This window comes from Salvelinus fontinalis, chromosome 31 (genome assembly GCF_029448725.1).
Source record: "Salvelinus fontinalis isolate EN_2023a chromosome 31, ASM2944872v1, whole genome shotgun sequence".
NCBI classification, from domain to species: Eukaryota; Metazoa; Chordata; class Actinopteri; order Salmoniformes; family Salmonidae; genus Salvelinus; species Salvelinus fontinalis.
Genome location: NC_074695.1, coordinates 48,623,382 through 48,911,739, shown reverse-complemented (window position 1 = coordinate 48,911,739; position 288,358 = coordinate 48,623,382). Strand labels below are relative to the sequence as shown.

At 43.0% G+C, this 288,358-nt stretch overlaps 4 protein-coding genes, 3 long non-coding RNA genes and 1 pseudogene across 10 annotated transcripts; 3 read left to right on the top strand and 5 right to left on the bottom strand.

Moving 5' to 3' along the window:
* The first annotated feature begins 36,127 nt into the window (after positions 1 to 36,127).
* Positions 36,128 to 40,872, top strand: LOC129830452 (14-3-3 protein beta/alpha-2-like). Its single transcript, XM_055893029.1, has 6 exons — positions 36,128 to 36,237; positions 37,938 to 38,239; positions 38,334 to 38,457; positions 38,639 to 38,802; positions 39,136 to 39,231; positions 39,420 to 40,872. Exons 2-6 carry the CDS (start codon positions 37,946 to 37,948, stop codon positions 39,474 to 39,476), a joined length of 735 nt encoding a protein of 244 aa, XP_055749004.1. The 5' UTR covers positions 36,128 to 36,237; positions 37,938 to 37,945; the 3' UTR covers positions 39,477 to 40,872.
* A 14,243-nt stretch (positions 40,873 to 55,115) lies between these two features.
* On the top strand, positions 55,116 to 59,870 carry LOC129830451 (uncharacterized). Its single transcript, XR_008755524.1, has 5 exons — positions 55,116 to 55,305; positions 55,637 to 55,770; positions 55,859 to 55,966; positions 56,695 to 56,836; positions 57,992 to 59,870. It is a non-coding gene; the product is annotated as an uncharacterized LOC129830451 (long non-coding RNA).
* Positions 59,871 to 60,120: 250 nt separating this feature from the next.
* Positions 60,121 to 62,404, bottom strand: or90j1 (odorant receptor, family 90, subfamily J, member 1). The gene has a single exon (XM_055893028.1). It carries the CDS (start codon positions 61,398 to 61,400, stop codon positions 60,468 to 60,470), a length of 933 nt encoding a protein of 310 aa, XP_055749003.1. The 5' UTR covers positions 61,401 to 62,404; the 3' UTR covers positions 60,121 to 60,467.
* Positions 62,405 to 62,502: 98 nt separating this feature from the next.
* LOC129830449 (RNA-binding protein 39-like) lies at positions 62,503 to 81,702 on the bottom strand. 4 transcript variants are annotated; one of them, XM_055893024.1, is made up of 15 exons: positions 81,338 to 81,702; positions 78,828 to 78,898; positions 77,192 to 77,244; positions 76,379 to 76,573; positions 71,972 to 72,025; positions 68,306 to 68,423; positions 68,002 to 68,154; positions 67,750 to 67,887; positions 67,598 to 67,663; positions 67,313 to 67,517; positions 66,949 to 67,050; positions 65,324 to 65,438; positions 65,065 to 65,170; positions 63,420 to 63,498; positions 62,503 to 63,150 (listed from the first exon to the last, which is right to left on the bottom strand). In XM_055893024.1, exons 2-15 carry the CDS (start codon positions 78,876 to 78,878, stop codon positions 63,050 to 63,052), a joined length of 1,536 nt encoding a protein of 511 aa, XP_055748999.1. In that variant the 5' UTR covers positions 78,879 to 78,898; positions 81,338 to 81,702; the 3' UTR covers positions 62,503 to 63,049. The 4 variants fall into 4 exon arrangements, with proteins under 4 accessions (XP_055748999.1, XP_055748998.1, XP_055749001.1 ...); XM_055893023.1 differs by having other exon boundaries at positions 78,828 to 78,884; XM_055893026.1 differs by lacking the exon at positions 71,972 to 72,025 and having other exon boundaries at positions 78,828 to 78,884.
* A 77-nt stretch (positions 81,703 to 81,779) lies between these two features.
* Positions 81,780 to 84,698, top strand: LOC129830447 (uncharacterized). Its single transcript, XR_008755522.1, has 2 exons — positions 81,780 to 81,856; positions 83,309 to 84,698. It is a non-coding gene; the product is annotated as an uncharacterized LOC129830447 (long non-coding RNA).
* A 364-nt stretch (positions 84,699 to 85,062) lies between these two features.
* On the bottom strand, positions 85,063 to 86,508 carry LOC129829333 (ammonium transporter Rh type B-like; annotated as a pseudogene).
* Positions 86,509 to 110,100: 23,592 nt separating this feature from the next.
* Positions 110,101 to 110,603, bottom strand: LOC129830448 (uncharacterized). The gene is made up of 2 exons (XR_008755523.1): positions 110,375 to 110,603; positions 110,101 to 110,269 (listed from the first exon to the last, which is right to left on the bottom strand). It is a non-coding gene; the product is annotated as an uncharacterized LOC129830448 (long non-coding RNA).
* Positions 110,604 to 129,667: 19,064 nt separating this feature from the next.
* Positions 129,668 to 243,393, bottom strand: LOC129830445 (solute carrier family 12 member 5-like). The gene is made up of 26 exons (XM_055893022.1): positions 242,773 to 243,393; positions 176,655 to 176,758; positions 176,266 to 176,409; positions 172,215 to 172,361; positions 161,410 to 161,464; positions 160,736 to 160,866; positions 159,855 to 160,102; positions 151,303 to 151,514; positions 150,974 to 151,141; positions 150,031 to 150,129; positions 148,259 to 148,316; positions 147,177 to 147,351; positions 146,280 to 146,398; positions 146,063 to 146,161; positions 145,563 to 145,682; positions 144,975 to 145,079; positions 141,797 to 141,965; positions 141,484 to 141,679; positions 141,203 to 141,372; positions 140,851 to 140,982; positions 140,622 to 140,729; positions 139,889 to 140,011; positions 137,690 to 137,871; positions 137,403 to 137,417; positions 137,159 to 137,292; positions 129,668 to 136,954 (listed from the first exon to the last, which is right to left on the bottom strand). Exons 1-26 carry the CDS (start codon positions 242,825 to 242,827, stop codon positions 136,863 to 136,865), a joined length of 3,360 nt encoding a protein of 1,119 aa, XP_055748997.1. The 5' UTR covers positions 242,828 to 243,393; the 3' UTR covers positions 129,668 to 136,862.
* Between the last annotated feature and the right edge of the window lie 44,965 nt (positions 243,394 to 288,358).

The window sequence follows — 288,358 nt, the reverse complement described above, 5'->3', positions numbered from 1 at the left end:
CACTTGCCAGTTGGTCAGCGCATGCTCGGAGTACACGTTCTGGTAATCCGTCTGGCCCTGCGGCCTTGTGAATGTTGACTTGTGTCTTACATCGGCTGCAGAGAACGTGATCACACAGTCGTCTGGAACAGCTGATGCTCTCAAGCATGTTTCAGTGTCACTTGCTTCGAAGCAAGCATAGCAGTAATTTAGCTCATCTCGTAGGCTTGTGTCACTGGGAAGCTCTCGGCTGTCCTTCCCTTTGTAGTCTGTAAAAGTTTGCAAGCCCTGCCACGTCCGACGAGCGTCGGAGCCGGTGTAGTACGATTCGATCTTAGTCCGCTATTGACACTTTACCTGTTTTGATAGTTCGTCTGAGGGCATAGTGGGATTTCTTATAAGCTTCCGGGTTAGAGTCCGCTTGGAGCTCTACCCTTTAGCTCAGTGCGGATGTTGCCTGTAATCCATGGCTTCTGTTTGGGGTATGTATGTACAGTCACTGTGGGGACGAAGTCATTGATGCACTTATTGATGAAGCCAGTGACTGGTGTGGTGTGCTCCTCAATGCTATCGGAACAAATTCCAGTCTTTGCTAGCAAAACAGTTCTGTAGCTTAGCATCTGCTTCATCTGACCACTTTTTTATTGACTGAGTCACTGGTGCTTCCTGCTTTTAATTTGTGCTTGTAAACAGGAATCAGGAGGATAGAATTATGGTCAGATTTGCCAAATGGAGGGTGAGGGAGAGCTTTGTACGCGTCTCTGTGTGTGGAGTAAAGGTGGTCTAGAGTTGTTTTCCCTCTGGTTGCACATTTGACATGCTGGTAGAATTTAGGTAAAACGGATTTAAGTTTCCCTGCATTAAAGTCCCCGGCCACTAGGAGCACTGCCTCTGGATGTGTGTTTTCTTGTTTGCTAATGGCTGTATGCAGCTCTTTGAGAACGGTCTTAGTGCCAGCATCGGTTTGTGGTGGTAAATAGACAGCTACAAAGAATATAGATGAAAACGCTCTTGGTAGATAGTGTGGTCTACAGCTTATCATGCGATACTCTACCTCAGGCGAGCAAAACCTTGAGACTTCCTTAGATATTGTGCACCAGCTGTTTACAAATATTCATAGACCGCCACCCCTTGTCTTACCAGAGGCTGCTGTTCTATCCTGCCGATACAGTGTATAACCCGCCAGCTGTATGTTTTTCATGTCGTCGTTCAGCCACGACTCTGTGAAACATAAGATATTATAGTTTTTAATTTCCCGTTGGTAGGTTATACGTGCTTGTATGTAGGAAGGAGGGAAGAAGAGGAAAGGAGAGCGTTGAGGAGGAGGAAAGGACAAGAGAGGAAGCATCTCATCTCATGTCACGATTTTCAAGCATGGTGGTGGCTGCATCATGTTATGGGTATGCTTGTCATCGGCAAGGTCTAGTGAGTTTTTTTCTCTCTCCTGCAGACACTGGGAGACAAAATCACCTTTCAGCAGGACAATAATCTAAAACAAGGCCAAATATACGCTGGAGTTTACCAAGACGACATTGAATGTTCCTGTGTGGCCTAGTTACAGTTTTGAGTTAAATCGGCTTGAAAATCTAAAGCAGTACTTGAAAATAGCTGTCTAGCAATAATAATAAAACAACTTGACAGAGCTTGAAGAATTTTAAGAAGAATAATGTGCAAATATTGTACAATCCATGTGTGCTTAGAGACTTACCCAGAAAGACTCACAGCTGTAATCGCAGACAAAGGTGATTCTAACATGTATTGGCTCAGGGGTGTGAAGTCTTATGTGAATGAGATATTTCCGTATTTCATTTTCAATCAATTTGCTAACATTTCTAATGTTTTCACTTTGTCATTATAGGGTATTATGTTGAGATTGTAGTGTTCTTAAACTATTTTGAATTCAGCCTGTAACACAACACACCGTGGAATAAGTAAAGGGGTATGAATTCTTTCTGAAGGCACTGTAACCCTGTTTTAATGTTACTCCTGAATCACTATGGTCAATGAAATACTTTCTTGAGTGTACTTTTAACAGAGCTGAGATTTATTTAAAAGTGCGTTTCAATAAGATGACGGAGAGATGTTCAGCTATATAGAATGAATTAATACTGATCCTTTTTGAGAGGTAGTGGACATCTGGTCATAATTTGTGCTCAAGGGGTAATTCTAACTTTTATTGAGAAACTGATTTTAATTAGATTAGTTAGGGGCGTTGTAAATGTTGCCAAATAATGACAAAGACATTCCTAAGAATGGAAGAGTAGTGTGATTCCCCAAGCGGGTCTCGAAATCAGGCCACCATCACCAATTATGAATGCCCTAACCACTGTCCCAACAAGGGATATCCTTGGGGCATGGCGTATAGACGGGTAGGCTGACAACATCACGAAAATGATGCACTGGCACATCGATGTGGCCGGATGGCATGCACTGTTATGATTGTGAACGGTCAGATAGCTAGCAGCAATGACAAGAAGCTGCCATGTGGGGAACCGTAGGTGTTTTGTTTCAGCTTGTTATATCTTGTTATTGTTATCTGTAAATAGCCCATCCAATCTACCTCATCCCCATACTGTATTTATTTATTTATTTATCTTGCTCCTTTGCACCCCAGTATCTCTACTTGCACATTCATCTTCTGCACATTCTACCATTCCAGTGTTTAATTGCTATATTGTAATTACTTTGCCACCATGGCCTATTTATTGCCTTACCTCTCTTATTTTACCTCATTTGCACATGCTGTATATAGATTTTTCTACTGTATTATTGATTGTATGTTTGTTTATTCCACGTGTAACTCTGTTGTATGTGTCGAACTGCTATGCTTTATCTTGGCCAAGTCGCAGTTGCAAATGAGAACTTGTTCTCAACTAGCCTACCTGGTTAAATAAAGGTGAAATAAAAAATAATTAAAAAAATTGATTGTTTTGACTGATGTCTATGCTAATATGGATCAAATTCGCTAGCTAGCAAACCAACAACTGTAACAATGTATTTGAGAGACAACAAGGGCTCATTGTGCAAATATTTTTATGTTTTCAATAAACATTTGGAAACAAAACATTGTTTACATATTGTCAACAGTCTATGCCAACCCCTACTATAATAATATACTGCAGTTGATTGACTGGTTCCCCGAGTGACGTCAAAGTCCATTGTTTCAGAACACCAAACGTCCAGAACGTTCAAACTACTTTGCAAACTGTTGGTTTAAACTTCTTGTAGTTTATTTTTGGGGTTCAAATGTTAATAGTGGTCAAAATAATACTATGGTACCTGGTGAAGTGTTTCTCCATGATCCCTTGTTTCATATACACCCTTTAACATTTTATTACATTTATTTCCATTTTTACAAAGTTCGATCGCGAGAAGAAACGTCAGTTGGCTGGAGCGATGTGGATGGGTAGCCAGGCAAGAATCTGATTCGATTTATCTGTATAACATTATTTGAACAAACTTAAATGTCCTTATTTAAGAGTTTTCAGTGTTGTTTTGAAAGCTCTAGCCTATATGGCATTATCTGACATTTAGAACTATTCGTAAAACATTTTCTAACTTTGAAATGTATATTTACACTATGTATACAAAAGAATGTCGACACCTCTTCAAATGAGTGAATTTGGCTATTTCAGCTACACCTGTTGCTGACAGGTGTATAAAATTGAGCACACAGCCATGCAATCTCAATAGATTAACATTGGCAGTAGAATGGCATTACTGAAGAGCTCAGTGACTTTCAACGTGGCACCGTCATAGGGTGCCCCCTTTCCAACAAGTCAGTTGGTCAAATTTCTGCCCTGCTAGAGCTGCCACGGTCAACTGTAAGTGCTGTTATTGTGAAGTGGAAATGTCTTGGAGCAACAACGGCCCAGCCGCGAAGTAGTAGGCCACACAAGCTCACAGAACGGAACCGCAGAGTGCTGAGGCGCATAGCGTGTACAAATCATCTGTCCTCAGTTGCAACACTCATTACCGAGTTCCAAACTGCCTCTGGGAGCAACGTCAGCACAGAACTGTTCATCGGGATCTTCTTGAAATTAGTTTTCATGGTGAAGCAGCCGCACACATTCCAAAGATCACCATGCGCAATGCCAAGCATCGGCTGGAGTGGTGTAAAGCTCGCCGCCATTGGACTCTGGAGCAGTGGGAACGCATTCTCTGGAGTGATGAAGTGGTTTGGTGAACCATGTTTGCGTGATGACTAGTAACTTTGCCTGGAACCTAAAGACTTCCGTTAACACGCTTCACCATCTGGCAGTATGACGGACGAATCTGAATTTGGCGGATTCCAGGAGAATGCTACCTGCCGCAATGCATAGTGCCAACTGTAAGGTTTGGTGGATGAGGAATAATTGTCTTGGTTCCAGTGAAGGGAAATAAAAAATAAAAAAAATGTATTGAATATTTAAAACATACAATCTACTTCCAGTGAAGCCGCTCAACATCTACATCACATTAGTCATCTAGCAGGGCACGTCAACCCATGTCCCACAAGGTCAAAAACGGGTACCCGAACGAGCGATCCATGGGACCCGAACCAGTGATTCATCAGCCACCGGCCCAAGCTCCCTACCGCGAGGCCTCCAGCCCTCCAAGATCCCTCCCACAGTTCCCCAAGAGCTGGCCTGAACCATCCGAGAACCCCCCCCCCACTTCATCTGAGACCCCCCTCGAGAAAAATTCAATAATTCCATTCCCAACCCCCAAGACCCCAAGCCCCCGTCCCCAATACACCAACAACCAACAAAATTAACAAAAGACAAAAAAGAGAAAGACAAAGGAAAACAGAAAACAACAATGCAAAAAACAAGACATCAAGGACAACAAAAATCATAACAGCAAGGCCATCTGAATATGTTTGAGTGCATGTGTGGCACTATTTACATGTGTGCGTGTCCGTGTATGTGCATGTGTGTGCATTTGAATGAGAGTGTGTGTATATGCATGTGTATAAACACCTGCACAGCATCAGCCTCAGGCAAACCGGCATTAGCTGTAACAACACTGCCCCCTCAGTGTCATACAAACGTACTTTTTGTTCTGTTCTTACTTTTATCTTTGACCGTCATTCGATCCCTCACACAGCAACTCCACTCCCACTTGTCTCCAATTCCACATCCCAACGTAATATTGTACACATCATAATTAGGTTTTAGTTCAAAGAGTCCGGAAGTGGTTTGGTGAACCATGTTTGCGTGATGACTAGTAACTTTGCCTGGAACCTAAAGACTTCCGTTAACTCTATGATCTAAAGCCTAGAGAGGCTCACATAGTCTTGTGACACACAGGAGACATGGGTTCAAATCCAGTTGGACACACTAACAGCAATAACTAATAATGATATATACCTAGTTGTCACGACTTCTGCCGAAGTCGATGCCTCCCCTTGTTCGGGCGGTGTTCGGCGGTCGACGTCGCTGGTCTTCTAGCCATCGCCGATCCATTTTCCATTTGTTTTGTCTCGTTTTCCCACACACCTGGTTCTCATTTCCCTCATTATGTGTTGTGTATTTAAACCTCTGTTCCCCCCATGTCTTTGTGTGGTATTGTTTGTAAGTGCTAGTGCACATTATGTTTGACTGGTGCGCTTCGGGTTAATTGTGCCCATACTTTGTATTTCTTATGCCATTAGTTTTACTATTAAACTGCACCGGCTATTATCAAGTTCTGCTCTCCTGCGTCTGACTTCCCTGCCACCAGATACGCACCCCTAACACTAGTGCCGTTCATAAGCTGTCACTATAAGGATATATATTATGACTGTTAAGATATTTGGAAGTACAGATCACGGACAAACTGAATTGGTCCACCCACACAGACAGCGTTGTGAAGAAGGCGCAGCAGCGTGAGGTATGCATTGGTGTCCGAGCTGTGTGCCAGTAGTTTAGACAGACAACTCGGTGCATTCAACATGTCAATACCGCTCATAAATAAAAGTAGTGATGAAGTCAATCTCTCCTCCACATTTAGCCAGGAGAGATTGACATTCATATTATTAATATTAGCTCTCTGTGTACATCCAAGGGCAAGCCGTGCTGCCCTGTTCTGAGCCAATTGCAATTTTCATAAGTCCTTTTTTGTGGCACCTGACCACACGACTGAACAGTAGTCAAGGTGCGACAAAACTAGGGCCTGTAGGACCTGCCTTGTTGATGGTGTTGTTAAGGCAGAGCATCGCTTTATTATAGACAGACTTCTCCCCATCTTAGCTACTACTGCAGCAATATGTTTTGACCATGACAGTTTACAAGCCATGGTTACTCCAAGCAGTTTAGTCATCTCCACTTGCTCAATTTCCACAATATTTATTACAAGATTTAGTTGAGGTATAGGGTTTAGTGAGTGTTTTGTTCAACATACAATGCTTTTAGTTTTAGAAATATTTAGGGATAACTTATTCCTTGCCACCCACTCTGAAACTAACTGCAGCTCTTTGTTGAGTGTTGTCGTCATTTCAGTTGCTGTAGTAGCTGACGTGGATAGTGTTGAGTCAACCGCATACATAGAAACTCTGGCTTTACTCAAAGTCAGTGCCATGTCGTTAGTAAAAAAAAATTAAAAAGCAAGTGGCCTAAACAGCTACCCTGGGGAATTCCTGATTCTAACTGGATTATATTTGATAGGCTTCCGTTAAAGAACACCCTCTGTATTCTGTTAGACAGGTAACTCTTCATCCACATTATAGCAGGGGGTGTAAAGCAATAACACATATGTTTTTCCAGCAGTAGACTATGATCAATAATGTAAAAAGCTGCACTGAAGTCTAACAAGACAGCCCCCACAATAATTGTATGATCAATTTCTCTCAGCCAATCATCAGTCATTTGTGTAAGTGCTGTGCTTATTGAGTGTCCTTCCCTGTAAGCATGCTGAAATTCTGTTGTCAATTTGTTTACTGTAAAATAGCAACAACTTGTAATTTTCATCAGTTCACCTATTTGGAATAACACTTTTTGGTAATACTTTACTTGACACCCAGCGTCATAACACATTATGACACGGTCATAACCATGTCATAATATGTCTTAACGGCTGAGAACTTGTCACAACATGGTCATAACACTGTCATGATACATATATTTAGACCTGTTGTGACATATTGTGTTATTTTATGGCTGGTTGTGACACCTACATTGTAATTAAAGTGTTACCCAAATTCTTGTTTCTGTCTGTTTTGAGTGATATATAAGGGCTATTTTATTTTCAAGAGTCATATTCTCTCCCTGTTTTTTCTGGTTCTTTTATCTCAGGTTCTGTACAGCGTTGAAAACCAACAGGGTGGGCCTCCCGAGTGGCGCAGTGGTTTAAGGCACTGCAGTGCTAGCTGTGCCACTAGAGATTCTGGGTTCGAGTCCAAGCTGTCGCAGCCGGCCTCAACCGGGAGACCCATGGGGGGCTCACAATTGGCCCATCAGCGATAAGACAAGACTCTAACTACCAATTGGATACCACGAAATTGGGGTAAAAAAGAAAACCAACAGGGTCTCCCACTCCCACTCTTATTTTCAAATAATTTACCTGTTCAGGGAATGATGGATTGGTATCTCCATTATATGATAGGATAGTGACTCACAATAAAGGTCTACCTGTTATGGATAGGGCGTTGGGCTACCACGAGCCGCCAGAACAGTTTCAATGCGCCTTATAGTTATAGACACTTTTAGAATCTATGCTATTGGAGGGATGCGACACCATTCTTCCACAAGAAATTCCATCATTTGGTGTTTAGTTCCATGGTGTTGGAAAACTCTGTCTCAGGTGTGCACTCCACCAATCAAATATTATCTCCACCCCATGGCAAAATGTGTAGAATTACAGGAAGTGTGCTGTTAACTGCAACAGCAAGAAAGTTATGTAAAGTTTTTTTTACCTTAATACATTTTCTGCTAACAGATACGTGTTAATGTGTAGCTGCTAATTGTATAGCTAATAGGGCTAAGTTTGTAGATCGACTGTGGTGTATGAAGCTACAGCAACCAATGTGTCCACTGGGGTAATTTTTGCTTGCAGTAAATGAGCTTCAACTTTCTTTCTTAAACTTTCCCACCAAAATCGCAGTGGACTTGAGGCAAACATTTCTGAATGGTTCAAAAGACTATTTAATGTATGAACAAAACATTGTGTTACGTTCTGACCTTAGTTCTATTGTTATTTCTTTGTTTTAGTATGGTCAGGGCGTGAGTTGGGTGGGTTATCTATGTTTGTTTTTCTATGTTGGGTTTTTCGTTTGGCCTGATATGGTTCTCAGAGGCAGGTGTTAGTCGTTGTCTCTGATTGGGAACCATATTTAGGGAGCCTGTTTTCTATTGTGTTTCGTGGGTGGTTGTTTTCTGTGTCTTCCACACAGAACTGTTTCGGTTTTCGTTCGGTCACTTTATTGTTTTTGTATTTCAGTGTTCAGTTTGATCCATTATATATTCATCATGAACACTTACAACGCTGCGCATTGGTCCTCCTCTCTTTCTCCCAAAGAAGATCGTTACACATTGTTTGTTTATTTCCACACTTCGTTTTACTGAGGTAGGATGAAAAATTTTAACGAGCCAAATATGACAACGTGGTATTTGTCTAATAAAAGTTACATTACTCTGTGGATGCATCGCAGTGTAGTTTGAATAATTTAGAACGTTTCATTCTGATACGTTTACGGACAATGGCTTGTTATACCAATTTAAATTATAGGCTAACAGCTTTAAATGTGTGCAAATTGTAGTTACACTATCTACATTTATCAGCCATTATTACTTAAAATGTTGATGAATGCAATAGCACATGCTATTTCCTTGATTTATTTGCAGTAAAAACTTAAATGTAATATGTTTCAATTTGTACATATATGCTATTGGAAATATAAAACAATAGAGGAAAAACAGTGTATAGAGTATTGTGCATATAGTTATGTCGTTTAAGATAACTCCTCTGGCCTACCTAAGAGGACACCAATTTAACAAATCATGAACTTGACAAGACGTCCTAAGAGACTCATTCAATTGTAACTTACAAAACAAACACATTTCTCATTTCTGGAGAGGAGGAGCGGACGAGAGGATCGGTAACTGACAGACTGAATGAAAGGAGGATGAGAGGATAGGTCACTGAGGTCAAATCAAATAAAATAAAATCAAATCAAATTTTATTAGTCACATACACATGGTTAGCAGATGTTAATGCGAGTGTAGCGAAATGCTTGTGCTTCTAGTTCCGACAATGCAGTAATAACCAACAAGTAATCTAACAATTCCACAACTACTACCTTATACACACACAAGTGTAAAGGGATAAAGAATATGTACATAAAGATATATGAATGAGTGGTGGTACAGAACGGCATAGGCAAGATGCAGTAGATGGTATAGAGTACGGTATATACATATGAGATGAGTAATGTAGGGTATGCAAACATAAAGTGGCATAGTTTAAAGTGGCTAGTGGTACATGTATTACATAAAGATGGCAAGATGCAGTAGATGATATAGAGTACAGTATATACATATGAGATGGGTAATGTAGGGTATGTAAACATTATATTAAGTGGCATTGTTTAAAGTGGCTAGTGGTACATTTTTACATAATTTCCAGCAATTCCCATTTTTAAAGTGGCTGGAGTTGAGTCAGTATGTTGGCAGCGGCCGCTAAATGTTAGTGGTGGCTGTTTAACAGTCTGATGGCCTTGAGATAGAAGCTGTTTTTCAGTCTCTCGGTCCCTGCTTTGATACACCTGTACTGACCTCGCCTTCTGGATGATAGCGGGGTGAACAGGCAGTGGCTTGGGTGGTTGTTGTCCTTGATGATCTTTATGGCCTTCCTGTGACATCGGGTGGTGTAGGTGTCCTGGAGGGCAGGTAGTTTGCCCCCGGTGATGCGTTCTGCAGACCTCACTACCCTCTGGAGAGCCTTACGGTTGTGGGCGGAGCAGTTGCCGTACCAGGCGGTGATACAGCCCGACAGGATGCTCTCGATTGTGCATCTGTAGAAGTTTGTGAGTGCTTTTGGTGACAAGCCGAATTTCTTCAGCCTCCTGAGGTTGAAGAGGCGCTGCTGCGCCTTCTTCACGACGCTGTCTGTGTGGGTGGACCAATTCAGTTTGTCCGTGATGTGTACACCGAGGAACTTAAAACTTTCCACCTTCTCCACTACTGACCCGTCGATGTGGATAGGGGGGTGCTCCCTCTGCTGTTTCCTGAAGTCCACAATCATCTCCTTTGTTTTGTTGACGTTGAGTGTGAGGTTATTTTCCTGACACCACACTCCGAGGGCCCTCACCTCCTCCCTGTAGGCCGTCTCGTCGTTGTTGGTAATCAAGCCTACCACTGTAGTGTCATCCTCAAACTTGATGATTGAGTTGGAGGCGTGCATGGCCACGCAGTCGTGGGTGAACAGGGAGTACAGGAGAGGGCTCAGAACGCACCCTTGTGGGGCCCCAGTGTTGAGGATCAGCGGGGTGGAGATGTTGTTACCTACCCTCACCACCTGGGGGCGGCCCGTCAGGAAGTCCAGGACCCAGTTGCACAGGGCGGGGTCGAGACCCAGGGTCTCGAGCTTGATGACGAGTTTGGAGGGTACTATGGTGTTAAATGCTGAGCTGTAATCGATGAACAGCATTCTCACATGGGTATTCCTCTTGTCCAGATGGGTTAGGGCAGTGTGGTTGCGATTGCGTCGTCTGTGGACCTATTGGGTCGGTAAGCAAATTGGAGTGGGTCTAGGGTGTCCGGTAGGGTGGAGGTGATATGGTCCTTGACTAGTCTCTCAAAGCACTTCATGATGACGGAAGTGAGTGCTACGGGGCGGTAGTCGTTTAGCTCAGTTACCTTAGCTTTCTTGGGAACAGGAACAATGGTGGCCCTCTTGAAGCATGTGGGAACAGCAGACTGGGATAAGGATTGATTGAATATGTCCGTAAACACACCAGCCAGCTGGTCTGCGCATGCTCTGAGGACGCGGCTGGGAATGCCGTCTGGGCCTGCAGCCCTGCGAGGGTTAACACGTTTAAATGTTTTACTCACCTCGGCTGCAGTGAAGGAGAGCCCGCAGGTTTTGGTAGGGGGCTGTGTCAGTGGCACTGTATTGTCCTCAAAGCGGGCAAAATTTGTTTAGCCTGTCTGGGAGCAAGACATCCTTGTCCGCGACGGGGCTGGTTTTCTTTTTGTAATCCGTGATTGACTGTAGACCCTGCCACATACCTCTTGTGTCTGAGCTGTTGAATTGCGACTCGATTTTGTCTCTGTACTGGGACTTAGCCTGTTTGATTGCCTTGCGGAGAGAATAGCTACACTGTTTGTATTCGGTCATGCTTCCGGTCACCTTGCCCTGGTTAAAAGCAGTGGTTCGCGCTTTCAGTTTCACGCGAATGCTGCCGTCAATCCACGGTTTCTGGTTTGGGAATGTTTTAATCGTTGCTGTGGGTACGACATCGTCAATGCACTTCCTAATGAACTCGCTCACCGAATCAGCATATTCGTCAATATTGTTGTTGGACGCAATGCGGAACATATTCCAATCCGCGTGATCGAAGCAGTCTTGAAGCGTGGAATCAGATTGGTCGGACCAGCGTTGAACAGACCTGAGCGCGGGAGCTTGTTGTTTTAGTTTCTGTTTGTAGGCTGGAATCAGCAACATGGAGTCGTGGTCAGCTTTTCCGAAAGGGGGGCGGGGGAGGGCCTTATATGCGTCGCGGAAATTAGTATAACAATGATCTAGGGTTTTTCCAGCCCTGGTAGCACAATCGATATGCTGATAGAATTTAGGGAGTTTTGTTTTTAGATTAGCCTTGTTAAAATCCCCAGCTACGATGAATGCAGCCGCAGGGTGTGTGGTTTCCAGTTTACAAAGAGTCAGATAAAGTTCGTTCAGGGCCATCGATGTGTCTGCTTGGGGGGGAATATATACGGCTGTGATTATGATCGAAGAGAATTCCCTTGGTAGATAATGCGGTCGACATTTGATTGTGAGGAGTTCTAGATCAGGTGAACAGAATGACTTGAGTTCCTGTGTGTTGTTATGATGATCCCACCACGTCTCGTTAATCATAAGGCATACCCCCCCGCCCCTCTTCTTACCAGAAAGATGTTTGTTTCTGTCGGCGCGATGCATGAAGAAACCAGCTGGCTGCACCGACTTCGTTAGCGTCTCTTGAGTTAGCCATGTTTCCGTGAAGCAGAGCACGTTGCAATCCCTGATGTCTCTCTGGAATGTTACCCGTGCTCGGATTTCATCAACCTTATTGTCAAGAGACTGGACATTGGCGAGTAGTATGCTAGGGAGTGGAGCGCGATGTGCCCGTCTCTGAAGCCTGACCAAGAGACCGCTACGTTTGCCCCTTTTACGGCGTCGCATAGGGTCCCCGGCTGGGATCAGATCCATTGTATTGGGTGGAAGGCAAAACACTGGATCCGTTTCGGGAAAGTCATATTCCTGGTTATAACGATGGTGAGTTGACGTTAATCGTATATTCAGTAGTTCCTCCCGACTGTATGTAATGAAACCTAAGATTACCTGGGGTACCGATGTAAGAAATAACACATAAAAAAACAAAATACTGCATATTTTCCAAGGAACGCGAAGCGAGGCGGCCATCTCGGTCGGCGCCACAGCCTATACAAAATCCTACAGAAAGGGGGGGGGGGGGGGGGGGGTAGAGGGTATTGGCTAGATATCAATGAAAGACAGAGGGTAGAGACGGAGTGGGGGAAAGATAGAGGACAGGAGAGCGGTCACAGACAGAGGGAAGAGAGACGGAGTGGGGGAAAGATAGAGGACAGGAGAGCGGTGATAAACAGAGAGGGAAGAGAGACGGAGTGGGGGAAAGAGGGAGGAGATGAGAGCGCTGACAGACAGAGAGGGAAGAGAGACGGAGTGGGGGAAAGAGGGAGGAGAGGAGAGTGGTGACAGACAGTTCTCTCCTCTAACTCTTTAATCTCTCTGAGCCACGGGCAGAAGCAAGGACTAGTCAGCACCTCTGCTGCCAACTTCCCCTTTCCCTCTCCCCCTCCTATCCTCTCCCTCCCTTATCCTCTCCCCCTCCTATCCTCTCCCCCTCCTTTATCCTCTCCCCCTCCTTTATCCTCTCCCCCTCCTTTATCCTCTCCCCCTCCCTTATCCTCTCCCCCTCCCTTATCCTCTCCCCCTCCCTTATCATCTCCCCCTCCCTTATCCTCTCCCCCTCCCTCATCCTCTCCCCCCCTTATCCTCTCCCCCCCCTTATCCTCCCCCCCCCTTATCCTCTCCCCCCCTTATCCTCTCCCCCCCCTTATCCTCTCCCCCCCTTATCCTCTCCCCCCCTTATCCTCTCCCCCCCTTATCCTCTCCCTCCCTTATCCTCTCCCTCTCATATTCTATCACTCTACATCTGACCTTCTCTCATCCTTTTTCCTCACTCAAATGTTTACCCTCTATTTTTACCCTCTATTTTTACCCTCTGACCCACTCTCACTCTTTTATTTCTCTCTCACTATACCCACTCACTTATTTATTTTGTCTCCCTCTCCACCTCCCTCTCCTTGTCTTCCTTGATGGTAGTCTGGAACCAACAGGACACTGAACAGCTTCTACCCCCAAGCCATAAGACTGCTACACAAGACTAAAATGTATCAAATGGCTATCCGGACTACCTGCATTGACAATTTTTTGCACTAACTAGATATATACACACACTGGACTCTACCCTGCGCTATTATCTACTGACCTGTGCATTACATTAGTTAGTCCTTGCCACAAGGGAACCACTCACTGTAGTATTTTGGTCCTCTATATCCCACTGGTTCAGTGGTACGGTCCAATGGGCATGGCCCTAAGGCAGACAAAGCTGTTGGGATGCTTGGCCAGCATTAGAGGGTTGCCGTCCAGTCTCACCTCCTCCATGTTGGCTCTGATGTACTGAGTATTGTTGCCTTGGCAGAAGGTCTCATCTGATAGTGTGGTGATATTACTGTTCTGCAAGGGGAGTGCATTAGAAGACAGATGTTGGCTTGTAATGACTTTTTTGTTCTGTTATATATATTATTCTGCATTTACCTGAACATATACATACATGTATACTCTAAAATGTGTTAGGTGAAAGATACATATTTGTCCAAATGTTATTGCTGTGGGAGGGATAGTTGTTAACAGACATATAGGTGCACAATGTGGAGACTCTGAAAGTTGTGGTATCGTCTCCAGCTCGTTATTGCCAAGGTAGCGGTACGCCATTTTAGTGAGTTTCAGAGAAAATATGTTTGTTGTATGTTTACATGCTGCAGGGTATTGCAGGTAAGATTAATGTTAGCCATGGAAATTGTTGTTCAAATTATATTGACATTCAAGGCAACCATTACTCAGACTGTACATATTTACTGTATGTAAGAAGAATGTATGCTCCAGGATCTTGGAGTGACTTCCTGGCTTACCTTAAAAGCAGTTGATTTTACACCCTTGGTTGTAAGTTGGTTGTTATTGTCATTGAAGGACACGAGTTTGGCAGGTAACATGGGTAGTTTGGCCAGCTTGTTCTCTGAGATATTGAGCTCTTCAAGGAGTGCAAACTTTGAGAAAGCTTTATCTTCTATCTCAGAGATTAGGTTCCCAATCAGATCGATTCTTCTCAAGGTTGCAGTAAAACGTTAAAGACCATCAACTTTAGAGATGTTCACTGAAAAAGGAAGTGAGAAGTGAATAACATCTTACATTTGGTCAAAGAAATGTCCACAGTGTTACAAAGTTACTCTAATAGATAAAGGGACAGTGTTCCACTAACCAATGTCTGCATAGTCTTTGTTGGTGGTTTTGGTCATTTTGTTGTAGCGTGCGTAGAGATATGCAGTTTCCTTGGGCAGGGATGGAACTGCAGTCATCTCAGGGGAGACCTCACAGTACACCGACCCAGTCAGACATACACACAGCAGGCACGTGGGCAGCTCTGAAAAAAATTGCCATGTCCCTTAAATGCATTCTCCTTAAGTTTTCCTATCGATCAGCCAAGTAATCCCTCCTTGTATTCATCTCTCTTCATTCTTATAGAAACCTAACATATGATTGTGCCATGGTAGTTATCAGGACACAACGTTTAACATTCCTGCTGTAATGTGTTTTTTTTTTTTTTTTTTACTGCATTCACAAATTGAATGAAAAAGAAATGGCTCATCAGACCTAGCGTATGGTATTAATAAATAAGTGGTTGTGAATAGCTTGAATTTGAGTAAATAAACTCACCACCCTCTTCTTTAGGAGCTGCTTCTGGGCTTGTATCTGAGTCTCCAGTAGTGTCATAGTCTGGGACTGTCACAACCTCTTTCTGTGGAATTGTTTCGAAAAAAGGTCTCCAAGACATAAGCTGGGTCATTTAATTCACACCAATTATGTTTTACAAACAGCTTCATCATCTGCTGAGCAAGTGTTTTTGTATTCTCAGACTCCCAAGGTATAGTCTTCAAACTAAAAGTATTATGTTGACTCATTTATGTAGGGTTAGGGTTTGGCACCTTGTACATGGGACTTTCATATGCAAACCTTAAGCTTCAAAATTGTAGAACAAATTCTGCTAAGAAAGTTTAGAGGTATGGGATCGTGCCCCCAAAAAACATGTTCATAAACCCTAAACAAAATCAAATAATCAAAATTGGTATTTACAAAAGATATTCACTTCAAAAATTACCTTAGGTTTCCTAGGTTTCCTTGCTTCCATGTATTGCTGCAGAAGAAAGCATCCACGGCACCAGAATGATGGTGAAAAAGAAAGTCCTCAGGTTCATCATTGTGTCTAACAGCTGGGAGGGGGGCAGAGCAGTACTGAGGAGAGCGGGCTAGGGCTGTGAGTATAGAGCTGAGACCTGAGTGAGCAGGAGGATCATTTTCCATCCAGTTTGAAAGAGAAGCTGCCACTGCAGTACTGAGCAAGAATAAGAAACAACCTTAACCAAATACTTGCTGTCAAAGTAGCCTTCTCATCTCTGTCACGGCTGTTGAAGGAAGAGGACCAAGGCGTAGCGTGGTGGGCGTACATTTTCTATTTCTTTGAAAAGACGCCGAACAAAACAATAAATACTACAAACAAATGCATATCACACCCACTTGTTTGCCATTTTTATGCTGTAGCATGCCCAACCTGTTGGCACAGACACCTGCATCCCCATGAAATAAACCATTATGTTGGAAAGGTTCATTTTGAACGAAAAATAAGACCTTTGTCCATATTGGATGGACTGACAAACCCGCTGTGCTATGTATGTCGGAAAAAAGTTAATGGAAAAAGGCTGGCTTTTAAAAAATAATAACTGTTTATCTGGAAAATACTGAATGGTGTGGACAGAGTGGAGAGAAATGGAACCTAAAAGTAAAGAGCAATGGGATATGATTACTGGAATTTTGAACAGAACCCTTTTGCATGAAGTGATTATAAAATCTAATGCCAAAGCAAGCAATGAAAAGGGAATCTATTCTTCTTACTAACACCTCCCTTTCTGACTTAAAAAACACAATCAAAAAGGTTTCCCCTGGTCTCTTGTGGTTTTATTTGCACGTTTTGTGTAGAAGTGTTTGTTACAAGTCACCATCTACTGTCTAGCATCTCCTATAATGTTTTCAGACTCTGCAGGTGTCCACATCCAGAGATGCTCATACTTGGTTCATGTGATAACAGTTTACTTGAGAGCGTGTCCAACTAAGGGAGAAGCCAATATTAAGACAAATGCGTACCTAAAAGTATATGTAAGGCTTGTTTAAACTGTTGTGCTCAAACTAGGCTGTAGACATAAATGATTCAACTATCTCTCATTTGCTTTAACACAAATTAAAACCATTCCTCATCCTGAGTACCTTGACAGTTTTCCTCCATTTTCCTTGAAAATTTATACAGTACAAGGTTCTCCTCTGGCATGGTTTATGTGGCATGGTTTATATCCTTATTTGTTCTTATGTTTTTCCATGCCTCATTATTCCAATTGGCATGGTTTATGTGAGATATCTAAAATAATTTTTATGCAATAACAAGATGGTATAATTTCCATTAAGTCACGCTCGTCGTAATGAGTAGACCAAGGCGCAGCGTGAGTAGAGTTCCACATATTTTTAATAAACCGAAACTCAGCAAAGCAAAACAAGCACAAACCTAAACGTGACGCTACTGTTGTGCACTCAGGCAACAAGATCCCACAAACACACATGAGGAAATGGCAACCTAAATATGATCCCCAATCAGAGACAATGATAAACAGCTGCCTCTGATTGGGAACCATATCAGGCTACCATAGAAATCCAAAAACACCTAGATGACCCACCCAAGCCCAACCAACACAGAGAATAAACAGCTTACTATGGTCAGGGCGTGACACATTATTATTAGTCATTCATTTATAATATTCATCATACTGTCAGCATACTTTTGCAAATCTCACTTGTACATATTCGAAGGTGGTGAGATGAGGTCTTTGGTAAATGTTTTATACAGCAGATGTGCAGTCCTAGAAGTGAATTCCCAGAGACAATATACACTAACCGGACAGTTTATTAGGTACACCCATCGAGTACCGGGTCGGATCCTCCTTCGCCTCCAGAACAGCCTGAATCCTTCGGGGCATTCTACAAGGTGTCGGAAACATTCCACAGGGATGTTGGTCCATGCTGATACGATGGCATCACACAGTGCTTGCAGATTGGATGGCGGTACATTCATGCTGTGAACAGCCCGCTCCATCTCATCTCAAAGATTCTCTATTGGGTTGAGGTCTGAGGACTGACCAGGCCACTCAAGTAAACTGAACTTACTGTCATGTTCCAGGCAATGTTTTTCCACTCCTCAATTGTCCAGTATTGGAGATCGCGTGCCCACTGGAGTGGCTTCTTGTTTTTAGCTGATAGGAGTGGGAACCGGTATGGTCGTCTGCTGCAATAGCCCATCGGTGACAAGGATCGACGAGTTGTGTGTTCCGAGATGCTGTTCTGCACACTACAGTTGCACTGTGGCATTATTTGTCTGTTTGTGGCCTGCCTGTTAACTTGCACGATTCTTGCCATTCTCATTCGACCTCTCTCATCAACGAGCTGTTTTCACCCACAGGTGAAACATCCGCTGACTGGATGTTTTTTGTTTGTCGCACCATTCTCGGTAAAGTTGTGCGTGAAAAGCCCAGGAGGGTGGTCGTTTCTGAGGTATTGGATCCTGTGCACCTGGCACCGACAATCATACCACAATCAAAGTCAATTGGGTCTCTCGTTTTGCCCATTCTAACGTTCAATCAAACAGTAACTGAATGCCTCGATGCCTGCTTTATATAGCAATATAGCAAGCCACAGCCACAGTGACTCACTCTCTGTAGGAGCGATCCATTTTCGTGAACGGTGTGGTGTACCTAATACACTGTTCTGTGAGTGTATATAATGTTAATATCTGACATATAGTAGATACAAACATGCTCACAAAAAATGTATTGTTTTTGTGTAAGGTGTGACTGACATTTTCCATAATGTATTCCCCATTTATTTTCTACTTAGAATCTTGGCCTCCATGTGTTTGAGGATATCATTTGATTACTTCAACAGAGATGTGCTTCCAGTGAAAGCTGCTTTAGATATTTAAATATCTAGGTTTCAGGGGAGTCTTTGTAGGACCTGTTACACAGGACTAGTTGTACCTAGACACTGAAACGCTGCTGCTTTAATGAGTGTGTCTGTCTTACTGCAAAAGGTAAGTATGTGGAAATGGTTCATTGCTGTAACAGATCAAATGAGTGATACACAATCAACCGGGTCGTGTTCAGTAAGCACTAAACAGGAGAATAATAGATGTTTCCAATAAGAACATGCATTTTCATTTTCTGTGTCAATGTTTCCTGTTTTCATGCCTACTGAACACAATCATGATCCTGCCCACCACAAGACCATTGTTGGTAGAGAAACCATCACAAAACAATTGCGTATGAGGAATTTATTACAAATACACAAGAACCTGACCATTTTTAAAATAAATCTGTTTAACTTTTGTTTCGGGACAGTGGATCATTTACAGATCATTTACAGATGAAATTCACAATAAACAATTTGGGGTTAGGCAGTAATACTAAAATCTTAAATGTCAGAATTAATTACAACAAAAGGTTAGGCAGAAGTGATACACAAGTGCCCAGGTAAAGCTCTGAACGTAAAGAAATATTAGCCTGAGACTGGAGGGGCTTGACCTCTCGAATCTAATTTCTTCCTTGCAGCTGATCATGTCTGTTGTGTTGGCATTAGTTGACACCGGTAGAGTGGACTCGTAGAGGACACAAATGGAGCCATCCTCCCCTATCCGAAAGGACACCTCAAATGGATCGACCCACATTGTCAGTTCACTGGGCAGCAGGGAGAAGAGTTGTTCTCGAGTGAGTCCAATGGTGTAAGCTGCTTTGCCAATCAACGGGTCCATTTTGTGGTTGATCCTGAGAAATCAAATCAAATAAAAATATTGGTCACATACACATGGTTAGCAGATATTAACGCGAGTGTAGCGAAATGTTTGTGCTTCTAATTCCGACTATGCAGTTTAATATCTAACAAGTAATCGAACAAATTCACAACAACTACCTTATACACACAAATGTAAAAGGATGAATAGAATATGTACATATAAATATATGGATGAGCGATGGCGTGCGGCATAGGCAAGATGCAGTAGATGGCATAGAATACAGTATATACATATGAGATGAGTAATGTAGGACATGAAAACATTATTAAAGTGGTGTTATTTAAAGTGACTAGTGATACCTTTATTAAGTGTCACGAGAATTTTGTTCTCGATGTTCATAAACCCAATTCAATTAACTACTCGGCCTGAAACCCAGAATTTGTAGGAAACTGGTTGAAATTAATCAGACGGAGGCCCAGCTACGATAGTCAGAAAATGTATTTACGAGAGCGCTCCTGTGCATATACAATGATGTTCCCTTTATAACATTCTCTTAATATACGCACATACATACACACTAACATTAGGAGAGCTTTCTACTTCTCTACAATTCTCACCACAGTTGATCACTACCCAGCTGACAGTTCCAGTCCCCCCCAGATAAGGGAAACCTGGAGGGGCTCTCCCTGTCCTATCTTATCTCCACAGAGTTATAGCCGGGTCGGTTCAAACAAAGGTTAAGGCTCCTCTTTGTTTTCTTTCGGCACACACATGCATTCCTCTCTTCCCAGGTGTTTATTATTTTTAATTACTCATTGTCCATGCTACATAACCTTTAATCCCTAAGGGTTAAGTTTCCGGGTAGAATGATTTAATAATTTACCTAAAACCTTTATAAAATCTTTTGACATTAAGTCAATTTATTTAAGTGGCCAGAGATTTGAGTCTCTATGTTGGCAGCAGCCTCTCTGTGTTAGTGATTGCTGTTTAGCAGTCTGATGTCCTTGAGATAGAAGCTTTTTCAGTCTCTCGGTCCCCGCTTTGATGCACCTGTACTGACCTCGCCTTCTGGATGAACCGGGGTGAACAAGCAGTGGCTCGGGTGGTTGTTGTCCTTGATGGTCTTTTTGGCCTTCCTGTGACATCGGGTGCTGTAGGTGTCCTGAAGGGCATTTAGTTTTCCCCCGGTGATGCGTTGTGCAGACTGCACTACCCTCTGGAGAGTCTTGCGGTTGAGGGCGGTGCAATTGCCATACCAGGCGGTGATACAGCCCGACAGGATGCTCTCGATTGTGCTTTTGGAAAGGTTAGTGTTTTAGATGACAAGCCAAATTTCTTCAGCCTCCTGAGGTTGAAGAGGCGCTGTTGAGCCTTCTTCACCACGCTGTCTGTGTGAGTGGACCATTTCAGTTTGTCTGTGATGTGTACGCTGAGGAACCTAAAACTTTCCACCTGCTCCACTACTGTCCCGTCGATGTGGATGTGGATGGGGGGGGGTGCTCCCTCTGCTGTTTCTTGTAGTCCACGATCATCTCCCTTGTTGATGTTAAGTTATTTTCCTAACACCACACTACAAGGGCCCTCACCTCCTCCCTGTAGGCCATCTCGTCGTTATTGGTAACCAGGCCTACCACTCTAGTGTCGTCTACAAACTTGATGATCGAGTTGGAAGCGTGCATGGCCACGCAGTCATGGGTGATCAGGGAGTACAGGAAAGGGCTGAGAACGCACCCTTGTGGGGCCCCAGTGTTGAGGATCAGCGGGGTGGAGATGTTGTTTCTACCTTCACCACCTGGGGGCGGCCCGTCAGAAATTCCAGGACCCAGTTGCACAGGGCGGGGACGAGACCCGGGGTCTCGAGCTTAATGACGGGTTTGGAGGGTACTATGGTGTTAAATGCTGAGCTGTAGTCAATGAACAGCATTCTTACATAGGTATTTCTCAGTGTGCAGTGTGATGGCAATTGCATCTTCAGTGGGGCGGTAAGCAAATTGGACTGGGTCTAGGGTATCAGGTAGGGTGGAGGTTATATGATCCTTGACTGGTCTCTCAAAGCACTTCATGATGACAGAAGTGAGTGCAATGGGGCGATAGTCATTTAGTTCAGTTACCTTAACTTTCTTGAGAACAGGAACAATGGCCATCTTGAAGCATGTGGGGACAACAGAGTGGGATAGGGATTGGTTGAATATGTCCGTAAACACACCAGCCAGCTGGTCTGCGGATGCTCTGAGGACGCGGCTAGGGATGCCGTTTGGGCCGGCAGCCTTGCAACGGTTAACACATTTACATGTTTTACTCACGTTGGCCACGGAGAAGGAGAGCCCACAGGCTTTGGTAGAGGACCGTGTCAGTGGCACTGTATTATCCTCAAAGCGAGCAAAGAAGTTGTTTAATTTGTCTGGGAGGAAGACGTCGATGTTTGCGACGGGGCTGGTTTTATATTTGTAATCCGTGATTCACTGTAGACCCTGCCACATACGTCTCGTGTTTGAGCCGTTGAATTGTGACTATACTTTGTCTCTATACTGACGCTTTGCTTGTTTGATTGCCTTGTGGGGGGGAATAGCTGCACTGTTTGCATTCGGTCATGTTTCCGGTCGCCTTCCATGATTAAAAGCGGTTGTTAGCGCTTACAGTTTTGCGGGAATGCTGCCATTCATCCACGGTTTCTGGTTAGGGAAGGTTTTAATAGTCACAGTGGGTACAACATCTCCGATGCACATGAGTCGTTAATCATAAGGCATACACACCCGCCCTTCTTCTTACCAGAGAGATGTTTGTTTCTGTCGGCGCGATGTGTGAAGAAACCGGGTGACTGTACCGACTCTGACAACGTATCCCGAGTGAGCCATGTTTCCGTGAAACAGAGAATGTTACAATCTATGATTCCTCTCTGGAAGGCAACTTGTGTCCTAATTTCGTCCACCTTGTGATCTAGAGATTGGACATTGGCGAGTAATATACTAGGAAGCGGTGGATGGTGTGCTTGCCTTCTGAGTCTGACCAGTAGGCCACTCCATCTGCCTGTCCTGCGGCGACCACGTTGTTTTGGGTCGGCCTCTGGGATAAGATCACATGTCCAGGGTGGAGGTCCGATCAAAGGATCCTCTTCGGGAAAGACGTCTTCGTGGTCGTAATGATGGTAAGTTGACATCGCTTTTTATCCAATAGTTCTTCCCGGCTGTATGAAATAACACGAGATTTTCTGGGCTGGCAATGTAAGAAATAGTACATAAAAAACAAATAACTGCATAGTTTTCTAAGGACCTGAAGCGAGGTGACCATCTCTGTCGGCGCCATCTGTATCCCATTGGGCTCCCGAGTGTCGCAGCGGTCTAAGGCACTGCATCTCAGTGCAACAGTCCCTGGCAGTCCCATATGGCGGCGCACAATTGGCCCAGCGTCATCCGGGTTTGTCCGGGGTAGGCCGACATTGTAAATAAGAATTTGTTTTTAACGGACTTGCCTAGTTAAATAAAATAAAAATAAATACGCTCCCAAAGATTAACCAGACTTGTGGAGGTCTACACATTTTTTTCTGAGGTCTTGGCGGATTTCTTTTGATTTTCCCATGATGTCAACCAAAGAGACACTGAGTTTGAAGGTAGGCCTTGAAATACATCCACAGGTACACCTCCAATTGACTCAAATTATGTCAATTAGCCTATCAGAAGCTTCTAAAGTCATGACATCATTTTCTGGAATTTTCCAAGCTGAAGGCACAGTCAACTTAGTGTATGTAAACTTCTGACCCACTGGACATGTGATTTGGTAAATTATAAGCTAAATAATCTGTCTGTAAACAATTGTTGGAAAAATGACTTGTGTCATGCACAAAATACATGTCCTAACCGACTTGACAAAACTATATTTTGTTAACAAGAAATTTATGGAGTGGTTGAAAAACGATTTTTAAAATGACTTCAACCTAAGTGTATGTAAACTTCCGACGTCAACTGTATCTCAGTGTGTCAAGTACAGAGTCTTCAGAAAGTATTCACATCCCTTCCCACATTTTGTTGTGTTATAGCCTGAATTTAAAATGTCTTAAATTGAGATTTTGTGTCACTGATCTACACACATGAATTTAAAATGTATTAAATTGAGATTTTGTGTCACTGATCTACACATAATGTCAACATAAAATTTTGTTTTAGAAAATTGTAGAAATTAATAGAAACTTAAAAGCTGAAATGTGTTGAGTCAATAAGTATTCAAACCCTTTGTTATGGCAAGGCTAAATCACTTTAGGAGTAAAACTGGGCTTAACAAATCACATAATAAGTTGCATGGACTCAGTCCGTGATCAATAATAGTGGTTAACATGATTTTTGAATGACTGCCCATCTCTGTACCCCACACATACAACTATCTGTAAGGTCCCTCAATCAAGTAGAATTTCAAGCACAGATTCAACCACAAAGACCAGGGAGGTTTTTCCAATGCCTCGCAAAGAAAGGCACTGCTTGGTAGATGTGTAAAAATAAAGAAACAGTTCTCTTTGAGCATTGTGCAGTTATTCTTTAGGCTTTGGATGGTGTACCGATACACTCAGTCACTACAAAGAGACATGCGTCCTTTCTAACTCAGTTGCCAGAGAGGAAGGAAGCTGCTCAGGGATTTCACCATGAGGCCATGAGTTTAATGGTGAGTTTAATGGTGAGTTTAATGGTTGTGATATGAGAAAACTGAGGATAGATCAACAACATTGTAGTTACTCCAAAATACTAACCTAAATGATAGAGTGAAAAGAAGGAAGTCTGTACAGAATAAAAATATTCCAAAATATGCTTCCTGTTTACAATAAGGCACAACAGTACAATTTAAAAAAAGTTTGACAAACAAATGAACTTCATGTCCTGAATATAAAAGGTTATGTTTGGGGCAAATCCAACACAACACATCACTGAGTACCATTCTTCATATTTTCAAACGTGGTGGCTGCATCATATTATGGGTATGCTTTTCATCAGCAAGGTTTTTTTTATATAAAAAGGAATGGAATATAGCTAAGCACAGGCAAAATCCTAGGGAAAAACATGGTGCTTTCCAACAGACAGTGGAGATTTTAGCATGTAAATCTTGATGGGGCAAAAAATAATAATAATAATTGGGATGCATGCCAGCAAAGCCACTACACAATGCAACACTAAACAATACATGAATTGCACTATAACAGTCACAAACAGTGCCCACAAACTGTTAGGGCCTACATAAAGCTGTCCCAACAGCAGAGTCCGAACAGCAGTCCCAACACCTTACCACTGCTACACCTAGCTATCAGCGGAGCCTTGTCTGGCAGCCTCATTTACTGCCTTTAAAAAAACATAGCTGACATGGCTGACTTGCTTAAACAAATGTGGTTTCTACTGACAATTGAAATGTACAAACTATGGCATAAGGGGACGACAAGTGGATAAGAGACAATCCGTAATTTCGATTAAGACAATGAGTGAGCGACGACGGACATAGTCAATATAAGTATTTGTTCAGCACTTTTTAAATGTACAGCAACAGAATTCAGAACATTGTTCGTTCTTACAGTATACTCCATGTACACCAAGTCAGAAACGTAGGAAAAATAAAGGGGGCATATAAACAGACAATGAAAGCTCTTACAATATTCAATGATTACATTTCTCTAAAACAGGTTATAGGCTACATGTGCAACACCAAGTTAGAACAGTAGGCGAAATTAAGAGGTGAAAATAGACCAAATTATTAGGGTGAGGCACATGAAACGCCAATTGGGACTTTGCGTGTCAAAAAAGATACATGCCATATAACACTATTTGACGCGTTAAATAAGCTTTTTAATTTAACGTCAAATAACACAATTCTATTATAGAATGTTGTGTGTGCTGAATTTGCAAGTGGAAGCCAAGCGCCACAACTACTATCGGTAGCACTGTCAAAGCTGTACAAAAAAGTTTGCAAACAAGCACTCACCGGCCACAAACAATGTGTTAACAATGCCGCAATCATACCGTAATCATTTAGGCAGGTTACCTTCACTTCCTTGGGCACAGGGACTATGGTGGTCTGCTTGAAACATTTAGGTATTACAGGCTCGGTCAGGGAGAGGTTGAAAATGTCAGTGAAGACACTTGACAGTTGGTCCGCGCATGCTTTGAGTACACGTCCTGGTAATCCGTCTGGGCTTTGTGAATGTTGACCTGTTTAAAGGTTTTGTTCACATCGGCTACCATGAGCGTTATCACACAGTCATCCAGAACAGCTGGTACTCTTGTGCATGCTTCAGTGATGCTTGTCTCGAAGCGAGCATAAAAGGCATTTAGCTCGTCTGGTAGGCTCAAGTCACTAAGCAGCTCGCGTCTGGGTTTCCCTTTGTAGTCCGTAATAGTTTTCAAGCCCTGCCACATCTGATGAACATCAGAGCCGGTGTAGTAGGATTCAATCTTAATCCTGTATTGACGCTTTGCTTGTTTGATGGTTCGTCTGACGGCATAGAGGGAATTCTTATAAGCGTCCGGATTAGTCTCCCGCTACTTGAAAGCGGCAGCTCTAGCCTTTAGCGCGATGCGGATGTTGCCTGTAATCCATGGCTTTTGGTTGGGATATGTACGTACGTACGCTCACTGTGGGGACAAAGTCGTCGATGCACTTATTGATGAAGTTGATGACTGAGGTGGTGTACTCCTCAATGTCATTGGATGAATCCCGGAACATATTTCAGTGTAGTGTAGCATCCATGTCATCTGACCACTTCCGTATTAAGCGAGTCACTGGTACTTCCTGCTTTAGTTTTGGCTTGTAAGCATAAATCAGGAGGATGGAATTGTGGTCAGATTTGCCAAATGGAGGGCAGAGGAGAGCTTTGTATGCATCTCTTTGTGTGAAGTAAATGTGGTCTAGGATTTTCCTCTGGTTGCACATTTGACATGCTGGTAAAAATTTGGTAAAACGGATTTAAGTTTGCCCGCATTAAAGTCCCTGGCCACTAGGAGCGCTGCTTCTGGGTGAGCATTTTCTTGTTTGCTTAGGGCCTTATAGAGTTGGATGAGAGCGGTCTTAGTGCCAGGTTCGTTCTGTGGTGGTAAATAGACAGCTACGATTAATATAGATGAGAACTCTCTTGGTAGATAGTGGGGTCTACAGCTTATCATAAGGTACTCTACCTCAGGCGATCAATACCTCGAGACTTCTTTAATATTAGACATTGCGCACCAGCTGTTTTTGACAAATAGACACACCCCCACCCCTCATCTTACCAGACATAGCTTCTCTGTTCTGCCGGTGCATGGGAAATCCCGCCAGCTCTATATTATCCGTATCGTCGTTCAGCCATGTCTCGGTGAAACATAAGATATTACCGTTTTTAATGTCCCGTTGGTAGGATAATCTTAATCGTAAGTCATCAATTTTATTTTCCAATGATTGCACGTTAGCAAGAAGAACGGATGGCAGTGGGAGTTTATTTGCTCGCCTACGGATTCACAGAAGGCAGCCCGATCTGCGGCTCCTTTTCCTGCGTCTTTTCTTCAAGCAAATGATGGGGATCTGGGCCTGTTCCAGTGAAAGCAGTATATCCTTCTTGTCGGACTCGTTAGAGGAAAAAGTTTCTTCCAGTCCGCGGTGAGTAATCGCTGTTCTGATGTCCAGAAGTTATTTTCGGTCATAAGAGACGCTAGCAGCATCATTATGTACAAAATAAGTAACACAAAACGCAAAACAACTAACAAAATAGCACAATTGGTTGGTAAAATGTCAGCCATGTTCTTCGACACCATCTTTCCAAATTGTTGTGTAATCTTTATGTCCAATGGCCGATGAGCACCGATACGATATTTTTTCTATAATTTCTCTACATTATTTCTGTTCATATGACAAGGATTTGCCAGTAGATTGTCGACTTGATTCATGATGATGACTGCTAGCTAAGACTTTGAAAGTAAGATGTTGACATGATCAGTCCAATCAAAGATACTCTACATATAACGTGATTTGAGTCATTTTATCTGTGGCCAATGACCTTGAGCCTTTTTGAAGGGCACTTGTAATTTAACTATATGGCAAGACCCAAAGGGCTGAAATTTTGGATGTCTACCCTTACTAAGGATTTAAACTTGGCAATGACGTAGTGTCCCCATGAGTGACGGAACAGTGAGCCAATCACGGCGCAATGCTCCTATTTTCTGCTGGCTCGCCCCACCACCATAGAAAGCACTGAACTAGGCTGAAACACCTGCATTTTGGAGCTACTCCAAAATTACTCAAGAAAACTAAAAATAGACCATGTTTGTATGCGGCTTTATTAACTCAGTTATATATTTTTTTGCCCATTGTTTGCAAACTGATATGTGACACGTATTAATGCCAAAATGTACACGCAAAACAGGCAAGCCCCCCCCAAAAAAATGCATATACATATCTTTTATGATTTAGATATTTTGCTAAAAATGTGGGGCTCAAAACAGGTGGGTCTCTCACATGTCATCAGGACAATAAACTAAAACAAGGCCAAATCTACACTTCTTATCAAGAAGACAGTGATCGAGTGGCCTAGTTACAGTTTTGATTTACACAGAACAAAAATATAAACGCAACATGCATCAATTTCACAGATTTTACTGAGTTATAGTTCATATAACGAAATCAGTCAATTGAAATTAATTCATTAGCCCCTAATCTTTGGATTTAACAAGACTGGGAATACAGATATGCGGTCACAGATACCTTAAAAAAAAGGTAGTGACCTGCATCAGAAAACCAGTCAGTATCCAGTCTGACCACCATTTGCCTCATACAGTGCTACACATCTCCTTCGCATAGAGTTGATCAGGCTGTTGATTGTGTCCTGTGGAATGTTGTCCCACTTCTCTTCAATGGCTGTGCGACATTACTGGGTCGTTGGGTCGTCGGCCAGCCTGTCCTCCGGGTTTCATCCTCAATCCAACGGCCAGTCGGAGCATGCCAATCAAGACCTGGAGATGACTCTTCGTTGCCTCATCTCGGCCAACCCCACCACCTGGAGCCAGCAACTCGTATGGGTGGAGTACGCCCGGAACACACTTCCCTGCTCGGCCACTGGGCTCTCGCACTTCAAGTGCTCCGTGGGTTATCAGCCCCCGCTCTTCCCGGAGCAAGAGGAAGAGATTGACATACCCTCGGGCCAGATGTTCGTCCGCCGCTGTCGGCGTACCTGGCAGAGAGCTCCGGACACCGGACACCGGCTCCCCGCTGTCATCTTGGGCAGAGAGTATGGCTGTCCACTCGGGATCAGCCACTCCAGGTAGAGTCCCGCAAACTTTCCCCCCATTTTATCGGCCCTTTCCCCATCTCCAAGATCCTTAGCCCCTCTGCTGTTCATCTTCTGTTGCCGCCCACCGTCTGTATACATCCCATGTTTCTTGTATCAAGGATTAAACCTTTGTCTCACAGCCCTCTGTCTCCTCTTTCTGTTTGTCCGTTGCAGTTCATCTTGTCTCGTCAAGCCTACCAGCGTTTTTTCCCGTACTCCTGTTTCTCGTCAGTTCCTGTTTTCTAGTTCTCCCAGTTTTTGACAATTCTGCCTGCCTGACCCTGAGCCTGGCTGCTGTTCTATATCTCTTGACACTGCCTTGGATTACTACCCTCTGCCTGCCCTTGACCTGTCGTTTGCCTGCCCACTATTTTGTAATTAAACTTATGGTTATTTCGAACTGTCTGCATCTGTGTCTTATCCTGAGGTCTGATATCAATGGGTGACATGTTTTTTGAGTATGCAGCCATGGAAGAACTGGAACATTTTCAGCTTCCAGGAATTGTGTACAGATCCATGCAACATGGGGCCGTACATTATCATGCTGAGGTGATGGCGGCAGATGAATGGCACAACAACGGGCAAACCGCTCACCCACACAACGCCATACACGCTGACTGCCATCTGCCCGGTACAGTTTAAACTGGGCTTTATCCATGAAGAGCACAGTTCTCCAGCGTGCCAGTGGCCATCGAAGTTAAGCATTTGCCCACTGAAGTCGGTTACGATGCCGAATTGCAGTCAGGTCAAGACCCTGATGAGTTTACACCGAGGCCTGTACTCTGGAGCGGGATCGATTTGGAGGTGGAGGGTCCGTCATGGTCTGGGGCGGTGTGTCACAGCATCATCGGACTGAGCTTGTTGTCATTGCAGGCAATCTCAATGCTGTGCGTTACAGGGAAGACATCCTCCTCCCTCATGTGGTACCCTTTCTGCAGGCTAATCCTGACATGACCCTTCAGCATGACAATGCCACCAGCCATATTGCTTGTTCTGTGCGTGATTTCCTGCAAGACAGGAATGTCAGTGTTCTGCCATGGCCAGCGAAGAGCCCGGATCTCAATCCCATTCAGCACGTCCGGGACCTGTTGAATCGGAGGGTGAGGGCTAGGGCCATTACCCCCAGAAATGTCAGGTAACTTGCAGGTGCCTTGGTGGAAGAGTGGGGTAACATCACACAGCAAGAACTGGCAAATCTGGTGCAGTCCATGAGGAGGAGCAGTACTTAATGCAGCTGGTGGCCACACCAGATACTGACTGTTACTTTTGATTTTGACCCCCCCTTTGTTCAGGGACATATTATTCAATTTCTGTTAGTCACATGTCTGTGGAACTTGTTCAGTTTATGTCTCAGTTGTTGAATCTTGTTATGTTCATACAAATATTGACACATGTTAAGTTTGCTGAAAATTAACGCAGTTGACAGTGAGAGGACGTTTCTTTTTTTGCTGAGTTAATGTTGCATTCATATTTTTGTTAAGTATAAATCGGCTTGAAAATATATTGAAAATGGCTGTCTAGCCATGTTGAACAACCAACTTGACAGAGCTTGAAGAATTTTTTCAACTAATAATGTGCAAATATTGTACAATCCAGGTGTGCAAAGCTCTTATAGACTTACCCAAAAAAGACTCACAGATCTAATCACTGGCAAAGGTTATTCTAACATATATTGACTCAAGGGTGTAAATACATATGTAAATTCATATTTCTGTATTTAATTTTCATGTGCTAAAATGTCTAAAACACGTTTTCACGTTGTAATTATGGGGTATTGTGTGTAAATGTGTGAGAAAAACATATTTAATCCATTTTGAATTTCAGGCTGTAACACAACAAAATGTGGAATAAGTCATGAATACTTTCTGAAGGCACTGTAAGTTGAAAACACTGTATGTTAAAAGCTGTGTTTGTGTGAGTATCCCTTGCTAAAAGAGCTGTGAATGGATCAGTGATTCACAATTTAGGGCCTTGATGGGCCTGGCAACTGTAACACATCGTAATATGTAATGAAACCATATTCATGAACATCAGGAAACGTCTTGACAACTGGAACACAGAATTGTTCTTGCAACTTTCCAATGAAACATGTCTATAACAATATGTTACATTCTGAGAAAATGGCAACCGTGTTTGGTGGGATGTTGATGGAATGTTCTCCTAACCCTCAAAAAACTGGATGCGGGAATGTTCTCGCAACGTTCTCATGAAACGTGTCTACAACATTAATATCTAATATTGTGAGAACATGGAAACCATGTCCTGTGGGACGTTGATGAAATATTCTCCTAACCCTCAGAAAACTGGACACATGAATGTTCTTTCAACGTCCCATGAAGCTTGTTTAGAACATTAATATTGTACTGTATATTCAGAGAACATGGCAATCATATTCTGTTTATGTTTGGTGGAACGTTGATGGAATATTCTCCTAACCCTTCAGAAATCTGGAAACATAAATGTTCTTGCAATGAAAACATGTCTAGAACATTAAAGTACTGCTTGACATTAAGGGAATGTTCTAATAACTTTCACACCTCAACATGCTAAAAAGGTTCTGAGAAGGTTTTTGCTAACATTGATAGAATCTTCCCCTAAGTAACTGAACACTGGACTGTCAAACATTAGGGACATTTGGCTTCCAAGTGGCGCAGCGGTCTAAGGAACTGCATCTCAGTGCAAGAGGCGTCACTACAGTACCTGGTTCGAATCCAGGCTGCATCACATCCGGCCGTGATTGGGAGTCCCATAGGGCGGCGCACAATTGGCCCATTGTCGTCCGGGTTTGGCCGGTGTAGGCCGTCAGTGCTGGCCTTCGCAGCAGAGTTGCAAAGAAAAAGCCATATCTCAGACTGGCCAATAAAAAGAAAAGATTAAGATGGGCAAAAGAACACAGACACTGGACAGATGAACTCTGCCTAGAAGGCCAGCATCTCGGAGTCGCCTCTTCACTGTTGACGTTGAGACTGGTGTTTTGTGGGTACTATTTAATTAAGCTGCCAGTTGAGGACTTGTGGGGTGTCTGTTTCTCAAACTAGACACTCTAATGTACTTGTCCTCTTGCTCAGTTGTGCACCGGGGCCTCCCACTCTTCTTTCTATTCTGGTTAGAGCCAGTTTGCACTGTTCTGTGAAGGGAGTAGTACACAGCGTTGTACGAGATCTTCAGTTTCTTGGCAATTTCTCGCATCTTATAGCCTTCATTTCTCAGAACAAGAATAGACTGACGAATTTCAGAAGAAAGTTCTTTGTTTCTAGCCATTTTGAGCTTGTAATCAAACCCACAAATGCTGATGCTCCAGATACTCAACTAGTCTAAAGACCAGTTTTATTGCTTCTTTAATCAGGACAACAGTTATCAGCTGTGCTAACACGATTGCAAAAGGGTTTTCTAATGATCAATTAGCCTTTTAAAATGATAAACTTGGATTAGCTAACACAATGTGCCATTGGAACACAGGAGTGATGGTTGCTGATAATCGGCCTCTACCCCTCTAGATATTCCATTAAAAATCAGCCATTTCCAGCTACAATAGTCATTTACAACATTAACAGTGTCCACAATGTATTTCTGATACATTTTATGTTATTTTTATGGACAAAAAAATGGCTTTTCTTTCAAAAACATGGACATTTCTAAGTGACCCCAAACTTTGGAACGGTAGTGTAAATATTTGGACAAGGAATGTCGGAGTGGCATAGACTAAAATACAGTAGAATAGAATAGAATACAGTATATACAGTGAGGGGGAAAAGTATTTGATCCCCTGCTGATTTTGTACGTTTGCCCACTGACAAAGAAATGATCAGTCTATAATTTTAATGGCAGGTTTATTTGAAAAGTGAGAGACAGAATAACAACAAACGAATCCAGAAAAGCGCATGTCAAAAATGTTATAAATTGATTTGCATTTTAATGAGGGAAATAAGTATTTGACCCCTCTGCAAAACATGACTTAGTACTTGGTGGCAAAACCCTTGTTGGCAATCACAGAGGTCAGACATTTCTTGTAGTTGGCCACCCGGTTTGCACACATCTCAGGAGGGATTTTGTCCCACTCCTCTTTGCAGATCTTCTCCAAGTCATTAAGGTTTCGACATTTGGCAACTCGAACCTTCAGCTCCCTCCACAGATTCGCTATGGGATTAAGGTCTGGAGACTGGCTAAGCCACTCCAGGACCTTAATGTGCTTCTTCTTGAGCCACTCCTTTGTTGCCTTGGCCGTGTGTTTTGGGTCATTGTCATGCTGGAATACCCATTCACGACCCATTTTCAATGCCCTGGCTGAGGGAAGGAGGTTCTCACCCAAGATTTGACGGTACATGGCCCCGTCCATTGTCCCTTTGATGTGGTGAAGTTGTCCTGTCCCTTAGCAGAAAAACATCCCCAAAGCATAATGTTTCCACCTCCATGTTTGACGGTGGGGATGGTGTTCTTGGGGTCAAAGGCAGCATTCCTCCTCCTCCAAACACGGCGAGTTGAGTTGATGCCAAAGAGCTCCATTTTGGTCTCATCTGACCACAACACTTTCACCCAGTTGTCCTCTGAATCATTCAGATGTTCATTGGCAAACTTCAGACGGGCATGTATATGTGCTTTCTTGAGCAGGGGGACCTTGCGGGCGCTGCAGGATTTCAGTCCTTCACGGCGTAGTGTGTTACCAAAGTCTTGATGACTATGGTCCCAGCTGCCTTGAGATCATTGACAAGATTCTCCCGTGTAGTTCTGGGCTGATTCCTCACCGTTCTCATGATCAATGCAACTACATGTTCAACTCTTTTTCATTTACATTTACATTTACATTTAAGTCATTTAGCAGACGCTCTTATCCAGAGCGACTTACATTTTACTTTTTTTTTTTTTTTTTTTTTTTAAACTAGGCAAGTCAGTTAAGAACAAACTCTTATTTTCAATGACGGCCTAGGAACAGTGGGTTAACTGCCTTGTTCAGGGGCAGAACGACAGATTTGTACCTTGTCAGCTCGGGGATTTGAACTTGCAACCTTTCGGTTACTAGCCCAACGCTCTAACCACTAGGCTACCCTTCCTAACGACATCTGTCCACAGGCACCCCAGCCACAATGAACCAGGTGATGGGCAGCGCAACCTAAGCACGATCAGAGGAAGCAAATGGGATTGAAGGTGTGTGGATCTCAATTTTACTCCTTAACCTGTCTACTTTTTTGGGCATCTAAGTAATAAAACTTATCTAATGTCGTTGATACTTCTGATGGATGCCAATGACGGTACTTTTGCTATGTCGCTTCTCTACAGCTATTCATGGAGTCTGCAATTTTGATACCATTGGTCTTTTACATGAAGAGAGACAGGTGGTGAGACCAAAATAAGACAACTTCATCCAATGCTTTTGATCCCTCTGGTGGCAACGCTGCACTTTTGATTGACTACCGGTATACTCCTTACTTCAGAATTATTCACATTATTCCTGTTTCTTTAATCTACCCATTTCATCCACTGATATTTAGCTAAGTATTTCACCCATTGATATTCAGTTTAATATGTATTTTATTTTTATTTTTTATAAATACTGTGATCAATAATTTCAAGCAGTTCTTCCCTCACTGATAATGACTCCTTTTAGGTCAGGCTTCATGATCGACAGCACTATATCAACATGGGGCAGGTGTTAGGAAAACTGGTCCATTATCTCACAAACATTCTGTAGAACTGTTGTGTAAATACTTGAGTCGTTTCACCAATTCGGTGCCTTTGGAGAAGTGTAAGTTTGCAAAAGAATAAAATAAAATCGAATTCCCCTAATTATAACATTGTCATAAAGAGCACATGTTAAAAAAACTTTTACGAAGTTAAATAAATAAAAAAGTGCCTATTAAGTGTCAAATAAAGTAACAGGGTTGACAATTTCATCTTAAATCAGCCATAAATCCCCCTGTGACAGGAAGCTTGTGTGCAACCGGGAGTGGCAATTAAATGCAAGCTTCACAAAAAATGAAATTGTTAAAACAGTTCTAGCCTATCTATGGGTAACAGGGTTGACATGTTATGCTTGACCTGCTCAGTTTTCCTCCACAAAACACCAGAAAATGGCCAAATACAGAACCAGCTCCCCTGCCTTTACACTATGATTTTACTATTAAAAAAAATCTAATTTTATTGGTCACATACACATATTTACCAGATGTTACTGCAGGTGTAGCAAAAAGCATTTCACTATTAGATGTCCAATGTTTCTTAAAAAAAAAATATTTAAAAATTAACCATTTCACCACATTAAAGCAAGCATTCAGTTCATGTAACAGGGTTGACCTTTAAAATAAAGTACAAAACCAATACTGACTGAGGTACTGATGGCTAAATAAAGGGAGAGTAATCAAGGTGATAATGAGGTCCAGGTGTGTGTAATGACGGGGAGCAGGTGTGCGTAATGATGGTGCCAAGACCGGTGGTTAGTACACCGCTGATGTCTAGCATTGGAGAGGGAGTAGGTGTGACACTTGGAGACATTTTGGGGTTAAGAGGTGACACAAAGTTGATGGAGCGACATATCATAATGCTGAATTTTGGCACTTCAAGTCTTTATTCATATTAAAAATGAGATTTGTTGAATTCTCCATGTTGTCTAAATTACAGAGCACTTCATATAATATAACAGGCTTTTAAAATGCAATATTGGTGCACAATGTCTACTTAAAATATCAAAGGGACGGAAAAGGAACCCATTTCGTGGAACGACCCACTTAATGTGTAATAAATCCAATGCATTTTCAATGACTAGATGTGTGTTTTTTGGGGGTAAGGAAGGGGAAGGGTGATTAATTACTTTCTTCATAATGTATATGAATGGAAGTTGGGAATTATGGGCCCCTGAAACATGCAATGACTTGGGGCATGTGAATGCATGCACAAAACAAAAAACTGGATGAACAGCACTGCATTAATGCAATGTACATATGTATGAGTCAACTGTATTGTTTGAAATTAAGTCATTGTAAGATACAGAACACTACTCTCTCTGCTCATCCTCCTACTGGCTCAACATACTCACTGTAAAATGTCCTGATCGTCAACTGCACGTTGCATTGAGTAGAGAAAAAGTATTCCAGTAGCTAGGATTTTGAGAGCAAAGCCCATCTATACTGCAAGTACACACCTGAACTTTGCATATCTTAAAACACTGCCCAAGTGCATTTGTTTTTCACGCTATTTTCAACAATATTTCAACGCTGTGATGAGATTTGTCCCCCAACTATATTAGTAATATTGAAATATAATTGCTTCATATGTTCAGCTGCATTCAAACATGCATTGCAATCAGTGCTAATTTGAAGATACTGTATGTGTATAGCTGTTCCTCTTACTAGCCAAAACACACTGCATTGTCCTGGTTTAAATGAGGAGTTGAATGTCTCGCATTGAGTGTTTTGACAATAAAACATAGTAGGTAGCTGAATATAAATGATTAAACCCAATCGATGTCATGTCTGTTATAGCGTGAAGTATTTTGTTGACATGAAGCTAACTTTAGCTAGCTAAAGGAAACAGAAGTGTCAATGTAGCGGAAGTGGTACTGCCCTGAACGATTCGAGGAGAGAGACGGAGGACGGAGGCTGCATCGTCCAGAGAAAAAGCAGGAATTAGAGCCGTAAAAATTGTGAGTTTGTATACTCGGGGACCCGAGAAGAGTTCATTTATGTCTTATGTTTTTATTTCGTGTGTTCAATATTACACAGTATATCCGTTTCGGTGTAATTATATTCGTTAGCCATCATGCTAGCTCGCTAACTTAAATTATACAACGCTCCTCGGTGAAGTGTGCTGAACAAGGACTTGTTTTCTAGGTGGCTAGTAAGCTAACTGAGCTCATGCCAAACTAGCTAGCTAGGCCATGTACGTGAATTGAAAATGGTTAACTAACTTATCAGCTAACTGATAAAACGGGTAACATTAACTAAATCGTAGTAGAAAATAACCATTGACTTATTCCTACTGAAATGCACATTCGAAAAGTCGATAACCGCAAACATCGTATTTTACAGATAGTTAGCTGCTCCTAGCCAGTTGACCGACCCTCCACTATTCTGAGGTGGTGTGCTACAGCTAGCTGTCGACTAGCATCTATAGCTAGCTTCTAACAGGCAGAACACAGGCCTTTGCGGCTAATGTAATGTCACAAGCTGACCCGCAACGTTAGCCGGATAATTGTTTTGATTCAATAAGAACACATGTCGAAGCCAGCTAGTTAACTACTTTAAATTCTATCGTTTGACAAGGATAGTAACCAACGTTACCGTTTGCGAGTTAAAGTTAGTTACATCAAGCCTCTTTCCGCAACGTTAACTAGCTAGCAAATGCCCCGCCATTCAACCACCGTTGTTTTAATATCGCATTAAATTGGCTAACGTTAGCTAGTAATAACCAACACCTTAACGTTAGATGGCAAAACAATATACATAACATATGCCCCACTAAAGAGCTTAGGTAGCTTATATATATATACCAATCGACATTAACCTTTCTATTTATTTATTGAAATGAGCTACTATATTTATTGATTTCAAACGGGGTAGCTAGCTAGGGGCGGGTGAAGACACATCGAAAGGTTATTAATGTCGATTGATTGTGCTGTCAGAGTTGGATAGCAGTAAAGTTAACTAGCTTCTAGATAACTCAACGATATGTAAAGGTAGCTTGCTAAATTGATTAAATTAAGAACCCATTAATATATATCCCTGGTTAGCAATTTTATGCATGTAGTCTTACAAGTTATGTAGTAGGTGGTGCCGCCCTACGGCCCCACAACGCATTACTGCAACTACTAGTACAAGCTTGCGTGCAAAAATACAGGACATGAACACTAATGGCTAGTTGTATGGAACTCGTACAATGGCGGCCATGCACCAGTAAAACAGTACGGCTAAGTGTAGTTCTACATAGCTACCTGTTTTAGCTAACATTCAATTGCAATCATTCAAATTCATAGAAAATTGCATAATCATGGCGCAAATCGCAGAAGTCAATTATTTAGCTATATTTCAAATGGCCTTAGTCCTGGTAATATGAAAGTAGGCAATATCAGAGTCCCCTAGACATTAATTCATAAGAATGGCGTAATCTAACCAATCTATCTAAAAACCAAAACAAGGAACATGAACATTAATCAGTTAGATTAACCTACAGCCCTGTCACCTCTCAGCAGTGTGAATAAATGCTGTAATTGACTAGTCATATGTAGGGTGCTATAGGTATATCTAATATCAATAGTCCTTTCCTTCATCTGCACAGATATGAGAAAAAGGCCCATCAGACTATTTCGATACACTCCTAACATTCTGCTCTCTTTTCTTCTCACAGACTGAAAAATGGACAAGAACGACCTGGTACAAAAGGCCAAGCTCGCTGAGCAGGCTGAGCGCTATGACGATATGGCTGGGGCCATGAAGTCTGTGACGGAGCAGGGTGGGGAGCTCTCCAATGAGGAGCGCAACCTGCTGTCAGTGGCCTACAAGAACGTTGTGGGGGCACGCCGCTCATCCTGGCGGGTCATCTCCAGCATCGAGCAAAAGACAGAGGGCAATGAGAAGAAGCAAGCCATGGCCAAGGAGTACCGGGAGAAGATTGAAACCGAGCTGCAGGACATCTGCAACGATGTGTTGGTAAGAACTTTTGTGGTCCACCCTCTGAATTATAACTTAAAATTTCTCTCTAGGTAGGTATGCTGATTTCAATCATTTTTGTCTTCTCTTACAGGGACTTCTTGACAAGTACCTGATTGCCAATGCAACTGCAGCTGAGAGCAAGGTGTTCTACCTGAAAATGAAAGGCGATTATTACAGATACCTGTCTGAGGTAGCAGCTGGTGACGCAAAAAAGAGTAAGTAAACAAGACAGAGTTTATTTAGTTATATGAAATACACCAAATCACATCATGACTGCTAATGGATCAGATGTGTGGATAGAGGAATATGTTAAAATATTCCCTAAAGATGTGATGAATTGTACTGCTACACACTAAGTGCTCAAATTCATCCTCTCCCTTCTTGTTGCCTTTAAAGCCACAGTGGATAATTCCCAGCAGGCATACCAGGATGCTTTCGACATCAGCAAGAAGGAGATGCAGCCAACACACCCCATCAGGCTCGGCCTGGCCCTCAACTTCTCTGTCTTTTACTATGAAATCCTCAACAACCCTGAGAAGGCCTGCACCTTGGCCAAGACGGTGAGAGAGCGACTTCAAGTGCCAAATCATGCCGCCTCAGCTTTCACCCCCAAGAGAATCAAAAAGTGCTTCACTCAAAGAATGCAGAGCCATTGTGACATGTCTTATCTTGCCAGTTTCTGCATTTGTAAGAAGGCACTTTGGCTCAGTTTGCAAACATGAAATTGGATCTAAAAATGTGCCCATCCTGCAGTTATTTCAGCATACCACTATTTTAACAAATGACTGGCGTGACAATAACTTAATGCATTTGTATAGCAAAGGGATAGCTGTGTACTGGAATAACTGGTGGCAATTTAGCATTCTATTCTTAGTTTAATTTCCTCTTTACAGGCATTTGATGAAGCCATCGCTGAACTCGACACCTTAAATGAGGATTCCTACAAAGACAGCACCTTGATCATGCAACTACTAAGGGACAACCTGACTGTAAGTCTTTTTTTTTTGTATAATTATTAAATGGCTTGACACCAATTCTTATTGTAATTTCTTCAAGTCGACCCATTGATGCTTCCAGTTACATGCATGTTTTGTTCATTTATATGGCATGGTGTAGAAGATACCAAATTTAGTTTGTGGAGTATAATGTAACAAACATGATTTTATTTTTTTTGCAGCTGTGGACATCGGAAAACCAGGGAGATGAGGGAGAGACCGGAGAAGGGGAAAACTAATGGAATTGCACTGTTAATCTACCTACACTCTTAAACACAAACAGCTTATAAACATCCCCCTCCACTCCAACCCCTCCCCCTCTGTATGACAAGCAGCCGGAATTGTTCCTGACCAACTAGTTTATCCCTCTCAGGTCACTGAGGCGACAGGGTAATGTCCAGTTGTTAGCAGGTTGTCATTTTGTTTGTGAAAATAATGTGGTTGTATTGAGTAGCGAGTCCATGTTGCTGTTATTTTTTTTGGGTGTGTATGTGTGTGCTAAATTGGGTGTGTGAATGACTGACTGTGTTGGGGGCAGGGGTTGTTAATTCTAATCGTCCTTAATTCCTTTGTCCCACCTAGCTGGTTGTGCATTTTTCATCACTTTTGTTACGGTCATTTTTTTTGTGTGATTTGTCATGGTATTGCAGGTTTAACGTGTGGTTATTAAACTGGCAGTTCATTTTCACCAACACTGTGATGCTAAGTGTTATATTTTCTTCCCCATGTCACTATTGCTTGCTTTTGAAATTCAGACACAGTACAATCCTGTATTTAACTAACAGTGCAATTCTGCTGTGGGCTCATACAGAAAGGAGGCAGGCTGTATTGTGACACTGGCATCTGGGCGTTTTGCTCTATAATCACTTTCACAATTTCAAGGTTTGATTAAGAGACCCCTTCGCCATGTTAGATTTCCTCCATTATAAGACATTCCACCAGAATTGTATTAGGCTTTATGAAAGGCAGAACTCTTTTTGAACAAAGTGGATTATTGTCCTAATGGTATAACTCACTGTTCAAGATCAAGCGCTGCGTGAACTCAATACAATGAAAATTGTATGTGCTTAAATGTTGTTCCATGTATTTTGCAAGATTGACTATCTTTCTGTAAAACCTAAAGTAACTGAACCTTTTTTCGAAAATGTCTTATCACACTGTATCAACCCTGCTTGCAAAAATATTCCTCTTAAAGCGGTTGTTTTCTCCAATGTATCTGCCTGGTTTTCTATGAGACACTTCAAAATGGAAGACGGTTTATGTTGCTTGTTTTACTGCCAAGAAGTTGAAATTAAGCTTAGACTGTCTACTGTTCTCTCTTAGAATCTCAACATATTTGTTATGTTTGTTCTATGGTTTGTAAGGTATGATGTCATAATTTGCTCTCATGCCCCTAAACTCCACTGCTTTGAACATAAGCCTCTGAAGCCATTGCTGTACAATTTATTGTAAAGCAGCACATTGGAGACCCAACCCATACCACAACCCAAGTAAGAAGCGGTGTCACAAATTCACAATATCAACACCACCATTACATCCCACATAGAGTAAGAAACCCATCTACATATAGCGGCCAGTCTGCTTTCTTAGAGTCAATTCTCATCTTTATCTGAATAAATAAAATGTGGAACAGGCTATCTTGCTTTGTTTTTACTGACCAGTATTCTTTCTGGACAAAAATGTGCTCCTATAACCAGGTTTCTATCAAACCTTTTCATGCGATTTAAAGTACATGTTGGAGAATTGGTTTTAATGACGGGCCTGATGGAAAGAGCTGATTTGTTGGTAAACTTTCCAAATGTCGACAAAACAAAATATGCTAGACAAGGAGGGCTCTTTTTGTGTTGGTAAAATGTATTATACGAGAAATGCTTTTATACATAAATATCGACATAAGCATTATATCGAAGTAAACTTGCAGTCTCACGATATGCTGTGTGGTACTCCCACTGACTCGGGAAAGATATGGTTGATGCTTGGCTGCCTTTTGACAAATGCAAATTTCATGTAGTATAGGCTATCCTACTTGCACTGTATCTGCGAGCTGTTGTTTAGAGCACACTTGCCAAGAACACAATATAGCTCAAAATGTTTTGTGACAAAATCATCAGTAAAGTTAATCATTCGATGGAAACCCATTTAAATTTGAGTCTTTATTTGGTACATGGAAATTTAACAGCGAAGTCGTTATGTGTACTACGTTATTGTGTACTATGTCATCACGCACGTCAATTTGATGGGAAAATGCACATTGTATTTATGTTTTTTTAAATAATATTATGAAAATCTGTGGCCAATTGGATGGAAACCTAGCTTGAGACAGTCTATTTGCACAGTGTGCACATGGTTGTCAAAAGTTAGATGCTAAAAGTAGCTATTAATGAAATTGGGAAACCAGGTTATAGATTAAATGTTTGTCTTCCAAAAAACATCCCAGTTTCACTTAGGTAATAATTTGTAAACTGTCAAGACCAAGTGAAATAAGGTTGTGTTTAAGATTTTTTTTTAAAGGCAGAAAGTCTTCTTTCAACAGTATTTACAAAAAGTACATTACTGTACAATTGTACAATCATTGGTTTTTGCCAATTATCAACCTGGTCTCTGAGCATTTCGTATTATTCTGTATGTAAATCCGAGATAACATAGTAAATAGACTATATTTCATATGGCATGTATTAATTTTGTGGATGTCCATCTCCCATTTCATATGATATGTTATGAATTCTAGCAAGCTGGCTAACATTAGCTAGGCTAGGGTTAAGTTTAGGAGTTACATTAATAAGGGCAAGGGTTAGAGTTAGAAAATATGATAAGTAGTTGCAAAGTAGCTACTTGCAATAATTTCAAATATTTTACTAAGTTACAGTTCAAATCAGTCAATTTAAATAAATCAATTAGGCTCTAATCTATGGTTTTCACATGACTGGTAATACAGATACTGTATGAATCTGTTGGTCAGATACCTTTAAAAAAATAGGTAGGGGCATGGATCAGAAAACCAGTCAGTATCTGGTGTGACCACCAATTGCCCCATGCAGCACTACAAATCTCCTTCGCATAGAGTTGATGAGGCTGTTAATTGTGGCCTGTGGAATGTTGTCCCACTCCTCTTCAATGGCTCCGCAAAGTTGCTGGATATTACATTTACATTACATTTAAGTCATTTAGCAGACGCTCTTATCCAGAGCGACTTACAAATTGGTGCATTCACCTTAAGATATCCAGTGGAACAGCCACTTTACAATAGTGCGTCTAAATCTTTTAAGGGGGGGGGGGGGGGGGGGGGTCAGAAGGATTACTTTATCCTATCCTAGGTATTCCTTAAAGAGGTGGGGTTTCAGGTGTCTCCGGAAGGTGGTGATTGACTCCGCTGTCCTGGCGTCGTGAGGGAGTTTGTTCCACCATTGGGGTGCCAGAGCAGCGAACAGTTTTGACTGGGCTGAGCGGGAACTGTACTTCCTTAGTGGTAGGGAGGCGAGCAGGCCAGAGGTGGATGAACGCAGTGCCCTTGTTTGGGTGTAGGGCCTGATCAGAGCCTGAAGGTACTGAGGTGCCGTTCCCCTCACAGCTCCGTAGGCAAGCACCATGGTCTTGTAGCGGATGCAAGCTTCAACTGGAAGCCAGTGGAGAGAGCGGAGGAGCGGGGTGACGTGGGAGAACTTGGGAAGGTTGAACACCAGACGGGCTGCGGCGTTCTGGATGAGTTGTAGGGGTTTAATGGCACAGGCAGGGAGCCTGCATAGCATAGCAGTGATAGGAGAGACCATGTGAGGTTATGACAGAGCCAAGTGACTTGGTGTATAGCGAGAATAGTAGAGGGCCTAGAACAGAGCCCTGGGGGACACCAGTGGTGAGAGCACGTGGTGAGGAGACAGATTCTCGCCACGCCACCTGGTAGGAGCGACCTGTCAGGTAGGACGCAATCCAAGCGTGGGCCGCGCCGGAGATGCCCAACTCGGAGAGGGTGGAGAGGAGGATCTGATGGTTCACAGTATCGAAGGCAGCCGATAGGTCTAGAAGGATAAGAGCAGAGGAGAGAGAGTTAGCTTTAGCAGTGCGGAGCGCCTCCGTGATACAGAGAAGAGCAGTCTCAGTTGAATGACTAGTCTTGAAACCTGACTGATTTGGATCAAGAAGGTCATTCTGAGAGAGATAGCAGGAGAGCTGGCCAAGGACGGCACGTTCAAGAGTTTTGGAGAGAAAAGAAAGAAGGGATACTGGTCTGTAGTTGTTGACATCGGAGAGATCGAGTGTAGGTTTTTTCAGAAGGGGTGCAACCCTCGCTCTCTTGAAGACGGAAGGGACGTAGCCAGCGGTCAAGGATGAGTTGATGAGCGAGGTGAGGTAAGGGAGAAGGTCTCCGGAAATGGTCTGGAGAAGAGAGGAGGGGATAGGGTCAAGCGGGCAGGTTGTTGGGCGGCCGGCCGTCACAAGACGCAAGATTTCATCTGGAGAGAGAGGGGAGAAAGAGGTCAGAGCACAGGGTAGGGCAGTGTGAGCAGAACCAGCGGTGTCGTTTGACTTAGCAAACGAGGATCGGATGTCGTCGACCTTCTTTTCAAAATGGTTGACGAAGTCATCTGCAGAGAGGGAGGAGGGGGGGGGGGGAGGATTCAGGAGGGAGGAGAAGGTGGCAAAGAGCTTCCTAGGGTTAGAGGCAGATGCTTGGAATTTAGAGTGGTAGAAAGTGGCTTTAGCAGCAGAGACAGAAGAGGAAAATGTAGAGAGGAGGGAGTGAAAGGATGCCAGGTCCGCAGGGAGGCGAGTTTTCCTCCATTTCCGCTCGGCTGCCCTGTTCTGTGAGCTCGCAATGAGTCGTCGAGCCACGGAGCGGGAGGGGAGGACCGAGCCGGCCTGGAGGATAGGGGACATAGAGAGTCAAAGGATGCAGAAAGGGAGGAGAGGAGGGTTGAGGAGGCAGAATCAGGAGATAGGTTGGAGAAGGTTTGAGCAGAGGGAAGAGATGATAGGATGGAAGAGGAGAGAGTAGCGGGGGAGAGAGAGCGAAGGTTGGGACGGCGCGATACCATCTGAGTAGGGGCAGTGTGGGAAGTGTTGGATGAGAGCGAGAGGGAAAAGGATACAAGGTAGTGGTTGGAGACTTGGAGGGGAGTTGCAATGAGGTTAGTGGAAGAGCAGCATCTAGTAAAGATGAGGTCAAGTGTATTGCCTGCCTTGTGAGTAGGGGGGGAAGGTGAGAGGGTGAGGTCAAAAGAGGAGAGGAGTGGAAAGAAGGAGGCAGAGAGGAATGAGTCAAAGGTAGACGTGGGGAGGTTAAAGTCACCCAGAACTGTGAGAGGTGAGCCGTCCTCAGGAAAGGAGCTTATCAAGGCATCAAGCTCATTGATGAACTCTCCGAGGGAACCTGGAGGGCTATAAATGATAAGGATGTTAAGCTTGAAAGGGCTGGTAACTGTGACAGCATGGAATTCAAAGGAGGCGATAGACAGATGGGTAAGGGGAGAAAGAGAGAATGACCACTTGGGAGAGATGAGGATCCCGGTGCCACCACCCCGCTGACCAGAAGCTCTCGGGGTGTGCGAGAACACGTGGGCAGACAAAGAGAGAGCAGTAGGAGTAGCAGTGTTATCTGTGGTGATCCATGTTTCCGTCAGTGCCAAGAAGTCGAGGGACTGGAGGGAAGCATAGGCTGAGATGAACTCTGCCTTGTTGGCCGCAGATCGGCAGTTCCAGAGGCTGCCGGAGACCTGGAACTCCACGTGGGTCGTGCGCGCTGGGACCACCAGGTTAGGGTGGCCGCGGCCACGCGGTGTGAAGCGTTTGTATGGTCTGTGCAGAGAGGAGAGAACAGGGATAGACAGACACATAGTTGACCGGCTACAGAAGAGGCTACGCTAATGCAAAGGAGATTGGAATGACAAGTGGACTACACGTCTCGAATGTTCAGAAAGTTAAGCTTACGTTGCAAAAATCTTATTGACTAAAATGATTAAAATGATACAGTACTGCTGAGGTAGGCTAGCTAGCAGTGGCTGCGTTGTTGACTTTGTTTGAAAGTGTAGCTGGCTAGGTGACCTCGGTAACTGGCTAGATAATTAGTCTAAACTACGCAATTGTCTTAGATACAAGGACAGCAAAGACAACTATGTAGCTAGCTAACACTAGCTAGCTAACACTACACTAATCAAATCGTACCGTTGTAATGTAATAGTTTCTACAGTGCTGCTATTCGGTAGAAGTTGGCTAGCTAGCAGTGTTAGCAGTGTTAGCAGTGTTGACTAGCAGTGTTGACTAGGTAGGAAAACGGCAGCGCGGCGGACGAAAATAGCTGGCTAGCTAACCGAAATTACTCTAGACTCCACAGTTATCTTAGATACAAAGACAGCAAAGACAACTATGTAGCTAGCTAACACTACACTAATCAAGTCGTTCCGTTGTTCCGTTGAATGTAATAGTTTCTACAGTGCTGCTATTCGGTGGCTAGCTGGCTAGCTAGCAGTGTTGATTACGTTACGTTACGTTAAAAGGACGAAAATAGCTGGCTAGCTAACCTAGATAATTGCTCTAAACTACTCAAATTATCTTAGATACAAAGACGGCTATGTAGCTAGCTAAGATCAAACAAATCAAACCGTTGTACTGTAATGAAATGAAATGAAATGCGATACTACCTGTGGAGCGAAGCGGAATGCGACCGGGTTGTTGAAAGCGAAAGGCTGTCTTGGATATTGGCGGGAACTGGAATACGCTGTAGTACACATCAATCCAGAGCATCCCAAACATGCTCAATGGGTGAAATGTCTGGTGAGTATGCAGGCAATGGAAGAATTGGGACATTTTCAGCTCCCAGGAATTGTGCATAGATCCTTGCGACATGGGGCCGGCCACGCATTATCATGCTGAAACATGAGGTGATGGCGTCAGATGAATGGCATGACAATGGACCTCAGGATCTCGTCACGGTTTCTCTATGCATTGAAATTGACATTGATAAAATGCAATTATGTTCATTGTCTGTAGCTTATGCCTGCCCATACCATAACCCCACCACCACCATGGGACACCAAATTCATAACGTTTACTTCAGAAAAACGCTGGCCCACACAACACAATACACGTGGTCTGCGGTTGTGAGGCCAGTTGGACATACTGCCAAGTTCTCTAAAGCAACGTTGGAGGCGGCTTATGGTATAAAAATGTACACATTTTCTGTCAATAGCTCTGGTGGACATTTCTGCAGTCAGCATTCCAATTGCATGCTCCCTCAAAACTTGAGACATCTGTGGCATTGTGTTGTGTGACAAAACCATATTTTAGTGGCCTTTTATTGTGGTCTTATATTTGTGTTCAGTGTAGTTGAAACGTTGCTAATTAGCTAAAATTATGAGATTCAAACGCTCAACCTTTTAAACACCCACCCTACTTTTGTTTTTTGCCTAAAGTAACCATCTATCTTATGTAACCATACAGTACCAAACATAACATATTCTAATTTAGTATAACGAATTTACATTTACGCTACGTCTAGTATATGAGACGAGGCTGCAGTGATGTATACACCTGTCACTCATTTGTTTTAACAAATGTTGGACTTTTACTAAGTGCATATGATTAACAATGTTCCATTGTACATTTCCTTATCCTTTAACTGCTTGCAAAAACAAGTGTCGGGGACCCAGTTTTCTATTTTTTCGAATCCCATAATGTAGCTTTTCAATTTACGTGGACTACTTTTTCACGCAGAACATTTAGTCGGGCCGCGTCGACATAGTTTATAATATTGTAGCGAACCGCACAGACAGCGGTGTGTTATGTGGTAGGCCATTAGTGTTGTACTTACCAGTTTTCGCTTGGTCCGACATGCCAATCAACCTGCTATCTGCCAATCACGGGGATGCCTGGAATGTTCTGATGCCGGGCATCCTGGTGTTTGGCGGAGTGGTGTGGAGGGGATTTTGGCAGGAGTATAGAGCATTGGAAGTTAATACCAGGTTTAGCCATCGTTCTCTCTTACGTTTGGGGTATATTTTGTTTATTTGGCGTGGGCTACGGCCAAACAGTAGCCTGTGTAAAGTTGAGTTAATAAACCGTCAATTCGGTAACTCAGCCCTCTGTCTGGACAAGGTTGGTGATTCACAAGGGAACGCCGTTGGGGTCTTTGAGTGTCAAAAAAGATACACGTCAAAGAACACTATTTGAGGAGTCAATAAGCTTTTAATTTGATACGTCAAATAACACACTTCTATTATAGAATGTTGTGTGTGCTGAATTTGCACTTGCAAGTGTTAGTAAAACGTTTACTGTTGACAGGAGAACAAGAGGAGACAATAGGACGAGGTGGATATTTTATAATAAGGCCGTTTAATTACATGTAAAGATATCTTAGTAAAATCTTGCAGCAAGGCTCTTTCAGTCTGACTCCTAGTGAATCGTCCGGAAAAGAGGGAGTTTCCAGAATTGTTCAGTACTATATAGACAACAAGCAAAGTAGGTAGATCTGCGAGTCCGGCCTTCCGATTGGTCGATCTGGGTCTTGGGTAGTCCTGATCAGGCCTGGTGTCCACGTTCCATTGGTTCCTGAGAGTTCTTTGTCCTGAGGTCCAACCATGGGTTGGGTGTGTCTGTGTGATTGTCACGGGGGAGGGGAATTGTGGGTGCCGTGTATATGTCCTATGTGTCCAGCATATGTCCAAGAGAAAGAGGGGGTGTGTATGTTGTGTCAACTTATAGGTAATGTTGAGAAGTTGTTAAAACAAGTTACCAATATCTAATACAATTTCTTACACAAGCCAAGTGCTGCCACTACTATTAGTAGCACTGTCAAAGCTGTACAAAAAAAGTCTGCGAACAACACAGGCGAACGATGTGTTTACAATACCGAGTTGGTAAAAATGCATTATTTGTTCCACCAAATGGGAAAACGTATGTGTGAGCATTTGGAATAAGATCAGGATAAAAAAAAAGGAAATATATTTGATACAGATGTTATTAGCAACATCTGGAGTAGCTAGCTAGCTTTAGCTTGGTAACGTTACCTAGCTAGCGTCAATGCAACCAGCCTGAAACTGCAGTCACTTTCAATATTCTTAGCAATGATGTAGGAATCGTTGTAAGTATTAGCTAAGTAGCCACTTGTTGTTCGCCTATTGAAACTGAATTTAAGTTCATGAAAATAACTAACTAGCCATCTACTTAATCCTGTTGCCCATAGCTAAAATGATAAGCGGCCAGCTAGCTTCGTTCGTGGACGGTGGGTGCTTGTTTGAATACTTTTTTAGTACAGCTTTGACAGTGCTACTGATAGTAATGGTGGCGCTTGGCTTGCACGTGTAAATTCAGCACACACAACATTCTACATTAGAATTGTGTTATTTGACGTGTCAAATTAAAAGCTTATTTGAAGCGTCAAATGGTGTTATTTGACATATCTTTTTTGACACGCAAAGACCCAAACGGCGTTCCATACTGTAGTTTAATGACAAAAACATGTTTTTTTTTATAGGCCAGCACTTTGTAAATTAAGTAATCTGACTGAGCTCTGTTTCCACCTTTGGCATTTGAATAAGGTCAGTCATTCTCCAATAATATAGATTTATAAATGCTATTTTCTGGAATTTATTTTGATTTCATTAGTGATGCTGGAATTGATTGGCAATCACGAGTCCGCCAACTTGGCTAGTAACCGTACCTAGCTAGCTGACATTAGCCTAACGTTAGGCTTATACAGTTAGGATCAGCTTGATCTCCCCCTTTAATAAATAAAGGACTAACCGTGGCTGCCTTCCAAGCAATGGGAATCTCCCCAGAGAGAAGACAGGTTAAAAAGGTCAGGGATAGGCTTGGCGATGACAGGGACAGCAACCTTAAAGAAGAACGGGTCTAAACCATCTGACCCAGATGTTTTTTTGGTGTCAAGTTTAAGGAGCTCCTTACCTTGGACTCAGTGACCGCCTGCAGGGAGAAACTTTGTAGCGGGGCAGGGGAAAAAGAGGGAGCGTTACCTTTGGCACCAGTTGTGAAACTGGGCTGCACTGGTCCGGGTTTCCATCAACCCAGCTCGAATTTCAGAATTCCATTTGAGCCAGCTCAAACTTGTCCCTAATTTTAAATGCCAATGGAGACAAGGCTTTGGAGTCACGCTATGGCATGCTGTGTGGTCCTCCCACTACAACTCTTCAGGAAAGCGTGCTGTTTATTAGGCTACAGATTAATAAGGGCTAATAAATTATGAACTTCCCAGGGTGCTGAAAGTGCAAGGTGATTTGCTTGATGCTCCTTTCGTATACAAATCTAAAATCTTTTTCTGGTGACATGATCATCGATGCTTGGTACGCAGTGAGTTAAATTAACTACTGTAGCTAACTAGCAAATCGGTATTGCTTACTAGTTCGTCGTTGAAACAGATTGCGGATTTCTAGCAGGTAGCATTCAAACGGTCCGGTCATTTGTTTGAAATACAATTTGTTTGCTTAGCTACATGGCTTACTAGCTAGCTATTTAGCTACGTACATAGATAGCTAGTTATCTATTTCTATTTTGCCCTGTTTATCAAACGTGTTGGAAAAAGTTGTAAATAATCAACTGACTGGCTTTCTTGATGTCCATAGTTTTCTCTCTGGTATGTAATTTAGTTTCCGCTCAGGTTATGGATGTGTTACCATAGCCCTTGATTTTAAGCAATGTTGTCCTGCTCTTTTTATTGACTTGGCCAAAGCTTTTGATACGGTAGACCATCCCATACTTGTGGGCTGGCTAAGGAGTATTGGTGTCTCTGAAGGGTCTATGGCCTGGATTGCTAACTAACCCTCTGAAAGAGTGCAGTATATAAAGTCAGAACATCTGCTGTCTCAGCCACTGCCTGTCACCAAGGGTGTACCCCAAGGCTCAATCCTAGGCTCTCATCTATTTATATGCAGATGATACAGTGTTATACTCATTTGGCCCCTCTCTGGATTTTGTGTTAAACTCTCTACAACAAAGCTTTCCTAGTGTCCAACAAGCATTCTCTGCCGTTAACCTTGTTCTGAACACCTCCAAAATAAAGGTAATGTGGTTTGGTAAAAAGAATGCCCCTCTCCCCACAGATGTGTTTACTTCTTCTGAGGGTTTAGAGCTTGAGGTAGTCAGTCACCTCATACACGTACTTGGGAGTATAGCTAGACGGTACACTCCTCTCAGCACATTTCAAAGCTGCAGGCTAAAGTTAAATCTAGACTTGGTTTCCTCTATCGTAATTGCTCCTCTTTCACCCCAGATGCCAAACTATCCCTGATTCAGATGACCATCCCACCCATGCTAGATTATGGAGACATAATTTATAGACCGGCAGGTAAGGGTGCTCTCGAGCGGCTAGATGGGCTTTACCATTCGGCCATCAGATGTTCCACCAATGCTGTTGCTGCTTTGCGTGATGTATTGTTGTCTCTACCTTCTTGCCACTTGTGCTGTTGTCTGTGCCCAATAATGTTTTGTACCCTGTTTTGTGCTGCAACAATGTTGTGCTGCTGCCATGTTGTGTTGCTACCATGTTGTTGTCATGTTGCTACCAAACGCTATGTTGTTGTCTTAGGTCTCTCTTTATGTAGTGTTGTCTCTTGTCATGATGTCTGTTTTGTCCTATATTTTATTTAAATGTTTTTATTTTTAATCCCGGCCCCTGTCTCCGCAGGAGGCCTTTTGCCTAGTTAAATAAAAAATAAAAGATGCTGTTACTATGCAACCACTATGTTGATCACTGCTGGATGCTGACACAACATTAGCTAGCACGTCTGGGCTTGTTGCTGTTAGCTAGCACATGGACAAGCAGTACTGCGGTAATCCCAGATTACACAAATTACCACCATAGCTGTTAGTTCATTTTTGCACTACACAAATGTTTTTGTGAGAACAGTCAGCCCTCAAATGCTAGCTACCTAACATTAGCTAGCAGGAATTTTAGCTGTCCAGGTCATATTGAAAGCTAGCTAGGTACATCATATCAAACATGTCGTCTGGTTTGCTTGGTTAGCTTGCTAGCTGATAATCAACTCCATGGCAAGCAAGGTAGGAATAAAGCTAGCTAGCTTGTAATGCTAGTGAAGACGCTAACCGTTTAGCTAGATAGCTAATGTCAGCAAGCTAAATATATGGCTCTGGCTGGCACCCTGCTGTAATGTTAGTTACAGCATGGTGAGGTTGAATAAAATTCTTCAACATGCTAGCTAGCATCATTAGAGAAGCCGACTGCAGTCACATAATGGCTACTTAGCAACATTACATAATTTGTCATTTCTGGAGGCAGTGGAAATGCAATTTGAGCCAGCCCACCAAGGCCTGCCAAACCTGGTTTGACTTTAAAGTGATAATGGAAACGGGCCTCAGGTTTACTCCCAAGTTTACTTCGATATAATGGTTATTATATTTACAGACACAAAATGAGCTTGTCTACCGTATTTAGTTTTGTCAACATTTGGAAAGTTTATCGGAATTTATAGGCCTGTCATCACTTTTTTTTTTTTTATCCAGCATGTAAATGACTTTACTTGCAAAAAAGGTTAACGTAAACTCACCCCATTCCGTACAAATGTGCGCAACCGCAACATTCAAACGAGGCTACAAAGAAAACTAATGGGACTGTAGCGACTGTGTTGACTTCAAAATCGGGGGTGTGAACTAGGTTTCTATTCAAGCGTTGATCGACATGGTAATGGCTCTATAGTATTGGAGAAAAGTAGAAAAAACGGACCCTCCGTTACATCGTGACGTGTCATGTCGTAACGTACAGCACGCATAAAGCAACTATTTCTGTCTTACAATCTCTCTCTACCAGGTGTAGCACTTCTCTCATAGTTTAAAAACAAGAAATGGACAGTGACAGGAGTAAGGGGGATACCTAGTCATTTTTTGCGTCATCATTGCATGCGATTATCATTCTCAAAGCCGCTGTTTACTTCTAAGATCACTTTAGCAACGCCCTAAAAACCCGATTCAAATTCGACACAAACCTTAAATAGGTATGTAATCACACATTATATAAACTCTTTATAGTGTTTTATTTACATTTTAGAGACGATACGGTGATAAGTTGGACAGATCGAGTGAAAAAAAGTAATTTTCCCACACAACATCTCTCCTTCTCACTATCACGCATTAGTTTCGCTTCCCCACCCGCCATTTTTAAAAAGACCCGACGGGGCTCATTGAATTATGCTTGAATTATGCAGAAACGGGCAGCGTTTAGGTCATGTAATTGATTCTGTTGGAAAGGGGAGAAATTGTGCTTTACAATGGTATTGACATTACAGTTGATCTGCAAGTATTACGTTTTTGGGGTGCTAAAATAAGGGCAATTGTACGGACCAAGGGGATGTACGAGTTTACGTTAGATGGAAACCTGGTTACTGTGCCAAAATGGATGAACAAATTTTCAAGTCTGACATGTTAAAATGATCTTGGCTACCGGGGCTCTCAAATTATGGATAAAAATATACAGTACCAGTCAATAGTTTGGACACACCTACTCATTCCAGGGTTTTTCTTTATTTTTACTATTTTCTATATTAAAGAATAATAGTGAAGACATCAACACACTGAAATAACACATGGAATCATGTAGTAACCAAAAAAGTGTTAAACAAATCAAAATATACTTTATATTTGAGATTCTTCAAAGTAGCCACCCTTTGCCTTGATGACAGCTTTTCACACTCTTGGCATTATCTCAACCAGCTTCATGAGGTAATTACCTGGTGTTCTTTGTTAAAAGGTAATATGTGGCATTTCTTTCCTTCTTAATGTGTTAGAGCCAATCAGTTGTATTGTAACAATGTAGAGGTGGTATACAGAAGATAGCCCTATTTGGTAAAAGACCAAGCCCATATTATGGCAAGAACAGCTCAAATAAGCAAAGAGAAACAACATTCCATCATTACTTTAAGACATGAAGGTCAGTCAATCTGGAAAATTTTAATAACTTTGAAAGTTTATTCAAGTGCAGTGTTAAGCCAAGACATAACACTACTGAACAGGTAGTCAAATGGCTACCCGGACTATTTGCATTGTGTCCCCCCCCCCAAACCCTCTTTTACGCTGCTGCTACTCTCTGTTTATCATATATGCATAGTCACTTTAACTATACATTCATGTCCATACTACCTCAATTGGGCTGACCAACCAGTGCTCCCGCACATGGGCTAACCGGGCTACCTGCATTGTGTCTGGCCACCAACCACCCGCCAACCCCTCTTTTACGCTACTGCTACTTTCTGTTCATCATATATGCATAGTCACTTTAACCATATCTACATGTACATACTACCTCAATCAGCCTGACTAACCGGTGTCTGTATGTAGCCTCTCTACTTTTATAGCCTCGCTACTGGATATATCCAGTCTATATCAGCCTGTCTTTTTACTGTTGTTTTATTTCTTTACTTACCTATTGTTCACCTAATACCTTTTTTGCACTATTGGTTAGAGCCTGTAAGTAAGCATTTCACTGTAATATCTACACCTGTTGTATTCAGCGCACGTGACAAATAAACTTTGATTTGATTTGAAAAACCATCAAGCGCTATGATGAAACTGGCTCTCATGAGGAACGCCACAGGAAATGAAATCTGTCCTTTGGTCTGATGAGTCCAAATTTGAGATTTTTGGGTCCATCTGCTGTGTCTTTTTGAGACGCAGAGTAGGTGAACGGATGATCTCCGCATGTGTGGTTCCCACCGTGAAGCATGGAGGAGGAGGTGTGATGGTGTGGGGGTGCTTTGCTGGTGACACTGTGATTTATTTAGAATTCAAGGCCCGCTTAACCAGCATGGCTACCACAGCATTCTGCAGCGGTACGTCACCCTATCTGGTTTGCGCTTAGTGGGACTATCATTTGTTTTTCAACAGGACAATGACCCAACACATCTCCAGGCTGTGTAAGGGCTATTTGACCAAGAAGGAGATTGATGGAGGGCTGCACAGATGACCTGACCTCCACAATCACCCAACCTCAAGCCATTTGAGATTGTTTGGGATGAGTTGGACCGCAGAGTGAAGGAAAAGCAGCCAACAAGTGCTCAGCATATGTGGGAACTCCTTCAAGACTGTTGGAAAAGCATTCCTCATGAAGTTGGTTGAGCGAATACCAAGTGTGCAAAGCTATCAAGGCAAAGGGTGGCTACTTTGAAGAATCTAAAATACATTTAGATTTGTTTAACACTTTTTTGGTTACTACATGATTCCATATGTGTTATGTAATAGTTTTGATGTCTTCACTATTATTCTACAATGTAGAAAATAGTAAAAAATTAAGAAAAAACCTTGAATGAGTAGGTGTGTCCAAACTTTTGACTGGTACTGTATATATGATTTGTATTTTTTTGTATAAGATACAAACAGCTGAGGAAACTGGGGAGGGGGGACTCTTATGACATTGCCAGCAGTAAGATATGAGTTCGACTTCCAAAAAGACAAGGAATGTAGCTTTCAAAAAATGTCACTTTCACCCCAAACTCACTGGAAACAACCACTGAGTTAAATAGGTTAATGAAGTAGTCTTTGGGGATTTGTGAGGTTCAGACATTGTTGCGTAACATGACAAACATTTTTATGGAGGGCAGGTGCTAGCATAGACCTCACACAACCATTTCAGACGGAACAGAGTTGCCACACTGGGCTTGATAGGCCATTCTGATCCTCTGCTCGTCAATTCCGTTATGTGCCACAGGTGACTCCTCCCCTTCCACCCCCACCCAAGAGACAGACCATGTGTCTCAAGTCCCAGGTCAGATAAACTAGCCTAAATCTGTAAGAGACTTGGCAACGTCATAAGATAGCAGTCAATGAAATGGTGCAAAACAATAGTCTCCAACTCAACGTTAGTTTGTAGTCTGTTGTCTGCCATTTTCAGTCTCTATCATCTTCACTCTCTCTGTGTTTGCAGGATGAACAGCAGTGGTTAATCATACCCGTTGTCCTCCCAGTACATAGGGGACCTGCACCCTGATGTCACAGAGGCCATACACTACCAGAAGTTCTCTCCTGCTGGGCCCATCATGTTCATCTTCATCTGTCGTGATGTCATCACTCGCAGGTCCCTAGGATAAGCCTACATCAACTTCCAGCAGCCCACTGATGGTAACATTATTTTTTATGTATTCAGATTTTTACTACGTATCAATCATGGACAAATAGACATAAGCTGATGGTAACTCACACCATATGAGAGCTTTGTCTCTAGAGCCACTCCAAAGGTCAACTACATTGAAGTAGACTTTGCTATTTGCTTTGATCAACTGGATGGCAAGATTAATTCTGCTAATTGATTAATATTCCAATGATTAAACCAATTAAATATATATTAGTTTATTCATGGACATTTGTGTGTTGAGCTGATGTCTGATGCAGTGGATGTCTTTACTCTTAATGTTTTTCTGCGGAATGTGCTCTGGATACGATGAACTATGAGGTCCTCAAGGGTCGACCTACCAGGGCTACGGAAGTCTGGAGCTGGAAACATTTTTATCACGAACATGGACGAGTCCATTGACAACAAGGCCATGTATGACACATTCTCAGCCTTCGGGAATAGTCTCTTGCAAGGTAAGGTAGACAGACATTCTATTCTCGTCTGAGTGTCATGGTATCATTTTTCTGCACTTAATTTCCAACAATAACTTTTAAATTTCAGGTTGTGTGTGATAAGAATGGCTCCAAAGGCTACAGCTTTGTTCACTTTGAGACTCAAGAGGCAGCCAATCGATACCATGAATGGAATGCTGTTGAATGACCGGAAAGTGTGAGTGAACAAATTCCTACCAAGAGCTATTTATTCTATCCATATGGTACTTCTATTTAATTTTTGACATTTATTTCAACTGGTCTTTAAACCACCTGGAATTTGATGAGATGTAAGTGGGGAAAGTGCAAAGAAAATCTGTAATTGTTAGGGAGGAGGGAATATTGATTTGTTCAACGTTGTATCATACTCAGACCGTGATAAACGTTTTTGCAGATACTATTTTCATGTTCTTTGCTCAGGCTAGAGACAGGCAGTGACTAGCAATGCAGACCCAAAGGCCCATTTCCTGTGGAGAAAATGTCAGTTGTCCACGATTAGGTGAAGGAAATGGTAGACAGTTGTTCCTGTCCTTTTTTTTCTTTAAATAAGGTTTGGTCTGATGGCCACAAAGTTGAGACTTGCAGTATTTTCTAAATCAAGCATTGAAAACATGCTAATGCTGAATGATAATCAACTGCCTGTCAAGAACTTGTCAAATCAAATTCTTGACAGGCAGTTGATTATCATTCAGCATAAGCATGTCAGTCACTTGTCTCTTATCTTGCCATGTGTTCATCAAGGTGAGAGAGTCAATGTAAGTCTCCACACTTAAACTGCTCCACATCCCAGCATATGAGTTTATTCTGTTGTATATTTGCATCACCCTCTGTTTTCTATAAAGATCATTTTCATTTTCTTTCTATTTCTATTGCTCAACTGTCCCTGGTGATGGGTGTGGTGTTCAGTTCTGTTGGCCACTTTTAAGTCCTGAAAGGAATGACAGGCTGAGTTTGGTGCCCAAAGCCACGAAGTTCACCAATGTGTACATCAAGAACTTTGGCGAAGAATATAGCGATGACAAACTCAAGGAGGTCTTTTCTGCATTTGGTAAGAACATTGTGTAAGTAGGACTTATGACTAGCTTTGACATTACTTCATATCCCTTTCTTTGGGAACTACTATAAAGTGGTGGTTGATGTTGTATTTGTGATCTGATGTGGGGGGTGAATTGGCATGAAAGCGTATGAAATACAGTGCCTTCAGAAAGTATTCAGACCACTTGACTTTTTCCACATTTTGTTACGTTACAGCCTTAATCTAAAAATAATTACATTGTTTTTTCCCACGTCAATCTACACCCTGTAATGACAAACCAAAAAAAATGTTTTTGAAATTGTTGCTCATTTATATATATTTAAAAAAATAAAAAATAAAAAATCACATTTACATAAGTATTCAGAGCCTTTACTCAGTACTTTGTTGAAGCACCTTTGGCAGCGATTACAGCATCGATTCTTCTTAGGTATGACACTACAAGCTTGCCACACCTGTATTTCGGGAGTTTCTCCCATTCTTCTCTGCAGATCCTCTCAAGCTCTGTCAGGTTGGATGGGGAGCGTTACTGCACAGCTATTTTCAGGTCTCTCCAGAGATGTTCGATCGGGTTCAAGTCCTGGTTCTGGCTGGGCCACTCAAGGAATTTCAGACTTGTCCCGAAGCCACTCCTGTGTTGTCTTGGCTGTGTGCTTAAGGGTCGTTGTCCTGTTGGAAGGTGAACCTTTTTTGGTACCTTTCCCCAGAGCTGTGCCTCGACACAATCCTGTCTCTGAGCTCTACGGACAATTCCTTCAACCTCATGGCTAGATTTTTGCTCTGACATGCACTGTCAACTCTGGGACCTTATATAGACAGGTGTGTGCCTTTCCAAATCATGTCCAATCAATTGAATTTACCACAGGTGGACTCCAATCAAGTTGTAGCAACATCTCAAGGATGATCAATGGAAACAGGATGCACCTGAGCTCAATTTAGAATCACATTGCAATGGGTCTGAATACTTATGTAAATAAGGTATCTGTTTTTATTTTTAATACATTTGCAAAAATGTCAACCTGTTTTCGCTTTGACGTTATTGGATATTGTGTGTAGTTTGCAGATGATTTTGTTTTATTTAATCCATTTTAGAGTAAGGCTGTAACATAACAAAATGTGGAAAAAGTCAAGAAGTCTGAACAGGCTTCTTCTCTGTTCTTGGTATCCCAGGCAGGACCCTCAGTGTGCGGTTGATGATGTACGAAAGGGGCCCGTCTTTGGAAACCACTACTACTCTGAAGTTGCTCCCTTTTGTGTCATCTCATCAACCAGCATGATGTCATTATAATGTGAACATTTGGGAACATGACATTTAAAATTGGTCTTTTCTGAGTTGACTTTGGCTGCTTTTAGGCAGTTGAGGAGATTAATGGGAAAGAATTCATTCCTGGTCGAGTTTTGTACGCGAGCCGCGCTCAGAAGGGGATTCCGCGACAGGGGAGCTGAAACGGAAGTTTGAGCTGACGAAACAGGAACGCATCCACCGTTATCGGGTAATATGGGGAAATGCACACACCTGTGTCATGAAGAAAAATGTCTTTAACGTAAATTCATTGGAAGAAGTGTTTTGTGTTGTTTCAGTGGGTCAATTTGTACGTCAAGAACTTGGATGATAGGTTAGAAGATGAGAAACTCAGGAAGGAGTTTGCCCCTTACGTCACCATCACAAGTGCCAAGGTAGTAATACCCATACTTTTTCATAAGTAGCCATCCAATGATGCATCACAATGACTGAGATGAACGGCCCCATCATGGCCACCAATCCGCTGTAAGTGGCTCTAGCCCAGTGCAAGGAGGGGAGTAATGCCATCCTCACCAACAAGTACATGAAGAGGCTGGGCACCGTCGGGACCATGCCCAGCCCAGTTATCGACTCCTACCAGCAGGCAGGCTACTACATGTCTGCTGTGCCTCAGGTCCGTAGTACAGTTGGAGGGAGGAGGTAATCACTAGATAGCTCACAGGCTTGCTAATTTTGTCGGTTACCTTTAGTCTTTTATCTTAGGACTGGCCTGGAACTCTGGGATGCTGGCCTTCGCGGTAGAGTTGCAAAGAAAAAGCCATATCTCAGACTGGCCAATAAAAAAAAGATTAAGCTGGGCAAAAGAACACAGACACTGGACAGAGGAACTCTGCCTAGAAGGCCAGCATCTCGGATGTCGCCTCTTCACTGTTGACGTTTAGGCTGGTGTTTTGCGGGTACTATTTAATGAAGCTGCTAGTTGAGGACTTGTGAGGTGTCTGTTTCTCAAACTAGACACTCTAATGTACTTGTCCTCTTGCTCAGTTGTGCACAGGGGCCTCCCACTCTATCTATTCTGGTTAGACACAGCGTTGTATGAGTTCTTCAGTTTCTTGGCAGTTTCTCGCATGGAATAGCCTTCATTTCTCAGAACAAGAATAGACTGACGAGTTTCAGAAGAAAGTGCTTTGTTTCTAGCCATTTTGACCCTGTAATCGAACCCACAAATGCTGATGCTCCAGATACTCAACTAGTCTAAAGAAGGCCAGTTTTATTGCTTCTTTAATTAGCACAACAGTTTTCATCTGTGCTAACATAATTGCAAAAGGGTTTTCTAATTATCAATTAGCCTTTTAAAATTAAACTTGGATTAGCTAACACAACGTGCCATTGGAACACAGGAGTGATGGTTGCTGATAATGGGCCTCTGTACGCCTATGTAGATATTCCATTCAAAATCAGCCGTTTCCAGCTACAATAGTCATTTATAACATTAACAATGTCTACACTGTATTTCTGATCAATTTTGTTATTTTAATGGACATTTTTTTGTTGCTTTTCTTTCAATAACAAGGAAGTTTCGAAGTGACCCCATACTTTTGAACGGTAGTGCATATCTGAAAATAAAATCATGCTGTTTGCAGTGGGTTATGTTTATTCTACCAGTGTTAAACCATTTAAAGGAAAAGAAAGTCATATTTTTGTGCTTTAAACATGTCTATCACATCTCATTTGTTGTGGATCTGTGGAATGAAATCCCCTTCAATTTTTCTTTTATAGATCAATGATTAGTTCAAAACAATAGAATATGAAGTGTGAAATTGTGGTAAGGATTGTGATGTAACTGTAATTCCTTGGAGAAGTAGTTAATGTTGATAATAGCCTAATACCCCAATGGGATCTTTCAAAGGTGAAAACGAACTAGAGGCAAGAGGGGATCATATTGAGATGGGAATAGTTTCTGAATGTTCCAATAATAATAACATATTATGATGGAGACATTCAAACTAACCGGTAGGTACAGGTACCAATTGAAACATCTTGGCTCATGCTGAATTTAAAAGTAATACATTGTACATTAATGGTCAGTAACACAATTTAATCAAATGTTCTGTATGTAAGCAATAAGCATTACCTGCTGTGCTTGAGAAAGGGCAATACCAGATTGCAGAGCAGATGGTTTATTACTTAGATGTGCAGTATAGCAACAATTGCTGTTATTGTACACGTTTAAGCTCAGACTACGTCATTTCACCATTGGCTCTTTCAACTGCAGGTATCATGCAACAAGTGTAGCACTGCACCTGACAACATTCATGTAAGTGCAGTAGAAATTTCTAGTAGCAATGTTCTACATGTTGCACTGGTTTACCCCCACTGAAAATTCCCCCAGTGCTTTACGTTTCAGTTAGGTTTCACTACCGGATTGGTTTTCATACAAAGAAGAGAACCCTTCATGTACTTCTTAAACTTCTGATCTCTCAGACCGTAGATGAGAGGGCTGAGCAGCTGGGGTAACATGTTAGTTATGATGATATTGCAGAACAGTATGATGGAGCGGAACTTGGGGAAGAGGATGACGAGGGTAGTGTCCATGACAGGAGTGATGTAGGACAGCATACAGAGCAGCAGCTGCACCCCATGCAGTAGTATAGTAATCTGGGCTTTTCTGGCTGAAACTGGATCTGAGGTTGCAGCTTTGGCCGAAAGCATCACTCTAAAGTAAGTGTAGATCAACGTGATCCACACAAAGCACATGTAAAGGATATTGGTGGCATAGTTGTTGTTGTAATTGTGAACTGAGTCAAAGACATTCTGATGATAGCACATCCTACCGGTAGAGAAAAATGACAAAGGCTTAAAGACAAAGGCGATAATGACATCTATGAACCCAGGGATGGCCCCTACAACCCAAATACAGGCGATGAGCACATAGGTCCTACTCACTGTGCAGATCAGAGGGTGCTGTAAAGGATGACAGATGGCTACAAAGCGTTCAATAGACATGATTGCCAAGTTCAGAGGAGTGTTCTTATGAGTGTTGCCTCCTATTAGAATCAGAATTATACACACAGACACGTTTAGGAAAGGGCAGACATAGGACATGACAAGCAAGAGCACAATGAAAGACATCATGATGCTGTCATTGATGATCAGCTGCATGTACAGGATGTACCTGGAGTCGCTGTGGAAGGTCGCGTTGGTGAAGAAGGTGTACAACAGGGTCCCATTGATATAGTTAATAACAAGGCCTAACAGAACCACTGTGAGGTTCTTGAACAAAGCCTCCTCAAAGAAGTCTCTTCGCCCGCTGGGGGAGGAGAAGTTGCTATTCATCCCTGTGGCCTCTGGTGCAGAATCAAACACCAACGATGAACCTGTTACCTCTCTCACTGCTACCTCTAAGGTGTGTGAAGAGCAGACACTATAGTAGCTTTGTCTCCAAAACACAACAAAGGAAGATGCATTAAGTACAGATGTGCTATGAAATGAATCAAGAAAAAGATGATAAACATATGACTACTGTTAACCATTGCGGTTCCTTGAAAATGGATACATACAGTACTGAATATCTGTTCTGTTCAATGGATGAGAGAGGTCTTACCCCTCTTTGAAGGGGGCTAGAAGGAGTTCTTATAGTCACTGGTGTGGAAAACAAGTTACCCACTGGTGATAGAACATAGGATGGTATACTCAAGGGTCCCAGCCTAATGTCAAGAACCAAGGTACAGTAAAGGAACCAACGTTTGGGTATGAGTTCATGTTTATTGGTGCAGGCTCTCAACAGATCACTGCTGACTTGGGACTTGTAGAGTTCTACAGATAAACATCTTGTCATGGGGGCTTAAGGGACCCAGTGACATTTCACATTCTCATCAGAGTCAAGCCCAAGCGACTCTTAAAAAGGTTATTACCAGAATGCATCACTGTCGAACAATTCTCATGAGATGCTGTTGACACAAGTTAGGAATGATTTGATGCGGGTTTCATAATTGGCATTCATGGGAGTTAGTGCTGTCCTAAGGGATTGAATTGTCAGTTCGAGAAAAGTCAAGACTATCTGAAGCGCAAAACTTCTAAATCTATTGACCAGTTCTGTACTGCTAAATGTATTGATTTATCAAATCAGTACCATACCCATGGTGTAACTGTAGGATTACAATTTCTACAGATGCAGGTTTACTGTATATTTAAACAGTATAATTATAAAGCAGGACATGGGGTTGCGTAAACACCAACTCAGAGAATAAGACCAGCTGTTGTAAGCCAGGTTATGACAAATGCATGACTTTGGATTGTTTCATCTGGAATGGAGGGCAAAGTCATTAAGATGACAAAATGCATCACATTGACCCGAATCAAGTTGATTACAAAATGTTAACGTAAAGTAGTCTCAAAACAATGAATATCTTGGAGTTGTAAAAAAAAAAAAAACTAGTTGTAGGCATCGTTTTTTTATTTAACACATTAACTGACAAAAAAAACATACATGGCAAATGAACATTTCTAAAGCACAACTGAATGACTAAATGTACAATATAAATGCCCTAATGGGCATTTATAGCACAGCACAGGGCAAACTGCAATTCGAGTCACAGGTTAATTTGGGTTGGGCTGTCCAAAAAGGGGTCGTTCTTCTGGGGTCAGTTTCAACAGAAATATACGCAGACTTCCCACTGTAAAACAACTCCGTACCCTACGTTCCCCTCCCCCACCAAAACCCCAAAAGGTAGTATTTTCACAATGCAGGTTGAAACGCAACGTAATTTGCTCAGGTGCAGCTACAGAAATGTGGCTACAGAGGAACTCAAGCTTAGCCTCTAATAGCTGTCAGACTGAACAAGAAAACATTGCGTGATGAAGACAGGGTGGAACTGGTACAGTAATTTGCTACTGCGTTCAATAAGATCCCGACATATTGGCAAAAATGATGTACATTATTGAAGCCAACGGGCATTGTGACATCTACACCATGCATGGTAGAATCATTGCCGCACAGGCATCAATAACTGGGCTGCCGTTAACGAATCAGGGAAAAGGTTATGGTAGGTCGGGAAAGGTACGTACGCTGCAGTGATCATTTTACCTACAGAGAGAGAAAAAAAACATTTAATCAATACTTGTCAAATACATATGCATTAGTCATGTATTAAATGTAGAAACCTGAGTTCTAAAGAACACAATCTAGCTACAGATGACAAATCAGCAGCACAAATTCCCTAAACATGATACTATTTCATTTTGGTTAATTCCCACCATCCCTAGCCACAAACATAACTGGTAAGGTATATATATGCAAGGTAAATAAATATCAAATAATGACCATACATAATCCATTGGTAGAAGGATACACACCTGCAAACCACCGCCCATGTAGCGCATTCACTGCAGCCATTGCTGTTGGGATTGTGGGGCATTTTATGTACACTTTGCCCTATAAAGGAAAGAAAGAAGTAATAAGGTAAGGGTAAACTATCAATCTGCAACAGACCATTTGATGGGTAAAAACATACATTTGTACATTAAACCATAATAGAAAACAAAGAAATGGTAACTGCATTTATAATTTATTTGCAAAGTGCACAATTTGCTGGACCACCTTAGACCTATCCATTTCTATGAAGTTGCCCTGTTGTAGGAGGTTTATGACCCCCATACATACTTCTCTCCACCCTACAGAATGGACTCTTGGAAAGGTCTTTGTTAACAACGTATGGTAACAAAAGGTTGGGGAAAGGTACAATATTTCTGTAATCTAACCAGTTGAAAGTGTCCGTTGGTACGACAAATTGTCGGATCTGGGAAAGTCTACACGTTCTAGTTAACAGATTCACATGGAATTGTGCAATTTAAAATGTTTAAATATGAAACTATTTGTGAAAAGATAAAATATAATTTTAAGATTCTAAATGAGAGAATTGTTTTCCTAAGTAAACTATGCTCAGTGCCCATGCCCAAGTGAGCAGACATTGGTTGAGAACTATGAAACACACCCCCTTCTCTCCCCCAATACAAAAGCCCGTTGACGGAGGTCAACTTGGGTTCGACGGCTTGACTGGTGTTCATACGTTTAAAACGGCTAATTTCAACGTGGAGGTGACGATCACCACGCTGGAAGGATGAATTTCTACTAGAATTCAGCGTGAGCTAATTATGGCAAAAATGAACTTTGAACTCTTATTCACTAAAGAAGTGATGCATCCTAGAAGTCGAGTTATCAGCTGCAGCTGTAAACGTACGTGGCCTAGGAAGGGACAGAATCTCTTAATAAGAACGACAGGGTACAACGTATCCGCTCTACAACCAGAAATATTCTTCAAAGGACAAGGGCGATCTGCTGGGCAAACCAGTCTTCCATCTATCGAAGCGCAGTTCAGTGTAAATATATATCTTGCATTTTCCTTATCTGAATGGGCGGTTAATAGAATTCATAAGATTCTGTATTTATGGCAGCATAGCTTCTCAAGGACCGATAGAGACCCAATCCTTTTGTTCCTCAGTCTTCCCGCTCTTTCATTCAAACCCAACCCCCTTTCTTTGTGTAATCAGCTGTCATATCGGTTTCTTCCGCTAGGGACTTTCTTTTATGACATGATTTGAAATCAATGTATGATCCATCCTGTGTATATGTAATTCTGTGTGATCATTTAGGTATTTAGTAAATAAATAAGCCAATTTTTGTAATGCTGATTCAACTTGTTAGCCAGGGTTCAATAACCAAGGATTTTACGACGTTCAGATGAGACTGAATAAGGTGACGATTAACAATTGACTGCTATTGATATATAAGATCTTCAGATGTTTAAGAGTTTATTCAGGAAGCCAGCAGCTCTATAAATCATTCTTATGTGGTGCAGAAGGTTATTAACAAGTTAATTGTTGCATGGTTTAATTCAAGCACGTAATCAATAAAACGTTATGTCATCGATTTGATAAAGTAGCCTGTCATATAATTTAATCAGTCAGACACACAACAAAGTGCATTTCAAAAGTTGTTTACCTGAGGGGAGTCCTTGTCGAGGTATATGTGGACAATTCCACCGTGTTTGTTGCACTCCTCAATGACGTCATCTTGAATCTCAACATCCCAGCCGGGTTCATTTTCCCTGGAAAAGAGGCAGGTCATTTCTAGCCATTCATCAATCATTCATGACCTAACCCAGCTTAAAGGAAATGATCAGTTACATTCATTTAATTAAAGATCAAAAACAATGCTTCCTTTCATCATGAAATGAAAAGGTTAAAAAGTAGTGTCTCACAACTGTGGGTTGAACATGTTGGACAGCTGTAGGCAGAGAGTAGCCAGTGGCTGCGTTGAGAGGTTCATGGCTTGGTTCCTGCTTGGAGCCAGGTTCAGTGAATGGGTGGCAGGAGCTGTAAAAGGAGATGACAGTATCATTAACAGAGGTCCTTCTCACCAGAGCTGCTGTCAAGTGCAGATTAATTCCTGTCTGTTGAATTGAACATCGGTCCTGAACTGACTGGAATTTCAAATGGCATTAATTGACCCCAACCCTGCTTCCAACTGAGAACATCAGACTGACAATCCTTTCCATTCCCTCCCCCCAATGAATACATCTCAAAGTACAGGACTAGTTTTTCCTGTGTTGTTTCAATGCACATTTGGACACAATGTAGTTAGACACAAGAAAACCAGAGAAGATGAAAACGGACAGCTTGAGAATCTTATCATTTGGCTTAAACCAAAATAAAATGTGGGTATGCATGACAGCAATGATTTCAAACCAATACAAGAAAAAAGGACCATTGGAGAGCTCTTTCCAGTTTGAAACATGAGAAATTTAAAACAAAAGGATTTATTTTAGATGAGCATTAAATAATGTGCAGATTTGAGAAGCTGTACACTTTCACGTTCACCTTCAGGGGGTGGGTTCAGGCTGGCTTGTATGTCTAAAAGATTAGAAGAAGAGAAATTAAAGACGCACTTCAGTTAGAAAAGGTTGTGAGGATGGAACGATGCACAATGGATGAAGACCATTGACTTACTACACTGCAGTGCACATTAAGCCCATGTGCTAGAGGGGGGACAGCCATAGCATTAGCCACACAATATGAGAGAAGCAATGGTCATCTGCATGCTAGTTCAATATCAGCATTCACATCTAACATGGTACTGTGATATTGAAGTGTGTTACAAAAGTTTGAAGAGTCCCTTCACCTAGCAAGACAAACTGCTGGCTTTGGCAAGGCAAAACACAACACACAGGTTGACTTGAATGATGTTAACTCATTTCTGGGTTTCGTACCAGTTGCCCATGATATTCAATGTGCTCTTTTCAAGCAGGGCCATAGTAAGTGAAAAAACAGCTTTCACATAGACATCTCAGAGACCGGCAGGTTGTTGAAGTGATTAACATACCTCATAATGAGTGTTGGTGGCAATGCCAGATTGGCCTTTAGTGTTTACATGTGGATCTATTGGATAAATGTGGAAGAGATCATTAATAGGAGAAATGATAGTGAGAAAAGAGAAGTCTTACGGCGGTTCATTTGAGATGATCATATACTGGTGGTCATGGATGCAGATCATGTTAACACATTTAATCTCCAGATAATGTTCGCCCTCTTTGCACTGTTTTCTGACATCACAGACCAAATTAAGGGAGGAGCAAAAAGGGAACTGGAAATCATCCTGCCAAAGCAGGTGTGACAGCTTTCCTTTGCTACCTACCTTTGGCTATTGATCATGAAACTCATTCTAAAGGAAACGTAGTGGTGAATTTCACATTTGCACGAGGTATCAAAAAGCTCAAACTTCAAATGCCTCTCCTTTGAGGAGTCTGCAGTGTTCTTAGATGAGGCCAGTGAGTAGTTCATTCCACAATATGTAGTATGATACGTTACACATGAATAATGAGCCTACCTGTACCAGCTGCCATGTTGACGAAGTGGATTTGAGTCGAGTGGATGGAACCACTCATCTGTAGAGCCTGCTGTGCAGCCGGGGGGATCTGAAGACCAGTACCTGAGGGAAACAAACTATTCATTAGCATCAAGTCTGTTCAAAGCTATTCAAAACAACTCGAGCACACACTGGAGCGATTCTTGAAGTCAACTGGGGTAACACCTTGGTTGACCAAATCAGTTTTAGATTCCAGCACAAAAGTAGACATATCGAATACTAAGCTCAACTTTCCCTTACTGCTGACAAATAAACCTAAATGGCAATTTTGAGCACCAAAAAGACCAAACTACATTCACTTAAAAAACAGCAGCTAATATCTCACCCTCTGCCAGCCGGGCCATGAGCTGCAGGCGCCCGGTGGTGCCCAGGTCGATGCCCGTCCTCTCCAGCTCGTCGTTGTCCAGGAAGGAGCTGGCGTTGGAGGGGTCGGTGCGTTCTGTCACGTGACCAACCTTCATGGGCCGTCCGGCCAGCTCAAAGCCATTCAGCTGCTCCATGGCCTTCTTAGCGCACTCTGCATCGGCAAACTACAATAACACAGTGTGAATCAGCTAACTAAAAATGGCACACACCCTAATCTATTGTAAGTCTAAAATCGGGAACTTACCGAGATGAAACCATATCCTTTGGATCGTCCAGTTTCACTGTCATTCATCAGTTGTATGCTCTCAATCTGTTAAGGAAAACAGTTAGATACAAGAGAGTTAGTGTAAAAGGAAGTTAAAATGTAATTGATAAGTGATGGCGTTTCCTCCTTACCCTTCCGAAAGGCTCGAAGACACCTCGCAGCATCTCCTCTGTGATGTTGAAGTGCAGAGAGCCCACATACAGCCGCATAGGGCCAGCATTACCCTTCTGAAGGTTGTGGGCCATTGCTGCAGCCCTGTTCTTCTCAGCCTGCACACACACACACAAAATGGTGAGTCTATGCCATCTGCCAAGTAAGCGGTGAAAGGTGACATCACATTTACTGATTCCATCAATGCTAAATAGTATAGTTAAATCAACTACCTGAGGGGCCTGTACAATGATGGGCACGCCTAGAAGTCTCTGACCAGTTAAGCCAATAGCCAGCGGGACTGAATTCACTTCCAGAAACTCAATGTAGGCAATGCCCTTTGACTTCCTGGAGTTTCTGTCAGAGATCATCCTCACGTCTCTCACCTACAGGGGATAAAATAGTAATAGTGTGTCAAGAGTGAGCACCTTCCTAATGACCATAAGCTAAATTCTGTCAAAATAAAGTCTGTTGAATTATTTCATACGGCAAAGATAATGCAATCTACTTTTAAGTTTGTAAACTGCGAATACTGACTTTCCCCACGGCCGAGAAGAAGTCCTCCAGGTCACGTGGTTTGATTCTGGCTGCCAGCTGCATACAAACAACAGTGCGGGTATCCCTCTCCTCTGGGGTCAGGTTGTCAATTGGTTTCCTTGAAAAAAAGTGCAAACAGAGTTTAACACATATCATTTTCATGGATGGTGAGCAAAGAGTCCAGTTCACAAAACCGAAACCACGATAGAGCTTATAAATCACAGCAAAGTTTATTGGTCGCATACAGAGATTTGCAGAAGTTATCGTAGGTGCAGCAAAATGCTTATGTCCAGCTCCAACAATATCTAGCAATACAACACACAAGTAAAAATAACAACGAGCAGTATCTGAACGATCAATGTCCAGAATATAAATATACAGTATATGAATAGAAAAGGTGTGTACAGCAGTAGTTATATAGGATAAGGCATGACTAGAATACTCATATATATATATATATATGTCGTGGCCAAAAGTTGAGAATTACACAAATATTAATTTTCTGCTGCCTGCTGCCTCAGTTTGTATGATGGCAATTTGCATATACTCCAGAATGTTATGAAGAGTGATTAGATGAATTGCAATTACCTGCAAAGTCCCTCTTTGCCATGCAAATGAACTGAATCCCCCAAAAACATTTCCACTGCATTTAAACCCTGCCACAAAAGGACCAGCTGACATGTCAGTGATTCTCTCTCGTTAACACAGGTGACAGTGTTGACGAGGACAAGGCTGGAGATCACTGGATTACCTGGAAGGAAACACGTGCCATTATCATTACTTTGCACAAAAAGGGCTTCACAGGCAAGGATATTGCTGCCAGTAAGATTGCACCTAAATCGGATTATCAAGAACTTCAAGGAGAGCGGTTCAATTGTTGTGAAGGCTTCAGGGCGTCCAAGAAAGTCCAGCAAGTGCCAGGACCGTCTCCTAAAGTTGATTCAGCTGCGGGATCGGGGCACCACCAGTACAGAGCTTGCTCAGGAATGGCAGCAGGCAGGTGTGTGTGCATCTGCACGCACAGTGAGGCGAAGACTTTTGGAGGATGGCCTGGTGTCAAGAAGGGCAGCAAAGAAGCCACTTCTCTCCAGGAAAAACATCAGGGACAGACTGATATTCTGCAAAAGGCACAGGGATTGGACTGCTGAGGACTGGGGTAAAGTCATTTTCTCTGATGAATCCCCTTTCCGATTGTTTGGGGCATCTGGAAAAAAGCTTGTCCGGAGAAGACAAGATGAGCGCTACCATCAGTCCTGTGTCATGCAAACGGTAAAGCATTCTGAGACCATTCATGTGTGGGGTTGCTTCTCAGCCAAGGGAGTGGGCTCACTCACAATTTTGCCTAAGAACACAGCCATCAATAAAGAATGGTACCAATACATCCTCTAAGAGCAACTTCTCCCAACCATCCAGGAACAGTTTGGTGATGAACAATGCCTTTTCCAGCATGATGGAGCACCTTACCATAATGCAAAAGTGATAACTAAGTGGCTCGGGGAACAAAACATCGGTATTTTGGGTCCATGGACAGGAAACTCCCCAGACCTTAATCACATTGAGAACTTGTGGTCAATCCTCAAGAGGCGGGTAGACAAACAAAAACCCCAAGCATTGATTATGCAAGAATGGACTGCCATCAGTCAGGATGTGGCCCAGAAGTTAATTGACAGCATGCCAGAGCATATTGTAGAGGTCTTGAAAAAGGGTCAACACTGTAAATATTGACTGCATCAACTTCATATAATTGTCAATTTGACACTTGTAATTATACTTCAGTATTCCATAGTAACATCTGACAAAAATATCTAGACACTGAGGCAGCAGACTGAAAACTAATATTTGTGCCATTCAAAACTTTTGGCCACGACTGTGTGTGTGTGGCCAGGTGGTGCCAGAACAACCTATCCATCAACGTAACCAAGACTAAGGAGATGATTGTGGACTACAGGAAAAGGAGGACGGAGCACGCCGCCATTCTTATCAACGGGGCTGTAGTGGAGCAGGTTGAGAGCTTCAAGTTCCTTGGTGTCCACATCAACAACAAACTAGAAAGGTCCAAACACACCAAGACAGTTGTGAAGAGGGCACGACAAAGCCTATTCCCCCTCAGGAAATAAAAAGATTTGGTATGGGTCCTGAGATCCCCAAAAGGTTCTACGGCTGCAACATCAAGAGCATCCTGACTGGTTGCATCACTGCCTGGTACGGCAATTGCTCGGCCTCTGACCACAAGGCACTACAAAGGGTAGTGCGTACGGCCCAGTACATCACTGGGGCTAAGCTGCCTGCCATCCAGGACCTCTACACCAGGCGGTGTCAGAGGAAGGCCCTAAAAATTGTCGAAGACCCCCGCCACAGACGGTTCTCTATTACCGCATGGCAAGCGGTACCAGGGGCCCAAGTCTAGGACAAAAAGGCTTTTCAACAGTTTTTACCCCCAAGCCATAAGACTCCTGAACAGGTAATCAAATGGCTACCCAGACTATTTGCATTGTGAGCTCCCCCCCCGAAAACCCCTCTTTTACACTGCTGCAACTCTGTTTATCATATATGCAGTCACTTTAACTACACACACTACCTAAATTGGGCCGACCAACCAGCGCTCCCGCACATTGGCTAACCGGGCTATCTGCAGTGTCCCGCCACCAACCCCTCTTTTACGCTACTGCTACTCTCTGTTCCATCATATACGCATAGTCACTTTAACCATATCTACATACTACCTCAATCAGCCTGACATACCGGTGTCTGCAGCTTAGCCCCAGTGATGTACTGGGCCACTACTGTATATAGCCTGTCTTTTTATTTCTTTACCTACCCACTGTTCACCTAATACCTTTTTTGCACTATTGGTTAGAGCCTGTAAGTAAGCATTTCATTGTAAGGTCTACACCTGTTGTATTCGGCACACGTGACAAATAAACTTTGATTTCACACACACACGTGGTTAGAGCGTTGGGCTAGTTACCGAAAGGTTGCTAGATCAAATCCCTGAGCTGACAAGGTAAAAAAATCTGTCATTCTGCCCCTGAACAAGGCAGTTAACCCACTGTTCCTAGGCCGTCATTGTAAATAAGAATTTGTTCTTAACTGACCTGCCTAGTTAAATGAAGGTGGTTTATATATATATATAAAAAAAAAGTGGGTTAAAACAGTATGTAAACATTATTAAAGTGACCAGTGTTCAATGACTATGTACATAGGGCAGCAGTCTAAGGTTCAGGGCAGGGTACCAGCTGGCCAGTGAAGGCTGTTTATCAGTCTCAGTCCAGCTTTGATGCGCCTGTACTATCTCCACCTTCTTAATGATCTTTCTTGCCTTCCTGTGACACTGGGTGCTGTAGATGTTCTGGAGGACAGGAAGTGTGCCCCCGATAATGCACCGGCTGACCGCGCCACCCTTTGGTTGCGGCCGGTGAAGTTGTTGCGGCCGTACCAGTCGTTGAGACAGCCCGACAGAATGCTCTCGATGGTGTATCTGTTGAAGTTTGTGAGGGTCTTGGGGGCAAACGCCAAATTTCTTCAGCCTCCAGAGTTGAACCTTCTTCACCCCGCTGTCGGTTTGCAGGAACCATTTCAGGTCCTCTGTGATGTGCATGCTAAGGAACTTGAAGCTTTTGACCCGCCCCACTGTGGCTTCTAAGACAATCCGGCTGTGTATCTCACCTTACTGGACTCTTGTCTTTCTTGAAGGGGCTACGACTTCTTGAGCGTTTCCGACTGAAAAAAGGAACAATCACAAGGTTTAGTTCTTACCCAGACTTTACATACATACATACGTTATTGACAAGACATCCAACAGGCAAACACCAACACGTCACATCAAAAAACGTATTTAAAAAAACGTAGTTTGTTGGCATGTGGTGGACCAACCTTCCCTCCCGGAACACCACAACATTCAGCTCCAAACTAGGGTGTAAAACAAGGTTCCGCTCAGTATGTACGCCTACTATGCCAAACTGTATGGTTTTTTAATACATAAGTATTATTCTATTCAACTTAGTTTCCTTCCCTCATTTGGGCCTACTTTGTGTACTCTACTTCTCTTGAAACACATCAGCCCGGTCACAAACAGGGAGGGGATTGACCTGAGGACACAAAACCAGGGCTATGGCTTCAGTTATCCGTCTCATGCGTGAACAACATAGAACATAGGCCAAGCACGCCTCCAACTCAATCATCAAGTTCAGACGACAACAGTAGTAGGCTTGATTACCAACGATGACTAGACAGCCTACAGGCAGGAGGGGAGGGCTCTGGGAGTGTGGTGCCTGGAAAACAACGTCAACAAAAAGGAGATGATCATGGACTTCAGGAAACAGCAGAGGGTGCACCCCCCTATCTACATCGACAGGACCGCAGTAGAGAAGGTGGAAAACTTCCAAGTTCCTTGGCGTACACATCACTGACAAAGTGAAATGGACTATCCACACAGACAACTGCACCGCCCGCAACTGCAAGGATCTCCAGAGGGTGGTGCGGTCTGCCTAACTCACTACAGGGGGGAAACTACCCGCCCTCCAGGACACCTACACCACCCAATGTCACAGCAAGGCCAAAAAGATCATTAAGGACATCAACCACCCGAGCCAATGCCTGTTCACCCCGCAACCATCCAGAAGGCTAGGTCAGTACAGGTGCATCAAAGCTGGGACTGAGAGACTGAAAAACAGCTTCTATCTCAAGGCCATCAGACTGTTAAACAGCCATCACTAGCACATTAGAGGCTGCTGCCTATGGGCATAGACTAGAAATCACTGGCCACTAAGGAATGGAACACTAGTCACTTTAATAATGTTTACATAACTTGCATTACTCAGCTCATATGTATACACTGTATTCTATACCATCTTTACCAGAAACAAGTCTCTCACCGTTGCTGCTTGTTTTAGACCCCCTTCAGCCCCCAGCTGTGCCCTGGACACCGTATGTGAATTGATCGCCCCCCATCTATCTTCAGAGTTCGAACTGTTAGGTGACCTAAACTGTGACATGCTTAACACCCCGGCCGTCCTACAATCTAAGCTAGATGCCCTCAATCTCACAAATTATCAAGGAACCTACCAGGTACAACCCTAAATCTGTAACCATGGGCACCCTCTTAGATATCATCCTGACCAACTTGCCCTCTAAATACACATCTGCTGTCTTAAACGAGGATATCAGCCTCATTACCTGCGTGTGTAGTGGGTCCGCGGTCAAACGACCACCCCTCATCACGGTCAAACGCTCCCCAAAACACTTCAGATAGCAGGCCTTTCTAATCGACCTGGGCCGGGTCCCCTGGAAGGATATTGACCTCATCCCGTCAGTAGAAGATGCCAGGTTGCTCTTCAAAAGTGCTTTCCTCACCATCTTAAATAAGCATGCCCCATTCAAAAAAAACATAGAACTAAGAACAGATATAGCCCTTGGTTCACCCCAGACCTGACTGCCCTTGACAGCACAAAAACATCCTGTGGCATTCTACATTAGCATCGAATAGATCTCGCGATATGCAACTTTTCAGGGAAGTCAGGACCCAATATACTCATTTAGTTAAGCTAAAGCTAGCTTTTTCAAACATAAATTTGCTTCCTGGGACACTAAAGTCCATGGAGAATAAGAGCACCTCCACCCAGCTGCCCACTGCACTTAGTATAGGAAAAACTCACCACCGATAAATCTATGATAATCAATAATTTCATTAAGCATTTTTCTACAGCTGACCATGCTTTCCACCTGGCTACCCCTACCCCGGCCAACATCTCAGCACCCCCTGCAGCAACTTGCCGAAGCCGCCCTCCACCACTTCTCCTTCACCCAAATCCAGACAGCTGATGTTCTGAAAGAGCTGTAAAATCTGGATCCCTACAAATCAGCTGGGCAAAACAATCTGGACCCTCTTTCTAAAATGATCTGCCGAAATTATTGCACCCCTATTCCTATTCACCCCTAGCCTATTCACCTCTTTCGTATCGTCTGAGATCCCCAAAGATTGGAAAGCTGCCGCGGTCATCACTCTAGACCCAAACTGTTATAGACCTATATCCATCCTGCCCTGCCTTTCTAAAATCTTCGAAAGCCAAGTTAACAAACAGATCAACGACCATTTCGAATCCCACCGTACCTTCTCCACTATGCAATCTGGTTTCCGAGCTGGTCATGGGTGCACCTCAGCCACGCTCAAGGTCCTAAACGATATCATAACCGCCATCGATAAAATACAGTACTGTGCAGCCGTCTTTTTCGACCTGGCCATGGCTTTCGACTGTCAATCACCGCATTTTTATCGGCAGACTCAATAGCCTTCACTTCTCAAATGACTGCCTCGCCTGGTTCACCAACTACTTCTCAGATTTCAGTGTCAAATCGGAGGGCCTGTTGTCCGGACCTCTGGCAGTCTCTATGGGGGTGCCACCAGGGTTCAATTCTCGGGCCGACTCTTCTCTATATATATATATATCAATGATGTCGCTCTTGCTGCTGGTGATTCTCTGATCCACTTCTACGCAGACGACACCATTCTGTATACATCTGGCCCTTCTTTGGACACTGTGCTAACAAACCTCCAAAACGAGCTTCAACGCCATACAACTCTCCTTCCGTGGCCTCCAACTGCTCTTAAATGCTAGTAAAGCTAAGTTCATGCTCTTCAACCGATTGCTGCCCGCACCCTCCTGCCCGACTAGCATCACTACGCTGGACGGTTCTGACCTAGAATATGTGGACAACCACAAATACCTAGGTGTCTGGTTAGGATGTGACTAAACTCTCATTCCAAACTCACATTAAGCATTTCCAATCCAAAATGAAATCTAGAAACAGCTTCCTATTTCGCAACAAAGCCTCCTTCACTCATGCTGAAACATCCCATCCTACCGATCCTTAACTTCGGCGATGTCATTTACAAAATTGTTGGGGACTCTCTACTCAGCAAACTGAATGTAGTCTATCACAGTGCCATCCGGTGTCACCAAAGGCCCATACACTACCCACCACTGCGACCTGTATTGCTCTCGCTGGCTGGCCCTCACTACATATTCGTCGCCAAACCCACTGGCTCCAGGTCATCTATAAGTCTTTGCTAGGTAAAGCCCCGCCTTATCTCAGCTCACTGGTCACCATAGCAACACGCTCCAGCAGGTATAATTCATATTTCACTTGTCATCCCCAAAGCCAACACTTCCGTTGGCCACCTTTCCTTCCAGTTCTCTGCTGCCAATGACTGGAACGAATTGCATTTTTTTTTTAACTACCTAACTACCTCATCCCCATATTATTAGTTACCCTCTTGCTCTTTCACATCCCTGTATCTCTACTTGCACATCATCATCTGCACATCTATCACTCCAGTGTTATGGCTAAATCGTAATTATTTCACCTCTATGGCCGATTTATTGCCTACCTCCATACTCTTCTACATTTGCACACAATGTACATAGATGTTTCTACTCTGTTATTGACTGTATGTTTGTTTATGGGTAACTCGTGTTGTTTATGTCGCACTGCTTTGCTTTATCTTGGCCAGGTCGCAGTTGTAAATGAGAACTTGTTCTCAACAGGCCTACCAGGTTAAATAAAATACAAATAAAATTCTACTGTATCTTAGTCCGTTCCGCTCTGACATCGCTTGTCCATATGTATATAGTCTTAAATAATTTTGCTACACCCGCAATAACATCTGCTAATCACATATGTGACCAATACAATTTGAGTACAAAGGCAACAAACTACACCCCTTTTAAAAACAAAACCAGGTTTCATTTCATCATCAACATAAAGTTTCTATAGACAACAGCTCTCACAGTGGAAAACACAAATTATGTCCAAGAAGGAGATATAGCAGATTATTCCAACCCATTTGTCTGTAGACAAAATAAGGAAGCCCAAAAATTGTCAGGAAAAAAAATACATAAGCGTTTCCCAAACTCAGTCCTCAGGAACCAAAGAGGTCCCCGTTTTGGTTTTTACCCTAAACAGCTGACTAAAATGATCAAAGCTTGATGATCAGTTGATTATTTGAATCAGCTGTGTAGTGCTTGGGCAAAGAAATCAACGTGCACAGAGTTTGGAAAACCCTGCAATACGTACAAGGGGCTCCGGCGTCCTCTGTAGCGTCCAGCATGTTCCCTGCTACGGGAAGCACTGCGCCGGCGCTCTTTACTGCGGCTCCGTTTCTTCTCCGGACTCTTGCTCCTTTTCCGATCCTGGCTCTTCTTCCCAACTTTGCTCTTGCACTTGTCAGAGCTCGGGCTCCGACTACTCCTAATGTGGCTCCTCTTTTTCCTGAAACACAGGATGACATTATCACGGTGCAGTCAAAGAATACAATTGTAAACGGATACTTTAGACATCTATCCATCACTGAAGCAGTTTCCAAAAGGTTACACGATTGAAACATGACTAGTAGCAACTGACAAGATAAATCAAATTTTATTTGTCACATGCGGCAAATACAACAGGTGTAGACCTTACAGTGAAACGCTTACTTACAAGCCCCTAACCAACAACGCAGTTAAGAAAAATAAAATAAATAAAAGTAACAAATAATTAAAGAGCATCACTAAAATAACAATAGCGAGGCTATATACATGTGGTACCGGTACGGAGTCAATGTGCGGGGGCAACGGTCAAGGTAATATGTACATGTAGGTAGAATTATTAAAGTGACTACGCATAGATAATAACAGAGTAGCAGCAACGTAAGGGGGGGGGGGGGCAATGCAAATAGTCTGGGTAGTCATTTGATTAGATGTTCAGGAGTCTAATGGCTTGGGGGGGTAGAAGCTGTTTAGAAGCCTCTTTGACCTAGACTTAGCGCCCCCGTACCGCTTGCTGTGCGGTAGCAGAGAGAACAGTCTGTGTGGAGATGGTTTAGCAAAGAGTTTAAAAATCAGTACTTACTTCTTACTACTGCGCTCTTCGTGTCCATTAGCACTAGAGGACTTTATCTCATCCTAAGCAGGGTTGATAGAAGAACATCATGAGGATGTAGAGGAAACATTGCAAGTCGTCAGGGGTGAGGGAGGGAACAAGAAAATACGGAACATAACCATTAGGTTAAAATACTGTTAACATTAATATGTTTGGACAAGTATGTAAGGGGGTCCTTCTACAGCCCTTGTAGAGTTCCACTCCAATTACTCCCCCTGCTGTTATAACTACATAGTATACAGTACTCAATCCAACCAAAAGTCAAAGTCTATTGGAAAAATATATACTATTTTGGCATGATACAGTTTGGTCATCTCAACCCCACCCCTCCTTTGTCGTACCCGTACCACTATCTGTTCCTAAGCCCACTGAGACCATGCTTGGCCCACAGCCGCTAAAAGAGATCCTGTGGTTGATGTCAGTCCAGTGATCTTCACCCATTTTCCTTCTTGGACTGTAAGAGTTCGATGCCACCTCTGTCACACATCTCGCCCTGAAGCAAACAGGGAGTCACACTGCTTAGTAATATGGACTCCCAAGTAAAACTGAAGCAAAAAAAAATTCTACTAGTTTAGCCTCATGTTAAATGTCCTATATATTTTTCGTGCCAGCTGAATGGAGATGTTTGTTTTTAAATGGTTTGAATTTTATGAGGGGAAAATATACTCACTGGTGAAATCATTAACTAAATGTATAATAGAAATGAAATCTTGAAATCGTACAAATAAATTGTGGTAAGAAAATAAACGTAAAGTATTACTGGTGTTAAAAGGCATGCAAAGTCAAGATGCTGATTTACAAAATCAGAAACCATCACAATAGACTTGGGCAGGGAGACAGTATTCATATTTTAAAATTATCAATAGCTTGTTTTGTTGACCATGGCAAAATCACGACTACACATTTAAGCCTTATTTGTTAAAGTATACTATAGAGAAGACTAATCTACTAAAGCCAAATGTAAGGGTAAAATAGGTACTAATACATGTAAGGCCTATTTTAGGTCAGACTTACTTGATTGACAATGACGCATAACAAAAGAATGTGCCAGAACTACTGGTACCACAGTAATTATATTTCTATGGGTCGATCCAACTGTAACATTAGGTGTAAACATTGTGAAAATGCCTTTAGCTACCATGTCAACAGAAAATGTGAATAATGTCTCCTTTGCATGTGGGGTAAAATGTGCCGATTATCATCCATTTGCATTCACCTTGTTGCAACCAAACAGGTGATAGGATGTTCTAAGATGAAGCTCTTTTTGTCCTAGGGGATCACAGTACATCAATACATTGCGCAATTACTACCTTACTCTTCCCCCCCACCCCCCACCCCCCCACAGTTCACACTCGAATCAAAAGGTGAGAGAAGAGGGGAGATATCGTTAGGCAAGTCTACAAAGAGAGAGAGATGGGTGTTTATTCAGAATTTTGGATTATGTCAATGCACCACACCTCATTCAAACATTGAGGCACAACAACCATTTAACTATAAATAATAGCAACATATCTCTGAGCAGCAAGATGATACAAGACCAGCAAATAGTGAATGCGCAAAAAAAGAAAAAAACATAGCTACAAGGCTGGAAATTCTAGCTACCCACCTTTCTGTATGGAGCCTCTAGCATAGCCTCAACATCAAAGTCGTCTGCCATGGTCTCCTGAAAGAGAAAACCTGATACAATCAAGTCAGAACCTCAGTCATGAGATAAAAGCAGACATATGTCTAATCTAGATAGCTAGATACTACAACTGGCACAGAATATTGGGGTTAGCTGACAACATCACGAAGTCTGTGCTGTTGTGATTGTGGATGGCCAGATAGCTAGCAACAATGACAAGAACCTGCCATGTGGGGAATCGTAGGTGGCTAGTTTCAGCTTGTTCTTGATACCATGTCTTGTTTTGACTGGTGTCACGTCTATGTTAATATTGCTAAAATTTATTAGCTAGCTAACCAACTAACGATGTATGAGAGACAAGTGTGAGACAAGTGACATGAGACAAGTGTGAAAATGTATTTATGTTTTCAATAAACATTGGAGACAAATTATTGTTTACATGTTGTCAATCTAAGCCAACCCTGTCTGTTTTGCGCCATAGTTGTGCACGCGTCGGTTTTGTTGCTCAACACCCAACCCATCTATATACTTAGTAAATTAGCACTAGCTACTTTACGTTAGCCAAGCCGATGATCGCTTGCCTAGCTAGTTGGTCTAATTTGAATAATATACTAGCCAGAATAGATTCCGACCCTGCTTGCTTACAGCTGCACCGAGTTGGACGGGCTTCCTGTTGAAATTAAGACACCACGGAGCCGGTGTTGTGACGAAAATCCCCCCCACCCTTCACGTGAACGTGCACACACTTCATTTCACTGATCTTAGTAGCAGAAAGCATTTTTTATTTGTGTCCTTCAAGGCAGCTGTCAATGATCACGTTAGGCTGCCTTTAATTTTTTATGGCGGTTTGATCACGGGGGAGGCACTAGTAATGTCTGCAGTGTTCAGCTTGGCTATTTGTTTAATGTTTATTAGTCTATAAATACATCTTGGCCAAAATTTCCCATGTCTTATTCGACTAGTATAGTGAGTGGCACCCTACTCCTCAGTGTAAACTCCCAGTTCTACATAAATATGTAAACAATATGGCCACCTTACTTTATATGAATGGGCGTAACATGCTGTAATTTTTTATTCCGTAGACGAATTACCACATTATCTGATTTGCATATAGTATAAAAAGTTGTATTCTAATTTCATAAATGGTTACAAACTCAGTTTTGCATAAAACATTTTGATTTGTTAATATGACCACCCTACCTTAAATTGGGCTTAAATTACTGTAATTGTGTATTCCATACTGCCCAATTTGTGTAACAGTATAACTTTCTTCTGTCCCCTCGCCCCGACCCTCTGCACACATCGACAACTGACACCCACGAAGCATCATTACCCATCGCGCCACAAAAGCCGAGGTCCTTGCAGAGCAAGGGGAACAACTACTTCAAGGTCTCAGAGCAAGTGACGTCAACAATTAAAACACTATTAGCGCGCACCACCACTAACTAGTTAGCCATTTCACATCGGTTACATTTGTTTAATATAGCATTTTACTTTATTTGAATAATCTGTGTTCTACATCAGTTCTGAAAATGGCAAAACAATATATGACCACCCTATCTTGAGATATTGGACAAAACGTGTTGATTTTTTTAACCCAGACAAGTGATTTGGTGCCATTGTTGACTAGGGATTAACATTGACCTGTCCGCAACCTTTGACCTTTTCTGATAACTTGATAATAAGATCTCAGCAATGGTAAATCCTATTCTCGTGGAATAAACTGTTCTGTGTTACCATAACATTGAATATAAAGTATAACACCAGAACCAAAGTTTAATTTTGTCCCCCAACACCCTAGGAAGCCTGGTCGACCCCAGTGCAGCTGTAAACAAGCATATGGTCAGAATCTATTCTGGTTAAAATGATACCAAACAGTACAGTATGAAGACAGGCCAAAACTGCTTCTCCAATAGAAATCCCCGATCACACCTGTAGGCGAATCCATGGCGAAGCTAAGCTCATATTTAGTAACACGTCACCGGGTCTAACAGTCGTCATGTGCAAGCCGTTAACTGTCAAGTCTTTCAATAGAAAATAGTTTGACAAATTAAAACGTGTCAGTATGTCACTTTCACGAAGTTGGAGTAATAACACGTTCAACTACTTAAGACATTGGCTCATATCTAGGTTGTGCATTTAAAGATTTCGAGGAGAACTAAGGAAGAATCTCAATGCCTTCTCAAACCCTGGTCTGTGTCGCAAGCGTTCCCGGAAGTCTCGCCTCTAGGTTGAGAAACTATGGCAGTACGGAGCCTCACATTACATTAGCCCTTTACAAACTGCTAGCTAGCGCATTACTGTCCCTTTTGCTAGCTGGCGCATTACTGTCCCAACACTCCTGCAGCTCCCAACTAACTAGAGCAAGAACCATATGGAACTTAACTAGCTTACTACCAATGTTTTCTAGTAACGCTAGCTAGACAACGTTAGCCAACCTGCGAGGAAGATGTGCCTGTGGCGATTTGTAATGGTAACATTCTTTAACTTACCGCAGGGATTTGTCCCAACGTCTGCTTCTTCTGTGACCAGAAACAATTAAGTTAGCTTGCAAACTTATCAAATCAGCCAGTGAACTAACGTTAGCCAACTACGCCTTCAGGATCAAATTGGCCCAATTTGACCTCGGATTCGCCTGCTGCTGTTCTTCCCAACAACACACAACAGCTTAAAAAGAAAAGCTCTCGTTCCACGCTACTGTACAGTCGCATGCAAACGAAATTATTAACAGCAGCCAATAATGAATTCAGCCTTATATTAGCTAGCTATACCGTGTATAACTTTTTTGTTGTTGCGTTTAACAACTTCATTAGCGTCTCTAAAATGGCGTTCTCTCGTTTTATCAGCACGCGATGAGCGTGGTCCTATCCAGTGTTGCCAACTCCTCAGTAAGGAAAGCAGCTATTGGCTGTCCTAGAAGTCGCTAAATGACGTCATCACTCAATTTGCATAAGTGGCCATGTACTTGTAATTGTGATGGACGCTGTAGGAAAGATAACGAGAGACAAAAAGTGAGTAAAAAACACCCTAAATATGCTTAGAACTACAAATGAACTTTCTTCTGTCGATTCTTGTTTTTTTATGTCACAATTCCGACCCTCCTCCTTTATCTGAGCTTGGGACCGGGAAAAGTAACCCAAAAGCGAAACTCTGGCGGGGTCACTTAGTTTTTTATTTAATTTTAATTCTTAATTTGGTTTGGTTTTTAACCGTATGGTCCACTTAGGAGCCTACAACAAGTCACAGTAAAACATGAACATTTTTAACCATAACATTTTGTTCATTTTTTTTGTATGCAATCTACATTAACAATCTAAATGGACCAAAAATAGACAATAGAAACAACTGTCAATAGCAATGTGAGAGAATTATGGTAACTAGTCTGGCCCTAATTCAGGTTAATTAATTGTAAAAAAATAAATAAATGTAAGCCAGGGTGGGATCAGCCAGCGGCGGCTTCCCACATGCGTGATTCATTTGCAGTCTGGATGTGGAGGGGTGAACATCTCCTGCTCTGACTGCAGCTAGGAGGGACTGCTGTGCGCTAACTGCTTTCACGTCAGAGTCTCCAATAACTCCAGAAAAAGTCACGAGATTTGTCGCTAGAGGGGTCTGAATACTCGCTAAATATAGCGACAAAGTTGCTAAATTGGCAACACTGGTCCTATCTAAAAACGGATTAGTGCAATCCGTTTAGTGCGCCTTTTAACTTACCTTAACCCCCTACTACTTATTCTATGGTATATTGGCGATCACACAATGTAATATGCATCCCGCCACCTACTTTGCGGGATGGAAACAGGATTCCCTCAAACTGAACTACCAAAAAATAAAACATATCTGATCCCTACACAGGCTCAAGGGGAACCTGGGAAGGCAGGTCTTCCAGTACCCCTAGCAAGTCTTCCAAGGTTAAGTCTTGAGTCCCGAAAACTTTTCTGCTGCAGCCACAATAATGTCTAGTTTCTTTGAATTCAGCTGTACAGTTTATAACTGGCAATGAACACAAAACCCCCCCATTTTTGAGGCACAGGGTGTCTTTTGTCTGTCAGCGAACATTTACAACAGGCTGTGGGATATCCACTACCATCTCTTCACTAGCATTACTTGTTTTCTCAAACCTTTTAATCGCCTCTGCATAGGAGATTCGATTGACCGCTCTAACTTTTGCCACCTCAATTTCCTTCACCCTTACAGGGCACTCCAGGAACTCAGGATCATGATCCCCACCACAATTGCAACACCATTGTCCTTCTACATACCTTTCTTCAGTATACACTTTTCGTCTGCATACACTTGAAACATCGCCAAATTCTTTACAATTCTTACACTGCAGTGGTTTGGGGACGAAAGCTCTTACGTCGTATCTTACACAACCAAGCTTCACATGCATGGGTATTTGCTCTTTATTTAAAAAAAACAACAGGACTGACAGACTTTTGTCTTTTTCTCCATTCACCCAGCGGGTCAGACGCCGGGCACCAACCACACCAGGACGTCTCCAAGTATTCAACCTGAACATCTGTCGGCACCCCTGAGATGACTCCTTTGACCGGTGCTCTACTCCAAAGTTCAAAACACAAAACTTCTATTCTCCGGATCCTTTTGAGGCCCACAGCAATCTTCCTCTGCTCTTCAGAAATACAATTAATTAAAATAAGACTACTCCTGGTCACTCTGACAGACTCTTCCAAGCGCGTACTTCACAATTTGACACCTGAAACGGGTTTCCCACATATGCATCCCAACAAGAAGCGATTCATTATCAGTTACACACATATTCTTCACTCCAATTTTACACAGACTAGGGATCAACTCCTGGAGTTCCAGAAGCTTAGGGTCTCCTTCCATAGGTGACCTGTGGCTAAAGATCTCATACACCACCTCAGTGGCTGTCACGATGGCACATATGCCCACAGCGCTTTTTTGCTATTCTCATTGCAGGAGGTACATAAATCCTTAGATGAGAGAAAGCCTGCAGGTCCTGATCTTCTTGATCCCTGCTTTTTAAAACTGGCAGCTGATTTCATAGCTGAACCACTTACCTACCTGTTCAATCTAACCCTGGAATTTAATGAAATTCCAAAGATCTGGAAATCAGCATTTGTCCTACCACTTTTAAAGGGGACTATCCAACTATTTGAAATAATTATAGGCCAATCTCAAAGCTGTCCCCCCTGGTGAAAATACTTGAAACCCTTGTTAGTCTATAAAAACAATTTTTATCTGTTCACTAACTCTATTTTATCAACGTACCGATCGGGCTTCAGAAAGAAGCATAGCACAATTATAGCAGCCATGAAGGTTTTAAATGATATCACTGAAGCCCTTGACAAAAAAACAGCACAGTGTCTCAGTTTTTATTGATCTCTAAGGCTTTTGATAAAGTTGATCATGCTATACTGAGGCAGAGATTGTCGAGTGTAGGTCTTCCGGAGCATGCCGTTGCATGGTTTGCTAACTATGTGTCTGATAGAATAACTCAATTTGATGGGCTCATGTCTGTTAAATTGTCTGTCTAACGGTGTGCCCCAGGGCTCTGTACTTGGTCCCCTCTCTTATTCACTATTTATATAAGTAATTTAGTCAAAAATGTGCAACTTCACTTTAATGCTGATAATACTGTTATTTATTGTTGTGCCTCATCTCTCACAAAAGCTTTCCAGAACTTGTAAACTGCTTTTTATACTTTTCAACATACCTTGTGTCAATTGAAGCTTATCCTCAATACTGACACCTAAACTAATGGTGTTTGTTTCCTAAGGCAAGAAATAGACCTTTCACCTATTACTACCTGTCAGGGCAATGAGATTGAGACTGTAACCTCATATAAATATATTAGAATTGAATTGATGATGGCCTCTTTTAAATTGCATATTCAACAACTTACAAAACAATTTGAACCTTTGTTGGGATTTTATTTTAGGAATAGGGCCTGTTTTTCTTTTGAAGCCAGAAGGAGCCTAGTATCAGCTACATTTACATTTACACATGCCTTTACTAGACTATGGGGATATGTTATATATGAATGCTTCAAATAGATTGAGATCTATTTTAAACTGCAAAACCCTTACGTCCAATGCACTTTATATGCAAGGGTTGGTTGACCTTTTCTAGTCAATCGTAGTCACTGGTATACTTTTATTTACAAAGCCATTTTGGGTTTACTACCATTTTATTTGGGAATTTTTATTGTTCAGAAATGTGGTACTCTTCGTTAGCAGGACTTTATCCTGCTAACTGTTCCAAATGTCCGAACTGAGTTTGGTAAAAGGGCTTTTATGTACTCTGCGCTATCGGCTTGGAACACCTTACAAAATACTTTTAAATTGGAAGAACCTGTCCCAATTGGTGTTTTTAAATCATTGATGGAGGATTTTGAGACTGATTCCCTGACATGTCAATGTTTTTAATTTGCTGTTTAATGATTTTGAAATACTCTTGTGAATTCTATTGTTTCTTCCTAGGTTACCTGTAGTTGTTCATGTTGTCTGTCTGTAATTGTGTAATGACTTGGTGCTGCCTATTTTGGCCAGGACCTTCTTGAAAAAGAGATTTCAAATCTCAATGAGCCCTTCCTGGTTAAATAAATAAAATATGAGTCCTGTGAGGCCATGCAGGTTATGGACACCACACTGGTCCTGGATCCGGAAGTGGCGGCCAGAAAGGGGCTGAGATAGTTGTATCCCAAGCGGTGCAGCCCATCACACCCAGCACGTATGCTGCTGCAGGAGTGATCATCATGTCCACCGACAACTCCACCGCCACCCCGCCTGCCAGTGTCACGTTCTGGATGTCGGCCATGGTGATCTTGCCGTTCTTGTTGAGCATGGTGGAGAGGGCAAACGCCATGAGGATGGAGGAGCTGAAGCCTATGAAGGTGTGCAGGATGGCCCTGTGCTGATCATCTCCCTTCAGTGTTAGCGCAAAGTTCAAGGAGGGCCAGAACACCCAGAGGAATAAGGTGTCCATAACTGACAGGATGTCTGACTGGTAACTGGTGTACTCCTTGCCGTGGCCCTCGTTCAGATGTGGCCTTTACAGGACAAATGTTACATCCAGGCCGAAATATCAGGCTAACCGGTGGATGAGGATGGATCCCCCTGCGTCGTTGATCTTCAGGTACTTGAGCACAGTCCATTCATTGACTGAAAACACTAGGATCTCCAGCAGGGCTTTGACTAGGAGCTGCACTAGGCTGGTCTTCCCCAGGACGGCCCCCGAAGGAGATTAGCACCACGGCACAGGTAAACTCTGCATTGATCAGGTTGATGACCCCCAGGTGGATATTCTCATCATGGCTGAACTGGAAGTAGCCCTGCACCAGGATGTCCCACTGGATGGTGAAGGTGGCTGTCAGAAAGTTGAAGACCGTCCCACTGAAGCCGTAGAGGCAAAAGAAGGCCAGAAGGCACCCGAAACCGGTTAATATCACCTGAATGTCAGCAAAGAATGGGTAATATCTGTAAAGTGCATTGTCCATGGGTTTGGTCTCATTGTTCTGCAGTTTAGCATCATCGTCATAGCTGACAAAGGCAGCATAGAGGGATAGGAAGAGCACCTGCAGGACCAGGACAGGCATTCTCACCCTCAGATTGGTGGAATGCTTCTTCACGCTGACCGCTCTTTCACAAATATGACCAGCATTGCTTTTTCTTGCCATTATATTATCTCTCCCTAGATAAGAAAAGCATAGAAACACTGCTACTTGTACTTTGGCTTTTACAATAAGCCATCTCAGGGTCAGTGTTGGAGAAGCTACTCTATAAAATCTATCTACCAATTACTTCACATTGGAAGAAGTTGAGCTACAGTAAAGCTACCCTGAAAATAGATATAAACGCAACATGCAACAATTTCAAAGATTTACAGTTTATATAAGAAAATAAGTCAAATTAAATAAATTCATTAGGCCCTAATCTATGGATTCCACAGGACTGGGACAACAGATATGCATCTGTTGGTCAGATACCTTAAAAAAAGTTAGGGGTGTGTGTCAGAACCAGTCGGTATCTGGTGTGACCACCATTTGCCTCATGCAGATCTCCTTCGCATAGACTTGATCAGGCTGTTGGTTGTGGCCTGTGGAATGTTGTCCCACCCCTCTTCAATGCCTCTGAAAAGTTGCTGGATATTGCGGGAACTGAAACATGCTGTCACACACGTTGATCCAGAGCATCCCAGATGTGCTCAAGGGGTGACATGTCTGGTATGCAGGCCATGAAAGAACTGGGACATTTTCAGCTTTCAGGAATTGTGTACAGATCCTGGTGACATGGGGCAATGCATTATCAGACTGAAACATGAGGTGATGGCGATGTATGACTGGCACGACAATGGTCCTCAGGATCTCGTCACGGTATCTCTGTGCATTTAAATTGCCATTGATAAAATGCAATTGTGCTCGTTGTCTGTAGCTTATGCCTACCCATACCATAACCTCCCCTGCCAAAATGGGGCACTCTGTCACAACGTTGACATCAGCAAACCGCTCGCCCACACCACACCATACACGTGGTCTGCGGTTGTGAGGCCGGTTGGACACATTGCTAATTACGGTGTAGTTCGGTTCAGCGTAGTTTTAGGTTTTCGCTCCAACCATAAAAATTAGCTGGTTGATAAGATAAATCAGGTTAGTTACAACAGGGGCTGTAGTGAAAACCTACAGGAGGGTAGCGCTCCAGGAACAGGGTTGGAGAGCCCTGGACTAGACCTTGTCTGGTGAGTGGCACCTTTATTTTTAATGTTTTTTTGTTGTTGAAGCTAACCAGTGCTCCCGCATGTTGACTCTGTACCGGTACCCTCCTGTATATAGTCTCGCTATTGTTATTCTCAGGGGTGGAAAGAGTACTGTAAAATCCTACTCAAGTAGAAGTACTGTTACTTTTAATGAAATTGTAATCACGTACTGGTGTAAAAAACTACTCAAGTAAAAAGTAGCACATTTCAAAAGAGTACTGTTACTTCTAAAATTTGCTATTTAAAATTTGATGGTTATTTTTACTCTCCTTTTACAATAATGGAAGTTTAAATGCAAGCTTCACAAACAAATGAATATCAAAAACATTTACTTTTCTATATACTACTGTATATTGTGGCGTACAGCAGGTCAGCCACCAGGGGGAGACTCGTCGAGGCCTGGTGACAGACGGAGTATACATCACGAGGCGATGGCTCCATCTGCTGGACGTGCCAGGTTTCGACGGGCTCTCCGGCCAGGACTAATTGGGGCTTGGTGAGTAATCAAGGGCTGATTACTCACCAGCTGTACAAGTCCCATAAAGCTGCCAGAAGGGCAGCACACAGTGGAGAGACTGGGGGAGGAAAGGACTCCTGTATAGTTGGGGACAGTACCAGAGGTAACAGGAGGGAGTTCAGTTTTTGTTTCCCACAGGATACAGCAAGACCCGGAGCCCAGAAGACGGTATCCCAGAGAGGGTCTCTTGGGGGAGACCTATTTTCTTTTGGACTTTTATTTTAATAAACACCTTTGAAACTGAGCTAATCCTACTCTGTCCGTGTCTGATCTGTGTAAACGTTTTGACCCAATCCCCTGGTCTGCCACAATATGTAATATTGTTTACATGTAATGCTTGACAGGCAAAATTTTCCATGAAACACCAGAAAATAACCAACAAGATAAAATCCAGCACAGCTGATTTTAATATTAAATCTTCAACTTCACATATACAAAAGGCATATTTTCTTTGTGGAACTACCTATCGAGCACTTAACTCACTTCACTTCTCTCTGAATTTGCCATTCAGTTTCAGTAGGAGCTGATTTTCTAACTTAATTGAGTCTGCCCTGGCTCGCTTCGCAGTGAAGAGTAGTCCAGCACAGATAAAAAGAAGCTCGCAGGCGACAGATGCAGGCAGGTCTGTGTTGAGTGTGAGGGACAACTTCTTTATGTACGGAAACAAATGAAGTAAATCTATTTCGTCCGATGGACTAGCAAGATACCCATTCAGCTCCCCTGTACCTTCTGACCGTTTGGTTGTCAGTGATGAGAAGAAATCCTCTTCATCAGATGAATGCTGCCTTAGATGCTCAGTCTCGTCCTATGTAACTGTGTCAAAATTATTCTTTAGGTACGCCAAACTTGTACATTGGAAACAGCACAAAATTCACATTCAGTGTTTCAGCAAACTGTTGTATGTGGCTGGCAACACAATCATATTATTGGCATTGCAGTAGCTCTAACACAGACTTACACACTTGTTATTCTCAGATACTGTGATTGATTTGAGTTGTTCAAATGCATTCAGACCTAACAAATTCTCTAATGTTGAGTTGAGGCCATGTCTGGCTGTACCCAAACATAGTTATACGCAAAGGTTATTGTCCAGCACCTGTAATGAAACTTAAACGAAAACATAACAAAAAAACAATTAAAGAAAAGACTCCAAGATATCATATGGACAATGAGGTTAAAACCTTTTGGAGTAAAGAAATCATACCGGCTGTGATGACATCAGCTTTGTCAGTCCAAGACGTCTTGAACTTTGGCAGAAGGATTGCAGCAGCAAAAAGCTGTGGCTCCATCATTTCTCCAAAGACCCTTTGGAGACCGTTCTGAATGGCTCTGATAAATGGTTGGCACCTTTGGCAAGATGCTTCCGGCCTTTGAAGTTTTGTTTTTTGAAAGAAATCACTGGCAGCAGCCACCCCATGTGCGTGTTGGTCTCAGACTGTAGAATGTTCAAAGCTGCATGTTCAAGGCTTCATCACTTTGCAGTACTCATTCAAGAATGACGTTTCTGCCGGGCTCATCCTGAACGGTACGGTAAATGTAATACCTCTTAGAATTCTATCTCATGGACAATAAATATTACTGTAATAGGAAAACATTACAATGATTCAAAGAATTGCTACTCACATTTTCACTTTTAATTCTTCACACACATTTCTTATGGCATCCTCCCCCTTCTCTTGTATGATACGCGTGATCCTCTCCACGGCCAGGTAAGTTGAGTTCCAACATGTCTGATTTGGACGGATCAACTGAAGTTTGCACTCGTTCTCTACGACTTCAGCAGCTAAGGTTGACCGGCCCGTTTCATTCCGCTTGGCATTTGGCAAAAGACGACCCTTTGTAGCCATCACTATTTGTTTCTGCCAACGCAGAACCTGTTGTTGCAATGAGGTTCAGCAGGTGACATGCACACCGTCGATGCCGAGGGAGTTGATAGTCTAGGCCACTGTCATTTTCTAGGATGGAATAGGTGTCTTGGTATTCAACCTGCTCTGCTGGCTCTTCATAAAGTAAAACTGCAAAAAAATGTGGCAAAAAATACAAAGATGAATACAGGGCTTTATGTTTGGGGCAAATCCAAAACAACACATCACTCTTCATGTTTTAGCGATGATCAACAACCAACTTGACAGAGCTTGAAGAATTTATTGTACTATATATTCATTCAGTAAACACATGCTCTCAATATAATGAACACAAGTCATCACAACCTAAACTCAAAGAGCACACCTTTCTCCAGGTGCAAACACTAAGCCTCAACATTGTTAACACACCAATCAGAATTGCAGGATCAATAAATAGGGCATGTCCATGTGCTTTGGAACCAATGGATCCTTACAATGCTGAAGTTGCAAGACCATAGAGAGGATGAAGACGAGGACAACGACAACAACAACAAAGACAAGTAATCTCAGATGAAAACCGTGCCACCCTAGTTCATCATGTGCTCATACATGGGAGGACTATGAGAGAAGCTGGACAGCTAGTGCAACCCAACCTAAGCCGTTACAATGGATACAACATGGTTGCATCCATTGTCCATACTTTCAGAAAGGAAAACAGGTCATTTGCCTTGTTGTTACTGTGATCCATGTAATATTCTAGTGCATATAGACTGAATCTCCACTTTGTTCTCAGTGTAGTTTTTACCACAGTAAAGGATGACCACAGGTCAGTAATGGTCAAATTTCATTTTTGCAGAACTAAGAGGCGGCCATCAATTGGAGGTGGGCAGAGACTTCTCACAGCTGAGCAGGAGACTGCCGATAGTGAATATGGTGATTGCCAATACTGCCATCCGTTTGTGGGAAATTCAAACCCAAATAGTTGAAGACCAGGTAATCTTCCAAGGAATTGACAGCATCAGCATTTCCACCATTGACCGGACCGTTCAGAAGAACCACATAAGGACAAAGCAGCTGTACCGTGTGCCTTTTGAAAGGAATTCAAACAGAGTTAAGGAGCAACGACTCCAATATGTGCAGGTAATTGCTATAATGCACAGCATTTTTACAGTATGTAGAGTATGGCCCATCTCTCCAGCATATCAATACAGTACTACAGTTACTGTAACACATTACTATAAATCTTTCATTCCAGTACAGTAGTACACTACAGTACTGTATTTGTGGTACAGTAAAATGTGTGTTTTCTTTACTTCTGTAGACACTTTGAACTGGATGCCATGGTTGACCCACCGTAGTACGTCTTCATCGACAAGGCAGGGTTCAACCTAACAAAAAGGCGCGAAAGGGGGCGCAACATCATTGGTCACAGTGCCATCATACAAGTTCCTGGCCAGAGGGGAGGCAACGTCACCCTATGTGCAGCCATCAGCAATCGTGGCGTCCTCCACCGCCATGTCAAAGTGAGTCCATACAACACAGCACAACTCTTTCAATTTCTAGATCTGCTACACAATAACATTCTTCAACAAGAAGGGGAGCCAGGGCAACCAGAGCAAGCCCAATATGTTGTCATTTGGGATAACGTGAGTTTCCGTCGGGCTGCTCTGGTTCGCGACTGGTTCAAAGACCACCCCAGGTTCACCGTTCTTTTTTTGCCAGCATATTCCCCATTTCTGAATCTGATTGAGGAAAGTTCTCTCAGCATGGCGGTGGAAAGTGTATGACTGCAACCCCTACGCACAGCAAAACCTCCCGGAGGCAATGGTGGATGCCTGTGGTGATGTGCCAGTGGAGTCTATCCAGAGTTTTCTAAGGCATTTTTCCCACGCTGTCTGGTAAGAGCAAACATAATGTGTGACGTTGATGGCCTGACCTGAGACAAGATGATGAGAATGCTGATGCTGAGTAACCTGTACAGTTGCTGCATTTGGAAATAAAGCTTTTGGAAATTGGGTATTTTACTGTGCATGGACTCTTCCTTGCATGTTTTGTCAGTGTGACATTTCAATGGTCAGGTTTTTGACCAAAACAGCATATACAGTAGTATTCCCTCATCCACTCATGTAAGAGGTATTTATTACAGTGCTGTTTTGAATTTCCCTCACCAGGGTGTTCCTGAAAGGGTTATCTGGATAGTCAGTGCTGTGATTTTACAAAGTTCCAAATTATTTATCTGGAAACCTATTCTAAACATTTTGATAGCAGTGTTTTGAATGAATCCCTTTACTGTGTAGCAAACAGTCATGTAGGATGTGTTTTTGACAGCTTGTGTGTGTTGTCTGAGGGCAAAGTTAGATGTTTGTGCCGGGTGTGAGTTTTTAAAATTTGTGTGTGAAGATTTGAGAAAATGGTGAGTTGTTCCAGGAATTGTTTCTAAGCAATTGAGAAACTGTAATCCATTTTGAATTCAGGCTGTAACAACAATGTGCAATAAGTCAAGGGGTATAAATACTTTCTGAAGGCACTGTAGTTTAATTACTCGCTGAATTACATGTAGTGGAACTACTCCTCACAATCAGCATCTTTGTTGCAAATTTACAACACAAGGTCCAATAAAATGATATCCTATCATGAGAACAGTGTATACACCTGACTTCAGGATGATCGTTGAACTCCAGAGAAGATGGGTCTCGTTGTTGGATCTCAGTGTATGTGTGAGAGAGAATATAGTAGACGGCATGTGTCAAAGTGATTGATGATCTATTTTTAGTGTCATGTGTTTATGCCCTTTTATGGTCATATCCTGTCCCGTGAGCGCTTATGTAACACGATAGTGCAGCTGTTCCTTTGAAGTAAAGCAAATGTTTGCAATAAAAATGTCCTGGTGATTGATGTGTAGTGACCTTGTTGAATGTGTTTGAACATCTGAAACGGTAGGGAATTTTTGTAGTGAAGGTCTGCCTGAATATAAGTAAGTGTAAGACTTGTCCTATGACAAAACTACAGAAAACATGTCTCCTAGACCAATTCAAGGTGCATTGTGATTTACCTTCAATGAATGAAATCTCTGTCTCTACCCCTTTGGGGTGTGTGTGACGCCTGGTTGCATGGGTGTTGTCAGGTTACAATCTGTGGGGTTACAAGCAGAGTTTGTGTCGGGGGGCTAGGGTCAGTCTGTTATATCTGGAGTATTTCTCCTGTCTCATCCGGTGTCCTGTGTGAATTTAAGTATGCTCCCTCTAATTCTCTCTTTTCTTTCTCTCTCTTCTCTCGGAGGACCTGAGCCCTAGGACCATGCCTCAGGACTACCTGGCCTGATGACTCCTTGCTGTCCCCAGTCCACCTGGTCATGCTGCTGCTCCAGTTTCAGCTGTTTTGCCTGTGGCTATGGAACCCTGACCTGTTCACTGGACATGCTACCTTGTCTCGGACCTGCTGTTTTGGACTCTCTCTCTAACGCGCCTGGTGTCTCTAACTCTGAATGATCGGCTATGAAAAGCCAACTGACATTTACTCCTGAGGTGCTGTCCTGTTGCACCCTCTACAACCACTGTGATTATTATCTGACCCTGCTGGTCATTTATGAACGTTTGAACATCTTGGCCATGTTCTGTTATAATCTACACCCGGCACAGCCAGAAGAGGACTGGCCACCGCTCATAGCCTGGTTCCTCTCTAGGTTTCTTCCTAGGTTCTGGCCTTTCTAGGGAGTTTTTAGCCACCGTGCTTCTACATCTGCATTGCTTGCTGTTTGGGGTTTTAGGCTGGGTTTCTGTACAGCTCTTTGTGAGATCGGCTGATGTAAAAAGGACTTTATAAATACATTTGATTGATTGATTCATTGCCAGTAGTCATGTTAAGTTTTTCAATGTTTTATTGGTGGAGTTTATGGATTTGCATGTGGCTGTGCATTATATGATGCCTGAAAAAGAAAGAGGATCTGATTATGCCTATTAGTATTCTTGATCCAAAAAGGCACATCTGTTTGCATTGCTGGTAGTGTATCAGCATGGTATGAGACAACATAAATAATACAATTTAAGTGAGAAAAAAAAGAAACAGTATTATCCTAAATTGAGACATTAATAAAAATTGTTATCACATCAACAACAAAATATTTCAGAATGTACCTTCTCAGTATAGAATGGCATGTACACAGTTTATATTACAACTTTTTGTGTTTTGTCTTAATGGTTGTTCTTTAGGAAATAGGAAACTCAACAGTGCAGTTAGCCCGAGAAACATTAACTAGATAGTTGTTTTATGTTTGTGAAACCTTGAAGTGTACACAGTGAGAAGTGATTTTGTAACATCAGTTTTGAATGGGTAATTGTATCAAATATATACGATTGTATGTTTGAATTAGTTCTCATATAAAATCATTTCATCACTGCCTTGTAAACCCATTTTTGTAAGTTGGAGCTACTCTACATGATTGTCTGGGGATGCTGTTGAGATTTGAGCACTTGACAAGACGTTGACATTTCTGGGTATGTCTCACCTGTAACATAATAATACAGACTATTGTCATGATGTTGCCTGCTTGGGTACTTCAAACCCCATCCCCCTCTCTCTGCCTCTCCCTTTCCTACCACAACCCATGCGGTGATCACAGAGAGATGTCGTAAATTCCTGAGAATCCCCTCATGGCAAACAGAATTAAGAGAGAGGGTAAACTTTCAGGACAAAGGAATTCTCTTCCACCTCACAGAACTTGGGGTACGAACATATTTCATATTCCTGCAAAAGTATGAAATATCGGTGGACAGTCCAGCTATGAACCGGTCCATTTGTCACCACGTGGGAAAGTCATGTGAGACTGTGGGACCACATTACCATACCGCTGTTTATATAATTACCTCAGATATGAGGTTTACATCTCTGTGTTGTATAAAATGAATGAGTGAGTATGATACTGTTTGTATAACTGTGTAATATGATTTTGAACTGTTTAAGGAAGGAAAATACAACTCCCTGTTGTATTTGAACTAAATCCAAGGACCGCCCCTGAGCCAGTTGGGTCAGAGACCATGGTACCACCCCTCTCTGCTATCTGAATAAAAGCCAACTTTAAGAAATTACCATTTAGACCATGCTTTCCTCCATTAGGAGGAGAACGAAGGTTAAAGTACCATTGGTGAATCTTTAACTATACCACGTGGTTAAACTCTTAAGACGAATGAGAACAAGTCTTTGATATTGACTACTAGTCTGCAGCTAGGAATTCGGTATCATTGAACGCGAAGAAAGACAACCGCTGAAACATCCATTCTATAACGAATGTCACTCTGAACTATCCACAATAGCCAAGACAGAGACCGACGAATCTTCAACAGAAACTAACTTCACTCCAACAGAAACTAACTTCTCTCCAACGATCAAGACGACACACAATGAGCGTAACTATATATATATTGATTGCAATTGTTCCCGAATGAGTGAGCGTTCATGTGTAAGGATTAGCATGTCAATTGTTATAATTATGGACTCTGTAGTGGATTCTTTGTCGAACGCCATCCATCCCTTTTGTCTAACAAGCCGCCATGCCGGTTCAGCCCACTAGGGCATATTTTCTCCTATCATTTCATGTAACTATTTTAAGTTTGTTTGTTTATGCATTTCTGTGAATTAATTAATTAGTAATAAATAAATGATTTAAGACAATTGATGTATGGATGACTCATAGTGAAGACTGGGTTCGTGCAGATAATCAACGATTTACGACGTTTGGAATGAGACTGACGTGAGTTAGAGTAAATAAATCATTAATTAGAAGACTATTATTCAGATATGAAAATATCTGAAAGGTTATATTGGGAAATTATAACTTTGTAATCTAATAACTTTCCCTGGTGCCCTCGAATTCATAGTTAATTAGTTATATTATTACTCAAGTGATCGTGTAATCCCGAATTACAGGAATATTTTATAAAAACTATAAGTCTTCAATTTAACGATAGCAAAGACACGACACTATGATAATAATACTATTGTTATATTATTTTTATAATAATACAAATCTGTCAATCAACCAAATGTATTTCTTAAAACCCCTTTTAACATCAGCAGTTGTCACAAAGTGTTTTATAGATACCCAGTCTAAAAATCTAAGACCCATCAATGCATAAAGCAAAGCATCTAGGAAACACGTCCTAGAAGTTATAAACCTAGGATTAAAATTAGAGAGGAACCATGTTCCGAGGGCTCTGCTGAGAGGACATTTAAGAGTACATGAGCCCCTTATTGTTATTCAAGATGTTTCAACATCCGTAGATGACCATCAGGGTCCGATAACAACCAGGGTGGCTATAGAGTGGGAAAACACTCAGCGGTCAATGTCATGTCTTTTGTCTTTTTCATAGCCAGAGAGTGAGAGAGGGGATATATTACATACAGATATGTCATTGTCTTTCATACCTGTTGTAAAACATTGAAACGTTAAATATTTGTTACTTTGGCATACACTACCATTCAAAAGTTTGTGGTCACTTAGAAATGTCCTTGTTTTTGAAAGAAAACCATTTTTTTGGTCCATTAAAATAACATCAAATTGATCAGAAATACAGTGTAGACATTGATAAATGTATTGTTTGTTTTTCATATTACAGTTTTTTTGGATTGCTTACACACTAAAATTAAAAGTAGTACACTATTAGCAAAACCTTACACTCAAGAAGCAAAACATCAGCCCATATTTGCACAACTATTAGCACATTGTCAACCTCACACTTGTTGCAAAACTCTACACACAGTGATTTGCAAAACACTAAACACACTTAACATACATTACACACAAAAATCTATCATGAAGTCACGTCCTTGCAATACCAAAGCACTGACTGTCAAAATACCACACCGTCCAACCAATTGGTTCAACACAGTCACCAGGTGTGCAAACACTCGTTTGCTTAATTGTAGACACACCAATCAGGTGTATAAGCACTATAAAAAGCAGCAGGTGAGTTCATCGGTCTTCAAGCACAATGGAAAGAGTCAGAGAAAGAGTAAGACGAGGAGGAGGACGAGGAGGAGGACGAGGAGGAGGAGAACGAGGAGAACGAGGAGGAAGGGGAAGAAGAGGAAGAGGAAGACAAGAAGGTGCTAAAAGAGGACCGACTCTGACAAATGAGATCCGTGCAACACTGGTTGACCACGTTGTCAACCACGGCCTGACGCTGAGGGAGGCTGGACTGCGAGTACAGCCAAATTTAAGCCGGTATACAGTGGCAAGTGTGATGAGAACATTACGACTGGAAAACAGGTATTGTAAAAATATCATCATATCAAAAACATCTGCATGGTTTCAGTAACTGCTTACAGTACTGTATTCTATGCACTATCAGCACTTCTGTTACCTTTTCCTGTGAAATTACTGTACTATTGTATACTGTTTTATTTTCTACATAGGATTGAGGGTCAGGGACGACAAGGGGGAAGGCCTCCTATGTTCACAGAACAGCAAGAGAGGGAGATAGTAAACATGGTTTTGGCCAACAATGCTATAACACTCAAGCAGCTCCAAGCTAACATTGTCAATAACCACGCCATTTTCAACGATATCCATCAGGTCTCAACATCAACACTGGCACGCATCCTAAAAAAAAACATATTCAAATGAAGCAAATTTATCGAGTGCCTTTCGAGCGCAATTCCGAAAGGGTGAAATGACTGCGGCATGATTATGCAGAGGTATGTATTCACTTTAGCAGTGTGATCTTGCATACTGTCTCATAATCTTTTACTGTACTGTAATATGTATACTAGATCTACACTAAACTACACAATTTTGCCTGACACTGTTTTTCAGAGTTTTACGAATGGATGGAGAGGAGATCCAGCATGAGTTCATTTACGTAGATGAGGCTGGGTTCAACCTGACGAGAACACGAAGGAGGGGAAGAAACATCATTGGCCACAGGGCTATAGTCAATGTCCCAGGGCAACGTGGGGGTAATATAACACTCTGTGCAGCCATTACATAGAATGGGGTCCTCCACCGCCATGCCCATATGGGCCCTTACAACACAGCACTCATACTTACATTCTTGGACCAATTGCACAACATAACCGCAGCAAATCAAATCGATCATATGCAATACATTGTTGTCTGGGACAATGTGTCTTTCCACCGCTCTGCTCTGGTTCAGAACAGGTTTCTGCAACATCCACATTTCACTGTCCTATATCTTCCACCACCACTCTCCATTCCTCAACCCTATAGAAGAGTTTTTCTTGGCATGGCGGTGGAAGGTATATGATCTCCGTCTCCAGGCTGAGGTACCCCTCATCCAAGCCATGGAGGAGGCCTGTGACCAGATGGAGGTAGCAGCAATGCAAGGATGGATTCGTCATTCAAGACGTTTCTTTCCAAGGTGTCTTGCTAATGACAACATGCGATGTTGATGAAATTCTTTGGCCAGATCCAGCTAGGCGAAGAGACAATGTCTAGTTATTTTATTTTTTTGAACTTACAATACGTAAAGTGACGTTTGGTTACAGTATTATGAATCTCCATGTCAACATTTTGGGCGTGTGAAATAAATGAGTTTCTTCAGTCTGCAACATTGGTCTTGGTGAATTGACATTATATTTGTACTTTGTTGATAGTAGCTTACGCTAATCATAGGGAAGTAGAAGTGCTAAAAGTGTTTTAGGTTTATCACAGCAGAGTGTAACTAGTGGAAACAGAGTATAGTAATGTGAAACGTGTGTGTTTCATATGGTAACAAAGTGTGGTTTTTAAAAAGAAGTGTATAGTTTTTACAAGAGTGTTTAATTTTGCAAAGGATCTGTAGTGTTTTGCTAATTGGGTGTGTGGTTGTGCTAATTGTGTGTAGTGTTTTGAAAACACTACACACTGTTTTGAAAATCGTGCTTAAGCAATCAAAAAAAACTGTAAAAAAACAGAAAGGCTTAAGTATTCAGACCCTTTGCTATGACACTCAAAATTGAGCTCAGGTGCATCCTGTTTCCGTTGATCATCCTTGAGATGGTTCTATAACTTGATTGGAGTCCACCTGTGGTAAATTAAATTGATTGGACACGATTTGGAAAGGCACACACCTGTCTATATAAGGTCTCATAGTTGACAGTGCATGTCAGAGCAAAAACCAAGCCATGAGATCGAAGGAATTGTCTGTAGAGGTCTGAGACAAGATTGTGTCGAAGCACAGGTCTGGGGAAGGGTACAAAAAATGTCCCCAATAACACAGTGGCCTCCATCATTCTTAAATGGAAGACGTTTGGAACCACCAAGACTCTTCCTAGAGCTGGTCACCTGGCAAACTGAGCAATCAGGGGAGAAGGGCCTTGGTCAGGGAGGTGACCAAGAACTAGATGGTCAGTCTGACAGAGCTCCAGAGTTCCTCTGTGGAGATGGGAGTACCTTCTCTACAGCGCTCCATCAATCAGTCCTTTACGGTAGAGTGGGTAGACGGAAGCCACAACCTGGCACCATCCCTACGGTGAAGCATGTTGGTGGCAGTATCATGTTGTGGGGATGTTTTTCAGCGGCAGACAGGATCGAGGGAAAGATGAACGGAGCCAAGTACAGAGAGATCCGTGATGAAAACCTGTTCCAGAGCACTAAGGAGCTCAGACTGGGGCGAAGGTTCACGTTCCAACAGAACAACGACCCTAAGAACACAGCCAAGACAACGAATTAGTGGCTTCGGGACAAGTCTCTGAATGTCCTTGATTGGCTCAGCCAGAACACAGACTTGAATCCAATTGAACATCTCTGGAGAAACCTGAAAATAGCTGTGCAGTGACGCTCCCCATACAACCTGACAGAGCTTGAGAAGATCTGCAGAGAAGAATGGGAGAAACTCCCCAAATACAGTTGTGCCAAGCCTTTAGCATCATACCCAAGAAGACTCGAGGCTGTAATTGCTGCCAAAGGTGCTTCAACAAAGTACTGAGTAAATGGTCTGAATACTTATGTAAATATGATATTTCCGGCGTTTTCTAAAAACCTGTTTTCATGGGGCATTGTGTGTAGATTGGTGAGGGGAAAAACTATTTCATCCATTTTAGAATAATGCTGTAACGTAACAAGATGTGGGAAAAAGTCAAGGGGTCTGAATTCTTTCCGAATGCACGATAGATAGATAGCGGAAAAAAATATAAACGCAACATGTAAATTGTTGGTCCCATGTTTCATGAGCTGAAATAAAAGATCCCAGAAATGTTCCATCCGCACAAAAAGCTTATTTCTATCATGATTTGTGCACACATTTTTTTACATCCCTGTAGGTGAGCATTTCTCATTTTCCAAGATAATCAATCCACCTGACGGATGTGGCGTATCAAGAAGCTGATTAAACAACATGATCATTACACAGGTGCACCTTGTGCTTGGGACAATAAAAGGCCTCTCTAAAATGTGCAGTTTTGTCACACAACACAATGCCACAGATGTCTCAAGTTTTAAGGAGCGTGCAATTGGCATGCTGACTGCAGGAATGTCCACCGGAGCTGTTGCCAGATAATGGAATGCTCATTGCTCTACCATAAGCTTCCTCCAACCGCAGACCACATGTAACCACGCCAGCCCCGTAACCTCGACATCCTGCTTCTTCACCTGCGGGATCGTCTGAAACCAGCCATCCGAACAGCTGATGAAACTGAGGAGGATTTCTATCTGTAATAAAGCTCTTTTGTGGTGAAAAACAAATTCTGATTGGCTGGTCCTGGCTCCCCAGTGGCTGGGCCTATAACCTCCCAGGTCCATCCATGACTGCACCCCTACCCAGTCATGTAAAATCCATAGAGTAGGGCCTAATGAATTTATTTAAATTGACTGATTTCCTTAAATGAACTGTAACTCAGTAAAATCATTGAAATCGTTGAAATTGTTTCATGTTCGTTTATATTTTTGTTCAGTATATATGGCCTAACATAGAGGCAGAGTAGAATCCTAGCAGATTGAATAGAGATTAACCCAAATGATGGCAAAGGCTTTGTGCTGAATTCAAGTAGCCACCAAACTGGAAAATCGTTAAAGTCTCCAACCACTCAAGCCTTAAACTGTTCTCTCTTCTTCCTCACGGCAAGCGGTACCAGAGCTCCAAGTCTGACACCAACTGGCTCCTGAACAGCTTCTATCCCCATGCCATAAGACTGCTAAATAGCTAACAAAATGCCTACACTGACTATCTAAGTTGACCTGTAATGTATTATACACTTATTATACACTATACACGTATGCACTGTCTCTACACACACTAACACTCCAACACACACAGACACACACAAACACTCACTCTATCATTTGCTCACACACACACACACACATACATTTATACTCACTCCACACACACACACACACACACACACACACACACACACACACACACACACACACACACACACACACACACACACACACACACACACACACACACACACACACACACACACACACACACACACACACACACACACACACACACACACACACACATTCAATCTCCATATAAGCTGCTGCTATTCTGTTTATCATATGTCCTGATGCCTAGTCACCTTCCCATTATACATACAGTATCTACCTCTATCGATCCAGTTTCCTGCAAATTGTAAATATGGCACTGGAACTGACCCTGTATATAGTATGCTTACTTACTTTATCGTGTTCTTCTTATTTCTATTTGATTTTGTTCTACATAGTTTTTGTGTAATACCTTGTTATTGATTACTGCATTGTTGGGTTTAGAGCTTGCAAGAAAGGCATTTCACTGTACTGTGCATGTGACATTAACTTGAAACTTGAAACTAACATGTTAAGATTTTCCTATCAATCTTCCAAATGTTTCACGATGGTACTGATCTGTGGACTGAAGAGGCCAACGGACCTTGCGTTCCTAGAGGACACGGTGGTTGACCTAGCTGAGATCTTGGCAAATAGCCTGGACTACGGAGGGAGGAACATCCAAATAACGGTTCAATGCTTTGTGTGTAATGCTCCAGCAAGATCCATGGTCAAGAACACCAAATGTTACTCTGGGTACTATAGGTGTGAAAGATGTACCCAAAGAGAGGACTGGTTCAACTGAGTGACATACCAGGAGACAACTAACCTAATCTTGCGGACAGATGCGTCATTCCGCGCTCACACGTAGCCAGAGAACCAACCTGGCAACACGCCACTGTCTGACCTTCCGGGTGACAAGGTGCTGTGTTTCCCTATCGATTACATGCACCAGGCCTGCCTGGGGTCACCAAGAAACTCCTGATGGCCTGGTGTAGCGGGGAGAAAGGCATGAGAATTTCTGCCGTCCCGGTGCAGGAGGTGAGCAGCAGATTCCTACATTTGAGGTCGTCAATCCCCTCCATCTTTCCTCGCACCCCCAGAGGCCTTGATGAGCTTGAGAGATGAAAGGCAAGAGAGTTCTGTTAGTTTCTCCTGTACATGGTAGAAACTGGTGCTGAAGGGAGCATTTTCATGTTTGAAAACCACCTGCAGACAATCAAGAAGATGGTGCGATTTGTGAAGAGTCCCCTAGCTCAAATAGTCAACAGACTGGAGGAGAGTCTGACCAGGCCAATTGAACAGCCAAAAAGCCAAACCACAAAAAAGAGCAAGGAACAGACCAAACCTGTTGCAAGATGGAGAGAGCTGTGAGCTTGTGGAGGTGGTTGGGAAAGAGGGAAAAGGGCTTTGCAAACTGTACCACCAACCAGAACCTCTGTTCTTGGAGCCTAGCAGCTCATCCCTGATTGGTATGTACAAATACCACAGGAGAAACACTGTTGTAAAATGAATACCGACCACGGAGATCTGGCAGAGGGCCATACGAGTGGAGAGAGGACAGAATACCATTTTTATTGCAGTACTACATCTGAAGATGCCTGCTGTGGAGACTAACACACTGACACAAACACAAACAAACATGGTGGCTGACCTAGCTGAGATCTTGACACATGGAAGGTGTTCCACTGCCACTAGTGGCACAAACATTTGGTGAGAACACAAAAACCGTATGTCACAGTGCCATGGTAGTGGTCATTGATCTAAGATATCTTTCAAATCAAATCAAATCACATTTTATTTGTCACATACATATGGTTCGCAGATGTTAATGCAAGTGTGGCGAAATTCTTGTGCTTCTAGTTCCGACCGTGCAGTAATATCTAACAAGTAATCTAACGATTCCCAACAACTACCTAATACACACAAATCTAAAGGGGTGAATGAGAATATGTACATATAAGTGTATGGATGAACGATGGCCGAGCGGCATCGGCAAGGTGCAGTAGGTGGTATAAAATATAGCATACAGTTGAAGTCGGAAGTTTACATACACTTAGGTTGGAGTCATTAAAACTCGTTTTTCAATCACTCTACAAATTTCTTGTTAACAAACTATTGTTTTGGCAAGTCGGTTAGGACATTTACTTTGTGCATGACACAAGTCATTTTTACAACAATTGTTTACAGACAGATTATTTCACTTATAATTTACCAAATCACATGTCCAGTGGGTCAGAAGTTTACATACACTAAGTTGACTGTGCCTTTAAAAAGCTTGGAAAATTCCAGAAAAATATGTCATGGCTTTAGAAGCTTCTGATAGGCTAATTTACATAATTTGAGTCTATTGGAGGTGTACCTGTTGATGTATTTCAAGGCCTACCTTCAAACTCAGTGCCTCTTTGCTTGACATCATGGGGAAATCAATAGAAATCAGCCAAGACCTCAGAAAAAAATGGTAGGCCTCCACAAGTCTGGTTCATCCTTGGGAGCAATTTCCAAATGTCTGAAGGTACTACGTTCATCTGTACAAAGAATAGTACGCAAATATTAACACAATGGGACCATGCAGTCGTCATACCGCTCAGGAAGGAGATGCGTTCTGTCTCCTAGAGATGAACGTACTTTGGTGCGAAAAGCGCAAATCAATCCCAGAACAACAGCAAAGGACCGTGTGAATATGTTGGAGAAAACAGGTACAAATGTATCTATATCCACAGTAAAACTAGTCCTTTATTGATATAATCTGAAAGGCCGCTCAGCAAGGAAGAAGCCACTGCTCCAAAACCACCATAAAAAAATCCAGACTAAGGTTTGCAGCTGCACATGGGGAAAAACATCGTACTTTTTGGAGAAATGTCCTCTGGAAATGTCCATCGTGACCATAGGTTATGTTTGGAGGAAAAAGGGGAAGGCTTGCAAGCCGAAAAACACCATCCCAACAGTGAAGCATGGGGTTGGCAGCATCATGTTGTGGGGGTGCTTTGCTGCAGGAGGGCCTGGTGCACTTCACAAAATAGATGACATCATGAGGGAGGAAAATTATGTGGATATATTGAAGCCACAGCTCAAGACATCAGTCAGGAAGGTAAAGCTTGGACGCAAATGGGTCTTCCAAATGGACAATGACCCCAAGCATACTTCCAAAGTTGTGTCAAAATGGCTTAAGGATAACAAAGTCAAGGTATTGGAGTGGCCATCACAGAGCCCTGACCTCAGTCACATAGACCATTTGTGGGTAGAACTGAAAAAGCGTGTGCGAGCAAGGAGGCCTACAAACCTGACTCAGTTACACCAGCTCTGTCAGGATGAATGGGCCAAAATTCACCCAACTTATTGTGGGAAGCTTGTGGAAGGCTACCCGAAACATTTGACCCAAGTGAAACAATTTAAAGGCAATGCTACCAAATACTAATTGAGTGTATGTAAACTTCTGACCCACTGGGAATGTGATGAAAGAAATAAAAGCTGAAATAAATCATTCTCTCTACTATCATTCTGACATTTCACATTCTTAAAATAAAGTGGTGATCCTAACTGACCTAAGACAGGGAATTTTTACTCTGATTAAATGTCAGGAATTGTGAAAAACTGAGTTTAAATGTATTTGGCTAAGGTCTATCTATGTAAACTGCCGACTTCAAGTGTGCATGTGATATGAGTAATGTAAGATATGTAAACATTATTAAAGGTGCATTATTTAAAGTGACATTGTTTAAGTGATCCATTTATTAAAGTGTCCAGTGATTGGGTCGCAATGTGGGCAACAGCCACTCTGAGTTAGTGATTGCTGTTTAGCAGTCTGATGGCCTTGAGATTTGATCTGTTTCTCCATCTCTCGGTCCCAGCTTTCATGCCCCTGTACTGACCTCACCTTCGGTGAACAGGCAGTGGTTCGGGTGGTTGTTGTCCTTGATGATCTTTTTGGCCTTCCTGTGTCATCGGGTGCTGTAGGTGTTGTGTCATGGAGGGCAGGTAGTTTGCCCCCGGTGGTGCATTGTGCAGACCGCACCACCCTCTGGAGAGCCTTGCGGTTTAGGTTGGTGCAGTTGCCGTACCAGGCTGTGATACAGCCCGACAGGATGCTCTCGATTGTTCATCTGTAAAAGTTTGTCAGGGTTTTGGGTGTCAAGCCAAATTTCTTCAGCCTCCTGAGGTTGAAGAGGCATTGTTGCGCCTTCTTCACCACACTGTCTATGTGGGTGGACCATTTCAGTTTGTCTGTGAATTGTACGCCCAGGAACTTGAAACTTTCCACCTTCTCCAATGCTGACCCTTCAATGTGGATAGGGGTTGCTCCCTTTGCTGTTTCCTGAAGTCCACGATCATCTCCTTTGTTTTGTTGACGTTGAGTGAGAGGTTGTTTTCCTGACACCACACTCTGAGTGCCCTCACCTCCTCCCTGTAGGCTGTCTCGTCGTTGTTGGTGATCAAGCCCACTACTATTGTGTCATCTACAAACTTGATGATTGAGTTGGAGGCGTGCATGGCCACGCAGTCGTGGGTGAACACGGAAAACAGGAGAGGGCTGAGCACACACCCTTGTGGGGCCCCAGTGTTGAGGGTCAGTGAAGTGGAGATGTTGTTTCCTACCTTCACCACCTGGGGGCGGTCCGTCAGAAAGTCCAGGACCAAGTTGCACAGGAAGGGGACGAGACCTATGGCTTCCAGCTTGATGATGAGCTTGGAGGGTACTATGGTGTTGAATGCTTAGATGTAGTCAATGAACAGCAATCTTACATAGGTATTCTTTTAATCCGGATGGGATAGGGCAGTGTGCAGTGCGATGGCGATTGCGTCATATGTGGACCTATTGGGGCGGTGTGCAAACTGAAGAGGCTCTAGGGTGGCCCTTAAGGTGGCGGTGATATGATCGTTGACTAGCCTCTCAAAGCACTTCATTATGACAGAAGTGAGTGCTATGGGGCGGAAGTCATTTAGTTCAGTTATCTTTGCCTTCTTGGGTACAGGAACAATGGTAGCCATCTTGAAGCATATGGAGACAACAGACTGGGATAGAGAGCGATTAAATATGTCTGTAAACACACCATGCTCTGAGGACGTGGCTAGGGATGCCATCAGGGCCAGCAGCCTTGCGAGGGTTAACATGTTTAAATGTTTTACTCACATCAGCCACTGAGAAGAAGGGGGGGGGGGCACAGTCTCTGTTAGCGAGCCGCGACGGTGGCACTGTATTATCCTCAAAGCGGGAAAATAAGGTGTTTAGTTTGCCTGGAAGCGCGACGTCTGTGTTTTTGTTTTTGTAGTCCGTGATTTCCTGTAGACCCTGCCACATACTTCTCGTGTCTGAGCCGTTGAATTGCGACTCCACCTTGTCCCTGTTCCGGCATTTCACTTGTTTGATTGCCTTGCGGAGGGAATAACTACTCTTTAATATTCAGCCATATCACCAGACCTCTTTCCATGGTTAAATGCGGTGGTTTGCGCTTTCAGTTGTTCGCGAATGCCGGCATCCATCCACAGTTTCTGGGTAGGGTAGGTTTTAACAGTCACAGTGGGTACGACACCTCCAATGTACTTATTTATAAATGAACTCACCGAGCCAGCGTATAGATCAATGTTGTTCTCTGAGGTTGACTGGAACCTGTTTGAGTTTCTGCCTATAAGCCGGGACTGGCAAGATGGCGTTGTGGTCGGATTTTCCGAAAGGAGGGCAGGGGAGGGCTTTGTATGCATCGCGGAAGTTGGAGTAGGAGTGGTCGAGAGTATTAGCCCTACGTGTCGTGCAATCAATACCCTGATAAAAATTTAGGTAACATTGATCTCAAATTTGCTTTGTTAAAATCCCCAGCTACAATAAATGCAGCCTCCGGGTATATAGTTTACAGTTTACAAAGAGTCGAGTGAAGTTCCTTGAGTGCCGTCTTGGTGTTCGCTTGATGGGGGGGGACGAGAATTCTCTTGGTAGATAGAATGGCCGACATTTGATTGTAAGGAATTCTAGGTCGGGTGGGCAGTAGGACTTGAGTTCCTGTGTGTTGTTATGATCACACCATGAGTTGTTAATTATGAAGCATACACCCCCGCCCTTCCTCTTCCCAGAGAGGTATTTATCTCTGTTGGCGTGATGCATGGAGAAGCCCAGTGGCTGGACCGATTCCGACAACATATCCCGAGAGAGCCATGTTTCTGTGAAACAGAGAATGTTACAATCTCTGATGTCTCTCTGGAAGGCAACCCTTGCTCGAATTTCGCCTACATTGTTGTCAAGAGACTGGACATTGGCGAGTAGTATACTCGGGAGCGAAGCCTGACCAGAAGCCTGACCCGTTTACGAAGCCTGACCAGAAGACCGCTTGTCTACCCCTTCTGCGTCACCGTTGTTTTCGGTCAGCTGCTGGGATTAGATCCATTTTCCTGGGTGGTGGTCCGAAGAGAGGATCTGCTTCGGGAAAGTCGTATTCCTGGTCGTAATGTTGGTAAATTGACATTGCTCTTATATCCAATGTCTTGTGTTTCACCTGTGTTCGATTTAGGGTAATTAAGGGTGTATTTTAATCTCGCCATACCCTCTGGGTTTTGTGCGGGATTGTTACGTTGGCTGTCATTTTGTTTGGGTTGCGTTTTCTGGTGTTCCGTTGAACAGGTGTTTTTTTCTGGACGGTGTCCGGTTGTTTTGAGGCTACTGTTCTAGTCCTGTTCCTGTTCTTTGGACTTGTATAATAAAACGCCTTTTTTCGAAGTTTGCTCTCTCCTGCGCCTGACTCCACACACACTTCTCCTTGGGAGATACTTGACACGTGTGGATTTTCTGGGTGAGGAAAGTGTTGGATTAGTGGCAGAATATTGGCTATATCAGGAAAAGTAGGTATTGTATTCTCTCATCATATTTCGTAGTGCAATTAAAATGTGTTTGTTTACATGGCCTTACATTAGATGTACTGTGTTAACTTATATTTACGTACTTCACATGTCACAAATACTGTTGAAATGACAACTGTGATATCTTTGAGTACATTTCGTCAAAAGTTTTGTTACTGGCCACGGTAAAACCCGACTAGCAAAGCAAAGAAAATGGAGGTGCCTGATGAGGAAGCTGGAGTGTGAGGAGAATCAAGAGCTTTGCCTGGACAGTTACTGGACCCATTTGTTGTCATTTTGGCCTCCATTTAATGAATTAACAGTGCCCCTGAAACAATCCCAGTCATGTAGAAAGCTTATGAATTTGCAAATTTCTTCTACTATTCAGATAGGTACTAGTTATTTAATGTTCTTCTATCTTTTTAGATGAATTTACAAAAAATGTTAAGTGGTCTAAGGTTGTGGAAGTGAAGTCAGCAGTTGAAAGTGTGGACGAAACATTGTGATAAGACATAGGAAATTACAGAGACAGCAGCTGTGATGAGGGTATGACACAGACTCATCTGGAAACAGATCAACAAACCCACTAAATCTGATCTGGTCTCTGTAACCCTTAGCCCTGACTGCCTTTTTGACCACAGTATATTGTATGCTATTTAGATGAGGGCTCTGAACTAAGCACAAAAGCAAAGGCCACAATGGAACCCTACTGCAAAAAGACAAAAAAAAACTAGAGGTATGATTGTAAACATTTATCTTCAACATTTCTAAACGCATCGTTGGTGTTAATCACAGCTCAAGCTTCAGTGGAGACTGTCACAGTTTAAGAAAATAACATACACAAACATGAAATATTGCATTTTAAATATCAGATTAAATTAAAGAGGACCCATTGCCTTTAATTCGATGTACACATACTTATGACCTAACAGCAAAATGGGTAGAGCTGGGCTTAAAAATAATCCATGCTTCCCTAGTGGAATCAGAACATGATTTTGTGCATATGTGTGTCACGGTTTGGGGTTTAGCTTGCTCAAAGCCTGATGAATTTCTAATGAGCTTATATGAACATATTCTTCATAAACATTGAAACACCTCACCAGTGATCACATATAACCTAAGGATCTTCACTATGAACTCACCAAAAGGGATTCACCTTGACATTAGATACAATTCTGAAAGTAATCAAATGATCATGAAATAATGGAAATGCACACTTATTTATTTTGATTGTCCATGATCAGGCGCAGTGGGTCCTCGAGGCAGAGGAAGGCGGGCACCATCAGCCAGAGACTGACAACACACTCGTCTTGTTCCAGGACAGAGAAGAGAGTGACTAAATGCCACCAATCGAGGAGTTTTTGTATGGAGGTCAATGAGAGAGTATTGAATTTGGTCAGCAAAAAAATGTAATTGCTTATTTACTACATGAGGTGAGGCTTATTTGAGGTTTAAGTTTTACGAATGTACTGATACAAGTAGACAAGGTTGGAATTCTGCCATTATCTACTGTAAGTGTCCTGTGTGTAGCTGGTGTAGAGAGTCAGGCGCAGGACAGCAGATATGAGTAATCAATGTACTTTACTCAAAAAGACAAATTTACAAAGTAACATCACGAGCCCACAAAGACGGACCGAATGACAAACAATCACTCACAAACACAACGTGGGGAACAGAGGGTTAAGTAATAAACAAGTAATTGGTTGAGTGAAGCCAGGTGTGTAAGACAAAGACAAAACAAATGGAAAATGAAAAGTGGATCGGCGGTGGCTAGAAAGCCGGTGAAGTCGGCCGCCGAACGCCGCCCAAACAAGGAGAGGGACCGACGTCGGCGGAAGTCGTGACATCTACCTGTCACAGTGGATAATGACTTGATCTCAAACTTTAAAGTGTGCAACTTCACAGCTTGCATTTTGTCTACTGTATGTGCTCACAGACAATGACAAACCCTCAACACCATTCTCAGATGGAGTGTACACAGCCGCCCAGCAAACAGCTCCCTCCCTGGCACCAGAGATTAAACTAATTCTGTCACGTTCTTTTAAGATCGAACCCAGAAGCAGACCAGGACAAGGAGCGTAGGAAGAAGGTGAGTATTTATTTACAATTAAATGTGAAAGGGTAGATATATCCAGATGGCGTAGCGGGCAGCGGTGGTGAATTGATGAGAGGAAATAGGTGAATCCAATGGAGTAGTTGAATCCTCTGTCAACCAGGCGGGAATGGAGTGAATGATCCAGGTGAGTAACTGAAGGCAAAACAAACGGAGGTAAGTTCAAGGCAAGCAATACGTAAACGAAAACAACAAAACAAATACTATCCAACTGGAGTCTGGTACTAAGGCACAACATACTGTTCATGGCTAACGATCCGGCAGGGAATGGAAGTCAGGTCAGAGCTTTTGAAGGGGAGAGATGATGATCAGGACAGGTGTGCAGATTACTGATGGGAAACAGGTGCGGGTGAACATCAATCTCCCAACGAGCTAATTCGCCCGGCAACCAGACAGGGTGCGTTCCAGGACACCTGAAACACACTCCAGGACAGACACACAGGCAAACCCAGACTCAGGAAGCGGGATTCGTGACAAATTCATGGTATTTTAACCTTTTATTTTAGGTTTATTTTAACCCGAAACATTTATTTTTTACTTCTCATCAATTACTGTATTTTTATTAATGTGACTCGCAACATTGAAAATGTGACTCTACATTCGCCTCCTTTCACGTGCCTTCCATATTTTCTTAAAGTTTGAGGACATGTATTTCCGTTGTTAAGGATAAGTTCGTTGTTAGATCCTTCGTAGGATGGCATCTTTAAATCTCCAAGCTGTTTCCAAGCTATTTCCGAAAACCATCGTTACTAATGTTGCACTTGAAAATGCTCTTTATTTACCGACTGCCTCTGTGTGTAGTGACCTTGTTGAACTGTTGAATGTGTTTTAACATTTGAAACAGTTGGGAACTTATGTCCAATTTGTAAGTCGCTCTGGATAAGAGCGTCTGCTAAATGACTTAAATGTAAATGTAAAATGTAGTGAATGGGGAGGCCTGAGTTTGAACATTTGAAACAGTTGGGAATTTTTGTAGTGAACTTAAGGAGCTGCTGTTTAGGGAGCTTGTGAAATGGAAAAGTATATTCCGGGTAGGTCTGCCTGAGTATAAGTAGGTGTTAGGCATTCTAGGCAGAGTTGCAAAGAAAAAGCCATATCTCAGACTGGCCAATAAAAAGAAAAGATTAAGATGGGCAAAAGAACACAGATACTGGACAGATGAACTCTGCCTAGAAGGCCAGCATCCCGGAGTCGCCTCTTCACTGTTGACTTTGAGACTGGTGTTTTGCGGGTACTATTTAATGAAGCTGCCAGTTGAAGACTTGTGAGGCGTCTGTTTCTCAAACTAGACACTCTAATGTACTTGTCCTCTTGCGCAGTTGTGCACCGGAGCCTCCCACTCCTCTTTCTATTCTGGTTAGAGACCATTGTTCTGTGAAGAGAGTAGTACACAGCGTTGTATGAGATCTTCTGTTTCTTGGCAATTTCTCGCATGTAATACCCTTCATTTCTCAGAATAAGAATAGACTGACGAGTTTCAGATGAAAGGTCTTTGTTTGGCACTATGGTGTAGAATGCTGAGCTGTAGTCAATGAATAGCGTTCTCACATAGGTGTTCCTTTTGTCCAGGTGGGAAAGGGCAGTGTGGAGTGCAATAGAGACTGCATCATCTGTGGATCTGTTGGGGCGGTATGCAAATTGGAGTGGGTCTGGGGTTTCTGGGATCACGGTGTTGATGTGAGCAATGACCAGGCTTTCAAAGCATTTCTGAGAATGGTGTGAACATGCATATTCCACACATTGGGCCCTATAACACCCAACTTCTCCTGGCTTTCCTAAATACACTTTTCCTTGCTCGAGACCTAATACCAGAACATGAAAGAGGTTTAGTTAGACCAGATTTGCCAAATTATGTAATTGTGTGCGATAATGTCAGCTTCCAATGATCCAACATTGTTAGAGAATGGTTTGCTGCGCATGAACGGATAACAATGGAGTTCCTTCCACTATACTCCCCATTCCTGAATCCAATAGAAGAGTTTTGTTCAGCATGGAGGTGGAAAGTATATGACTATCAGGCACAAGATCAGATGTCTCTGTTAGATGTCATGACTGCTGCTTGTGAGGACATCACAGAAGATCATTGCAGGGGATGGTTGCGCCACGTAAGGAGATTTTTCCCCCGGTGCATCGCAAGGGGAAACATCAGATGTGATTCTGACGAAAATCTCTGGCCAGACCAACAAGAGCGACAGGATGTCCACCAAGAAGATGGGAACTTGTAGTGTTACGTACTGTGAGGAGGTACAATTGATTGTTTTTTACAGAACTACCGCAGGTTTTTTCAATGTTGCGGGTTTCTTTTTTGTTGTTGCATAGATGTGATTTTGTAGCAAATTTTCTGTTCAAGATATATGACTTTACATGTAATAAATATGTAAAAATGGACATGCAAATGTGAATCTTCTGTTTACATGTAACACATTGCTATAAAAATAAATGTACTGTATACATACAAATGTGCATATCCTTTTTGTACTACAGTATTGTAAAGTATTGACTTTTCCCAGTAAACTTTGACCTACTAGTGAGATCGGTATCTAAACAGCTCAGTGTGATACACCATAGCATTCAGCGAGACACAACTGACATTCTGGTATAGTACAGTAAGCAGTCAGTGTCAACAAAAAAAGTAGAACAAAACTGAAATGTGTATATAACAAACATTTCCAGGGTTGACTGCCATGGTGAAAAAACATCTAACATTTTGACCAGTACGGCTCACACGATGACAAAAAAAGTTTTATTTTGGTGGCGTTTACTGACCATTTACTGACCTAACTAGGTTTTGAAGCACAAATTAAATATTTTGGGTGAGTTACTACATTTTGCAGACATGCAATAGAGTTGTGATGTCCCATAAAACAGTTGTGACAATTGCACTTATAGTTTAGAGAATGTTAATAAGACTGTTTCAAAAAATGAGCCTAAGCAATTGAGGAAAAACTGTAATTATTTATATATATATATTAACTTGTTTATACACTAGGGGGCACTATATGTTAGGGTCGATGGTCGCTGGGCAACTACAGTTGCCTGGCCCATTGTGACAGTATGCTGTTACAATACAAATGTTTAAGGCTATACAGTTATAGCAGAGCTAACATGTATAAAGTAGTTCTTCATCTATGTTATTTTTGGGTTTCATATTTATCATCATTGCTTGGTATGCTATTTCTCTGTCTCTGCAGAAAACCATACATCTAAGACAAGGATCACAGACAAATTCCAACAGAACTGTCAACTCAATCATGTTATCTAACACTAATGTACTGTGAGTCATTTAGAACAACACAAATGTCCCAACACAAAAAAACACATTTCCCTGACAGACGGACAAAATAATGGATGACTAGTTGATAGCATTGAGCCCTGGGCTGAAGTTTTGTAAGGGCTACTGTTTTAGAGAGTAGCACTCTATTAGACGACCATAAGAGTGTTTTAACCTTTCCAACTAGTGCTCCCAGTCTCTGGCAAGGTCTTTCAGAACATGCAGGGTTCTTCCCATTAATTTATGACAAGGTGGTGCTGATGTAAAGCATGGGGAGGGGGGAAGCTGGAGTAAATGCCATTTCTTGAAATGTAGAGCCTCAAATGATGTGTGCGTTTGTAAATTCACTCTGGCTATCTATTCCGATTTCAGAGCACTCTCGTCTGTGAGCGCAGAATAATTTGAGAATTTATGAACATGCAAAACCATATATGATCTGTCAGCTAAAAAATGTATTAAATTGTTGCCAGCTGCACAGTTACAGTCACCAACGCTCTAGATAACATGAAAACAGCCTAACCAGCTCTGCTAGGGTCAGTAAAATGTGATGTGATGTGATGTGTTCTCTAATTTGTGTCTGGAAGTAACTAGTAAGCTAGCCAACTTTAGCCGTTAGCTTGGGTGCTTCACTGCCGTTGTGAGGTCAGAGCGCTCAAATCTATCCTACTCCTCTGCCAGAGGGTCCAGTGCGCGTTCTGAACGCCCCGAGAGCAAAACGCTCAGAATTTACAAAGGGACAATCTGACAACGCTCGAAATTTACGAACGCCCAGAGCACACAAGAATTTATGGACATCCCCAATATAAAACAATGTAGCTAATATAAACTCAGCAATAAAAGAAACTTCCCTTTTTCAGGACCCTGTCTTTCAAAGATAATTCTTAGAAATCCAAATAACTTCACAGATCTTCATTGTAAAGTGTTTAAACACTGTTTCCCATGCTTGTTCAATGAACCATAAACAATTAATGAACATGCACCTGTGGAACGGTCGTTAAGACACTAACAGCTTACAGACGGTAGGCAATTAAGGTCACAGTTATGAAAACTTAGGACACTAAAGAGGCCTTTTTACAGACTCTGAAAAACACCAAAAGAAAGATGCCCAGGGTCCCTGCTCATCTGCATAAATGTGCCTTAGGCATGCTGCAAGGAGGCATGAGGACTGCAGATGTGGCCAGGGAAATAAATTGCAATGTCCATACTGTGAGATGCCTAAGACAGCGCTACAGGGAGACAGGACGGACAGCTGACCGTCCTCGCAGTGGCAGACCACGTGTAACAACACCTGCACAGGATCGGTACATCCGAACATCAGACCTGCGGGACAGGAACAGGATGGCAACAGCAACTGACCAAGTTACACCAGGAACGCACAATCCATTCCATCAGTGCTCAGACTGTCCGCAATAGGCTGAGAGAGACTGGGCTGAGGGCTTGTAGGCCTGTTGTAAGGCAGGTCCTCACCAGACATCACCGGCAACAACGTCGCCTATGGGCACAAACCCACCGTCGCTGGACCAGACAGGACTGGCAAAAAGTGCTCTTCACTGACGAGTCGCGGTTTTGTTTCACCAGGGGTGATGGTTGGATTCGCGTTTATCGTTGAAGGAATGAGCGTTACACCGAGGTCTGTACTCTGGAGTGGGATCGATTTGGAGGTGGAGGGTCCGTCATGGTCTGGGGCGAGGTGTCACAGCATCATCGGACTGAGCTTGTTGTCATTGCAGGCAATCTCAACGCTGTGCGTTACAGGGAAGACATCCTCCTCTCTCATGTGGTACCCTTCCTGCAGGTTCATCCTGACATGACCCTCCAGCATGACAATGCCACCAGCCATACTACTCGTTCTGTGCGTGATTTCCTGCAAGATAGGAATCCCATTGTGCACGTCTGGGACCTGTTGGATCAGAGGATGAGGGCTAGGGCCATTCCCCCCAGAAATATCCGGGAACTTGCAGGTGCCTTGGTGGAAGAGTGGGGTAACATCTCACAGCAAGGACTGGCAAATCTGGTGCAGTCCATGAGGAGGAGATGCACTGTAGTACTTAATGTAGCTGGTGTCATGAACCGGCTCAAAGCCCGTAACAAAAGGGAGACAACGTGGAGATAAGGAGTAACACAATATATATTTATTAAATAAAGTAACTAGGTATAATATACAATGATGTGTGTAATCAGTAATCAGTAGTGTAAGTGAGTGTTTTGCATGCTTGAATGTGATAGTGCAGGGTGTTGAAAGATGCTAAAGCAACCAACCAAAAAAACACCAAGAAACACAACCAACTCTATAAAGGTGTCTGCATGGAGAGAGTCTCCTCCATGAATGGGGAAGTGGTGTATTTATCCTGGGACACACTGGGCTCAGGTGTTTCCCATGTAGCTGACAACCCTCCCAACTCCGCCCACCGGCATCCTAATAAGGAAACAAGAACAAAGAGAGAATACGGCAGACAGAGTGGGAGGGTCGTCACACTGGTGGCCACACCAGATACTGACTGTTACTTTTGATTTTGACCCCCCTTTTGTTCAGGGACACATTATTCCATTTCTGTTAGTCACATGTCTGTGGAACTTGTTCAGTTTATGTCTCAGTTGTTGAATCTTGTTATGTTCATACAAATATTTACACATATTAAGTTTGCTGAAAATAAACGCAGTTGACAGTTTCTTTTTTTTGCTGAGTCACTAGTTGCCTAATTGACAGTGTTTTATCCTGAAATAACTAGGCTAATTATTGACTCCAAACTGGATGTTGAGATAAAGGAGCGATAGTTTTAAAATTTCACATGGTGGCGAAGCAAAGAGAAAATGGTGGCCAGTGCTGCTATAGGATTCTTTGGGGAGAACACCAGTGGAGGCTCCTCAGAGAAGGAAGGGGAGACCAATCCTCCTCAGTGAATTTCATAAAAATAAAAATAGTGAAACATTCAAAAAGTTATCCTTTTTAGATAAAACTATACTAAATATATTCACTGATTATTGATTAAAACATAGCACTCTGTAGGGAGGCACCATGTCGTAGCCGGAGGACAACTAGCTTCCTCTGGATACATTGACTTCAATATTAAACCTTGGAGGATCATGGTTCTCACACCCTTCTATAGACTTACACACTAATTACGACAACTTCTGGAGGACATCCTCCAACCTATCAGAGCTCTTGCAGCATGAACTGACATGCCTAGTTAAATAAAGGTTAAATAAATAAAAACTGACATGTTGTCCACCCATCAAGTTGTCCACCCATCAAGGATCAGAGAATAAATATAGTACTGGAAGCATAAGCTACAGCTAGTTAGCACTGCAGTCCATAAGATGTGGTAAGTAGTTGACTCAAAGAGAGAGAAAGACAATAGTTGAACAGTTTTGAATAAATAAATGTATTCAAAAATGAAGGATTAGCAAAAGAGAGTGAAAGAAAGAGCAAGCTAAGAAGAGCCCTCACTGCTGCTCGATCAGCCTACTTTTCCAACCTGATTGATGAGAATAAAAACAGTCCCACATTTATTTTGGATACTGTCAGAAAGCTAACTAAAATGCAGGATTCTGTAATGAGTCCTGTGTGTAGCTGGTGTAGAGAGTCAGGCGCAGGACAGCAGATACAAGTAAATAAACCTGCTTTACTCAAAAAAGACAAATATACAAAGTAACATCTAGAGCATACACAGACGGACCGAAATTACAATAAACAATCACTTACAAACCCCATGGGGGGAACAGAGGGTTAAATAATAAACAAGTGACTGTGAGATTGAAAACATGTGTGAAATACACAGACAAAACAAATGGAAAAATGAAAAGTGGAACGCCGCCCGAACAAGGAGAAGGACCGACTTGACACATTCCCCAATAGAGGATGGCCTTCACTTCAGCAGTGATGAATTCATTAATTTCTTCGAAAATATCATGATCATTAGAAAGCAAATTATGGACTCCTCCTTGAATCTGTATATTTCTCCAAAACTCAGTTGTCCTGAATCTGCACAGAACTGCCAGGACCTAAGATCAATGGAGACACTCAAGTTTTTTAATCCTGTATCTCTCAAAACAGACACGAAAATTGTCAGGGCTTATCTGTCGAAAAGATATCAGTTCGTCTCTGTGGATGGTTTGTCCTCTGACAAATCAATTGTATGCTTCGGTGATCGCCAAGGTTCCGTTTTAGGAATATCACTATATACAATGCATTTGAAAAGTATTCAGAACACTTGATTTTTCCCAATTTTATTACGTTACAGCTACACACAATGCCACATAATGGCAAAGCAATTTTATTTTTTTTACAGATTCTTGCTGATTTATTGAAAATAAAAAACAGAAACACCTTATTTACATAAGTATTCAGACCCTTTGTAATGAGACTCAAAATTGATCTCAGGTGCATCCTGTTTCCATTGATCATCCTTGAGATGTTTCTACAACTTAATTGGAGTCCACCTGTGGTAAAATCAATTGATTGGACATGATTTGGAAAGGCACACACCTGTCTATATAAGGTCCCAGAGTTGACAGTGCATGTCAGAGCAAAAACCAAGCCATGAGGTCGAAGGATTTCTCCGTAGAGCCCAGAGACAGGATTTTATTTTTGTATTTGTATTTATTATTGATCCCCATTACCTGCTGCCAAAGCAGCAGCTACTCTTCCTGGGGTCCAGCAAAATTAACCTGTTTGGGATAGGGGGAAGCATTTTCACATTCGGATGAAAAGCGTGCCCAGAGTAAACCTCCTGCTACTCAGGCCCAGAAGCTAATATATGCGTATTATTAGTAGTACTGGATAGAAAACACTCTGAAGATTCTAAAACTGTTTGAATGATGTCTGTGAGTATAACAAAACTCATATGGCAGGCAAAAATCTGAGAAAAATCCAACCAGGAAGTGGGAAATCTGAGGTTTGTAGTTTTTCAACTCATTGCCTATTGAATATACAGTGTCTACGGGGTCACATTGCACTTCCTAAGGCTTCCACTAGATGTCAACAGTCTTTAGAACGTTGTTTAAGGCTTCTACTGTGAAGTGGGGGTGAATGAGAGCTGATTAAACCAGAGGTCTGCCAGAGTGGCATGAGCTGATCACGTGCGCACACGTGAGAGCGACCTGCGTTCCATTGCAATTCTAAAGACAAAGGAATTCTCCGGTTGGAACATTATTGAAGATTTATGTTAAAAACATCCTAAAACTTCCTCTATACATCGTTTGACATGTTTCTACGAACTGTAATATAACCTTTTGAACTTTTCGTCTGAACTTTCGCCTGGACTTGCCCGTGCCTCATGAGTTTGGATTTGTTTACAAAACGCGCTAACAAAAGAAAGTATTTGGATATAAATTATGGACTTTTTCGAACAAAACAAAAATGTATTGTGCAACTGGAATTCCTGGGAGTGCATTCTGATGAAGATCATCAAAGGTAAGTGAATATTTATAACGTTATTTCTGACTTTTACTGACTCCACAACATGGCGGGTATCTGCATGGCTTGTTTTTGTGTCTGAGCGCCGTACTCAGATTATTGCATGGTTTGCTTTTTCTGTTAAGCTTTTTTGAAATCTGACACAGCGGTTGCATTAAGGAGAAGTTTATCTATAATTCTGTGCATAATACTTGTATCTTGTATCAAAGTTTATTATGAGTATTTCTGTAAATTGATGTGGCTCTCTGAAAATTCGCCGGATGTTTTCGAGGCACAACATTACTGACTATAAAGCGCCAATGTAAACTGAGATTTTTGGATATAAATATTTACTTTATCGAACAAAACATACACGTATTCTGTAACATGAAGTCCTATGAGTGCCATCTGATGAAGATCATCAAAGGTTAGTGATCAATTTTATCTCTATTTCTGCTTTATCTCTATTTCTGTCACGTTCCTGACCTATTTCTGTTAGTTTGTTATATGTGTTAGTTGGTCAGGACGTGAGTTTGGGTGGGCATTCTATGTTTTCTGTTTCTGTGTTGGTTTTGGGTTGCCTGGTATGGCTCTTAATTAGAGGCAGGTGTTTTGCGTTCCTCTAATTAAGAGTCATATTTAGGTAGGCGTTGTCACAGTGTTCTTGGTGGGTGATTGTCTTCCGTGTCTGTGTCTATACACCACGCGGGACTGTTTACGGTTTGTTCGGTTTGTGTAGTCTATGTTACCTATTCGTGCGTTCTTCTTGTTTTTATGTAAGTTCGTCGTTTAGGTCTGTCCACACCGTTTGTTGTTTTTGTTAGTTTATAAAGTTCGTGTTTTCGTTAAATAAATATGTCTTTTCACTACGCTGCGCCTTGGTTCCCTCAATACTCCTCCTCTTCCGAAGATGAAGAGGAGGAGGAATGCCGTTACAGAATCACCCACCAAGAATCCAGAACCAAGCAGCGTAATTTGGAGCAACGGGGAAGTATACAGGACTTGTGGAGTTGGGAGCAAATATTTAACGGAGAAGGACCATGGGCTAAAGTGAATCACTGTCCATGGGAACAGCTGGAGGCAGCTCGGAGAGTGGAGGAAAAGAGAGAGAGGAACCGGAGTTATGAGGGAACGCGTCTTGCACGGAAGCCAAAAAAGCCTGTGAGTAACACCCAAAAATTTCTTGGGGGGGGGCCAAGAGGTAGTGGGCCAAGGGCAGGTAGGAGACCTGCGCCCACTTCCCAGGCTTACCGTGGAGAGCGGGAGTACGGGCAGGCGCCGTGTTACGCAGTAGAGCGCACGGTGTCTCCTGTACGAGTGCATAGCCCAGTGCGGGTTATTCCACCTCCCCGCACTGGTAGGGCTAGATTGGGTATTGAGCCAGGTGTCATGAGGCCGGCTCAACGCGTCTGGTCTCCAGTGCGTCTCCTCGGGCCGACATACATGGCACCTGCCTTACGCATGGTTTCCCCGGTTCGCCTACATAGGCCGGTGCGGGTTATTCCACCTCCCCGCACTGGTCGGACGACCGGGAGCATTCAACCAGGTAAGGTTGGGCAGGCTCAATGCTCAAGAGAGCCAGTACGCCTCCACGGTCCGGCCACCTCCCCGCCCCAGCCTAGTACCTACAGTGCCTACATTACGCACTAGGCTACCAGTGCGTCTCCTGAGCCCTGTTCCTCCTCCACGCACTCTCCCTGTAGTGCGTGTATCCAGTTCGGTGCCTCCAGTTCCGGCACCACGCACTAAGCCTCCTGTGCCTCTCCAGAGCCCTGTACACACTGTTTCTTCTCCCCCTACTAATCCTGATGTGCTTGTCCTCAGCCCGGTGTCACCAGTGCCGGTACCATGCACCAGGTATAGAGTGGGCTTTGAGAGTCCAGTGTGCCCTGTCCCTGCTCCTCGCACTAGTATGAAGGTGCGTGTCCTTAGCCCGGTGCCTCCAGTTCCGGCACCACGCACCAGGTCTACAGTGCGCCTTATCCGGCCAGAGCCATCCGTCTCCCCAGCGCCATCTGAGCCATCCGTCTCCCCAGCACCATCTGAGCCATCCGTCTCCCCAGCGCCATCTGAGCCATCCGTCTGCAATGAGCCTGCAAAGCCGCCCGTCTGCCATGAGCCTGCAAAGCCGCCCGTCTGCCATGAGCCTACAGAGCCGTCCGCCAGACAGGAGCCGCTAGAGCCGCCCGCCAGACAGGAGCCGCTAGAGCCGTCCGTCAGACAGGATCTGCCAGAGCCGCCAACCAGACAGGATCTGCCAGAGCCGCCAACCAGACAGGATCTGCCAGAGCCGCCAACCAGACAGGATCTGCCAGAGCCGCCAGCCAGACAGGATCTGCCAGAGCCGCCAGCGAGCCATGAGCGGCCAGAGCCGTCAGAGAGCCATGAGCGTCCAGAGCCGTCAGCCTGCCATGAGCGTCGAGAGCCGTCAGCCTGCCATGAGCGTCGAGAGCCGTCAGCCAGCCATGAGCGTCGAGAGCCGTCAGCCAGGCATGAGCGTCGAGAGCCGTCAGCCAGGCATGAGCGTCGAGAGCCGTCAGCCAGCCATGAGCGTCGAGAGCCGTCAGCCTGCCATGAGCGTCGAGAGCCGTCAGCCTGCCATGAGCGTCGAGAGCCGTCAGCCAGCCATGAGCATCGAGAGCCGTCAGCCAGCCATGAGCGTCGAGAGCCGTCAGCCTGCCATGAGCGTCCAGATTCGTCAGTCAGCCATGAGCTGCCCTTCAGCCAGAAACGGCTATATACCCAGAACTGTCCATCAGTCCAGAGCTGTCTCTCTGTCCGGAGCTGCCTTTCAGTCTGGAGTTGCCCCTCTATCATGATCTCCCTCTCTATCTTGATCTACCTCTATATTCTGATCTATCCCTCTGGCTTGATCTATCTCTCTGTCCCGGTGCTGTCCCTATCATTGATGTTACTAAGAAGATTTTGTGGGGGTAAAAGGAGGGTGGACATTCTTAGGGGGAGATGGAGGCTAGGATGGATTATGGTGGGGTGGGGACCTCGCCCGGAGCCTGAGCCACCACCGTGGTCAGATGCCCACCCAAACCCTCCCCTAGATTTTGTGCTGGTGCGCCCAGAGTTCGCACCTTATGGGGGGGGGTTATGTCACGTTCCTGACCTATTTCTGTTAGTTTGTTATATGTGTTAGTTGATCAGGACGTGAGTTTGGGTGGGCATTCTATGTTTTCTGTTTCTGTGTTGGTTTTGGGTTGCCTGGTATGGCTCTTAATTAGAGGCAGGTGTTTTGCGTTCCTCTAATTAAGAGTCATATTTAGGTAGGCGTTGTCACAGTGTTCGTTGTGGGTGATTGTCTTCCGTGTCTGTGTATATGTTTGCACCATACGGGACTGTTTACGGTTTGTTCGGTTTATGTAGTCTGTTCCCTATTCGTGCGTTCTTCTTGTTTTATGTAAGTTCGTCGTCTAGGTCTGTCTACACCGTTTGTTGTTTTGTTAGTTTAGTTAAGTTCGTGTTTTGTTAAATAAATATGTGTTCAAACTCCACTGCGCCTTGGTTCGATCAATACTCCTCCTTTTCGGGCGAAGAGGAGGAGGACCGCCGTTACAGTTTCAAACGGCTCATGGTTCTCACCCCCTTCCATAGACTTACAAAGTAATTATGACAACTTCCGGAGGACGTTCTCCAACCTAGCAGGGATCTTGCAGCATGAACTGACATGCTGTCCACCCAATCAAAGGATCAGTGAATTCATCTAGTACTGAAAGCATTATCTACAACTAGCTAGCGCCGCAGTGCATAAAATGTAGTGAGTAGTTGGCTCAAAGAGAGAGAAATAAAATAGTTCAACAGTTTTGAACAAATTAATTTCTTCCTAAATGATGGAGAAGCAAGAGAGAAATAGAGTTTTTTTCACTTTAAAAAAAAAAGTCACTTTCAGTTTAATTTACTTAGCTAGCAAATGCAGCTAGCTAGTTAAGCCTACTGAATCACCCTGCTCAAACAGAGGGATGCTATGTTAGCTAGCTAGCTATTACTATCCAATACAACACTGGATTTCTTCCAAGTCAAGGTAAGCTTTTGGTTTGACTAATTTATTGCCACCCGGGGCCCACCTGTGAAACTGCTTACTGACTACACTGTAACGTTACTGCATGATTGTAGCTCGTTTACTAAGTTCTATTAGCTATGCTGACTCTGACATTACTTTAGCTAATATGGTGACAATGGTTTGGCATGGAATACAGCTGATGTGTTGTGCATTGAAGTCCAGAATCGAAGGGAAGAGGTGAAGGGAGGAGAGTGCATAACGTAGATGCCAGAAGTAATACAACGTGTCTGCTATGAAACCATGAACTGTGTTTATGCGTGATCAGTGGTGTATTCGTTCCCCCGATTCTGTTGAAAAACATTTCTAAAACAGAAGCAAATGGAACATAACGGGGATAAAGATACCTCAATTTGTTTAATAGAAACTCTCTTTTGCAACTGTCGGACTAATGATTACACCCATAATCATCTAGATGCAGGCAAAAGTGTGCAAGGCGGTATTGATTGTCACTGTCTGAGTCTCTCGACCTGTGTGCACCTACGTTGAAAACGTTCATTCATAGGCTAGGTTGTAGCAACCTCACGATGGGTATAGGGAACATTTGAAAATCATATAGTAGCCTAAAGCTAGCGCTGTTACATTTATCTGGGTGAATGGAATATGAATGACAGTCATCCAATATGCTGTAATAGAAATAAGGCCATGCTCATGAAAAAAAAAATTGTCCTCCCTCATCTTAAACGGCACTGACCGCCACTGATATATAAACAGTGCCTTCGGAAAGTATTCAGACCACTTTATTTTTTCTACATTTTGTTACGTTACAGCCTTATTTTAAAATTAATTCAATTTTTTGTTTTTTCCCCTCATCAATCACTGATGACAAAGAAAAAACGTTTTTTTTTTAGAAATCTTTGCTAATTTATAAAAAAAAAATTATATCACATTTACATAAGTATTCAGACCCTTTACTCAGTACTTTGTTGAAGCACCTTTGGCAGCAATTACACCATCGAGTCTTCTTGAGTATGACGCTACAAGCTTGGCACACCTGTATTTGGGGAGTATCTCCCATTCTTCTCTGCAGATCCTCTCAAGCTCTCTCAGGTTGGATGGGGAGCATTGATGCACAGCTATTTTCAGGTCTCTCCAGAGACGTTAGATCGGGTTGAAGTCAGGGCTCTGGCTGGGCCACTCAATGAATTTCAGAGACTTGTCCCGAAGCCACTCCTGCGTTGTCTTGGCTGTGTGCTTAGGACTGTTGTCCTGTTGGAAGGTGAACCTTTGCCCCAGTCTGAGGTCCTAAGCGCTCTGGAGCAGGTTTTCATCAAGGATCTCTCTTTACTTTGCTCCGTTCATCTTTCCCTTGATCCTGACTAGTCTCCCAGTCCCTGCTGCTGAAAAACATCCCCACACCATGATGCTGCCACCACCATGATTCTCCCATCTCCACAGAGGACCTCTTGAGCTCTGTCAGAGTGACCATTGGGTTCTTGGTCACTTCCCTGACCAAGACCCTTCACCCCTGATTGCTCAGTTAGGCCAAGCGGCCAGCTCTTGGAAGAGTCTTCGTGGATACAAACTTCTTCCATTTAAGAATGATGGACACGTGTGCCTTTCCAAATCATGTCCAATCAATTTAATTTACCACAGTTAGAAACATCTCAAGGATGATCAATGGAAACAGGATGCACCTGAGCTCAATTTTGAGTCTCATAGCAAATAGACTGAATACTTATTTAAATAAGGTATTTCTGTTTTATACCTTATTTAAATAAGGTATTTCTATCTATCTATCTATCTATCTATCTATCTATCTATCTATCTATCTATCTATCTATCTATCTATCTATCTATAGTTAGTCGATTTAGATTAGTTGATCCGCTAATAGTATACACGTCTCAGGGAAAAAAATATAATATTTGAAAGTATTTTAAATACTTCTCAGAAAAAGCAATAGAAATAAGAGATCACATACTATTTCACTGTCCATTCACTTTTAATAGGAAAATAATCTAAGTTTTATAATTAGAGTTGCAAAGGGAGGGTATGATGAACATGTCATCTTCAGATTGCAAAGATATACATATGCTTATACATAGTACAGACCTGAGATGGCACATGCTTCTTCTCTGTCCGAAGAATAACATTGTGCGCATGCAGTAGAAAAACTCAGAACATCCCCCTCTACTGGTAGCATATTTGTCTTTTGAATATAGTGTTTAATATAGCTAGTGTTGTTGTATATTGTGTAGTTTTTAAGCTGTGGTTAACATTTAGTTTTAACAAATTGTGCAGTTAACACATTTCTATTGTTTTACAAATAGGTCGTTTTAACAAATTGTGTATTTGTTACAGTAATTTAATTGTGCAAGTTAAAGTTAGATACCAAATTGTGTTGGCTAGGGTTGTGAAGTTGAAGTGAAGTTTACATTAGCTAGCTAACAAATAGTGCAACTAAATGTTACTGTTAGTCTAGAGTAGTTAGCTAGCTAACGTTAGCTGGTTAGCACCACCAGCTAGGCCGAATCACTAGCATAATTTCTGTATAAAGAACCACAGGTATGCTAACCCCAACTGTACGCAAACGTTAGCTCAACTAGTTAGCTACTAGATAGCTCCTAGGTAGCTAACGTATGCTGCTAGTTTACACTCACTAAATGTTAAGTTCTCAACAGAAAATATAAGGTCTCAGAGCTAGCTAACGTTAGCTACATATTTTGTATTTAGCGCGGGAAAGAGTCAGTGGACTTCTGACCCAGCTACCCCTTTTCACACCGCTGGTAAAGTGTTTGTCGCTGGTGTTGTTGGCAGAATTCCATAACGAGTCATTGCTCGTTGTCCATTCATGTCACGTTCAAAACACCTCGGAAATCTCCATCTTCCGTGCGTTCAAGTCAACTAGGAAATTGTGAAAAAAAATAGACTGGGAAAATTGTGTTGAATTTAGTATTAATAAAATGTTGAACCTTTATTTAACCAGGTAAAGCCCATTGAGACACAGAGTCTCTTTTTCAAGGGAGACCTGGCCAAGAAGGCAGCAACAAAAATACAACACTTTCACGATTTAATTTCAAATGTCAAATGTGTAGCCTACAGTTAAAAAAGAAAATGTTTCCCCTCTATAAAAATGGGCCATATTTTATTTATTTATTTGAGATTTTGCAGGATGAAATCTCTTGAGATGCACCATCTCGTTATCAAGAGGTTCCAAATTGTCACGCCCTGGCCTTAGTTATCTTTGTTTTCTGTATTATTTTAGTTAGGTCGGGGTGTGACAGGGGGCATGTTTGTGTGTATTTGTCTCGTCTAGGGTGGTTGTATTGCATTAGGGGGTTTTGGTAGAGTTTATGGGGTTGTGTTCAGTGTACGTGTCTAGGTATGTCTATGGTTGCCTGAGTGGTTCTCAATCAGAGACAGGTGTCTTTCATTGTCTCTGATTGGGAGCCATATTTAAGGCAGCCATAGGCATTAGGCTGTTGTGGGTAATTGTCTATGTCTATGTTGCATTTGTGCAAGTAGTTTGTATTAGTTTGTCAGTGTTCTTCAGTTGTCGTCTTCGTTATATTAAAAGAAGATGTATTCATATCACGCTGCGCCTTGGTCCACTCATTCACCTAACGACGATCGTGACACAAATGAAAAATCGAAAAATAAACAAACAAGGCTACCTATACAAATATGGCAACTACTGTCTAATTATAATAACAAATAAATAACAATAATTAACAACAAAAACTTACATTAACAGCAAAAATATACAACTCTGGTACTCGACCAATGGTTGCCATCGTCACAGTACATGTTTCAGTTTCCTCATTCCTTGTAGGTCCTGTTGGTTAAGGGCTTGTAAGTTAGCATTTCACGGTAAGGTCTACACGTGTTATATTCGGCACATATGACAAATAAAGAATGACTTGATCTGATTTGTATTCCTTCATTTTCAGAATTTTCATCTAATCCTTCACTTTATCCATTTCAGAAGTTTCTGAAATGTATCATTCTCTGCACATTTGTAATAATGTACACACTGTGTTACGTTTCCTCTTTCGTCTTTTTAATTTTTACAATATTTCTCTGCTGAGATCGCCTATTTTCAATGGGTTCAATGAAAGTTCTTACTTTATCTACCAGCGGGCAGTGTCGCTATTCTGGACTCCAATAGGCTTGCTACTTGGCAGCTCCTGGAACACTGTGCCTGCTAGCGCTTAGAATAAGCAGTCGTCTACTGGCGGAAAAAAAATAACTGACGATTTACATAATGATATTGAGTTTCATTACTCTCGCAACATTCTTCCCTTCAAGCAATGTTCATTTAAGAAGCTTAATCAACTCGTCGTCACAAGTGTAATATGTGTGTTGTGGAGAAAACTACCAGGCAGGAGACGAGTACAGTTAGTGCAGTTTAGTAAGAAACACTCGTGTCCCACAACCCCTGGCCCTTAAAAATGCCTTACAAGTATTGTATACCAAACAAATTTAAGGAAGTGCACTTTAAAATTTGACAGATATATCCATGTAATTATATGTTGTCCAAATTTGTGGCTATTGATGCGTTTTCTGCGTTTTCTGTGAAAAGAATGTGAAAATCTGACTCATTTGTTCTATGAATATAGATCTGTGATGGAATTTTGGGATAACCTTGCAGAATAATTATTTTCCATTTTGAACACTACCCATGTTTTTGACATGAAGGATATAATATGTTATTATTGCAATGATAACAAGACCATTGAAAGGATTGTGAATTGTTTTATTCTTGTTGCCAAATACTTTATACACAAACAAAGATTTCAGAATTCTATACCAAAATTACAAATATTTTTGATGGAATTTAATCATCTTAAGACATTATCCCAAGTGAATAACAAAAAGAATAACAGAATCATTATAATGAGATTTTTCAGAGTGAATACAATTGCACTACAATTGTGGTTATTTTTTCTTAATTTTTTTATATATTTAATTTTTCGTATGTATTTAAAAACCTGTTTGGGCTGCAAGCTGAATATTGAAAAAACTGGAAAATGTGTGCACATTTTCAAACGGCCTCCTAAGAAACTTTTTATTTTCCAATATGCATATATTTACTACTGTTGGATAGATAACAGTCTATAGTTTCTAAAAAGGTTTGAATTGTTTCTCTAAGTCGAACAGAAATATTTTTACAGCCATTTTCCCAGCCGAATTGAGATTTCCAAAATGCGATGTGTCTCTTTAAGACCTTCTCTATAAAAGGCCATTTGACTTGGGACCATAGAAACACGTCACATGCCTTCGTCAGGCTGTAATGCGGAAGTGAGAATTGAAAGGAGTCGAATATCTCGTCCATGGACTGAATAACACACCTTCTTGTGAGACCTGCGCAGTTAAAAAAAAATTCCGGGCGCGAAGCAGAATTTGGTCTCGGCTTCTGGAAGAAGGTAGATAACGTTGAATATGATCTCTGACTACGATATTATTTGATACATGTCACAAAATCATCCTAAAGTATGTTTTTTCAATATACTTTAATTATATTATTGCAATTTATTCTGGACTTTAGATGTGATACGACGGAAGAATTTTTTGAAGAAACGCTGAGTAGCGCCGCAATGCTATTGTGCTTGCTAACCAAAGAGGGAAATAATTCGTTCTGGAACCCAACTAAAGACTCGACTGGACATTGGACCCCGTTACAACATTCTGATGGAATATCAACAAAGATAAGACCCAATTTGGGATGCTTTTTCATATATCTGTTGAGCTGTGCTGTGCTAACTGGGCTAACTGTGCTAGGCTAGCGCTTGACCAATGCTAGTGCTGACTTATGCTAGCTTATGTTGTTAGCTAATATAACGATATATTGTGTTTTCGCTGTAAAACACTTCAAAAATCGGAAATGTTGGCTTTATTCACACGATATCTGTCTTTCATTAGCTATCCACCATATGTTTTTCTGAAATGTTTTATGAGGTGTAATTAGTAGCCGACGTTGGTGTATGTATTTTCTCTGGCTACTCCCGTCTGGATTCAGACTCTAGCTATGTGTTAGCATTTTTGGTAGCATCAATGTAAAACTGATTTATAGCTAAAATATGCACTTTTTATGAACAAAACATAGATTTATTGTGTAACATGTTATATGACTGTCATCTGAGGTAGTTTTTTCTGGGCTCTTTAGGTTGGTTTTAGTTTATTTCGGTTGGCTTGTGCATGCTACTTGAATCATAATTCATACTTCATAATCATATCCATACATGTCTGTCCACTTTTGTATTTGGTGGTGAGCTAACATAAATATATGTGGTGTTTTCTCTGTAAAACATTTAAAAAATCGGACATGTTGGCTGGATTGACAAGATGTTTATCTTTCAAATGCTGTATTGGACTTGTTAATGTGTAAAAGTTAAATATTTTTAAAAAATAGATTTTGAATTTCGCACCCTGCAGCTGTTGTCATTGTCGTTCCGATTTCGGGCTTGCAGCCCAAACAGGTTAATATTTTCTTGTTCATACCTGTGTTTTGTTTTGTTAGACATGTTTGATGTAAAGTTGTTGATAATTTTGTATTATTATTTTTATTTAATTTAAATTAAACAAAAAATAAATGAATCAAAAAGGGAAATACGGCCCCCAGCCCAATAGTGCGCATGTACACTTCCTATTTGGTGTTGTAACATAACACTTTTGTAATACATTACTGCTTAGTAACAGCATAGTAACTAATATAGATAGATATAGATCACCGATACTGCACATAGCACAAGTCAAAGTATTTCTCTGTCTACGAAATGTCACTGGACTAAAGATGAGCATTTTTTGTGTTTAGTGAGATTATAGTTTGATAATAAACAAAGAATATACCTGCAAGCAAGTTGTAATAAAATTACTTTAGTTTATTGCATTTTGTACAGACAAATCTATAAAATGGTTTGAGGAAACCATTAACCATTGTTGATGTATAAGCCTTTGACATGGTAAAACAACATGGTAAAACAACTGTTTATATATCCTTATTGAACACAATAGATAATACATATGTCTATATCTGTAAAATATTCAACTTGCATTGACACACAAATGAAACATCTAAGTTCTACTTTGATAGTTATTGATGTATTTACAGATGTTATGTCTTTATCCTTTCCTTACAGGTACATACACCATCATCTCTAACACGCACGCACGCACGCACACAAACACACACACACACACACACACACACACACACACACACACACACACACACACACACACACACACACACACACACACACACACACACACACACACACACACACACACACACACACACACACACACACTACATTTTTACTCTACATCATCACTTTTGTTGCTAGGAGTGTGAACATAAAATTGTGAACACAAAACACCTACTAATCAATATATCTATCGTTAGAACTACATCAATTTCTACATTTAAAAATGCATTACAATGCTCCTATGGACCAAGTATAAATACAGTAGCATAAGTGAAGATTTAGAAACACTAGTTCTTGTTTTTTCTTTTCTTGCTCGCATTAAGTGCTCACACTTCTCGAGATGATGAAGGAATCATGAGGGTCGCACAAAAAAAATCTACCTTCTAAAAAAAGGAGGCTTATTCAACATTAATACAACGTGTTGAGGTTTACTTTACTGTCATGAAAACGACACACCGACATGCATATACTAGGTTCTAAAGTCGGAGGGAACTAGAATACTGAACACACAGTAGTGCATTCTCAGTAAAAGCTACCAAATCCCCCTCACACTATGTATCATCCTCAGTGAAAAAACAACCAAAAAGTTCCTTGCTTAAATCAAGAATCGGTCTGTATGGAAAACAATTGCTATTTTAGAAGAATATGGGGTGGTTGTGCAGTACAGCGGTTGGAATTAGTACATAAAATGGGAGCATGGGGTATATTTCAAAAGTCAAAATATGCACATAATTGCAAATAAAGTGTGTCATTTGAGACACAGATATGGAGGAACGTTCTCCAAAAATAATTATGTGTCTAGATTTCCTTGGACTGAATAGCCCTTCAAATGTTATTGTTGATTTAAGTTTTATTTCCCTTGTGACTTTAATGATTACACTACACTGGAAGTAGCTGACGTATGCAACCTAACATAATTGTTTTGGTGGGGCAAATCATCTGTGTTGTAGTTAAATAATTGCATAATAATACATGTTCAATCTAAATCAACATGTATAAACAGGTAGGCCTACTGAGGAAATATTCTCAGGAGGACCATTCTATTTATATGACCCCTGTGATTAGTTTCACACTGTTAATGAAATACTTGTGGCCAAATTCTTTATCTAAATTGTAAAATAAATAAATGAATATTACATTGCAGAAACAAACTGTAGAATGCACTGAGTGGACAAAACATTAAGAACACCTGCTCTTTCCATGACATAGAGTGACCAGGTGAATCCAGGTGAACGCTACGATCCCTTATTGATTTCACTTCAATCAGTGTAGATGAAGGGGAGGACACGGGCTAAAGTATGATTTTTAAGCCTTAGGACAATTGATACATGGATGGTGTATGTGTGCCATTTCAGTGGGTGAATGGACAAGACAAAATATTTATGTGCCTTTGAACAGGGTATGGTAGAAGGTACCAGGCACACCGTTTTGTGTCAAGAACTGCAACACTGCTGGGTTTATCACGCTAAACAGTTTCCTGTGTGTTTCAAAAATGGTCCACCACCCAAAGGACATCCAGCCATCTTGACATAACTGTGGGAAGCATTGGTATCAACGTGGGCCAGCATCCTTGTGGAACACTTTCGACACCTTGTAGAGTCTATGCCCTGCCGCATATTCTTTATGTTTTGTACACTCAGCGTACATTACTTGCATGCATTGAACAAATCACAGTTATTCACATTTGTGCACATATGCGCTAGAACTATCACAGTGCAATGCCTGTATCTGCTTTGGACTGACACAAATAGACTCGCAGCAATATAACATGTTGGATTCTACATTAATTAAGCGGTGGTCTAATTAAATTGGTCAAGTTATTTTACAGGGTTGTAAACAGAAGTGCATTCCTGATGAACACTTTCATATCTCATGGTTTCAATGTAGTCAGCAAGGCAAGGTCCAATGTAACATGGATTCGAGAGCCCTTTTCACACCATGTTAAAAAATGGATGTAAATTATCTGGCATCTTTGTTGCTGTAGGGAAGGATTCTAATGTATATTGGGACATGATACTTTGGAGACACCTGAAGGATGGCAGCTTTACTGCAACAATTCTGTCACTGAAATCCCTTTCACTTCTAGAGATAGAGTCATCAAACATGGGAATGTGATACCGTTCTGTAAAGGTCTCTCTGACCGCTGCCAATGGTGGAAGCCATGGTTTTGTTGTCTTTGATAATATTGATAACTACCACAGTCACACTGCTTGCTGGTGGATCAGTGGATTGGCAGGTTATAGGGGAAATCTTCTGTGTCTTTAGAAACCACATATCTAAGAGCCATGCTCTAGCCAAACATACACAGTATCTGCACAACATACACCCGTGTGCCAACACACAGTCATTTTCCAACCATAGGTATTTAAGCTCTATAGTTCTGCAGCACTTGCCATCTCATGTACCCAATAACCCCAAGCACAAAAATGGATGGATCTACTTGATTCAGAAGAGTGAGGCAATTTAAACATCGTCCCCACGCAATAACAGTAGGCTCATTAGTGTACTCCCAAGGCCGGACAACATTTTTCGTCCATGTCAAACTGTTGATATGGGGATGGACACAGCTGAACTCATATTCTGACAAAATATAAATTTTCAATAAATATATACACTACCGTTAAAACATTTGGGGTCACTTTGAAATGTCCTTGTTTTTGAAAGAAAAGCAAAAAAAATTATCCATTAAAATAACATAAAATTGATCAGAAATACAATGTAGACATTGTTAATGTTGTAAATGACTATTGTAGCTGGAAACAGCTGATTTTTTATTGAATATCTACATAGGCGTACAGAGGCCCATTATCAGCAACCATCACTCCTGTGTTCCAATGGCACATTGTGTTAGCTAATCCAAGTTTATCATTTTAAAAGGCTAATCGATCATTAGAAATCCCTTTTGCAATTATGTTAGCACAGCGCAAAACTATTGTCCTGATTAAAGAAGCAATAAAACGGTCCTTCTTTAGACTAGTTTAGAATCTGGAGCATCAGCATTTGTGGGTTCGATTACAGAATCAAAGTGGCCAGAAACAAGTAACTTTATTCTGAAACTAGTCAGTCTATTCTTCTTCTGAGAAATGAATGCTATTCCATGCGAGAAATTGCCAAGAAACAGAAGTTCTCGTACAACGCTGTGTACTACTCCCTTCACAGAACAGCGCAAACTGTCTCTAACCAGAATAGAAAGAGGAGTGGGAGGCCCCGGTGCACAACTGAGCAAGAGGACAAGTACATTAGACTGTCTGGAATGATGGTTTCTGATAATGGGCCTCTGTACGCCTATGTAGACATTCCATAAAAAATCCGCCATATCCAGCTTCAATAGTTATTTACAACATTAACAATGTCTACACTATATTTAGATAAATTTTATGTTATTTTAATGGACAAAGAAATGTGCATTTCTTTCAAAAACAGACATTTCTTAGTGACCCCAAACTTTTTAACGGCAGTGTATGTCCAAGAAATGTCTTGTGTTTTAGGTTTACAGTAGGTTTGTATTGCATATATACCAGAGTTTTAACACTCAAATCGTATTCCACAGTTCCAAATCTCCATATCTTGTCATGTTTTCTGTAGTTAAATGATGACTGAGGCCAAACATATTGACTCAATTACTAGTCTCCCTAGACAGACAATGTTCCAGCTCTTGCCCTAGGTCTGGGATATCTGAGACATATCAACTACCTATTTTGAATTCAAAAGATAAACTTTGGCCAATTTTCTTCATGCATTAATTTTTCCGAAAAAAAAACAGTTGAGTGAGAAGAAAAGTTACACAACTGTGTGCTACGTGTCTTGTTCTCCATGACAACTAACCAACTCCTGTCTAAAAGGATACCATATGAAACTACTGTTACAAACACCATGCCAACAGGAATATAAATAAATACATTGTTTTCAACCATCAACTTTTAAACAAGTCATATCATATTCATATGTCCAGTTACTGTATATACGTTATAGTATTTATATTTTACTTCAATACTATTATAGATTGTATAGTTAAATATTTCCAAGATTATATTATTTTGTTTTTTATGTAGTATTTGTGTGCCACTTAAAAAGTGTGCTGACTGAGGATAACTATCTACCACTATCTAACCCCAGACCTCATCACCTCTCCCTCAGCTTAGAGCTGTCAACAAATCCGGAGTGTCTTACTGGTATCTATGGGACCTGTCAAACGCCTAAATAGGTCTGTCCCCTCACTGATTTCAGCATACGTTGAAGTATATTTGGGTAACAACTGAATATTTAGTAATATCTCAAATAAACTCCATGAAGGATTGTGTATATTTTCATCTGCCCTTAGACCTGCCCTTCAATTTCAAGTTCAAAATATCGTTTTGTGGCTTGAATCTACATTTTCTCCAACTAAACAAGGCTCAGTGGAGATGTTGATTGACTAACGTCAGCTATGAATTCTTTCATATTTTCTCACAAAGAAAACAGTGTCATGTCCAGGTCAATAACTTCATGAACTATGTGATTTGCTGGAGCAAACTGTAGCTGACTGTTGAACCTCAAGGACAGTGTTGAAAACCACTGACTAGTGTCAAACATCCCTGCCTTGCTACCCAAGTAACTCGAACCCTGTATACCCTTCCTAGTCCCCAATCTGATTTCTAGATTTCTTTACATTTTTGTTTTTGGTTCAATATATACACATCAATCAGAATAGCAGCTTTAATTTTTTTTGAACATCTATAATATGTCATAATATGTTAGATAAAGAATATCCTTCACAGAATACAGTGTACATCACACACAAAATATATTGTTTTTACGTAAACTATTCAGTAAATTTAATTCAATAATTTTCTTCTGAAAACAATATCATACAAATGTATATCATATATCCTATGTTTCTATCACGTGTTCAACAGTGCCATCCAGTGCACAGAAACTAACATGTTAAATCTTTGCAAATATGAGGTCTAACTGTATGTACATATATCCGTATAATATTTGTTTACAAAAATAATTAATATGATTCATGTATTATTCCAGGGTTGATTCTTTAGACATACCTTTGTAAATATGCAGAACATAGGGATTCACAGTCATATTCTATTTTCGCAAATAAATAGGTGTGCCACACTGAAAATAAATGGTTTCTTCCCATTCTAGTCCAAGGTTGTGAAGATTTCGGATGGGTTCAAAACTATCAATTCAAACCAGTTGTAATTTCACTGCTAATTTCCATCTAAAGCATAGTTTGTCCATTCTCTACACCGTTTTGCCTTTGTACTAAAAAGAGGTTTGTATCAAAAAGTTATTTATTGTCCTATGGCACAATTTGTATATTTGTATTTGGCAAGAATTGTAGAATTCACATTTCTAGACTGGAATTAGTGTAAACCAAATGATGATAAAGAAAAACAGAGGTATTTACTCAAATATTTCAGTGTATCACAAACATTATATATTTATGAGTGTCTCTAAATGAGAAATTTACATTTTCTAATGTAGACTATATGGTAATATATTCAAATTGTTGCCATTTGGTATTATAGTTTCAAACACATGGACTTTTGATTTAGATTGTAACACAGTAGTTTCTTGACATCTACTTTATATCAATACATTTTCAGGGTTTCTCCTTACAGTTGTATAACTGTAATAACAATAGTTTATGCCACCCGAAAAGTCTTGTCAGCACTAGTCACTGATCAGGAGGAGCATCAGGTGCAGCTGGTAACAGTATGTATTAAATGATAGGACAAAGCACACTATTTACGGTAAACAACACCAACCATCAGTATTCAGTGAGTTCAGTGAGAAATGTAATTCATTCGATTAATCGATTACATTTCAACTCCTGTCTGTGAACGGACTGGTATGAAGTTGACCTCAACCCTGACAACAGCGTCCTAGTAGCAGTTTGCCTGTCTCCTCCACACGTCACTGTGTGCTGCGCCTATGCATGCAGTTATCCTTCCTTCAAATTGATATAGACTGTGCTGTTGCTCACGATTCGTCAACTGACCTTGTCCCCGAGGTGAAAATCCATAGGAAGACATGTTGATGGTGATTGATGAATTCTCAACCCATCCCCTTCCCTCAACACATCATGTCGTACATTACATTTAAAATAAACTAATGCGCAACAACAAAGAGAGATAAAGATATGACGTGTATCCTCTAAATACATGAACAGATGAATAAATCAAAGTGAAAAATCAAATAGACCAGCAATGAGAAGATATCAATCCCTCTCTTGCAAGTAACCCACATCCCTACAAAAAAGAAGAAGAAAAGCAACAATATTGACAGACAGGTCAAATAAAACACAAGGACAAACAGAACAAAAACATTGGGTCTACCAAACAGAAATTACTTGAAGTTTGCGGAATAATTTGTCTTTGGGATATGTTCACTCCTCAGCATAAGAAGAAACTCATGTGCCATTTGGAATCTAGTGATCTGATAGCCATAAAATAACCTAAACAGGTTGATGCCACAGCTTTCTAGATGTTGGGAGGAGCAGCCATAATGCTGTTGGGGGTGACTGATAGTAAATGAGAATTCAGCCAGTGCCTTTAGGGGGCTAACTACATGGTGCAAAGTGAGCTGATATGTTATGAGTGTGTGTGTGTGTGTGTGTGTGTGTGTGTGTGTGTGTGTGTGTGTGTGTGTGTGTGTGTGTGTGTGTGTGTGTGTGTGTGTGTGTGTGTGTGTGTGTGTGTGTGTGTGTGTCTGGTGAGGGGTGTTAGTGGGATGTGAGGAATGTGACGGGAGTAAAAGTGTAGAGGGAATAGAAGCAGGGGCCATAAACCATTAAGATGCTAGGTGAGTGGGTGGTGGGGGGTTGATGTTTTGATTTGAGGTTGTTTTCTCAGGAGTAGATGGTGATGACCTCACGTCCACCCCCACGTACTAGGAGGACCCGGTTGAGACCCTCGGTGAGGACCTCGAGGAACTCCATATCTGACAGACGATTAGAGTTAAGGAATATGCACGTTTTCACAACTGGCGTTCATAGCCTATTCATGAAATCTATTTGCTATCTTGTATAGCTCTTTGGTTTCACTTACTTAAATGACAGTATAAGCGACATAATGTTATAATATAATATCATATAATACGGTAGGCTATAATATGATACATCATGCCAAAGAAGTGATAGGATACAGTTTTCCTCTCCCATGCGGTTCTTGGGTGGTCCGGGCATGTTCAGCAGAACCAGTTTGGCATCCTTGGACTTCTTCACGATGACCTCGTTGAGCCTCAGAGCTGTGTGCATGCGCCTCACGTTGGACTGGTTCCTAATGGGACAGACAGGTGAGGAAGAAATACAGTACAGGGTGGATGTTGAGTCATTACTGCTATTTTTTGCATGAAAGAAATGTAAACCTCATGACAATGTAATACTTACAGGCTCTCCCACTCCCTGCAGCATGGTAAGAAGAGAATGACAATGCAAAGATGACTCTTTACAATACTGAAGATACATTGAGAAGTTGTGCTGTGCGAATGACACTAAACGCCTTTCAAACTTTTGGGCCATTACTCCTGAAACTAGCTTTTAAACCACTGCCACTCCCCAACAGTAACAACCTATAAATACTTTATCCTTATCTTCTGTTTACTTTGGAAGTAGCTGATGTCCACATAAGCCTTTGGACACGATGTGATTGAAAGTGAAAGTGAAAGCCGACTCACGGCTTCATGTTGAAGATGTCTTTGATCCCGCCCTGCTCTGGGTGGGCTGCCGCGGCCTGGTGCTCAGCCTTGTCTGTCCAGGTCATCTGCACCTCCGACCCGGGGGTGGCAACTCCCCCTGCAGGCGTGATGGGAGACGTGGGGCTGGTGGGGGTAGCGTTCTTATTGTGGATCAGCTGCACCTGTTTAGGGCGGGAGACAGCCACAGACTAAGAGGAGGGCACCGCACGACAACGTGAGAGGGTGAAGGAAAGAAAGAGACATCTGTCGGTTGGGATGACACATCAAAAACACCAGACCGCCACAAGGCAGTGAGTTGAAAGCACAATTGGGTCATTTATAGCAAAGCAAGTATGTAAGATGCTGCTCTGTCATATCCCTTCTTTATGCTGCGGAGGAAAAGGTCCCCTTAAAATGCTACACGCCGGAGGACAATGTCAAAGTGAGAGAATTGGCATTTTGACAGAGGACAGAGGATTAGGTAATGCAGTAGGGCCTAGAGATGAGAAAGAGGATAGACTGTAGAACAAAGAAAAATGCAGTGGATGTGAAAGATGGTGTGAAATAAGAAGAAAGTTTAAACAGCAGAATGAAGGACTGATAGAGTCATCTTCTGCACCTCAGTTGGCTGAGCATGGCACTTACAACACCAGGATAGCAGGTTTGATTCCCAGGACCACCCATATGTAAAATGTATCCACGCATGGATGTAAGTCGATTTGGATAAAAGTGCCTGCTGAATGGCATATATTATTAAATTATATTATTATACTACGAAGGGTTATCAAAGAGCAGTGGAAGCTCCTCAGAGGAGAAAGGGGAGGGCCATCCTCCTCAGTGAATTTAATACAAATAAAAATTGGAAAACTTTATTTTTTAAATTACTTTTTAGATAAAACTATACTAAATTTATTCACATCACTAAATAATTGATTAAAACACACTGTTTTGCAATGAAGGTCTACCTTAGCATCAACAGCACTCTGTAGGGTTGCACCATGGTGTAGAGACGAAGGTCAGCTAGTTTCCGCCCTCCTCTGGGTACATTGGTTCTCAACCCCTACCATAGACTTATACAGTAATTATGTCAACTTCCGTAGGACGTCCTCCAACCTATCAGAGCTCTTGCAGCATGAACTGACCCAATCCAACCAAACAAAGGATCAGAGAATGAATCTAGAACTGAAAGCATAAGCTACAGCTAGCTAGCAGTACAGTGCAGAAAACGTGGTGAGTAGTTGACTCAAAGATAGAGAAAGAAAATAGTTGAACAGTTAGGAACTAATTAATTTATTCCAAAATGATAGCTAAACTAGCTAGCAAAATGCAACTAGCTAGTTTAGCCTACTCAAACACTCTACTCAAAGAGAGGGATGTTATGTTAGCTAGCTGGCTATGACTATCCAACACAACACTGGAACTCTTCCAAGTCAAGGTAAGCTTTTGGTTTTACTAATTTCTTGCCACCGGGGCCCGCCAGTGTAAGTACTAAACTTCTTACTGAATGTAAACTGTAACATTGCTTCATGATTGTAGCGGGTTTACTAATGCATTCATTCTATTAGCTATGTTGACTATAACGTTACTTTAGCTAATATGGTGACAACGATCTAGGCTGTGTGTAGCGGATATGGTTTGGCTTGGAAAGGTTGTTCACCTGGTCACATACAGCTGATGTGTTGTGCATTGAAGTCAACAAGCAAAGGGAAAAGGTGAGAGGAGGAGAGTGCATAGATGCGAGAAGGAACGCGACGTGGCTAATGTGAAAGTGAAACGTGTTTACGCGTGTATTCATTCCACCGATTCTGTTAAAAAACATTTCTTAAATGGAAGCAAACGGAACGAAACGGGGATGAACATGCCTGAATTAGTCCAATAGAAACTCTTGTTTGCAACTGTTGGACTAATTATTACACCCTAGATCAGCTAGAAGCAGGCAAATGTTTCTCTTGACCTGTGTGCACCTAAGTTGCAAACTTTCATTCGTAGGTTTGGTTGATAGGGAAAATTTGAGCATCGTGTAGTAGCCTTAACCTATCGCTGTTACATTGAACTGGGAGAATGGAATATGAATGACAGTCATCCAATATGCTGCAATAGAAACAAGGGCATGCTCATGAAAAAAAGTATAATCTTCTCTAATCATAAACGGCACCGACCGCCACTGTCAGTGAGTTAGGTAAGATGACACTGCTGTACCTCCTCCTCCGGTTTCTCCACCACGCTGACTCCAGCCGGCTCCTCACTGCTCTGCTGAGACCGCAGGTTAGACGGGTTCTTACGACGGATAGAACCACGGGATGAATCAGTGATGCTCTGGATCTGCGGTAGTCAAAGCAACAAGGGATTTGAACTTTTAACAGATACAATGAGTTCAAACATGAGCGTTTGAGTCGAGATATGAGGGTGCTGTTGCAACACTTCAGGAAATCACATAAAAGAAATGTGTCAACACGTGACATATTATCATTTGCTCAACACAAAGCAGATTTGATGCATATTTTAAGTCGATTTTCTAGAAATGCATGACATTATAGAATGAAGACTTCTTTTGTAAGGTCACACAGGTTGTTCTGTAAATCCTCGCGGGTTATCTTAGATTCCCTGATATGTTATTGTTGCTTAGTCTGCTTTCTTGATTAACGAGACAGATCAAACTGGGCAAGTGCAGACGCACAGATTACATTTTAAAACCAGCTCAGTAATTATAATCATTCACACGCTGCATTGCCCTGTTGCTGGCATTTAAAATTGGGTGAGTGATGATGGCTGGTAATGAAGGGTGTTAGAGAAACTACTTAGGAGCTTTTTTTGGACACTATGGGCTTTGTTTGGTGATCGCTAACAACTACACTGATCATATAAAATCATATTCAGTTACCTATGTATGAGTTAGACTGTACATATTACATGGGATGTGTCAGGGCTTTACCTCTCTCTCCATCTCGTTTTTGGTGAGATGCATCTGTTTGAGGATCTGTGAGCGCTGCTCCATCACTAAAGTCTTCTCGTATGTATAAGCCGAGATGTCACTGTCATGCTAAAAAGGGACATGGGTGTTAAAAAACATATCCATGCACAGTATTCGTCTGAAATGCTATTTCTCTCACTAATAAATCAATTTATAGAGCATATAATAGTTTTTCGTTTTTGCCTCTCACCATTTCCACCACCTCGACCTCGGCATCGATACGCAGGTGGTACAGGAAGGTGATCAGGTCTTTCTTCATCTGGATGCTGTTGTCGTCCATCTGGGCCACGGTGAAGATACGCATCTTACACTTCCTCCACACCTGTCAACACATGGAAGTCTACGACTGATATCTCAATAACCAACACTGAAAAACATCCCAATGGGCACACACTGGTTGAATCAACATTGTTTCCACGTTATTGCAATGAAATTCAGTTAAAACAACGTGGAATAGACGTTGAATCGACGTCTGTGCCAGGTGGCATGTGCCATCTCTCCAAATCCCCAAATGGGGTCCAAATAGGGCCGTTGGTTCCCACCTTGTGCTGGCGCAGAAGGAAGGGCAGCAGCATCAGCATGCCTCCGTCATGGACGATCCACCACACGTCAATATGGCCTTCAGTGAAGCGCTCTCCATTGGACGGGTAGGCCGCAATGTTCTTAGGGACCAGCAGGGCCATGCTGGCTGCAGTCGTCTCCCTAACCACCTCTTCAAATAGATTGAACAGGAGTTGGCATATAATGATGATAACACACAAAACCATCCAAAGCATAGTTAGCCTATGGAAAAACTTCTCCTCTGACCACTTCTTTAACTCACCAATGAAGTTCCTGAAGCGCAGGTTGTCCTCAGCCTGTTTCCAGGTGCGTGGCCAGCTGACCAGCACAGTGTTGTGCTTCAAGCCTCCCAGCCCCCCGACCTGGATCAGGTGGGAGGTTCCGTCCCTCAGGTTGGAGGAGATCACCACCTGGGAGAAACCCTTCACCTTCTCGGTCTCCATCAGCTTCCTCAGAACCTGGAGCACACAGTGGGAGAGGGGGCAGGGCCAGAGACCAGGGTGTTATAAATTATTAATCAATGATTCATCAGTGTATGTGTCTGTGTCTGTGTGTTTGTCTCAGACAATACTGACCTGGTCTGCCTGCTGGGCCTCTGCATGGTTGTTGAGGTATGTGCCCACCACCGAGGTGCCCACAATGGTCAGGCCTTTTCCTGCTTTCAGCTGATTGGTCAGGGACAGCAGACGGGGCTGCTCGACATTATGTTCTGCATCCACACTCACCAGGACCATGATCTGAGGCCTAACCAGGAGGAATATCAAATCACATTCAGACTTACAGGGAAAGTAACTAAAGCTGGAAACCGACAGAAAACATGGGATAGACATGGCCTGTTGATGTAATGTCTGTTTTTGAACACACTTGAAAATGCATGTGTTACCTACAAAACAAATACAGTACCAATCGAAAGTTTAGACACCTACTCATTCAAGGGTTTTTGTTTATTTTTAATATTTTCTACCATGTAGAATAATAGTGAAGACATCAAAACTATGATATAACACATATGGAATCATGTAGTAAGCAAAAAAGTGTTGAACAAATCAAAATATATTTTATATTTGAGATTCTTCAAAGTAGCCACCCTTTGCCTTGATGACAGCTTTTCACATTCTTGACATTCTCTCAACCAGCTTCATTAGGTAATTACCTGGTATTCTTTGTTACAAGTTAATATGTGGCATTTCTTTCCTTCTTAATAGACGCGTTCTGTCTCCTAGAGATGAATGTAATTTGGTGCAAAAAGTGCAAATCAATCCCAGAACAACAGCAAAGGACCTTGTGAAGATGCTGGAGGAAACGGGTACAAAAGTACCTATATCCACAGTAAAACGAGTCCTATATCGACATAACCTGAAAGGCCGCTCAGCAAGGAAGAAGCCACTGCTCCAAAACCGCCATAAAAAAGCCAGACTACAGATTGCAACTGCACGTGTGGACAAAGATCATACTTTTTGGCAAAATGTCCTCTGGTCTGATGAAACAAAAATAGAACTGTTTGGCCATAATGACCATTGTTATGTTTGGAGGAAAAAAGGGGAGGCTAGCAAGCCGAAGAACACCATCCCAACCGTGAAGCACGGGGGTGGTAGCATCATGTTGTGGGGTTGCTTTGCTGCAAGAGGGACTGGTGCACTTCACAAAATAGATGGCATCATGAGGGAGGAAAACTATGTGGATATATTGAAGCAACATCTCAAGACATTGCAAATGGGTCTTCCAAATGGACACTGACCCCAAGCTTACTCCCAAAGTTGTGGCAAAATGGCTTAAGGACAACAAAGTCAAGGTATTGGAGTGGCCATCACAAAGTCCTGACCTCAATCCTATAGAACATTTGTGGGCAGAACTGAAAAAGCATGTGCGAGCAAGGAGGCCTACAAACCTGACTCAGTTACACCATCTCTGTCAGGAGGAATGGGCCAAAATTCACCCAACTTATTGTGGGAAGCTTGTGGAAGGCTACCCGAAATGTTTGACCCAAGTTAAACAATTTAAAGGCAATGCTACCAAATACTAATTGAGTGTATGTAAACTTCTGACCCACTGGGAATGTGATGAAAGAAATAAAAGCAGAAATTAATAATTCTGTCTACTATTATTCTGACATTTCACATTCTTAAAATAAAGTGTTGATCCTAACTGACCTAAGACAGGGAATATTTACTAGGATTAAATGTCTTGAATTGTAAAAAACTGAGTTTAAATGTATTTGGCTAAGGTGTATGTAAACTTCCGACTTCAAACTGCATATCGTTATTACATGTTCGTTGCGTAGAACTGTCAATGTGATAATGTCATTGTCAGTCCTGTCATTGTCAGTTACAATCGGGTAATTACCACACCTGAAGATGTTACGCAATTGGGTAGCTTTGACAATCAAATGGGTGGGTATAAAATGGCATGCAATTACAATGTGTAATGATGCACAATGGCTGCTTTGGCACTGTTGGAAGATTTGGCGAATGGAAGAATTTGGAGAGAGCGAATTTTCAGAGACCAATGATGATAAGTGGCGTATGAGCCGTGCTTCTACACCTGCATTGCTTGCTGTTTGGGGTTTTATAATGGGTTTCTGTACAGCACTTTGATATATCAGCTGATGTAAGAAAGGCTATATAAATACATTTGATTTGATTCTGATTACCAAGAGCTGTTCTCTTGGATCTCTGTGCTGTAGTGGGCCCAGCTTCACAGAGAAGCACCCACAGAAACCAAGCCTTGCCTGTCCCACTTCAACTCCTTGGAAACCTCGTTAAGAGCGTTGACGGTGCCTCTTTTTGGCCTCCACTTTTATGTCAGGACCACGTCTTTTTTTATTTCTGAGATGGTCCGACCTTCTGAGCCAGCAGCATTCACAGCGCCTGCCACATGCTGCCGCTCTAACGCCTTTTTGGCTTTTGTAATGCCCACACTGTGTCCACCAAGCAACATCTTTTTTCTTGCTTCAACCTCCCCTACAATAACTTCTATTTCACACTGGGTGAAATTTCTTTTTTTTTAGCTGTCATTTTTGTCATGCAGTCATTATGGAGGAATATTAATTGGGGGTGTTTCACTGACTATTCATAGGCAACTATGGGCGTTAAAAGGGTGGGGCAAGACGCTCGCTCACGTGCACCAAATTTCGAGTTGATTGTGGTTTATAAAGGGAAACCGGCATGGGATGTGTTATAAATCAGAATATTTTTGTGCGTAAGCACTTTCTGTGTTTCTTTTAACGTGAATGATGTGAATCCTCCGTACAGTTTTATAACTGTTCCTCCACAATCACCCAACCTCAACCCAACTTTGGGATGAGTTGGATGGCAGAGTGAAGGAAAAGCAGCCAACAAGTGCTCAGCATATGTGAGAACTCCGGCAAGACTGTTGGAAAAGCATTCCAGGTGAAGCTGGTTGAGAGAATGCCAAGAGTGTGCAAAGCTGGCATCAAGGCAAAGGGTGGCTACTTAGAAGAATCTCAAATATAAAATATATTTTGATTTGTTCAACGCTTTTTTGGTTGCTACATGATTCCATATGTGTTACTTCATAGTTTTGATGTATTCACTCTTATTCTACAATGTAGAAAATAGTAAAAAAAAGAAATAAAAACCCTTGAATGAGTAGGTGTGTCCAAACGTTTGACTGTAACTGTACATTTCCCTTGAGTTCAGTATGGTACAGATGATGAATAAAGCTTGTGCAATAATAGAAGTCTATTTTATAGATGTGAGTAGATGGCATTTAGCCTCTCTGTGAGTCACTGACCTCCAGTTCTTGGTGTGAGGCGGTCCCTCCTCCAGCCTCATGAGGGCAAAGCGAGCAGCGCTGAGCGAGATGCCACGTATACCATCTCCCCATTCCTTCTCCGCCCTGTCACACACCACCACGCAGAGAGTTCGATTCGAACGACCATGAATGAACTGAAATGTTCACTGATACTAAGTGTGTGGGTTTAATAACCTGTGAGTGTGAGTTACTAATGAATATAAGGACATCCCAACAGTGTTTAACCATTGTATTTGAAAATCTCCAGTTTGATTTATATTTCATTCAAATTTATTTTTGGATGGCCCATGTGTGAGAATAACATAAGTGCTGGTACATCAATATAGACTCCCTGTTTTTCTCAAGCAGCCACATTAATCAGTGTGACTAAGTTAATACAACTTGATAACCCTCTGAACAGAATCAGGATAATTTGCTAAGAAAACGGAGAAAGACAACTTTTCTCTCTAGACTCAGCCAAGTCTGTTATGGGTCTTGGCTCTGGGAAAAACCCATTTGAAGGGATTTATTATTTCTTAGTTGCAATTTTTCTCTGCTTTGTAGTCCAAGGACTGGAAGCTCACTCACCCAGCGAACTCAATGTATTTGTAGATGCAGGTAGCAATCACCATGGCAACAATGGCGTAGTACCAGGAACAGATGAACATGAGTGACAGACACAAGCTCATGCCCAGGAAGGAGAGAGCCCTGTGGGGGGCAGAAGAACAGGAAGTCACATCCTCAGTCTGTTGTTTGTTGCTGCTAGAGTCACACCACTTACTAATCATAATAATGGCCAGAGATTGGAGACAGGAAATCTTGTCTCTCTGTCTGCTGTTGTTGTGGTCTTGCCAATAGAGGATTAATATAGGCTAAGACAGGCTCCGGATTCCCACAGTGTCTCTGGCAGACTATTCAGGTAAATAACAGCTTCCTAACAGAAACCTACTTGGCCTGGCCAGATATCCGGTGCCAGACATAAATGCTATAGTAGACTGTTTCACACCTGGGAATATTAGCACTCTTTGGTGATGATCCCACAGCTAAGATCTAGAGCTATGTCTGCTATGTTGAGTTGTTCAATTCACCAGTGGTAGAACTTGAAGCGAGGCCTCCAGTTGGGGGTTCTCAGTAGAGTCTGCAGGGCACAGGCCAGGTTGACAAACATGTAGCACATCAAGAAGAACCTACACAGACAGAAATGAGAACTCAGTCAGAACAGCTGTACTTGCTACCAAGACATAACCATCTCCACAGTGTGTTTAAGGTGAAGCAAAATTAATATTAGATGTGGGATTGTCTTACATGGAGAGGATGGGGGCAACAGCGTCCAGAGAGGCGATGATTATGCCAATCTCACAGATACTAGCTGTGAGAAGCAGGGCCCAGGTAGGCTCTCCGTTGGCCTTGCCATGCCCAAACACCTACAGACAACACACAACAGTGAGATACAATGAACTATTAACTATCCCGAGTGGTGCAGCGGGCTAAGGCACTGCATCTCAGTGCTAGAGGTGTCACTACAGAGCCTGGTTTGATTCCAGGCTGTTTCACAACCGGCTGTGATTGGGAGTCCCATAGGGCGGTGCACAATTGGGTTTGGCCGGGGTAGGCTGTCATTGTAAATAAGAATTTGTTCTTAATTGTCTTGCCTAGTAAAATAAAGGTTAAATAAAATTGAAAAATAACACACATGCATGCACACACACACACACACCTGAACCTAAATCACAGCACATTGCAGTATAAAATTGAGTGGACAGTAGGAGTTTCAGTGTCTCCTTTTCTCTCATTCAGGTCACACTGGTCCCTGCTGCAGGGTGATTAATCACTATCTACCCACAAGCTGCAGACGGTGGGTTTGGCAGACAGCTTCCATCACAGCAAGTCAACCTGAGCCTGGACTATAGTAGGGCCATGCATAAGTAATCACTGCTAGCTCCTACACACTTGAGAGGTATTTTAATAGAGTGGACTTACATTGCTCGGGACAAACAGATACAATCTCTATGTGGTATTAAAACAGTAGTAGCTGTGGTTCTGGTAATAGTATACAGTAAATTTACTATACAGATCATTACCAATGTTGTGTGTGCGTGTTCGCTGATTGACCACTCCAAGAAATAGCTGTGCTAGCGTGGTTGTGAAAGAGTGTTTTATTTGCCTTTATATGAATGTGTGTTTGTGTGTGTGTGTACTCACTTTAAGGAAAGGGATGACGCTATCGCGAGAAATGGCCTGCAGGAGGCGTGGCGCTCCAGTCAAACTCTGAAGCCCAGCCCCACAGGTGGAGAAGAAGGATCCAATCACGATGACCCATGGAGATGGCCAAGCCAACGTACCAATCACAAGGTTACCGTTCACCCCCTCACCGAACCTGAGGTCAGAGTGATGGATTTCTAAGTTGCCTTTTTCAATTCATGTTTTTGCTATAACAACTGGCCTCTTCCATTGCATAATACATTCAGTGTACACAACTCTTTTTTGGATTCTCAGTGTTTTGAAAGTTATTTGTTGTTCTATGTTTTGTATCTGATTACATAGAAAATTAGTGTGAGTATGTTATTTACAGTCGCTAGTGAAAGTCTACACACCCCTTGCGCAGTCTTCACATTTTGCTGCCTGAAAATTACATTTAAAAAGGGATTGATGTATTGATTGCGTGTGTCTTCATGCCCCAGAGTTAATATGGAGCAAAGCCCAGGTAATAACTTACCTAACCCTGGGACAGAGTTTCATTTTTCAGCAAGACAACTGTACACATTTTAATGCCAATGTCACTCCAGAATGGCTTTCCAAGAGGTGGTGAGGATTCCTGAATGGTCCAGTCTCAGTCATCACTTTAATCAGAGACAAGGTTTGAATATTGCTGTCCATCAATGATTCACAACCAAGTTTACTGAGCTTGATCAATTTAAATAAAAGCAATGGATACATTGCACTTAGAGTTGTGCAAGGTTGATAAAATCTTATTCAAAATGATTCACATCTGTAATGGCTGCCAAAGCTGCTTCTATCAAGTATTTACTCTATGGTGTGAAAACGTATGCAATCAAGACATTTATTATTATCTTTATTATTAATAATTTGGAGAGAAAAAATGTTTACTTTGAAAATGTGGAGTAGGTTGTGTAGATCTGTAAAAAAAGTCTAATGTATTCCCTTTTTAGTTTTAATTTAAGGCAGAAAAATGGGAAGACTGTGCAAGAGGTTGTAGACTTTCACTAGGCACTGTATAGTAATAATGAAGGCAATGGATGTATAGGAGAATACTAATGACTCACTTGTCCCTCAGGACCACCCCTTCAATACAGGCCCCGAACAGGACCACTGCAGACATGTCTGAGAGAAGCAGTGAAGGAATACACCTGCAGACTGTCTCCCAAACAAAGTTAGCTGAGCATTTACAAAAGCTCAAGGAAATATAAACCTAAATAAAGGATCAAATGCTTCATATTGTTTATTCAAACAAAGTATAGTTACTATTCCAGCGTATTATCGTCAGCAGTCCCTGAGAAAGTACAAATCAGATTTCAGCGCAATGGACAGCATCGCTTCAGTAATACTGGCAGTGGACCATGTTTCAGAACCATGGACAGCTCCGCTTCCAGTAGAACTGCCAGGGGAACCACCAAGACTCTTCCAATAGCTGTCCGCCCGGCCAAACTGAGCAATCGGGGGAGAAGGGCTTTGGTCAAGGAGGTGACCAAGAACCTGATGGTCACTCTGACAGACCTCCAGTGTCCCTCTGTAGAGATGGGACAACCTTCCAGAAAGACAACCCGCAGCACTCCACCAATCAGGTTTTTATGGTAGAGTGGCCAGACGGAAGCCACTCAGTAAAAGGAACATTACAGGCTGCTTGGAGTTTGCCAAAAGGACTCTCAGACTATGAGAAACAAGATTCTCTGGTCGGATGAAACCAAAATGAACTCTTTGGCCTGAATGACAAGCGTCACATCTGGAGGAAACCTGGCACCATCCCTACGGTGAAGCATGGTGCTGGCAGTATCATGCTGTTGGGATATTTTTCAGCGGCAGGGACTGGGAGACTAGGCAGGATCGTGGGAAAGATGAATGGAGCAAAGTAAAGAGAGATCCTTGATGAAAATCTGCTCCAGAGCGCTCAGGACCTCAGGCTGGGGCGATGGTTCACCTTCCAATAGGATAATGATCCTAAACACACAGTCAAGACAACGCAGGAGTGGCTTCAGGAACGGTCTCTGAATGTCCTTGAGTGGCCCAGCCAGAGCCCAGACTTGAAGCCGATCGAACATCTCTGGAGAGACCTAAAAATTAAGGTGCAGCAACGCTCCCCAACCAACCTGACAGGTTTTGAGAGGATCTTCAGAGAAGAATGGGAGAAACTCCCCAAATACAGGTGTGCCAAGCTTGTAGGGTCATACCCAAGAAGTGTCGAGGCTGTAATCGCTGCCAAAGGTTCTTTAACAAAGTACTGAGTAAAGGGTCTGAATACTTAAATTTTTTTTTTTTATTTGTAATAAACTTGCAAAATTGTCTAAAAACCTGTTTTTGCTTTGTCATTATTGGGTATTGTGTGGAGATTGATGAGGGGAAAAACTATTGAATCAATTTTCGAATAAGGATGTCGTGTAACAAAATGTGGAAAAAGTCAAGGTGTCTGAATACTTTCCGAATGCACTGTATATACTGTATTATAAACCGGGTGGTTCGAACCCTGCATGCTGATTGGCTGACAGCCGTGGTATATCAGACCGTATACCACAGGTATGACAAAACCCTTATTTTTACTGCTCTAATTATGTTGGTAAACAGTTTATAATAGCAATAAGGCACCTCGGGGGTTTGTGGTATATGGCCAATATACCACGGCTAAGGGATGTATCCAGGCACTCTGCGCTGCGTCGTGCTTTAGAAGAGCCCTTAGCCGTGGTATGTAGGCCATAGACTACACCCCCTCGGGCTTTATTACTTAATTATAAAACCGGGTGGTTCGAGCACCGAATGCTGATTGGCTGAAAGGCGTGGCCATCTACAACACCCCCTCACGCAGTATGGCTTAAGTAAAGGATACACACTATAGAAGTAGTGGTGATGGCTGCTATGGTGCCTATGGGGATGGACTTCTGGGCATCACGCAGGTCTCCAGAGCGGTTGGAGCCAGCCATGATGCCTGGGAGGCAGAGGAACAGATATAAACAGGATTAAACAGGACCAATTCTCATCCTTCACACTTGATGTGAAATGGTTTGTCCTCTGTTTCACACGTTTTACTTTTTTCATTATACTGTTCTAGGGAGTGCTTTTTGGAAAGTGAAAAAGTGGAGGGACAACAAAAAAACAAATAGAATTTTCGATAAAAGACCTTAACAAAACGTATTCTTTACTTGTAGCAACTGTGTTTATAAAAATGATCCAGCAAACTGGTGCTGTGTTCAACAAACCAGGAGCAGCTCTCACAGAACATGAGTACTGATAATACTATACTGTATGTCACAGAGCAAATGTTCATACACAATGGGCATTTTATTCAGCTGTTATGCCATTGGGATGATAGTGGGAATGTGACTCATGTATTCCCCAGAATTTCTGCTGATGTGGTTTTAGGCAGAAATTCTACTTCCTCTCATTTCGCCCTATTCAGCTCCTTTTGTGTCATCAGTTGTGGAATGTATTTCTCTCTCTCTCGCTCTGCATTTGGGCCCGTGGAGAGACTCTCACGGCACTATTTGTCACCATGAAGTGGATATTACAACAGGAATAATGTTTCTCGCTGGTTTCCTTGGGTCTAGGAGTGGTGCTTTTGATCTGGTATTTACCTTGAATTCATAAGGTAACATTTTTAATGTAATTATAATAACTTAATATAAGTTATTAGATAAATCAGGTTACTGCTTGGCTGAAACAAAAGCCTGTACCTATACTGTCTTTTTGGGATAAGCTTGACCTAGTCGGTCCCCAGCAGTGACTCCTGACCCTTGACCCAGTGACTGACCTGTTTCCCAGTAGTGACTAACCTGTGACGGAGGGGAAGTAGATCCCCACCAGCAGGGTGAAGAAGCTGGTGATATCAGCCAGGACGTAACGGTTGGAGTTGGTGACGATAGCTTCAGGATCCTGTATGGCAGAGATCCCCCGCTTCTCCAAGAAATCTCCCTTCTCCAGGTAGTAACCAAACAGATTCTCTGTGTGAGAGAGAGAGAGTAGAGAGAGAGAATAGAGAAAGAGAAAGAGAGAGAGACAGAGAGAGTGGAGAGATAATTACATACCTCTTGTGGAGTACCAGTACATCGCTCTACTACAGACTACATTCGATTACAATACGTTCTGAATGGGCACCTCTTACCAGCCAGTATACCACTGCTGACCCCTGGGATACCCTGGATCTCAGAAACGTTGTTGTTTACAAAGTATTCGTCACAGGTAGCATTGAGGAACTCGGAGTCACAGAAAATCTTCCACAGTTTGGTGGTGACTGTGCCGTTGTCCCGCTCAATGACCTTGGCACAAACGTCAAACCCCTTGGAGATGAGAGTGCGGTTCCCCAGGATACACACGCTGTAGCGGGTAGGACAGACATGACATAATCATTAGCTCCTTATTTATTTAGAGGTTGGGGAAAGCACAACATAAATCAACATGACTATGCAAGGCACATGGCTTGATTGAGTGAATGGAGTGAACATTAAACAAACAAATCAAAATCCGCTGGTTGCTTTGTGCTTACGGCTAGAGACAAGGTCATCGTGGTTTTGTTTGTTTGGTTTGTAAAGCTCCGAAAGCTTTAAAAGCTGTAATCCTTAACAACGAATATTGCTTTTCCTCCCTCAGACATCATTGCACGAGGACAGCAGGATATGCACTGCAATTTATTTTACCACGCTGCCGAATGCTCCTCTCGTCCGTTTTCATGAACAAAACAAAAATAATAACAAATACACTGGGGTGAACAGTGGCACTGTTTCCCCTAATGCGGATTCGATCTGTAAGGGACAGTTCGAAAATTACTGGGGTGAGGGGGGAGTCAGAGACCACTCAGAGGTCAGAGAAGTAAGTGAACGTAATGGTCATCTCGTTTTTGGCATGCTGGATGCCCTACGCCACAGTGGCCTGGTACATCTTTACCAATCAAGGAACCAACTTCAGCCCTGTCATGATGACCATCCCCAACCTTCTTTGCCAAGAGTGCTGTCCTCTACAACCCAGTCATCTATACTGAGTGTACAAAACGTTATGAATCTGCTCTTTCCATCACATAGACTGACCAGGTGAATCCAGGTGAAAACTATTATCCCTTATTGATGTCACTTGTTAAATTCACTTCAATCAACACAGATGAAGGGGAGAAGACAGGTTAAATAAGGATTTTTAAGCCTTGAGATAATTGAGAGATTGATTGTGTCTGTGTGCCATTCCGTGGGTGATTGAGCAAGACAAAAGATTTAAGGGCCTTTGAATGGGGTATGGTACGTAGTAGGTGCAAAACACACCGGTTTGTATCAAGAACTGCAACGCTGCTGGGTTTTTCTCTTTCCCATGAGTATCAAGAATGGTTCACCACCAAAAGGACATCCAGCCAACTTGACACAACTGTGGGAAGCATTGGAGTCAACATGGGCCAAAAAAGGGTGCAACTCAATATTAGGAATGTGTTTCCTAATGTTTTGTACACTCAGGTGTTCTTACTGTGTTTTACACTCAGTTACTAGGGTGGAGGGTGGTCCAAAATAGGTGGGTTTTCTTTTAGCTTTTGGGAGGGTTGAGTGTGTTTTTTATTAGGCACGGGAGGGTAGTGCATTTTCCTCCTGGTTTACATTCACTATTTTGCAGGCGTTACTATATAATAGATTCCATCTTTGGCAAATTTCCTCGTCTGCTTCCCTTATGCACTATGCTAACCATACCACATGTCAATATAGTCTACCTTGTCCTCTATCCACCATTCATAGTGGCAGAAGTGGTAGGTGGATTGTTTGTCCAGAACTGCAATAGGTTAACTAGCAAAGTTACCACACATAAAATCATTTAATCTGCACCAATTTTATATATACTGTAAATCCACAAGAACTAGAAGGAATTGCTGATAAGCAGGGGAGAGGCCAGGTGTGTCATAATGCATGAAAGAACAACGAGACATGCAGCTCAAAAAGCTCCCCTATTGATTTTGTTTAGGGACAATAAAATGATATAGACAACACCGCAATGCAATGAATAATTCCATTATTGTTTTCAAGTGAGTACAAAATCTCGACACTGGGCTGTAAACTGCAATGAAAATGTCATTTGAGTAATGGCGCAAAAGCGCTGTCATTTGAACGTTTCATTCCATTCCTTCCATTTGGATCAGTCGTGGGTCTACTCCCGACAGTTGATACAGTATAGAAACGCACAGTGGAAGGCCAGTCTGGCTGTATTTTAAATGATGATACCGAGATGAGCTTGTCTGTTGCGGTTCACTATTCTTCCAAGTCATCCTATAATAATGTGGCCACATATGATCCCGGCAGGCCCAGTTATACAGCAAAGTTTAACACGCACCCTGCCTCTTCTCCAATTCTGAGTGGCTATTCCTCGTGCACCTAGAACCTAACGCTTCAACACAGCCTACATATTTGTCTATTAACTTTATGTTAAGTCACAATGTTTTAATCTGATTAGGCTACTTCAAATGAGTCCTGTAGGCTACCTGCGCACGTTTGTCCAAAATATAATTCCAGCATCCAAACTGTGCACCGGCCACTCCATTTGATGAAAGTATATCTGCTACGAAACACCAAAAGGTGTAATGACATTCAAAGACTGTCAAGCCTTAACTTAGATACCGGGTACAAGGTAGGGATGGATTTATTTTCTGTTTGTCGATATTGACATAGTCTATTTGATTATGATGTTGAAAATGAAAACCATGACATGGAAGCACCCGACGTTGGTAACACACAGGTTAAAATATCAAAATCAACTCAATTAATTTGGGGGCATGTTCGAACACACATGAAACATTCATTGACATTTTGCTAGCTTGCAATTGCTAGCTAACTGTTCCTGGGAGATGAACATTGGGTTATTTCACCAGAAATGCATATGATCTTTTTTTTCTGGATCTTTTAAGAACTCGCTGTCACGACTTCCGCCGAAGTCGGCTCCTCTCCTTGTCCAAGCGGCGTTTGACGGTCGATATCACCGGTCTTCTAGCCATCGCCGTTCCAATTTTTTTGTTCCATTTGTTTTGTCTTGTTCCCCGTACACCTGGTTTACATTCCCTAATCACACTGCATCACACTGCATTCCTCTGTTCCCCCCCATGTTTTGTGTGGAATTGTTTTTGTATTGTGTTTATTGTACCACGCCAGTCTGTTTCTTTCACCCTGGGCATTGCCTGTACCCTATTGGGGAAATTTTGGTGAAACTTATGGTTGTATTCTTGACGGTATTATGCGCTTGTCACTTTTGCCGGTTGGCTTGAGATGTAGCTGTTTGCGCCCGTCTGTTATTGCTCTTGGCAAATAAAGTCGCCTGATCACCTATCTCTGCTCTCCTGCACTTGACTCGAATGACCAGCAGCGAAAACCCAGACACTCGTATGTTTCTCTATTCTGACTATTAACTCTAGAAAAGCTGGGCATCGAGCAATGCGTTCTGAGCCAAAGTCAAAACAGTCAAATGAATACGTCATACATACATTATGAAGGTTAGAATATTAGAATACATTAGAATACGAAAAAAAACTTTCTTTAGTTTAAGTTACTGTAAAAAAACAAAAAACACCACAATTCAAGTGTTATACAACATCACAAAGAAATGCATTTTAATTTTGTTAAGGGAGGACTTTAGAAGCATAAAAAATGAATACATTTTATTTCAAAAGAACATAATATTATAGTTTTATTATGTTACTAGTCTGTGCTTAGTGGCCTATGGCTATACTGCTGCAAGTTCTCACTTGTAGAATGCATGGAGCAACGGACGTAATATTCAACAAAAAATGATATTTGAAATAGAGCGCATCCCTTAATTTTAAGAGTTGTTTGGCAAATGAACAGTACCAGTTAAAAGTTTGGACACACCTACTCATTCAAGGGTTTTTCTTAATTTGTTACTATTTTCTACATTGTAGAATAATAGTGAAGACATAAACACTATGAAATAACACATATGGAATCATGTAGTAACCAAAAAAAGTGCTGAACAAATAAAGATATTTTATATTAGTAGCCACCCTTTGCCTTGATGACAGCTTTTCACAGTCTTGGCATTCTCTCAACCAGCTTAATGAGGTAGTCTCCTGGAATGCATTTCAATTAACAGGTGTGCCTTGTTATAAGTTCATTTGTGGAATTTTTTTCCTTCTTAATGCATTTGAGCCAATCAGTTGTGTTGTGACAAGGTAGGGGTGGTATACAGAATATAGCCCTATTTGGTAAAATACCAAGTCCATATTATGGCAAGAACAGCTCAAACACGCAAAGAGAAATGACAGTCCATCATTACTTTAAGACATGAAGGTCAGTCAATATGGAAAATTTCAAGAAATTTGAACGTTTCTTCAAGTGCAGTCGCAAAAAACATTAAGCGCTATGATGAAACTGTCTCTCATGAGGACCGCCACGGGAAAGGACGACCCATCCTCTGCTGCAGAGGATAAGTTCATTAGAATTACCAGCCTCAGAAATTGCAGCACACTTAACCAGCATGGGTACCACAGCACACTGCAGCGATACGTCATTCCATCTGGTTTGCGTTTAGTGGGATTATCAATTGTTTTTCAACAGGACAATGACTCATCACACCTCCCGGCTTTGTAAGGGATATTTGAACAAGAAGGGGAGTGATGGAGTGCTTTATCAGATGACCTTGCCTCCACAATCACCCGACCTCAACCCAGCTGATATGGTTTGGTGTGAGTTGGACCGCAGAGTGAAGGAAATGCTAGCCAACAATTGCTGAGCATATTTTGGAACTCCTTTAAGACTGTTGGAAATCAATTCCAGGTGAAGCTGGTTGAGATAATGCCAAGAGTGTGCAAAGCTGTCATCAAGGCAAAGGGTGGCAAATATCTCAAATATAAAATATATTTTGAGTTGTTTAACACTATTTATACTATTTTCTACATTGTAGAATAATAGTGAAGACATCATAACTATGAAATACGACAAATGGAATCATGTAGTAACCAAAAAAAGGAAAAATCGTTGAATGAGTAAGTGTGTCTGTCACACCCTGATCTGTTTAACCTGTCTTTGTGCTTGTCTCCACCCCCCTCCAGGTGTCACCCATCTTCCTCATTATCCCCAGTGTATTTATACCTGTGTTCTCGGTTTGTCTGTTGCCAGTTCGTCTTGTCTTGTCAGATCTTACCAGTGTGTTTTCCCTGCTCCCTGCTTTCTCAAGTTCTGTTCCCTAGTTCTGACCATTCTGCCTGACCTGACCCCGAGCCTGCTTGTTGAGCTCTACCTGCCTGACTGACCCGTTTATGAACTTCTGCCTGTCCTGACCCCGAACCTGCCTGTACCTTTTTGACTCTGCCCTGGATTACGGACCTCTGCCTGCCTTTGACCTATCTTTTGCCTGCCCCCTGTTTGGGTCAATAAATCTGTGACTCTAGCTGTCTGCATCTGGGTCTTATTCTGAGTTCTGATAGTGTCCAAACTTTTGACTTGTACAGTATGTGTTTTAGAAACCTTGTAAGAACCTGCTCTTTCCGTTATGAAATCAAAACATCTTACCTCCATGAAGGATCATTTGAAAAAGTTGCTTCTTGGTAAACTCTGTTCCCTTCTTTGTCAATTACCCATGCTGTTCTGCTATCTCTGTCACGCCCTGACCGTAGAGAGCTTTTTATGTCTCTATTTTGGTTTGGTCAGGGTATTATTTGGGTGGGCATTCTATGTTCATTTTCTATGTTTTCTATTTCTTTGTGCTTGGCCGGGTGTGGTTCTCAATCAGAGGCAGCTGTCTATCGTTGTCTCTGATTGAGAACCATACTTAGGTAGCCTTTTCCCACCTGTGTTTTGTGGGTAGTTACTTTCTGTTTAGTGTTTTGCACCTGACAGGACTGTTTCGGTTTCGGTTATTCTCTTTGTTATTTTGTTATTAGTGTTCAGTTTCAATAAAAAGCAGGAACACTTACCACACTGCGCTTTGGTCCGATTCCTGTTCTTCAGACGAAGAAAACCGTTACAGAACTACCCACCACAAGCGGACCAAGCAGCGTGGTATGGAGGAGCAGAGGGTTCAGGACTCCTGGACATGGGAGGAGATATTAGACGGACAGGGACCCTGGAGACAAGCTGGAGAATATCGCCGCCTGAAAGAAGAACTGGAGGCAGCTAAAGCTGAGGCAACGATATGAGGCAAGGCAGCGCAGCAGGCACGAGAGGCAGCCTCCCAATTTTTTGGGGGGGGAGGCACACGGGGAGATTGGCGGAGTCAGGCGATAGACCTGAGCCAACTCCCCGTGCTTACCGGAAGCAGCGTGGTACTGGTCAGGCACCGCGTTATGCGGTAAAACGCACGGTGTCTCCAGTGCGCGCGCATAGCCCGGAGCGCAATATGCCAGCCCCCCACAAGTGCCATGCGAGAGTGGGCATCCAGCCAGGGCGGATTGTGCCAGCTCAGCGTGTCTGGTCTCCGGTACGCCGTTTCAGCCCAGGGAATCCTGCGCCGGTTCTGCGTACTGTGTCTCCGGGGCGCTGGGACGGTTCAGTTCGTCCTATGCCTGTGCTCCGCCCGTGCCGGGCTAAAGTGGGCATTGAGCCAAGTAGAGAGGTGCAAGTGGTAAGCACCAGATCTCCAGTGCTCCCCCACAGCCCTGTTCGACCTGTGCCTGCAGTCTGGAAGGGCCGGGCTAAAGTGGGCATTCAGCCTGGAGGAGTGGTGCCAAGGCTGCACACCAGAGCTCCAGTGCTCCCCCACAGCCAGGTTCATCCTGTGCCTCCTCCACGCACCGGGCCTCCTGTAGGTCTCCCCAGCCTGGTGGGCCCTGTGGCAGCCCCACGCACCAGGCCGTCTCTGCGTCTCCTCCCTCCAGCGACGCCCTCCAGTCCGGAGCCTCCAGCGACGCCCTCCAGTCCGGAGCCTCCAGCGACGCCGTCCAGTCCGGAGCCTCCAACGAGGATGCCCAGTCCGAGTCCCGCTACTAGGGTCCCCAGTCCGGGGCCCGCTACGAGGGTGTCCAGTCCGGGCCCGCTACGACGGTCCCCAGTCCAGGGTCGGCGGCGAGGTGGAGCGGGGGCTACGTCCCGCACCAGAGCCGCCACCGCGGAGAAATGCCCACCCAGACCCACCCCTATAGGTTCAGGTTTTGCGGCCATGGCCACCTTTGGGTGGAAGGGGGGGGGGGGGGGGGGTACTGTCACGCCCTGACCATAGAGAGCTTTTTATGTCTCTATTTTGGTTTGGTCAGGGTGTGATTTGGGTGGTTATTCTATGTTCATTTTTCTATGTTTTCTATTTCTTTGTGTTTGGCCGGGTGTGGTTCTCAGAGGCAGCTGTCTATCATTGTCTCTGATTGAGAACCATACTTAGGTATCCTTTTCCCACCTGTGTTTTGTGGGTAGTTATTTTCTGTTTAGTGTTTTGCACCTGACAGGACTGTTTCGGTTTTGGTTATTCTCTTTGTTATTTTGTTATTAGTGTTCCGTTTCAATAAAAAGCAGGAACACTTACCACGCTGTGCTTTGGTCCGATTCCTGTTCTTCAGACAAAGAAAACCGTTACAGTCTCTTCATTCACATTTTAGCGCCCAGCTCTGCAGACGCGCGCAAGGAGTGTGGATGAAATGATTCAGTAACATGTACAAGTCAATTTATTTTGGAACGCTGGCACAAGCAACGTGTTATTTGTCTCATGCTTCGTAAACAACAGGTGTAGACTAACAGTGAAATGCTTACTTACGGGCCCTTCCCAACAACGCAGAGAGAATATTTAAAAATAATAGCAAAATAATAACATGAGGGATAAATACACAATGAGGAACGATAACTTGGCAATATACACGCGTTCGAGTAACGAGTCGATGTGCATGGGTACGAGGTGTTTGAGGTAGATATGTACACAGGTAGGGATAAGGCGACTAGGCAACAGGGTAGATGATAAACATTAGCAGCAGCAGCATATGTGATGAGTTATAAGAGTTAGTGCAAAAAGGGTCAATGCAGATAGTCTGGGTAGCTATAATTGGTGAACTATTTGACAGTCTTATGGCTTGGGGGTGGAAGCTGTTGAGGGTCCTGTTGATTCCGGACTTGGTGCTTCGGTACCGCTTGCCGTGCAGTAGCAGAAAGAACAGACTATGACTTGGGTAGCTGGAGACAATTTTTAGGACCTTTCTCTGATGGTGCAGCTGTATAACTTGCTGAATTTTTTCAGTCCTCCTGAGTGGGAAGAGCCTTTGTCGTGCCTTCTTCACGACTGTGTTGGGGTGTGTGGACCTTAGTGATATGGACTCTGAGGGACTTGAAGCTCTCAACATGCTCCACTACAGCCCATCAATGTGGATGGGGGTGTGCTCGGCCCTCCGTTTCCTTTAGTCCACGATCAGCTCCTTTGTCTTGCTGATGTTAATGGTGAGGTTGTTGTCCTGGCACCACACTGCCAGGTCACTAACCTTCTCTGTATAGGCCGTCTCATCGCCGTTGATCAGCTCAACCACCGTTGTGTCGTCAGCAAACTTAATGATGGTGTTGGAGTCGTGTGCGGCCATGCAGTCGTGAGTGAACAGGGAGTACAGGAGGGGACTTTGCACGCACCCCTGAGGGGCCCCCATGTTGAGGGTCATTGTCTGGTTTGGGTGTAAGTGATCAACATCAGGAAAAGGTTTTGGAAGCACCACTGTGTATGGGAGAGCATGTAAAGGACACCAGCATGCACCAGCACAAGGCTCAGTCAGGTCAAACTTACGGGAAAACAGGGGGTTCAAAGGCCGTCTTGATGACCCCAGCATAGACAGCCAGGATGGACAGAATGACGCAGGCCAGGAAGACCAGAGCCAGCTTGTTGACATATTTGACCCCCACAAACACCACCGTGGCCATGAAACTGAGCACAATGGTGCCGTATACACGCATGTTGTTCAGCATCGCTGCCTCCATATCAGCCCCCTCCAGACCCTCCATCTTAAAAATGGCTGCCTGGGGGAGGATGTAGATCTGGAGAAGGGAAAGATGGAGGGAGAGAGAGAAAGGGTGGTGGAGGGAAAAGGAGAGAGGAAGAGAAAAGAGAGTAAGAATAGGATGGAGGGAGAGAAAGGGTGTGTTAAAAATGACAGATGGTGGGACGAGGATGGAGGGAAAGTGGGAGCGAGCGACAGAAAAGGATGAGGAGAAAAAAGGAAACAGGGAGTGAGTGAGAGGGTGTGGGAATAGAAATCAGATGTTATCTCAAGCATTGTTGAAATCATATAAATGTAGTGGATAATGGATTTCTTTTATATCATTATAATGGCACAGACAAGGCACTAACAAATGAACAGTTTTCTGTGAGTGTGACAGCTTGCTGAATTAATCAATTATAATTGAGATATTGTCAGGAATTGCAACAACTTTTCATATTTGTCTAAAATGAAAAGATATCAACATAATTGATTGTATTTAATGGATAATTTTTTAGGCATAATCTATTGCACCACAATCTGTAGGCAGAAGAACAAACATCTTCCTCCTGCATTCATCATTGTTGCATGTGGTCTCGCCCCCAAAATAAAACGCCGGACACAAGGCACAGGGGGAAAGAAAACAGATAGCAAACAAAACAATAAAACAATAGCAATCATCTTTCCTTACCAGCAGAAGTTCGATGGCACCAAGGATGTACATTGCACCTGCAAAAGTAGTTCCCAGATAGAAGCAAATTCCGACAGCTCCGCCAAACTCGGGGCCAAGGGAACGGGAGATCATGTAGTAGGAGCCTCCGGCTGAAAGACACAAACACAAACACAACCATTGGCATTCCTCTTTGGCTCGATCTCAGCAATATTGCATTTCAATGATAAACCCCAGGTCTGCACATAAGTCTGAAGACTTCGGGCTTGAATATGCAGAAGTAGTAGTTTGTCAACAGAAACATAATGCTGCATAGACATTGCTTAGGCATGTTAGATAGAGCTGATCAGGAAAAAAGCCCTAGCCTTTCTATACAGTATCATGACTCTATGGATAGGCACAGAATAGTTTGAGTTTACGAATAGAAATAGAAAGGCTTCTGACGTTTCACACTTTCACACTTCAACACTTTCATACTTTGTACAGACGATAGAAAGCGTGCTAGTACAGTGTGGTTCTGATTTAGCCATGCTAGCATTAACTGTCACAGTTAACTATTAACATTAACTATCACAGACCAGAGCCATATCAGATGTGAAAACCTAAAGTGGTTGGAAAAAAGAACAAGATTGCCATGCGTCACCAAGACCTTCCATTCATGCACGCACCAAGGTGTGCCTGTGATACACACTCACCTGGCACCACTCCGTTTGTTGCGATAGCACTCATGGAGATAGCTGTCAGCATGGTCTGAGAGGAGACAGAGGGGAGATAACACTATTATAAAATGGAGCAGTTACATCTATTTTAGCCCTCAGCTGCAGAGTGATGATTCTTAGTTAAACAGTTTAAGGCAAGGCCCCACACCCTCATTGGGTAATTACACCCCTTTAATCATATCACATTCAACTTTTACCAGTTGAATGTGGACACAAATGTAATACTTTTTTGTATTACAAATTCTTCTGAAATATTGGATTAAAATGGGAAATGACATCTCATGAAATATGCATCTACAGTATTTGCACAGCACTCAAATACATTTTTCTGCACCCTGGATGATGTCAGCCTTTTGGTTTCATTTTGTTAAGACACTCCAGGACTTACACATAGCAGATTGTGGATAATTACGTTTTTCATCTTTCTATTTGTAAAATACAAAAGAAAGGTATGTAAATTGCACTTTGGGTGCTTTTAAAAAAAAGAAAATGTAATCTAGAATAAAACTTTGACATCATATCAACAAATCAAATACATTTTTATTTGTCACACACATGGTAAGCAGATGTTAATGCGAGTGTAGCGAAATGCTTGTTTTTCTAGTTCTGACAATGCAGTAATAACCAACCGAACAATTTCACAACAACTACCTTATACGCACAAGTGTAAAAGGATTAAGAATATGTACATGAAAATATATGAATGAGTGATGGTACAGAACGGCATAGGCACGATGCAGTAGATGGTATAGAGTACAGTATATACATATGAGATGAGTAATGTAGGGTATGTAAACATATATAAGTGGCATTGTTTAAAGTGGCTAGTGCTGAATTCTTTTCATCAATTTTTCCATTATTAAAGTGGCTGGAGTTGAGTCAGTATGTTGGCAGCAGCCACTCAATGTTAGTGGTGGCTGTTTAACAGTCTGATGGCCTTGAGATAGAAGCTGTTTTTCAGTCTCTCGGTCCCTGCTTTGATGCACCTGTACTGACCTCGCCTTCTGGATGATAGCGGGGTGAACAGGCTGTGGCTCGGGTGGCTGTTGCCCTTGATGATCTTTATGGCCTTCCTGTGACATCGGGTGGTGTAGGTGTCCTGGAGGGCAGGTAGTTTGCCCCCGGTGATGCGTTGTGCAGACTTCACTACCCTCTGGAGAGCCTTACGGTTGTGGGCGGAGCAGTTGCCATACCAGGCGGTGGGTGATACAGCCCGACAGGATGCTCTCTATTGTGCATCTGTAAAAGTTTGTGAGTGTTTTTGATGACAAGCCACATTTCTTCAGCCTCCTGAGGTTGAAGAGGCGTTGTTGAGCCTTCTTCACAACGCTGTCTGTGTGGTTGGATTTCAGTTTGTCCGTGATGTGTACGTCGAGGAACTTAAATCTTTCTACTCTCTCCACTACTGTCCCGTCGATGTGGATAGGGGGGTGCTCCCTCTGCTGTTTCCTGAAGTCCACGATCATCGCCTTTGTTTTGTTGACGTTGAGTGTGAGGTTATTTTCCTGACACCACACTCCGAGGGCCCTCACCTCCTCCCTGTAGGCCGTCTCGTCGTTGTTGGTAATCAAGCCTACCACTACCGTCTGCAAACTTGATGATTGAGTTGGAGGCGTGCATGGCCACGCAGTCGTGGGTGAACAGGGAGTACAGGAGAGGGCTCAGAACGCACCCTTGTGGGGCCCCAGTGTTGAGGATCAGCGGGGTGGAGATGTTGTTACCTACCCTCACCACCTGGTGGCGTCCCCTCAGGAAGTCCAGGACCCAGTTGCACAGGGCGGGGTCGAGACCCAGGGTCTTGAGCTTGATGACGAGTTTGGAGGGTACTATGGTGTTAAATGCTGAGCTGTAGTCGATGAACAGCATTCTAACATAGGTATTCCTCTTGTCCAGATGGGTTAGGGTAGTGTGCAGTGTGGTTGAGATTGTGTCGTCTGTGGACCTATTGCGGCGGTAAGTAAATTGGAGTGGGTCTAGGGTGTCAGGTAGGGTGGAGGTGATATGGTTCTTGACTAGTCTCTCAAAGCACTTCATGATGACGGAAGTGAGTGTTACGGGGCTGTAGTCGTTTAGCTCAGTTACCTTAGTTTTCTGGGGAACAGGAACAATGGTGGCCCTCTTGAAGCATGTGGGAACAGCAAACTGGGATAAGGGTTGATTGAATATGTCCGTAAACACACCAGCCAGCTGGTCTGCGCATGCTCTGCGGATGAGGTTGGGGATGCCGTCTGGTCCTGCAGCCTTGCGAGGGTTAACACGTTTAAATGTTTTACTCACGTCGGCTGCAGTGAAGGAGAGTCTGCAGGTTTTGGTAGCGGGCCATGTCAGTGGCACTGTATTGTCCTCAAAGCGAGCAAAGAAGTTGTTTAGTCTGTCTGGGAGCAAGACATCCTGGTCCGCGACAGGGCTGGTTTTCTTTTTGTAATCCGTGATTGACTGTAGACCCTGCCACATACCTTTTGTATCTGAGCCGTTGAATTGCGACTCTGCTTTGTCTCTATACTGACGCTTAGCTTGTTTGATTGCCTTGCGGAGGGAATAGCTACACTGTTTGTATTCGGTCATGTTTCCGGTCACCTTGCCCTGGTTAAAAGCAGTGGTTCGCGCTTTCAGGTTCGCGCAAATACTGCCATCTATCCACGGTTTCTGATTTGTGAATGTTTTAATAGTTGCTGTGGGTACGACATCGCCGATGCACTTGCTAATAAACTCGCTCACCGAATCAGCGTATTCGTCAATGTTGTTGTTTGACGCAGTGCGGAAACATATCCCAGTCCACGTGATCGGAGCATTCTTGAAGCGTGGAATCAGATTGGTCGGACCAGCGTTGAACAGACCTGAGCGCGGGAGCTTCCTGTTTTAGTCTCTGTCTATAGGCTGGGAGCAACAAAATGGAGTCGTGGTCAGCTTTTCCAAAAGGAGGGCAGGGGAGGGCCTTATATGCGTCGCGGAAGTTAGAATAACAATGATCTAGGGTTTTACCAGCCCTGGTAGTACAATTGATATGCTGATAGAATTTAGGGAGTCTTGTTTTCAGATTAGCCCTGTTAAAATTCCCAGCTACAATGAATGCAGCCTCAGGATACGTGGTTTCCAGTTTACATAGAGTCAAATAAAGTTTGTTCAGGGCCATCGATGTGTCTGCTTGGGGGGGAAAATATACGGCTGTGATTATAATCGAAGAGAATTCCCTTGGTAGATAATGCGGTCGACATTTGATTGCGAGGAATTCTAAGTCAGGTGAACAGAAGGACTTGAGTTCCTGTATGTTGTTATGATCACACCACGTCTCGTTAATCATAAGGCATACCCCCCCGCCCCTCTTCTTACCAGAAAGATGCTTGTTTCTGTCGGCGCGATGCATGAAGAAACCAGCTGGCTGTACCGACTCCGATAGCGTGTCTCGAGTGAGCCATGTTTCCGTGAAGCAAAGAACGTTACAGTCTCTTATGTCTCTCTGGAATGCTACCCTTGCTCGGATTTCATCAACCTTGTTGTCAAGAGACTGGACATTGGCGAGTAGTATACTCGGGAGCAGTGTGCGATGTGCCCGTCTACGGAGCCTGACCAGAAGACCGCTTCGTCTGCCCCTTTTACGGCGACGTTGTTTTGGTTCACCGGCTGGGATCCGATCCATTGTCCTGGGTGGTGGGCAAAACAGAGGATCCGCTTCGGGAAAGTCATATTCCTGGTCATAATGATGGTGAGTTGACATTGCTCTTATATCCAGTAGTTCCTCCCGACTGTATGTAATAAAACCTAAGATTACCTGGGGTACCAATGTAAGAAATAACACGTAAAAAAACAAAATACTGCATAGTTTTCTAGGAACGCGAAGCGAGGCGGCCATCTCTGTCGGCGCCGGAACAATTCCCTAAGTGTAAGTCTGGAGAACATGTCTAATGAGAAATACACAACATTTGATGAATGCAGATGGTTCTGCGGCTTAGAAAAATTTGTTGGCATGTGGGAAGAGTCTGCCTTTTGGAAAATGGCAGTTAAAGATAAGTACACTGAATTTAGACTACCAAATGCCAAACACCTATTTAGACCCAATCACCATCTCTCCAAACTAAGTTACTACATAATGAGTTCGTAACATTCTCTATGAAATGATGTGTGATTCAATGTAGTGAGCTTGGAAATTATGCATGTATGTCCATTTACAGGTGGTGACACTTCAATACATTTTTTTGAGAGTAGTATAATTAAGCAACAAAAGTATACACTTTCATCAACTTTTTGACATTTTTACTTCTACTTTTTGAAAATACTAATATTAATGGACCCAAATACCCCAAAATCTCAAAATTGTAATTTTAGCCTGTGGTGCCTGACCTTAATAATATATTGTTTTTGATGCTCCATCCTTATGCCAAACTTCCGTATGAGTATGAACTTTGGGAGGATGGTTCCAAACAGTTTCTTAGCTATTTGGCTGATGATCGATCATGACACCATACACAATGCAACCTTGAACTAAACTGACGCCTCATCAATCTAATCAACATCCTTGACGAAGATCACAGCAATCAATAGTTTCAATATTTATATCTAAGGTGTGAATAATCTGCAGGCTTGACAAAGAAGTTTCCCTTAACCACAGATCTAGGATCAGATGACACTACCTCCAAATAACCATACCCGTTCGATGGGTGAAAAAATAGCTGACCCTGGATCAGTGGTTTATGTATACCCAATCTGTGTTGCTTATTTCATCTGCCCTTTCAGCTGGGTGCCAAAGCCCCAGAGGAGAAAAGGGCATCAGCTAAATAAAGGATTAATCATTTATATGTTTGAGCAGGCAGACCAACCATCTCTGCTAAAGCTCAGTGCAGGTAGGGCATTTCACAAAACTACAAGGCAGAATGACAATGAGGAGAGAGAGAGGGGGGAGAGGCAGGAAGACAGAGAGGGAAGGAAGGGGGGGTGAGAATGGAGAGTGGAGAGAGAATGAAAGGGACAGATATGGAGAGAGGTGGGAAAAGAAGGAGGGGGAATTACGCTCATAAGAATGGAATCATGAGAGATAGAGAATGAGAGGAGTAGAAGGGTGCCTGTGAGAGGGGAAAGGTGACAGTAAATAAACAAGACAGAAGAGAGAGAAAGTTGTGGGGTGTCGGGAAGAAGGCGAGAAGGACAAAGTAAAAAAAAGGAGGTAGAGCATGAGGGATGGTATTAGAGAGAGGCAATCATTAAAAGAGAGAGGGGTAGTTAGCCAAAGAAAGATAGAGCTAGTCATGGGGAGAGAGAGAGATGGCTAGATAGAGACAAATACTGAACAGATCAGGGAAGAGTCGAATGGAGAGAGAACAAGATATCTGGAGAAAGGGAAATCGATGGATACAAAGAGACACTGAAGAAAATAGATCTCAGGACAGAGGGAGAGAGAAGAAGTCAGGGAGAGACAAAAAAAAGTGTGACATAACAAACGTGACAGAGAGAGATGATTGAGCTCAAACAATAAATGAAATCAAATGTTATTTGTCACATGCGCCGAAAACTGTGAAATGCTTACTTACAAGCCCTTAACCAACAATGAAGTTGAAGAAATAGAGTTAAGATAATATCTACAAAATAAACTAAGGTATAAAATAAAAGCAACACAATAAAATAACAATAAAGAACTTCGGGAGGAGGCAACAGTGCATTTGGAAAGTATTCAGACCCCTGGAATTTTCCCACATTTTGTTAGGCTACAGCCTTATTATAAAATCGATTAAATAAAAATAAACATTTTAGAACATTTTAGAATAAGGCTGTAATGTAACAAAACGTTGAAAAAGTCAAGGGGTCTGAAAACTTTCCGAATACACTGTATATACAGGGCATACCAGTACTGAGTCAATGTGCAGGGGTACAGGTTAGTCGAGATAATTTGTACATGTAGGTAGGGGTAAAGTGACTCTTTCGTTTGTGTTTCCAGTGTATATGCCTGGAGCTGTGTGTGTGCGTGTGCGTGTGCGTAATCTGGTGAGTAGTAAGTGCAGAGGGGACCCTCTCAGGGCCCAACAGTAGTGAAGGGAAATTCGTCTCTCTGACAACTAATCGTCATGTCGTTAACCATAGGGTGCTTACTGGATTTGTCATTTGTGTATGAGACTTGTAAAAGTGTGCTTTAAACAATGTACATTTGTTGATTGCTCGGCATACAAATACGATTATATATTGATCTATTTGAAACAAGATCTAGTTGTGGCCGCAACCAGACTAGGTTGCGAATGACTTTTGGCGGAATGCATTTCTTGCCGTGAGGGTGATAGGCACAATATCATTTGTAGCCCCCCAAACTATTTGTTCTCAAGTTCAAGTTTGTTAAGCAGAGGCTATATATGTTTTTGTTCTACAAAGCTATGTCCATAACATTCAATAATCAATTAATTGCATGCATTCTTGCACCACGGGATCAATTATTAGTTCTAAACACGTATTTTTGTTCTCTATGCTCAGTTGTTGGTCAGAGCACGTCTCTGGAGCCGCTAAGCCGGAGGAGCGTGTGCGGCCAGCAGGTTAAACGAACGACTAAAATGAACAAATCACTCAGAAAAACAAAACATGACTCTCGAGTCAGTGAAAAGAGTAGTTCAAAAAGAATGAATCGTTTGATAACTGCACATCACTATCCAAAAGGCGTGGTGGCGTGGCACTGCTCAGTGACTCCTAATCAGTTGGTAATGCTACCCGAGGACCACAGATAAGGCCCTAATTAATGGGACTTGTGACAGCAAACGTCCCACTTTAAATCTACATCATACTTCTTCTTATTATTTGGAACGCTACTCCTCTTACACCGTTTAAGCTAGAAACTCTGTGCAGACTTTAGTACTTGTAGACCGGTCTTGATTAAGTTTCTTGTATACAACTTTTTGACATATTTTCAACTTTTTAAACTATTAAGCTTTTTTGTCAATCTTTCATGGGATTTCCTCAACATTGTACAGGGCTCAGTGTGACATTGTGACTCCCAGCATTCTATTCTATTCACTCTAAACAACGTAACTTTTGACACAAATCAGCTATTTTGACCACTTTCCCAACGACCTAGATAAAAGTTCGAGTATATGAAATATTCCTCTACTTCTCTGCTATTCATATCTGAAATGAGAACAAAAATATATTCTGCTAATCTGTTGATACAGCTGTTTTAGTAACCACATTAACTACCCCCCCTAACTTCTTACGACTTTCCCAGCACTTTAGACAACAATATTCAATTTTTTTGTTTTTTTGGGGGGGGTTGCGGTGGATCAGCTTTAATATTGGAGATAGATTGTAGCTTCCATCAATGTAATTATCTCCATCATTTCCAATCCCCCATATATTTTTGGGGTAAATATATCTATCTATCTACATAGAGTTGAAGTCGGATGTTTACATACACTTAGGTTGGAGTAATTAAAACTCGTTTTACAACCACTCCACAAATTTCTTGTTAACGAACTATGGTTTTGGGAAGTCAGTTAGGACATCTACTTCGTGCATAACACAAGTAATTTTTCCAACAATTGTTTACAGACAGATTATTTCACTTATAACTCACTGTATCACAATTCCAGTGGGTCAGAAGTTTAAATTCCAGAAAACGATGTCATGGCTTTAGAAGCTTCTGATAGGCTAATTGACATCATTTGAGTAAATTGGAGGTGTACCTGTGGATGTATTTCAAGGCTTACCTTCAAACTCAGTGCCTCTTTGATTGACATCAAGGGAAAATCAAGAGAAATCAGCCAAGACCTCAGAAAAAAATGGTAGGCCTCCACAAGTCTGGTTCATCCTTGGGAGCAATTTCCAAATGCCTGAAGGTACTATGTTTATCTGTACAAAGAATAGTACGCAAGTATTAACACAATGGGACCACGCAGCCGTCATACCGCTCAGGAAGGAGACGCGTTCTGTCTCCTAGGGATGAATGTAATTTGGTGCGAAAAGTGCAAATCAATCCCAGAACAATAGCAAAGGACCTTGTGAAGATGCTGGAGGAAACAGGTACAAAAGTATCTATATCCACAGTAAAACGAGTCCTATATCGACATAACCTGAAAGGCCGCTCAGCAAGGAAGAAGCCACTGCTCCAAAACTGCCATAAAAAAAGCCAGACTACAGATTGCAACTGCACATGGGGACAAAGATCATACTTTTTGGAGAAATGTCCTCTGGTCTGATGAAACAAAGATAGAACTGTTTGGCCATAATGACCATCGTTATGTTTGGAGGAAAAAGGGTGAGGCTTGCAAGCCAAAGAACACCATCCCAACCGTGAAGCACGGGAGTGTCAGCATCATGTTGTGGGGGTACTTCGCTGCAGGAGGAACTGGTGCACTTCACAAAATAGATTGCATCATGAGGCAGGAAAATGATGTGGATATATTGAAGCAATATCTCATGACATCAGTCAGGAAGTTAAAGCTTGGTCGCAAATGGGTCAACAATTTAAAGGCAATGCTGCCAAATACTAATTGAGTGTATGTAAACTTCTGACCCACTGGGAATGTGATTACAAAATAAAAGCTGATATAAATCATTCTCTCTACTATTATTCTGACATTTCACATTCTTAAAATAAAGTGGTGATCCTAACTGAACTAAAACAGGGAATATTTACTAGGATTAAATGTCAGGAATTGTGAAAAACTGAGTTGAAATGTATTTGGCTAAGGTGTATGTAAACTTCCGACTTTAACTGTATATACACACACATACATATATACACATGCACACTGTTTTTAGAATATACCTTTATTATTCCCCACAAACCCTACCACCCCTCCCCCAATTGGAGTAAACTAAATAACACTTAGGCTTCTACCTTCAGTTTATACATACTATACACATTTTACAGAAACAATCTATTTAAAAAAATATATACTGTTAGTCCTGTTCTTCCTCTATTTCTGATGTCCATCCAGTTGATTTATATTTGTAACTGTGCTATTTCAAAAAAGTTCTGAACCTACACACATTTTACAGACCCAGTGTGTTTTACATTTGTTTTCTTGTTGTTATTAGTCTCACCCTTCAGCTCCATTCAACCACTCCCATCTATTGCTTAACACCATCCATTTTGGATATTTTTCAACTGTGCTGTGATGCTTCACAAAAGTACTGAACCTTTCTCATCTCATAGTTTCGACAGATTGTAAATGAAAGAAAAAATATATATGTATTATACAAAATTCTTGTTTAAGTTTTGAATCCAATTTCGTTTTGTGTGTCAATTCATAAACCATGTGCCATGGAATCGGTACATCTCTTCCCAAATATTTAGCAATTTAGATGGCACCTCTGTCAATGTTTTGGTCCTTAAATGAAACTGGTATATATTTTTATTTATCACAAATTTCTTTATCCATTTTTGGTCTTTAATGCAGGGACGACAGACAAGTTCCTTACTTTTTCCCCCTTCCACTTGCCTCTTCCATTTTTGTGGTAACGCTGCAATTAGTTGGTTGTAATTTTGGGTAACAACAATTTAGAGTGTATGACATTTTGGTCTATGCTGTTATTTAAGTCATGCTCTTTGGCACAGAACTGAGATCAGGTTACCCCTTATCAAGTGAGGATAAATGATATGTGTAAATTGATGGTGATGTGAACTGATCATCATGTTCAAAGCATAACAAGACATGAAATACATGAAGTGGCAAATCAGTGTTGGGTTGGGAAGCACACACACATCTCTTATAATAAGATAGCTCAGGCACTTCTCCCCTCCTGCTGTCTTTTCTATCCAACACATCTGATGGATCTCCACATGCATTTCCACAGACTGCAGAACAAAGAGCAGGTTTTGCTGCTCAGGGTCTTCTAGTCTGTTAGTAATGTGACACACAGCCCTCTACTATCCCTGGGGTGGGACTGGAACAGAGGTCCAACTGGTCACCACCTTGATGTATTGCCCCAAGGAACAGTTCTTTATAGTCCTGAGCTCACTGTTGAATCAAAGCTGTTGGGGTTTGATGGTGTCTTTGATCAGTTCGGGACGGGTTATATCTGCCTTCAGGGTCAGTGCTGCTGCTGACATGCTAATCGGCAGTCATTGAGCTGATCGCAGCTCAGAGCGCTAGCCAGCCTTCATTTGTCACTGGATCAGTGACAAACGTGGGCAAGGGCAGTCATCTAGTGTTTGGGGATTGGCTCATGGGGGAGATAGTTCTCAAGGCTAGTACTAAGTACCAAGGCTTTCAGTCTCTTTGGGGTGCAAACCAAAAGGAACACTGTTTGGATAAACACATTCTAAATGCATTATGAAATTTAAGTTACCGTTCTTGTGGGTTCAATAATTATTTTCTGTAGAAAATAATGAAATTACTGTGAACCGGAATGTGATGGAATCTGAAAATATACAACACTTTAAAAAAAGAAGCTATTTATGTAAGTAAGTTAAGGGATGAATAGTACATGTATTCTGTAAAGCTTTCAGGGCTACCTCAGGTCAAAATAGGATTAAGCTAGGATTTACTCAACTGGGAGAGCTTTGGGACATCAAACATAATTCAAATTGAAGTGGCGTTGAGTATATCCCTATCAGTGCTGCAAACGTGCCTCTCTTTCTGCTCTGGCTGGCACAGTGCCCATACTAACAATGATGGAGAGAGGATAGAGGGGAGGGGAGAGACAAAGTGGAAGGAAGGGCCAAAGAGAAAAAGAGCTTTCACATGGAAAGGGAAACATGGAGGGTGATATAAAGAGAGAGAGAGAGTTTGAGGGGAAGACAAAAAAAAGAAGGAGGAGAACAGGAGAGAGAGAGAGTGAAAATAATATGGTCCAGAGCTGTGACTCACCGTGGAGCAGCACATGAAGACGATGATGAAGGAGCCAAAGACCCCTCCGATGCCCACCATCCAGGTCATCCGCAGGAACAAGATCACACCAAAGATATTCTGGATGCAGGGCAGGTACACCCCCATCAGAGTGCCCAGCGATGGTGCCTGGAGAACAAACACAAATCAATACTGATTAAATATGAACATGTTTAACTGTGGCATGGCAGTACAAGCTTTATACAAGTACAGTAATGTACCCCACACCATGAGTGGAACAAATCAAATTCCTCTAGTGACTTGCTCCGGCATCTGAGTTGAGTGGATACAGTACCGATTCATACTGCACTCATCATACTCATATACAGTACAGACTCATTAGAAACTCACAAGCCCTCCTCTATCCCATCACAAAAAGACAGTAATCATATGAGGAGAGAATGACAAGCTCTTTGTTCAGTCAAAATGGGGACATTTCCTCCCTCATTAACCGATTTCAATGGCAGCCGAAAGATAACACTTTCTCCTCCTTTTCCTCATTACTTTGGGCTGGCGATACGTTTGTGGCACTCCATGATTGAATGCTTTTTTGCTTCTGAGGCATAAAGCTGAAATTCAGGCAACAGAGATTCCTCGGTGTCTCACTACATGGAGTTAAAATAATCCAGATGTGTGATATCATGTTAGTGGACACTTTACTTTCACTCTTCTATTCACGCAGGTGGAGGTGGCTCTAGGATACTGGCTGAGGTTGCACAAATCCTCTATCTTTGTCAGCTCAATTAGCTAATGACCAGCAATTGTCCTGTTACCAGGGAGAAGGACCATCTAATTACTTTATTAATGTGGGCCTGTCTGTCTAGATACTGTATGTATAGAGGAGAAAATGTACTTCTCAAACTCTTCAATTGATTAGACATGGCTTTCAGCTATTGAGTTATATGGGATTGGATCTCCCATAGGACTTCACTTAGTCGACATTTTACAGACCTTGTAACATTAAATGAAGTGTCCAGTCATCCAGTATAATACATGTATGGCTCATGAATAAAACATTATGGTAGTGCAGGATTCACAATATCTTTGACTAAATTCATTACTTTTAAACGCAAATTATTCCAGGATAAGATGTCCGTTTTATTTCCAGTTGCCTAAAAAATACTTTTTTGTCCATCTCCAACAGAAACATCAACGACAATGTCTAATAATACAGTACAGGTAGAGGTACAAGCAACCCTTTGTAGTCTTAGTCCTTGCTTGTCTCCCTGACTCTCCAATTAAGTGTCTAAAGGAGATGAGACATGGGAAAGAAAATTAAATCGGTATCTTACTCAAATACCTCGTACCCCTGCACATTGATATTACTTCCTGTGTATTTTATTCCTCTTTTGTTACAATTTTTGATATACACTGCATTTGGAAAGTATTCAGACTGCTTCAGTTTTTCCACATTTTGTTGCATTACAGCCTTATTCTAAAATTGATTGAAATGTTTTTTTTCCCCCATCATCAATCTACACACATTACCCCATAATGACAAAGCAAAAACAGTTTGTTTTAATTGTAGCAATTTTATTAAAAAAATAAAAAATGGAAATATCACATTTACATAAGCATTCAGACCCTTTACTCAGTACTTTGTTGAAGCACCTTTGGCAGTGATTACAGTCTCAAGTGTTTTTGGGTAGGATGCTACACCTGTATTTGGGGAGTTTCTCTCAATCTTCTCTGCAGATCTATCCACATCGACAGGACAGTAGTGTAGAAGGTGGAACGTTTTAAGTTCCTCGGTGTACACATCACGGACAAACTGAATTGGTCCACCCACCCATCCACCCACACAGACAGCGTTGTGAAGAAGGCGCAGCAGCACCTCTTCAACCTCAGGAGGCTGAAGAAATTCGGCTTGTCACCAAAAGCACTCACAAACTTCTACAGATGCACAATCGAGAGCATCCTGTCGGGCTGTATCACCGCCTGGTACGGCAACTGCTCCGCCCACAACCGTAAGGCTCTCCAGAGGGTAGTGAGGTCTGCACAACGCATCACTGGGGGCAAACTACCTGCCCTCCAGGACACCTACACCACCCGATGTCACAGGAAGGCCATAAAGATCATCAAGGACAACAACCACCCGAGCCACTGCCTGTTCACCCCGCTATCATCCAGAAGGCGAGGTCAGTACAGGTTAGTACAGGTGCATCAAAGCAGGGACCGAGAGACTGAAAAATAGCTTCCATCTCAAGGCCATCAGACTGTTAAACAGCCACCACTAACATTTAGTGGCCGCTGCCAACATACTGACTCAACTCCAGCCACTTTAATAACTTTAATAATGGGAATTGATGGAAATGATGTAAAAATGGATCACTAGCCACTTTAAACAATGCCACTTAATATAATGTTTACATACCCTACATTACTCATCTCATATGTATATGTATATACTGTACTCTATATCATCTACTGCATCTTGCCATCTTTATGTAATACATGTATCACTAGCCACTTTAAACTATGCCACTTTATGTTTATATACCCTACATTACTCATCTCATATGTATAGACTGTACACTATACCATCTACTGCATCTTGCCTATGCCATTCTGTACCATCACTCATTCATATACCTTTATGTACATATTCTTTATCCCTTTACACTTGTGTGTATAAGGTAGTAGTTGTGGAATTGTTAGGTTAGATTACTTGTTGTTTATTACTGCATTGTCGGAACTAGAAGCACAAGCATTTCGCTACACTCACATTAACATCTGCTAACCATGTGTATGTGACAAATACATTTGATTTGATTTGATTTGAGATCCTCTCAAGCTCTGTCAGGTTGGATGGGGAGCAACGCTGCACAGCTATTTTCAGGTCTCTCCAGAGATGGCCGGGCCACTCGAGGACATTCAGAGACTTGTCCCGAAGCCACTTTTGCATTGTCTTGGCTGTGTGCTTAGGGTCGTTGTCCTGTTGGAAGGTGAACCTTCGCCTCAGTCTGAGGTCCTGAGCGCTCTGGAGCAGGTTTTCATCAAGGATCTCTCTGTACTTTGCTCCGTTCATCTTTCCCTTGATCCTGACTAGTCTCCCAGTCCATGCCGCTGAAAAATATCCCCACCATATGATACTGCCACCACAATGTTTCCCCGTAGGGATGGTGCCAGGTTTCCTCCAGACGTGACGCTTGGCATTCAGGCCAAAGAGTTCAATCTTGTTTTCATCAGACCAGAGAATCTTGTTTCTTATGGTCTGAGAGTCCTTTAGGTGCCATTTGGAAAACTCCAAGCGGGCTGTCATGTGCATTTTACTAAGGAGTGGCAGTCCTCATGAAAGCCAGTTTCATCATAGTGCTTGATGGTTTTAGCGACTGCAATTGAATAAACTTTCAAAGTTCTTGAATTGTTCCGTATTGACTTACCTTCCTGTCTTAAAGTAATGATGGACTGTTGTTTCTCTTTGCTTATTTGAGCTGTTCTTGCCATAATATAGACTTGGTCTTTTACCAAATATGGCTTTCTTCTGTATACCCCCCTACCAGGTCACAACACAACTGATTGGCTCATACACATTAAGAAGGAAATACATTCCCCAAATTAACTTTTAACAAGGCACACCTGTTAATTGAAATGCATTCCAGGAGACTACCTCATGAAGCTGGTTGAGAGAATGTCAAGAGTGTACAAAGCTGTCATCCGTGCCAGGGGTGTCTACTTTGAAGAATCTCAAATATAAAATAAAACATAACTTTTTTGGTTACTACATGATTCCATATGTGTTATTTCATAATACCACATCCTAATATTCTCTCATGATACCAGCCTCCTGTGGCCTCTTGGCTGGAAGGAGCTGTCAAATTAGGATGTGGATAACAAGAAAAGGAGTGGAAGTGAATGATACAGTAATCTGACTCAGACCAGTGTAACAAGACAGGCCTAGAGAGTAGCTTCTTGTATCCGGATTATGCTCCGCTGCACACCTTGTCAGGTGGACAACGGTGGCCTGGAAGGGACATACTCCAGCTAATGTTTATGTTTAGGACCAGACTTTAGTTGAGATTAGATGAGGTACCTTGACAGCAGGTTTTTTTTTGGACGGAGCCGCCCCCTCCTCGTTCTCGGCCTCCTCGTGCTCTTTGCTGCCCTGAGGAAGGTTGGAGTAGTTGGCCAGACTGCTGAGTATGGACGACACCATGGGACTGTTGTCCATCTCCTCCTACAGTACACAGGGACAGGTGGACAGACATCATATCAGCCCTCATTTTACAGCCCTCTAAGCTGTATTGACAACCGAGAAACCAGTACTTATTTCAAAGAATTCAAACCACCTGGTGCCTGAGCAAGCAAGGCGTCGTATATACGGCAGGTGGTTGTTTCAAACGAATGGAACAAAGTAATTACAGTATTTAATGATTGTGTAATTATAGGTAAGCAGTGTTAAGGGAGCCCTGTGTTACAGACCTCAAACAGGGCCATATTCTTGCCATTGTACTGCTGGCTCTTCTCCACGTCGCTGGCACTGCTGCTGTTGATGAAGGGACTGCTCTCCTTGGGGTTCCCATCACCTGCAACAAACAGACAAGCACAACAACAGTTAGCAGAGAAACACACGTTACACAAAATATAATCATTAAAGGAGAGATGTTGATTAAAATGGGGGCGAGGGGGTTTTACATTTTTTTCTTTCTATGAATATAAATGTTTGCAAAACACAGACATTAGCCACACTGAAAATGTACTTTCTCATTTACTTTTAAAATGAGAGACCCAGTTTGTTTTAACAGGAGGAGAGAAATGATTGGATTTCGATGAGTATGAATGTGTTGTTTGTAAAAAAAAAAAATGATGTCAGCTTGAAGAAATTATTCATTGTTCAGGATTTGATTACGTTAGCACTCGTAGTTGCTAGAGCCAGGAACGCTGGCTCTAGCAACTACGCTCTGTTTAGTCCAGCAGCATACCACCCTACATACCACTGCTGGCTTGTTTCTGAAGCTAAGCAGGGTTGGTCCTGGTCAGTCCCTGGATGGGAGACCAGATGCTGCTGGAAGTGGTGTTGGAGGGCCAGTAGGAGGCACTCTTTCCTCTGGTCTAAAAAAATATCCCAATGCCCCAGGGCAGTGATTGGGGACACTGCTCTGTGTAGGGTGCCGTCTTTCGGATGGGACGTTAAACGGGTGTCCTGACTCTCTGAGGTCATTAAAGATCCCATGGCACTTATCGTAAGAGTAGGGGTGTTAACCCCGGTGTCCTGGCTAAATTCCCAATCTGGCCCTCAAACCATCATGGTCACCTAATAATCCCCAGTTTACAATTGGCTCATTCATCCCCCTCCTCTCCCCTGTAACTATTCCCCAGGTCGTTGCTGCAAATGAGAACGTGTTCTCAGTCAACTTACCTGGTAAAATAACGGTAAAATAACGGTAAAATAAATAAATAAATAAAAAGATGGACCTATACAGGCTTTGTGTGGGGAGGGTCTGTGCTGGCAATGACAAATGGAACCAGACATTCCAAATTGTGTGTATTCATTATCTTGGTAAACTAGTATCATATCACACAGAGTACCTCATAGAAATTAAAACAAATCACTGTTTCTAACACACAGAGAGGCCCAGTCGTCCAATCAATACTTTTTGGATTGCCTGCCCTGTTCCCCCTCCAGCCTGGCCAGGCGGTCTGATTGTGTCCCCTGCATGGCTCTGTCTGCTGCCTGCCACAGACTCTGTGCGCAGGGCTTATTAATAGTGTGTATGGAGGGCGGTAGGGAGCGGTGGCCGAGATGGGTACTGGCTGCATCTCTTCCCCGCCGCTCCACGCCAGTCCCAGAGGAGACCCTTCTCAGACGGCAGGAGAGGAATACTAAAGAGCCACTGCAGTGCATTAGCGCCAGGCAGCCAGGTAGCACAGAACAACCAACCACACCAACAAAAACTAAAGCATGCAGCACGTCACTGCACAGCAAAAACTGAGAGTCTACACTCTCTTAGAAAAAAGCGTTCGACAAGGATTCTTCGGCTGTCCCCTTTTTCATTCCAGGTAGAACTCTTTCGGGTTTTATGTAGAACCCTCTGTGGAAACGGTTTCACATGGATCCTAAAAAGGTTATACCTGGAACCAGATCAAACTCTTGGAAGGCAATCTCTAACAAAGCATTTGCAGCACACTATGATCTTGCATGGTAGAACCCCTATACCGTATGGGTCTGGATACCACCATGCTACTGGAGCTGTAACAGCTTAATATGCCCGTATACAAACCTGAATATCATCCTGATCTCATTCCTGAGAGATGCCCATTAGGGAGCAGATGGAGTGGCTCATGTCATTAACAATAGCCCGGCTCTTTTAATCAACAGGCCTGGCCTCGCAATGTGCACAGCAGTTTATTCTGCTTTATACGTTTCTATGGCCCTATCCATGTGCATGTGCTTCAACATTGAATTAGTCCTTATCTGCATGCTTTTTAGAAATGGGCCATGAAATGGGCTAACTTTTCTCACGAGGTCTCAAAGCGCTTTTAAGATGTGTTTCATCTACCTGCATGCTCTGTTTGCAATTCAAATTGCTCACTGAACATATTCTCACTGTAGTAATTGATTACTCATTATCATTATTGTAAACTAAATAGATTGTTATTGAGTTGAGAAATGGAGAACAAGAGAGGGTGTTGTAAGGGAGCGTCGGCATGCCTGTGCCATCTGTGAGTGTGTTTTGTGTGTGTGTGTGTGTGTGTGTGCGGTAGATCGATTTGACCTCCGTTAGATTTACATACAGCTCTCTTCGCCCTTTACCTGCCATATTGATCGTGACAGGCAAGGACGTCCACACACTTTAGTTGTGAACTGATTCTCCCGCCCAGCTATCCTGCACCATCTTAACTGCTTTGCTCCCGCATACCTCACTCTCTACCTCCACAGTGATACCAGTTGGAGGGAGATAGGGTAGAACATTGAGAGGGACAAAGTGAAAACACAGATCTAAGCCTAGATTCAATCATGTCACGCGTTAACCCGTGGTAGCTGGACCCGCACAGCTGGTGTTTTGCGTTAAGAGCTGTCAAATCAGAGTGGCTGCTCGTGTGGTCATTGTCACCAAGCCACCACGCATCCCATTTGCATTAGAAGAAGTTCAGAATGAGAAAGCGTAGACTATAGAGAAGTAATGGCACTGACATCTAAAATCTTTCAACAAAATAATAGTGATTAATATCAGCCTAATCGAGGTGTAGATTCCAACACACATTCCAGTGTTCCAACTCGTCACATCCAATGGCAATGTCCGCAATAGGTATGATGCCAGGAGCCGCTTGCTGATTTGACAGCTCCAACGCAGTTACACCTGCGACATGCCTAAATAAAAACAATGAAACCTCTAGGCAGTTGTCGGTTATTGCGGGTTAAGGCAGAACTGAATGAATTTCTGGACATGTGGAGAAGGGGGCCATTTAGTGAGGGTAGGTGGTGGTGTGTGTGGTGTGTCAGCGTGTGTGTGTGTATGTGTGTGTCTGTGTGTGGGTGTTTGTGTGACTATGCACTATATACATTCTCTTTAATTAAGACCACAGTGTGTGCGCTCATGATAAAGGTCGCCTCATACAGCGTGTCCACTGAGTCCTTGGTGCCACAGAAAATGTTGCTTGATGCCTCAGGATAAGGCTCTATTTAGACCACTCCCCTTTCATCTGTCTCTACAGGTACCTGTACAGGTACACTGTAAAAATATAAAAAGTTGATTCAACGTACAATGTAACTCTTTATGACAATACTTTACATACATCCTAAGGCCTTTCTTTGAGGGCCTAGTTACACTCTAACGCAATGATCTGAAATTCCTGGTTTTCAGGCTACGGCAAGCCTGCAAGTCACATTATGCTGGCTTGCAAAGGGCAGTGTAATTCCTATTGGAATCAAGCCAGAGTGAGGATATCCAACAACTGGGACTTTTAATCACCCGCAACCTACATTGAGAATAACTGCCATAGTAATGAAGACTGATTATTGAGAGTACTTAAATCCTATAAACTCGAACAGCCATTTCAGTCATGGGTGCAAAAGTCCAACTACTAACAGATTGGATTAGTTCAGAAAGATTTATGTTAATTATGTTTGTGTAGCCTAAAATTAATCAACCAATCAATGTACTGTAATTGCAAAAACACAGTTATTGAAACAAACAATTCTGAAAATTCTGAAAAAAGAGCTAGCTGGGAAATATGATATTGATGGGTGTGGTTTTGAGTGGTTTTGAGCAAACATCTTTGTGTTTTTACTCAAGAAGCATGTTCAAATTCAGCTCATTCCGATCAGAGTTTGTTGATTCAACGTACAATCGTAAGGCAACAAGCTACAATAGGATTGTGAGTTAGCTCAACATTTGTGCAAATAGCTAAACCAGCATACAGTGTTGCCTTCCAAAGGCAAAAATGCATTTGTAATTCGACACAACACATTTTTATACATTCAGCTCACTGTGTGCAAAGTTTGTTTAGCTCAATTTGTTGTCTTTCTGAAGTCCACCCAACTCACAGAATAACTATGATTAAGTAATTGGTTAAGTTGGCATTTTTACAGTGCTACAATGTACTGCCTAGAAGGCCAGCATCCCGGAGTCGCCTCTTCACTGTTGACGTTGAGCCTGATGTTTTGCGGGTACTATTTAATGAAGCTGCCAGTTGAGGACTTGTGAGGCATCTGTTTCTCAAACTAGACACTCTAATGCACTTGTCCTCTTGCTCAGTTGTGCACCGGGGCCTCCCACTCCTCTTTCTATTCTAGTTAGAGACAGTTTGCGCTGTTCTGTGAAGGGAGTAGTACACAGCGTTGTACGAGAACTTCTGTTTCTTGGCAATTTCTCGCATGGAATAGCATTCATTTCTCAGAACAAGAATAGACTGATAAGTTTCAGAAGAAAGGTCTTTGTTTCTAGTCATTTTGAGACTGTAATCGAACGCACAAATGCACGATGCTCCAGATACTCAACTAGTCGAAAGAAGGACAGTTTTATTGCTTCTTTAATCAGAACAACAGTTTTCATCTGTGCTAACATAACTGCAAAATGTTTTTCTAATGATCAATTAGACTTTTAAAATTATAAACTTGGATTAGCTAACACAACGTGCCATTGGAACACAGGAGTGATGTTTGCTGATAATGGGCCTCTGTACGCCTATGTAGATATTCCGTTTCCAGCTACAATAGTCATTTACAACATTAACAATGTCTACGTTGTATTTCTGATCAAATTTATGTTATTTTAATGGACAGAAAATATGCATTTCTTTCAAAAACAAGGAAATTTCTTAGAGACCCCAAAACTTTTGAACGGTAGTGTGTGTGTGGCTGTGGGTCCTAAACTACCTCGCTGACACGATCCAATCCTCTCTCCCAAGCAGATCAATGACGTTCAAGGCATTAACTATGCACACACAAACTGACTGAAATAGAATAAACAGGAAATCCATGACTTTCATCATCGGCTTGAGCCATAGGTCTGACATGAATACAATACAAACATCAACACTGATTGTGACACCGCATCACGGCGATTGTCCTTTTATTGTAATCTGTGCAATGTCTCCGGTGCAGATAATCAAACCAGTATACAGACAAGTAGAAAGCGACACAAACACAAGGCCTTAATCCCTGTGGCGTTTTAAAACACTGATACACTACAGCACCTGAGTGGATGAGCCAAAACACTTGGGGAGAGTGCCAGGCGATGGAAGAGACAAAGCCCTTTAATTGATTGGATGGAGAGAGAGGAGAGGTGGCTAGGGGATAGGGCTGTGATAGGGCTGGGAAACCTGCTGTAAATCATCTGTCTCTCTCATAAGTTCCCCTGGTGGTGTCTGTGGAGAGACATGTTAACTCCTCAGCTAACTAAAAGACCAGCCATTCACATTACAACACTCTTAGTTAAATTAGCTACATAAGGAATTTACTTGAACTGTATAGCTAGAACAGAACCATATAGACCTAGAACGGGGGCATTACAAATCCTGCTCAGTACCAGTGGGCTTCCTTCTTTCTTTACATGCAACGCCTGCCTCACTGTTTAACAGTCAAACCTGTGCTCAACACTGACGTGATCAGGCAGCTGCAAAATCACTATTCATGTGCAGCAGAAGTGGAGCATCTTTTCTTCAGCTTTTTCTCAGATATTATGATGCGCTGAATGAGTGACCCGTAGAGGTTAAGTGTTTCTCATCCATATTCATGAGCTACAGTTGGGCTGGGGTAAGGCAGGGTGCTGCATGCATTCGGAAACAGTTTGGACTGAGAGACACTACAATTTTAAGCGCGTCATTGGAACAGCAACATGCTGTACCCTTTCCCGTGAGCCAAGTTAGCGCCCGCAGCAGGGACATGCAGAGACAACGTGCACTTCCTCTTCAGAGTCTGACACTTCCTGTAATTGTCTCATAGTATGAGCCAAGACAAGCATTTCTGACGATGAACATGTAGAGGTAGCTACAGGCTGGTCATAATAGCTCATAGTCAGTCAGTTGTGTTTTTTGTATCGAGGGCTCCAATGGTGTTATACTCTAATCTTAAAAGCAAGGACAAAAAGGCAAATAGCAGCCAAATTGCTCTCACACAGCACAGTAATCCTTTGAAACTTGGAACATTACCCTAAAGACTCATTACCTGTCAAATTTGATTGGCAAACATTTAATGGGATGTAGTTTGAGCTTGTACAGAGGATTACAGCATTTAGCCGCATTGGTGAGTTTATCCATACCTGATCTCAATGCTCCCTCATCTCAGTGCTATACCTGAATGTAAAGCAGTGCTCTCTTTTACATCGATGTAATGAGACCAAAAACATGTCCCAAAATCACAGCTTTTATGCAGATGTCAATATTCGAATGGACCTATCACTTCACATCATGTGGAATTGTATTCTGAGCTTTTTATTCCCTTCGTAAAATAACACCAATGGCCAACCACCTGAATATACAATAATCCACAGCAGTTTTCAAATCTGCACATAAACCCATGTTTTTTGCTTTTGGTTCAGAATGTAATCTGCTTTGATTTTTTTGTACTTTTTCCAGGTTTTCTAAAACGTGTTTATTTGTGTGCATGTATGTGTATGTTTGTTTATATTTTTCATCTTCTCTGGTGCATTACTTTCCCTCTACACTTTGAGCAGTGCACTTTGAGTCCCAGTCACCCAACATCAGAGCCATGTATCTGAAATGTCTAATCTTTGGTAGGATGGTAGAGGCATGAAGATAATCCAACACTGAGGTCAAGCAGGCCAACATCCCACTGCTGGCTGCTGATTTAACCTCCGCCGATACTTTTTCAAACACTAGACACACAGTTAAAAACTGCTGTATCTCTCTCTCTCTCTTGCACTCTCTCTTTGTCTCTCTGTGTCTCTTTGTCTCTTTCTGTCTCTCTGTGTCTCTCTCAGGCCTATATTGCTTCTTGCCACACCCTGATCTGCTTTACCTGTCTTTGTGATTGTCTCCACCCCCTCCAGGTGTCGCCCATCTTCCCCATTATCCCCTGTGTATTTATACCTGTGTTCTCTGTTTGTCTGTTGCCAGTTCGTTTTGTTCGTGAAACCTACCCGCGTTTGTTCCCCTGCTCCTGCCTGTTTCTTGCTCCTATTTTCTAACCCTTCCAGGTTTTGACTTTCTGCCTGCCCTGAGCTTTTATGCCGTTTTGTACCTTACCCCACTTTACTGGATTATTGACCCCTGCCTGCCCTGACCCTAAGACTGCCTGCCATTCTGGTCCCTTTGCATCCTCTCTGACCGCTGCCTGTCTTTGACCTGTCGTTTGCCTGCCCCTGTTTTAGAAATAAACTTTTGTTTCTTGACACTGTCTGTATCTGGTTCATACCTTAAACTTCTTTGGGATAGGGGGCAGCATTTTCACATTTAGATGAAAGCGTGCCCAGCGTAAACTGCCTGCTACTCAGGCCCAGTTGCTAATATTTTTTATATACATTTTTTATTTAACCTGAATTTAGCTTCTTTGGTATAGGGGGCAGCATTTTCACTTTTGGATGAATTTCGTGCCCATAGTGAACTGCCTCCTACTCTGTCCACATGCTAATATATGCATATTATTATTACTATTGGATAGAAAACACTCTGAAGTTTCTAAAACTGTTTGAATGATGTCTGTGAGTATAACAGAACTCATATGTTTACCGTGCTTCTACAGTTAAGGTGAATGCACCAATTTGTAAGTCGCTCTGGATAAGAGCGTCTGCTAAATGACTTAAATGTAAATGTAAATGTAAATGTAAATGTTTACCGTGCTTCTACACCTGCATTGCTTGCTGTTTGGGGTTTTAGGCTGGGTTTCTGTACAGCACTTCGAGATATTAGCTGATGTAAGAAGGGCTATATAAAATAAACTTGATTGATTGATTGATATGGCAGACAAAAACCTGAGAAAAAATCCAAACAGGGAGTGAGAATTCTGAGAGTGGTCGTTGTTAACTTTTTGAGGGCAGGGGGGAGAATTTTCACTTTCGGAAAAATAACATGCCAAAATTCAACTGCTTGCTACTCATCCCCAACATATAAGATATGCATATTATTAGTAGATTTGGATAGAAAACACTCTGGAGTTTCTAAAACGGTTTAAATCATGTCTGTGAGAATAACAGAACTTATGTAGCAGGCAAAACCCTGAGGACAAACCATTCAGAATTTGTATTTTTTTGATGTCACTGTCTTTTCAATGAAGTTTCTTAGAGACACCAGATTTCTAATGGACTTGCTTGCAGTTCCTACCGCTTCCACTGGATGTCACCAGTCCTTGGAAATCGGTTGAGGTTATTCCTTTGTGTAGTGAAGAAGTAGGGCTATCGTAAATGAGGGTCACATGAAGTACATTTTTTGAGAGAGTCACGTTACGAAAAAAGTTGCGTCAGTTTGTTTTCTTTTTGTATTGAAAACAGATCATTCCGTCTTCAAATTGATCAATTATTAACGTTTAAAAATACCTAACGTTGTATTACAAAAGCAGTTTGAAATGTTTTGGTAAAGTTTACGTGTAACTTTTGATATATTTTGTAGTGACTTGGCGAAGGTTGGAAGCTGTGTTTTTCTGGATGAAACGGTCCAAATAAATTGACATTTTGGATATATATCGACGGAATTAATCGAACAAAAGGACCATTTGTGATGTTTATGGGACATATTGGAGTGCCAACAAAAGAATTTCGTCAAAGGTAAGGCATGATTTATATTTTATTTCTGCGTTTGTGTCGTGCTTGCAGTGTTGAATTATGCTACTCTCTTTGTTTACTGTTGTGCTATCATCAGATAATAGCATCTTATGCTTTCGCCTAAAAGCCTTTTTGAAATCTGACATGTTGTCTGGATTCACAACGAATGCAGCTTTAATTTGGTATCTTACATGTGTGAGTTAATGAAAGTTTGATTTTTATATCATGTTATTTGAATACGGACGTTTGCGTCCCACCTGCCCCAGAGAAGTTAAAGTCATCGCCTATTCAATTCCCTGTAATACATAATCTGTTTGCACTTCATACGCCTTCCACTAGATGTCAACAGTCAGTAGAACGTGGAATGAAGCTTATGCTGTGTTGTGGGACCGGATGGGAGGGGAATGAGTCAGTGGTCTGGCAGATTGCCAGTTCTTGGTCACACGCTTTCCTCATTATATCGTCATGCGTTCCATTACTTATAGAGACAGAAAATAATTCTCCGGTTGGAACGTTATTGGATATAAATGATAACAACATCCTGAAGATTGATTCTCTACTCAGTTTGACCAGTTTATTCGACCTGGAATATAACTTTTTGAAGTTTTCGTCCGACGTTGGCCTGCATCTGCGTGAGCGTTTGGACACGTGTACTACACATGCTAGCAAAATTAGCTAATTGGACATAAGTAATGGACATTATCGAACAAAACAACGATTTATTGTGGAACTAGGATTCCTGGCAGTGCATTCTGATGAACATAATCAAAGGTAAGGGAATATTTATGATGTAATTTCGTCATTCTGTTGACTCCAACATGGCGGAGAAATGTTGTTACATCTGAGCGCCGTCTCAGATTATTGCATGGTGTGCTTTTTACGTAAAGTTTTTAAAAAATCTGACACAGCGGTTGCATTAGGAACAAGTGTATCTTTAATTATATGTAAAACATGTATCTTTCATCAAAGTTTATGATGAGTATTTCTGTTATTTGACGTGGCTCTCTGTAATTCCTCCGGATATTTTGGAGGCATTTCTGAACATGGCGTCAATGTAAACCGAGATTTGTGGATATAAATATGCACATTATCGAACAAAACATAAATGTATTGTGTAACATGATGTCATATGAGTGTCATCTGATGAAGATGTTCAAAGGTTAGTGATTAATTTTATCTCTATTTCTGCTTTTTGTTACTACTATCTTTTGCTGGGAAAATGTCTGTGTTTTTCTGTGGCTATGTACTGAGCTAACATAATTGTTTGGTGTGCTTTCCCCGTAAATCCTTTTTGAAATGAGACATGTTGGCTGGATTCACAACATGTGTAGCTTTAATTTGGTGTCTTTCATGTGTGATTTCAAGATTGATTTTTATAGTAATATATTTGTATTTGGCGTGCTACATTTTTTCTGGATTTTGGCCGTGGGACGCTACCGTCCTACCTATCCTAGAGAAGTTAACCAGGAAGGGCTCATTGAGATTTAAAGTCTCTTTTTCAAGAGCGTCCTGGGCAAGATAGGCACCACCAAGTCATTACAAAAATTACAGACAGACAACATGAAAAACTACAAGTAATCTAGTAAAAACCATTGAATTCACAAGAGTATAACAAAATCAAAAACAGCAAATTAAAAACATTGACGGGTCAGGGAATCAGCCTCAAAATCCTTCATCAGTAATTAAAAAACACCAATCGGGACAAGTTCTTCCAGTTTAAAAGTATTTTGTAAGGTGTTTCAAGACGATGGCGCAGAGTACATAAAAGCCCTTTTACCAAATTCAGTTCGGACATTTGGAACAGTTAGCAGGATGAAGTCCAGCGAACGAAGAGAGTACCCACCACATTTCTGAACAATAAAAATGCCCAAATAAAAAGGTAGTAATTCCAAAATGGCTTTGTAAATAAAAGTATACCAGTGACTGAGCCTACGAGTGACTAGAGAAGGCCAGCCAACCCTGGTATACAAAGTGCAGTGGTGCGTAAGGGTTTTGCAGTTAAAAATAAATCTCAAAGTGTCATGGTAAAGAGTGTCAATTGATCTCAAACACGGAGCGGAAGCATTCATATATAAAATATCCCCATAGTCTAGTAAATGCATAAATGTAGCTAATACTAGCCTACTTCTGGCTTCAAAAGAAAAACAGGCCTTATTCCTAAAATAAATCCCAATTTCAGTTTCAATATATGCATATTATAAGTAGATTTGGATAGAAACCACTCTGAAGTTTCTAAAACTGTTTGAATGATGTCTGTGAGTATAATAGAACTCATATGGCAGGCGGAAACCTGAGAAAAATCCAACCAGGAAGTGGGAAATCTGAGGGTTGTAGTTTTTCAACTCACCGCCTAGATGTCAACAGTCTTTAGAACCTTGTTTGATGCTTCTACTGTAAAGGAGGGGGGAATGGGAGCTGAATCCGTCAGAGGTCTGCCAGAGTGGCATGAGCTGACCATGCGCGTTCACGTGAGAGCGACCTGCGTTCCATTGCAATTCTAAAGACAAAGGAATTCTCCGGTTGGAACATTATTGAAGATTTATGTTAAAAACATCCTAAAGATTGATTCTATACATCGTTTGACATGTTTCTACGGACTGTAACGGAACTTTTTGACTTTTCGTCTGGACCTAGTGATCGCGCGTCATGAATTTGGATTTGTGAACTCAAGGCGCGAACAACAAGGAGGTATTTGGACATAAATTATGTACTTTATCGAACTAAACAAACATTTATTGTGGAACTGGGATTCCTGGGTGTGCATTCTGATGAAGATCATCAAAGGTAAGTGAATATTTAAAATTCTATTTCTGACTACTGTTGATTCCGCAACATGGCGGGTATATGTTTGGCTTGTTTTGGTCTCTGAGCGCCGTACTCAGATTATTGCATGGTTTGCTTTTTCCGTACAGCTTTTTTGAAATCTGACAAAGCGGTTGCATTAAGGAGAAGTATATCCATAATTCTGTGCATAATACTTGTATCTTTTATCAAAGTTTATTATGAGTATTTCTGTAAATTGATGTGGCTCTGTGCAAATTCACGGGATGTTTTGGAGGCAAAGCCAAATGTAAACTGAGGTTTTTGGATATAAATATGAACTTGATCGAACAAAACATACATGTATTGTGTAACATGTTGTCCTGGGAGTGTCATCTGATGATGAATATCAAAGGTTAGTGATTTATTTTATCTCTATTTCTGCTTTTTGTGACTCCTCTCTTTGGTTGGGAAATGGCTGTATGCTTTCTGTGACTAGTTGCTGACCTAACATAATGATATGTTGTGCTTTCACCGAAAAGCCTTTTTGAAATCGGACACTGTGGTTTGATTAATGAGAAGTTTATCTTTAAAATGGTGTCTAATACTTGTATGCTTGAGAAATTTTAATTATGAGATTTCTGTTGATTGAATTTGGCGCCCTGCAATTTCATTGGCTCTGGGCGAGGGGTTCCCCGTTCCCAGACAGGTTAAACGTGATAGTAAGAACTGGCCATGACTGACCTAACAGACTCGGACCAGCTCCGCAATGCCATCTCCTCCCAAGGAGCCACCATTGGAAGGCTCGAGGAGTTGTTTCGCGGTCTTATGGTAGGGTTCCAAACGCATTGCTGGAGCAATTTTGCGGCTTGTCTGTCAGGCAGCCCACCACAACGGTAACCTCCCAGCCCCTGAGTAACTCAACTATTAGCAGTGTCACCTCCCCGGACACCCCAGTGTACCGAGAACCCCGCTTACCTCCTATGATGGAGATTCCGGGACATGCCAGGCTTTTCTCTCCCAGTGCTCCCTCATTTTTGAGCCGCAGCCTTCTTCGTTCCCCTCTGACCGCTCGAGGATAGCATAAGCCATTACGTTGATGTCCGGGAGGGCACTCACCTGGGCCACAGCAGTGTGGGAGCAACAATCCGTCGTCTGACTCCTTCTGGAGGAGTTCATGGAGGAAGTTCGTAACGTGTTTGATTCTCCGTTGTCTGGTAGAGAGGCTGCTCGCAAGCTGCTCCAGCTACACCAATTCTCCCGTAGAGTGGCAGGCTATGTGGTGGATTTCCGCATGTTGGCAGCTGAGAGTGCTTGGATCCCGGAAGCGCTGTTTGATACGTTCCTACACGGAGTATCGGAGGAACTTAATGGACACTACCCTGGCTTCCGAGATGGATATCCCCACTCAGCCCCTCTCCATTCCCATAAACGTTAGAGCACTGAACGGGCGCTCTATTGGCCAAATCACCCACAATACCACCCCCATCAATCTACGTGTGTCAGGGAACCACATTGAGACGATCCAGTTCGTGCTCATTAATTCTCCTCAGGTTCCCGTGGTATTGGGATTCTCCTGGCCAGTTCTGCCCCGCCCATTGCCTGAAATCAGTGCAGCCTTCCCTTGGGACGTCTTCCTGGGAGCTCGGAAGCTGCCCTGGACCTCTCCACCATTCCCGCGGAGTACCAGAACCTCCGGGAGGTGTTCAGTAAGGCCCGGGCCACTTCGCTGCTGCTGCACCGACCATATGACTGCGGGATTGATCTTCTCCCAGGCATCACTCCGCCACGGGTCGACTGTACTCTCTGTCGGGTCCGGAGACCAAGACTATGGAGATCTACATTGAGGACTCCCTAGCTGCTGTTTTCATCCATCCTTCTGCCTCTCCCGCCGGCACAGGGCTCTTCTTTGTGGAGAAGGACAAAACCCTGCGGCCGTGCATCAACTACCGAGGTCTCAACGACATCACGGTGAGGAACCGCTACCCGCTACATCGCATCTCCTTGGCCTTCGAGCTGCTCCAGAGGGCCACTGTGTTCTCCAAGCTGGACCTACGGAATGCCTACCACCTGGTGCGGATACGGAAGGGCACGAGTGGAAAACTGCCTTCAACACGGCCAGCGGTCACTATGAGTATCTGGTCATGCCTTTTGGCCTCACCAAAGCCCCTGCTGTGTTTCAGGTTCTGGTTAATGATGTTCTCCGCGACATGTTGAACCGGTTCATCTTCGTCTACCTCAATGACATCCTCGTCTTCTCCCGCTCCACCCAAGAACACGTGCTCCATGTCCGACAGGTTCTCCAACGTCTCCTGGAGAACCAGCTTTTTGTAAAAGCAGAAAAGTGCGAATTCCATTGCTCCATCATCCCCTTTCTGGGTTACATCATCGCTTCAGGGAGCATACAGATGGATCCCGGGAAGCTGAGAGCGGTGGTGGATTGGCCCCAGCCTACGTCCATAGTACAACTGCAGCGTTTCCTGGGATTCGTCAACTTTTATCGCCACTTTACCTGGCGCTACAGCACCCTGGCTTCCCCCCTGTCTGCACTCACCTCTCCCAAGGTTCCGTTCACGTGGTCCCCAGCTGTTGACCAGGCATTCTGGGATCTCAAACACTGCTTCACCACAGCTCCCATCTTGGTTCATTCTGGCCTGTAGCGCAAGTTCTGGGGGGAGGCCGATGCTTCGGATGTTGGAGTGGAGGCTGTCCTGTCCCAGCGGTCGTTACATCCCTGCGCCTTCTTCTCCCACCGCCTCAACACCACGGAGAGGAATTACGATGTTGTGAATCATGAGCTTCTCGTGGTGAAGATGGTGTTGGAGGAGTGGAGTAACTGGCTGGAGGGGGCGTAACAGCCTTTCATTGTGTGGACCGACCACAAGAACCTGGAATATCTCAGCACCGCCAAGCGCCTCAATTCCAGGCAATCTAGGTGGGTCCTGCTGTTCACCTGGTTCAACTTCTCCCTCTCATAGCGGCCGGGATCTAAGAATGTCAAGCCGGATGCGCTGTCGCGCTGCTATAGCCTCACGGCTACTACCCTGGAACCCGAGACCATCCTACCCACCTCATGCCCGGCATTGGCAATTATCTGGGGAATAGGGAAGCATGTTCGTGAGGCGTTCCCAGCTGAACCCCTGGGGGGAGGGGGTTGATAACCGGATGTTCGTTCCTGACGCAGTCCGCTCCGCGGCTCCCGACGGACCCTGGCTTTTGTGCGACAACGCTTTTGGTGGCCTACCATGGTCCCAGATGTCTTCGCATTTGTCGCTGCTTGCATGGTTTGTGCGTAAAACAAGACTCCTCTGTCCCTCACCGTCCCTGGTCTCAGATTTCCCTGGACTTTGTAACGGGTCTTCCCCAGTTTGATGGCAACACCACCATCTTGAATGTGGTGGATCGGTTTTCCAGAGCAGCCCACTTCATTCCTCTCCCCAAACTACCACCTGCCAAAGAGATGGTCCAGCTCATGGTGCAGCACATCTTCCGGATCCATGGACTACCAGTAGACATGGGCTCCGACCGGGGTCCTCAGTTCTCGTCCCGGTTCTGGAAGGTGTTCTGCAGCCTCATTGCGTCGTCGGCCAGCCTGTCCTCCGGGTTCCATCCCCCAGTCGAACGGCCAGTCGGAGCGAGCCAACCAGGACCTAGAGACTACTCTGCGCTGCCATGTGGGTCGAATACGCCCGAAACACATTTCCCTGCTCTGCTACAGGCCTATCAAATGTTGAGTGTTCCCTGGGGTATCAGCCCCCGCTCTTCCCTGAGCAGGAAGAAGAGGTTGGCATACCTTCTCCCCATATGTTGTCTGCCACTTTTGTCGTACCTAGAGGAGAGCCCGGTCGGCCCTCCTCAAGACCACCTCCAGGTATCGACGACAAGTAGATCGCCACCGGACCCCGGCTCCCCGATATCGTCTCGAGCAAAAGGTATGGCTGTCCACTCGGGATCTGCTCCTCTGGAGATGAACAGCAGAGGTGCTAATGATTTTGGAGATGGGAAACGGGCCCCCCGGTTTATCGGCCCGTTTCCCATCTCCAAAATCATTAGCCCCTCTGCTGTTCATCTTCTGTTGCCCCGTACCCTTCGTATATATCCTACCTTTCATGTGTCCAGAGTTAAACCCATGTCTCACAGCCCTTTGTCTCCTGTTTGACCTTCTGCCAGCCCTGACCCTGAGCCTGCCTGCCGTTTTGTACCTTACCCCACCTTACTGGAATATTGACCCCTGCCTACCCTGACCCTGAGACTGACTGCCTGCTGTTCTGGTACGTTTGCACCCTCTCTGGATTATGGACCCCTGCCTGCCTTTGACCTCTCATGTGCCTGCTCCTGTTTTATAAATACATTTTTGTTTCTTCGACACTGTCTGCATCTGGGTCATACCTTAAACCTGATACTTCTCACGTAATGACGTGGCCTGTCAGCGTCAATAAATTAACAGTGATGTATAAACCACAGCAATGTATGTATTGCTGTGGCCCTGAGATATTGTATTACCCTGGGACCGCTGTAAATATCTTCCATTACAGAACATGAAGTTAACACAGAAAAAATGGGCCATATTTCCTGGGCAGGGATGTCTGGAGGCCACATTTGCTATATTTCTGCATCTGTGCAAAGTTTGCACCTGTTATTTCTCTAACAATTGGTGTGATGTTAAAAAAGACTACCTAGCAATATCACTGGTTGTAACGGTAGTCCTCCTCCTCTTCAACCGAAAAGGAGGAGTAGTGATTGAACCAAGGCGCAGCGGGTTGTGAATACATAATTTAATAAAGACACGACAAAACAACGAAGACAGAAAACGACCTATACTTGAATAAACTACAAAATAACAAAACCGAAATGTATAGACAGACCTGAACAAATACGAACTTACAAATAACGCGAAGAACGCACGAACAGGGAAAATAGACTACACAAAAGAACGATGAACAAACAAACCGAACAGTCCCGTATGGTGCGACAAACACTGACACAGGAGACAACCACCCACAACGAACACTGTGAAACAACCTACCTAAATATGACTCTTAATTAGAGGAAAACGCCAAACACCTGCCTCTACTTAAGAGCCATACCAGGCAACCCTTAAACCAACATAGAAACAGAAAACATAGAATGCCCACCCAAACTCACGTCCTGACCAACTAACACATACAACAAACTAACAGAAATAGGTCAGGAACGTGACACTGGTGTCGTGTCTGTACTATCATTAAATGTGAAGACTTAATTTATCAAATCAATTCTCTGTGTAATTATTATTATGTGATTAAAATAATCATGTAAACTTTAATTTACTAGGAAGTAGGTGCACCATGGAAAATGTTGATTAGAAAGTTATAATTTTCAGAACATAGTGTAATATCTGATCAATTAGTCTTCTATTAATGAATTATTCATCAGTACCTCATTAGTCTCATTCCAAACATCGTAAAATTATTGGACAAAACCTAGTTTCCATAATGAATCAGCAATATGCAAATTGGCTTATTTATTTACTAACTAAATAATCACAGAAATACATAACAAACAAACAGTAGATATTGGTTACTAACAATGATAGAAAAGTCCCTAGTGGGCTAAGCCAATATGACGGCTTGGGAGACATAAGGAAAAGGGTTTGGACTGAGAAAGAGCGGGAAAGACAAAATGGATTCACTACACACAGTCTATAATTATATTCATTGAAATGCTAATCCTTTGCACATGAATGGCCACTCATTCGAGAATAATTGCAATTTATATATTTACGCCCGTTGTTGTCTTCTCTGTTGAAATCCTCGATTGTCCTGTAGAGTTCATCAGAGTCTCTGGCTCACTTTCCCAGAAGTCACGATGTCTTTCCTGGTTGTAGGTGGTTAGAATGGATACTTCAGAGTACCATTCGGAAAAGTTCCCATAGGATAGATTCTTCGGCAGTTGTCGGTATTCTTGTTCTAGACTTAAGTAATTTCTAGCTGCAGACTAGTAATCATAGTCTAAGATTTACTATTATTCTGTAGTGATCGATAGTCTCAGAGTTTAACCATTTGAAACCTTAGTGTCACGCCCTGACCTTAGAGAGACGTTTTATTTCTCTATTTGGTTAGGTCAGGGTGTGGTTAAGGTGGGAATTCTATGTTTCCTATTTCTTTGTTTTTGGCAGAGTGTGGTGCCCAAACAGAGGCAGCTGTCTATCGTTGTCTCTGATTGGGAATAATACTTAGGTAGCCTTTTCCCCACCTGTGTTTTGTGGGTAGTTATTTTCTGTTTAGTCTTTGTTACCTGACAGAACTGTTCGCTTTCATTTTGCTACTTTGTTCGAGTGTTTTTTGATAATAAATAAAATCATGAACACTTTTCACGCTGCGCTTTGGTCCACTCCTTCCGACGACAGGCGTTACAGAACTACCCACCACCAAAGGACCAAGCAGCGTGGTAAAAAGGACGAATGGACATGGGAGGAGATCCTGGACGGAAAAGGACCCTGGGCGCATGCTGGAGAGTATCGCCGTCCAAAGGAGGGGATAGAAGCAGCAAGAGCGGAACCGCGAAGATACGAGGATTTAGAGGAACTGCGACGAGACCAGGAGTCACGACAACAACGGGAGCCCGAGGACGGGGAGATTGGTGGTGTCAGGGTTTAGACCTGAGCCAACTCCCCGTGCTTACCGTGAGGAGCGTGTGACTGGTCAGGCACCGTGTTATGAGGTGATGCGCAAGGTGTCTCCAGTGAGTATTCACAGGCGCTCTGTGCCAGAGCCCCTCATTTGCCGGGTGGAAGTGGGCATCCAGCCAGGACGGGTTGTGCCAGCTCTACGCTCAAGAACTCCAGTGCGCCTCCACGGCCCAGTGTATCCGGTGCCTGTGCCACGCACCAGGCTTCCAGTGCATCTCTCCAGTCCGGTGAGACCTGTTCCGGTTCCACATACCAGGCCTCCAGTATGTCTCCCCAGCCTGGTGAGCCCTGTGGCAGCTCCACGCACCAGGCTTCCAGTACATCTCCTCAGTCCGGTGAGACCTGTTCCGGTTCCACGTACCAGGACTCCAGTATGTCTCCCCAGCCTGTTAAGCCCGGTGGCAGCTCCACGCACCAGGCCTCCAGTACGTCTCCTCAGTCCTGTGAGACCTGTTCCGGCTCCACGTACGAAGCCTCTAGTGATGATCCATGACACGAAGCCTCCAGTGATGATCCATGGCCCGGAGCCTGTAGGGATGATCCATGGCACGAAGCCTCCAGTGATAATCCATGGCCTGGAGCCTTCAGTGATAATCCATGGCATAAGGCCTCCAGTGATGATTCATGGCCCGGAGCCTGTAGCGATGATCCATGGCACGAAGCCTCCAGTGATGATGCATGGCCCGGAGCCTGTAGTGATGATTCATGGTACGGAGCCTCCAGTGATGATCCATGGCCCGGAGCCTGTAGTGATGATCCATGGCACAAAGCCTCCAGTGATAATCTATGGCACTAAGCCTCCAGTGATGATCCATGGCCCGGAGCCTGCAGTGAAAATCCAGGGCAAGGAGCCTCCAGCGACGGTCCCCAGTCCGGAGCCTCCAGCGACGGTCCCCAGTCCGGAGCCTCCAGTGACGGTCCCCAATCCGGAGTCTTCAGCGACGGTCCGCAGTCCGGAGTCTTCAGCGACGGTCCGCAGTCCGGAGTCTTCAGCGGCGGTCCGCAGTCCGTAGCCTCCAGCGACGGTCCGCAGTCCGTAGTCTCCAGCGACGATCCGCAGTCCAGAGTCTTCAGCGACGGTCTGCAGTCCAGAGCCTCCAGAGGGGGTTCCCAGTCCAGAGGCTCCGGCCACGATCTGCGGTCCGGAGCCTCCAGCGGTGTTTCCCAGTTCAGAGCCCCCGGCGATGATCCACGGTCCGGTTCCTCCGGCAACGATTCACGGTCCAGAGTTTCTGGCGACAATTCACAGTCCAGAGTCTCTGGCGACAATCCACTGTCCGGTTTCACAGAAGCGGAGGGATCAGCACAGGGAGCGGGGGCTACGTCCCGAACCGGAGCTGCCACCGAGGGTAGATGTCCACCCGGACCCTCCCCTATAGGTTCAGGTTTGAGGCCGGGAGTCCGCACTTTTAGGGGCAATATTTAGATGTAAACCTGACAGCTGGGAAATGTACACTTTAACTTCTTATGGCTGCAAGGGGCAGTATTGAGTAGCCTGATAAAATGTGTCCATTTCAAACGGCCTCGTACTCAATTCTTGCTCGTACAATATGCATATTATTATTACTGTTGGATAGAAAACACTCTCTAGTTTCTAAAACCGTTTGAATTATTTCTCTGAGTGAAACAGAACTCATTCTGCAGCACTTTTCCTGACCAGGAAGTGGAACGTCTGAAATCGATGCTCTGTTCTTCTTCATGCCTATACATGGGCACAAGACCTATTAGTATACATACACGTCATACACCTTCCTCTGGGTGTCAAGAAGGCTGTGAGAGAAGAAATTAGGTGATTATCTCGATCTGGGATGGAATAAATCCTCTTGGAATGACGTGTACCCAATTTCCGGAATTCTGAAGAACGCAATTTGGACAGTGGGGTTGCCTTTTGTTTTGCTGACGTTATATGCGACTATTATTTCCGGCTTTGATTTTATTTGATACATGTCACCATATCATCGTAAAGTATGTTTTTTCAATATAGTTTCATCAGATTATTGAAATTTTTTCGGGAGTTTTGCCGTGTTCCGTTCTCTTCCGTTTGTTTACATGGAGAGATCCGTGCAACCCGGCTAGTGCGCTTGCTAAATGGAGAGAGAAAGTTGCCATTCTGAATCCAAACAATGACTCATCTGGACAAAAGACACCTTGTTCAACATTCTGATGAAAGATCAGCAAAAGTAAGACCCAATTTATGATGTTATTTCATATATCTGTCGTAGTCGCCGGCGCCCAAGTGTTTCTGGCTATTGTGCTAAGCTAATATAATGCTACATTTTGTTTTCGCTGTAAAACACTTAATAAATCGGAAACATTGTCTGGCATCACAAGATGCCTGTCTTTCATTTGCTGTACACTATGTATTTTTCAGAAATGTTTTATGATGAGTAATTAGGTATTTGACGTTGGTGTCTGTAAATATTATGCCTGCTTTCGGTGCAATTTCTGAATGTAGCTGCAATGTAAACTATGATTTATACCTGAAATATGCACATTTTTCAAAAAAAACATATGCTATACAATAAATATGTTATCAGACTGTCATCCGATGAGGTTGTTTCTTGGTTAGTGGCTATTTATATCTTTATTTGGCCGAATTTGTGATAGCTACTGATGGAGTCAAAAACAGATGGAGTAATAAAATTGGAGTCTTTTGCTAACGTGGTTAGCTAATAGATTTACATATTTTGTCTTCCCAGTAAAACATTTTAAAAATCTCACATGTTGGCTGGATTCACGATATGTGTACCTTTCATATGCTGTATTGGACTTGTTAATGTGTGAAAGTTGAATATTTAAAAAAATATATATTTTGAATTTCGCGCCCTGCACTTGAAGTGGCTGTTGTCATAAATGTACCGACGTCGGGCTTGCACGCCAAACAGGTTAGGAGATACAGTTATGTGTTTCCTGTCCTTCCCGAGATCAACAAATTCTCAAAAGTGGAAATATTGTTTAATTCTCCCATTTTGGGGATTAGGAGTTTCTAAAGAGAAACTCTTTGTTCTCCATAGGCTCTCTCCCTCTCTTTCTGCATGACCAGGAATTTATGACCTGAGATAATAAAACCTGAGTTAGGAGAGAGAGTGAGAGGGGGGGGCACGACCTACACCCAGAGAGGGCCATGTCATGACACTGGTTTCATGCATAGTATAACATCAGATAATCATCAATAACCCCACTGGCAGATGGGTCCATCCATAGCCTCTTCTCCTTCAAAAAGATTAAAGATGAAGCCTAAGAGCCTAAGAAATCATGAATCATAACCGATTATAAAGTATTTCCTGACCATAATCCACAGGGTTTTAGCTGCATGTACATCCCTCCATACTGTACCTCTCCTTCATTCCAATCTACCAAATTAGTTTTACCAATGAACCCTCACCTTTGACCTTGTTCTGACATCACTCTGAATTCCGTTCCTCAACTCTTTTCTATTGATATGCGAACTTTTACAATTTGTAAAATCTTTTCGACACCTATCATGGATTCTGAAGTGTGCAGCTTATACTAGTGTAAAATCCGACCATAGCCGTCAAAGCATGTTGAGTACAAGGCATCCAAACAGTTTCCCTTGCTCCATGCCAAGCTGCTATAATAGGCCCAGTCTCATATATACCTACAGTATATGGGTTATTGCTATTGGGGCCATTACCTCTTGTATTCCCTTCCTTCCCCACAACCTTTAAATCAAACAGCTACAATATAGCCTCACATTTAGACTGCCCTGGCCATGACGTGAAAGGCTGCAATAGCATCAAGCCTCCCTGAACAACAATAAAGGAACAGAGAGAGAACAAGCAATGTAACAGTCTGCTCAGTGCCTCAAGGTCAGCTTCGGAGTCTGCTCCAATCAAACTTGTCTATCTCCCAGTGAGTTCCTCCCAATTAGACTTTTTTCTCTCCGTGGGCTTACCTGCCCAGAGGGCTGAGGTTAAGGCTACCTGCTGCTCTGCTGCTCGTTTGAGGAGGGGATCAGATGTGAAAAACTTTGGGGTTGCACTCTCCTCTTCAGTCCCTCACCTGCAACTGACATCTCTAAATTGACCCTTCTTCGTCTTCTCTGCCATACTCACTCTCTCTCCCTACCCTGTGACACTTGTTGAATTCCTTTCCTCCCTCAGGGCCAAATTATGGTCTGTTCAAACAGACCCTGTATTGATCTCACCATTGACATGCTGTGTAAATCAGAACCATCTGATATTCCTGTGTTAACCTGGTGCCGTTAGTTATAGAGTAAACAATGCCAATACAAATGGTGACTGATTAATTACTTATGGCTGTGTGGTTAACACTGTGAATTATTCATTTACACACTAATTATATGCATCCAAGCCTCAAGATTGAACTTATGCCAAGACAGTGCAAGTAAATAAATAGTGCAAGTAATGTTGAATAATTAATGATAAGAAATGTTTGGTCAACTTTATCACTCCTCTGTTTTCCTGTTTTCCTGTTTTCTTTCAAAACATTTCTCCTCTCATTATCCAGTATCTGCTATGCTGTGAAAGGTTGAGCAGTGCAGTGGCTTGGGGGGGGGGGGGGGGTCTGAATGAATGGGCCAGTTTTCACATGGGCATACTGTAACGATTTTCGTCGTCGGATGAAGAGTAGTCGGACGAACGCGCAGCGTCGTAAGTGTTCATGTTATATTTATTAAAACAGAACAATAAACAAAATAACAAAGAGAAAGAACGAAAATGAAACAGTCCTGTAAGGTGCAGCAACATAAAACAGAAAACAACTACCCACAAAACCAACATGGAAAATGGCAACCTAAATAGGCTCCCCAATCAGAGACAACGAGAAACAGATGTCTCTGATTGGGAACCAACTCAGGTCACCATAAACCTACATACACCTAGACCATACAAAATTCCCATAGATAAACAAAACCCTAGACAAGACAAAAACCCCTAGGAAATACAAAAACTAAACAAACTACCCTTGTCACACCCTGACCTAACCAAACAATAAAGAAAACAACATATAACTAAAGTCAAGGCGTGATACATACAGTACCAGTCAACAATTTGGTCACCCCTACTGATTCAAGAAATACAAACTATAAAATAACACGTTATGTTGTAACCAAATTAAACAAATCCAAATATATTTTATATTTGAGATTCTTCAAAGTAGCCACCCATTGCCATGATGACAGTTTTGCACACTCTTGGCATTCTCTCATCCACCTTCACCTGGAATGCTTTTCCAACAGTCTTGAAGGAGTTCCCACATATGCTGAGCAGTTGTTGGCTGCTTTTCCAACTCATCCCAAACCATCCCAATTGGTTTGAGGTTGGGTGATTGTAGAGGCTAGGTCATCTGATGCAGCACTCAATCCACTCTCCTTCTTGGTCAAATAGCCCATACACAGCCCAGAGGTTTGTTGGGTCATTGTCCTGTTGAAAACAAATCATGGTCCCACTAAGCGCAAATGAGATGGGATGGCGTATTGCTGCAGAAAGCTATGGTAGCCATGCTGTCACGCCCTGACCGTAAAGATCTTTTTATGTCTCTATTTTGGTTTGGTCAGGGTGTGATTTGGGTGGGCATTCTATGTTAATTTTCTATGTTTTGTATTTCTTTGGTTTTGGCCGGGTGTGGTTCTCAATCAGAGGCAGCTATCGTTGTCTCTGATTGAGAACCATACTTAGGTAGCCTTTTCCCACCTGTGTTTTGTGGGTAGTTGTTTTCTGTTTTGTGTTTCTGTACCTGAGAGAACTGTTTCGGTTTCGTTCGTTCTCTTTGTTGTTTTGTCATTTAGTGTTCAGTTTTATTAATAAATCATGAACACTTACCACGCTGCGCTTTGGTCCACTCCTTCTTCTTCAGACGGCCGTTACACATGCTGGTTAAGTGTGCCTTGAATTCTAAATAAATCACTGACAGTGTCAACAGCAAAGCACCATCACACCTCCTCCACCATGCTTTACGGTGGGAACCACACATGCGGAGGTCATCTGTTCACCTACTCTGCATCTCAAAAAGACACGGCAGTTGGAACCAAAAATCTCAAATTTGGACTCATCAGATCAAACGACAGATTTCCACCATTCTAATGTCCATTGCTCATATTTCTTGGCCCAAGCAAGTCTCTTCTTCTTATTGGTGTCCTTTAGCAGTGGTTTCTTTGCAGCAATTGGACCATGAAGGCCTGATTCATGCGGTCTCCTCTGAACAGTTGATGTGTCTGTTACTTGAACTCCGTGAAGCATTTATTTGGGCTGCAATTTCTAAGGCTGGTAACTCTAATGAACTTATCCTCTGCAGCAGAGGTAGCTTTGGGTCTTCCTTGCCTGTGGAGAGCCAGTTTCATCATAGCACTTGATGGTTTTTGCGACTACAATTGAAGAAAGTTTCTAAGTTCTAATTTTCCGTATTGACTGACCTTCATGTCTTATGGACTGTTGTTTCTCTTTGCTTATTTGAGCAGTTCTTGCCATAATATGGACGTGGTCTTTTACCAAATAGGACTATCTTCTGTATACCAACCCCACTTTGTCACAACACAACTGATTGGCTCAAACTCATTAAGAAGGAAAGAAATTCCACAAATATACTTTTAACAAGCTGGTTGAGAGAATGCCAAGAGTGTGCAAAGCTGTCATCAATGCACAAAGGGTGGCTACTTTGAAGAATCTCAAATATACGATATATATATTTTTTAACACTTTAGTAGGAGTAGGTGCGTCCAAGCCTTTAACTGGTACTTTATGTCAAGCAATGGCAGACTCACTGGGCACTAGTCCTGTTACTGGTTGAGGAAAAAATCATGAAAGGAATTGTAAAAGGACCACAGAAAATTGACTTTGTTATAGTAGTGTAAAAACAATGCTTTGGCTGTTACATTCACAGAAAGAGGATCTTAACTGGTGTGTTTTGCGAAAGCTCAAACATTTAAAGCTCAAACACTTAAAAACGGACCAAATTATTTTAAGATGCAATGTATGCTCTCTAGCACTCGCCACTCGTCAAAATATGTATATCTGGGTAAGAGTTACATATAATTAAGTAGCAAACAAACTGCCAATCATAAAAAGTAACAACACAAATAGGCATGGCAGAAAAAAGTTTCCACTTTAATCGTCAAGGATTCAGAAAATACCCAAATATTTCCTTCTCTAGATTGTAATATCATCACTAGAATATGTAATCGCTGTATATTCTTACAATCTATTCAATAATAACATAGCACTAAACCAACCTAATATATTCACTAATGGTCCTCATCCAAGGTGGAGGTCTACAGTGCAGAGCCAATGCAGGAGGACCAGTCTCACCTGGCGATTAGCTTTCCCTGGCTGACTGAGCCTGCCATGTTTGTGGGGGTAATATGGACATGTGTAGGAGCGCAGAGCTACCGTAAACCCTGCTATCCCTCATTTTGTAGGTCAGACATCACGAGGAAGAAGAGTCGCTTCATCTGACCCATTTTGGCCAGCCCATGGTGAAACGCTGGTCGTCTAAGATGGATGTACTACACACACATACAAACACTATCGCTTACGACACAGACTTAAGTGAAGAAACACACAAGGTAATGCACAAAGACCTACATGCCCGCACTTGCATGCATGCACAGAGCGCCAAACAGTGAGCCTCCACATACCTCTGTCCGCACTAGCATATCATCCACAGTCGAAAGGAGGGAGAACAAAAACCACACTCCAGTGGCTCAATGACTCGGATTATGAGTTTCGTTATGCAGGGCTGGAGGTTAAGGGCTTAAAAATGCGGACAAAGGTTGTTCAACTCCGAATCTAAAATTGGACATGGCCTGTCAGAGCACACTGTTGACCCCCAGGAGTGTAGTGTGCGCACGACTCCCAGAGTTCATTAGCTGACGGGATAAGTCCCTGTGCCTCTGTGGCCCAGTCCGGCCTCGACATTTAGGAGAGAGGGGTGCTGCATAGCAGATAAGCTGCCATTCTCTACCAGGCCTAATTGCCACAGCAGCCCCATTTTACAAATGTACAAAATGTACTTGTCATGCTGGTGGCACATTTGGAGGCAACAGCATTATCATGTCTCAGTGACGCAGCCTCGTCAAGATAATTATCTGTCAAAAAAATAACATTTGCAAAATGAATCGTGCCTCCTTTTTAATAGAGAACAAACTCTCTCTCTCTCTCCCTCCCTCACACATGCGCTCTTTTGAACAGCTTAGATATGGGTTAACAGTGACGTACAGTAAAGACGCTTTTTCATCTCAATGATGTGCTTCGTGTTCCATGCTGTTTAGTAATCTCCTGATGACCATGCGTATTTATCCAACCATTCAGCCAAAACACAACAGGCATTATCCCCATAGAATTATGAGAATTAAAAAGGCCTGATATAGTGATGGTTTTGTCATCATCAGACATGAACAAACACTCATAAAGAGTCCGAGACGTCTGTCTGTAAGCTCATGTCATACAACTCTGCCACAGAAACAGCAGGAGCCTCTGGCTGGCTGCGACCGACCGCTGCTGCAGCGGAGTTGAAAAGCTGAGGGTGGTGCATATTGTATCTTTGATGTGACATGGATATTACAAAATGGACAGTTTATACCGGCTTTTAAAAGCTTAATAGAAGGCTGGCTCAAGGGGATTATCCAACAGCTGCTGGAGGCCACAGTGGAGGGAAGGAATTAACCCCTGCATGTGAGAGAGAGATCTCTCTCTGTCACTCTCTGTCCATCTGACACAGGCACACATACACACACATCACACACACGCACAAGAACACACACACATGCACAAATCTATCCGAGAAGGTAAAGGTCATTGCTCTCGGTCTGCTGCTTTTATGACGCCTATCTCTGTTTTGTTTTAGGATAGTGTTTTGTCTCTGAGTGACAGCATTGCCTGCTTGCCTGCTTGCTTGCCTGCCTACCTGTCGGTCCATCTGCAGTGCTGCTCACATCCCCATCCCCAGCCAGATGACTATGAAATGTAGCTCAATCTGCCAACAACACATCCATTTTAAATGTCAAATGTGCATTTCATTGCCACTTGTCATCAAAACAGATGTATTGCTGTGTAAAAAGTGACTACCCCTGGCGGCAGTGTGGAGGGAATACCAAATGGAGGAATTACACTGCATTTTATGGGATGGTGGGAACTCAATGTCACACAGTTGAGATTTGCCCTTGGCAGGCAGGGTACATATGGGGTGAATTACAGTATGATCAAGTTGAATTAACTAAACAGGGTATAATTTTGCTTACTTGCTTATGGCAGGCAGCCCATTGTGCCAACTGATGGCATGCCATAGCTCTGTGTCCTTGATAGAAGCTGGGGCACCTGGCACTCTGTAACAGTGATGCTTAACTATTGCACGCTCCTGAATACTCTGTTGCATAATCCTGACGCCCTTTATTAAGGTAACTCTCTGTATTGTTCATGTAACAAGGGAGACAGGTGAATATTGCAAAATATCAGTCAATTAAAATAGCATGCATCATTGGGTGTCTGATTAAAGATGCCCCGTGCAGTGTTATTCTAATAAAATGCTGTGCATCGTTTCTACCGACAGGTATAGTGCCTTGTAAACCTGTCAGTCAAAACTGGCAACTGAGCTGCTCTACATTGTGGAGAACATCATTAAACACACTCCTCCTTCCATTTAACCGCACTTAAGACCCATAGGCAAGTCAGATCCTTAGTAATCCCCACTTGTCTTTTCTTTCCTCCCCTCCCCTTTCCTCTGTCACCCTCGGCGAGGCAGTGGCGGCTGCTGTGAGCTAGAGAGATAAGATGGCGTGGGGATGATAAGATAAGAAAGAGAGGGTTGCAGAGCGTTGAGTTGGCCCGATCTGTCCAAATTAAATGATGTCCCTGTTGTCATCTACAGCTATTTACAGGGGTTCCAGGTATTAATGAAATTGAAGGCTGTTTGGTATGCAGGCTGGCTGCGGCTGACAGGGCTGAGATGGGTGCTGAAAGGGGTCATCCATTGTCCGGGCCCTGCTTTTGATTTAGATTAATGCTCCGCCTGGCACGGGATCTGTCTCTCTCTCTCTCTCTCTGTGTCTCTCTCTCTGTGTCTCTGTCTCTCTCTCTGTGTCTCTGTCTCTCTCTCTGTGTCTCTGTCTCTCTCTCTGTGTCTCTGTCTCTCTCTCTGTGTCTCTCTCTCTGTGTCTCTGTCTCTCTCTCTGTGTCTCTGTCTCTCTCTCTGTGTCTCTGTCTCTCTCTCTGTGTCTCTGTCTCTCTCTCTGTGTCTCTCTCTCTGTCTCTGTCTCTCTCTGTGTCTCTCTCTCTGTCTCTGTCTCTCTCTCTGTCTCTGTCTCTCTCTCTGTCTCTCTCTCTGTCTCTGTCTCTCTCTCTGTGTGTCTCTCTCTCTCTCTCTCTGTGTGTCTCTCTCTCCCTCTCTCTGTGTGTCTCTCTCTCTCTCTCTCTGTGTGTCTCTCTCTCTCTCTCTCTCTCTCTCTTCTCTCTCTCCTCTCTCTCCTCTGCCTCTCTCCTCTCTCTCTCGCTCTCTCTCTCTCCTCCTTTCTCTCTCTCTCTCTCTCTCTCTCCTCTCTCTCTCCCTCTCTCTCTCTCTCTCTCTCTCTCTCTCTCTTCTCCTCTCTCTCTCTCTCTCTCTCTCTCTCTCTCTCTCTCTCTCTCTCTCTTCTCTCTCTCTCTCTCTCTCTCTCTCTCTCTCTCTCCTCTCTCTCTCTCTCTCTCTCTCTCTCTCTCTCTCTCTCTCTCTCTCTCTCTCTCTGTGCACCTTGGCCAGTGGGTACATATCAGTGCCATCATGCAGAGGTACTTTACTTGCTTTGGCAAAGTTAACATATGTTTTCCATGCCAATAAAGCCCTTGAATTGAGAGAGAGAGCAGTGATTCTTGTGGTTGCTGGTTATATAACGGTGACTTTCTCTGTGTTCTCACTCAGCCCAGGTATCTGCCTGTGGATGGGGTTATAAATACATCTGCAGAGTGTCTTCCAAACGAGATTGCGAGAAGAGAACATAGAGCACGGAGAGGGATCCTCGGTAGAAGCTGCCATGTTTGTGTGTGCGGAGGGGGACGTGACATGACCTAGATAGAGACTGTTCAAAATCACTGCCTACTGTCTACAGGTGAATCCACATCGCCAGCATGCCAATGATTACACCTAGGGCACAGCTACCAGTCCGAGATTCTCATTAACCAGCTCTTCACCTAACCAAGCTTGTGACGGAAAAGAACAACTGAGATCTCAGAAGCACATATAACACCTTATATAAGAGCACAGTACATATTATCTCTAGTAACAGTACACAGTATATGTCCAGAGCTGTATAGTATGAGAAAACCAACTAATAAGGAATACAAAATCCCAGCTTTTTTCTCACTACTAAAACAATGTTCTCACCACCGAGGCATCCTTTCAGCATCATCTCTTACATCCATGAAATCACCTTACAAAAAAAGCCCAACACCTTCATAAGCATGTGGTGCTGCAGCTTGCAACATGACTGTCCCCTGAGGGTGGCAGTGAGCCGCTGAGCTCCTGGTGACATTACTCTGGGGAGATGGATTTTCTGTGGAGCACAGGCGGTAACGAGCGCACTCTGCTCCGCTGTTTGCTGACACGTTAGCAGCCGATGGAGAGGGTGAGGGAATGCCCGTCCATGACAGTCATGGACCTGTGGAGGCAGTCCCTCTCTCGTTCTCTGCCTCTCATTGTCACCCTCACTCGCGCTCTGTCTCTCTCTCTCTGTCTCTCTCGTTCTTTCTCTCTCTTCATCTCTCTCCCTCTGCCTGCCTGCAGTTTGACCTATATACAGTAGTCGAGTGTAGACGGAGACAGAGAGAGTCCGATGGTTCAGGCAGCTGCACAGTCAGCCCTGCTACAGATTGTGTCTCTGTGCAACGGAATGAGCTCACACTGCAGGGGAATACAGTGTACAGTGTACAGGTCGATACAGTTGACAGTTGTACACATACACCCACAAAAGCCCCCCCCATACGCACTCACACACACCGAGTTGGGGAGTAAAGTAGTGCCCGGGGCTGAGGCTAAGAGGAGTCCTCTAGACACTTGGCTTATAGTGGGCTTCAGACCTTGACACGTGCCATCCCCAGCTGTGTGAGACAGAAAGGCCTGATCTGAGGCTGGCATATGTCTGAGACTGCTGTCCAGTTCTTCTGCTATTGCTCAGTCAACCGCAATGCAGCCACATGGGCCTGCTCTTTACACAAGCGACCATGCGACGGTGATGTCATTCCGAACCCTACTGCCATTCCGGAACTCACCCTATGGGACGTGTTCACGGCAGCCAAATCACACAGGGCTCCTCCTCCAATTCCCGCTAGGACAATTGGCCCTGTGACTGTGGGTGGAGATGTTCAAAAGAACATCCTTTTGTTGTGCAACAAAATGTCAAAGGGCCTATTCCCTCTGAAAAGAGAGGCTAGCTACCTTTTTTTTGGTGTTGCTGTGCTGATAGTAATCCTCTGTTTGCTAGTCCTAATCCTGGCCCTCTAGTCCCCGGAGCACTACGTTAAAAAAAGATTAGTGTCCTTCCTGTTTGGGCTTAGTCAGGCCTAACAACAAGAGCACAGCAGGACAGCAGGAAGGCAGGACGGCGAGACAGCATGACAGTGGTTCAGAGCCATGTTACTGGGCAGTTGGCAGGTACTGCTCACACTGGAGACAAGGAGAACCATTCTGACAGAGATATTGTACTTGGCATGGCACTTCGCTTTATAGTATTGTGTAACATCTCTGCATCCCAGCTTCATTTCCATAAGCAGGGTTGGGGGTGAGTTCCATTTCAGGATATGAATGTCCACCTGTTTTTCCTGGAAATGTAATTCAACTGAAATTGAACAGAAATGTATTCTCAGCTCTTACGTCATGAAGCAGGGATGAGAAATGTCACAGTCTGTGAATGAACAAAAACACTTTGGAGGCAGTCTGTTTATTCTGTAAAACAAGACTGTTCTGCAGAGAGAGGCAGTTCTCATTTTCCACTAGGGAGGAATGAGACAGAACCACTAGGGGGAATTGGCCACCAACCATCAGCAGGACTGAAATGACTGATTGGATTCCATGAGGGTCTAAGGCCAGTTCCTGCCTGCATAAGAGAGATGATCGTTAGCAGGAAAAGTAGGGGATGAGGGGAGACAAAGCTTTGGCTTCTGCACAAAGTAAAGGTAAAGTTCAACAGAGTGATTTTCATCCATGCAGTCATTTGCCAAACCACACCTCTTAAAAATCCCAGTTTATTCTAATAATGGATTCAAAACATGCCGGTTCTGGCTTCCAGTTAACAATAAAGACAGTTTTTTAACGCTTTCAAATGCTTTTTCCAAAATCAAATAACTGGAAGCCTAGCCTAGTGCTAGAGACTTAGAGTATCTTGCCTGTTTGCAAGCAGAGGCAGCGTTCAGCACAAACCAAATTGACTATATGGTTTACCCCTAATTGAGGACAATAATTATCATTTTTGGGCTGAAGCTCAAGATTAAAGTGGTTATTCAGTATTTGTTTACAGGCCTGAGGGCTGCTTCCAAATTTGGATGCCACTATACGCCTTCAAAACTGAATCTCAACACCGAACCTTAAACCATGTATTGACTGTTCCAGAGTGTTCCAGAGCAGTTCACTCTTAGAAAAAAAAGATGCCATATAGAACATAAAAATTTTCTTTGGCGGTCCCCATAGGAGAAGTATCCTTTTGGTTCCAGGTAAAACCTTTTTGCGTTCCATGCAGAACCCTTTCCACCAGAGGGTTCTACTGGGACAGCCGAAGAACCCTTTCGGAACCCTTTTTTCTAAGAGTGTAAAGTATCAGAGAGTAGGGGGAGACGAGGTAGCTAGCGAGACACTGTAGAGGAAACATGTCTGCAATCGCAAGCCGACCTCAGATATGCTTAATTCAACCTGCTGACCATAACTGTGCCTTCATTTGTTTTTGCACAAAGAGTGAAAAAGCGACCTCTAACCAGCACCAGCCGAGACTGTGTGATGATGAGTCAGATGGGTCTTTCTGGAAGAAAACAAGTTGCAGACGCGCCATCATGCAAACAGCCCTCCGAAGCCCATCCACCTTTTCTCAGGTGCATCCATTGCTTGAGATCTTCAAAGTTGAGTGACATAGCCTCGAAGGTGGGTATTCGGATGCAGGTAGCCTAGCATTGGGCCAGTAACTGAATGGTTGTTGGTTCGAATCCCTGAGCTGGCAAGGTGGTCAAATCGGTTGTCCTGCCCTTGAGCAAGGCAGTCAACTCACAACAACTGCTCTCTGGGTGCAGATTATGTCGATTAAGGACGCCCCCCCCCCCCCCCCCCCCCCCCCCCCCACACCTCTGTGATTCAGAGTGGTTGTGTTAAAACCATTGATTTGTTGAATGCATTCTGTCGGTGCAACTTCCCTTAAGAGAACGTTGGCTTCTACCGAACACTTCTGAGCTATTTTCCGCCGGTGTTTGCTTCAATGCTGTGGTGAGAGGGAGAGAGATGCAGAGAGAGAGGGAGAATGAGAGCGAAAGAAAGAAAGAAACCAACAGAGAGAGATACAACAAGTGAGATGAGAATGAGTAGGCCTCTAGTCTCAATCAGAACACCAGCCTCAGTGCAGTCACGTAATAACTCAACCAGGGTTGGCCCTGACCGATCCCCCAGGGAAGTACACTCACATCCATCCAATTAAGGACAACATCCACTACTATTTTCATGACTCAAAAAGACTGTTGTCGTCTAATCTTCTATTAGCTGTTTTGAAATGGATCCGATTTCTAAGCACGACTCCTTCGCACATTTGTGTTGCTTGAGTAGAGGATTTGTCCTACTAGAAATCATAATGTTATTGTATGTATGGAGGAGACAGATGCCCTGCTGTGTATGCTCCCAGTACCAGGGCTTCACATGGGCTGCTACACATGGGCCCACTGTCTCCCCTGGACACAGCTGCCTGGTGTCGCCCTCCCTTCCCTCCATGTTGATGATCAAACCTAAGCCAGCTCTTGAACTTCATTACCCACTGGAAACATTTAACCAGCCGCTGTGATCACACCTTGCCTGCGTATCATCAACCTGCGCTGCTGACAGGCACAGCTAATCAGCGAGGAGGCTCCGATACGGTATGGTACGCCACAGTAGGACTGAAGCATTGTTCCACTTATTTCATGTTCCACCTCTCACCGGGACCCCTTTATTAAGGGCTAGCTGTGAGACTGACGTGTTCACTCACATATAGACACATGCCAATAGTAACAGCTATCAGGTAAATATTTAGCCAGCTACCTTAAGTATGGTATATTCAGATTGGTGTATCTACACTGGTGTGTTTAGCCTGGTACCAGATCTCTATGTACTTTAGCCAACTACTCAATCAATGGCATGACAACGACAGTCAAAGTTACAATTTATTCCAGTTGTATACAACATAATGGTCGGCTATGGGGAGGGCTGCCTGCCAATGAACATGAACTAGTGAATAATGTTCAGATAATTCCTCTGTGTTCTATGGAGCCTGTGTATTCAATGGCTAGCTGCTAGCTTTTCTCATAGGTCAACCTGGCACAATTAGCCATGATGCTGAGGACGACCAAAGGTTTGCGAGTTTGGCCCCTTAGTCTTGAGGGTTTACTCCTCTGTTTTATTTTGTTTTCGACAGCACTTTGCGCAGCGCAGAGAAATGGAGAAAGGAGGGAGAGAACGAAAGCGGGGAGGGGGAGAGAGAGGGAGAGAGACACAACACTAATCCTCGAGCTAAGATAATACAACTGTCTTTTTAGATGGGAGATTATGAAATATAGTTCTCATCTAATCCCCTTCTCCTCCTGTTTGCCTTCCTCGTCATTTCTTCTCTCGCAACCAGCTCACACTGTTCCAGTGTCACACCACATTAGCTGCTTGCCAACTCCATCACACACATTTGAATCTGCTTATTGACAATGCTCTCTCTCCACAGGAATTCGCTGCACAATTTATCTAGTTGTAGTTATTCAGCATATTCTGTATATCTGAGCATTTCATTAGATCCTTGCGATGGGAAAGAGGATACTGAGTTGAAATTCTTTAGGCATGCACAGTAACTAGGGAGAAGGAGAGAGAGAGAGGAATAAACAGGCTCCATGGAATAGACACAGGTATAAACCTTGGTTCCAAGCAAAAGTTTCCGAGTATGGCACCCATAGGTCTTTCTCCCCCGAAAAGACAAGTGGCGGAGCATTACTACCCATTATTTAGGCAGGCAGGCCCTAGATCTGTTCGAGGTTTCTTTTACCACAGGAAACAGAAGCCGATTTAAAGCTGCAGCTCTGCTCTTCTGGCATCCTGATGATCCCTGTGATCAAAGTTAAAGAACAGGGACTTAATACAGCTCCAATCAGCAGCAGGAGAGGCAACAAGCCTCCTGATTGATAAGTGCGACTTTCCAACAAGATCCAGTTTACCAGTTTGACTATAGATTCGGACATTTATCCACGTTTCTCCGAATGTCTAATTTCTAAATGTTTTTAAGTTAAGGGTTAAGGTTTGGGATAGGGTTAAACCCCCCAAAAATTAAAAACAAGTGTCTACCACTGGGATTGAACGTGTGACCTTCCAATCTAGAGTCATGGGATTATGCATATCCGCCAGACCCATCCACAATGCCCTTGCAAATCTAAAGCCTACTTGATGGAAATAGTGCTTACTGTTGCCCCTAGTGGTCGGTTTTGAAGGCATTTCCCAATGTCCTCAGGACATGGACAGATGTCCGATTTCAAAGTCAATCTTGAACGATCTCCCTGGATTTTTCGATCAATATGTGTGATCGTTTGAAATGCTGGTGCTATTTGATGATACTTATGTGTAATACAATGCTGCAATATACTAATGAATAGTACTAAATGCAGTATAACACTAGAAATAGAGGAGATGGCAAGGCCATGTTTGTTTTGGAGTGGATCTACATCAATCACCATGTTTTTTATCTAATCACTGCATCTACATTAATGCGTACAAGATGTTCAAGCATTTTTTTAAAAATCTGAACAAGATACTATGACCTTTTCACTCGCCATAGATTAACGACAGCTTCTGACACCCAAGTATGAGAGTGGGCACAGGCACTGCTAAACTAAGCAAGCATAGCACACGATTTTAAACAACCCTCAACCTCCCTATTGATATTCCAGTTCTTCCAAGATCAGATCAGTTGGCCGTCCTTCACCTGCTGGAATGTAGGAGCAGGTCTGAGATATTTAACCATCACCACCATCGCTATGACACGGATAGTTGGCTAGTATCCTATCATCCAAACCAGCCAGAAACAGCAGGCAATTTCCAAAAGCCGTAAATCAACTGAGACGCCAGTGGAATTACCAGGAAGCAGCAGCGGTATTAAAACCCTGTATATGGTAATACGAGGAGGAATGCCTTACATAATGCATCACTCTACTGCAATGACATAATACCCAACACACTCCACAATTATATAATGACTGCTCAGCTCTCTCACTAAAACCTGCCGACAAATACACAACTGAATGAATGAACACACTATTGAATAGATAGTTAAATGAATAGACATTGTAAAGAAGGAAGAGAGGACATTCACAAACATTACTGCACTGCATGCACTGTGTTCCTTTTTCTGCTTCTTGCAGCAATTTTGGTCCACCGAATAAATACAATGGTCTCCCATATCTACTGTGAACCTGTTTTTGCAAGCAAACCACATCACACCACACCACTCTTCATGACTTGTTTTCCAACACAATATTTCCATACAATATTCACCTTGGATACAATAGGCAAGGAATAGACTGTGAGAACCTGAAAAATCTGATGGGTAATGGAACCCACTGTACATTACGATATTGGGTGAAGCAGCACCATGAAGCACAGACCGGAAATCGGTTTAATTTCTGCCTCCCTGCTGGTTGAGGTGAGGATTGGGATGGGGTAAACGGACTGTAGACTGTGGGAGAGCACCTGACCACAGTTGGCCTCTGCCAGGTTGGCCAATGAGATGCTGCCTGCATTGCAGTGGAATGACAGAGTATGCTGCACTTTTGCTGCTTCCCAAAGACCAGACAGGTCGAAAGACAGAGAGAGAGAGAGAGAGAGAGAGAGAGAGAGAGAGAGAGAGAGAGAGAGAGAGAGAGAGAGAGAGAGAGAGAGAGAGAGAGAAACACACAAACAAAGACACAGACAGGGACAAAGGTAAAGAGTCAGGGACAGAGTCTGAGAGACAGAGAAGGACAGGCAGATGCCTCTGGTCAGGCCCACTAACCTTGGGATGGAAATGTTTCATTTATTTTCATTATCCAACCTAATACTCTAATACCTAATGATGCCACTGTTCATCATTTACCTTGGAGTGTGCAGAGATGACGTATTGGGGAGCAATTTCAAGTATGGGTAGCTGCAGCCCAATACGGCAACTGGAGTATGGGCAAGTGGGTGTGTCGAAAGTGAGTGGGCGTATGGAAAGCGAATCAGATAATTCAGATCGTTTTGCATGGCTAATTGGTCTGCACGACGAGACGATAAGTGCACCGGTGTATCGACCTATCTGCCGACTTGCTTCTTACTGGGTGTCACGGTCGTGTCACCAGCGGTAGCGCGAATGTGGATTTTTTTGTTGTTGATCTCACGTCATTTTTATTCAAGTAGGATAGCAGCCTACACAAGAAAATACTAACATTGATAACCATCTAGATGTCACCTTGATATATACACTACATAACGTACATTAAAAACCTAGATGGGTATGGACAGAAATTGCTTCTACCTTTCCAGTCACTCATTGTCTGTCAATAGAAGTTCCTAATTTGTCCACTAGACGTCAACTAAAAGTATGTGGACACCTGCTCGGCGAACATCTCATTCCAAAATCATGTGCATTAGTATGGAGGTTTAATATGGTGGTGGTCCCCCCTTTGCTGCTATAACAGTCTCCACTCTTCTGGGAAGGCTTTCCACTAGATGTTAGAACATTGCTGTGGAGGCTTTCTTCCACTCAGTCACAAGAGCATTAATGAGGTCGGGCACTGATGTTGGGCGATTAAGCATGGCTCGCAGTCCAATTCATCCCAAAGGTGTTCGATGGAGTTGAGGTCAGGTCCTTTGCAGGTCAGTCAAGTTCTTCCACACCGATCTCAACAAACCATTTCTTTATGAACCTCGCTTTGCGCACGGGGCCATTGTCATGCTGAAACAGGAAAGGGCCTTCCCCAAACTGTTGTCACAAAGTTGGAAGCACAGAATCATCTAGAATGTTAATTGTATGCTGTAGCATTAAGATTTCCCTTCACTGGAACTAAGGGGCCTAGCCTGAACCATAAAAACCAGCCACAGACCATTATTCATCCTCCACCAAACTTAACAGTTGGCACTATGTAATGCGTCAGGCAGCATTTTCCTGGTATCGGCTAAACCCAGATTCGTCCGTCGGACTACCAGATGGTGAAGCGTGATTCATCACTCCAGAGAACGCGTTTCCACTGCTCCAGAGTCTAATGGCAGCAAACTTTACACCCCTCTAGCCAATGCTTGGCATTGCACATGGTGATCTTAGACTTGCGTGCGGCTGCTCTGCCACGGAAATCCATTTCATGAAGCTCCCGACGAACAGTTATTGTGCTGATGTTGCTTCCAGAGGCAGTTTGGAACTCGGTACTGAGTGTTCAACCGAGGACAGGCGATTTTTACGCTCTACACACTTCAGCACTCGCTTGAGGCAACAGTACACAAACAATAATCAGTTTAATAATTGAAAATTATTTGTGTAAAACTAACTGTGAAAAACAACTCAGACTCATTCTGTGGCTTAAAAACAGAAGTCCAAACTCTCGTTTTACGGTATCTCAATGTACAGTAGTTTCCTGGTAAGAAACGGAAGAAGAAAAAAACACTACTCAATCAAAACCTATAGCAGAGCACTTGACACACCCACTCCTTTCCACACACCCACTACTTTCCGTTTGACACACCCACTCACCCATACTCCGGTCACCATATTGTGATGCAGCTACCCTCTTTTCAGCAATTTCATTAAAGCAATGCTCTTGAACATCCTGGCCTCAGAGCCATACAAAATATAATTTGCGTGTTTTTGAGCACCTCCAAGACAAATGATAACTACTAATGGTCTACTTACTTGAGACAGAAGCAAAAGTAGTTAGGTTGTTCGGGGAGGATGGGTGGGTGTAATTCATGACAGTCTAGCAATCCAAAGGTCGCATCGGGGACAACTGTAGCATTTTAGCTAACCATTACTCTAAACCTAATCCAATTCACCTAACCTGCTACGTAAATTCAACAGTTTTAGTTCTCATAACCTTTGTGGTTAATTCTCCTAACCATCAACATAAATTCTCCTTTGTTGTTACGGCAAAACAAGAAACTTGGTCTCAGATAATGACGCACAATACTATCCCACTGGTCACACTACATCACTTCAACGTGGATAATTGGGTAATATTTGGTTGAGATGTTAATAATCATTGAGATTACAATTTATATGTGTAACGTCTGCTTCCAACTCATACTCTCATACATGTAGATCCCCTGAACGCAGCTCACTTTCCAGCCAACTTTCCAGCTCACACTCTCACACACATCTGGACCCTCTCTTTCTAAAATGATCAGCCAAAAATGTTGAAACCCCTATTACTAGCCTATTCAAACTCTCTTTCGTATTGTCTGAGATCCCCAAAGTTTGGAAAGCTGCCGCGGTCATCCCCCTCTTCAAAAAGGAGACACTCTAGACCCAAACTGTTATAGACCTATATCCATCCTGCCCTGCCTTTCTAAAATATCAGAAAGCCAAGTTAATAAACAGATCACTGACCATTTTGAATCCCACCGTACCGTCTCCGCTATGCAATCTGGTTTCCGAGCTGGCCAAGGATGCACCTCACTCAAGGTCTTAAACGATATCATAACCACCATCGATAAAAGACAGTACTGTGCAGCCATCTTCATCGACCTGGCCAAGGCCTTTGACTCCATCAATCATCACATTCTTATCGGGAGACTCAATAGCCTTGGTTTCTCAAATGACTGCCTCACCTGGTTCACCAACTACCACTCAGCTAGAGTTTAGTGTGTCAAATCGGAGGGCCTGTTGTACGGACTTCTGGCAGTCTCTATGGGGGTGCCACAGGGTTCAATTCTCGTGCCGACTCTTTTCTCTGTATATATCAATGAGGTCGTTCTTGCTGCTGGTGATTCTCTGATCCACCTCTACGCAGACGACACCATTCTGAATACATCTGGCCCTTCTTTGGACACTGTGCTAACAAACCTCCCAATGAGCTTCAACGCCATACAACACTCCTTCCGTTGCCTCCAACTGCTTTTAAATGCTAGTAAAACTAAGTGCATGCTCTTCAACCGATTGCTGCCCGCACCCTCCCGCCCGACTAGCATCACTACGCTGGACGGTTCTGACCTAGAATATGTGGACAATTACAAATACCTGGGTGTCTGGTTAGACTGTAAACTCTCCTTCCAGACAGTGCCATCCGTTTTATCATCAAAGCCCCATATACTACCCACCACTGCGACCTGTATGCTCTTTTTGGCTGGCCCTCACTACATATCCGTTGCCAAACTCACTGGCTCCAGGTCATCTATAAGTCTTTGCTAGGTAAAATCCCGCCTTATCTCAGCTCACTGGTCACCATAGCAAAACCCACTCGTAGCATGCGCTCCAGCAGGTATATTGCACTGGTCATCTTCAAAGCCTACACTTCCTTTGGCCGCCTTTCCTTCCTGTTCTCTGCTGCCAATGACTGGACTGAACTGCAAAAATCTCTGAAGCTGGAGTCTTATATCTCCCTCCCTAACTTTAAGCATCAGCTGTCTGAGCAGCTTACCGATCACTGTACCTGTACACAGCCAATCTGTAAATAGCACACCCGACTACCTCATCCCCATATTATTACTTACCCTCTTGCTCTTTTGCACCCCTGTATCTCTACTTGCACATTCATCATCTGCACATCTATCACTCCAGTGTTAATGCTAAATTGTAATTATTTTCACATCTAGGGCCTATGTATTGCCTCACTGATAAAGGAATTTATATGTTTAAAGTAATGATTAAAGTATTCCACCCTGAAATCATATAATTAAATGAAATGTGTTAGAGTCATAATTTAATAATGTGTGTGACTAGACCATTCTGTTACTATTTCGCAATATGAGCTGGGTAGAGTTGAGATATTCAAGGCCAACTGAACTGTCGACTTGTGATAACTCTGAAAACTGACAACAGGAAAGAGGGCCCTTCCAAGGCCCCTCTAATCTAGGGAGGAGAGGAACAGCTAGAAACTGCTGGTAGAAAAGTGATAGACTCTGTGTGTGTGTGTGTGTGTGTGTGTGTGTGTGTGTGTGTGTGTGTGTGTGTGTGTGTGTGTGTGTGTGTGTGTGTGTGTGTGTGTGTGTGTGTGTGTGTGTGTGTGTGTGTGTGTGTGTGTGTGTGTGTGTGTGTGTAGGTGGGGGTGGGAGTTATAAAATGACTGTGTTCGCATTTTTGACTTCAGAGTACTCTCTGAATGAAGGATTGATCTATTGCAGACTGGGGGCTTTGTCTAATTCTTCATTAACCAGAGTCTTACAAACTTCTGGGAATTGGTCAAAGCTAAAGTGATAGTTGAGTTCAACCAATGGGATAGAAATTCCGTGACACTCACCTCCCTACTTTTCTACATTTGCACACACTGTGTATAGATTTTTCTATTTTTCTTTTCTTTTGTGTTATTGACTGTACGTTTGTTTATGTGTAACTCTGTGTTGTTGTTTTTGTTGCACTGCTTTGCTTTATCTTGGCCAGGTCACAGTTGTAAATGAGAACTTGTTCTCAATTGGCCAACCTGGTTAAATAAAGGTGAAATAAGTAAATAAATAATCACAGATCCCCTGAACGCAGCTCACTCTCCAAATTCTGATCACCTGCTCACACACCTGTATGTCATTATCACTCTATTTAGTTAAGTTCTTTGCACCCCATCACTGTAAGATATTGTTTGTTTTTTGACACTTCTCTTCGGAGCTCTTCAGAGCACTTCTCTTCGGAGATTTTCCCGTAATGTACTCCTCCCGTGTATGATAGTTTTTGCCTGCCTCACTAATGATGCCTTTTGCCTATTCCCTGCCTGTACCTTAGCCTGTCGGATATCCTGTTACTCACCTATTGCCTGATCTCCCGGACAACGTTACTAGCCTTTTCCATGCCAGTACTGTTGCCTTTTGGACGCCGTGTGTATGACCTGCTGCCTGCCCCTGGAACCAGCTACCTGCCTCCTCCTGTGGTACTTTACATTAAACACCTGCTGCGCCCTGCGCTTGAAACCAGCTCTGTCTCCATCGCGTTCATCACAATATGGACCACTCAAAAAGACAGCCAAAAATGTGTTGAATTTCCAATGTGCTATCACTATGATCTAAAAGAAAATTAGATGGGGAAAAAAAAATCCAATGTTAGAAAAAAAAACATTTTAAAAGTACAGCAATGTTCAAATGTCAGATGTTGTTTATTTATACAACAGGTTACTGTGTTATCACTGTGCTTCATCTAATAGCAGAACCAAATGACCTGGATTGCAGTTGAGATTACATTCAAAGTAAATGGTGAAAGTGTTCAATGCCGTTCTACGATTCTGCAGAGATTCTTACAGCAATTAAAAATGTGAAGATCTCCACAGACCTGCGACAACCTGCGCATGCTATCTTGAACATGCATGCGTTATACAGTATGATTACATAATAAGAAATGTATAGTTACAGTAACCTCAAAATGTGGCCTTGGATGTGCTAATCATTTTAAGGTGGAATGTTTCCTGCACTCCCCATTTTAAATAAGTTTGATTTAGTCCTATTCTCTAACTTAGATTTTTGATTGAGTTGGAGACGTGAATCCAACATTATTTACTCATTTGTAAACAAACTGGAATTTAACCCAGACTAAGTTAGTGGTACAGATACAACTATCCACGCAGAAGATGCCGCTCCTTCAAAAGTTGTTATTTGGTTGTGTTGACCACCAGCTGTAGATATATCAACTCTCCAGTAGGAGGTGCTGCCCAGCCTATAGTTTTTTTTCTGATAGTGGATTTAACGTTGAAGATCTGACGTTGTTTTAAATTGAACATACTTTATACAAGGTTTGTCTATGTCTATGTCTGTTAATCCTACAGGTATTGTAAGCAGTAATCATGAGCCTATAAACCAGTTACACTGTTAGCACTGAGGCATGATCCAAGACGGCGTATCAGCAAGACGTTTTTGTCCCTTGTTTTGCCTCTTGTAAATATTCAGCTTTTTTTTGACCACCAAACACAGTTAAATATCACAAAATATGATTTGAAATCAACCAGAGCTTGAAACCCTATGCCTGTTGTATATTTATTTGTTGATCTCTGGGTTAAATTGAAACAATGGCTGTTTATGACTATGCAAATGCTATATAGGCCTAAATAGCGGAATTGATTATAGATGAATGATTTTTTTTTACTCTGTTAAACCATTTGGAATGACTTTAATTGCAACAGTGAATCTATTCAGTTTTTAGGTGTGGTTCTCTCAACAATCATTCTCATGATAGCACAGTGACAATTATCATAGCTACTTTATGCAGGGCTGGGCTTGATTAAACCCTGGATGGTAGACCAAATGGATAGCTGTAGATATATCAACTCTCCAGTAGGAGGTGCTGCCCAGCCTATATATATTTTTTCTGATAGTGGATTTAACGTTGAAGATCTGACGTTGTTTTAAATTGAACATACTTCATACAAGGTTTGTCTATGTTGGCATTTGGTTACCGTGGTGACACAATCCTGTGGTTGAAATTTCACCCTCAGAACAACAGTTGATTCTACGTCACAATGCGTTAACAAATTACGTTTAAACAACGTTGATTCAACCAGTTTGTTCCCAGTGGGATACGTCCTCAAATATACAGTACTATAAATGACAATCCAATTCGCATGCTATTGCACAACCGGGTTAGATGTATGATACTATACTCAAATTCGCATGATATTGTACGCCCGCTACTCCATAATGTAACATAACGTAACATATCATACTAAACGGAGTGTCACAGATTGACAACACTGATGCCATGGTCGCACTGCCACATTGCTTACGAGGGAGACTCAACATTAGGGGGGTGAATGAATGCTAGCCCATAGCGTGTTCTTATCTACATTCCATGTTACATGGTTCCATGGTTCCAGCCCCTGTTTAATCTGTCAGTTCCAACAGACCCAACAACAGGTGAGTACCATCTGCCTGGTGATCATTCTGACCCACTCCACCTAGACAAGGACAGGCAGACAGGAGACTAGCGACACCTGGAACACAACTGTGATACCATCTGTCTGTCACCAGCTCACAAAATACAATTTTGAGGGTATCCAGAACTGCAAATATATGAACATTTGGCGTTTAAAATATGTATAAACATGTAGACCTACAAATACATGTTGTAAAGACCATAAGTGCACCATAAGGTAGCGAGGCTTCATGTCATCTATTATACATGTTGATAAACTTAGATGAACCTACAGTTGAAGTCGGAAGTTTACATACACCTTAGCCAAATACATTTAAACTCAGTTTTTCACAATTCCTGACATTTAATCCTGTTAAAAATTCCCTGTCTTAGGTCAGTTAGGAAGACCGTTTTATTTGAAGAATGTGAAATATCAGAACAATAGTGGATAGAATTATTTATTTCAGCTATTATTTCTTTCATCACATTCCCAGTGGGTCAGAAGTTTACATACACTCAATTAGTATTTGGTAGCATTGCCTTTAAATTTTTTAACTTGGGTCAAACATTTCGGCTAGCCTTCCACGAGCTTCCCACAATAAGTTGGGTGAATTTTGACCCATTTCTCCTGATAGAGCTGGTGTAACTGAGTCAGGTTTGTAGGCCTCCTTTCACACGCTTTTTCAGTTCTACCCATACATTTACTATAGGATTGAGGTCAGGGCTTTGTGATGGCCACTCCAATACCTTGACTTTGTTGTCCTTAAGCCATTTTGCCACAACTTTGGAAATATGCTTGGGGTCATTGTCCATTTGGAAGACCCATTTGCGACCAAGCTTTACCTTCCTGACTGATGTCTTGAGATATTGCTTCAATATATCCACATCATTTTCCTGCCTCATGATAACATCTATTTTGTGAAGTGCACCAGTCCCTCCTGGAGCATAGCACCCCCACAACATGAGCTGCCACCCCCGTGCTTCACGGTTGGGATGGTGTCCTTCGGGCTTGCAAGCCTCCCCCTTTTTCCTCCAAACAAAATGATGGTCATTATGGCCAAACAGTTCTATTTCTGTTTCATCAGACCAAAGGACATTTCTCAAAAGTACGAACTTTGTCCCCATGTGTAGTTGCAAACCGTAGTCTGGATTTTTTATGGTAGTTTTGGAGCAGTGGCTTCTTCCTTGCGGAGCATATAGGAGCATCGATATAGGACTCATTTTACTGTGGATATAGATACTTTTGTACCTGTTTCCTCCAGCATCTTCCCAAGGTCCTTTGCTGTTGTTCTGGGATTGATTTGCACTTTTCGCACCAAAGTACGTTCATCTCTAGGAGACAGAACGCGTCCCTTTCCTGAGCGGTATGACGGCTGCATGCTCCCATGTGTAAGGGCTGTCGTCCTCCTCTTCCTCGGACGAGGAGAGGAGAGAAGGATCAGTGGACCAATACGCAGCAGTAGGGAAATAAGCCATCTCTTTATTTGAACACGACGGCAACACGAAAACAAAACACTTACAAAATTTACAAAATAAGAAAACGACGTAGACGAAACCTGAACATGAACTTACATAACTAAACGTAGAACTCACGGACAGGAACAGACTACATCAAAACGAACGAACAGCCAAACAGTCCCGTATGGTACAGACATGGACGAAACAGGAGACAATCACCCACAAACAAACAGTGAGAACACCCTACCTAAATATGACTCTCAATTAGAGGAAAACGCAAAACACCTGCCTCTAATTAAGAGCCATACCAGGCAACCCAAAACCAACATAGAAACAGAAAACATAGACTGCCCACCCAAAACTCACGCCCTGACCATTATACACATACAAAAACAACAGAAAACAGGTCAGGAACGTTACACCATGGTGTTTATACATGCGTACTATTGTTTGTACAGATGAATGTGGTCCCTTCAGGCATTTGGAAATTGCCTCCAAGGATGAATCAGACTTTTCATGTTGGAAAAATGACTGTGGCATGCCGACTTGCCAAAACTATAGTTTGTTAACCTGTTTGGGCTGCACGCTGAATATTGAAAAAACTGGAAAATGTGTGCACATTTTCAAACGGCCTCCTAAGAAACTTTTTATTTTCCAATATGCATATATTTACTACTGTTGGATAGATAACAGTCTGTAGTTTCTAAAAAGGTTTGAATTGTTTCTCTAAGTCGAACAGAAATATTTTTACAGCCATTTTCCCAGCCGAATTGAGTTTCCCAAAATGCGATGTGTCTCTTTAAGACCTTCTCTATAAAAGGCCATTTGACTTGGGACCATTTTAACACGTCAGAGGCGTTCGTCAGACTGTAATGCGGAAGTGAGAATTGAAAGGAGTCGAATATCTCGTCGCTGGACTGAATAACAGAACTTCTTGTGAGACCTGCGCAGTTAAAATAAAAATCCGGGCGCGAAGGATAATTTGATCTCGGCTTCTGGAACAAGGTAGATAACGTTGAATATGATGCCTGACTACGATATTATTTGCTACATGTCACAAAATCATCCTAAAGTAGGTTTTTTCAATATACTTTAATTATATTATTGCAATTTATTCTGGACTTTAGATGTGAAACGACGGAAGAATTTTTTGAAGAAACGCTTTCTGGCGCAGCAATGCTACCGTGCTAGCTAACCAAAGAGGGAAATCATTCGTTCTGGAACCCAACTAAAGACTCTACTGGACATTGGACCCCGTTACAACATTCTGATGGAGTACCAAGAAAGATAAGACCCAATTTGGGATGCTTTTTCATATATATGTCGAACTGTTGAATGCTAACTCTGCTAACTATGCTAGGCTAGCGCTTGACTAGAATCAATGCTGCCTTATGCTAGCTTATGATGTTAGCTAATATAACGATATATTGTGTTTTCGCTGTAAAACACTTCAAAAATCGGAAATGTTGTCTGTATTCACAAGATATCTGTCTTTCATTAGTTATCCACCATATGTTTTTCTGAAATGTTTTATGAGGTGTAATTAGTAGCCGACGTTGGTGTATGTATTTTCTCTGGCTACTCCCGGCTGGATTCAGACTGTAGCTATGTATTAGCATTTTTGGGTAGCATCAATGTAAAACAGATTTATAGCTAAAATATGCACTTTTTATGAACAAAACATAGATTTATTGTGTAACATGTTATATGACTGTCATCTGAGGTCGTTTTTTCTGGGCTCTTTAGGTTGGTTTTAGTTTATTTCGGTTGGTTGTGCATGCTACTTCAATCATAATTCATACTTCATAATCATAATTCATACGTGTCTGTCCACTTTTGTATTTGGTGGTGAGCTAACATAAATATATGTGGTGTTTTCTCTGTAAAACATTTAAAAAATCGGACATGTTGGCTGGATTGACAAGATGTTTATCTTTCAAATGCTGTATTGGACTTGTTAATGTGTAAAAGTTAAATATTTTTAAAAAATAGATTTTGAATTTCGCGCTCTGCAGGGGTGTCATTTTCGGTCCGAGGTCGGGCTTGCACCCCAAACTTAACAAGAAATTAGTGGAGTATTTGAAAAACAAGTTTAATGACTCCAACCTAAGTGTATGTAAACTTCCGGCTTCAACTGTATGTTTTGTAACTGCTTACTGTTTCTGCAGAGAAGAATGACGCGGCCTTGAACTCAGAACTTGAAAATCATATCTACATTTCCAAGACAACTTGTCTTTCCTGTGTAATCTTTGGATAATAATATTCCGTCTTTACCAACAACAAAAATTCATTCCACAGCCTTTGAAGTAATGTAGTATTCTGCATGCTTAAAGCAATTTAAGGGCATGTTTAGTTGATTTGGCAGTGCTGTGCTTGTGTTTTATTTTTAGCAGGCTTCTGTCTATCCATCATAATAATATCCTAACCTCTGACCTATGTCGTGCTCAGACATGCCAACATGCTGTCTCCACATGCTGTTGTTACGTAAGCAGAGCCCAAATGTTTCTGTGCCATGCCATGTGACCCAGCTTTCAAGCGTAAAGCCTTTTAGATGTTCTTCAGGATTGATTAGAACAGGGAGGGAGAACTTTGATGGTTGTGGGGGCCACAAAAAAACTGAAGTCATCATGAGGGACCACATATTTTCGCAGGTCTGGGTACCAACATCAGCATTTATCTCCTATATCAGATATACTTTAGGTATTGGTCCAGTGCATCCATAACTAATTAAAACCAGATAGAAATGATAATGGACCTGTCATGACTTTACTTTCATTAATCTGATGACTGTTATTTATTTAATCCACTAACAATTAAATTAATCATGTAACAATTAACTCATTAGGATTTGGGGCACCATGGAATAAGTTGTTTAGAGAGTTATCATCTCCCGAATTAAACTCTGTAAGGTCTTTACCTATAACATCAATAATCATTATCAAATACTCATTCTAAACGATCAGAACCTTCTTGTATCTGCAAAAACCCCAGCCTTGCGCATTATTCCGAACTACACAAATTGGTTTAATCATTTACTTACTAGCTAACTAAATAATAACACAGAATAAACACACACACACTTACATGAGACTAAGGTCCCTAGTGGACTGACAAGATATGACGGCTTGTTACAACATAGATGGAGAGGGGGAAAAGAGAGGGAAAAAGACACACTTAGCGTCGAGACATTTCAGAGTTGTTCTCACAGTTACGTTAATCATATAGTTTTCACACGAACCGCTGCCCGTTTGGAATAAGAAATCATAAATGTATTTACGTGTGAGTTTTATCTCTGTCGGAACAGCCCTCCTTTGGAAGGTTGTTGGCCTTCCAGCTCAATGGCTCTGATTGTCCGAAAGGGGTCTCCCCTTTCCCCTCTTCAGCTGTTGTTCACTCTGGAAGATAACCAGCCATGTCGACGGTTCCCATTGGTGATGAGAGTAGTAAGAATAGTCTCACTAAGATTCGATTTTCTCGATATCTGACTTAAGACAGCTAAACAGCTGTACCAGTGATTGTCTGATATGAGCTTCTCGCCTCTTCCTCCTCGTGTTGGTATTCAAGATTCGGACCACGACATGAGCTGCAGCTCTTTGTTTCTCTGGTCTAAAGGAAGGTGAGTTTATTTCTACACCTCGTGTTGAGGTTCAGAGTTTAAACAATTTAAAACATCACATTTCCTGGTCTAATGTTAATTTCGTCGGCAATGTTTTTTATGCACTCTTGGTCAAAAGGGGCATTCCGTCATGCTGACAAGCTCTCTGACATCACTCGGGGCGTGGTTACTTAATGTACAAAGGATATGGGAGATAGATTCTCTTATCCCTCCTAAAATCACATTATTATTTTAACAAACATACTTTCATCATTTTCATATTGTATTCACAACATATTGGATGAACATTTGACAGATAAAGGGGGTATCCTTTCCAAGTTACAGCATTTGGTTCATACGGTTTTTAATAACATTACAAAATGAAAAACAATATGACATTCATTTTCTACATCTCCCCACTGACCATTTCCCAGATCGTTAAGTTAGAAATATTGTCCCATTATTAACTTTTTGGGCGGGCCAAAGTCTCTCTAGACAAAGGCATTCCTTTGGTTGATACTATTGTGACAATGAGCCATCATAATGCTGCATCAAATGTACATTATCTTAGTGGCATTGGCAAACACAATGTAAGTAATTCAATTTATGTACCCCTAATTGCACTGAATACATCTGTTAATAATCCTACAGGTATTTGTAAGCAGTAATCATGAGCCTATAAACCAGTTACACTGTTATCACTGAGGCATGATCCAAGATGGCGTAGCAGCAAGACGTTTTTGTCCCTTGTTTTGCCTCTTGTAAATATTCAGCATTTCTTTCATTTTTCTGTATACATTTCAATCTCTTTTTCCATTTTCAAATTATGTATACCTTCCTGCAACCTGCCTCACCCAACGTGGTACGGATCTACCATGTTTTTAGACATAACTGGAACCTCCATCAGAAGCTAGCCTTCAGAAGCTAGCCAGCTAATTAGATACTAGCTATTTAGTCTTTGTTAGCCACTGCTATCAGTCTTTACCTTTAGCACAGACATGTTCTTTCAACCGGCCCCTGCGCCGTTGATGTCGGTGAGGACCCAGCTACTAGCCCCGGCCCGCTAACTCGCTGAGCACCGTGTCTCCCGCTTGCCTAGCGTAGTGATGACTGCCGAGCGTCTCCCTGTTTCATCCATTGCAGCTTATTGGACATTATGATCAATCGGCTACACAGCTGATGCCTACTGGACTGCTCATTAACACGGTACTTAATTTTGTTTATGTGTCGGCCCCAGCCTCGAACTCAGGCCCTGTTTGTAGCTAACTGACCCTCTCTGCCCATTCATCATCATTTACCCGTTGTTGTTGTCTTAGCTTTTTACCCGTTGTTGTCTTAGCCCTCCCAATCAACACCCGTGATTGCTTTAAGCCTCCCTCTAATGTTAATATGCCTTGTGTACTGTTGTTTAGAGTAGCTCTCATTGTTTTGTTTTACTGCGGAGCCCCTAGTCCCGCTCTACATGCCTCAGTTAGTTCCCTTGCCCTACCCCCCACACATGCGGAGTCCGCACCTAGCTTAACTGGCGCTTTCAGAGATGCAGCCTCTCTCATCGTCACTCAATGCCTAGGTTTACCTCCACTGTACTCACTCCCTACCATGCCCTTGTCTGTGCATTATGCCCTGAATCTATCCTACCACGCCCAGAAGTCTACTCCTTTTCTCTCCGAACGCACTAGACGACCAGTTCTTATAGCCTTTAGCCGTACCCTCATCCGACTCCTCCTCTGTTCCTCTGGTGATGTAGAGGTTAACCCAGGCCCTGTGTTTCCCCAGGCGCTCTCATTTGTTGACTTGTGTAATCAGAAAAGCCTTGGGTTCATGCATGTTAACATCAGAAGCCTCCTCCCTAAGTTTGCTTTATTTACTGCTTTAGCACACTCCGCCAACCCTGATGGCCTAGCTGTGTCTGAATCCTGGTTTAGGAAGGCCACCATAAACCCTGAAATCTCCATCCTCAATTACAACATTTTCCGTCAAGATAGAACTGCGAAAGGGGGTGGAGTTGCAATCGACTGTAGATACAGTGGGGAGAACAAGTATTTGAGACACTACATGCTTTGTAAGTAGGAAAACCTGCAAAATCGGCAGAGGTTTGTAATTTGTATCATAGGTACACTTCAACTGTGAGAGACGGAATCTAAAACAAAAATCCAGAAAATCACATTGTATGATTTTTAAGTAATTAATTAGCATTTTATTATGTGAAATATGTGAAATGCTTGATAACATATGTGACATTAACAAAGAAGTATATTTTCTGGGTGATTTAAAAACTTCTTATGGGTACCTAGGACGGTAGCGTCCCACCTGGCCAACATCCGGTGAAATTGCAGAGCGCAAAATTCAAGTTAAATTACTATAAGTATTTAACTTTCCTGAAATCACAAGTGTAATACATCAAAATAAAGCTTAACTTGTTGTTAATCCAGCCGACATGTCAGATTTCAAAAAGGCTTTACGGCGAAAGAAAACCATGCGATTATCTAAGGACAGCGCTCAGCACACAAAACATTACATACAGTTACCAGCCAAGTAGATTAGTCACGAAAGTCAGAAATAGCAATAACATTAATCACTTACCTTTGAAGATCTTTGTATGGTTGCACGCACAAGACTCCCAGTTACACAATAAATGTTTGTTTTGTTCGATAAAGTCCTTCTTTATATCCAAAAACCTAAATTTTGTTGCCGCGTTTTGTTCAGTAATCCAATGGTTCAAATGCGGTCACAACAGGCAGATGGAAATTCCAAATAGTACCGGTAAAGTTTGTAGAAACATGTAAAACGATGTTTATAATCAATCCTCAGGTTGTTTTTAGCCTAATAATCGATAATATTTCACCTGGACAATAGAGTCGTCAATATAAAAGAAAAACAAGAAAGGCACGCTCTCGGTCGTGCGCAGGAAACAGCTCTGGGGACATCCCACTATCCACTGACTCAAAGTTGTCATTCTCCCTCGATTTTCAGAATAAAAGCCTCAAACAATGTCTAAAGACTGTTCCTAACTAGTGGAAGCCATAGGGAACTGAATCTGGGTCCTATCCCTTTAAATTGTGGATAGGCATTCATTGGAAAAACAACCATTTCAAAATAATAACTTTGGAGTGTTTTCTATCCAAATCTACTAATTACATGCATATCCTAGCTTTTGGGCCTGAGTAGCAGGCAGTTTACTTTGGGCACCCTTTTCATCCGGAGGTGAAAATAGTGCCCCCTACTCTAGTGAGGTTAAATATTGACGGGCTATAAACAAGCTGCCCACTTCAAACCTTCATTCATTGAATCAGATGGCTCATTCATCACAAAGCCCACTGATATTGCAAACTACTTTAATATATTTTTCATTGCCAAGCATGTGCCCTCAGGCCTGGAGGGAAGCTAAAGGCATTCCGCTACCCATGGTTAGTAAAGCCCCCTTTACTGGCTCAAATAGCCAACCAATCAGCCTTTTACCAACCCTTAGTAAACTTCTGGAAAAAATTGTGTTTAACCAGATACAATGCTATTTCACAGTAAATAAATTAACAACAGAATTTCAGCATGCTTATAGGGAAGGACACTCAACAAGCTCAGCACTTACACAAATGACTGATGATTGGCTGATAGAAATTGATTGCAAACAGATTGTGGGGGCAGTCTTGTTAGACTTCAGTGCAGCTTTTTACATTATCGATCATAGTCTGCTGCTGGAAAAATGTATGTGTTATGGCTTTACACCCCCTGCCATAATGTGGATAAAGAGTTACTTGTCTAACAGAACACAGAGTGTGTTCTTTAATGGAAGCCTCTCAAATACAATCCAGTTAGTGTCAGGAATTCCCCAGGGTAACTGTTTAGGACCCTTGCTTTTTCAATTTTTACTAACAACATACCACTGACTGAGTAAAGCCAGTGTCTATGTATGCGGATGACTCAACACAATACACGTCAGCTACTACAGCGACTGAAATGACTGCAACACTCAACAAAGAGCTGCAGTTAGTTTCAGAGTGGGTGGCAAGGAATAAGTTAGCCCTAAATATGTCTAAAACTAAAGCATTGTATGTTGAACGAAACACTCACTAAACGCTAAACCTCAACCAAATCTTGTAATAAATAATGTGGAAATTGAGCAAGTTGAGATGACTAAACTGCTTGGAGTAACCATGGATTGTAAACTGTCATGGTCAAAACATATTGACGCAGTAGTAGCTAAGATGGGGAGAAGTCTGTCTATAATAAAGTGATGCTCTGCCTTCTTAACAACACTATCAACAAGGCAAGTCCTACAGGCCCTAGTTTTGTCGCATCTTGACTACTGTTCAGTTGTGTGGTCAGGTGCCACAAAAAAGGACTTAGGAAAATTGCAATTGGCTCAGAACAGGGCAGCACGGCTGGCCCTTGAATGTACACAGAGAGCTAATATTAATAATATGTATGTCAATCTCTCTTGGCTGAAAATGGAGGAAAGATTGACTTCATCACTCCTTTTATTTATGAGAGGTATTGACATGTTGAACGCACCGAGCTGTTTGTTAAACTACTGGCACACAGCTCAGACACGCATGCATACCCCACAAGACATGCCACAAGAGGTCTCTTCACAGTCCCCAAGTCCAGAACAGACTATGGGAGGCACACAGTAGTACATAGAGCCATGACGACATGGAACTCTATTCCACATCAAGCAGTAACATTTTATTTAAAAAACAGATGAAAAAACACCTTATGGAACAGCGGGGACTGTGAAGCAACACAAACATTGGCACAGACATATACACACACACACACACACACACACACACACACACACACACACACACACACACACACACACACACACACACACACACACACACACACACACACACACACACACACACACACACACACACACACACACACAATAACACACACAATAACACACACAATAACACACACACACAATAACACACGCAGTATACATACACGTGGATTTAGTTCTGTAGGTATTTGGTAGTGGTGGAGTAGGGGACTGAGGGCACACAGTGTGTTGTAAAATCTGTAAATGAATTGTAATGTTCTTAAAATTGTATAATTTGCCTTAATTTTGCTGGACCCCATGAAAGTAGCTGCTGCTTTGGCAAATACAAATGCAAATACTAAAGGGTAGAGAGAGAGTTCTCTCCTGCCTAAATTTACGACCGGGTTTGGAGGTTTCAAAACCCCCAGAGTTCCCTCCTCCCTCCCTTTGTGTGTTGGAGACGGTCTGGTTATTGTCAGCCATTGCCAAGCTGGTCTGATACGTTTTGATCCTCACATGACAGTCATGACAGACCTATAACCTATATTTTAAAATAACTGCTCTTTTAACCAAATAATTTTGTCAATTAGCTTCAGCCAGCCGGTGTGCGACCGTGGCAAAGTTGGCAAAGTCAATAAAAATAAAAGATTAAGATGGGCAAAAGAACACAGACACTGGACAGAGGAACTGTACATTATCTCTGGGGATAGTTAGGAACCGTCAATAAATTACACAATGTAAATCGGACAACATTTTTCATGCTGCACATTTTTTTGTTGTCTCATTAAATGCTTTAAATATTTGTACCTGGATTTCTACAATTTATAGTTGGTTTGAGTTTTTTAAGTCATTGACATTTGGAGATATTGATATTTTAAAATATGGCCCCATGTACATTGTACAATTTACTGATGGTCTCCATCTAGCCCCATAGGGATATCGAATGTCAAACTAAATTGACCATGGGCATGACGATTGTGTCACATGCAGCTGAGCTCCGAATTGATGATTTGCCTGGGTGCTGCCAACCCACATACCCTTTTTTCCTACCATCTCTGAATTTATGGCGAAATTGTCGTCAATTGAATAAATGTCTCTGACTCGTATTGACGCCACATAGGCCATTTTAGAAATTAAAAGTTGCTTTTTAGGGGCAGTCTGTCTTTAAATAGACATGTGGGCCTCAGACTGGGCTCTGCCTGAGGCCTCCAAGTCCGTGTGTGTGTGTGTGTGTGTGTGTGTGTGTGTGTGTGTGTGTGTGTGTGTGTGTGTGTGTGTGTGTGTGTGTGTGTGTGTGTGTGTGTGTGTGTGTGTGTGTGTGTGTGTGTGTGTGTGTGTGTGTGTGTGTGTGTGTGTGTGTGTGTGTGTGTGTGTGCGTGTGTGTTTGCGGGTGGGGTTAACCAGGTAGAACACAGTGTCCTGGGGCATATGCAGTGGTGTGTAATATTTAGATCACTGCAGATAGAAAGGTGATGTATACTGTGAAGAACATATAGTTCACATTCCGTATCCTGAATCAGAGTAAAAGGGAGAAAAATGTTGAAAAAGAGGGAGAGTGAGAGTAAGCGAGGAGAGGATAATAAACTTTCCATCTGACTGTAATTGGTGAAAATCAATGTGTATCAAGACCGAAAGATGTTTGAGGGAATTAAATCTCAGAGGTTACGAGAAGCGAGATTGATAAACCCCCAAAAATACACTTGGCCTTCAGATGGATGCACATAGCTTGGATTTATGAGTTTACATAATTTATTCTGTATAGATAGGCAATTAGGGTCCTTAAAAACCTGATTGGATGTTTTGCTATGTGGTTCACTGCGCCAGTATAAGATCATCTATTGAGTTCTTTAGTAATGCATGCTCTAATAAATTCAAAGCTGCAAACATGTAACACAATGCTTAATTAGCCAATGACGAGTGTTGCTAGGTACATCAGACCTCTGTTGCGTGGGATGGGAGAGGGAAGATCTTGTACTAGAGCAGTCGATACAGAAATGGAGTGAATTAAAGTGTGTCTGATGTGCAAGCACATTCCAGAAGAGAGCCTCACGTCCTCTCTCCTCACCTTAGCGCCAGTCCCATTGATAGACTATTTATTAGCCCCCAACGCGTCAATTTGTACTGCTGCTTGGCGGGCAGTGAGCTGAGGCTCTGGGGACTCTGTAGCCTCAGTTTCCCTTGGAATGGACTCCGTTTCCCTTGGACTTTTGTTTTATGTAGTTTGTCTTTGAAGACGATCAGAGTATGTTCCAAGGCCTATTTCATTATTATGTTCCCGTTCTGTCTGTCTCTATGGGGCCGATGATCACTCTCCTGTGTGTGTGTGTGTGCGCGTGTGTGCGCGTGTGCGTGTCTGCATGTGTGTTTTATATGTTAAGACTGCAGACTGCCTCATTATCCCACTGTTTGGCATAATGATGTATCTCAAATGTTGGATTGAAAACAAAAGGTCACGCTCCACCTGTGAGCCGTGTCTGACACCCAAACAATTAGAGTTTGGTGCATTTCCCAGTCTCGTATCTACACAGGAACAATGGACAATTCTGCTGTGGGTGGGCAGTGAAAATCACGTGGATTCAAGGACTATCTCCTGTACTGACTTTGTTTCACTGTATATTCTGGGTGCAGCATGCGATGCACATATATCTTCTGCACTGTACATTCAAATGCATATGCTGCACTCTAAATGTTGAGACACAAACTTGAAGACCTATCCTCAAGTGTGGGGGGGGGGGACCTTTGAGGGGTATTTCAACTTTCAATTTCACAGTTGCCCTTCTAGATTGTGTATCAGCCAGCTAGCTGTGTCTTTCCCAGGCCTGTTTGTGCTGATGTCTGGCTCAATGTACAGAATCATAATAGAGAAGTAATTCTCTGGGATCACACGCAGGGGACAAATGGAGCCACATGCAGTCAGACTGTGACATAACCAAAGCATAGATCAGAGTACAGGAGGAGAAGGTAGGTGAAGAAAGGAGTGACTCAGGTTCCTCTCTCTCTCTCCCTCCGTCCCATCCCATTTCTGTTTCTGTGTTCAGTTCATCTGCCTGTCTGTCTTACTCTTATTCTATACCCGTTTCTCTCTTCATCTCTATGAGAAGATGTATAAAATACTAACTGAACAATCTGAGGTATGTCTGTAGGTTCTTCAATGGCCTCAAGTACATTACCATTACCATTAAACAGTGGCACAATTCGCTCCTGATATGAGATTCATGTGTATTTCTCCACAGGACCTTGAATGCTGGTGAGACGCAGCTGAACAATCCTTTACCCCCAGAGATAACAATATGTCTGCTGGTCTGACAGCAGGCCAAGGATTATTTATCAAGTGTAGCAATTTCCAATTGTCTTGCCATTACACTCCTCTGTGGCTGTTCACTTACTCCCTAGTCATTTTAACAAACGTGTAAAATCAAACCCGTGTCATCAGATTTTGCCTCTCTCTCTCTCTATCTCTCTCTGTGTCTCTCTGAAACATATTTCAGAGCTGATTGGGAGAAATTAAACTCAGAAACAAGGATCTGGACCTCTCTAGTCACAGTCCCTCACCTTCCATTAGTATTAAGCTCACAAAAAAAAAATTAATCACTGCTAAATAAAAAAAATACATTTCACTCTTTCACCAGGGAGGGATTCGCATCAGCTGTTTTCGTCAAATAGAATAAGTACAGGTTGGAACCGAAGTAATGACTAGTTATATATTTAAACAGTCACCAAGCAATTACAAGGAAGTAGATGGCAGAGCCTGCTGTATAATTAAGATGTTGTTCTATATATATATATATTTTCCCTCCATATTCTACCTTTATTGGCAATATACTGTGGGGCAGACTGAATTAAGCATTTGCGTCAGAGCAAAGCTTGCACCTGCTCTTTTCACAGTTTATATTATTGTGATGCCTGTTATTGTTCTTTTCTGAAAATAGCAGGTGCCAACATTGAATTGTGAATTAGCCTTTCCAACAACATTGCATGCAAACGGGTGATAATATTGCATGACACCTATGGCAGTAAAGCTAATGGGCCAAATTTGCCCTCAAGCTCTATTTGAAGTTTAGATGTTTGAATGATGTTTGCTCTACTGAGGTGGGTGTTTAGTGTATACGCTGGCTATTAACAGTTTGATTTGTCGTCTTTGTGTCACAGCGGTGCAAATTAGCACCTTCTCTTGGAACATTCATCTTATGCTGGGTCAGTCCCGTAACTCAGACTATTAACCATAACCCCTTAACTCATCAGAGGGACCAGTGAGTGTGTGAGTGCACGTGGTGGGAATGTGTCAGTGTTCTCAGCAACTCCAGGAGACCGCAGCAGGGTCAATGCTCACTGAGTTTCAAGTCAATAAACAGACAGCACATCTTCGCCGTTAATCCAATTTCAATCTTAGGGCTCTATTCCATCCGTATCGTGGAAGTTCAGCGTTACAGCCAGTGGCAACTTCTCAGAGGAGGAGGAAGCAGAGGACCATGCTTAGAACCATAAATAATAAATCATAATTTTTTTAATCCTTTTTAGATAAAACTATACTAAATATATTCACATCGCTAAATACCTGATTAAACCAAACTGTTATGCAATAAAGGTCCACAGTAGCCTCAGCATCACCTTCTAGGGTTGCACCATGGTGTAGAAGAAGGTCAGCTAGTTTCCGTCCTCCTCTGGGTAGATTGACTTCAACACAAAACCTCCTCACCCCTTTCCATAGACCTATTGTACATGGTAATTATGATGACTTCTGGAGGAAGTCCTCCTACAAATCAAAGATTTTGCACTATGAACTAACATGTTGTCCATCCAATCAAAGGATCAGCAAATGAGCCTAGTACTACACATTTATGATTTAGAAGCTTGGAAATTTGGTAACATTGTTGGATAGATTAAGATTGAAAATGAGGTCGTGAATAATGACAGTTGAGAATTCTTAGGATATTATTCCATTCAAATTTGTTTCTTCAATCTACACGAGATGGATTATATATTGCTTGCTTGTTTTTATTTTTGTGTCGTGTTAGTGTAATTTATTTCAATATGCTTTGCTAACGTCAGTAGCAAGTAGATAGATAGCTACCAGAGTGCCATTTTCTCTGCCAGAATGGCTAACTCTAACAACAATGTAGTGGATTTGATGTTGAAGAAGCCCTTTCATTGACCACCTCAGATTCCAGCTTCTGGGAAAAAGCTGTATAGTTCATATAATGGACGGTCTGTGTATTCAAACTGCGCAACACAACGAGAAATTAAGAAGGCACAGGGATGCTCTCAAGCAGCTTATCGACACTACTGCATTTTTGGGCATGCAAGAGTTGGCTTTTACTTAGGGTGTCACGCCCTGGCCTTAGTATTCTTTGTTTTCTTTATTATTTTAGTTAGGTCAGGGTGTGACATGGGGAATGTTTATGTTTTGTTGGTTTTGGGTGTTTCTATGGTAAAGGGGTTATGGGGTGTAGTATATGGGTTTGTGTTGAGTTCAGATGTCTAGCGTTGTCTATGTATGTTTAGTTATCTAGGAGAGTCTATGGTTACCTGAATGAGTTCCCAATTAGAGACAGCTGATTTCGGTTGTCTCTGATTGGGAGCCTTATTTAGGGTAGCCATAGGCTCTCATTGGTTGTGAGTAATTGTCTATGTCAGAACGTTTGTAGCCTGTTGTGTGTGCACATCGTTTATTAGCTTCACGATCGTTTGTTGTTTTGTTAGTTTGTATTAAGTGTTTCGTGTTAATTTTTCGTCATCTTTAAAAAATAAAAGAAGATGGCTTATTTTCCAAATGCTGCGTTTTGGTACGTCAATCCGCCACACGATCGTGACAGAATTACTCACCATTATAGGACCAAGCGGCATGGAAGGCGGCAACAGGACCTACCTACACAGGATTCATGGACATGGGAGGAGATACTGGATGGTAAGGGGCCGTGGGCTCAACCGGGAGAATATCGCCTTCCTCGTGAAGAGCTGGAGGCAGCTAAAGCCGAGAGGAGGCGATATGAGGAGGCAGCACGGAGACAAGGCTGGAAACCCGTGAGTACAACCCAAAAATTTCTTGGGGGGGGCCTTAAAGGGAGTGTGGCGAAGTCAGGTAGGAAACCTGCGCCTACACCCTGTACTTACCGTGGAGAGCGAGAGTACGGGCAGACACCGTGTTACGCAGTAGAGCGCACGGTGTCTCCTGTACGCGTGCATAGCCCGGTTCGGTACATTTCAGCTCCACGTATCGGCCGGGCTAGACTGAGCGTTGAGCCGTATGTCATGAAGCCGGCCCAACGCATCTGGTCACCAGTGCGTCTCCTCGGGCCGGCGTACATGGCACCAGCCTTACGCATGGTGTCCCCGGTTCGCCTACATAGGCCGGTGCGGGTTATTCCACCTCCCCGCACTGGTCAGGCGACGGGGAGCATACAACCAGGTAAGGTTGGGCAGGCTCGGCGTTCAAGGGAGCCAGTACGCCTGCACGGTCCGGTATTTCCGGCGCCACCTCCCCGCCCCAACCCAGTACCACCAGTGCCTCCTCCACGCACTAGCTATATGGTGCGTGTCTCCAGCCCTTTACCACCAGTGTCTAAACCACGCACCAAGCCTCCTGTGTGTCCCCAGAGTCCTGTGCGTCCTGTTGCTGCTCCCCGCACTAGCCCTGAGATGCGTGTCCCCAGCCCGGTGCCACCAGTCCCGGCACCACGCACCAGGCCTACAGTGCGCCTCAGCCGGCAGGAGTCTGCCGTCTGCACAGCGATGACTGAACTGCCCGTCTGCCAAGCGCCATCTGAGCCATCCGTCTCCCCAGCGCCATCTGAGCCATCCGTCTCCCCAGCGCCATCTGAGCCATCCGTCTGCAATGAGCCTGCAAAGCCGCCCGTCTGCCATGAGCCTGCAAAGCCGCCCGTCTGCCATGAGCCCACTGAGCCGTTCGCCAGACAGGAGCCGCTAGAGCCGCCAGCCAGACAGGAGCCGCTAGAGCCGTCCGTCAGACAGGATCTGCCAGAGCCGCCAACCAGACAGGATCTGCCAGAGCCGCCAACCAGACAGGATCTGCCAGAGCCGCCAACCAGACAGGATCTGCCAGAGCCGCCAGCCAGCCATGAGCAGCCAGATCCGTCAGCCAGCCATGAGCAGCCAGATCCGTCAGCCAGCCATGAGCAGCCAGATCCGTCAGCCAGCCATGAGCAGCCAGATCCGTCAGCCAGCCATGAGCAGCCAGATCCGTCAGCCAGCCATGAGCAGCCAGATCCGTCAGCTAGCCATGAGCAGCCAGATCCGTCAGCTAGCCATGAGCAGCCAGATCCGTCAGCTAGCCATGAGCAGCCAGATCCGTCAGCTAGCCATGAGCAGCCAGATCCGTCAGCTAGCCATGAGCAGCCAGATCCGTCAGCCAGCCATGAGCAGCCAGATCCGTCAGCCAGCCATGAGCAGCCAGATCCGTCAGCCAGCCATGAGCAGCCAGATCCGTTAGCCAGCCATGAGCAGCCAGATCTGTCAGCCAGCCATGGTCCGTCCCTCAGTCCGGAGCTGCAGTCCCTCAGTCCGGAGCTGCAGTCCCTCAGTCCGGAGCTGCCATTCCTCAGTCCGGAGCTGCCATTCCTCAGTCCGGAGCTGCCCCTTACCCTGGTGCTGCCCCTTACCCTGGTGCTGCCCCTTACCCTGGTGCTGCCCCTTACCCTGGTGCTGCCCCTTACCCTGGTGCTGCCCCTGACCCTGGTGCTGCCCCTGACCCTGGTGCTGCCCCTGACCCTGGTACTGCCCCTGACCCTGGTACTGCCCCTTACCCTGGTACTGGCCCTTACCCTGGTACTGGCCCTTAGTCCGGAGCTGCCATTCCTCAGTCCGGAGCTGCCCCTTAATGCAATGGGGTTAATGTGGAGGGGGGTCATTTGGAGGAAGCCTAGGAGGTGGTTAGGGACTGTGGTGACGTGGGGACCACAACCTGAGCCGGAGCCGCCACCGTGGATGGAAGCCCACCCAGACCCTCCCCTAGACTGTGTATGGTGCGCCCGGAGTTCGCACCTTAAGGGGGGGGGTTATGTCACGCCCTGGCCTTAGTATTCTTTGTTTTCTTTATTATTTTAGTTAGGTCAGGGTGTGACATGGGGAATGTTTATGTTTTGTTGGTTTTGGGTGTTTCTATGGTAAAGGGGTTATGGGGTGTAGTATATGGGTTTGTGTTGAGTTCAGTTGTCTAGCGTTGTCTATGTATGTTTAGTTATCTAGGAGAGTCTATGGTTACCTGAATGAGTTCCCAATTAGAGACAGCTGATTTCGGTTGTCTCTGATTGGGAGCCTTATTTAGGGTAGCCATAGGCTCTCATTGGTTGTGAGTAATTGTCTATGTCAGAACGTTTGTAGCCTGTTGTGTGTGCACATCGTTTATTAGCTTCACGATCGTTTGTTGTTTTGTTAGTTTGTATTAAGTGTTTCGTGTTTATTTTTCGTCATCTTTAAAAAATAAAAGAAGATGGCTTATTTTCCAAATGCTGCGTTTTGGTCCGTCAATCCGCCACACGATCGTGACATAGGGGCACGGTGAGAGGGAAAGTTTTGGCCACAAGGGCAACTGCAAAGAGCTTGCAGAGGTAATTGCATGTTACAACGCTTTACTTGCGGAGCATATGGCCGTTTCTACTGTCGTCTCTGGGATGTAGAAATCAATTCTGAATGATTTGATCGCGTTCATCGCATCATCCATTAAAAGTGAGATTAAAAGAAAGGTCGATGCGGCATGTTTTTTGGCACAACACGTGCTCAAGTGCACTTTCCACTTTCCTCCAGTATTTATTTAGCAAACCTGATAACATGACCGACACAAGCAAACATTTTAGGCGGGCGGCAGGTAGCCTAGTGGTTAGAGCATTGAGCCAGGAACCGCAAGGTTGCTTGATTGAATCCCCGAGCTGACAAGGTAAAAATCTGTCGTTCTGCCCCTGAACAAGACAGTTAACAAACTATTCCCCGATAGGCCGTCATTTTAAATAAGTATTTGTTCTGAACTGACTTGCCTAGTTAAAATAAGGTTCAAATGTAAATTTGAAATATATAAATGTTGCAGCAGTCGAGGCTAAACTAAACATTAGTGATCTGACATGCTGTATGGGATGAAAAAAACATTTGAATCAACTGTATGATGTGATGACATCATCAACACAATAGTGATGACATAGACTGTGAGCAAATTCTTTATTAGGCCTACAGTTGCATAGGCCTACATGATGCAAACACGCATAAAGCAAGCTCAGCCCTGTAATTTCTATTGTCGATCAATTGTTGTCTGTGTGGAGGAAACCACCCTTTTAGTCTAGTCTAAATATAATTACAAGGTAGGTGCAGTTTGACAGGGTTTCATCCTGCCCAGGGCCAGGAGTTTTTTTTAAAACCATGTGACCTGATTAGGAAAAGCTGGTCCCATCATAGCCGTTATAAAACCTTTTTACAACTGATTAATCACTGTCCTACCCTATAGGGTCCAGGGTTTTACCTGGTTAGTTTACCAGATAGGCAGAAACTGCAGGCCCCAGGGGAAAACAATTGCCCCACCACTCTGGGACCTGTGGTGCCACCTGTCTGTTCGCAGTTGTCAGTTATCGTCAGGTACGTGGATGATTTTTATTCAGGACCATTTCTTGGGCTACTTTGACGTGTCGAGTGGGCGAGATGCGCAGCCTGTTTGACTTTGTGAATTCTGAGATGTCTGAGTTCAACTTCATGGAGAAACTGGTCCAAACCTGTGATGACGCCACTGTACTGGAATGCTTCTGCTATTTGTAGTCCGCTCCTGTTCCTGATTAAGAGGTGATGACAACTCCACTCTACTACCAGCGTCAACTTTCTCCTGACATGAACTTAAGCCATGTCTCATGTACCCTCTCATCCACTGGCACATCGAGATCATCCTGACGGGTTGCATCACTGCCTTGTATGGCAACTGCTCGGCCTCCGACCGCAAGGCACTACAAAGGGTAGTGCGTGCGGCTCAGTACATCACCGGGGCCAAGCTTCCTGCCATCTAGCACCTCTAAACCAGGTGGTGTCAGAGGAAGGCCCTAAAAATAGTCAAAGACTCCAGCCACCCTATTCATAGACTGTTCTCTCTGCTACCGCACGGCAATTGGTACCAGAGCACCAAGTCTAGGTCCGAGAGACTTCTAAACAGCTTCTACCCCCAAGCCATAAGACTCCTGGACATCTAGTCAAATATCTACCCAGACTATTTGCAAACTGCAGGCCTTGAGACAAATTCCAAGTCAGGCAGTCAATCCAAAATATTACAGACCAGATCAACCCTTCATTGACAAAGACACGAGTTGGACAGGGATTACGGCAACACTTTTTATAACCCACCTGTGTAATGCATTATGAATTCATTTATAGTTCCCTCTATCACACATGGTGCATTATAAGACTTGCTATAAGCATTCATAAAAAGGTCACAACGTATTTTAACAGCCTTTAGGCTCTGCATTCACAATGCATCACATAGCATTATGCATTATAAAACAAAAAAATCCTTTAGAAATACATCAACGTTTATAATGCAGAAGGCTCATATGCTGATATATGCATGTTGCTGCAGTCGTTTTAATTGCCTAATGTTTTATTCCCTGTGCAACACACATTCGGGCTCTCTGCCCATTCTATGCAACACTGGGTCATAATTTAACTTCAGACAATGACCAATGACAAGCCAAAAAACAGCCAGGACCACTGTACCACAAGAGTCCAATGAGAAACCTAGGAGAATTCAGAATGAGTTAAAAATGTGCACACACTCCTACACACACACAAGGAAAACCCATGGACTCAAGAAAGTGCACACAAATGCAAACACTCTAGGAAAGATAGTTTAGCAGGAATTGTACTATTCTTTGGTAACATGAGATCCTAAAATCTCACACAGCAGGGGATTGAACACGAAGCAGAGTTTGAGCATTTGCTGCAGACTGGAGGCAGGAGTAGATAGAGAGAGAGAGATTTCCACACAGCCTCATTTCAGCACCATGGACAGAGTCTAATCCCAGCAATGTGTGCAGTCCACTGTATTAACAAATGCTGTAGACTGGAACAGCATTGCATAGTTCCAGAGAACAACAGTATTCAGAACCACGGACAGCGACTGTGTGAATACCAAGATTAATGCTTGCACCATGGAGGTAAGACTGCAGTGGCTTTGAAAGTGTTGCTTCACATGTTCAAATGTAAGTAGTTCAAAAGCATAATTGAAGTGTTCAGAAATAACATCAGCTTAATACATTTTGGGAAATCCCTGTGATTCATAATTAATTTGTCTTATCAGCACATAATTAATCCTGCCTTTACAGCAGTGGTGAGCTGTAGAGCACACACAAATACGTATGCATGCACATGCAAAAACACACGCACGCGTGTGTTGGAGGTGGAGCACAAACAAGCCTGTCATGGAAAGTCTGTTTTTGCCCACATATGCATACTGTCAACTTCCATCAAAAGGCTTTTCAATATGATCCAAGATGACTGAAGCGTGAGCTCAATGTGAACACACACACACACACACACACACACACACACACACACACACACACACACACACACACACACACACACACACACACACACACACACACACACACACACACACACACACACACAAACAGGGGCTATCAGGCTATCGAAATCCACACCATTGTGAATGGCTCATCATGCCCCCTTGAGACAATATCCTTGATGGGGTGAACCATCAGCATGAATGAGTTCTGTAGATCCCTGGAGTTGAATCTAAAGACAGGATTCCCCAGACGCTCTGTAGGGGCTGACTTTCTGCTCTGCTCACTCTATGCCTTATCATAGAGCAGAGAAAATGGCTGTGACAAGAATACAAGAATCTACAAGCAGAGGCTGAAAGCCCTGCAAGCCACATCTGAAGGAAAGAAGTTTCTCTGCAGGTACACAAAAACGTTACTGCTCCGCTCTGGTGCAAAGACGCAGGGGTCGAGGGACATCCGTCCTGCCCCTGTATTTACTCAACTTCAGAAAAAACTGGGGGATTATAGTCAAGAAAAAAAGGAAATGGTCTGAACGCTTGGCAAACGGACTGTGGTTGACATATGCATCCCCAGGCAGTCCCTTTACCCAAACATGACTCTGCCTGGGAGCCAAGTGACAGTGACAGTGCCAGTGCCATGAAGCAGACTGGTCCTCTGGCTACAGGAATACAATAGATCTGCTGCTCCTCTCCTTTCCTCTTCTTCCCACTGAAACACCATTATTATTCCTGTCACAGCAGCCTTGCAGCAACAGCCACAGCTGAGCACTGTAAATGCCGGTGGAGGAAGAGGAGTGCAGAGATACAGATTCATTCCTCTGCCCCCCCCCCCCTCTCTCTCTCTGTCTCTCTGTCTCTCTGTCTCTCTGTCTCTCTGTCTCTCTGTCTCTCTGTCTCTCTGTCTCTCTGTCTCTCTGTCTCTCTCTCTCTCTCTCTCTCACTGCCTCTCTCTCACACTCTCTGTCTGTCTCTCTCTCTCTCTCTCTCTCTCACTGCCTCTCTCTCTCACACTCTCTGTCTGTCTCTCTCTCTCTCTCTCTCTCTGTCTGTCTGTCTGTCTGTCTGTCTGTCTGTCTGTCTGTCTGTCTGTCTGTCTGTCTGTCTGTCTGTCTGTCTGTCTGTCTGTCTCTGTCGTGGAGTCACATACACATGAGTGTTTGCACACCCCCACATATCCCTGAAAACAGACACACACTCACTCCCACAAACTGTATACTGTAACTTGCAAAGACAAGCACTGTACTCACATGCACACATTCATGAGCACATGAACACACATACACCTCCCCCCAAAATAATGTTGCCATAAACACCTTATACTCCCCCCTCACAAACACACGTATTAACCTCCCTCCCCTTCCACCTTCCAACACAAACACAGTCACCCCCACACACCCACGCACACCCCCTCACATCCATGTGATAGATTTCATCACTCACCCTGGCAGTTGGGTCCCCCCTCTCCCTCCTCGGTGTCTGTCAAGTTGTTTAGCATCCTCTCTTCCTCAGGCTGCTTTCTGTGGAGCGAGAGAGACACTGCCACCGCTCTAGCGCTCTGCTCTTTGCTGGCTGACAACCAGAGCTCTGTGGGTTGGAGCCACGGCAGGGAAAGCAGCACGAATGACAAGAAGCACTTTTTTTATTGCTGCGGCTCACTGCCTTCCTGTCTCTCCCTCTTCCCTTCCCTCTCACGCTCAGAAAAAAGAGCAGTGTAGAGAGGAGAGAGTCTTTGCCTCTGCAGATTTGTTTCTCTCCTACACTTCTTGTCGTCTTTTCCCTGGCGTGTTGCGTGATCTCTCTCTTTTCAGGAGGAGGATAAGGAGAGTGAGAGAGGCTGCAGGGTATAGCTGATGATGGAGTGCCTGTGAGCGCGGTCTCTCGCTCACACGCACGATCCGTGCACTGCACAGCTACGATCGGCCCTCGGTCGGCCTAAGCTGTTGACTAAATTCCTCATGCATTCAAAACACATTATCTCTCTCTCTCTTTCTCTCATTCTCTCTCACACACACACTCATCACCATCCACCATCTCATCACGAGAGAGGAAGGGAGGGATAGAGGGAGGGAGAGAGAGAGAGAGAGAGAGAGAGAGAAAGAGGGAGAGCGAGCACGAGAGCGAGAATGCACATCAAATGGAGTTCTGTCTTCTGTGATTAAGCATCTCTTTTTATGTTATTTTCAAATGCAAGACAAGATTCCATTTCATTATTGATTATTCATCCCTCTTTTTGTATATTCTTTCTACTTCTCCCTTTAATTTTACTCCTGTATAGTCACTGTCAGTTATCTGCAGCAGGGCTGCAGGGTTTGTATAGCATTCTCTGAACCTAATCATTTGAAACTGAAAGCTTTCACCGTCAACAAGCGGTGGATGCACTGGTCTAACTGCTAATAGCCTGACAAGGTTAAGTTGAAAGACTACATTGGTTCACCAACAGCTTCAGTCAAAGGGTCATGACTTTTCCAAAGAAGCACTCACAGCATTTTATTTTTTATCTGTTCACAGTGAGAAATGTACAGTTGAGATTCTAAATGACCTATGGAGGGAAACTCTTAGCCCTTACAGGAAAAACACATGATTTCACATGAGGAAAATCAAATGATGAAAACATATGGTTTTTGGAACACTTCACACGTGACATGTCACATATGTGGTTCACATATGTCTTGAGGTCGACATCAATTCTTACTGACCTCCCGGCATTGACCTGGAAATGATCTGATGACGTCAGACTCATTCTGAACAGGTTGCAGCCTACCAGGATACTTGGTGTTCTATCCCTTGGCAAATTAATATTTATGCTAGGATCACTTAAGGTTTTGAGCAAAATACCAGCCTTAGTCAAATTACTCTAAGGCCTTCTGACTCTATAGCTACAGTACTCACCAGTTTCTCCACAGAGGTCCATAAGTCATCCCTGTAGACTGCCCAAAGCTGGTGCCTTACAGCTGTAAACTTATCATGTAGTTATCAATTTAGGATAGTGCCTGAAGCAACATACCGCGAATTAGGGACACTAGATATGACATTAGCCAAAGCCATGACAGGGTCATTTTGCCAAGACCTTGGATATATATATATATATATATATATATATATATATATATATATATATATATATATATATATATATATAAATATATATATATATATATATATATATAGAATACAGTAAAATTAGATGATTAAGGTGTGATAACTATATTATGTATATATTTTGTTTATGCTTCTATACCTTTTCGTTTCATTTTATTTGATACTTAGAAAGTGTTAGAGCCATAATCAAGTTCCCAATACAACCATCAGTTAGTGCCACAATTCCGCTCATTTGGGAAGAAATGTAATTATATATTTTGTGAGTGAGTGTGCTTTTTTAACATCTGCCCAGATCTACAGCCCAGATCTACCAGCCTGGATGACCAGACGACGAGTCCGGAACGCCGATCCCCAACCCGGACAGCCGCTGCCCATTCTTGTGGTAGACTGCTCTGTTGGCAGAAAGCCTACCAGGGTAAACCACCAGAGGGGGGCTGCAATGGTGATCATGAACCAGGCCATCCCCTGGCCATTCTTGTGGTGTGTTTCAGCTTTCAGAAAGCCTACCAGACTAAACCACCAGAGGGGGCCGCAATGTGATCCACAACCAGTACATCCTGTGGTCATATGTATGTTGGGTTGCAACGTGCAGGATAATCACAACATTGAAACCACCACAGGGGGACTGTCATGACTTTCCCTCCTGGGTGAGGATCAAAGAGAGCCCACTCCCCCCCTCTCCCTCCAGGTCTACACCTTTTTTATTTATTTATTTTATTTCACCTTTATTTAACCAGGTAGGCTAGTTGAGAACAAGTTCTCATTTGCAACTGCGACCTGGCCAAGATAAAGCATAGCAGTGTGAACAGACAACACAGAGTTACACATGGAGTAAACAATAAACAAGTCAATAACATGGTAGGAAAAAGAGAATCTATATACAATGTGTGCAAAAGGCATGAGGTAGGCAATAAATCGAATAATTACAATTTAGCAGATTAACACTGGAGTGATAAATCATCAGATGATCATGTGCAAGAAGAAGAGATACTGGTGTGCAAAAGAGCAGAAAAGTAAATAAATAAAAGCAGTATGGGGGTGAGGTAGGTAAATTGGGTGGGTAGTTTACAGATGGACTATGTACAGCTGCAGCGATCGGTTAGCTGCTCGGATAGCAGATTTTTAAAGTTGTTGAGGGAGATAAAAGTCTCCAACTTCAGAGATTTTTGCAATTCGTTCCAGTCGCAGGCAGCAGAGAACTGGAAGGAAAGGCGTCCAAATGAGGTTTTGGCTTTAGGGATGATCAGTGAGATACACCTGCTGGAGCGCGTGCTACGGGTGGGTGTAGCCATCGTGACCAGTAAACTGAGATAAGGCGGCACTTTACCTAGCATAGCCTTGTAGATGACCTGGAGCCAGTGGGTCTGACGATGAACATGTAGCGAGGGCCAGCCGACTAGGGCATACAGGTCGCAGTGGTGGGTCGTATAAGGTGCTTTAGTAACAAAACGGATGGCACTGTGATAAACTGCATCCAGTTTGCTGAGTAGAGTATTGGAAGCTATTTTGTAGATGACATCGCCGAAGTCGAGGATCGGTAGGATAGTCAGTTTTACTAGGGTAAGTTTGGCGGCGTGAGTGAAGGAGGCTTTGTTCCGGAATAGAAAGCCGACTCTAGATTTGATTTTGGATTGGAGATGTTTGATATGAGTCTGGAAGGAGAGTTTGCAGTCTAGCCAGACACCTAGGTACTTATAGATGTCCACATATTCTAGGTCGGAACCGTCCAGGGTGGTGATGCTAGTCGGGCATGCGGGTGCAGGCAGCGAACGGTTGAAAAGCATGCATTTGGTTTTACTAGCATTTAAGAGCAGTTGGAGGCCACGGAAGGAGTGTTGTATGGTATTGAAGCTCATTTGGAGGTTAGATAGCATAGTGTCCAGGGAAGGGCCGGAAGTATACAGAATGGTGTCGTCTGCGTAGAGGTGGATCAGGGAATCGCCCGCAGCAAGAGCAACATCATTGATGTATACAGAGAAAAGAGTCGGCCCGAGAATTGAACCCTGTGGTACCCCCATAGAGACTGCAAGAGGACCGGACAACATGCCCTCCGATTTGACACACTGAACTCTGTCTGCAAAGTAGTTGGTGAACCAGGCAAGGCAGTCATTAGAAAAACCGAGGCTATTGAGTCTGCCGATAAGAATATGGTGATTGACAGAGTCGAAAGCCTTGGCCAGGTCGATGAAGACGGCTGCACAGTAATGTCTTTTATCGATGGCGGTTATGATATCGTTTAGTACCTTGAGCGTGGCTGAGGTGCACCCGTGACCGGCTCGGAAACCGGATTGCACAGCGGAGAAGGTACGGTGGGATTCGAGATGGTCAGTGATCTGTTTGTTGACTTGGCTTTCGAAGACCTTAGCTAGGCAGGGCAGGATGGATATAGGTCTGTAACAGTTTGGGTCCAGGGTGTCTCCCCCTTTGAAGAGGGGAATGACAGCGGCAGCTTTCCAATCCTTGGGGATCTCAGATGATACGAAGGAGAGGTTGAACAGGCTGGTAATAGGGGGTGCGACAATGGCGGCGGACAGTTTCAGAAATAGGGGGTCCAGATTGTCAAGCCCAGCTGATTTGTATGGGTCCAGGTTTTCCAGCTCTTTCAGAACATCTGCTATCTGGATATGGTTAAAGGAGAAGCTGGGGAGGCTTGGGCGAGTAGCAGCGGGCCGGGAGGGGCTGCTGGCCAAGGTTGGAGTCGCCAGGTGGAAGGCATGGCCAGCCATTGAGAAATGTTTGTTGAAGTTTTCGATTATCACGGACTTATCAGTGGTGACCGTGTTATCTAGCCTCAGTGCAGTGGGCAGCTGGGAGGAGGTGCTCTTGTTTTCCATGGACTTTACAGTATCCCAGAACTTTTTGGAGTTAGAGCTACAGGATGCAAATTTCTGCTTGAAAAAGCTGGCCTTTGCTTTCCTGACTGACTGCGTGTATTGGTTCCTGACTTCCCTGAACAGTTGCATATCACGGGGGCTCTTCGATGCTATCGCAGTTCGCCACAGGATGTTTTTGTGCTGGTCGAGGGCAGTCAGGTCTGGAGTGAACCAAGGGCTATATCTGTTCTTGGTTCTGCATTTTTTGAACGGAGCATGCTTGTCTAATATGGTGAGGAAGTAACTTTTAAAGAATGACCAGGCATCCTCAACTGACGGGATGAGGTCAATATCCTTCCAGGGTACCCGGGCCAGGTCGATTAGAAAGGCCTGCTCGCAGAATTGTTTCAGGGAGCGTTTGACAGTGATGAGGGGTGGTCGTTTGACCGTGGACCCGTGGCGGATACAGGCAATGAGGCAGTGATCGCTGAGATCTTGATTGAAGACAGCAGAGGTGTATTTGGAGGGCAAGTTGGTCAGGATAATGTCTATTAGGGTGCCCATGTTTACGGATTTAGGGTTGTACCTGGTGGGTTCCTTGATGATTTGTGTGAGATTGAGGGCATCAAGCTTAGATTGTAGGACTGCCGGGGTGTTAAGCATATCCCAGTTTAGGTCACCTAACAGAACAAACTCTGAAGCTAGATGGGGAGCGATCAATTCACAGATGGTGTCCAGGGCACAGCTGGGAGCTGAGGGGGGTCGGTAGCAGGCAGCAACAGTGAGAGACTTATTTCTGGAGAGATTAATTTTTAAAATTAGAAGTTCGAACTGTTTGGGCATAGACTTGGAAAGTATGACAGAACTTTGCAGGCTATCTCTGCAGTAGATTGCAACTCCTCCCCCTTTGGCAGTTCTATCTTGACGGAAAGTGTTATAGTTGGGTATGGAAATCTCAGAGTTTTTGGTGGCCTTCCTAAGCCAGGATTCAGACACGGCAAGGACATCAGGGTTGGCAGAGTGTGCTAAAGCGGTGAGTAAGGCAAACTTGGGGAGGAGGCTTCTGATGTTGACATGCATGAGGCCAAGGCTTTTTCGATCACAGAAGTCAACAAATGAGGGTGACTGGGGACATGCAGGGCCTGGGTTTACCTCCACATCACCCGAGGAACAGAGGAGCAGTAGGATGAGGGTGCGGCTAAAGGCTATCAAAACTGGTCGCCTAGAGCGTTGGGGACAAGGAATAAAAGGAGCAGATTTATGGGCGTGGTAGAATAGATTCTGGGCATAATGTGCAGACCAGGGTATGGTGGGGCACGGGTACAGCGGAGGCAAGCCCAGGCACTGGGTGATGATAAGAGAGGTTGTATCTCTGGACATGCTGGTCTCAATGGGTGAGGTCACCGCATGTGTGGGGGGTGGGACAAAGGAGGTATCAGAGGTACGGAGAGTGGAACTACGGGGTCCATTGCAAACCAAAACAATGATAACTAGCCTGAACAACAGTTTGCAAGGCATATTGATATTTGAGAGAGACATACAATAAGGCATAAAGTGATTGCAGGTCATGATTGGGAGAGCTAGCTAAAACAGCAGGTCAGATAACAGCAGCTAGTCAGCTAACACAGCAACAGAAGGTAAAAATGGCGACGACTGGGCAGAGAGGGTCGGATTAACTACACACAGATCCTGAGTTAAGGCACAGAGCCGACAGATAAAACACAAATAAACAGAATGGAGTACCGTGAATTAATGGACAGTCAAGCAGGCATAAGCTATGTAGCCAAGTGATCATAGTGTCCAGGGGGCAGCCGTAGATGGAGTAGTGAGGCCTCCACTAAGCTAGCCCGCGGCGTTAAAGTTAGTAGCCCGGGGGGGTGGTCTGCTCAGACGGAGGGGGTCTGCTCAGACGGAGGCCGGTTGAGGGCACAGCGGATGGGGTATTTGTCTGCAGACCAGACGTGGTCGTGTCGACAGAGAATCCAAGCCGGATGGCGGTGGCGAAAGAGAGGTTGTGAGTTGTAGAATTGTGTTTGCTAACTGGTGCTAGCTTCGTGATTCAGACAGCTAGTCATGGGTAGCAAGCTAGCAGAAGATGGAGGTCTGTTTTTAGCCACGCCGTGCAATTCCGTCGGTAGATTAGTGGGGTTCCGTGTGGTAGAGGGGACCAATCCAATTGTCAAAATAGTTATAGTGGCCTAAGAAGATTGTTCGATAGACCTGTTCAGATACCAGCCGATATGCTCAAGACAGCTAACGATTAGCGGGCCGCAGTTAGTATATGGACGTTCAGGTTACGTCGCGATGGAGGGGCCGGTTGAAATACTCCCTCGGGCAGATAACGTCGGTATCCCAGTCGTGAAGGCCCGGTGGGGCTCCGCATCGGCAGTAAAACGGGTCCGGATAGGTGATTGTAGCCCAGGAGTGGCTGATGGCACTCTTCAGCTGGCTAGCTCCGGGATAATTGGTGTTTGCTCCGGAATTGTTGTTAGCCGATAGTCACTCGGATAGCAGCTAGTTAGCTGCAAGATCCAGGTGTAAATGTCCAGAGCTTGAGGTAAAAATCCGGGGATATGGAGAGAAAATAGGTCTGGTATGCTCTGGTCCGAGTCGCGTTGTACAAAACTGGCAATAGTTTTCCGAGCTAAAGGATAGCTGATGAGCGCTAGCTGTGGTTAGCTGAATTACTAACGTTAGCTTGTGAGCTGGCTAACTTCTGGTTAGTTTGTTAGCTTCTGTTGTAGATTTCGGATACGAGGTGAATAATACTTCTGAGGAAGAAAAAAACAGATCCGCACCACATTTGGTGAGGTGGGTTGCAGGAGAGTGTTTTGAAGTTGAGTTTTTAAGAAGAAAAGAATATATATATAAGAAGATATGCGAAGAAAAATATATAAATATATATACACGGGACAAGACGAGGACAATGGACATCTGACTGCTACGCCATCTTGGATGGCATCCACCTGTGCATCCACCTGTTGTATTCGACGCATGTGACAAATACAATTTGATTTGATCTATAAGCTACAATATGAGGTCCTACACCTAGCATGAAAGTGCATCCTTGTAGCTGTGTGGGCTAATATAGTCCAAATGTTTGCCTTGGGGTAAGATGAGTTAACTCCTCTAGGATATGTGGGACACTAACGTCCCACTTGGCCAAAATCCAGAAAAAATGTAGCGCGCCAAATTCAAATAAATTACTATAAGAATCAATCTTTCATGAAATCACACATGAAAGACACCAAATTAAAGCTACACATGTTGTGAATCCAGACAACATGTCTGATTTAAAAAAGGATTTACGGGGAAAGCACACCAAACAAATATGTTAGCTCAGTACATAGCCACAGAAAAACACAGACATTTTCCCAGCAAAAGATAGTAGTAACAAAAAGCAGAAATATAGATAAAATGAATCACTAACCTTTGAACATCTTCATCAGATGACACTCATATGACACAATGTTACACAATACATTTATGTTTTGTTCGATAATGTGCATATTTATATCCACAAATCTCGGTTTACATAACACCATGTTCAGAAATGCCTCCAAAATATCCGGAGTAATTACAGAGAGCCACGTCAAATAACAGAAATACTCATCATAAACTTTGATGAAAGATACATGTTTTACATATAATTAAAGATACACTTGTTCTTAACCTTTTGCCAATAGGTGGCGCTATTAGCATTTTATATTTCTGAGTGTCACCAAATTAAACTGCCTCGTGCTCAATTCCTGATCGTACAATATGCATATTATTAATTCTATTGGATAGAAAACACTTTCTAGTTTCTATAGAAGTTGGAATTTTGTCTGTGGGTGACCCAGAACTCTTTCTACAGCGAAATCCATGACAGGTACTGCGATGGTCTGAGAGCGAAGCTCTGATTTCAGATCAGATTTGAAAGTCTCTGTATATCCTATGGAACGACATGAACTGCACCCGCCTTCCCCTGGATGTCAGTAACCAATGAGAAGTGGAATGGGCTCTTTGCGTGGCTCTCAGAGGTTATAAAAGGGCAAGGAGTGAGGGTAGCCCCCCTTTCGACTTTTGCCATTACGCAGAAGAGGACCTCGGGACGCCATTTTCAGAGGCTCGGTTATCAACGTGAAATGTATCTGTCTGTAATTTAATTCGATATAGGAGTTAGAAACATCATAACGTAGTTAATCTGAACCGTATTATAGCAATTTAGATCTGTTTAGTGCGATTTTGAGGCATTGCTTTGTTATGCACTTTCAAGCACCGGGCACGTCTCGGTCGAACGTTAGTGGTCATTTCGACGGACAGAGGACATCTTTCGACCAAAAGAAGATTAGACCCAAGAAAGGATGCATTGCCCAAGAATCTGATGGAAAATCACCTCATAGTAAGAAATATTTAATATGATAAATCGTTGTTCTGTCGAAATATTTTAAACGCATAATCCGCCATTTTGTTTGCTATAGCTTCGCTTGGCGAACCCTGTATTGCACAGTAAGGATAATTTTAGAAATGTAAATCAGCGATTGCATTAAGAACTAATTTGTCTTTCGATTCCTGTCAACCCTGTATTTTTTAGTCAAGTATATGATTAGCTTTTAATTAAACTAGATCACTATGAAAGATGGCGTCCGACATGTTCAGGCTTGATTTGCTACTATTTTCATTGTATAACCACGTTTTTTTATGGCTAAATATGCACATTTTCGAACAAACAATATATGTATGTTGTAATATGATGTTACAGGAGTGTCATCGGAAGAATTCTGAAAAGGTTAGTGAAAAAATTTATATCTTTTGGCGATGATAACGATATCGCTCCCTTTGGCTTCATTCATGCTGGGGTAACGTTTGCACATGTGGTATGCTAACTTATCGATTTATTGTGTTTTCGCTGTAAAACGCTTAGAAAATCTGAAATGTTGTCTGAAATCAGAAGATCTGTGTCTTTCCATTGCTATGCTTTGTCTATTTTTATGAAATGTTTTATGATGAGTAAATTGGTCATACACGTTGCTCTCTATAGTAATTCTAGTCGCTTAGGTGAGATTTGTGTTGGTGGCTGCAATGGCAAACTATGATTTATACCTGAAATATGCAAATTTTTCTAACAAAACCTATCCTATACCATAAATATGTTATCAGACTGTCATCTGATGAGCTTTTTTCTTGGTTAGTGGCTATCAATATCTTAGTTTAGCCGAATTGGTGATAGCACCTGATGGAGTAAGAAACTGATGGAGTTAGAAAAGTGGTGTCTTTTGCTAACGTGGTTAGCTAATAGATTTACATATTTTGTCTTCCCTGTAAAACATTTAAAAAATTTAAAATGCAACCGCTGTGACAGATTTAAAAAATGTTTTACATAAAAAGCACACCATGCAATAATAATCTGAGACGGCGCTGAGATTTAAAAACATTTCTCCGCCATGTTGGAGTCAACAGAAATACGAAATTACATCATAAATATTCCCTTTGATTATCTTCATCAGAATGCAGTGCCAGGAATCCTAGTTCCACAATAAATCGTTGTTCTGTTCAATAATGTCCATTACTTATGTCCAATTAGCTAATTTTGCTAGCATGTGTAGGGCACTTGTCCAAACGCTCGCGCAGATGCAGGCAAACGTTGAACGAAAACTTCAAAAAGTTATATTACAAGTCGAATAAACTGGTCAAACTTAGTAGAGAATCAATCTTCAGGATGTTGTTATCATATATATCCAATAATGTTCCAAACGGAGCATTCTTTTCAGTCTCTATAAGTAATGGAACGCATGACGATATCATGAGGAAAGTGTGTGACCAAGAACTGGCACTCTGCCAGACCACTGACTCAAACACCTCCCATCCGGTCCCACAACACAGCATAAGCTTCATTCCACGTTCTACTGACTGTTGACATCTAGTGGAAGGCGTAGGAAGTGCAAACAGATCCATATAAGCCCCCTAAAGGGAGAGCATAATAAACAAGGAAATTCTCAAAGCGCTAATGAGAACATTGATGACCTTGTACCTAGCCGGTGGGGATTCCGGTGGGGTGCCCCCACCCAGGCAGTGGCAGTGCTGGCAACACTAGCTGCAGTAACCCATGGGGAGGGGGTCACACTCGGACATTCAGAGAGGGGGTATATTATTGTGGCCCTGGTGGCACGAAACCAATCGGACTGCATGGAGATGCTTGGGAACATGGTCAAAATGGATGACCGTATTGTGGGTGTTTCAGGAAGAAGGTGTACATTTGACCTCCATCATCTAGGATGTGACAATGGTAAATAAATCTCTACATTTATGCTCATTTTTTGCGCGGTCTTGCAGGCCTTCTCATGCAGCTCCAACTGCAAGTACATTTGTAAATCATGACCCATCTTGAGTTGGGCTCTGGGATGGTGCAATTGTTGAGAGGGTGAGCTTATGGTTGTGTGGGGGTAAGGGCTGAATGTGTGTGGGTGCATGTGTGTATCCCACAACTGTTGCGAAGGAAGAAGTAAAAGATGTTAGGGACTAGAGGATGATTCACAGCAATATGTAATAAAAATCGAGGTGAGGGCGATGGAAATGCATTTGGCAATGGATCTGCTTCGGTTCGGTGGATGGTGCTGTGTGCACTTTTCGAAGGATGGATCCCAGTCGGTCCGGGGCTGTGCGATGCGGGGGGTCGGGGGTGGTCTGCCGGGCATTGGGATGACAACCCAACTCGAGATGGGGGCTTTTGGCGGGTGGAATAGTGGGGACCAATTGGAGGTTTGCTTAGTGGAGATGCAAATGTCATGGTACAACTATATAGACACTCAATCATTATGTTACTTTTTAATAGGACGTTTACAAACATATATTTTGATAAAATTAATTGAAAGGTGTGTCTCATTATGGTAAGTGGTGAAATAAGTATAGCCAGTTACAATTGTAATGGCTTAGCAGATAATAAGAAAAGACGATCAGTATTTACCTGGCTAAAAGAGAAGGATTATAATATCTACTGTTTACAGGAAACCCATTCAACAGTTTTAGATGAAGTTTTGTGGAAAAAGAACTGGGGGGGCGAAATATATTTCTCCCATGGGCAAAGAAATTCAAAAGGGGTGATGGTTTTAATTAACAATAACTTTGATCCAAATGTGCAACTTGTCCAAACAGATCCTCAAGGTAGATGGATTATTTTAAATATGTTATTGGACAATAAACATATATGGCTTATTAACCTATATTGTCCGAATAATGATGATCCAAGCTTCTTTGACAATATATATATAAGAATGTATCAACTCTACAAGCAACACTAGACTCTATTATTATAGTGGGAGATTTTAATACGGTCTTAAATACCTCTATGGACCGGAAAGGAAATCACACTACAAACTATCACCCTCAGGCACTGAAAAATCAGGAATGTCATGGATATATTGGAATTAGTGGATATATGGAGACATAAATACCCTGACCTAGTGAGATATACATGGCGGAGGCTTAATCAAGCTAGTCGCCTTGACTACTTTCTTATATCATTCTCTCTGGCACCAAAAGTTAAAAAGTGTTTGGTAGGGGACAGAATGCGGTCGGACCCTCACATAATTGGCATATATATATTACTCTTACAGAATTTCCACGTGGGCGAGGATATTGGAAATTTAATCAAAGCCTACTAGATGATAAATTGTTTAGAACTAGGACAGAAGAATTTATAACTGACTTTTTTAGACATAACATAGGTACAGCAGATCCCCATATTGTATGGGACACTTTTAAGTGTGCCTTTAGAGGCCATGCAATTCAGTACTCATCTATAAAACAAAAGCAATTTCGATCAAAAGAGTCCATATTAAAAAAGGAAATTGAAGGACTAACAGTACAGTTAGATAACAATAAAAACGGTACCATAGAGGCACAGAATAAGTTAGAGGAAAAACAAAAAGAAATGGAGGAACTTATTCAAGAAAGATCCAGTGTAATATATCACAAAAATAAAGCGAACTGGATGGAATATGGGGAAAAATGCACCAAATTCTTTTTCAATCTTCAATATAGAAATGCTACCAAAAAAAACGTATTAAAACTTGTTACAAATGATGGAGTCACGCATGATTCACCAAATGATATTTTGAAAGAGGAAGTAAAGTACTTTAAGAATATATTTTCGTTTCAGGCTCCTCCATCTCCACTAACTGAAACTAATTGTGTGGATTTTTTCCCTAATAATAATGTAAAATTAACATCTGTACAGAAAGACTCATGTGAAGGCTTAATTACAGAGGAGGAACTACTTGATGCAATTGGGGCCTTTAAGGACGGGAAAACTCCAGGACTGGATGGCATACCAGTGGAAGTATACAAACATTTTTTTGATATACTCAAAGGACCATTATTAGCTTGTTTTAACCACTCCTATATAAATGATAAATTATCAGACACGCAACAAGAAGGTGTGATATCATTATTACTGAAACAGGACCCAAGTGGTATATATAAAGATCCAGTCCATTTAAAAAATTGGAGACCTCTTACACTTCAGTGTTGTGATGCAAAAATCCTAGCAAAATGCTTGGCGCATAGAATAAAAAAAGTTTTGTCAGATATTATTCATCCTAATCAGACAGGTTTTTTACATGGACGATACATTGGAGATAATATAAGGCAAGTACTGGAAACAATAGAACACAATGAAATATCGGGGACACCAGGCCTGGTTTTCATAGCTGATTTTGAAAAGGCTTTTGATAAAGTACGACTGGAGTTTATATATAAATACCTAGAATATTTCAATTTTGGGGAATCTCTTATAAAATGGGTAAAAATTATGTATAGTAACCCTAGGTGTAAAATAGTAAATAATGGCTACATCTCAGAAAGTTTTAAACTATCTAGAGGAGTAAAACAAGGTTGTCCACTATCGGCATATCTATTTATTATTGCCATCGAAATGTTAGCTGTTAAAATTAGATCAAACATTAATATTAAGGGATTAGAAATCCAGGGCCTAAAAACTAAGGTGCCATTGTACGCTGATGATTCATGTTTTCTTTTAAAACCACAACTAGAATCTCTCCACGGCCTCTTAGAGGATCTAGATACATTTGCTATCCTCTCTGGATTAAAACCAAGCTATGATAAATGTATCATATTATGTATTGGATCACTAAAAAATACACATTTTACATTGCCATGTAGTTTACCAATTACATGGTCTGACGGTGATGTGGACATACTCAGTATACAAATCCCAAAAGAAAGAAATGATCTCACTCCAATAAATTTTTATAGAAAGTTAGCAAAAATAGATAAGATCTTGCTACCTTCAAGAACACACTAAGCATGTCAGACAAGTGCTCAAACGCCTCCTAGACAGCCATTTGTACGTTAAGCCGGAAAAGTGTGAATTCCATTCCTCTCGAGCACAATTCCTGGGATTTATAGTGGAACCCGGTCGAGTCCAGATGGACCCCAAGAAGGTAGGGGGAGTAGCGGATTGGCCCACCCCCAAGTCCGTTAAGGAAGTTCAGCGTTTCCTGGGCTTCACAAACTTTTACCGCAAGTTCATCAAGAACTTCAGCTCGGTGGCAGCCCCTCTCTCAGCTGTAACCAAGGGTGGCAACACAAGGTTTCTGTGGGGAAGAGAAGCTGAGACGGCCTTCCAAGGACTCAAGCAGCGCATCCTCTCTGCTCCCATCCTGACACTACCAACGGCGGATGAACCTTTTGTGGTGTAGGTAGACGCATCAGAGGTTGGGGTTGGAGCTGTCCTGTCTCAGAGGGGTGAAGACAAGAAGCTTCATCCTTGCGCCTTCTTCTCTCACCGGCTTACCCCGGCCGAGAGGATTTACGATGTGGGGGATCGTGAACTCCTAGCGGTTAAGATGGCATTGAAGGAATGGAGACACTGGCTCGAGGGGGCTTCTCAACCGTTTCAAGTGCTTACGGACCACAAAAATCTGGAGTATATCCAGCAGGCGAAGCGGTTGAACTCCAGACAAGCTCGATGGTCTCTTTTCTTCAGCCGATTTCAGTTTATCCTCACCTATAGACCCGGGTCGAAGAATCTCAAACCGGACGCCTTGTCACGAATCTACTCTCCTGCCATTCGAGAAGATACTGTCATGACTGTCCTTCCGGCCGCTAAGATCGTGGCTCCGATCTCGTGGCAAGTGGAGGATTCCGTGAAACAAGCTCAAGCCATCGAACCGGGCCCTGGAGGAGGTCCTGCTAATCGGTTGTTTGTTCCCAAGGCAGCAAGGTCCCAAGTCCTTCTGTGGGGGCACTCCTCTCGCCTCACCTGTCACCCGGGCGTAGGTCGCACCTTGGAGTTCATCCAGCGTAAGTTCTGGTGGCCCACCATAAAAGAAGACGTTGCCGCTTTCGTCAAGGCCTGTTCCGTGTGCTGCCAGGGCAAATCTTTTCACCTCCGCCCTCAAGGACTCCTTCACCCTCTATCTATTCCCCACCGACCCTGGTCCCATATCTCGTTGGACTTTATTACTGGCCTTCCTCCGTCCCATGGTAATACTACGATCCTAGTCATCATCGACAGGTTTTCTAAGGCGGCCAGGTTTGTTCCCTTGACCAAATTACCTTCTGCCAAGGAAACAGCTGAGTTGGTGATTAACCATGTGTTCCGAGTCTTTGGGATTCCGCAAGATATGGTTTCCGACAGAGGTCCCCAGTTCGCCTCAAGGTTTTGGAAGGCCTTCTGCCAACTCATAGGGGCCACGGCCAGTTTATCTTCAGGGTACCATCCGGAGTCCAATGGCCGAACTGAGAGGATGAATCAGGAGCTGGAAACCACCCTCAGATGCATGGTTTCCAACAACCCATCCACATGGTCATCCTTTATTGTTTGGGCCGAGTACGCGCACAACACCTTGTCCTCCTCCTCCACTAGTATATCCCCGCATGAGTGTCAGTTTGGCTATGCGCCTCTATTGTTCCCGGACCAGGAGGCAGAAGTCAGAGTGCCTTCAGCCTCGAGGTTCATCAGACGCTGTCGGCTTACGTGGAAGAAGGCACGTCTTAATCTTCTGAGTTCCTCTCAGCAGTACCAACGACAAGCCAACAGACGTCGCCGTCCCGGTCCTACCCTGTACCCCGGCCAGAGAGTAAGGCTCTCAACTAAGAACTTACCACTACGGGTGGAGTCTCGCAAGCTGTCCCAGAGGTTCATCGGTCCCTTTAACCTGTCTAGGATCAGCGTGGCGATAGCGGCACACCCCCCCCCCCCACTGAAAAACCAGTGCCGCGAAATTCAAAAAAAATTTTTTTTTTAAATATTTAACTTTCACACATTAAAGTCCAATACAGCTAATGAAAGACACAGATCTTGTGAATCCAGTTAACATGTCCGATTTTTAAAATGTTTTACAGGGAAGACACAATATGTAAAGATGTACATCTATTACCTAAAAACACATTAGCATAATCCACCATCTTTTATTTGTCCACCAACACCAGTAGCCATCACCAATTCGGCTAAACTAAGATATTTATAGCCCCTAACCAACAAAAAAACTCATTAGATGACAGTCTGATAACATATTTATGGTATGGGATAGGTTTTGTTAGAAAAAAGTGCATATTTCAGGTAGATGGCATAGTTTACAATTGCACCCACCGTCACAAATGGAATAGAAAAACTACTTAGAGCAACGTGTTTACCTACTTACTAATCATCAAACATTTCGTAAAAATACACAGCATACACGAATCGAAAGACACAGATCCTGTGAATACAGACAATATTTCAGATTTTCTAAGTGTCTTACAGCGAAAACACAATAAATCGTTATATTAGCATAGCACATAGCACATAGCAGCCCAGCATTGATTCTAGCCAAAGTGAGCGATAAAAGTCAACATCGCCAAAAGATATTAATTTTTTCACTAACCTTCTCAGAATTCTTCCGATGACACTCCTGTAACATCATATTACACAATCCATATAGAGTTTGATCGCAAATGTTTATATTTAGCCACCAAAATCATGGTTAGACAATGTGAAATGTAGACAAGCTGGTCAGAAAATGTCCTTGCGCCACTTAGACAGTGATCTACTCTTATACATAAATATTAATAAACGTGACTAAAAAATATAGGGTGGACAGGGATTGATAGACAATTTAATTCTTAATACAATTGCGGAATTACATTTTTTAATTTATCCTTACTTTTCAATACAGTTTGCGCCAAGCGAAGCTACGTCAAAAAACATGGCGTCCTAAGCCACTAAAATGTTTCGACAGAAACACGATTTATCATAATAAAAATGTCCTACCTTGAGCTGTTCTTCCATCAGTATCTTGGGCAAAGGATCCTTTCTTGGGAGTAATCGTCTTTTGGTGGAAAGCTGTCCTCTTGCCATGTGGAAATGCCAACTGCGTTCGGGATGAACTGAAAAGCGTGCCCAGCTATTCACATCGTTTCAAAAATAAATGTCCCAAAATCGCACTAAACGGATATAAATTGCTATAAAACGCTTTAAATTAACTACCTTATGATGTTTTTAACTCCTATAACGAGTGAAAAGATGACCGGAGAAATATAACAGGCTAAACTAACGCTTGGAACAGGAGCGGGTCGGTGTCCAGCACGCGCGTTACGCAGCAAGGAAAGACTTGCTAGCTACAGGGTTTTTTAATTTATAGGGCCTGTGAATGCGCAATCGACCCCATTGGAATCGTCATCACGTAAAGGCATCCAGGGGAAGACGTAAGAAGTGTCCGTATAGTCATAGCAATAACAGTGCCCTTTTAACTGACTTCAGAACAGTGGCCAACATTTCTCAAATCTGACTCCATGTCAGGGAAATTGCTGTAGAATGGGCTCTGTTCCACTTAGAGACAAAATTTCAACTCCTATAGAAACTATAGACTGTTTTCTATCCAATAATAATAATAATATGCATATTGTACGATCAAGGATTTTGTGGGAAGCCGTTTCAAAAATTACCCAATTAGCATAAATAGTCTAAACAGCGCCCCCATCCCCAACAGGTTAAGATTGCCAGGAGAGTCAATCCCGTTACTTTTCGCCTGCACTTACCCAGATCCCTTAAGATCAATCCAACATTTCACAGTTCTTTATTAAAATCTGTTGTTTTTTCTCCCCTTATCCCGGCAGGCAGACCTCCCCCTCCGCCCCATGTCATCGGTGGCCAGTCGGCTTATACCGTCCACCGGATACTGGATTCCCGCCGGGTGCAGCGGTCCTGGCAGTATCTGGTGGACTGGGAAGGCTACGGTCCCGAGGAGCGCTCCTGGGTTCCTGCCAAGGACATACTGGACCCTTACCTCATTCGTCAGTTCAGGACCCTCGACCCTGAGAAGGCTGGTAGGAACGTCAGGAGCCGCTCCTAGGAGGGGGATTCTGTCAGGTTTTGGCCAAGACTGTTCGGGTTTTGGTCACTAGATGTCCCCATTGCACCTTTTTTGTACCTTTTGTTTTTCTTGCTCTAATTATTGTTTGCACCTGTAGGTCATTCCCTTGTTAGTATTTAAACCCTGTGTGTTCCTTGCTCAGTGTTTGTAAGTTAGCACCCAGCCCCAGCCCAAGCCTTGTTTTATACGGATTTTTCTCTTGTTGGATTTTCCAGAGGTTCTCTGGTTTAGTTCTTGTGTATTATTTGAGTAGTCTTTTGAGGTTTGTTTTTCCCTGCTGTTTTTTACCACTTTGTGGAGTTTCTTTTGTATTTTGGAGGATGTCCATTTTGTGCCTCTTGGCTTCATTTTTGGACATTGTGGATTTAGTTTCTTTGCCTGAAGATTTTGTTCTTTTATTAAACCACCATCTCTAATACTGCTGTGTCTGCCTCATCTTCTGGGTTCTGACGATTATTAGTGACTGTTTCTCGCACCGGGTCCTGACAACTCTCAGACAATATTTTGACAGTTTTGGAAACGTTGGAGTGTTTTCTATCCTAATCTGTAAATTATATGCATATTCTATGATCTGGGACTGAGAAATAGTCCGTTTATCTTAGGAACGTTATTTAAAAAAAATAAAAAAAATAATCTGACCCCTAGCGTCAAGAAGTTAAACATATTGCAAATGGACAAAAGTCAGCCAGCAAGTCACCATCCATCAGTCATTTAGATATCATTCTTACACCAAACTGATACAAACTGACACCACACCCACTTTTTCAAACTCATTTAGAAGCCAACTATCACACATTTCAGAGCAGGCCCAAAATTCATAGCGCCTTCTGTTTAAACCATAATAAAAACATATAACACGTAGTTACTATCTAGCTGTGGGTCCAGTTCTGACATTATGTGTAGGCCTAGCTGAGGCAAACTCAAATCCCAAGTTTCGGCTCGATAGGTCATTTGGAGCCCGAGCAGCGACCTTAATTGGTGCTGAAAATCCACTTTTTCCGGGCATTGCTATGGGGTCCTTGAATGAGCTATCGGACAGAAACTTTGGGGTCCGTGTCTATGGGCCGAGGCAGTTTCAATGCACCTAGTCTTGCGACTCTGGTACTTTTCTAAATGTCGTAATTTTCGTAATGGACAAAATGAACTGAAGTTATTGCAAATGTATGAGGCTGTTTCTCGGCCCGAGAACCTTCTAGAGCCACATATCTCACCATGCACTATAGACTTGAGCTCTATAACAGGTTTCTAAAGTTTCAGAGCACTAGGTCTGACGGTTCTTTGATAGTTGGAACAAAGGTAACTATTGCAGACTCTGTGTGTCTCTAAGCCCCACACTGTGTCACTCCATCCTTGCTGTGTGTGAGTGTGAGTTTTTATTGGAAATCTGATGGGATTTGATTTACAGTTCATGAGGGTTGCCTAATCACACATATGAAGTTTTGTAAAGATCTGACTTTTTAACCCTTCGAAACAGCCCCTTTGACCCCAATTATGGCACTTCCGGTTGGCACAGGAAGCTATAAGTAAACACATATCCTGATTGGGGTATGCTTTTACAGAATCCTGAGTTTTAAGTCTTTACGTTAAGAACTGACTGATTTACACAGGGTTGAATGCACTATTTATCACAAACTGCTGGTTGGGTATGGAAAAACACTTTTAGGGTGATTTTAACCACTTCCGGTTGCTCCAGGAAGCTTAGAATCAACACAGGTAGACCTCATAGTGGCTTGATGGATTTTCATCGAAGACAGGTTCATAAGACATTCATAACCCACATAAGCTTCAGGTTGAATTTAGGGGAGCAGGCAATGTATTCCTATGGGGAGAGAAGTCATTGAAAACTGTTTGATGTAAACAACTTATTTTCACTGTTAAGGGTTAATGCCACATGGTTAAGGTTAGGCTTGCACAGATCGGGAGGACTTCGGGAATGTTCCTGAGGTCGAATTGTGCTTCTAACCCTAACTGTTCTCCCGCAGTCACCCAAAAGCACCTGCAATTTAGGGCCAGGCTTCATTATGGGCCTACTTTTTTCATGGTCGCTGAGCTCAGACCGAACAAGCTACGGTCAAGTGGGGCATCTCGTTGAACTCGGCACAGCCGAGAGATTATGGTAATGCCATTGCAGGCTCTGTGTATCTTTAAGCCCCGCACTGTGTCACTCCATCCTTGCTCTGTGTATGTGTATGTGTGTGTGTAAGAGCTTTTATTTTACATCTGTTGGAAGAAATTACTGATTTACAGTTCATAAGGGTTGCTTAATCACACATATGAAGTTTAGAAAAGATCTAGCCACTATGACACCATTTTAAGGTACTTCCGGTTGACACAGGAAGCTGAAAGTGAACACATATCCTCCTTGGCGTAGGCTCTTATAGAATTATGAGTTTTAAGTCTTTATGTTAAGAACTGACTTATTTACAGAGGGTTGAATGAGTGTGTGTTATTTCGGAAAATCACAGAAATCTCACAGAGCTCCAAAACCCACTTAAAAAAGATTTGTCTGAACACGCTGCAACTGGATCTGTAACTTTTTATTTTTATTTTATTTTTTTAACATCACCAATTGTACATTGTACGATTTCTCTTAAATTACGATAGATAAATGGCTTGTTCTTTTTTTCCTGACACCGTAGGTTCATGTACTTTGACGTGAAGCAGTCAAATTAGCTCTCTATTTTCGTTTTTGACCTTTAATCCCAGAAAAATGACCATAACTCAAAAAGCATTGAGGCCTCGATGCCATGGCCTCCATCAGTGCCAAAAGCCACATCTGGAGGAAACCACGCACCACTCATCACCTGGCCAATACCATCCCTACGGTGAAGCATGGTGGTGGCAGCATTATGCTGTGGGGATGTTTTTCAGCAGCAGGGACTGGGAGACTAGTCAGGATCGAGGGAAAGATGATCAGAGCAAGGTACAGAGTGATCCTTACATTTACATTTAAGTCATTTAGCAGACACTCTTATCCAGAGCGACTTACAAGTACATACATTCATATATTTTTTTTTTTGTACTGGCTCCCCGTGGGAATCGAACCCACAACCCTGGCGTTGCAAGCGCCATGCTCTACCAACTGAGCCACACGGGGCGATCCTTGATGTAAACCTGCCCCAGTAGCTTCGGGACAAGTCTCTGAATGTCCTTGAGTGTCCCAGCCAAACATCTCTGGAGAGACCTGAAAATTGCTGTGCAGCAACACTCCCCATCCAACCTGACAGAGCTTGAGAGGATATGCAGAGAAGAATGTGAGAAGCTCCCCAAACACAGGTGTGCCAATCTTGTAGCTCCATACCCCAAGAAGACATGAAGCTGTAATCACGGCCAGTTGTGATACAGTCTAGAATCAAACCAGGGTATGTAGTGATGCTTCTAGCATTGAGATGCAGTGCTTTAGACCGCTGCGCCACTCGGGAGACCGTGTTCAAACATGTCCGAAAAGGACATGGATTTTCACATGTAATCTTTAAAAAAAAAAAAAATTGTAAGGGTGGGCTGGTAATTCCCGGTGGCGTTATATCTAGCACCCAAATGATCCTCCCTAACTCGCTATCCGTTAGCTTACTTTAGCCATCTCACCAATATACCCTATCTTATCCCAACTCCACACCTTCTCATCTATCGCCCTATCTTCTCCCCGGTCACGGCCCACTATGCCCCCTCCACTAACCAGCAAAGCAATCAGCAAAGCAACCACCACCCTCCTCTCTCCTGACTCTGAGGTCCTACGGGGTTGGCTATCTCACACAGAGAGTAGTAATTGCATTCTCCTCGCTGCTGGGTCATTGTTACAATATTTCACCTAACAGTCTTTCTCTGACTGGGGTCTGTGTGGAACTAAAAAGCCAATATAATATCCTTTGTATTCAGTTTACTGTAATTTAACTGTTATTTGTACAGTTTGTACTTTTGTACATGTTTTTCTTTTTCTTTTTTTACAGAGGGACAGTGTAGAAAATAATCCATGTTGGTGTATTTTTCTACGGGCTCCAGAAAAGACATACCTGCCGGTTCATTGTGTTGTCATGTCACACTGACATTGTCTTTACTTAACTCAGGGGCACAGTAATAAAATGTGATGTTTAATTACACTCCACTGAGCCACTGAGCCACTGATCTTAGTCTGAAGTGGTTGGGTCTAACATCCCTTGACAGTTAGGGACTAAGGATTCTAGAGATGGGAAAAGCACCAATAAAATGGACAACAGTTGGAGTTCAGCCTATGTGAGCGTTCCCCAACCGAAAACCTTGCTCTTCCCAATTGCATATGCTCAGGAGAATCCAAGTCACCCATCATTGATAATTCACGAGGGAGCTCGGGTGTCTTCGGACCCTCTCTGGAAAACTGATTCCTTCGAAGGTGAGTGAGCCATAACGGGTGAACGAGTGTGCCTGAGGCCAGACCTCCTCTCACTCCTGCGTTCCCTTAAGCGTCCATCAATTGTAATGTTTAGGGCGATGAGGGAGTCGAGATCCACCGGCCATTCCCATCATTGATAATTCACGAGGGAGCTCGGGTGTCTTCGGACCCTCTCTGAATATAGCTTATCCTTCACCACCTTGGATAATCGATGAAGAAAAGTATCGAAGAGAGACTCCGGATTCCAGGCACTCTCGGCGGCCAACGTACGAAAATCAACCACGTAGTCTGCCACATTATGGGAGTTTTGACGTAAATCAAGAAGTTTACTGGCCGCCTCTCTCCCGGATACCGGAGACTCGAATACCTTCCTCACCTCTGCCATGAATTCCTCCAGATGACAGCAAAGGGTGGATTGTTGCTTCCAAACAGCCGTGGCCCAGGAGAGCACCCTTCTCAACATTTGCATAATAATATACGCTATCTTCGATCAGTCCGAAGGGAATGAAGATGGCTGTAGCCCAAAAATAAGCAAGCACTGAGAAAGAATACCCCAACAGGTACCAGGATCTCCAGAATATTGCTCCAGAGGAGGTAAGCGGGGTTCTTGGGGTAGGCTGTACCAACTCACCACTAAAAGGATAACATGTACTGGGAGGTTGGGGTCTCTCAGGGATGGCAGACAGCCTATGGGTTAACTTCTTAATTAGCTCCACAGTAGCCTTAAACCTTGTTCGTGGCGGTCGATCAGAGAACGAAGCCTTTCCAGAAGGTCCTGTAACAGCTCCTAATGTCTCCCAATGGTGGCTCCCTGCAGGGAGACAGAGTGGCGAAGCTGGTCCAAGACTGCTGGGTCTGTCATTGCCAGTTCGTACTATCATGACACAAGGCGAGACCCAAATGCAGACGCAGGAGGCAGATGGTTGGAGTTTAAGATGGTAAATAATCCAATCCAAAAAGGAGTAGGCAAGAGAATGGTCATGGACAGGCAAAAGGTCAAAACCAGTTCAGGAGTCCAGGAGGTATCGAAGGGCAGGCAGGCTCGAGGTCAGGGCAGGCAGAATGGTCAGGAAAGTGGGCATGGAGTCCAGAAAACAGGCAAGGGTCAGAACCGGGAGGACTAGTAAAAGGAGAATAGTAAAGGCAGGAGAATTGGAAAAAACGCTGGTTGACTTGGACAAACATAAAAGATGAACTGGCACAGAGAGACAGGAAACACAGGAATAAATACACTGGGGAAATAAGCGACACCTGGAGGGGGTGGAGACAATAACGAGGATAGGTGAAACAGATCAGGGTGTGACAGAAACATTTGTTTGAATGGTAACAGCTCTTCCATTCCTGTTTCAGTGAGTAGGTCAAAGTAAGCTGAACGAAGCCTATGATAGTAAGCTTGTAGGTGTTAATTCCGAGCTTGTTTGATGGAGTTAGCCATTGAGCTGTTGTGTTTGTGAGTCACAGAACCACTGAATTATAATTTCAAAGCTGTGGCAAGTTTAGCGTAGTCGTTTAGCACGTTGCTGTTGTAGACGAATGAACCTGATCATCTGTCTATTCGGCGTTCGCTTCAACAGATAAAGCCTGTCAGAACCCGTAGTGTTTGGGTAGCCATCCAAAGCGTCCTCTATGTCAGCTAGCCTGTTGAGGCTAGGGGGTGCTGTTGTCACTATTTATGGAAATCGTGTAATTTTTAAACGGCTTCCTACTAAATTCTTGATCGTACAATATGCATATTATTATTATTATTGGATAGAAAACAGTCTCTAGTTTCTATAGCCGTTGAAATTTTGTCTCTGAGTGGAACAGAACTCATTCTACAGCAATTTCCCTGACATGGAGTCAGATTTCACACATTTTGGCCCCTGATCTGGAGTCAGTTTAAAGGCCACTGTGAACGCTATGAGCATACAGACACTGCTTACGTCTTCCCCTGGATGCCTTTACGTGATGACGCTTTGAATGGTGTCGATTGCGCAATCACAGCCCCTATAAAACAAAAACACGTGTAGGTAGGAACTCTTTTCCAGATGCGTCGGGCGTGCGGTGGACACCGACCTGCTCTTTTTCCAAGCATTAGTGTAGCCAGTTATATTTCTCCGGTCATGTTTCTACTCATTATAGGAGTTAAAAACATCATAAGGTAGTTAATTTAAACCGTTTTATAGCAATTTATATCCGTTTAGTGCGATTTTGGGACATTTATTTCTGAGACACTGTGAATCTCTGGGCACGGTTCCAGTTCATGCCGAACGCAATGGGCATTTCTACATGGCAAGACGACAGCTTTCGACCAAAAGACGATTAGACCCAAGAAAGGATTCTTTGCCCAAGATTCTGATGGAAGAACAGCTCAAAGTAGGAACAATTTATTATGATAAATCGTGTTTCTGTCGAGAAATGTTAATCGCTTATGACGCCATTTTGTTTGACGTAGCTTCGCTTGGCGCAAACTGTATTGAAAAGTAAAGATAATTTAAAAAATGTAAATCAGCGATTGTATTAAGAATTAAATTGTCTATCAATCGCTGTCCACCCTATATTTTTTAGTCACGTTTATGAGTATTTATGTATACGACTAGATCACTGTCTAATATGGCGCACGACATTGTCTGACCAGCTGGGCAACTTTTGTCATTGTCTAACCATGATTTTGGTGGCTAAATATGCACATTTTCGAACAAACTGTATATGGATTGTGTAATATGATGTTACAGGAGTGTCATCGGAAGAATTCTGAGAAGGTTAGTGAAAAAATTAATATATTTTGGCGATGTTTACGTTATCGCTCTCTTTGGCTAGAATCAATGCTCTGGTAACGTTTGCATATGTGGTATGCTAATATAACGATTTATTGTGTTTTCGCTGTAAGACACTTAGAAAATCTGAAATTTTGTCTGTATTCACAGGATCTGTGTCTTTCGATTAGTGTATGCTGTGTATTTTTACGAAATGTTTGATGATTAGTAATTAGGTAAACACGTTGCTCTATGTATTTATTCTAGTCCATTTGTGACGGTGGGTGCAATTGTAAACTATGACATCTACCTGAAATATGCACATTTTTCTAACAAAACCTATCCTATACCATAAATATGTTATCAGACTGTCATCTGATGAGTTTTTTTCTTGGTTAGTGGCTATCAATATCTTAGTTTAGCCGAATTGGTGATAGCTACTGGTGTTGGTGGACAAATAAAAGATGGTGTCTTATGCTAATGTGTTTAGCTAATAGATTTACATCTTTACATATTGTGTCTTCCCTGTAAAACATTTTAAAAATCGGACATGTTGGCTGGATTCACACGATCTGTGTCTTTCATTAGCTGTATTGGACTTTAATGTGTGAAAGTTAAATATAAAAAAAAAATAATAATAATTGAATTTCGCGCTCTGCCTTTTCAGTCGAATGTGGGGGGGGTGTGCCGCTAGCGGCACCCCAGTCCTAGACAGGCTAGGAACGTCTCAGTGTCGTTTGGCTGACCTGGAACGGGGTCAAAGGTGCGGAAGGTTTTAATAAGTTTGTCAAGGGGTTCCGTGTCAAGCGGGCGGAGAGGGTTGGCTTCATCCCGTGGGGAAATTGGGGCCAAAAGGCCAAGAGGAAAAGCCAAGGTTTGGCTTTGTTGGCGAGGAGGCGCCATATTACTCTGTGCCAAACGGCTGAGGTACACATGAGGGAGCCAAAGTCTGAAACCTTCTTTCATCTTCACTCCTTTCAGTACCGAGCTCCGGTTGCTTGGTTGGGTAGTCACGCTGTAGCTCGTGAGTGTTCTGGACTTCCTCCAGATGGTACCTAAGGGTGGTATTCCACTGCATAGCAGAGTCCACTTGAGCGCTTAGAGTACTGATTTTAGACATGTGAGTGTCGCACTTGCTCCGTTCGGTCTCATACTTATCTGTCGTGGTTTGCAGATAGAGGTCTTGAGTACGGAACGAAACATTCAGTGATGAGATTTCCTCCGCTTGCTTAGAAATCAATATTTCCATCTTCATCACCTGAGTTCTCTCATCATTCATTTGGTCAGCGACTTCAATGAGTTCTGCTGATTTGTCATCCAACTTAGTCATTGTGTTGGTCTGCAGCATTACGCCTAGAACATTATTGCTTTGAGTAACGTTCATCAAAACTGCATGCATGTTATCAAGCTGTGCGCTCCTGTTTGTAGATAACTCGACAGATTTATCTAGTTTGAAGTGGACTACATCGTATTCAGTTTTGGCTAAATCGAGTTGTTCCTGTAGAAATGATTTTGTGCTCGTTCATCGTCATAAGTTTTTGCAATTCCATTTAATTGTTCAGTTTTCAAACGCAGTTTTTCGGCCAACGGAATGTTTTCACTTCCTGCTTTTGTCATTAGTTGCTCGGTTCTCTCCCACTGTGCCTTCATATTAGCCATCTCTGATGGCGATACATTAGGGATAAACTGGAGAGAACCTTTACAATGCATGCGTCCGATGGTTGGTTTTGAAGAGCGTTTTTCGCAATATCTGCTGTTTTTCCGCTAATGGTAGAGTTAATAGAGACCCCGACTAATATTCAAGACAATTTTAAAACTATCTAATTCAGTGTAGATACAATCATCATGAAACATAATACAATCAATGAATTTGAATTTGTGAAAATCTGTTTCTTGGACCTAACTTGCTTACCACTTTTGCCATGTGGTTTCTTCCTTCAAAGACTCCATGAAATGATGACCTCTTCCTAAATATTTGCTCCAATGATTCATTTTGTGTATGGTTTCCAAGAAACAAGGGGTGGCTCAACTAAACTTTTGGCTTGTCTTTACCTCCCTCTCCCCTCCAATTTACGTGTTTCTTGTTTGATACTTTATCCTCAAACCTTTAAACTCCCTGGCATCTCAGCAGCAAAGGACTTATCCAGTACACTATATATGGCACACTAGGATCTCTGAGGGAGTATTGAAATCTGGGTCACACAGACAGTGTTTTGTATGGCTGTGCTGTGCTGTGTGCTAGAGAAGACTCACCGGCAGTCTAATTAAAAGCATCACTAATGAGGAACATCTTTAATCAAGCAGAGAGAAACTTCCTGACCATTAAGCTTCAAACATAAATCATAAAATCCTCCAGATGCTTCCGTCTCCTTTGACCCGTTGTGGAAGCGGGACCCCCTGCTTTGGCCCCTCTGCAAAATCAAACGTTTGTTTTACATTATGTTGCAGGTATGTTGTCAGGGAGATGGATCCAATATCAAAACCACTTCAATAATGAGACTTTCATCTTCGAGCCGATGGGGGGGGGGGGGGGGGGTGATATAGCATTTGATTTGTCCTCAGAGAATGCTGGTGGAAGATGAATGGCGAACGGTCACGGTGGGTTTCTTCCTGGCAATCATAGTGGAAAATGATGTTTAAAGCATTTGAGAGTTGACTATTTTTAGGAGCTGCGATTGAGAGCAAACCTTCCTATGTATTCTCCCATAGGGGAAAGGAAGGAGAGATTGAGTCAGGGAAGGGAAGGCACTCTCCCTTCTCTTACTACGAGCTCAGGCTTCTACTTGCATACTTGAGACATGCTAAATCATATCCAGCATGACAGAACCTGATATGGCTAAATTGCTCTTGTAAAACTGAGCAAATGAAGATGGATTCAAACTCCAGGGAATGTTGTTCAGTACAATTGATCATGGATTTTTTTCCTATTGCTTATTCATCCTTTCTACACTCCTATAGAGCCCAGTATCACCAATTCAGTGATACACTGTCTCATCCAAAGAAGACAACAATCTACTCTTTACCAGAATGCCTCAATTCAATATACACTACATGACCAAAAGTATGTGGACACCTGCTTGTCGAACATCTCATTCCAAAATCACGGGCATTAATATGGAGTTGGTCCCCATTTTGCTCCTATAACAGACTCCACTCTTCTGGGAAGGCTGTCCACTCAATGTTGAAACATTGCTGCTGGGACTTGCTTCCGTTCAGCCACAAGAGCATTAGTGATGTCGGGCACTGATGTTGGGCGATTAGGCCTGGCTCGCAGTCGGCGTTCCAATTTAGCCCAAAGGTGTTTGATGGGGTTAGGGTCAGGGATCTGTCAAGTTCTTCCACACCGATCTCGACAAACCATTTCTGTATGGACCTCGCTTTGTGCACAGGGATATTGTCATGCTGAAACAGTAAAGGGCCTTCCCCAAACTGTTGCCACAAAGTTGGAAGCACAGAATCATCTAGAATGTCATTGTATGCTAAGGCATCAAGATTTCCCCTCCAGACCATTATTCCTCCTTCACCAAATTTTATAGCTGGCACTATGCATTCGGGCAGGTTCTCCCGGCATCCGCCAAACCCAGATTTGTCCGTCGGACTGCCAGATGGTGAAGTGTGATTCATCACTCCAGCGAAAACGTTTCCACTGCTCCAGAGTCCAATGGCGACGAGCTTTACACCACTTCAGCCGACGCTTGGCATTGCGCATGATGATCTTCGGCTTGTGTGCGGCTGCTTGGCCATAGAAATCCATTTCATGAAGCTCCCAACAAACAGTTATTGTGCTGACATTGCTTCCAGAGGAAGTTAAGAACTTGTTAGTGAGTGTTACAACAGAGGATAGACAATTTTTACGAGCTACGAACATCAGCACCCGGCGGTCCCATTCTGTGAGCCTGTGTGGTCTACCACTTCACGGCTGAGCCGTTGTTGCTCCTAGACGTTTCCACTTCACAAAAACTGTACTTCAAGTTGACAGGGGCAGCTCGAGCAGGGCAGAAATTTGACGACCTGGCTTATTGGAAATGTGGCATTCTATGACGGTACCACATCGAAAGTGACTGAGCTCTTCAGTAAGGCCATTATACTTCCAATGTTTGTCTATGGAGATTGCATGGCCGTGTGCTCGATTTTATGCACCTGTAAGCAACGAGTGTGGCTTAAATAGCCGAATCCACTCCTTTGAAGGGGTGTACAGAGACTTTTGTACATATTAGTGTATCTTAAATGCACAGTGCACAAATTGCATTCTTTTGAAACAACAACACTATATTAGTAACAGAGCATGCAAGATTGTACTGACATATTCAGTGAACCAGGCCTGAAGGCTAAACATTGCAATGTAATTGCATTTGAGAAAAAATAAGAAACCCCCACACCGTTCTTGATAGTATCACTGCTCTTCAATGAATAAGCTTTACGTATCGGACACACGTCCTTCCTTCGTCAGAGCTTTTGTGAGTTTTTAAAATTATCACCCTTATGTAGACAAACATTCCACGCATCGAATGGGGTTGGAGTCGAGGGAAAACATATAAGTGCTACCAAATATAACAATGTGCATTTCATAAAAATTCTAATAGTGTGAAACATGTCTGTAAAACCACAATGAGGACATCGACCTACCGAGCAAGTTTTCATAAATCAGCGCAAGAAAAAGTCAAAGTAATTTGAAATGGGGGCATAATTAATGTTCACATTTACAACATAACATACATAGGCATTTTATCATTAAGACATCTAGGAAATAATTTCTGGAGTGTGAGAATCCAAAAACATTATCTTTTACTCAGAGTAATATTTATATCGCCTCCCCTGTCTGATATCTTAACTTTGTCTATGTCACAAAATCTAAACGGTAGAAATGTCATGTTTTAGGTCATTAAAATGTACTGCGACTGGATAATCCATGTCGTTTCTCCGTTTCTCCTGTTCACAAATTATCTGTTTGAGAGAACGAGAGGTTTTACCTACATAACACAGCCCACATGGACAATTAATCATGTACCTAGCATGGGTGGTGGAGCACGTAATAACGTCATTTATTTGGAACCGTTTTCCTGTATGTGGGTGGTAGAAATATTCACACTTCATCATATTGTTGCACTTTGTGCATCCTCTGCATGTAAAGCTACCATTTGGAAGAGGGCATGAAAGAGCCTGGCTGATTTTCTTTTGTAGCTGGCAGTTGGCATGGACCGATTTATTGCGTTAATTGCGGCCTCTCCTATACAAGTGGTGGATTCTTAAATTCAGATGGCAAAACTGGCTCCGATGATAAAACATGCCAGTGTTTCTTGACATTATCTCCCACTTTTCACAAGTATATGTGGTGGTGAACATCGCAGAGTGTTCTTTAGCTCTAGCAGGTCTTTATTGTAGCAGTTCATCTCATGTTTTCACCAATGCCAAATTAAGAGATTCATCCACACAGCCTCTTCTTAGAAACCTATTGCACATCACTGCTTCTTTTTCTAGATAGTCCTTATTTTACCTTTATTTAACTAGGCAAGTTAGTTAAGAACAAATTCTTATTTACAATGACAGCCGAGGAACAGTGAGTTAACTGCCTTGTTCAGGGGCAGAACGACAGATTTTTACCTTGTCAGCTCGGGGGTTTGATCTTGCAACTTTTCGGTTACTAGTCCAACACTCTAACCACAAGGCTACCTGCCGCCCCATATACAGTGCAGTCTGAAAAAACGTACTTCTTGGAAGTCCTTTTTTAATCGCTCAGGGTGGAAGCTATCCACCTGTAATAGAGTATTTTTGTCTGTTTTATTTCGATACAGAGCTGTAAACAGGGTTCCATTTGATTTCTCAATCCACATATCGAGGTAATGAACACGTTTAGTGTCACATTCAATAGTGAATTTGAGATTGGGGTCAATGTCATTGAGTAATGCCATAAAGTCGGACAGCTCTTCTCCCGTTCCTCCCCATATGCAAACATTGTTGTCAATATATCGATACCACTTCAGGATTTTATTAAAAAATTGATTTTTGTTTTCATTGTTAAGAAAACATTCTTCAAAAAGACCCACCTAAAGGTTAGCATAGCTCGGGGGGAATGTGGAGCCCATCGATGTTCCATTCGTTTGGAGGTAGTATTCATCATCAAATCTGAAATAGTTATACGTCAAAACTTATTCAGCAAGCTCTAGAATAAAGTTTGTTGGTCTGTATTTGTTAGCACCTCTATCTCTCAAATGGTGAGCTAGAGCTGCCTGCCCCCCGTATGGGGAATGATGTTATATAGACTCCCGACATCTAATGTGATCAAAATGCAGTCTTCTGTTAATCCTGTTACTGGTGAAATCTTGTTAATGATGTCTATAGAGTCTTTCACATATGATGGCAATTCTTGCACATGAGATTTAATAAAAGAGTCTACGATGGTTGACAACGGCTCTAGCATTGAGCCTACTCCTGCAACCACTGGTCTGCCTGGATAGTTGCCTTGTTGTGTTTTAGGTTTGTGTAGTTTCAACAAAATGTACAGGCATGGACATATGGCACATTTTCAGCAAAGATATTCATCTTCAAGTTTTGTGATAAGGTTATTTAATAGGGCTTGCTCCAGATTAGAGCATATACTGTATCCTTTTGGAACACCTGTGTGGGATCATCTCTCAATTTTCTATAGTCACGTTCATAACTGAGTCGTCTCTGAATCAATTCTTTGTGCTTTTCATAGTCTAAAATGACCACAGCACCCCCCCTTGTCAGCAGGTTTGATAACCAAAGCTGAATCTTTCATTAGTTCATTAAGTGCCTGTTGTTCTGTCCTAGTGAGATTCTTCTGAATGTGGTTTGTTTTTCTCCTATATACTGACATGGTTTCTTGTTCAACTAACCAACAAATAGGTATTAATCGAGGAGATGTTAACTATAGGACAGAATTAGCTTTTGTGCTTAAAATGGGCAACAGTCTTTGTCGGGTTTCTAGGCCCGAAACAGTGTTTTGAAAAGACATGTCCTTTTTATTTCACTAGGCAAGTCAGTTAAGAACAAATTATTATTTTCAATGACGGCCTAGGAACAGTGGGTTGTTCAGGGGCAGAATGACACACTTTTACCTTGTCAGGTCAGGGATTCAATCTTGCAACCGTTCGTTTACAAGTCCAACGCCGTTCGTTTACAAGTCCAACTAGGCTACCCTGCTGTCCTAAAATGTAATCTTGTGAAATAATTTAAACAGATCTATTTTCCTATTAAATAGTTTGTCTATTGATGTACACTACGGTTTAACAGTTTAGGATCAATTAGCCTTTTAAAATTATAACTTGGATTAGCTAACACAACGTGCCATTGGAACACAGGAGTGATGGTTGCCGATAATGGGCCTCTGTAGATATTCCATAAAAAATCGGCCTTTTCCAGCTACAATAGTCATTTACCACATTAACAATGTCTATACTGTATTTATGATCAATTCAATGTTATTTTAATGGCCAAAAACGTCTATTTATAAAACAAGGACATTTCTAAGTGACCCCAAACATTTGAACGGTGGTGTAGGTACAAAAGAGAGGCCCTTAGATAAGACTGAGACTTGCGTGTCCTGCTGTAGCTCCGTAGCTCTGTGAACACAGGGTGTGGACAAGGAGCAACAGCAGGACTCGGTAACTAAACTCTCCAAAAAAGAGCTCACTGACGTGCAAGTCTCAGTCTTATCTAAGGGCCTCTCTTTTGTACCTACATGTACAGACAAACCATCTGATACAAAATAAATTCTGTTTTCAATTATTTCGCAAGATTAAATTTAAGCACATGTACAAAAACTCTGACGAAGGCCGTGTGGCCGATACTTAAAGCTTATTAAAGAACAGTGATACTATCAAGAATGCCCTCGCTACCTTTTCGTCGCCAGACCCACTGCCTCCTGGTCATCTATAAGTCTATGCTAGGTAAAGCGCCGCCTTATCTCAGCTCACTGGTCACAATAACAACACCCACCCGTACATAGCACGCGCTCCAGCAGGTATATCTCACTGGTCATCCCCAAAGCCAACACCTACTTTGGCCACCTTTCTTTCCAGTTCCCTGCCAATGACTGGAACGAATTGCAAGAATCGCTGAAGCTGGAGACTTATATTTCCCTCACTAACTTTAAACATCAGCTATCTGAGCAGCTAACCGATCGCTGCAGCTGTACATAGCCCATCTGTAAGTAGCCCATCCAATCTACCAACCTCATCCCCATATTGTTTTTATTTACTTTTCTGCTCTTTTGCACACCATTATTTCTACTTGCACATCATCATTTGCACATCTATCACTACAGTGTTAATTTGCTAAATTGTAATTACTTTGCTACTATGGCCTATTTAATGCTTTACCTCCTCACACCATTTGCACACACTGTATGTAAACTTTATTTTTTCTATTGTGTTATTGACTGTACGCTTGTTTATTCCATGTGTAACTCTGTGTTGTTGTTTGTGTCGCACTGCTTTGCTTTATCTTGGCCAGGTCGCACTTGTAAATGAGAACTTGTTCTCAACTAGCCTACCTGGTTAAATAAAGGTGAAATATATATATATATTAAATGGTGTGTGGGTTTCTTCATTGTATTCAACTGTTACCATGCACCTGCAAAAAAGATAGCTCAGATGTGGGAGTGCCTGTTGAGTTTGAATGTAATTACATTTGAAATGGTATTCTTCAATTCTGGTCCTGGGGACTCACAGGGTGTGCAGGCTTTTTTACCAGCCCAACACTAACACATCTGATTCAACCAATCAGGCGAGAAAATGAATGCAGTGGTTGAGTGAGAGAATGCTTAAGTCTGCCATTCATTGCTGTGTGGGTGTGTCCTAGCTCACCGTCAGTGAGAGTGGGTTGCTGGCTGTGGTGGGATTGGTAGGGAGCCTGAGAGCCATATTCATCTGGGCCAAGCGGCTTTAGTTCTTAACCTGTGGGCACATCCCTGCCTGCCTGTCTTGCCTGCCTGATGCACATGCAACACAATCTCACACACACAAACACACATGCATGCACAAGTATACACATACACACACTCACACATATACACGCGCGAGCATGCGCAGACATGGATTCACTCGCAAGTATACACACGTGCACATGCATGCATGCACACAGACACGCACTTACACGTGCACACACACACAGTCACAGCAGCATTTCTGATGCCCTAATCCCTCAGATTAAGGCCGTAGAGCCCTGGGCTTGGCTGATTAACTTTTACAGGCACACTCTTTTTAAATAGTGTTGTTTTTTTATCTCCTTCCCGAACATGCCAGTGATCTGATCAGTTTTTCCTAGTCTGGTCACATGGTCAGGATATCGCATGGCCATGGGCATGAATCCCCCAAAAATTCACGCCAGGAGGTTTTCCCTGATGCTTTGACCAGACCACGTCCTAACCATGTCCCACTCATAAGGTTTCCTCCAGGCTAGTTGCTGATGATGCTGACTTGCAGATGGCATGTCTTCCCTGACTGCTCGGGGCCTGATTTGGGAAGACATTGGGCCCAGTCAGATCTTTAATGGGGCTTGTTATTAAGAGCACTGGTATAGAGGAAATCTCTCCAAACTGCTCCACAAACAACTTGATGCTCCACGGTGCATGTCATGTTAGATGTTGTTAGCCATATTTCTATGTTTCTGTTCAATAATGCATGTTAACTGAACATTGTATATAATGTAAGTTTCAATATCATGAATTTTTCCCTGTGTGATATATGGATATACCACAAATGTGTATGGTGTGTCAGTTGCTATACTGTTGCTTCTCAAGGGTTTTCCCCCCTCTATTCTACCAGCAGAAATAGTTTTATGCTCGCAGTGCAGTGCTGAAGTTGATACAGTGCGGTGTGCTAAATTCATTTAAGCCAATGTGGTCGACTCTGTCATTATTGGAAATGCAGTCCATATGGTTTTGAGATTTACGACTGATATGGGACTCTGAGAGCAGTGTGAAAAAGGAGTGAGAGATTGAGCTGTCCTGGATCTGTCCCCAGGGCTATTCAAGGGCAACCAAAGGTAGACGTGATGGTATATGAGCTCTGGGGCTGTGCTGCCCTGACCTCCAAACCATATTTCTGCCAGCTGTAGTGCTCTCATAAAACTTCTGAGAGAGTCACACGCCCCACCACCCCCCCGCACACACACAAACACACACATACACAGTGATGTGGCAACCGTACAGAGGTTGAGTCACACTATTTAGGCTTGATGGAGCACATATATTGTGTATGTTTGTCATTAAAAAAATGGGTAAAAAAAAACACGCGGTGAGTTAATGAGGTGAACTGACTTTTTTCAAAGCCAAAAGAAAACGCACTACAAAAACATCCTACTTCAGACAGCCACATACAGGTCGAAAAATCTCTGTTAGGGGTATCATCTCATGCAAGACCAAGGGAGTAATCTATCTCACCACCTGTTCATGTGGGAAAGCCTACGTAGGACAAACAAAAAGACAATTAAAACAACGCATAGCTGAACACCGCAGCTCAATCAAGTGTAAGAACACTGACTATCCAGTAGAAGCTCACTTTGTTGAAGCTAACCATCCCATCTCCTCCCTCAAATACACAGGCATTGAGCATGTTGCTCTTCCAAGGAGAGGATGTAACATCGAGATCCTACTACTACAGAGGGAGGCCTACAGGATATCCTATTTAAAAAACATTGACCCCTAGTGTCTGAATATTGACTTTGATTTCAGGCCCTTCTTATGAACAGTTATATTTTCTTATAAAGTCTTATAAATTAATATATTATTTCTACAACTTATCAGCGTACATCCAATATGTTCCCCCCGTTGATTATGTTTATTATGCATTACGGTTAAACCAAAAAATTACATGTAACAAAAATTTTATGAAATTGGAAACAATTAAATATACAGTACCATTCAAAAGTTTGGACACACCTACTCATTCAAGGGTTTTTCTTAATTTTTTACTGTTTTCTACATTGTAAAAGAATAGTGAATACATCAACACTACGTAGTAATACATATAGAATCATGCATTAACCAAAAAAGTGTAAAACAAATCAAAACATATTTCATATTTCAGATTCTTCAAAGTAGCCACCCTTTGCCTTGATGACAGCTTTGCACACTATTGGCATTCTCTCAACCAGCTTCACCTGGAATGCTTTTCCAACAGTCTTGAAGGACTTCCCAAACATGCTGAGCACTTGTTGGCTGCTTTTCCTTCACTCTGCGGTCCAACTCTTCCCAAACCATCTCAATTGTGTTGAGTTTGGGGGATTGTGGAGGCCAGATCATCTGATGCAGCACGTCATCACTCTCCTTCTTGGTCAAATAGCCCTTACACAGCACCATTACAATTATACAATGAATTATTTGGAGCACCCAGTGCTACCACCCACTTTTTACCATCTGAAAGAAGATTTTACGATAAAACAAGAGATATGAGAAACATGTGGAATACAGAGTAGGAAACTGCAATCTGCAGAATTCCTATGCAGCTTTTTAACAATGGCACTTCTTTTGAAGGGTCAAGGATGGAGCGAGTACCACCTGTCAACATGAGGACTAAGCTTTTATTGCACCAGACAGACAGCAGGCCTGTACTCATTTACCCTTTTTCCATATCAGCTGAGTCCATACTTTCACTTGTCTAAGGGGCTGTCATGCAAAAAAGTCAGCCCCATTGAAATGGAAGGCCCACGTGTCAATTCAATGTTATCCATTTGTTGGATAAAAATATAAAATACGTAATTTCTTACACACATACTGTACTTGGGCTATCAGTGCCCTCACTAAAACATGTGTTGAATGACTCCATAAGGTCATTGACACTGACAGATGAAGGTGAAGAGGAAATCTTGTATCCATTACTTAATCACCTCTCCTCCACTTTGTCCTTGCCTGTGGAGAGGGACACCCAGTGATGAGGAGATCCGACTGGTTCAAAGGTCCGCTCTCTCTTTAAAGGGATTGGATCCTCATTAGTAATTCAGTGTTTGATGGCTTAGCTACAACAGCTGTGGTTTGTTGATAGCCGGGAGATGCAACTGTATGTGGTTTACACTGTTGTCAGTGAATCGCCACGTAAACAGCACAATAGTCACGTAGCAAAGATTAATGCATAAAAAATGTATAGCATTTTTAATTGTATTTTTTTTGTATTTTTGGACAGATTTCTAAACATCATCTAAATGTCATGCTCAGCTACTATTACTACATATCATGAGCATCATTTCTGTTGTTTCTCGTACTATGGCGCATCACACAATTTGGGAAGGGCATTGAATAATGCTACATTATTAATGTTCTATATGTGTAAATCCTGGTTCCATTAAATATGTATTGCCTTTTATATTCAAATTCTGTATAACCATGAAAATCATAATCATGTAATCTCCATGGAAACTACCCCTGGTCATATCTCTATAGGCTAACTAATATGTAAGGGGGTAACGCCTAGAGGAGTGGAACTGACCTTCCACGGAGTTCAATTGTTTTCCAGAAAACACAGAGCCCCGAGTTGATTATCCCTTTTATACCATGGATATAATTGAACACAGTTGCCGCTAGAAATGTGTTCATTTGCCGTTAAGAAATGTGTTCAACATCCACTGAAGTGACTAGCAAGTTTACTTAGATAGCTACAGTAGTTGCCGTGGTAACCAAACAAACCGACTTGCTAGAATAGCTAACCAAACCATCAGTCCTAACTTGCCATTATGAAAATCATGTTCAACAATGGCAAAGTTATCAATTCAACTTTTGCTTTCAAAAGCAGCTAAAACGTAGAACATGTAAGAATGAACTATAGCAATTGAATTCTACCTTGCAAATATACCGTGATAATGCACGCTCTAGAATGCCCTTCAAGCCAATCACAAACGAGTGTTTCCACAACAACATGGTACAGGGAGCAGGTCTCGAACCCTCGACCTCCTAGCCCGAGGTCCGGCGCGCTATCGACTGTGCCGCAAAAGCATGCTCGAGCGGCAGAGTCGATTTCCGCGCTTATAAACCCAGGGTCGTTACACTACTCCCTCCTTTCAAAGAGCGCGTCCTCGCGCTACCTTGCGACTTTACGTCTTACAGGAACGCGCTCACCGGCCAAGCACACGCACTGTCGTGGATGCGAGGTCCGATCACTTCTGACACCAATGTAATGAAACAGGCAGGGAGCAGGTCTCGAACCCTCAACCTAGGTCCTAGCCCGAGGTCCGGCGCGCTATCGACTGTGCTGCAAAAGCATGCTCGAGCGGCAGAGTCGATTTCCGCGCTTATAAACCCAGGGTCGTTACAATATCTAGATAAATCATCAAGCATGTATGATAACACATTAATCATGCACTTCCTTCATTTACATACTCATAATTATCATGGAAATCCTATGGAGATTCATACAGAAAAAATAACTATTTATCCAATTATGCTTGCATAAAAAATCTAGTGCCACCGTCAATGATGAAATATGGGAAAGTCAATAAAGAGCAAAAGGAGCGATCTCAGGACATATTTTCAGGCTGTATGTCTAGGAATAGGATGAACTTGCCCCTACTTATCTATGGTCAGTTTTGTGTATCCTCCCTAATGGCTAGATCGGAAGGGTAAATTGATTCTAGATCTGTGTCTACGACCAACTTTTACCTAGCACGCCTGTATATACTACAGGTCCCTCATCTCCTTGCTGAAAGGAGAGGAGGGTTAAGTTCCTGCCTTCCAAGAGGACAGTAGCGAGACAGCAGAGACAGCACCAAGCCCCCACACTGAGTCATCCTCTATGCCTTGGAAGAATAGGAACATCTCTGAAGAGTTTGTCTCTCTCGTTAACGCATCTCTTTACCTTGACTAATTTACCTTCCACTCTGAAGCCCTTTCCATTTTAAAGTGCCTGTATGGCTTTGTATAAGCCCTTGAGATGCTTCCAAAGTACACTGTGTTACAGGCAAATTAGATAGATGTGTAAAGAGAGAGAGAGAGAGAGAGGTAGGAGGAATCAGATGAATCAAAATGTAGTAGGCAGGCATTTTGTTCGAGTGTGATATTACAAGCCTGATGACGTTAAAGTGCGTAAGATTAAACCGCAGAGCTTTTGTAGGGTGGTAATGAGCTGAGCTGCGCATAATGAAAGAGATGCAGAGAGAGGAATAAGAATCAGGGACTCTGGGTTTGATTTCAGAAACCTCAGAGACATGGCAGCAGTCAGAGGGGCCATATAGGTGTAATAATGTAACGGCATTGTTCATTCTCTCAGATCTAGATCATTGTTTGTTCTATGTCATTGTAGAATGTCAAGTGTGGAAGATTAACCTCGCACTTCTCAGCCAGGACAGTTTGGAGAAGAAATGCCGATAACCAGATTTGTCAAATTATAAAAAGTTTGACTTTCTCATTTGTGGAAGAGCAGATGCTCATAAATGTTAATATATTAATAGGGGTCTAAAGACACTCGTAATCTGGAGTATGAATTATGAATGCTGACATTTCAAGCCTTTCCAGACGTGATAGGTGGCTACTGAGTGAGTGTAATCTGCATGCATACTGTATGTGAAATCCCGCTTCACTCTGCCATAGTCACAGGGAAATCTGACAGCGAGATGCAGTATCTCCATCTCTCAAGGAACACCAGGGTTCGCTCTCTTTTTCCCCTCCGAGGCCTAGGGGAAGTGGATCGGAAGAGACTGAACACAGAAGAGAGAGGGAGATGGACAGAGAGAGAGAGAGAGAGAGACAGAGAGACAGAGAGACAGAGAGAGAGAGAGAGAGAGAGAGAGAGAGAGAGAGAGAGAGAGAGAGAGAGAGAGAGAGAGAGACAGAGAGAGAGAGAGAGAGACAGAGAGAGAGAGAGAGAGAGAGAGAGAGAGAGAGAGAGAGAGAGAGAGAGAGAGAGAGAGAGAGACAGAGAGAGAGAGAGAGAGAGAGAGCGAGAGAGAGAGAGAGTGCATGCTATATGAAGCAAGAGAGATGGAGAGAAAGCGAGTCAGCGGGAGACAGGGAAAAGAATGAAACCCAGAGAGTAATAGAGAGCTTTTTGATGAAAATATAAAGGTGCTGTTGTGCTGTCTTAACAGCCTAGATGGAGAGAAGGAAAAGTCTGTAAATGAATTAAGAGTTTAGGCCGGGCTATAAATAGCCCAGAGAAGGGAGTAGGAAGGAGTCTCGGCTGATGAATTATGCAACAGACTCTGAGAGACATTCAGAATGACAATTATGTCCACATTCCACTTACGCACATTAACAGCCCAGTGGCGTTTGAGGGAGACAGGCTTACTGGGAATCTCTCGACAAGGGCGCTGCTGATGACCACGCTACCTAGGTCAGATACACACACACTCTCTGTTCAATCAAAACCGTTTTCCTGGAAAAACTCAAATGGAATATTTTATTATAATATTGGAATATTCGGCCTTACATTTAACTTGTTCAAGATAAATTGTGTTTTTGCCTTATCACGGAAACCTGGTAACCTGACTTTCTCAGTTTCTAACTCTTTGTGTGAAGTACCCACTCATCTCTTAACCCAAAATCTATTTATTATACTTTGATGTAATTCTTTTTGATTTGCTGTTAATGTTTGTTTTTTTGTCTTTGGTGGTGCTGTACAATCTCAGACAGTGAGATTTATGAGGTCGTAAAACATTATTGATCAGAATGGATATCTGAACCCCATTGTAAACCTGTGGTTTGAATTGAAGAGGGCAGTTCATAAGCGCAGACAAATGATATCAATGATCTGGAAAGATTCTGTATGGAGGAATGGTCTAAGATCCCTCCCAATGTGTTCTCCAATCTCATAACACATTATAGATAAAGGCTGTGTCATTATCCTTGTAAGGGTAGGCTGCTAGAGTACTGAAAACAGGAGTGGCGATAATATTCTCTGAGCAATTGTGTTCATACAAAATCACATAATTTTCTTCTTTTTTTTAGCATGCAATATTTATTTATATACAGCATTATTTTATACACTATTCATTTGCTCATCTTTATCAAGGGTGCCAATAATTATGGAACTGACTTGATATACTCATACACACTTACCACATGCTGAGACACAAGAATGTGCACACACTCATGCACCATGGATGCACGCAACCACCCACATGCACACACACCAGCATGCTCGCAGGCAAACTCACTCTCTCTCTCTTTCACTCTCCTAACAACTTTATGATCCCTCATCTTTTCCACGTATAGTAAACAGCAGGATTCACCTTTTGGGGGGGAGGGGGGTGGCAATTACTTTATAACAGCAGCACCGGTAATACAACTGAAAAGACGAATGCATGGAAAATGTAATGTGTTACATAACTGTTCATAGCTGCACATTTTAATCTGTTTAATTGATTCATCTGCCAGCTAGTTAGCGATTAATTCTCGGCCCGAGAACTGAACCCTGTGGCACCCCCATAGACACTGCCTCGCCTGGTTCACCAACTACTTCTCAGACAGAGTTCAGTGTGTCAAATCGGAGGGCCTGTTGTCCCAACCTCTGGCAGTCTCTATGGGGGTGCCACAGGGTTCAATTCTCAGGCCGACTCTTTTCTCTGTATACATCACGCTCTTGCTGCTGGTGATTCTCTGATCCACCTCTACGCAGACAACACCATTTGTTATACTTCTGGCCCTTCTTTGAACACTGTGTTAACAAACCTCCAGACAAGCTTCAATGCCATACAACTCTCCTTCCATGGCCTTCAACTGCTCTTAAATGCAAGCAAAACGAAATGACAGGGCCCTGATGGACCATTACCGGTGCAGCCTCCGGGAGGACGTCCGCAGGGAGCTAGCTTGTCGGGACGCCACTCTCTCCCTCGACGAACTGATAGACATGTCAATCCGGCTGGACAATCTGCTAGCTGCCCGCGGGTTTTCAGAAAGGGTCCTGTCAGTTCCACCTCCCAGCCCTCCAGCTCCTACTCCTATGGAGTTAGGGGGGACTGCTTTGAGGGGTACCGGAGGAGGTGTCTCCTCATGCACCAGCTGTGGTCGGAGAGGACACACGGCCGACCAGTGCTGGAGGAGCCCGTCTGGGAGTCGAGAGGGCAGGCAGAACACTTCTCGGTCACCCCAGGTGAGTCAGCATCAAACTCACCCAGAGCCCCCTGTTGGTCACATGTTTGTCTTAATTTATTTTCTTGAATTTTCTCCCTCTTTCCAGCATAAGGCGCTAGTCGATTCAGGCGCAGCTGGGAACTTTATTATCGCGGACTCGCCCAGAAGCTGGGAATTCTGCTGGTGCAGATAGATGATTCTGCTGATAGATCCCCCCTTCTGGTGCACTCCTTAAATAGCCGACCATTAGGGTCAGGGCTAGTCAAGGAGGCCACGGTTCCACTGGACATGGTAACGCAGGGGAATCATAAGGAACGGATTAGTCTCTTCCTTATCGATTCACCTGTGTTTACAGTGGTGCTGGGGGTTCCCTGGCTGGCCAGTCACAATCCCAGGATTTCGTGGAAACAGGGGATTCTCCAGGGGTGGTCAGAGGAGTGTTCAGGTAGGTGTCTGGGAGTTTCCATCGGTGCACGTCAGAGGAGAGTCCAGACCAGGTGTCCACTGTGCACATTCCCTCTGAGTATGCCGATTTGGCTATCGCCTTCTGTAAGAAGAGGGTGACGAAATTACCACCCCATCGACAGGGGGATTGTGCGATAAACCTCCAGGTAAACGCTGCGCTTCCCAGGAGTCACGTGTACCCATTGTCGCAGGAGGAGACGTTGGCTATGGAGACATATGTCACGGAATCTCTGCGACAGGGGTATATTCGGCCCTCCACCTCACCCGTCTCCTCGAGTTTCTTTTTCGTGAAGAAAAAGGAGGAAGGTCCTCGAGGTCTCAATTCCATCACAGTGGGGTTAGTTACCCGATACCTCTCATCGCCACGGCGGTGGAATCATTTCACGGAGTGCGGTTTTTCACAAAACTGGACCTCAGGAGCGCGTATAATCTGGTGCGTATTCGGGGGGAGACGAGTGGAAAACCGCATTTAGTACTACATCAGGCAATTATGAGTACCTCGTCATGCCGTATGGTTTAAAGAATGCTCCAGACGTTTTTCAATCGTTTGTAGATAAGATTCTCAGGGACCTGCACGGGCAGGGCGTGGTTGTATATATCGATGATATTCTGATCTAATCCGCCACACGCGCCGCGCATGTGTCTCTGGTGCGCAAGGTGCTTGGAAGACTGCTGGAGCATGACCTATACGTTAAGGCTGAGAAGTGTGTGTTCTCCAAACGAGCCGTCTCCTTCCTGGGTTATCGCATTTCCACCTCGGGGGTGGTGATGGAGTGTGACCGCGTTAAGACCGTGCATAATTGGCCGACTCCGACCACGGTGAAGGAGGTGCAGCGGTTTTTAGTGTTTGCCAATTACTACCAGAGGTTTATCCGAGGTTTTGGTCAGGTGGTGGCGCCCACCTCACTGCTGAAGGGGGGACCGGTGCGTTTACGGTGGTCGGCAGAGGCTGACGGAGCCTTCAATCGGTTGAAGGCGCTGTTCACTGATGCGCCTGTGTTGGCGCACCCGGACCCATCTTTGGCGTTCATGGTGGAGGTGGACGCATTCGAGGCTGGGGTTGGAGCCGTGCTATCACAGCGCTTGGGTACGCCACCGAAACTCCGCCCCTGCGCTTTCTTTTCGAGGAAGCTCGGTCCGGCGGAGCGTAACTATGATGTGGGGGACCGGGAGTTGTTAGCTGTAGTCAAGGCCCTGAAGGTGTGGAGACACTGGCTTGAGGGGGCTAAGCACCCTTTCCTCATCTGGACTGACCACCGTAATCTGGAGTATATCCGGGCAGCTAGGAGACTGAATCCGCGTCAGGCAAGGTGGGCCATGTTCTTCACCCGGTTTAGGTTTACTATCTCGTATAGACCGGGTTCCCTTAACACGAAGGCTGACGCACTGTCCCGTCTCTATGACACGGAGGATCGGCCCATCGATACCACTCCCATTCTTCCAGCTTCTAAGCTGGTGGCACCGGTGGTATGGGAAGTGTGCGCGGACATTGAGCGGGCGTTACGGGTGGAACCTGCGCCTCCAAAATGTCCTACAGGTCGCAAGTATGCCGCTTGGTGTCCGTGATCAATTGATTCGGTGGGCTCACAAACTATCCTCTTCGGGTCATCCTGGGGTGGCGAGGACAGCGCGGGGTCTTAGGGGGAAGTACTGGTGGCCCACCTTGGTTAGGGACGTGAGGTTCTATGTCTCTTCCTGTTCGGTGTGCGCCCAGAGTAAGGCTCCTAGGCATCCTCCTAGATGGAAGTTACAGCCCCTTCCCATTCCACAATGGCCGTGGTCTCACCTGTCAGTGGACTTCCTGACCGATCTTCCCCCGTCTCGGGGGAACACTACGGTCCTGGTTGTTGTGGATCGGTTTCCTAAGTCCTGCCGTCTCCTCCCGTTGCCCGGTCTCCCTACGGCCCTACAGACTGCGGAGGCCCTATTTACCCACGTCTTCCGGCACTACGGGGTGCCGGAGGACACTGTCTCTGATCAGGGTCCCCAGTTCACGTCCAGAGTGTGGAGGGCGTTGATGGAGCGGCTGGGGGTCTCGGTCAGCTTGACCTCTGGTTATAACCCCGAGAGTAATGGGCATGTGGAGAGAGTGAACCAGGAGGTGGGTAGGTTTTTGAGGTCGTATTGCCAGGACCGGCTAGGGGAGTGGTCAAGGTATGTCCCATGAGCGGATTTGGCCCAGAATTCACTCCGCCACTCCTCCACGAACATGTCACCATTCCAATGCGTGTTGGGCTACCAGCCGGTCCTGGCACCGTGGCATCAGAGTCAGACCGAGGCTCCTGCGGTGGAGGAGTGGGTGCAGCGCTCCAAGGAGACCTGGAGGTCTGTCCAGGAATCCCTCAAGCAAGCCGGTGAATGGCAGAAGAGGGGCGCTGACCACCACCACAGTGAGGCACCCGTGTTTGTACCGGGGGACAGGGTCTGGCTCTTGACCCGAAACCTACCCCTCCCCTTGCCCTGCCGGAGGCTGGGGCCGCAGTGTGTGGGGCCTTTCAAAGTCCTGAGGAGGATAAACGAGGTGTGTTATCAATTACAACTCCCTTCCTATTATCGTATTAAACCCTCGTTTCATGTGTCTCTCCTCAGGCCGGTGGTAGCTGGTCCCCTGCAAGAAGGTGAGGTGCCGGAGGTCCCTCCGCCCCCTCTGGACATCGAGGGGTCCCCGGCGTACACAGTACGTGCTGTTCTGGACTTGAGACGCTGGGTGAGGGGCCTGCAGTACCTCGTGGACTGGGAGGGGTACAGTCCGGAGGAGAGGTGCTGCGTACCGGTGGAGGACATCTTGGATCCGTCACTGTTGAGGGATTTCCATCGCCTCCATCCGGATCGCCCTGCGCCTCGCCCTCCGGGTCGCCCTTGAGGCCAGTGTTGGCGCGCTGCGGGAGCCGCGCGTCAGGGGGGGTGGTACTGTCACAACTCCTACCGAAGGTGGCTCCTCTTCCTGTTCGGGCGGTGCTCGGCGGTCGTCGTCACCGTTCTACTAGCTGCCACCGATCCCTTTTTCCTTTTCTGTTGGTGTTGTCTTATTAGTTACACCTGTTTCTTGTTTACGTTTAGTTGGGCTATTTAAGTTGGTCGGCCCGGCTGCTCTTTGTGCGGGCTTATTTTTTCCACTGTGTGGTAGTGTTTTGGTAGCGTGTTTCGTTTTGGGGTTATTCCTCTGGACT

Excerpts from the sequence above, each read along its gene's own strand:
- LOC129830449 (XM_055893024.1), bottom strand. The coding sequence starts at position 78,878 with ATGGCAGACGACTTTGATGTTGAGGCTATGCTAGAGGCTCCATACAGA. Across the intron at positions 76,574-77,191 it reads GAAGAGCGCAGTAGTAAGAA|GAAAAAGAGGAGCCACATTA; the intron begins GTAAGTACTGAT and ends CCTGTGTTTCAG. Across the intron at positions 65,171-65,323 it reads AACATGTTCAACCCACAGTT|GGAAAATGAACCCGGCTGGG; the intron begins GTGAGACACTAC and ends CCTCTTTTCCAG.
- or90j1 (XM_055893028.1), bottom strand. The coding sequence starts at position 61,400 with ATGAATAGCAACTTCTCCTCCCCCAGCGGGCGAAGAGACTTCTTTGAG.
- LOC129830452 (XM_055893029.1), top strand. The coding sequence starts at position 37,946 with ATGGACAAGAACGACCTGGTACAAAAGGCCAAGCTCGCTGAGCAGGCT. Across the intron at positions 38,458-38,638 it reads AGCTGGTGACGCAAAAAAGA|CCACAGTGGATAATTCCCAG; the intron begins GTAAGTAAACAA and ends TTGCCTTTAAAG. Across the intron at positions 39,232-39,419 it reads TACTAAGGGACAACCTGACT|CTGTGGACATCGGAAAACCA; the intron begins GTAAGTCTTTTT and ends TTTTTTTTGCAG.
- LOC129830445 (XM_055893022.1), bottom strand. The coding sequence starts at position 242,827 with ATGCTAAACAACTTGACAGACACCGAGGAGGGAGAGGGGGGACCCAAC. Across the intron at positions 176,759-242,772 it reads GGGGGGACCCAACTGCCAGG|GTGATGGGAACCCCAAGGAG; the intron begins GTGAGTGATGAA and ends TGTTTGTTGCAG. Across the intron at positions 146,399-147,176 it reads GCGTCATCCCTTTCCTTAAA|GTGTTTGGGCATGGCAAGGC; the intron begins GTGAGTACACAC and ends TGTTGTCTGTAG.